Genomic DNA, 287,204 nt, shown 5'->3' on the forward strand with positions numbered 1-287,204 from the left:
ACAGGCAATAGTGGAGTGATTTGTCCTTGGGAAGCTTATCCATACCTGATAAAGAGAAGTCAAATAAAACACCCACAGCTGTGCTATAGCCAGTGCTTAGATCCAGCCAAACTGAAGAGGGAATACCCTTTTGCTGTCCCTGCAGCCCATCTCCAGCCTTCCCAACTGGCTGGCTGTGACAGCCCAAACTGTATAGCACCAACATCATTCCCATGTAAAGCATCAGAAGGTCTTGCACACCAGTTACCTTATTAAAGAAACCAAACACTGGATCTATCTCAGGATGCAAAAGATGAATGGTTGACAAGAGCCTGTCTTTGTAGCCCCACAGTAATTCATGGACAGTATGAACTGTGAACAGGGATTCTTGGTACAGAAGCAGCAGCACCTCTGTGGCAAACTGAAGAGGGGTTGACCTGGTCCACTCCATTGCAGTCTGCCAGGGTATCAGAATAAGGGAGAAATGGTCAGATTTCTTGTAGATTAAGTAATACCATCCACATACAAACACAGACACGTTTCAACTGTCTTTTTGGCTTCATTATTTTGCTCATGGCAAGTAAGTGCTGGCTAACAGGTTCTCCAGCTTTTCTTCTACAGGGATGAGCTCTTGCAGGTTCCTGTTCAGCCTGGCACTGTGACACCAGCTCAGTTCTATGTCATTAACTGCCATAGCCTTAAGAAAAGATTTGAAGTGAAATGTGCAAAACTGCTTTCTAAACAGCCTGGATTTCACAAGTATTTTACAGCTGAAGACATGCTTTGAATTTCACCCATAGGAAGTCACAGTTTACACTTTTAAAAGACAGCAATTTCTCCAAAATGCAAACAATACCCATATTTATTCCCTTTGTAGTTGCCAAGTGATTCACAACATGTCTTTAACAAAGCAAAACCAAAAGAAGGGAATATGCCTTGGGCAAACCAACCTGCAGTTCTCTTCACATTACCTGCTACAGTTGATCACAGTAAAAAATCTGAACAGGAGATAATCCTTACCACCACTCAAATCCTGGGAGGAATTGTAAATACACTGACTGTCTTATTTGTAATTTTTAGTAAGCTGAGTCCTATCTACTCCTTTATATAATGCATTTATGTATTCATTCATAAAGTCAGAGAAGGCATTTTTGGAAATGCTGAGAGGAGAGTAGAAATGAATGCATTCTGTAATTTAAGTCAATTAAACTAGTACAGGGAGTAAAGGCTTAGTTGCACAACCAACAAATATTTTAGTACAGTCTAATTTCCTTTGGAAGGTAGGACAGCTTTGGATCTGCTTGTTGTCATACTGTTCCTGTATGAGACCCAAAATGATGGTCTGCTTCTGATCACCCAAATAAGACTTTCTTTACAGAGTACTTTCACCTTATTCTCCAGTTCTGCTAACATCTGGAAACCCAACAAGCCTGATCTCTGCTCAGCCCTGCAGTGTGTGTCAGCTTTCAGCACAAGGGTGAGGCGCTAATACTAGAGAGATGTATGGTGAAGGAGCAATATAATAAAAAACCACCACAACAGTCCAGCCCAAAACTGAGTGCAGTGTCTGCCCCAGATAAAAGCTGACTCTCTGATTCTTCAATCACATTTATCTACCACAAAGACAGAGATAGCATGAAGCAACAAGCTGCAAGTTATGAAGTGTGTTAGGATGATTTCCAAGCAGAAATGAAAGAGAACTCACCACTGCAGGAACATTAACTGTTCTAATCAGGTCCACTTCAGGGTCTCCAACTGACTTCTGAGGTTCAAATACATACGTCTTGGGATTCAGAGCAGACACTTTGGTACCATTGTCCAAAAACTGAACGTGCACTCTTGGCCTGTATTCTCTGAAAAACAAAGTGTTTGTTCTCTAATTAAGTTAAACAAGCATGCATAACATTAATTGCTGTTAACTTACAGCTATTCTACTGCTTTAAGCACATAAAGGGTGGGAACAGTTCAGTAGGAGTGGATTAATTTTTGCTTCTGCTGCTATCAGCAACAGAACTCCCCTTTTTATCAGTGTAAGCTGAATCAGGCCTCATAGGGCTATTTCAGAAATGTCACCCCACATGTTCATTTCAGTTTGTATTTTGCCTCATCTTAAAAAACCTCCAAGGAAAGAGAACAATCTTAACAGTACAGAAGGATTTAGAGGCACTAGATATGGGACTGCCCTTGAAGTACGATTTGAAAACTAAACTTTGCTTCAGGCAAAATCCACTCTCAGTCAGAGCAAGATGTAGGCTTCACGTAAGTCTCATTAACATGACCTAAGAACCTACCAGCATCTTACTGCTTGCTTTAAAGTACTTTGCACTAGGACTTCTGGGCTTACATGTACCGTGGGCATATTACAAGCTTCATTTCAGCTTTTCTCCTTTAATTTTCAGGCTGGAATCCTGGCCAGAAATTCAACTGCATTTTTGCCCTGAACTACTCATGACCTGGGAGGTTATTTCTGTTACTGTCTACGCACTCAGACAAGCATCATAAAACTCAGGATTGCTGACAAACAACTGCAGTTGGCAAGAAACATCAAATGCTACCTGCTGGCATGATGAGGAAGTCACATCTTAATTACCCTGAAACACAGGTCATAACCATAATTCAATCCATGGCCACTACCATCTTACAAAGAAGAAGCACACAATTCTGCACAACTGACTAGCTTGGGCTCAAAATGAGCTATATGTGTCCCTTCAGTAAAGGGGAATGAAGTAAAGGTTGTCTGTCCATGGCATGAAACCTTTGGTGTACACATGAAGTGAAATGCTCTGCATTTCCCAAGTCTCCATTCACTCAGGAGTTTGTTGACTTTTTCATTGCTTTGCTTCTGGTGTAGATTTTAAGCCCCAACATGTGAAAGTGAATTATTCTGTGAGACCCTGTGCTATGATGTTTTTTATTCATTTCAGATATTACATCCTATCCTGGCTGCACTAGATCCATCAACGCAGCTGTATTAATCTGGTTCAGGCTTTCAACTGGAAAGGCCTGGGAAACTGTTTCAACCATTTCCCATCTTTCTTACACAAACAGCAAATCTACCACTCTTCAGCATCTCTACCACCAAGGAAAATTTTGGTCTGGCCACACTTCCAGCCTGAGTTGGCACGAGCCTCTTGTACAGCAACCTACTTCATATCCAGGGCTTGAACTGAGGGGATGGCAATGGACAATTGTAAGTGCCTTCCCTAAAATAGGCCAGAGTTAACCTGAGAAGCCTCTCCAAGTGTAAAAGGGTAGGAGAGGAAAATAATACTCTCTGATTAGAGATACAAGTAGGAGGATCTCAGATGTTAAAGACAAAAAGCTGTGTATGTGTGCAAGAGCAGACAATATTGAAGTGTTCTTTAGGCTTGGGCAGATAAGCAGCTTGTACTTTACAATTATTTTATATGCTGCAAATTTAACTTCCAGGATTTTAAAATACAAGTGCTACATTGGTATTTTTGTGGTTTTTTTGTGGTTTGTGTTTTTTTTTTTTTGTGTTACAGAATCTAACTCTGTTGTTCCAAACTATGAACTGCAGGAAGAATATGCAGGAAGAGATTTATTTAGCCTTCCCGCCTCCTCTCTGTCACTCAGATTTTTTAACTCTGCTTGTCTGAGGCAGTTTACTTCCAGCCTTTCTCCCCAGTACCCTGTTTCATAAGAGCACTGAACCACATACTTCAAGTTTAGGGCATTTTAGGTGTTATACCACATGCTAAACCTAAATGAGTTTTTAAGGCTTTGCTACACAGGGCATGTGAGATAAAGTTGGTGTTTATTCTCTGGCTCCAGCATGCGACACCCCTCCTTTCTCCCTCTCCTCCCACATGCCTCCTCTCTTCCTTCACCCACCGCTGCAGTCTGATACCGGCAGTGACAGCCAGGCAAGGATTAACAAATCTGCTGGAAAAGAGCACTCCGTTTCCTAACTTTCCTCTTCGTTCTATCAAACTGAGCACAGAACAATCAAATCCTGTTTGGACATGTCAAGATCAGACTAACCAAACAAGCCAGAAGCAACTGAAACACGCACCCTCCCTCCCTCACACTCCAACAAACAATTTAGGGAGAGTCACCCAGCTGGGAGAGTCTGCATCACCCAGCTGGCTCATAGCCAGCCTGTGGTGTTGCTGGGGAAGGCTCTCCCAGCTAGCCACAAACCAGAAGCTCTGGCTGGGCCTCTCCTTGGGAACAGACCAACCCAGCCAGCTACACCACCGGCCCCGTCCATCTCATCACACTCTCTCATGGATAAGGTGCAGCTTCACAACTGGGGCTATGCGTAACAGCCAGGAGACAGCCAGAACTAAGAAAAGAAGAAAAAATTAAGGTAGCTAAGGGGATTGAGTACCAGGCTGCAGAAAAGCATGGGCCTATGTGGTTTTATGTAGCTCTACTACACCTAGAGCTGACCCTATTTATCTTCCTGACAGAGAAAATGTAGGGCTAGCTAATTATCAGCATTATACTAGAGACCTGAAGATTAGGAACTTGAAAGATTATGTCTTTTCTCCAGCCCTACCAATTTATCTAAGACAAGGTATTTTGCCATGGCTAAACAGACAGTACTAAAATAGAGAGGAAATGGGGAAAAAGATTGATGGCAGAGGGTGAAGCAAAGCTGAGGTGTGGGAGGAAAGAAGCAGAAAGGCAAGATATACTGCAGAGGCCAAAGCTACCACAAAGGCTCTCCCTTTTATTCTACAGTATTTTTTTTAAACACTAACAACCAGATTCTGATCTTTTTGCAGCACAGATAAAGACATCTCCTTCTGGCACTGAGCTGGTGCCCAGACTGAATGAGTGTGTGTGACTAGAAGCAAGTCTGACAATGAGAAATCAACCTTTTGCCATGGTTTTCATACCTCTGTAACTTCAAAGACCAAACTACTTCCTGCCACAGCACTACTCCTGGTTTACATTGCTGCATGCAGAGAAGAATGAATCTCTAAAGGAAAACTCATTTGTAAGGTGACTTTAAAATTCCTCTACATGCAGCAGATAGTTTTGTGTGCAGCCATATCACACAGAAGGAAAGTTCAAGAGGCCAGATAAAGTTCCAACACTGCACGTAGCTTTAGTAATTCTATGTCTGTACAAATGGTAGATATGTCTGAATCCAAGTTGGTTTTACAGTGGGGGTTGACTGAGGAAGATCCTTATAGTACCACTCTCTAACTGGTTTTCTGGCCACATTTTACCAATGCAAATTGTGCAACTTCAGCTGGGAGGTAATTTTTGAGTGAACACATGAATCATCCTCTCCCCAGACTCTCAAACCTCACACAACTGTTCTTTCCTCAAATAAGACACTCTACTAGGATGCAAACAACTTCCTCTGTGTCCAGCAGCTGAGGAACAGCAGCACACAAGCAAGATCTTACCCAACATCTGACAGAACTCTCTGTCTTAATCCAAAACTGATCTCAGGTGCTCCAAATGTCAGTCTAGTTGTGCGGTCTGGGTGGTGTATGATGATGCTCCCTTCAATGTAAGTAATCACACATTAATAGCTAGGTTTTCCTCCTAGAACTGGATCCCAAGCACTCTGGGTCCCACTTTCTGGCTTCCTCACAGACAACAGGTTTAGCGCGATGTGAAAACACTGAAATGATGATCCTACCGGTAGGTGTATGGCCCTATTTCCTCTACAAGAGGAGTATCGCCTTGAAGCACTTCCAAAGGATTTGTCACATTAAAGAAGTAGAACTGCATGTAGACTGGTGGAGGAGGATCCTCCCAGGCTTCAAAGGTTTCCGTGCCATTTTTCAATACTGTTCCCTAAAACAGGAGGAAGACAGATTAGCTGTTAATGACAGATGCTGTAAGATATTTATAGGAAAGAAGGAACTCTATGCCCTTAGAATAAGCACAGGCAATAGAATTTGAGACTCCAATTCTACAATGCTTATAAATACATTTTTGAAGCATCTCACTAAATATCGACAAGATCAGACACACGCTACAGGCTCACAGGCTAAGGGCATACCTTTATTGGCTTTGTTGTTCTACTTCTTTCCACAAACACTTCTGCCTGACATTTTTCAGAATGAAGACTTACCAGTTATTACAGAGTAATCCTGTGCCAGCAAAACCCTAACCTGGTATAAGATACTGTCATGGTTTAAACCATAGCCAGACAGCTTGTTCACTCATTCTCAGTGAGTGGTGCCGGGCTGAGAGCAATCCATCTCTGGTATGGCCAGAATGACCACACACCTCATTTGTTTTACTAATTCTTCTGGATTTTGCAGTTGTTCGGTGGTGAAATTCCAAAGTACCGGAGGGGCCTGCTGACCTAGATACTTGCCCATACTATCCCACACACCCTGCCACTCATGACTGTCCAGCCTCAGGGAAAATCTCTTGGTCCTCCTACATCATTGTTTGACCCCAGACAAGACCCAAACCTGACTCTGCTTAACTCTTGAAATCAGTCATGGGCAAAACACACTCTGTATGCGTGCCAGCATGGTGATCCCCATCACAATCAGCAAACAAGTCTCAACAGCATTAAAAGGCCATTCAAAAACTTCAAAACTCTCAAATGTAAATGGTCTGGGGGGAGGACTGGGAGGGTAAAAGAATGTCTCCTTCACAGGTTGAGCACCTGAGAAGGAGAAAAGACATGTGTAATTGCTAAGCACCTCCATCATATACCTCCCAAAGTATAAAGGTGGTGACCACACTGGGAACATAAGCCAGATCAGTTTCATGATCAATGATTCTATTGTATTACAAGTCATTACCATAAAGTACAATGAGACAAAAACCTTAGCCCAAGCCCCACACTTGAAAAACACTAATACAGCAAATACCGGATGGAAGTAAGATACGATATACTGAAACTGTGAGATCAAGAGGAACAACCTTGAGAGCCAATAAATCAGCATTGTGACGAGTGACTATCAATCCAGTCAGATCTGTCGTTATCTCAACCCCTCATGCCCCACGTTGGGCGCCAAAAGAGCTGTCGTGGTTTAAACCCTATCCAGACAGCTTGTTCACTCACTCCCAGTGAGTGGTGCCAGGCTGAGAGCAATCGAGGCCCCCCACCGCCCCGGGGCTCTCCCCTTCCCCGCTCCTGGAGAAACAGGGAGGAGGATCAAAAGAGTGCAACTCCCATGGGTTGAGACAAGAACAGCCCAGCAACCAATGTACAACACAAATCACCACCGCTACCACCAATGACAACAATGATAAGAGAAAATAACAAGGGAAGAGAATACAATACCACCGGCCAAGAAAGGAGTCCCACCCGGAAGCCTGTGTCCTTCCGGGTAACTCCCAGTTATCCCCCACCCCGGGCATGACGTGCTGTGGTACGGAATACCTCCCTGGCTAGCCTGGGTCAGGCGCCCTGTCTCTGCTTCCTCCCGGCTTCCCCTCCTCCCTGGCAGAGCATGAGCCTCACAAGTCCTTGGTCAGGGTAAACATCACTTAGCAATAACCGAAAACATCGGTTTCATCCACACTGTTCCCAGGCTGGAAGTCAAAACACAGCACTGCACCAGCTACCATGAAGGAGAACAATGACTGCTACTGCTGAACCCAGGACAGATACCATAAACAGTTATTTTCCTGCAGCAATGAGAGCACATGCAACTCCAGACCCATGGACTCTCGGTCTATTTTGTAACCAACAGGGACCTACAAAAGACAAGCTATAAACGGTTATTTTATGAGAGAAACACTTAAGTAATGAATCAGTAATTTCTTTACCTACCAGCATAAACATGTTATAAGGAAAGTCACAACCACAACCTCTAGGTAGCTGCAATAGAAATATATAATATAGGTCTCAACCCCTTGTTTTATTACCATTATATTTGAGTTAAAACTCACCCCCAACTACAAAAGTATCACCACCAAAATCAAGGCTTTTCCTATAGTTACAACACTGGTTCTAACACTGTGGTAGCATTACAGAAATTTGGCTTGCAGAGTGGAATTTTCAGAAATAAGTGCAAAGAAAACTACATCTTTGAAAACCTTATCACCTGTAGGCAGAAGGGAAGGAGGGAATAATTTGCAATTAAATGGGTCTCATCAACACGTGCTCTTTTTATTCTTTTGAGAAAACAAGTCAAATACTGTAAATGCAAGCTGAAAAGCAGGCCAGACTGGACAACTGCCATTCCTTGGTTACGGTTTATGGGGGCCTTCACTCACTTCATCAGCCACAGTTGCCTCAGGACTCTCCTTAAGTTGGTTTGTAGGATCAGGAATAGGAAACCTCCCCAGATCAGATGTAGTGTTTCCAGAGTTTCACCCTAAACAGCTGGGAGCAAGACAGCAATGTATTTAAGATAACCTCCAGATGACCATGATAGCTTTTCTTCACATGCAAATAACCGCATTCCAAAGTCAACTTATTTCCAAAATGGTGAAGTAGTGAACTACAGATGTCTGCTCCCTTCCTAAGTTGTACAAAGCTCACATGTGACAGCAGGTGCATGAAACACCACAAGTATAAGCTTGACACAGATAAACAGAGTAACTATTGCCTGTCCTGACCTTAACCATCTATATCTAGGGATTTGAACTGTTCCCTTACAACTAATGTGCAATGTTTAAAAAAATAAGTGCACCCTGGCCATATTCATTCCAGTTTTAGGCTCCAGTCAATCCCTTATGATGGTGAGATCACCTTTATAGCGTTCAGGGAGGCCATGGCCCCCTTCCCCCCACTCCTGAGCTAGACTGAACACAAGAAGCTCCTCAACTCAATGTATCAATGCTAAATGTAAGGTGGGTTTCTATTATGCTCTCTTTATATACTTGTATGCATCAGATTACATGCAGTAAGCATTAAGAAGAAGGAAATGCAAGAGCCTTTATCTGGCAGGTCAGTTTAAACACAGGCTTTTGAGATTCTGAAATCACAAGTGATCCCTTGGGAGATTGGCTACGGAGCAAATGGGTAGTGAAACAAAGTCATCTGGTGACTTGTTTCCTGCATCTGTCTGGCACCATTTGGATCTCCCGCAGAAATGACATGTCTATTTATAGCTCTGTACAGTGACAGCTCCAATTATAAACCCAGATTCACAAACCTCTGAGCTGGAGTCAGGCAGACTCTGTGAAACTCTCAAATACTGAAATATGGTAAGCTTTTTAGTTTTTCACCAAATGTTACCCAATGGGTCTGTCACATGGTATTACACAGCCTAGAGCTGAGAGAAAAACATAAGCACATATTTTTGAGCAAAACATATGTCCATGTCCCTCAGCTGGTGACATCCAGGGTTAGTTCTGCTGCCTTTCCTCTGCACCAGAGCAGGGTCTGGTGTTACACCAGTGGGTTTTTTCATCAGAGCTTGTGTTCACTACTAGGGTGGGCAGGCTGCAAGATACTAGAACACAGCACTGCTTTTTAATCCAAAATATGTAAAAGACACGGCTCTGCTCTTGTTACTGCTGCTGTATTGTAAGGCCAGAGAATCAGATTTTTCCTCTTGCACCTTTATACACAAGCGTCCTGGGTTCAGCAGTAGCAGTCATTTTTCTCCTTCTTAGTAGCTGGTGCAGTGCTGTGTTTTGACTTTCAGCCTGGGAACAGCACTGATAATACCGATGTTTTTAGCTGTTGCCAAGTAATGTTTACTCCGACCAAGGACTTTCTGAGCCTCATGCTCTGCCAGGGAGGAGGGGAAGCCAGGAGGAAGCAGAGACAGGACACCTGACCCAAACTAGCCAAAGAGGTATTCCATACCACAGCATGTCATGACCAGGATGTAGAACTGGGGGCAGTTACCCAGAAGGCCTAGATCAGGTTGGGCTGGGTATCGGTTGGTGGGTGGTGAGTGGTTGTATTCTCTTCCCTTGTTTTTTCCCTTATGATTATTATTATTGGTGGCAGCAGTAGTAGTTTTGTGTTATACCTTAGTTACTGGACTGTTCTTATCTCAACCTGTGGGAGTTACATTCTTTCAATTTCCTCCCCATCCCTCCAGGAGCAGGGGGAGGAAGGCGGGAGGGAGCGAGCAAGCAGCTGTGTGGTTCTGGGTTGGCTGGGCTTCAACCACAACAGCAAGAAAAAGAGACACAAAGTATTCAGAAGCTAAAACCAGTGGACAATTATCATCTACTGTCTACATTCAGAAGCAGAGCAGAGGTTCTCCTTTCCAAGCGGAGTCCATACTCACTTCAAGTGTGCCAAAGCATCCTTCCTACTCACTTTGTCATGCCAGTCCTGAATTTGCAGCTTATTTGCTGGTGTTTTCCTTGTCTTGACCATACTTCACACAAAGGAAATAAAAAGCAAGCTTCCCTTACACAAAGTTACTGTTACTGTTAGTGATGGGGGTGGGAAATGGTGCTGAACATTATTGGAACTTACACAGAAAGGAGCATCTCAGCTGATCCTTCATAAAAGCTCCACTTAACCGTGCTAGGAGCTCTAGTATTTCAAAACAAACAGGAACGGCAAAAAATTATCAATACACAAACTAAATCAAGGGATGAGGTATCTTCCCTGTCCTTTTGGGTCCTAAACACTCCAGAAAATCCAGCTCCAGAGATGGCTGGCAGCCGATGCCCAGTGACATTTCAAGGGTTTAGAAGACTTAAGTGTTTTCTAAAATAATCAGTGTGAGGTATATGGCATAAAGAATCGTACGATCACAGCCTGGTTTGGGTTGGAAGGGATCTTAAAGTTCATCCAGTTCCAGCCCCCTGCCATGGGCAGGGACACCTTCCGCTAGACCAGGTTGCTCCAAGTACCGTCCAACCTGCCCTTGAACACTGCCAGGGATGGGGCAGCCACAGCTTCTCTGGGCAACCTGTGACAGTGCCTCACCTGAGGTAGAGGACTGATTGCCCAGGTTTGGAATTAGGTGTACAAATCAAAGGTCTTTATATTCATAAGCTGCAAGCTTATGGCAATAAAATACATAATCATGTAACCAACAGAGAGCACACGGCAAGCACTGTTAGGAGCTAGGAAGGACTTTCTCCTGTGGGCAGCTAATCTATTCCTGTTCATTACAGGGTTTTTCCAATTATTTGCTGGTTTTTTAGGTGTCAGCCCCTGACAATGAACAGATACTGATAAGCTGGACATCTGCGTGGCATGGCACCCTAATTCACAAAAAGCTGGCAAGACTGGCAAATAAGACAGAGGATAAGTTGACAATATTTGAATGCCTTCTGGGAAAGGTGCTTCCACTGTCCTTGTCACGACACATCTCCCTGATGATTTTCAAGGAAGTGTGACACCAGGCTGGATTCCCCACTCTTCCCACACCCTCTCTGTAACCAGGCACCCCGCCTTTGGCTGTAAAGAATGCACTACAGAAACCCCCTGCTGAAAGCTAACCAATCCTCAGTGGTTCACAGGTCCTGAGTTTGGACACAGGTGTGCTTCAGCTGCTCCAAAACTCGACTGCAAGTCAGCTCTGTTTCAGGACTGCTGAGAAGCTCTCAAAGGAGCATGGTGCTGGAGTGTGTCCAAAGAAGAGCAATGAAGCTGGAGAGGGTTTAGAAACAAAGTCCTATGAGGAGCAGCTGAGGAAACCGGGGTAGTTCAGTCTGGAGAAAAGGAGGCTCAGGGGAGACCCTAATGCTCTACAACTGCCTGAAAGGAGGATGGAGCAAGGTGTGAGTCAGTCTTCTCCCAGGTTACAAGTGATAGGACAAGAGGAAATGGCCTCAAGCTGCACCAGTAAAGGTTTAGGATGGATATTAGGAAAAATTTCTTCACCAAAAGGGTTGTCTAGCACTGGAACAGGTTACCTGGGGAAGTGGTGGAGTCCCTATCCCTGGGGGTATTTACAAGATGCATGGATGTGGCATTTAGGGACATGATATGGCAATGATGGGTTTATGGATGGACTTGATGACCTTAAAGGTCTTTTCCAACCTAGATGATTCTATGAACTACCTGTCATAAGGACAACCTCTTGCCCTTGCTGCACCTCCTCCAGTGACAGAGCGGATGAGGCTAGGAAGGGCCAGAGCACAGAGATAATGCTTCACGTCCCATGCTCTGCCCTGCAAAGAGCTGGAAAAGCTCAAGTCTTGACACATTTCAAAGGCAAATAGAGAGTTGTCTATTTGCACAAAGCTGCACATATGGTTACACAAGAGACAGCAGCTTTCTAGACTACACATGAATGAGAAAAAGTTCATGTGAGATAAAGCCCATGTTGAAAGCAGCTGAATCAGCAGAGTAACTGGGAGCACGCTGCTTTGGGGCTGAGATCTGCATGCTGGAGTTTGGGTGTGTGGCTGCCACACAAGTCCAGGAGGGAAGCAGTGGCTGGCACAGGGTACAGGACACTGGTTTCTGTTCAATCCAGACGTACACCAGCATGAGCTGAAGAGTGGTAAGCAGGGAAAGACTGAGCTCTGGAAACTTATCCTGCATTACTGAAAGCTCTGCTGAGTGAATACCAACTTACTCTTACATAATGAACCATTAAGGGTAAGGAGCATGTGGCTAAGAGGTAATACGCATAAGGAGGATCACGCCTAATTCCTGACAGCTCTACACTCTCTCATCAAACCATGTTTTTATACCCCACTGCTCTTTTGATAAGAGCATGAAGCAGCCTCAAAACCAGGAGTTCTACTGTGATGCAGAGGATGGCGGGGTCCTTTCCAAAGACCTCTGATCTGGGATATGAGGCTGCACATGTCTTTGCAAAGGTGCACTGCTTTGCCTTGATTTGCATGCAACTTTGCATACATGAACACGCACATCACCCCATACCTGGCTTTCAGACTGCCCTAGAAAAGGTACGGGCTGATGATCAGATGACTTCAGGATAAGTCAGGATAACTCGCCACCCTCTACTATGAGGGTAATGAGACCCTTGCACAGGTTGCCCAGAGAAGCTGTGGCTGCCCCATCCCTGGCAGTGTTCAAGGCCAGGTTGGACGGGGCTCAGAGCAACCTGGTCTAGTGGAAGGTATCCCTGTCTGTGGCAGGGAATTGGTACTGGGTGAGCTTTAAGGTCCCTTCCAACCCAATCCAATCTGTGATTCTATGATAAACCATCCACTGCCCCTGCTACATTCCAGCAAAGCAGAAACATGTACTTGAGAACAAACACTATCGGAATAGCTCCTGAAGAGCAGCTGACACACTGCCAGGCTGCACAACAGCTTAACCTATGGTAGCCTCTTTTTTTTGGCTATCCCCCAAAGTTTACAAGCACGCTTCAGAGTGCCACAACTTGCTCTACAATGACTGGCAACTTGCAAATGCACTTACTAAACCCAGCTGATTTAAGGTAAGGCAAAACAGCTTCTGTGTTAGGAAGTGCTCCCTATCAGTACTCCAAAAGGCGTTAACTAACATGGCTGACTCTTCTCACTTGACCACAGGATGAATGCAAAGAGCCAGTATGGGCAGACCACAAACACTGAAGGGCTCTGCATTCATAACCATGCTCAGCTGGGTGTCCCCAAAATGTGCTGCAAGCACCCTGTAACAACAGGGTGAAATGCTTCACTGTCATCACCTAGCCTGGGCTACTACCACATATTTCAGCCCATAGCACCCCTGGCTGTGCTCCGGAGGCAGTAGCAAATGAAGCAGCAGAACAAGCTACTGTATGAAAGCTGCAAGAAATCTGTGGCAGGGATGCCAAAACTGGGGGGTGGGGGTTGGTGTCCCTTGCTCACCCCATGTGCTACTGCTCTGGAGAAGCCTTCTCACTACAGCTGCTTCCTCACAGCCAATAAAATCGCTTCAGTAGAACTGATTTTTCTCCTATTCACTCAGTTTTCATGCAGCCCAGGCCCAGTGCAGCCTCAGATCAACCCCGAGCCTCAGCCCAGCTGGCTGATGCAGGGCAGGAGAGGGCTCACTGCCCAGGGATGCTCCTGCCCTCCCCCAGCCACAGCTGGTGCAAGGAGGGACCTGTACCACGCCACCCGCCAGCCCCTACTTCCCTCCCTCCATCCTCTTCCAGGATTATTTTGAGAGGGAATAAACCAGTCGGAAGGGACTGGGGTGGGAATAGGGCCGTGCTCTCACCTGCTTCACCTGCAGGTCCACCACAGTCTGGAAGACGTGTGCTACCAGCAAGGAGATGCTGGCGATGAGCAGCGTCATGGCCAGGACCCCCACGGTGACGAGGCACAGCGACTTCATGGCTGCAGCCGAGGAGGGATCCAGGTACCACCGCCACTGCCGCCGCCAGGCCCCGGGCCGGGCGCAGGGGCGGGAGCCCGCCTCGCTCCGCCCCGACCGCCGACGGGCCGGGAGGAGCCGCCGGTGCCACCCGCCCCGCAAGGGCGGGAGGAGGGGGATAGCAGCTCTCGCAGGGGGAGGTTTGTGACCCGGGTCTGGCGGGGCTGCGCTGGGGGACCAGGCTGCTCGCCGTGCCCTGCTTACCAGGAGAGGGGGAAATGGCTCCCAAATCATGTGTGTTTGCTCCTGCTTGGAAGACGAGCTCCCGCTGGCACAGCTGAAATTTCTCTGTCCGCTGTGGATGGATCTGCTAGGGTGCATCTCCCGATGCATCTTTAAAAGATTTTCTGGAAAACAAGAACAGCTATTCTTCAGCAAGATCGTAGAATCATGGAATGGTTTGGGTTGGAAAGGACCTTAAAGCGCCTCCAGTTTCAACCCCCTGCCATGGACAGGGACGCCTTCCACTAGACCAGGTTGCTCCAAGATCCATCCAGCCTGGCCTTGAACACAGCCAGGGATGAGGCATTTGGTTTAGGGAAAAACCTAAAATGGGGTGTTAGGTTTAGGAATTAGATTAGGGGAAAACTCGTAGGGAGCAAGAATTGTCTCTAGAATGACTTAAGCTTCACAGGGATCAGACTCTTCCATAATTCAATAACAGTTCAGCTTCTACCAACACAGTTGAGTTCACCTCAGCCTTCATACTGCACAGGAGGAAGGGGAGCCTCTGAGATAGAGGGCTCCTGTCCCATAACTATCACCAAGCTGCCAGCATTTCCTAAGTCCTGAGTCAGTTCCCTCTCCTGTTGCATTTCCAAACCGTGAGGCTGGCAGCTTGCCATCAGCCTGATGCTAATAATGCCTTTCTTACAAGAGAGCAAGCAGACCATCAAGTGGATATCCTGCTAAGATGTACTGAAGCATTTTGCTTCATAAATACTACTTCCTGTAATTGCAATTGCAGTAACAGTGTTACGTTACTCTGCTCCTTTTGCTCGTGAAAGGTGATGAGGTCACATTTCATAGTTCGGAAAATTGGAAATTTTTGTGGTTCCACCCATGCAGTAAAAAGAAAAAAAAAAAAAAGAAAAAGGATAATACTGTTCTGGCAGTTTGTTTTCCTTCAGATTCCTACTCTGAGGTGGTGTTCTCAGCTCTGTTTCATCACCAGCTCTCCAAAAGTAAACAACCCAGTAAATAATTACAGTCTGGTTTTGAAGGCTAATTTAATGACAGCAATAGAATTCTCTCCCTGGAAAAAATCTCCCATGAGATCTCTCTCTCTGAAACTATAAACCTTCCCTGACGCTGTAAAATACTGGCCTTTGGTGGCGATCAGCTGTAAGGACAATTCTTACAAGCAGATGCCTCCTCCTGTGGCACATTAAACCTGTTTTCCATGGCTACTGAAGCAGTGGAAGGGAGACCTTCTCCTCATCTCACCTGAAGCAGTCTAACTGCTCTGTGACTTCTGGTGTTTAGTGAGGACATCTTGCTGCACTCCAGTGTAAGAAAGAAGCTGACCAGGTGTTGTGTCTCTAAATCAGAGATAAACACAGAAGAACAAACATAGAAGAAATTCTCTATTTCTGCAAAGCCATTTTTGTCTTCACTACTTTTCACAGCCAGGAAGCATTTTTATTAATGATGTTAAGGAACATGCTGGTTTATGTGAGCACTGAAACCCTGGGAAATCGAAAAAAAAGGCAGGAATATTTAAGAAATTCCAGCATTTTGAGATATCTTAAATGGGAGATACAGGGTTTTCTTTCAAAGGCTAAATTTGGTTTTCTACTGCAAAAGGATTCTTGCAGCCCACAGAACCACTGAAATTCTTTTACCTGAACTCTGGCGTGAATATTTATGAACATTTACAGATCAAGTGGTGATTTCTTGAATTTTTGGGTTTGCTGTATTCAGTGGGGTTTTTGTTTGGGTTTTTCATGTTTTTTTTCCATAGAAAACTACCCCTGTGATGCAGAGAATCCCATCACTTCTCCATACAGATTTTCCAGATCGTCAGTTGTGAATTATTTTCTTTTTTGGCAAATTATTTTACCTTTGGAAATGGAGAAAGTGCTTACTAGCAGTGACACACTTAAAAGATACCCATGAAGGGTGACTCCACCTCTGAAGTGCAGCATGGGAATGCAGTGGGTGCACTGCTGGCTCAGGGCACTATACTGTGCTGTAATTATAAATGCCTGAAGCAAGCAGAGGCACATCTTCCCATACCAGATGATAATACAAGAGGAAGAGGGAGATAAGGCCCACGTTCAGGAAAATACGTGCTTAGCCAAAGAAGACTTTGTGTCCTCATCCTTTTTCCTTTCTTACCCCCTTCCATTAGCCTTCCCTCTCCCCACTCCTTTCACTTTTTCACCATTTAATTTGCCCTTCCCAAGAATGGCCACCACTTAAAATGACAGTATTTATTCCTGTTCTAATGGAAGGTGTCTGGTATAGTAGAAGGTGCTCCCACCCGTGGCAGGGGGTTGGAACTGGAGGAGCTTTAAGGTCGCTTCCAACCCAAACTGTTCTGTGATTCCGTGACGTTCATGATAGTTACTCTGCTCATGATCTACACTGCTGTCATATCTCCATTGTAAACTCTGGGCAGAACTTGTTTTTCTGTTACTGCACAGAACCATCACAACTGGGATCCCAGGCATGGTGGGTGTCTTGCACCAACACCGTAAATATGGTGAAAACAGTAGAAGAACACACCAAGCAGGCAGTTGTGGAGGCTGCCCCAGAAAGCTGCTGCCTCTTGTTCTGCACCCATCACCCACATACACTGCTGGGCTGCCCCAGATTTTGTCTTGTGATGAAACGGGCAGGCTTCATGCTCCCAGGGCTTTAGCCCAGGGTCTCTCCTGGTGATTTCCACCTATTAAAATTACTTGAAAACCCATTTTAAAAACTAAACCATGGAGGAAGCAGTCCTGCCCTATGCACTGGGAAAATGCTTAATAAATATAAAAGGCCATTACTTACTGAGGTTGTCAACGTGGCTTCTCCAGTTTAACACGAGTTTCTTGGCTCCCTGGGGTCTGTGTAAGGAAGTAAAAGGTTTGTCAAGGAAGGAATTTGGAAATCAGCTAGCATGGTGTCAGCCAAATCAGAATAGGTTCCAGAAATCCTTCATCCTACTCCTGTAATTTAGTAACTGTTAGTAACCTTTCTTTAAGGAATGTTTTATGTTGGGATGCGAACAGCAGACAGGAGAAGTAAGATGTTTTTTGTTGTTTCTTTATTCATATCCATGTCACCTCATGTATTTCTGGTCCTTGCCACCCAAGACAGGAATTGCACTTGTCCTAACTTCTGATTTTGGTGCTACAATTGTCTCTCACTGCTGACAGACCTGTTTACACCAGGACCAACTGGATGCCAGTCTTACATTGCTTCCTTCAGGAGCTGTGACCTGAGGGCATATAGAGACATGAAACAGCCTTTCCAGAGCCAGGTGCTGTTTCATCTCTACAGTGAGAATGCAATTGTAACGAACCAGTTTCGCTAACATTTTGGTAGACTTGTCCACTCATCTCCTTCTGCTGTATGGTGTTTGCAGTCTGCTTTTATCTATGTATCTGTGGTGCTCTTTACTTCCATCTCCACCATTGCATTTCTGAATCCTAGCTATATTTTCCTCTGGAATACACAACAGAAGAAATTCAGAGATAAATATTACAGGGACTGACATCTTCTAGTTATCAAGAATGGTGCTTTTATGAAGCTGGAGCATCTCTCTCTTTGTCATAGTGTGAGGAATTTAACTCCTGGTTGCCATTTAGCTCAGCCCAGCTCACCAACAGAGCATAAAACATGTGACAGGTGACCTGCAGGTCCTTAACATCTCAAGTTTCCCAACAGCTCACCATAAAGAGCCTCTGCTGGCTGGATGTTTCCCAGTCTTAAAAGAGCAGCTCTTGGGAAACACCTAAGGAAGATGTTTTCAGAGACTTTGCTCTTCCCCCTTTCATGTGCAGCTAATACACATGCTTGTCATCAATGAAATTGCACATATTATGTATGTTTCTAGTGCTGTATCCATAATTATTAAAATAATAATCTAATTATACTGATTTCATCTGAGAGTTGAGAAACTTTTGAAAGGTTTGTAAGTGGGTAGCAACCAAATTTCAGTGCACTCAAGCTTTCTGCCCACGCAATACAAATTAACTGCTGGGAGGGAAGTAGTTCACTATAGGGCAGAGCGCCCCTGCAATTACCAGGTTCAACAGCGACCTCAGAAATGTTTGTGAACAAAGCTGCTGCTTGTGCAACAGCAGCCTTTGCTCCTGGCTTAGCTGCACAGGGGTGCACACAAAGTGCATGCACTGGACAGGGATTTGTGTTTAGAACACTGATTTCTGCAACTGGGACAATGACATTTTAGGAGATGAGAGATTTGTCTACAGCTTTGCTTCTGAGGAAATTAATACTTTTAACAAAAATGTTCTTCCTTCTGAAATCTGGCCCTGCTTGACTCTTTGACACTCTCCAGCTGAATAACCACAGTCCTCACAAACTGTAAGCCACACATACCTCTTCGTTCATGTCATAACTGTGATATAGGTCATGTAGTACATTTTAACATTACACATACACAGGTATATTCCTCATAATCTGAGCTCTACCGAGGTTAGCTAGTGCAGCAGCTCACACCCATCAGCTGCTTCTGGGTTGATCTGCTGCTTCCCTGACTCATCGGCTGCTTCTGCACATAGAGCCTTGTGACTTGGGGGTGGCCAACTGTGCCACTTCTGTGGGAGGGCAGAGTGTTGCTTCAGGCCACCTTTTCCTTACTGTTCTTTTCACCCACATTTCTCTCCTTACTCAACTCTGCTCTGTTTCATCCTCTTCTCCCCACCGCATTGCCTGCTGACCCACACTATGTCCGCTTTACTCAGCTGAACATCTTGTTTTCACCACTGCTGCAGAGCAATGCCAGAGCCCTCACTGCTCATCTTGGGCACTCTCAAGATGAACGTGGCCAAGAAACCATGCAAGCGGATGGGGGTTGGAGGAAATAATTTGTGTGCTTGCAGCCCAGAAAGCAGCCATATCCTGGGCTGCATCAAAAGAAGCATGGCCAGCAGGTCGAGGGAGGCAATGCTCTCCCTCTACTCTGCTCTGGTGAGTCCTACATCCAGCTCTGGGGTCCCCAGCACAAGAGGGACATGGAGCTGTTGGAGCAAGTCCAGAGGAGGCCACAGAGATTCTCCAAGGGCTGGAGCACCTCTGCTCTGGAGACAGGCTGAGAGAGCCGGGCTTGTTCAGTCTGGAGAATAGAATGCTCCAGGAAGACCTTAGGGCAGCTTCCAGTGCCTAAAGGGGCCGAAGAGAAAGCTGGAGAGGGGATTTTTACAAAGGTCTGTAGGGACAGAACAAGGAGGAGCCTTTGGCTTTAACCTGACAGAGGGGAGATTTAGACATGAGGAAGTTCTTCCCTGTGAGGGTGGTGAGGCACTGGCACAGGGTACCCAGAGAAGCTGTGGCTGCCCCAACCCTGGCAGTGTTCAAGGCCAAGGTGTTCCTTCCCATGGCAGGCAGTAGGAACTGTATGAGCTTTAAGCTCCCTTCCAACCCAAATCAAACTGTGATTCTATGAAATATGCTGTGGGGTGGGAGAACGTCACTAGTGGCTTATGACCTGCGCTAAGCTGTGAAACAGAGATTTTTCTATGAAAGGAGAAGAATCTGCACTTGGATGTATGGGAGACTCTGGCAAGTGGCACTGTCTGGGTAACATAAACAGTGTACCAAGTTTGGCGAGGACCTGGCTTGCGGTGCCAACCCCATCTAGTCAGTAAATCTCCTACTGTCAGGGTTTTACTACCTTGAATCAAGTTATAGCTGCTAAACTGCATAGTGCTTCATTGCAGGTTGCAACAGCCAAGAACACTATCTTTTCAAGTGCTTGATCATATACACTTGCTCATTAAGTCTTGCTATCCACCCAGTTTCTTCCCTGAGGGCAGCTCAGGGCATGGGAGGAGCCATTATGGGTTAAACTGCTAGAGCCCAAGGAGACTGACAGAGCAATACAGTCCTGAAGCAGCTCCAGGACCAACGAGGTTTGCTTGATCTGTTGCTGATGAGCACTGCAAACAGCCCTGGACTGCTGGGAACACCCTCTGCACACCAAGAGAAGAGCAGAAGTGCAGGAGCACCCAGGGAGGAGCTGAGAGCACAGCTGAGATGTGCCCATGCTGTTCACAGCAATAGAGCAAAGATAATCTGGCTGTGCTGACACAGAAAGAGGATATCCATAATTCATCTCGGCTTTCTTATCTGCAACAGCAGGGAAGGCAATGTGTCACTTGGAAGGGCTGCTGGCAGACTTGGTGAGCATGGGGACAGGCAAGAGGAGAGTGTGGAGCACATGTCCCAAGAACATGGCAAACAAAGCAGATAGTACCTGGGAGCTTCTCTTGGTCCCGCAGGCAGTTCTGGATGCTGTCTCCTAGTGACATGGGGTTCACAAGCATCTGCCTCTCCTTGCATGTTCACACTTTCCTCCCGAAGCTCCACCTGGAGCAGACCCAAACCCATCAGGGTTAGCAGGATTTGGACCAAGTTTTTCCCTCTAAGTATGTTATTGGGGAAACAGGCAAACCAAATCTGTTTTATCAGCCCTTGGCTTGTAATCTAGTCCTTCATCTGGCTTCTGAATGTCAGCATCCAGCACAGCTCCCTTCTCACACCCTGAGACCTTGGAGCCTGAGTGGTCCCTCATGTTTGGTCCTCAGCTTTGACACCGGCCAGTGAAAACCCCTACTTTGTTCCCACCTGGTTCAAATAAAGGCACATAAAACATCTGCTAAACCAAACTGCAACCTCAGGTCAAAACAGGGAGCTGGGAAAGATTTCATAAGGGAGGTGGACCACCACCTTAGCCACCACCCTCAGTTATTTCATTCTCATTTGAAAGACAGCATCTTTACAGAGGTGAAGGCAATGTAGGTGTTGCTATTCTTCCTTGAAATAAGCATCCATCCGGTACCTGAAATGCAAAACCAGTCCAGGATTATGTTCCCTTTTGCCTTATAAATCCCCTCCCCCTCATTATTACTTACAAATCGGAAGACAACAAAGCCTGGATCACCATAAAAATGTATCTTTGACCTTACCATAGGTAAAGCTATGAGGAGCTAGCAGGTTTCTGAGACACTTTGCTAACATGGTCAGATTAGTCACACAGCTCAGTTACTGAACCAGTCCCACATTCCCATCAGTATAGGGCACTGGAGAGCAGAAGCTTTACCCTCCAGCTGTGAAAACATCTCGTGATAACCCTGAACTTGCCAGAAATAGTAAAGAATCTCTTATTTCAATGGAATAAATGGTGATCATATACTTCATCTTTTTTTTTTGTTTGTTTTTTTTCCTATATTATGCTCCTAAAAAAAGTGAGGATTGCAGTCTATAGCTGTCAGTAGGACTTTGTTCAGGGCCCAAATCCACATAAATTCAGTGGTAGATGGAAACTATGGTTCCTGACCCAAGGCCTTTGATTTGACAGGAGCTTTGTACACAGAGAGTGCTGAAATGCAAAGCAAATCACAAGTCAGTTTATTCTGTTCAGATTCTGCTGCCAAGTGCATCCATTTACTCTGGCACTTGCTGGTGAGGGGTCAGAGAGAACTGTTATGTTTATTTCCTCACTTCGGATTCAGCCTGACTAAGCACAATTGCAACTATCCATATACCTAGTTTGAAGTGAATGATACTGCAGAGAGTACATTTAAAATTGGCAAACCAATGGCACACATTTCCCTGTGAGTCATATTCCACATGAATGCCAGTCTGACAAGGTGAAGGATGCTCTACTGGAATATGGTAAGACAGAAGCATATCTGAAATGTGTTGTTGCTACACCCATTTGCAGCACTCCCCATACTACTCCTTTTGAAGCCAAAGACAAACCTTCTGTGTAGTTGTGAGGGACCAGTTGACCCAGTACCTTTATAAATCCGACTGCAGTGCTCTAGGATTCTTTTTTTCCCCCCTTTTATTAGCTTATAGCTCAACTTCTTATTGATCTGAAAGAATTCAAGAGCAGATTCTGGAGCTTAAAAATGCATGCTGCTGCAATGAAGCCTAGATGCACACGACCTCTACATACTATTTTACTAAAGAAAAGTGGAGGTCTGGAACAGTAAGCAAGGGATTTTTACAGTCTCTGCTAACTACAGTTGGCTGTGCCTGTGCATTTGAGCAGACCTCTAATCAATGTCTGCTTTGTCTTAAGTGAAGGCTGATACCTTCCCTTGTTCCTGAAATAAACACAGGTATCAAAGGCTTAAATTAGATGATTTTCTAGCCTGCATTACATTCTCATTTACTCAGGCGATCAACTAACTGTAACTGAAATTCTGAAATGCAAGTATATTTTAGCAGGCAGTATCAGCATGGAGCAATACCAGCACAGCTGAGCTCTCTGGAGTCTTACCATGCACAAATCCTGCAGACTGTCCCTCCTGAGAGAGTTGGGCTTGTACAGCTTGGAGAAGAGAAGGCTCTGGGAAGACCTTAGAGGAGCTTTCAGTGCCTAAAGGGGCTGAGGAGAAATCTGGAGAGGGACTGTTGACAAGGGCCTGTAGGGACAGGACAAGGGGGAATGGCTTTAAACTGACAGAGGGGAGATTCAGATTAGACATTAGAAAGCTTTTCCCTGTGAGGGTGGTGAGGCCCTGGCACAGGTTGCCCAGAGAAGCTGTGGCTGTCCCATCCCTGGCAGTGTTCAAGGCCAGGTTGGGCAGGGCTTGGAGCAACCTGATCTAGTGGAAGGTGTCCCTGCCCATGGCAGGCTGTAGGAACTGCATCAGCTTTAAGCTCCCTTCCAACCCAAACCATTCTATGAGTCTATGACTCTATTATTAAGTGCAACTTATTGGCACAGATGAGGAAACAGACCAGAAGGGCTCACACTGGGGGGCTCTTCCTGATCTCCAATGTCTGTTGCACATAAATGCATGTTTGGTAGGCCCAGAACTAAGGCCAGAATGAGTCATTCTTACTCCCTAGCCCTACTCCCAGCTAGTCAGTGGCAGCCATCAATAAGTAAATGTTTTGTGTATCAGCCTTGATACAAATATCTTGTGTCTACGAGCTTGTACAATGAGGCTCTGTGTGTGACAGCTCACAGCTCCTGTCCTGGAGCAGGGCAACACTAGCTAAAGGCATGATAGGCACTAGCTTCCCTGGAAATGTGCCACACAGCTGAGGTCTTAAAGTGACCACTGCAGGAGAAGGATGAAGGAAACTATGTTCAAGTAGCCCAGACTGGGGAGTTAAAGAAATGAGGGGGCTTCTAGGGGCCTAATCCTTGTATGAAGCCTATGACATCTCCTTCCTTAAGACCTTTGAGCAGCCTGGTCTAGTGGAAGGTGTTCCTGCCCATGCAAGTGAGTTGGAGCTAGGTGTGCCTGCCAGCATGAATTTTGAGTATTTACTGTCTTGTGGCCAAAAGCAGTGCTGGTCCCTAGGGTGGGAATCATTAAACTAGAGCTTCAGCACAGTTTGCAGTATCTTGTATACGTTAGCTGTATTCCCTGGCACCACAGTCAGGCAAAGCAGAAGACACTTCGGAGAAGCAGAAAGAAAATCACACTCCTGGTTGGTTGTAGCATGTGACCTGGGTCTCAGGATGGAGTCACTACATCAAGTGTTAGCTTGTTAAGCCAAATTACTGGCTAATGTCTTGCCTTTTTCTCTAACATGCCTGGGTGGGAAAGGTCTTCATGCTTTCTCCTGTCATCAGACCAATGCGGCACATGACTAAGTGACCAATGGCATCATCCTTCAAAAATTTGACTAGGGAAGAGGAACTTGCAGGAACAGTTTCAGAATAGGGCATGCAGATTTGATGTCAGCAAAACTGTATTTCAAGGCACATGAAAGACTGCTGTTACTGCCTTATTTATAAATAAGGATATATCTGTGGCTGCTTATTTCGGGAGGGAGAAATATGTAACATCCTGATAAAGGATTTGATTCTAACCTGGGAGGAGGGAAAAAACATCAGGCACCAATCATGAAATACAACTGTACCAGCTAAGACAAAAGAGAATGGAGAACAACAAAATAGAAAGCATGACTTGCAAAGAGGGTGATAAATAAACTGAAAAAGCAGCCAAATAATGGCTCATTGGAAAGAAATCTATGAGAAAAGGGGATTTATGGAAAGCTGTCATTCCTTGATACTACTAGCACAGCACATAAGTTCAGAGAAGATAAAGGAAATACAACAAGAGTCTGGCCTGGGCAAGCCATAAGATCTTCCTCAAACCCAACAAGTCAGGTTACTATGGGTAAGTAGTAAAGAATGGTGTTAGACCCATTTGATGCTTTAAGCTAAGCAAGGGTGAAATGCATTATAATATGGAAAAATTGTAGAAAATCAGAATCAGAAGCTGTTTCTTTGAAAATTCATGGAAACTTGGTGTACTTCCAAAGAATCTACTAAATGTGCAGATGGCACCCAGTTAGAAAACACTACAAAGAGCTTAAAGGGCTTCAAATGGATTCAAAGTGATCTTGACATGTTGGACAAAACCCGAAAAATAAGGGAGTGCAAAACCAGGGCCAAATGACTTCTCTGAAGCAGAACTTCTCAGCTGTGCAAACACTGAATGAGGAACAACTGATGAGGTAGGAGTTCAGCAAGGGAAGGATATGGGGATTCTGGTAGATTGTAAATGTCAGCCCCATCCTCATTGTGCAAAAAAAAAGGAACCATCCTATTGTGAGAACCAAGACAAACATGAGATAACTCTGTGCTTCTCATCTTGGGTGGGACCACCTCTGGGGGCGATGTCTGTGTCCTTCTTTGGTTACTGTTCTTCAGGAAAGATGGAAACAAATTCTAAAGAAAATGGGGAGAGCTACAGGACTGGTTACATACCTGTGACCAGCATGCCAAGATAGAGTAAGCAGAGTCTCTAATACAGTTAAGAGATAACTGAGGGCATGCATCAGAAGATCCAATTAAGTACAAGGGGGATAAAAAGACACTGGAATTACTTTGTTTCCCATATTTCTTTGGGACAGGTTTAGGTTATAAACTAGCAATGATTTTCTAACAGAAAGGACAGTTAAATATTTAATACATCATCTTGAGGGCTCTGGTTTATTGCTCTTTCAAGATCAGCTACATAATCATCAGTAGGTTGATGCTGTCTTGTGGGAGAAGGGTAAAAAAAGACCAGCACTTCTTGACTGTTAGAAGTTGTGTTTTGTAGAGAACACATGGACCCTCTTACAAGTATTTTGGTGGCTATGAAGAACAAAGCCCTTAAGATATAGCTAACCTTTACTGTCTTACAATACTTGGATTTCACAATAAGAATGATAAACATTCAACTTTGTAACTGGCAGTGGTTGGGAACCTGTGCCTGCTGACAGGTAGAAACGTATTTGCCATCCACGTGCATGTTGAAGGGGAGGAGTTTAAAAATAAATACATTTACGGATGGCCTCCAGGTGACCAGCAAACTGGACCCCAGAGATCTCTTTCAGCCTATTGCTTTGATTCTTTGGACACAAGGAAAGGCCCTCATGGTGCCTGGCTTTCCTTCACCGTAAGGCATACAGACACTTGTGCTGATTCATTATGAGAAACAGCTCATCCCTGGCTGCCTTCCAGATTTTAATGTAAAATAGGTCTGGATTTGGGGGTATCCTCATTACTAGCTACCCTGAAAGCCAGTTCTGAGGGCACCATTTCCACCAGTTCTAACCTGCCTGCTTCTCTGCTCTCCCGTTCTTCAGTCCCCTACTGCAGAAAGCAGCTCGTTGGTCAGCGATCTAGGACAGAAGGTCCTCATGTGCCACCTGCTGGCTTCTGGGAAATGTTGCACCGGGAAGAGCGCTCAGTGCTCCTAAACCGGGGCGCTCGCAGTCAGCATGGGAAAAGGATGGCACAGGGTCGTGATTTCTTCCCGAGTCTGATGCAGGTCCAAAGTAGGTGAATAGTTTGCCCATACCATTTTTCTGTTTGGTTGGGTGGGGACCCAACACAGAAAGTGTGAAGCAGCTGCCAGGAAAACCTCCATGGCAGCAGTGTCTTGAATTTTAGATTTTAACCTGGCTTCTAGGGACAGCTACTTTAGGCTTTGTGAGCTACGGTTAAGATATCTATGAAATGATGTTGTTCCTTTTCCCACATCCATTTAGCTCTGCCTTTCGGCACATCTTCTCACTGGGGACAGGAAGAAGAGATGAACAAAATACCCTATTTCTGTACTTGCATCCACAGCTCCATCTGTGCTTCTCCCTTCTCCCTATATCCTCTACGTGCCTTCCTCTACTCTGCTATGCCTTCTCTTTTACTACAGAGGTATAGTCCCAAACCTGACTGTTTCCTATTAAACTGTTTACTCCTTTGGCTGAAAAAAAAAAACCCAACTCACTAGCAGATGTCTGGTATGTGACCTATTCTCCTTTCCCTCCTCAGTACAGCTTCGTAAAAGCACCACTGGGATTTTTACATGTGCTGTTCATATCCTCAGGAAGAGCTCCCTGCAAACCTCCATAAAGCCTTCCTTGCCAAACTCATTCTTGAATTGTCTCTGGATCTTGCAGATGCCCTGATAGTACAACCACAGGGCTCCCTTATTTGTATTTATTTTGTAGGTGTTCATATTTCTATTTTGTTCTATTATAAAAGTAAAACTGGAAGAAGCACAGCACACACACAAGGCTTGTTTAAGAGCAGTACATCTTAAATACAGCAATTGTGGATACCATGGGATCAGACACTGGCCATGCTCAAAAGCCCTCCCGAAATAGCATCCCTGACTGCCAGAACGGGAATTCTGATTCAGCAGGGCTCTTAAGCTACAGCTGAAATTCCCTGTCACCACACTAGATGGCACATTTTACAGACTAACATTCAGAAACATCTGAGACAGTAGATGTGAGCTAGACCTTCCCAGTAACACCTATGGCTGTAGAGATGTTTATAGAATTGTGATAGCAAATATCTGCCCTCTGACTTGGTTTTGAAATGTGAAGTGGCGGGTTTGAGGCTCCTGATCTCAGGCCAGTAATTAATCCTAGGCTGGTAACTCTGCAAAGTCACATGTAGCTTTTCAAAATATAGTCCAGCAAGTGCTATCCCATTTTACTGAATGAGCAACGGTGGGACAAAGCCTCAGTGTTCAGAGAACACTAACTTCCAAACTAACACCACATCAGAAATGGCTGCATGAACAAACTAAAACCTTGAATTAATTAGAAACAGAATTGTGCCCCTGAGGCTTGGAGAAACTATTTCCTTGTGCCTTTATTGTACTGTCCCTTCATGCTGTTCCAATGAAAGCTTCAAGAAAAACACAAGACACATTTTGAAGTATTTCTGTTAATCTGCTTTGGAAATTCCCAGAGGAGGCAGAGGTCTCCATGTTCTATGGGATGTGGGACGTGAGCATTTCAAGAATCCCTAGGGAGGAAAGGCTACCAAAACCTAGGGGTATGTTACCTAAGGTAAACCTGTGTGTTTGCTTCAGAAGAGGAACCTCAGCAAACTGTGAGCTCTTAGGCCATGACTGTTCTGTACAGTATCTCTGCTTCTAACATTCAATGAGTGATCAGTGACTCAGGAATTTCAGCCTTAGTGTTCTCCAAGAACCTTGTTCTAAAAAAAAAAAAGGAACAGAAAATAAATTACAGACATCCTAAGAGGAGTTCCAAAGCACAAATGCACTGCTATCTGGAAAGGATATCACTGTTTCAACCATGACAGAGCAATCTAAAACTAGTTATACCATATACATATAGTATATATACACTAGTTATGCAGTCAAATGCATTTCTAGTAACAACAGTTACTCTCTGAGCACTCAAAGTAATCTGTGTGCTTTGCTTTAGTTTCTTCTGGAGATAATGGGTGAAAAACAGTCTGGCAACAGAAAAGAGTTGTATGAACATGGAAGATGAATAGAACGGAGGAGACCTTTGCTCTTTCCTTGCCCCTTAAAGCAGCACCCTGCCTTTCATCACGTGCATTTTTGTGTCTTCCAAAATAAACTGTTCCTTAAGGATTTCTGTAATAGTCACTTCTAAGCTGTGTCAATTTGGTATCTCTTCCTTCCTAAGCTGTTTTCTCAAATATATCTAAGAAAAGAAACGTGGTTAGCAGCTCCAAACACTACCTCTTCATCTGTGCTGAGGGGTGGCAGGAAGATGCTCTTTTAGTCTCATAACACAATAGTTAAGGATTTTTGTCTGCTGTGCTTCAGGGAAATGACTAGGAGGTTTAACTTGCAGTACACACATACTACCTCACAAACAGTAGGTGCCCTAACTAATAATCCCAGCTGAGCAAGGTGGTGTACAATGGGACTGTCTCTGCTTTGAAGGCTAGAAAAAATAAATGTAAGGAAACTGGGAAAATATCATCTACTATGCAAAGAGCTTCAGTAGTTAGCACAACTCATTACAGTCAAGTGTCTGTTTTAAGTATCAAGGCTAAACTGGCCTTGAAGCATCAGCAGTGGTAAAAGAGTGCACCCAAACCCACATTCCCTGAGAAAGTGCCCAGGCAGGTCCTGGCTTCTCAGTTTTTTTTTCTTTCACTGTATTATTGAGCAGAAGATCTGAGCAGTGCATGCTTAGCACATGCCTGAACACATCCAGACATTAAAGTACCAAAGTAAATATTTTACTTTACACAAGCTCAGCACTTTGCTGGAGGAATGCTTCAGAGAAGATGTCTTAGCTGCTGTGCTAAGCAAAGAAAGGGAAAATATGTAGATCATGAACTCTGTGCATTGGCACAGGCCACCATATTCCATACCAGCCAGTGAACTTCGCTGTGAAGGCTGCACACTTGTGCTTCTATAAATTCAAATGACATTTACTGTCCTGTTAAGCTGAAGTAGCACTGCTCCAAATGACACGGAAAGATTAAGAAGTTCACACACTGGAAATAGACTTTTCTAATGAGATAGCTGATAAAATCTCATGAGTGGGCTTTAGAAATCAAGTAATGACAACTCCTTTGTTCAGAGAAAGAGAATGGGTTTCAGAAAGGCAGCAGACAGATTGCACGGAACTGCCTCCTTTAACTTCTCCTCTGGGGTTAATCTTTGGTGTTAATAATGTATACCCATAAACATTTTTACACTTTGTCACTCTAGAACTACCAAAACATGAAGTCATAAATTGCATTTGCTAAATTTCTTGCGTTCCTAGTGAGACTTATCTGTATAACCTCTTAGTTTTGAAATACAATTTGACATCATTGCTTAAAGAGGAAACGTGAGTAGTACAACAAAGGCAAATTAAAAGAAACATCAATTATCCTCTGCACTAATGGACTCTGAAGTCTTGGTAGCCCAAAAAAGCTTCCTGAGCAGAAGGAGACAGAACAGCAGGACAGTGTTAAGAAATCCAATTGTAGTCTTTAGATGCAGAACTGCCAAAATTAGTAGTGAATTCAATCTCACTTGCTTAGGAATACCAGAAAAAAAAATGGATTTTCATCAGGTCAGGCATTAAAAGTACAAAGCAAATCAGTTACCCCAGCTACAGCGTGTAAATCTAAGGTCACCAGTACTGCTAGAATTAAGCTCCATAAACTTCTGCAGCACCTATAGCAGAAATAGGGAAGAACCTCACTCATCCAGTCCTTAACTTCTGTGTGTCCTCTGCCCTCATTTTTGCATTATATTTGGCTACCTTGTGTGGACTGCCTAACTACAGACAGGAGGAAAAAAAGGGGAGATTATAAAAAAGGGAGCAGGGAAGAAGAAACCTTTCAACTTTTCTCACCTAACTTTTGCCTTTTTTATCCTGACCTGCCTTTTCCCTCCCTCCAGCCCACCCACCCCCCCCCCCCCCCCCCCCCCCCAACCCGTCCGACAAGAGCCGCCTCCCGCCTCAGGGCCGGCTCCTCCCCGGGGCCGGTACCCGGCTTAAAGCGGCGCCGGGTGGGCAGTGGCGGCCCCACTGCAAGCACCCGGCCATGGCCCGTGACCGCGGCCCGCCCGTCCTGCGGCAGCCCGCCGCTCCTCCGCGCTTCCCCGCGGCCGCGTTACCCGCCGAGGCCCGTGGCTGGGGCTGGCTGTGGCCAGGGCTGTGGCCGGCGCTGGTGGTGGGGCTGCTGGCCGCCCTCGTCGCCTGGTTCTGGTACGGCGGAGGTGATGGGCGAGGCGAGGAGGTGGCCGGCGAGACAGCGGCGGCGGCCACAGGTACCACGCGGGGGGACGGCTGGGGGCCGGGGTGTGCCGGTCTGCCCAAGAGCAAGTGAGGACTTGGTTTGCTGCTGTAAAGCTTAACTGCACTGCTAAAACCATTCCTGTTCTGTTTCTAGAGGATCTTACAGAGGCCAAGGCTGCTGCCCTGACCAGCCCTCGGAAGCCAGGAGAGGGTCTGGTGACTGGGCCAAGAGAAGAGCTTAACCATGTTGAAGGTGGTGGAGTTTCCAGTGAACCTCTGGAGACGGAGCAACTGCTGCTGAAGCAGGGTGCCACTTGCTCCAGGGAGCATCCAGCTGATACCCATGGAAGTCAGGCCGGTGAACCAAGACCCCAGATGGGACACGCAAGTGATGGATGGAGTGTGATGAACTCGGCAGGAGCCCCTGATGGTGTTTGTAAGGACAGAAGTGAGGAACAGCAAGGTCAGGAGAGTAGGGACTTGGACCATGAAGACTGGGAAGTTGTTTCCCCTCATCTAGCCTGGGGGGAGGCTGGCAAGAATGGCAGAATGGAAAACGCAGACAGCAAGGAATGGGAACAAGGAGACTGCCCCGATGGGGATTTGAGAGCCAAGCGAGTTGCAGCTGTGCCCCCCATGTTTCAAAACATCCACGTGACTTTCCGTGTGCACTACATCACCCACTCGGCTGCTCAGCTCATTGGTGTTACTGGTGACCACGAGTGTCTTGGCCAGTGGCACAGCTATGTTCCCCTCAAGCATGACAAGGATGACTTCTGGTCTGAATCTGTTAGTCTGCCAGTAGACACCAGAGTTGAGTGGAAATTTGTCTTGGTGGAGAATGGGAAGGTGAGACGCTGGGAAGAATGTGGTAACAGAACCCTGGTGACTGAACATGAGGATAGAGTTGTTCATCAGTGGTGGGGACACCATTAATGGGATTTTGGAAGCTGCTTATCTAATGGCAAACCTGCTTAGAGTAATCATAGAACCCCTAAACTTTCACCTTGTCTGCAGTAGGAGACCTTCTCAAGTGCAGAGCTCTGTAAATCCTGTCTCAAACCTGGTTCAACTGCATGAGCAGCAGATCTCTGCCACCCCCTTTAGGAAATGGTTTGGCAACCTGAAAAATGAACCTCAAGTGTGTTCTGAAGATGTGCAAGGTAGGCTACAAAGGCATGAGCAGTGTTCCAAGCAGCTGCCTGGCTAGGTAAATCTGGCCCCTGGACTGGAGCTGGTGTTGCTTTGCGTAGGGCTATGGGATGAATGCATCTCTGCACCAACTGCTTACGGCTTTTGAGGCATACTAGGAAGTGTGGTTGCCTACACTGTAATAGGAACTTGGGTGTTTTAACTTATGTAATGTATTAAGTAAACAATAAATGCTTTAAGACTGATGGTCTATTACAACTTGACCAGTGAACTGACTCAATTTATTAACTGTGATAGAAGTGAGTTACTTGACCTGAAACCTTAGTGCTAAAGAATTCCTGAAGAGTGGCTGGAGTAACAAAGGTTTAAGCCTAGAGTACCTTAGTCTCTACCCCCTACTTTCCAGGAAGCACTTCTGCTCAGATGCTTGGCATGTGAGTCCCTTTTAGTCAGATTATCCTGCTGGAAGAAGAGCAAAGGTCAGGAAGGACTGTCCTCGGCTTAATGTATTACTTTGTCAGGGTGGGAGCAGGCTTTGAAAAAAAATGGACTGTGCTGATGGGTAGGGAATAGGATTGTTTCTGAAACAAGAGATGGCATATTCTGCATACCTAGAACAATACCACAGTATTGTTAGCAACTACTTAGCTTAAACTCATAAGGTTTGTTTTTTTTCCAAGGTAAGGCTTTTCAACACAAATTTATTTTAAGTTGTGGCCTTTTAGTATGACAGATAATGTAAAATATTTCCAGCTTCTATCAGATGATATTTTTATAGGGCAGAAAGCTGCTTGTTCTTTGTATTTTTTGTTACAAACGTATGCTGCCATTTAAGCAAGCTTTTCTTTCCATAATGAGGAACCTAGGTCTAGCTTGCACTCCACTTCGTTGGAGTGAACTTGGCCTGAAGAACATAGTTCTGTAGGATTTCTGGAAATGCATAAATTAGTATGCTGGTTTGGAACATTTAATTCAAAAGCACGTTGCTGATCCAATTGTCTCCGCTAAGTCTTTCCTGCCTTGCATGGTGGAGCAGTCAGAACACCTGAAATGGAAAGGGTTTTGGTGGTGGACTGGAAGATGAGCTTCAGCAGCTTACCTCCTGCATCTAATGGTTAATGGGCACCCAGTTGGTGGGATAATACCAGAGAAGAACAGTTGTCTGGAATGCTGTTACTGGGACTTCAGCACCAAACATATCCACTGTGAGCAGGCTAGGCTGCCTGCACACACAGGTATAGTCACAAAATCATATAATAGTTAGGGTTGGAAAGGACCTTAAGATGATCTAGTGCCACCTCAAGCTGAAGAAAATCTGGATCAGGCATTGAAGGGAGGGTGAGAGGGAAAGAGACCAAGGCAAGTGAACAACTGCACTGACAAGTTGGGAGTTTTCGTGCTGTCATGTAAAACAAAACTCCTCCCAGCTGTTGCTACATGACAGAGCAAGTTGTTCTGTAGCTCAGTTAGTCTGCTGAAGTAACTTCTGCTCTTTGGTTGCCTTGAGCAACATGAAGATTTGGGAGAATGAATCTTTCCTTCAAGGGGTCTTTTATAGAAGAGAACAGGTTAGGAATTGTGGGTGGGAGCTGACCTCAAGACTGACTGTAAGCTTTCTGTTAACTGTTTCTCCAGGATGAGAAGTACTGCAGGTCTGAGAGGAAGGTGGTATCATTTCTGTCCACTAACTCAAAAGGGAGAGGACAGAGCTGACAATTCAGTAGGTGGTTGATGTTGTTTCAGTGGTCTTAAACATACCAGCATGTGCATGTACTGGCCCTCAACTCTCTCAACTGGAAACTAATAGGGCACTTAAGTTACTTTATACACTTGAAAGGAAAATAGGACATAGTTAGCACACCCTGGATTAAAAAATAAATATTAAGATGAGGCTTATTTTTAGGGACTACTGTTTCACTGTAAGAAATATTTGTACTGTTTAATTATGACTCTGCTTACTGTGTGTAAACAGAAAGCTCTTAAATCCTATCCATATGCACCACCAGAGAGCACAGAGAATGTCTATGTGGGTTTCAGTCAGTAACTTACAGCTGTAACTGAACACATAAAATTGTGCTTGACCTAATGCCTATAATGGCAATTGCCTTTTTTTATAACAATAAATTTAAATGAATAATATATTTAAGATTAATAGAATCACAGACTGGTTTGGGTTGGAAAGGACCTTAATCTAATTTGAACCCCCCTGGCCATAGGTAGGGATGCCTCACAGTAGACCATATCAGCTAAGGCTCTGTTCAGCCTGACCTTGAACACTGCCAGGAATGGAGCATTCACAATTTCCTTGGGCAACCCATTCCAGTGCCTCACCACCCTTACAGTAAAGAACTTTTACATCTAACCTGAACTTCCCCTGTTTAAGTTAGATTGCATTGCCCCTTGTCCTATCACTACAGTCCCTAATGAAGAGTCCCTCTACAGCATCCTTGTAGCCCCCCTTCAGATACAGGAAAGCTGCTATAAGGTCTCCACACAGCTTCTTTTCTCCAGGCTGAACAGCCCCAACTTTCTCAGAGGTACAGCTGAAATAGTTGTAATAGAAGATGACTTTTCAAGTCAAAGCAAAAGGTTCTTTCAAGCTGTTCACATTTCCTTTTCCCATTAGCACAAGCTGTTCAAATAGTGATATACTGTTAACTTAATAGGCATTTGTCCAGCAGCCACAGCCATTTGAGTGTGTTTATACATACATTGGAGGCTTGTTGGAGGAGATTAACTGTGGTATTAGATTTTCACAGCTGAACCCAGGACAACTAGAAAGCCACTTAACCTGCACTAGAATAGATTCTCTAATGCAATGATGAACATGCTTCAAACAGACTAACCCTGAGAGGTCTTCCAAGCTGAGAACGTTTTTTTTTTTTTTCTCAATTAAACACCCTGCACTTTGATCCCACAGACAAGGCATGATTGCATCACCTTGCTGAATGGTTGAGCAAGGTTTCTGCAAAGACCTGCACTGTGCTTTTGCTCTAACCTCTGAATTATGCCATTCACATCACTGCTGGCCCAGCAGGGTCAATGCTATAAAAAGTAAACTTTTTTTGTATTATTGGAGGAGTTAATTAGTATTTTCTCTAAGTGTACAGAGCTGATTCCTCATTGTTGGAGAATCTGTTCACTTAAGTATGAAGTTAGATTTAAATCAAGTTGCCTTGCTGAATAAAAATGATTCTGCTAGATGGGGCTGCTATCTGGCTAATCCTATTTCCTGGCTGTGAGACTAGTGAAGCTACAAGTGAGAAACAAGTTCTTGTTGACATTCCTATGTGGATGTAACAGCCTAGCAGCCAGTGGCTCAGGATATCAAAGATCAAATAATAAACTGTCTCTCTCACAGTTTGGCAAAGCCAGAAACTCTGTAAGCAAGGAGTTACCTTTTAAGTTCACCTGCTCCTATTGCTGATAATAAACTTCTGACAAATTGGACATTTGATTACTGCTAGGTAAAATGCAATCTGCTCCTACTTATGAAGTAGTTTGGTGTACAAATGCTAAATGCTGTATGTGGATGACAAGCTTGAGCTGATGACCTGAGTCTGCAGCTACTGGGCATAAACCAATTTCAAGTCACACACAGAAATCTTGTAATGCAGTTTGTTTGCTTCCTATTCGTTTTGCAGGTGCCTCTGCAAAAACCATTTCCACCCCACATTCTCTCTGAGAGTTAGACTTACTGTTCGGAGCCTCTCACATGATCTGTTCAAAAATATTAGCCTGATACTAGGTTTTCTCCCTAGGGGGGTGGTTGCCATCTGCGGTGTCCTGCTGTGGTCAAGATTTGCCTAATGGTCTTCCTGTGTCATCCGCCTGTATGGCATGAAATAACAAAGTGCTATTTGTGCTGCTATTCAAGCGTGGGATGGCTAGAGCTGCTCTACGGCCCCTGAGTTTCTGACCCTCTTGCCTCCCCAGGCCTGGTGCTGGTGGCAGGGAGGAAGCCCAGACATGTTCTCAACTTCACTGGATTACACCACAAGGATGTTAAGCTGCTTTTTTCGCTTGACAGATCTCCCTTCTCTCTGGCTATTTGTACTGATCCACCTTCTCCTTTCTGTTCTCACAGAGCTGCAGTCTTTTGGAACTCTTTTTAGCCTAGCTCCTTAAACACAAACGAGAGTGCACTTTTCATTGACCTTTTCCAACCTGCAGGACTACAGGGTGAATGTATGTTCCCATCCTCTATACCTCACTTATGAAAACTCTGGTAGACCTGTCAAATATGTGTAGTAAGTCCAAATTGTAATACACAAGCCAACTATAAAATGATCCTTTCATTTTCAAAGCAATCAGTTCCTAGGAAAGGAGAGGTAACTTAATTAACATTTTCACTAAGTTTGCAATAGTGTTGCAAAAAATGACAGAATCAATGAATAGAAAATAAAGCAAATTATCTGAATTAAAACAAAATACTGCTGACAATGACTGATAGCTTAGGACCAACTCACTGATCTCTTCTTCTGGCACAAGAAGACAAGAAAAAAACATCAGAGATTTGATCCACTCTGAATACAGTTCTGTAGCTTTAAAGTCAACAAACCCAAGCTTGTATCTGCATGGCTTGTGCTCATGAAGCTACATTTGCTGATCCATAGCTACAGAACATTTGGTTTGGACAAAATCACTGGGTAAGCCCCTTGAATTCAAGCATGGCATTCCATGCTGCCTCAAACTCAAGGCAATAACTGCTTTTCAGAAAGCAGATAATGAGGAAAAACATTAATGCTAGTGAAGCTGTGCCACTGGCACCTCCTGCTGACCCTGTGGATGTTTTGCTGGGGTACAGATTTATCACAGGACATCTTGCACCTTGTTTTGTTAGTACTGTATGTAGAAAGGACTCTCCTGCTACCTGGTCAGCAGCTTCTGTGACCAACTTCTCAGAAAGCCTTGCTGGGGTCTGAAGTGGCAGTACTATTAATCTGCTCTTCACAACCAGTCCCCAGACAAAAATTCAATGGCAAATCCTGGAAAAGCAATCAGTTTGGGTTCTTGTTCAAAGTTCTTCCTCCCCTGCCTATTTTTAAACAACTATTTTGTTCCCTGAGATACCGTCAAACACTAATGAGGCTTTAAACATCAATCCGATACTTAGCGATCCTGTTCATCTTCTTACTTTGGAATTGTTTTTAGCATTGGTTAGTCTTTTAAGTGCAGTAAGTCATTTGCCCACTGCTGCAAAATCCTCAAATGTCAAACACATAGCAGGCTTTAAATCAATTCACATATGCCATGTGCTCTCAACATGCCCTCCTGTTTATTACTAATCTCACACTAGGAATGGCCTTTGAATACATTATTCTTAGGCACTCATATTAAGGGAAGGTTGTCTGTGTCGGTGAGTGAAGAGCATTTTGCAGACCAACGGAAAGTAATATGCCCACTATTTTAGCAAACTTCTTAATACGGGTGGTGGAGCATGGTATATAAGTCATACTAGGCTGTTATTAAAATAAATAAGTCAGTATAGGTTCAAAATGCATTTTTTTATGCCTGAACTTCTCCTGTTTTAGTTTTTATAGAGGGACACAAAATGAGGAAGGACAAAAAGTCCCAAACTAGGAACATACATTCTCTCAGCTCTAAGTAAAAATGAAGTGCTTACAAAGCTAAGCCCAAGGTAGACTGTGGACCCTCTATTTGTATTACACTTGAGGAATCCATTCTGCTTAAAGAAGTCATGGTATAGGATGAAATCTGCACAGTCTTGCAGTTGCAGGTATGTGATTCAACACTTTACCTCAATGTTAACAGATGCCACAGGGAGATTTCCTGCTTTTATTGGAAATACTTGACAGTTCTGGGGTATTCAGATGAATTGGAGTTTTTTTGAAGTAATAACAAGAAGTATGGAGGGAAGGGAAGCCAGTTCATTTTAGAATGAAAAGCAGCTGCCTAACAAACCATTTTAAAACTAACTTTGTAAACAACAGGACCTGAAATGGTGTGCAGGATCCAGAATCCATGTAAGAACTACTTCAGCTTAAAGCAATCAGCTTGTGACCAGTGTCCCTCACAGCATGCAGCTATTGAAAATGTGTGCCAGTGAACGAGTCCGTATATACATATGTTTCTACTCTGTATGTCCCACTCATTAAAAAGTTAAAAACCGTAAAGAGTGTCATGGTGCCAGGCAAGAATGACAAAACTGTAAGACCTTTTATTATTAATCTTTAAAAATATAACTTAAACACAATGTACATACATGAAAGTAATCCTTAATGTACAAAGCGTCTTCCCTTCAATAGCTTTTTCTCCTTTTCCTTTGCTTTCTCTGTCTTCACTTCATGAGTTCTGATCACTGGTGATGTGTCTGAAAATAGCAGCGAGAACGGGATTATCTGACCACCACCTTATGTTGAAATGATTGAGGCCTCAGCTGCAGACACCTCAAGCTTTCCAGTATACATGTTACACTGTACTTATCAAAACCTCACAAATGTAGCTTTAGTTTGTAATTATTTATATGCAGAGCCTTAATAAAAAAGATAAAGCTGGTTCTAAACAGGCAGCACCTCATCTGCTTTGTGAAGCCAAAGCAACAAATGCTGGAGTAGAGGTGAAGTACTATAGATTTCAGAATCTCTCTTATTGGATGGTGTGAAATTAATACTTAAATTATTAAATCAAATTATTAATTATCAGTAACAATTATAGAATTAAATAATTTAATTAAATTAACAGTTCATGGAAACAAGTTTACTTTTATATGGTAACAATACATTACAGATAGGAACATATACTATTATGTGGATATAAATCCAGGCAAACTGAAGATGTTAATGGACGGCAAAAAATAAAAATGAGAATGTTTACCTTATACTTTAAATAAACAACTTGATTAGTTTTCCCTAAATCAGGTCACTTGTATGTCCCTGACACATGTGCCCTGTATGATGTGAGAAATAATAATTTCCCAAGTCTATGCAGTGCGACTTAAAGGGCCAAAGAAGGGGAAGCAACTGGCATGTGCAATAAGAAGAAGTGCAGAAAAAAGAAATTCCATCTCACTTGGCCTCCTACCATCAAAGGACCTCATGAGCACTTTACCAGTGACTTCAGAGGGAACAAGAAGAAAACCTGGAAAGTTCTCCATTGTCACTGTGGTCATCTCAGATTTTAAAAACTGGGAAAGAAAGGGTATGCTTCTGAGGCCACTGCTAGGAAACGATACTTTTGGAGTCTACTGCTGTCAGAGTATCCTTCAGTTTCCATGAAAGAGTCATCAGCTTGTCAAGAATTTCACTTAATTGGACATGCCAGCACTCCTCACTAGCTGCCATGTTTGAAATGTTAAGGATCTCAAAGCTTATTAGAGTTAAGGGGCTGAACAACAGTGCATCATAGAGTTAATCCGATTTTTCTCCTAGGAGCAGGGTAATGTAGAAGTGGGTACTGCTAGTAAACCAGGCACATCTAAAATTACCTCATTTTAGATAAAGCAAAAACACAGGTAGTACTTTGGCAGGTAACAAGAACAGTCTCTGCAGAGCATGTATTTTAAATAAAATAGGAATACTTTTGGTAAATCCTTGTGCCTTGGTTTTTTATCTTTAACAGTCCCATCAGGTTCTGCAGGCTTTCCATCTTGTTCTGTGGTCTCCTATGTGTATCCTTACTATTTTTCATGGGCTGAGAAGCTAGTGAGAAATTATTCATCAATATGTTATCACAGATTAAAAAAAAGTCATTATAAATTATTTTAACATTCCATCTGAAGTTCTTAGAAAATAAAATTGCAAACAATAAAACTTCCAGTAGCAAAGAAAAATGAGTAAGAAGTGAAGGCTATTAACAGAGATTTATACTTAGTGGGATTTCTGTTTAAGTGACAATGCAAACATGTTTCTATTTTGCCTATAAATGTCCCCATTTGGGGAATGGAGAGCAAGGGTTACTAAATGAGTATTATGCCCACAACTTCTAAGTCCCTCTTTGCCAGTAAAACTGCAAGAGTTATGCAAAGGAGAGCAGTATTGTCAGTTGCATTTTACAGATGGAAAACTAAGGTATAGAAAGATGTAACATACTGAAGCCAAAAATAAAACCAGAAAAGCTAACCCTTTGAGGATTCAGACCAGTGCAAAATTCAAAAGGCACTGTGCCTGTCTGACTGAGCACTAACACCCACAGACTGACAAGGTGACGCCCATACGATACAAATTACTACAACCTCCCATCCTTGCAGACTTTTCTGGACAGAACTTGGTTTCGTTTTTGCTACTGTCACCAAATTCTCAAATAAAAAGAGGGGAAAAAAACAAACCAAACCCAAAATGAGCCAGAGATGGAGGTAACTGGCTGACCAGATTAACAAACAAGACAAAAGAACCTCACTCATGTTGCCAATTCAGCGGTTTGATGGGGAAATGCCACACACATTTGTGTTCTGTTTACCAACAGGCATTTCTTAGTTGTGAAACAAACATTAAAAAATATAGATTAGCTAACAAACATGCACTTCATCTTCACACAGCCAAGCAGCTGGGAGAAGCAAAGGTCAATGAGCAGCAATATTAATGTTCTAGTCAGGGTGACTGCTCAGCCCAGCTGTTTTAGAGACAAGCTTCTGATGTTCCAAGAATGCAAAAGATAAAGTGACTGAGAAGTCTGCATTAATAAGATAACAATACAATATAGACACGCTGAAGTTAAGTTGGAACTACAAAAAAAATGCCACCTGAGAAGCATAAAATACTCCTTGGAGCTATGGTTAGATTTCTGCCTGTAATAGCACTAGCTTAGAGCTGAGTTCACAGCATCCCTATTACCCTCCTACCTGCAGTGCTTATGTGTCTGTATTTTCAGACCTTGAAAAACAGAGAAATGTAGTGTTTCAACATGATATTCAGTAAGTATTGTATGAAAATCTAGTTTTTCCTACTGCATCTATTCATTTTGGGGTATTCCTGCCACTTCAATGTAATAAAGCAGTCCTGATAGCCTGGCTCCCTGGCAAGTCATTAATAGACATTAATAGACCCTGAAAATGTTCTTCACCCTCACACCTATTCTGTGATGCAGGAAAGCTTATTTTTATCACTTAAGAGCTACACAAACACAGCCTTACATCAATATTTTCAGTAAACCCCAAGACTTTTCTAAATGTGTTACAGGAACCACAACAACTATGACAAATATTTAGTATTAGGCAACTGTTATGCCTGTTACTGCAAATATTGATGTTAAGCATCCCTACATTATTTATCCAAATAAAGCAATTTACCAGTACTGCATGGAATTTCTCTTCTCTTCTCTTTGTATAGTACATTCATTAGCTGCTACATTTTACTCACAATTAATTTATCACAGAAGAAACTTTCTGCTTGAACAGAACTGTGACAGGCAGCCTGATGGATGCAAGAACAGGTAAGTGGGCCACAGCTGCTAAAGCAGTGCTTTAAAATGAGCCCTCAGTATGTTATGTTTCAATAAATTTGCATACTGTAATTGCAGTTGTTGGAACCATAAATGGAAGACTTGATCTCAAGTGTACACTTGAGAATTATTCGTCTTCAAGTTCAGCAACATGGATGGATTCTGTAAGTGATGTATTACAAAAGTACATGAAAAAATAAATGCAGTGTGGAGTACAGATACTACAATCATAAAGTGTAAGAGATCAGTGATTGATAGTGGGATTCCCCTGGTTTCTACAGAATGGCTGAATTTAACATACAGTTTGTAACTCACACACTGTACTGGCTGGGAAGAAACCTAGCCAAGCTCTCTGGATCAGGGAATGGGACTGTACTTACTTATATGGGGGACTGTGGCTGCACCCTCTGGAGAGTAGACCTTCTGTGCGGATGGTCTGTGCTGTGGTGAGGCACTGGAGCCAGCTGCAAGGTCATGCGGTGGAGCAGTTAACAACAAGTGCACTGGAGACTTTTCTCTGTGTCTCTGCTCCTGAGACACCTTCTTGGGGGCAGATGTATAGTCAGAAGCTGGTGAGAAGATGGATGCACCTCCTAGGAGATATCCAGGCACAAAGCAGTGAGCTCATACCTCAAAAGAAACCCCCATTCATTCTTTGATGTTATATCTGTAACAGTTACAGGGTTGAGGTCCCTTCGTCACTGCATTATTTCATCCTTTCCATTCCTGTTAGTAGCCAAGGTTGCAGGAGAGTATAGCCTCTTTGCAAAATGCTTGTTTCTCTTAAAGTGATTCTCATGTGAAGAACAGCCAGTAAAACTGCCCAGGAGAAAGCAGTGCCTGCTTTTTCTGCTGTGTCTGTAGGGAGTATCCTAGGTGCTAAGCCCCAGTGGTCCCCGTACCTTACTGCTGATTTCGGTCTCATAACTTAGGTATAGGAAGCAGAAAAAATAATGTTGCTTACACATGTTGCCATTTCCCTTCTTTCCAACAAGTGACTGATATGCTTTGAATTGCTGGCAGAAAGGGAGTCATAAGGAAAAGAGACAAGACGTGCACAGAAATACGCAATTGACATTATGTAGCATTTTCATATGCTGGGACACTGTGTGTGTGTAAAAATAAAGAAGAGGTTGCATGCAACTAATAAGGGGAATATTTACTACAGGTTTTCCGTTTTTCTTCCCATAGTCTGTTTCCTTACTCTTAACACCCCCCTTCTGGAACATCTTGAAAATAATTTGGGGGGTTTCTAACAAACTCCTCTTGCTGAACTATATCTCAAATCTTCTATGTAAAAAAAACTGCCTGCAGCTGCTTTGGGAGCTAGAAAAAATCCCTGGATGTTGAGTAGGTTTGCTAGAAGGCTGACAGTAGCTACCCAGGAGATTTTCTTTAATACTCAAAAATATAAAAAGAGGACCTACAGTAGTTACTCCTCAGGACAAACAGAGGAGTTCTAGCCTATTCCTGGAGCACAGTGGCTTAAATAATAATAGAGAATAATTAAATATATGAGCATCTGCAGGCAAATCTCAGAGAAAATTCACAGAATGGATAATCCATGGGGAAAAAAAGACGGTGGCAAAGTCTGATATCTTCAAACCCTAATGCTCAAAGCTGTATCTTTCTATCTCTGGTTAGGTTACTAAACTCATGTCATCGCATTTTAAGAGGTACTGACCACCCAGTACTTGGAAAGAAATCAACGGCATTTGCAATGAACTGATTCCTCTCAAAAGCACATCCATATTTAGATATCTGAATATAGAATTCAAGAGCCTAAATTTAGGCACCAAAAATTTGGCAATATTATCCATAGTACACAACACTATTGCTACTCATGAATAACTACCATGGAAGATAACCGTTTTAGGTACAGTGGTATCAACCTGTATGGACCTGGTTTACACCAAAATACAGATTTACAGAAAGTTCAGTAAAGACTTTGTAACAGAACCTGATAGGTATTTGGTTAATGACCTAAGAAAATATACTGTATTTGGACTATATTTTTTGTAATATTATTTAATGTTTCAGTTTGATATTGATATGGCACATTCATCCTCAACTGCAGCTGGTGAAAACTTACCAAGGGATGTATAGGGCAGGGTAACGTCTTGGGACTGAAGGTCTGCTGTATGGAAGGGTAAAGGATCCCTGCAAGCAAAATGATGGCAAAACTGGCATTCTGAAAATATTATGCTAAGTTTTGGTAATACTAGCTAGCCGTGAAGCTCTCCTATGTAATATCCAGATTTTATACATGTAAATTAAAAGCTAACAATGTAAAGAAAACCCAGAGCTCTTTCTTAGAAGGATGAAAGTAACATCACACCTTTGTTTTGTAATTCCCAGGAAACTTTACCATTATGAATAAACCAACATAAACAAGCTCAGGGCTGTATTAAAGAAGCCTTAGGAACTTGTTCTTAAATGAGTATTTTAAGTAGGTTACTCAGCTGAGTGAAAGCACTTCTTACCATCCACAAGTATCCTTTTCCATGCTGTTTTCAGTAGCAGAGTCTTTAGATGCAGTCTCCCTGTACAGAAACACACATCACTGTCAAAAACCCAGCAAAGGCTATGCCAGTAGGATCACTACATTCACATTTTTAGAAGATAAGCTTGTTTCTTAAGCAGAGTACAATGGCAGCCACATTGTAATAGTGAAGAAAAGGCATCATAAAATTGTTATATGAGTCCACTAAAAGAAGTCTATTAGTGTTAGAGGGAATTTAGACTATTTCTCTGGGAACGAAATGACTAGATTCACAGTCATAAGGATGGAAAAAAACCCAGTAACTGCTTTAGACAACTAGTGCCACTGCAGTCTTCCTTCTGGTTACTCACACAACAATGCTTCTAATTAGCTTCTTCAGACCAGCCTCTTTTTAGCCCATATTTCACTATAACATAAACTGTTGCCTCTTCTAGGTTTGGACCTATGTCTTTCCTCAGGCACTGTAAATTTTTAGAGTACAGTGGTATTTGGTAAGAGAATGGAAATGGATAATTAATTAAATTAAAAAAAAAAACAAACAGCTAGACTAATTTTGAGCATTGAGAGACACTTGGTAGTATTCCAAAGAAGTAAAATCTTGCTGAATTTAATGCTGACCTTTTGTAGAACTGTTCCATTCCCACCAGCAGCTCTGCTATTCCATCTCTATCTACACCACCATGTCTGCTAAGCATGCTTGAAGCACACAAAGTGCTATCTCTGTTTATCATACTAAGACTTCTTGCTCTATGTCAGGCTTTTTGTGACAACCTCAGCTTTGGAATAGACAAAAAAAGAATAAATCAAGTAAGATTTTACAGCAAATGGCAGCTGGTATTTGCCATCTTATATTCTGATATTGTAATTTTGGATACAGCACAACTTTTAACTAAGGCACTGGGAACAGGAGAAGAAAAGTAGAAAATGAGCTTCATCTCAGTCTTCATAGGAGACAATCTACAAAATCTTGTCTCTGCTAAAGCTACCTAGAAGCACATTGTTCCAGCTTTCCACATACCACTTGTGTATCCTTTTGTAAAGGTCCTCTATTTAATTAATAAAGTATCCATTTAAAAGGAAGCTTCTTAACTTCTACAGACTTCAGCAATGTCTTGTGGGTGTCACCACAATATTTTTGTTTCCAGAAAATGCTAAGGTGATGAATGCCTTTTGGTAATCCTTCCCACTTGTTTTAACACCCATTCTGTAGTACATAAAACCACAAGCTTTGGAGATTATGGACACAAGCCTGACCAATGAATCTTAACACATCATTACTTCACTAAGCTCTCTCAGAGTTTTGATCTACAAGGAACTTCTGGTCTTCAGTAGAACACAGGACCAAACACAGCATCGAACCTGGAATACATAGGATATTGACCAATATGATTTTGTTCCAACAGTGTGTATGATGGGAGAAGTGTCACTGGTTTAAGTAAATATGATTCTAATAGAAGTCCATTAATTATATTTTCCTGTATGTAGTATCTTTATATTCTGACTTAGAAATATCAGAATTTGTGCTGTATTGATTTCTCAACTTCAAGCCATTGCCAGTAGTAATTAGCTGCTACAGTAATGAGAGGAAGGATATTTGCACAAGGCAAAGGACGAAGAGAGTTCTACATGAAAACAAAAGCAGAAACATCAAAAAGCAAACAATAAAGGCAAATGGTGTAGTAACCGTCTATTACACTACCACCTAAAGCATCTAAGGAACCTTGAAAACAACAGAATCTTTGGAAGTTTTCAGGCTAACTCAAGCTAACTTGTAAACCCTATTTTCTTGCAAAAAGGTTTGCTCCTGAGGCACACAAATAGCCAGATCCCAGTTTAAAAAGGGAAGACAAGTACACTGCACGCAACAGAAGTAATACTCTTACATGGTTGCTAAAGGTGATTTTCTCCCACCATTGCTGCCATCCTCGCCAAGATCCACAGAGGGAATATCGTTGCCTGAGCTTGTTAACTCTTGAAGAATCCTCTTTAGATCCTGCAATGGTTCATCCTTCAAAATGTCTGGCTTGGAAGACATTTGAGATAAATTTCAGTTACAAAGTATTTATAAAGGTACTCTCTTTTTCAGTTCCTTCCTATACTCATCCAAAGTCACATATTTTCCCCCCTCTACTCTTGTCTTCACAGTTAGAAACAAGGCAGATTTTTTGTCATTTTAGTTCAGAAGTGTTGGAGGCTAGACTTGATTATGGGAAAACTGTCAAAATATTCTCCAAATATGACTGCACTCTTATCTGGAAGTTATCTGACAGCAATGTGTAAAGCAACTAAATACCACTGAGGAAGGATATGGCTAACATCTGCATTTTCAATGAATATTGTAAAAAGGTTATGACTACTGTTTCAAGGGTAAAAACATTAAAATAAGCCTTTCATTATGAAAGTTTCCCCCCCACACCTCTACAACCATTACCTTTTTCAGGACACAGCATCAGTAATCATTGCTTATGTGACAACTCTGTTTGCTCCTTTCTGACCTGTGACCCCAGGTATTACTGTCCAGTACACAAACACAGCTCTGAAGATTGAAATTGTTGTATCATGGTGTTGTCTAGGCACTCATTTCTATCACAGCTGAGCTGTCTGCAAATATAAACCACTTCATTGTCACAGCTATGCTCTGAGATGAAGTGCAATATTATTCTCATTTTACTAACTGGGACTCGAGGCAAAGGCCTGGTTCAAAGAATCTTCTCTTGACAGAAAGAACTGGATTTTTCAGACTACTCAAGCACTTCTCGTGTTCAAAGCACTGCTCCTACTGAGTTATGCTTCATCTGTGGATGGAACTGGCTAGAAACATTTTGCTAGCATGTTTTCATTGAAAAAGAAAAAGTTACTTCCAATGGGAACACACTAGTTTCAGCAGAGTTTCTATGGAGAACAAGTCCTCAGCTTCATAATGGGTAGATGTGATACTTAGACCAAATCCATCTTTCCCAAACTCTGGCTAAGGAACCAGGCTATCGACCAGGTAAGGTCTCTGTCTCACATGACAGAGCTGCTTCATTTCGTACAAAAACTAATTATGCAGGAACCAAGAAGATTCAAGTAGACTTTGAATCAAGTTCTCTTATGACCTGTTAGGTTGTTGCCATAGTACTACGTTAAAAATCCTACTTTATCATCAGAAGTATACATGGATTAAAGTAAAGAGAAGGGGAGTACCTGATAGTACAGGGACTTAACTCTCCTTTGTTCCTTGATGTAAATGTTTGTCACCACATCAGAAAATAAAACAGAAAATATTATTGAAAAATATCTGCAGTAGCTTGTAATCTACAGATTTTGAGGTAAAAATTAATGAAAAAAACCTCTACCAATTTCTATGGGAGATACATAAGGTACCTTTTGGAGAATGAGATAAAATCTACACAGAAAATACCAAAAGACTACATTTTTTCATGAGAGATTTGAGTTGATCTATTCTGTAATGAAAGACCAGAACACTAGCACCTAAAGATGTACAAAAACAAAAGGAAGGAGAGTGATGTGTCTTTTAGGATAAAATTGGTCATAGTGAAAACCAGCTTGGAGAAAGATTTAAGTATTAAAAGCTACTACAGGTGAATCAGATGAAATTTATCAGAAATTATGTACCAGTCTATTTTCACTGCCAAATGTAAGGGATTTAGAGCAAGTAGAGTACTAGCAAAGAAAAAGAATGCGAAGACCAAACTGCTTACAGATCAGTACCTTCAATTTTAACAGGTTATAAATGTCATTGGTGATAGAGGTAAGATAAACTCCTATTACAATCCATAGAGTTTTTTATTGTCTGGTTGTTTTTTACATATAAAAAGAAAGAAAATCTGAAAGGCCCTAGCATACAAGAAGCTAAAGAAAATTTTTTCATCTTTGGTGTTAAGAATTCACTCTTGGACAGTCCTGCTAGATGCTCTCCCATTTATCAATCCCACATTATTTTTACTTTTTGGAACATCCCTGTTTCCTGTGCAGTCTCCCATTTTGAGACAGGTACTCACTTCAGTGACACAGCTGGCCAAATTCAGGGAGGGTGGCATGACAGCTGAGTGCAGGTGGGAAAGGGGTGCTATGTGCCACAGCCTGCCTGAAGGAAAAGGTGTCAAGTAGCCTCGGCTCTGCAGCTCCTGTGGAAAAACATGAGCCAGGCAGAATAAGCAAGTACAGCTAAGCAGAATAAATGGGTATAGCCATCATGCCCTCTGTAACAGGGCATCTCTTAGCCAAATACCTTATAATATGCACCACTCATTTCTCAAACACTTCTTAGCGTTTATTAGGTGTGCTCAGATATAAACCTTCTAGTGACTGTATCAGGTGCAGGACTGGCAGTTTCATTTCTTGTCAGAATTTTAACATACGCTCTGAAACCATTCAAATGGAGGAAATTTCAGGGCCATCACAAAATTAAACTGTCTCACAGTTCCTGTACCTCTTTTTTCCCACTTGCATGAGGATTTCTTTCATATGAGTCAGAGATTTCCGGCCTTTGCCATTGTTCATATCAAGTACTTACTGGATCACTGATGTAGATATCACTCTGATATAGAGTGGTATTTTGAAAATAACATTTTGTTTCTCACTCAAAACTAGCAATTGGAGTGGGTCACTAAAATTAACAGTAATTCCATTCCAAGTGTACCATTCATTTATAGCAGTAGTTTCATTGCAGCCTTAATAGTCTATGGTTACAAGTAAGGCAAACGTAAATAATATTCTCTATTAAACTCATTAGTAAAGGTAGAGATTGGACTGAATCTATTGGGCAATAAAAGTTCTAGGCTCTATGAGACAGATACTGGCTTTTCATTACTGCATGATTTTACCTATACCCCATCTTTCACTACTGCTCTATAGCTTGACAGATGTCAATTACAAGTTTTCCTTTTTCTGTCCCAGATGTCTCATGACTGTATTTCCTTTCTCCCTGCTAACATCTCTCCTGGCTTCTTAAACATGATTTTCTTTGGTGCTGCCTAACTTAATTAGCATAATCAGATTCTCAGAGTCCTTATTTCCAGCCTTTATGTAGCTTTAAGGTTGCTGGTTTTACTTCAGGCCTGAAGAAGGATGTGGGTGCCCCAAAGATTGTTAGTGCTTTCTAGCTGTAACAGTTCACACTAGTAAAAGCCATCCCCCTTCAGACCTCTCCAATTCATTTTCTATCATAATGCCATTAACATTTCTTGCTTTGCCTAAGGCTGTAAGAAAATGATGAAGTGTCACTGAAACCAAAGCCCAGCAGCTGAAGCATACAATCCAGTATTCCTGTAACTATTGATTTTTTTTATTGCCTTACTGTACACAGCACTTCAAAGTAACTGAAATTATGGACATTACTTGTGCAACAATCATAGAATCACAGAATGTCCTGGGTTTGAAAGGACCTTAAGATCATTCAGTTCCACCCCCCCTGCCATGGGCAGGGATGCCTCACTCTAGACCACATCGCCCAAGGCTCTGTCCAACCTGGCCTTGAACACTGATGGGGTGGAACATTTACCACTTTGGGCAACTTCTTCCAGTGCCTCACCACCCTCACAGTAAAGAACTTCTTCCTTATATCTAACCTGAACTTCCCCTGTGTATGTTTAAACCCATTACCACTTGTCTTATTGCTACAGTCCCTGATGGAGAACATGTAAAAAGAGGTTTCAGAACACAAGCTTTTTAGAGTACTTGGCAATAAATAGGGTTAAGCATGAAGTCAGGACACAAAGCAAATACATCTAAGTTTATACTCATACTTCTCGATAACGTACTTACTTTTACATCTAAAGTATGCTGCAGTCTGAAGCGCATTGCTTCTTGTTCCTGACACTGGATTATGCACTGACATTCTGCAAATTGCAGCGATGCCTGTAAGAGAGGAAAAAAGAAACATTAATTTTGCTAACTTTCTGTGGATTGCAGTCTTGTCTATTTTCTTTCTGATAAAGAAACAAGGTACAAAGAGAGATGCTATATTTATCTACTGCTATAAGTATAGAAATACTGCGATATGACCAGATGCCTTTCTTGAGACTTACAAAAGCAACTCACCTGTTACATGATCCTAGTAGTCATAATATGCACACCATGATATCACAGAAGGGAGCTAATCCTTTCAGGGACAGTCCTAGACCTATTGAACACCTCTGGGATTAGAAAATTCAACTGTGCTAGTGTGTCAGAACTCAAGGTTTTAAAATGGGTGGCTGATAACTTTGTTGACCTGTCTCATTGTTATATACTCTTTCTTCTTTATAAGTTTTTTTCACTGAGGGCTTATCAGGATAGAAAGAAGAGTGGAAGGGCTCATCAAGATAGAAAGAAGAGTGGAAGCTCTAGGCCAAAGCACAGAAAGAGAGAGAGAAGGAGCATGAAGAAGTGTGCTGTGTCTGGGTGTGCCAGTGCTTGATTTCAGTGGAGCCCCTGTTATCCTGAATAATTGTTCCTCTCTCCACAGAGGAGTTTCTTTGTGCCAAAGAGCCAGAGGCAGGTCTAGAAGGTCAGCCTAATGTGCTTTAAATTCCCTGCAGCTTTTATTTCCCTAAAATAGTAAGGAGTAAATCGAGAATTCTCTTAATGAAAACAGAAGACTGTTACCATTAAAAAAACCCAAAAGACAGTCTTAACTACAGATCTTTCTTCAGGTAAGAGTCTTACAGTACCTGTGAATAGGACATACTTAAATACAACCTAGGTAAGAGGTCAGACATTCTCTTCCTAAATGACTGTAAAGGAAGGTCTCACTGAAAGCACCTTAAATTACCTTATCAAGGGCTGTCTCCATCTTGGATATTTTTTCTTTTAGAAGTTTGTCTTGTGATTGCAGGATCTTCAGTTCCCCAGCAATCCTGGTGTTTTCTGATGTAATATAGCTCAATTCTTGACCTAGCTTACTATTTTTTTCTCTGAGGTAATGCTTCTCCTGAATTTAAGATGAGGATAAAAAGTATGAGTCAAAAATTTGTAACTATCTACATTATATGTATTTGTTTTCTGCATTTTTTTTTTTGCTCTTTGACAGATCTGAATCAACCATTTCAGAAGCTTAGCTATTGCATTTTACAGAAAGATGAGGTTTCTGCAGCAAGAAGATAGCTCTTATAAAGAAAAGTACAATTGGACTGGTCACAATGAGATAACATCTCAGATTTTAGATCCATTCAGAAGGATACAGAATGCATTAGTTTACATTTTTAAAAAGAATGGATATGTAAGAGCCTGCTTCTTACTGAAACTAGTACTGTTCTTTCACAGAGAATAACTATAAATTAAAACCTGTCTTTATGCAGAAGGCTTATTTATGTAGTGGAGGTATTCTCTCATATATATTAGGGGGAGGACAGGGAAGGTGACCATTACACCAAGTAAAATTCTCTTTGGTCCTTCTTGGGACAATTGTGCTTTGGGCCATGCATTTCTCTAAATACAAATTTCTCTAAATACAGTTAAACACTTTTACAGGGAGCTCTTCTGACCTTAGCTGCATTTGTCATTGCTTCTTCCAAGAATTTAATCTTGCTCTGTAACGCATCCATCTGTCCTCTCTTGGCTGTGATCTGCTTCTGCATTCCCACTGCAACTTTTATAGCTACAAAAGACAAAGTTCATTCTCAATGAACAACATTGATCAAGTATTCTGTCAAAAGACTCTGGAAGTTGGTTATCAGCAATAGGTTAGTATAAGTAAGTCAAACCAGGATTCCATAGTCACTTATGTGTGCAAACCATCCATTAGCATTAACTGGAGTTTGTCCATGGTAGTGGCACCAGACCCATCACACTCACAAGATGAAAAGAGAGCATTCCCTGGAAACAGGCATAAAGATCACCTGAGGAAACTCAACTTCTCATTTAAGTTTTACAGTATGTAGTAAAAGGTGAAATAAAAGTATGCTGTTATCCGCAGTACTGATTACTTATTTCACAAAACATCTGGAATATTATTATAGTATCTATTGAGGGATCAATACTTAGAAAAATCCCCTCGTTAAAAATATAAATGTATGTGATTCTGGGGAAGTTCAATCCGTAATTACCATTGCCATCATATCCTTCCATAGCCTTTAGAGCAGTCCTGCTCTGTTCCAATTCAGCTTGGGCAGATTTCAACTGCATTTTCAGTCTGTTTGCTGTATTTTCCATCTCCTTGATTTTATCCTGGTAGTCCCTCTTCAAATCTTCAAATCCCTCTGATGAAAGTAAGATTGAAATTATAGTGACAAAAAAAATATCATTCTTCTAGCCAAGATTACTGATCTCTCACCTACACTCTTAAAAGGAGCAATTCATTGTCTTGCATGCCACCAAAAGCTTCTGTTTCACCAGTAACAAACGTGTTCTTTGGTTGCTCACCAAAGCAACAGCTCAAGTAAGTGATATAAACCCATGTTTCTGAATTCTGCTGCTAGACCCAACTGCATACTGTGAAAGTTAAGGGTATTGGTGAGAGTCATCATTTTACCCTGGACATTCTTTTCTCCAGCCACGCTTATAACCAAGTAACGGATCTAATCTGTCAAACATTCCCCTGTAACTCTGCTTCTCAGCTCTGCTCCTCTTATTTCTCTGCAACTCATTTATGCCATTCACACCACTACAAGCCAGTCAGCTGTGAGCTCAGACTCTATCAACAGCTTGGCCTTAATTTCTCTGTGGTCATTCACTCCAATAATCCTTTCTTAAACTCATTCACCCTGATAGTACTGTACAAAGTTAAGGCAGACATGCAGGTTCTGTTTAATTCTTACAAAACTTAGTAAGTTTAGAAGTGAGGACATCCATGTTCCCAATGGGAATTTTATGAGAGTAGAGGGGTGTGTAGAGAACAAAACATGCGAACAGTATCATCTGGGTGGCTGCAGTGCAGATTTAGCAGAGAATCCCCCTGAATTTTGGTGGTTGGCTTAGTTCCAGACCCTACTTTTGATTTTCTTTTTTTTTTTTTAAATATTATCTTGATTTGCTTTCCCTCACATTACTTCTGAAAACAGTGGAGTTACAACATAAAAATTTCTAAATAACATTGTAGCAAAGCTACAACAAAACAGAAACAAAGTTCCACTGTAATTTGATCACAGACTGTTAATAGGATCCCCTAGTGCTCTTTAATAACACCCAGGAAAAAGCAGTGAAGTATCTGTTCTCTGATTTACTACGTCTGTTTCTTTGGTCTCCAGAGCCAGGCAGTTTAAGCACTTTTTTTCAGGGTAGTGAGAGACTGCATAAAGATTGTATTCCCACCATTGTGTGCCAGAATCCCAAATCACAACATAGCTCTCTGAAGTGACCTGACCACCCCTTGCTGGCAGGGAACCTTCTGCTGTACCAGCAGCCATATTTGGATTCAGCAAGCAAGCTGCTCTTTTATTTTTAACACCAGCCCAATTTAGCTATCAGAGACGAGCCAAGTTGAGGCTCCCTACCTGCAAGGCCAGCTAGCTCACACTGACTGGCTTCAAGTTCATTCATTAGCTGTTCTTTTTCCAGTTTCATATCATTAAGTGCATGGAGCCTCTCAGTGCAGGTGTTAACCAGTTTAACCTTCTCCAGTTCCAGTTCACTCAGTCTGGCTTCCACTTCATGTATTCTGGTTTCCTTCTCATCCTTTGCAATCTACTTACATAAAAGACAATGTTAACTATGTGCAATACACATAATTATATAAAATAAGCACAAAGATGTGCAGACATTGTCATTACTTTAAATCTTGGTTGTCAGTGAAGAGTTTGGGGCAAGAAAGAAAATCAGAGTAAAGTGGATAGATTAGTTCTGTGAAAATTGATAATCCAGGCAAAAACAGAATCTGATCTGATGGTTTACAGCATGTTTAACCTTAGCAGGTATATTATATGAAAATTATTTCCATCCTTTACTAGTAGAACCTCTATATTCACCCCTAATTCTCACAGAAGAGAATGAGATTCCCTATCTGGAGTGAATTTGTTCTGAAGATACTGACCTGCATAAGACTGCCCTATCCTGTAATTCTTGTCAGAGTAATAAACAGCTCTAAACAGTGTCTTCAGTTTGGAATTCTGAGTGCTTACTGTGTATTATTTTTAAGTAACACTTTTATTTCTGGTTCTGTTACTGGTGTGGACAACTGTACCACTGAGGACAGCATCTTATATTCCAGCTTTCAGAAGCCTTTTGGCAACTGCTTTTTACCAGTGAATTATTCATTTTTGGTGGAAATATTCTCTCTGCTTACTAACTCTTTTATTGCTGCTAGGATTCAAGGTGCATTGTCTGATCTGCGTTAGAACCACAGTATTAGCACACTAAGACAGATATTTAAAAACAGAAAATATTTACTGTATTACAAAAACATAAATAAAACATTGTTTGCACACCTTAAGTTCTTCTGCTTTGAGTTTCCAGTCATCTATTTCTTTTATAAGCTGGGATTTCTCAACTTCTATTGCTCCAGCAGCTCGACTGTGCTGGCCCACAGTCTGGGTCATGTTATCAATTTGCTTTTGGAAGATCTCAATAATCCTTTCCTTCTCTGATACCTGCAGTTTCAGTGTTTCACACTCTGACTGGACATAATGTAAACGGTCGTCATTCTTGAGACGCTGGAACTCCTCCATCCTACTGCTAAGTTGTGAATGCAGCTTCTCAATTTCCTCACTGGTAGCATCAAGGGCTCTCTCTTTCTCCTGCAGACAGGCTGTCATATTTGACACTGTTTTCTCAGCAATCTCCAAAGCGATCTGTTTGGCTGTAAGATCTTCTTTAACTTTACGGAGCGTTTCCTCGGTTGACTCCAGCTGGACAGTCAAAGAGGAGATTCTACCAATGCTTTCATTTTTTTCCTTAATTGCAGCCATCTGAATAACAGAAATATAAAGATCAAACAAGAGAAACATTTATTTATACCTTTAAAACTTTCTGTCACATTTCTGTTTTTCTAGAGTTCACCTTAAAACATCTGGGTTTTACAGGAAAATTAGGTCAGCATGATCTAGTCTACAATGACTGTGATTCTTCTTTTCTTTCCTTTTCCCCATCTTAATAAGTATTGCTTAGAATATTGGGGGTTTATTATAGAAAATGGAAAAGGTTAAACTGATGGGGAAAAAATAGAACCAACAAAACGACAAACCTGCAATGTTAGTATGAAATTTAGAGCAGCTGAGGCAAAAGGACTTTAACTGTTAGAACTCGACTGACAGCACTGTAAGTTGGGGGGAAAAAAAGTATGTACATGAATAATTTATACTGATTTTATTCCTGCAGGCAGCAATGTGCACCATTTAAAGCATCAAGCACTGTGACTCGGGATATGCTAATAGTACAAAATAGGAACAGGAGAAAAGAATGAACTTCCTGGTGGGAGGATTTTAAAGGAAAAATAATGGATTGAGAAAACGTAGAAGGCTATGTGAGGTAGCACAAGCCTGTGGTTTGGTTGAAGTACAAAGTAATTAGCTTGATCTTTACGCAAAATGCAAAGAGGGTTACCTAATTACAGCGCATTTCTGAGGGGGTGAAGTCTTGAAGAAAGAGGAATGTACTACAAGTCAGTGTCTAGGAATCTACTTTGTCAGAATTAATTCTTTCTGACATAGCACTGCATTCAGCTTACGTTTATAAACATAAACTTCATTATGTTTTCATTAAGCACTACATAAATGAAAGCATTATGAAGGCCTTTCATTTACCAATTATTCTTACAGAAAATACTACCTTCAATAGTTTGTTTGTTACATCTGCCAGCATCAAACTTTCTGGAAATTTACACAAGGTTGTTTCAGAGGTTTATAGTCAAAATCAAGCATACGATCAGCAGAACATTCATTTTCTCCTAAGCTTTGTATGTCAAAAATCAAAATTTAAATAATGGTTCTACATCTTCATAAGTAATGAGAAGTGAGGGCTGGACAGGTCAGAAAAGGGAAAAAAAATGGAGAAAAAATAGGGAAAAAAAATGCAGATTTTGAGTGTCATGTATCTGCATCTTTGGAAGCAAAATTTTGCCATGTTAGCCCCAGAGGCGCCCCACCCCATGGTAACCAGTTACAATGCTTCTACCTGAAGTAAAGCCCCTGTTTGGTGCTCTTTCTCTCCTGAACACTATCACATCATAGCTGCTCACCAACCTGGTACTTCAGTTCTCTCTGACATTCAGTCCTCATTTCCTTTGCTGGGTTTTCCATACGCTGAAGTTGCTTGGTTTTGTTGTCTAGTTGTCTCTTTAGATGGTCAATGGTGATGCTGCTGTCTGTGTTCTGATCCCAGATTCGCTTGTTCTGCTCTTTTTCTAGCAGTTCAGGTTCTAGTTCTATCTCTTTTTTACAAAGTTCAAGCTACAAAAAATTAAAGTCACCTCCCTCTTTAAATCACATTTAGAATTTTTTTTTCTTTCTCTTAACATCAGCACATTCAATTATACAATTTGATAACTGAATAGGGACAACTGTATGGATTTACACTTGGCAGAAGACAGGTATATTGGCTAAACTAGTCTGACACCTCTTACATGTTTTCTTCCAACAAAGCAGTAAGTTTCAACTTCATATACTGCTGCTATAGTTATTTTGAAGCATGTAGCACCTCAGCACTGAAGTCTTTCATGTCATTTATATCTATTCCAAAATCAGTGTAAGCTACAAAATTTAAAAAGTTTGTATTGTGTCAGTATCAAATGAAAAACAATAAAGCACACTGCATTCCAAGGAAGGCTGCTCTTGATAAATATCCATCTTTACCACTAATAAGAATTGCTCATCTCATCTCATGAAGCAATTTGCCACATGTTCCCCCTAGCTTAAATCGTTTCTACCTCAGATGTAACAGTACATAATTGAAATTATAAATAATTTAAAATGTAAATATTATTTAAAAAATCCTGACATTTCAGAGCTATTCATTTTGAAAATATAAATTTAAAATGTGCGCAAACTGAATTATCAATAGGCATTACTGCTAATCATAACTTTTGCTGTTGTAACTATCTGCATATTGTAAAAGTGGAAGTAGAAAACCAACTAGGAAGCTCAGAGAATGGCAGAATAAAAACATGAGCTGAAGACAGAAACAAAAGGAATCCTAAAATGAGTTTCTTAACCCTCAATTATACAACGATTTTTCTGACTCCAGTCTTCTCAATAGCTATGTATATTCTGTAGGAACAGATTTACACTAACCCTTGAGTAGGAGAATGCAGTATGGAATGAAATCATTTCAACATCTCTTTCAGAGCACTGTGACAATAACTAGGCAAACAAACCTAATGAAACCACACAGACTAATATCCCAAAATTCAGTCATCAAGGAATAATCTTGTGTAAGAAGAAAAGCAAGGCTAATTATAGTACATGAAGCCAGTTGTGGTGAAATCAACCCTATGTGTGGCAAAGCTTTTCTATACTGCATGTTCAATTTGTGAATATTCTCAATCAGTTATAAAGGAATGTTTAGTGCTATTAGGAAAATCCCAGATGTGTCTTGCAAAATGTGTTAAGGGATCAAGGTTCTTGAACAGAGGGACCTAAACTGTGAGGTTAAAGTGAAGGTGGCTCAGCATCTTTAATATGATTTGCACAGGATTCAAGGGTTTTGTGTTTTTGACAAAATTAATCATAATATAGGGTGTCCTGCATTGCTAATGGCAAAGGCCCTTGGGAAATTTTCTTGATGGCTAATTCAATTTTCTAAATAATCCTCATAAAAAAATAAAAAATAATCCTCATACTTAATTATAAGGGGGCTGCTGCACTTCATAAACAAGCAATGAGCAAATCTCAACACCATCAGTAGAGAGAGGCTTTTAGAAAGCAAGATTCTTTTCAACACGATCACTTGGTTTTACCAGTAACTGATAAGTCTGGGTTTTCGGATATCCAGATTCTTGGCTGCTTTGATCCTGCTCTGTCTGAGCTTCTGCCACCTCAGAAAGAACTAGGTGCAACTGCTTCTCAAGATCTTTGACCTAGAATAAAGAAAAATATTCATTAATAATTACCTTAACATATTCTATTTTAAATACTACATTGGATTTTCTCTACTGCTCTTCTAGGTTCTACTCAAAAGAAGACCAAACGTCATCTTTTAGCTCAGCAGTTATTCCCTAGGTGTATTCAGAACTGTGTTGTTTTTCAGAGATTAAGATCAATTTCATTGCAGAGTTAAATGAGGTTCCTGAGAATGAACTGGCTTCCACCCTGATCCACAGCTCTTTAAGAATTCCTTACCTGCACTGTAAACATTAAATGGAACAGGAAAACAGCCACTTGAGAAAAAAAAGTTCAAGCTCCTTGCTTGATTTGCAATACTACTAGTTAGAAAAGCCAACATAATGCAAATATGACTAAAACACAATCTATATGGAATCATTCAATAAGAATATATGAAACCTCCTACAGCGCTCTTCTAACAAGCACTTCAGCATCTGCAATCTCTCTTTTGGCTGCCACCAAAATCTGGGCATTTCCTTTCTACTTAGTTAAAAATGTTTCTTCAGCCTGTGACAAAACCATTCATCTCTTTCTTTCCTCTTCTGCCCCCCTCTTTCATGCATCTGATTATAATGAAGACATAATTCTTTTTAATTATTAATGGACCATTTATGCAGGGTTAGTGCCAAAACCTCAGGTCTTTCATCAAATGGAGGTTGGGCACATCATGATGAAAAGATGTTGTCAAGGGAAAGTTCTGAAGATCTTCTTATGAAGTTTTTCTTCTCCAAAACTGAACTGGTTCTCCTCCTAGAGCTCCAATGGCTAAATAGTGGAAGGACATTTTGAGGGCCTCTTCTTCCTGTGATAGGCTTAGGTCCTTTCTGAAAGGGGTTCCTCTCATCTTGTGGAGCCCTCCAATAGGAGAAATCTCAGTAAATCCCAGGTCACTTCTCCCTGAATCCCTCCTTACACAGCTACTCCATATGTCCACAGAAAATTTAAGCCTGAAGTACACCCTCTACAGAGCTCAACTACTGCGTACAACATTATCAACAGGGCTTTCTCTGACAGTGACAGAAAGAGCTGTTCTCACATAAGGCCCTTCCTATACAATTAAGTTAATTTAGGGAGAAGTTCATCCCAAGCATATAGTCAGCCATATTCACTCTGTGTTTAATGATACAGTGAAATTCGCCAGACACACTGAGGTCTAACAGCAGGTTTTATGTAGTATATGCAGACAGATCACTTACATGTTTAGATTTATAGCCACTAAAGTACCACATTTTTCTGACTGCTGAAACTGTCTCGTATCAACAACTTATACCATAGAATCATAGAATCGTAGTTAGGGCTGGAAAGGACCTTGAGATCATCTAGTTCCAACCTCCCCCCTGCCATGGGCAGGGACACCTCACGTCACCCATGGCTCTGCCCAACCTGGTCTTGAACAGTGCCAGGGATGGAGCATTACTCTTAGCCCTGCCCAATTCTGCAAGTTGTTGCAACTTCAACATACTTTGGCAGGACCTTCCTCATGTCTACTGCCTGTTGCATGAACCAACACACTTTTCTGATTTTTTAAACCTTGCTTTTAACGATCCCATTTTATGCTGGAAGAGACCATGAGGTGTCACCCTTTTCATCCTTTCATCCTCAGTCATCCTTTTCACACTGGTTCTGATCTTGCAAACCTCATTTATGTAACATCATTTTTCCAGGCTGAAGAATCCTAATCAGCTCAGTAATTCCTCATACCGAAACTGACGCTTAACTTCATCTTTGGCTTTAGTTTTCACCTATGCTCTTGAAAATTTTAGTTGCTAAGGTTTTTATCCCACCAGAGAAGCCCCGGAGGAAGCCATGTTGTAAAAGCAAGACATTCATTTATAAAACCTTTATTTGGATTCTCTCTCACATCTTCCAAGGAATGACTCCACATAACAGCCTAAGATCAAATTATCTCCAGCTATCAACTCATCTCTCACTAAAGTCTCCCTTAGCAATTCAGTTTATTACACTTCCTTTTGAAAAGCAGTTTTTATTGGATAAAGCAGCATATTCTTTCCTAGACATACAACCCAAACATTTTCTGGAGTTGGTAGACTGTGAAAAATAGACTTAAACTGATTCCCAGTTTCCAATTTTACATCTGTTACAAGGTAAGCATTCTGTAAGGGAACATGCCCATGGAGTATACACTATAGTTAGAGCTATAAATCTGATATGACCTTATGCTGTGCACTGCATGATTTGAATCAAAAGAATTCAGGTAAAGCCAACATGAAAACATACCATATATTGTACCCTCCTTGAGGATGAAATACAATAATGGATATTTATTTACAAATTCCCTACAGGTCAGTTATGATGCTGTGAAAAGTTACTTTTGGAACTGACTAATGAGTTTTAATGCATGTCAATCTATGGGATTGACAGAAGAGGAAACCTATGGAAATAATAAACCACCATGTCCTTCCTGCTGTTTTATACTGCAAGTACACACGCACCATTGCTTTACTGGCTTGACCTGCACATCCCTGCCATTCCATTCTCAGACTTTTTTGGATCACAGACCATGAGCTCTGCCAAACTTCATGGAACTCCTGTGACCTGAACTTTCCCTTTTCAACAGCATGTTGGAGAAGGATGCCTAAATCCTCATGACTTGTAATCTAAGATGGATTTGGATGCACCAAGCATTTCTGCATGGATGAGCTCCACTGATTTTTAAAGAGAGTGGACAGTAATAGTTTTCAGATAATTTTCTAAAGAAAACATAAATTATCTTTCACAACAAATAAGGAGGAATTTAAAGCTATTCAAATTGTTTATAAAACTGGAAACAAAAGCAGTGAAATAACCGAAAGATACAGTGGGTGTGATATAGAAATGGGATACAAAATGCTGCAATTCAAGACATGGCAGAGATTTTGTGTGTAACTGTAAGAAGTTCTCTCTATCTGTTGGCAGTAACTCTATGCACTCTATGCTGTACTACCTGGAAATGAGTTGGGCTTCAGGGAGCAGCAGGGTTAAAAAAAAATTCGTCAAGATTAATGCTTTCTAATGGGATTAAGAAATAATTTGAATACACAGGTGCTGCCCAGACCCTTTGTTTTGCCTGTATTGTATCCTGCTGGTAAAAAGCCTTTGGATTTCAATAGAAGCCTTTGGATTTCAATAAATGTTAAAGATTCTTAACTAACGAATGGGGCATCTCCGGGCACCTGAATGCTCAAGCACTGCTGTAATCTCAATGTCCTCCCATCCTTCCACTTACCAAGACAAAAAGTTATCAAAAGATTTTTCTGGGCAGTACAACATAAATAAGAAGCTATTTTTACTGCCTGTTTTTGCTGACATATTTTCTTGCAGTACAGTACAACAACGTTCTTGTCCTCCATGTACAAGTGATGTTTGCAGTGCAAAATCATTTTATTTCCAGAAGGCATCATTATGGTATGCTTTCAATATACTCAGCAAAACTATTTTGTTCAGTGAGTTTTGCAGAGAGATTTTGTGCTAAAAAGAAAGATAATGTGTTCTTAAAACTAATGCAAACAAATCAACTCAAGGATGATGTAATTTATCTTATTGTCCACACAGTTTTTCTGAAGCAAGCCCTTATAAAAATACTTTTCTTATATACCTAGAACATTCCAGGCACATACACAGTTTCATTGGCACTAATGCTAACACAGAAATCCATACACACCTTGTCTTCATATATCCTCTTAGCTTCTTGTAATTCAGAACGCAGCTCAGAAACTGTAGATTCCAAGTGACTAACTTGATGTGCATGCACTGAATTCTGATTTCTTGTTTGTTCTCTAATAAAATTTTTAGGTAGAGAAATTAGAAACTGTAAGAACCATGGAAGTATGAAACATCTTGTGGTTTTCACTGCAATCATTATGACCACTGAAACTCACGGCTTTACAGTAGGATTATCACTCACAGTGGAATCACATGAAAATTACACCCCCTTACTGGTCAGATTTGCTCTCTGATATCCATCTCACATAAAATTACATAATTGAAATCCTGCTGCTTTTTATTCCTGATAACTCATTTATTCCCAAGCAAGTTCTAAGAAAGGCAAGTCTGCTTTCAAATGCACCCAAACTATTCTACAAGCAGAAATGAGAAGCTTTTGCATGGTCTCAACCATGCAAATCAGATATTAATGCATACTCACATTTTAATCTCATTTTAGGCTTGCAACACTGCATGGCATATCCTCATTTCTTAACTGGTATACTGAGGACTGAATTCTGAGTTGTCAAGTGGCTGATGAGAATTAGCGTCTTTTTATTCTCACTCAATTGTTACCAAAGTCAACAGAACCAAAACATCTATTTATCCCAAATGAAACTACCCTTTCTTTAAAATTATTATTCACCACTATTTGTACATGTATGCAAACAACCCAACTGTTTACCCATCGCTGTTTGTGAGTCAACTGAAAATGCTGCTGGAAATTAATTTTATATCTGAATCCATAGAACATTTAAAAGACAAAGGTCACAGTGCAATGAAATAAGAAACCAAAAGTGCAGGGCAGAGAGCAGAGCATCTAAGCAGCATAAGCTTTCTCTAAAGTTAAGGTTACTCTTAACATTTTCTATACTATAATCACAAAACACACTGAATGATCTCCACCTGGCTTTCCATACTATTTGCACAGCTATGTGCATTGTGCTTTATCAGTCAGTGCTGCCACCTCCTGTTCATGCTCACTTACTAGTTGCTCAATCCAGTTTCGAAAAGAAAATACTGGTTACAATTTTAGTCTTGGCAAGTAGTAACTTCTGTACTGAAAACATAATGATATTTTCCAGTATTCAGAAATGTAACCATTTTGATGTCCTATTGTGAATGAAATGTTATGTATTGAGTTACTGACCCTTTTATTTTGAACAGGTTACCGTATAATTCAGGTGGATAGCTGGGGAAATTAGGACTTCTTGAAGAGGGAAGGATAAAGTTCTTAGTGAAATTAATGAGAAAAAGTTGAGGCAGCTACCAAAGTGGTTGATTTCAATCTTTTCTTTCAATGGTGGAACTAGTCTCCCAACAAATTCTAGATGTCCACCTAGAAAATTCGGGTGTAGAGATTCTTTCGAAATAGTAGGTTTTGATGCAGTGAATAAAACAGGAAATTGTCAGCATGGAAGGAAAAAGCAACAGAAAGTCAAGAGCAAAGAAACATCTGGAGTTTAACAATTATTAAGTCCTCAAAAACTCATTGCTGCCCACCCAGCCCATCATCACCCCCCACCCTCAATCATCATCATCAGAAAAGAGCTATCTGTGGAACATGTGAGAAAACATCTATTTATGTTATATTAATAAATAAATGTAGAACAGGTACCTATTTTGGTGTTGCTGAAGCAGTTGTTTTGGGGTTTGTGAATCTTTTTTCAGTGACTCAAGTTCTTCTTCTACCTATTGCAAATAGACAACAATGCTAATGCCTACAGAAGAGACATTCGAAACTGTAGATTTCAAAGTGTGATTTCCTTCCTTTTGCTGCCACCTTAAACTGTGAAACCAGTTACAAGTGGTTAAATTCTGGCAATAAATCCCTCAAGTTCGGGATAGTGTAAAAGGCTGGCAAACCAGCACCTGCCATCTTAACTGCAAAGTAGCATTTGTATGCCTTTATGCCATAATAATTTCCTTCAGCTGCTTTAGATGGGAGGTCACAGAGTTATCAAAAATACGTTCTAAAAATACCGAACATAAAAGTCTTGGAAGGAAAAGTATAACTTTCTTCACATACCAGGGCAACCTTTTCTTTGAGGTATAACACCTCTGAGTCTAAATATTGCAGTACGTCAGCAAGTCCTGTGCTCAGGCTGTGCATCTGTTGGCTAGTAATATTCTCATGGTCACAGAGTTTCCTGCCTGTGCTGTCTTCGTAGTCCATGAGGATGCCACGGATTTCCAGAAGTACTTCCTTGGGGCTGTGGACCATCTTTTCCAGATGTTCAGTTTGGCTGTCAGCCTCCCTTAGCATCTCCTCCTGCAGGCGGCTGGCAGCTTCCAGTTTTTTAATAGTAGTTTTCAGCTGTATTTTGATATTCTCTTGGCTCTGGGATTCCTTTTGTCTGTATTGGGAAAATGAAGAAATAATTTAGAAAACAGAATTCACAACATGGATTTTTATCCTGAATAACAGGTATAATACTTACGCTGATCAACTGCCATTTTTTTTACAGTTACATAGTAAGCCATTTTCTAAACCAAGGTACCACAGTCTCATCGTCGTCATTCCTGAGGGCAAGTTTCTCATTTAAGAGATGTGGTGTGCCTCTCAAAGCCCATATACACACTCCTCACAACACATCTGTCCTGGCCTTCATACCTAGCATCCTGAAGCGCATCTCTTTCCAATTGCACTTCCATCAGTTTGGTCTGCAAATCAGCAATGATCAACCTTAAATTGCTTTTCTGTTGCTCATGTAGCTCAGTAGTCTAAAGGAGGAAAAAAAAAAACAAAAAACACTAAACCAACTAAAATATTAAATAACCTCCACTGTCACCCCCCAAAAAAAAAAGAAAGAAAAAAAAAAAGAGGCTGAGAGCAGCAAGGGTATGGGAATCAAATTTTTTTAATATTTCTTAGTTAACTTGCTAGTCACACTGTGCTGTCATGGACTGACTATGCATGGAAGACTGTTACAAGGATCATGCCAACATTACTACCCATTGTCTATTTCTGTCAAACAGCACATGGGAATCATGATGGCCAAGTACAATTTACAGCAGCCAAGTGGATGCTCAAAACAGTGCTGGTGAAACTGTCCAAAGACTCAGCAATGACAAAAGCAACAAAAGCTTGCCTGTATTTTAAGAAGCTGCCCCAAATTTGCAACTCACTTCATTAAGCCTCTTCTGAGCATCTCTGCCTTTCTGCGAGCATTCTTCTAGAATGTTTTCCATGTGTTCTTTGCCAGCACCACTCACATTTTCTTTCTCAGAATCGGTATGTATTTCATATTTGGAACAGAAGACATTATTGGGTGGACTGCTAGTGGTACTAGAACAGGCTGAGCTTTTCATCACTGTGCTGAGAATGGAAGAAGCTGAAACATTCTGGTTGCTGAGAAATGGACTAGCAGCACCTGAAAGGCAGATAAATTTAACTGCTGAAGCAAAAGTCATACATGAGAATAATCCATTATTTGTACAACTGGGCATTTGTGCCTCTTAGTGCCTACCAATGGTACAACCTAGGAATCATCTTTTCTAAGTAGAACAAATCCAGCCAATTCCAGGATCCCCCACTGGCTGTGTGAACCTGGGTGTTCAGAGAACACTTCAGAGCTGCTCTGCCTTTACCTTGGGCTTGTGCCGACAAGAGCTGTTCAAGACACAGGGCCTAAAGAGGATTCAACTTGAAATATGTAACATGAACTTCTAAATCACATAACGGTCTGCAATGTTTATAGTAATTTATTCCCAAATCTTCTGAAATCTATTTAATACTTGCCCACACTAGGCATATTGCCACTTGGTAAAGATTCCTCATGACTCAAAGAATGTATCATTGATTCCACCATGCATTTGGTGGTTTCTTTGTGGAGTTTCAGAGACTCTTTTGGCTGTTTTTCCAGTCTCTCCCTGCAGAAAAGCACATAAAAACATTTGCTGAAAAGGCAGGACTGAATACAGAAGAGTACCTGACTGCACGCCATCACAAATTAAACCTGACAGGACTAACTGAAAAAAAAAAGTGAAACGAGAGAATTTATTTGGCAACACTGTTGTACTTTCCTGGTTTGCGTGTGTATTTGGCAACACAGTGACACATCTTCAACTGCTGCAGCTCCACTGTAGTCAACTGAACTATTATCTTTTGCCACTGGCAGGCATAATCTATTAAAGTCCAAAGAAGTAAAGCAGCATTTCATCAAACAAAGAGAATTAAGTTGGTTTACCTTCTGAAAAGGGATTTCCCTTTATTTACACATTTTTTCTCCTAGCTGGTCAGTAAAATAACTACCTTACTGAGACAAAGCTGGAACTGTATGGTCCATCAAACCCACAGAAATCTATCAAATACTTCATTTGCAGGCATGATAAGACACATCTAAGAGAACTTAGAATCAAGAGACCTGTTCGGCTGTATAAAACCTTGCGCACAGAAGAAAGGAAGCCGGTGCACCATCTGATTTTATTAGACTTGATCGGGCATCAGATAATTTGCTACATTCCTGAGGCGGAGTCAGGGAGCGGGGCGAGGGGGTGTGTGTGTGTGCAAAGAAAGCAGGCAGATAAGTTAAAAAAAGGCAAAATGAGTTTTTCTGACCAAAACAGAAAGAAATCCATCTAAGTGAGAATAATAGACAAGTTTTGGCAGTTCAGCTCTAAGCAGTAAAGAGAAGAAAACTAAGAGGAAACATGAAGAAAAAATAGTCGAGGGACAAACTGGAATCTGACATTGTGGAAAAACAGTTTAATTGGCAAGTCTACAGTTGAGGGAAGACAATGAGATCATCAAGGAGAGCAGCTCCCTGTCATTGAGCATCAGTACTCTTGTGTGTACATACCAGGACTGTGACATTCACAAATGACCAAATTACAACATGCACAGTTGATTTCTGCCCACACAGCACTTCTTTTTCACAATAAAACAAGTCCCTACGTCTGTGCACTGCACTTGTTATGCTGCCTCTATGCAGCTGTATCAAGGCATCCTGATAAACCTTAATTTTCTTTCTGTGACATTACTGATGAAACAAGATCAGAAGACACTGAAGCAAACAGAACTGCAGAGCATAGGGAAAATCATCCTGAGTTTGTAACTCTGGAACTGGGAAGAAGAGGCAAGGGTGGAGGTTCTATCAACACTTCCCTGTTATTGTGGGGTATAACCTAAATGTGCAAACAGGTTAAAAGAATGACTATCCAAACACCAAAGACTAATAAACTTGACAGTTGGGACAGATATTTAGATTTAGTAAGTCTTTACATTCTAATTCCCTGGACATTGCGATGTACTATGCAAAAATGCCGCTTTTTCCTCACCATTTTTCTTGTGACATCTGCCACTAGTCACTGTTGCAATGAGTGCACTGGTGAGATTACACTTCAGCCTGATCCATCAGAGTCTCAGTGAATCAGTAAATCAAAGCTTTGGGGAGAAAAATACAATCCCAATTCTTCTCTGCTGGCAAGTAGTTTTCAAATCATTAATTATCCTTCTTTGGGAGACACTTTCAAATATTATATAGAATCATAGAATATTATATACATAACTGTACACAAAAATCACTAAATCCAAGCACTACCTTCTGGGGAAAAAAAAAACCCAAACACTTAAACCAGTAAAAATCACTGAATTTCACAAGTATCACTTCTCCAATGCTGAATAATTCTGAATCTAAGAGTAGGGAGAATCATAGACTCCTGCAAATTCATTCCAAAGGACAGTGCTATATATACTGCTCTTTGTGCAGAAATCCCATTGCCAGTGAAGAACTCATTCCTCCATGGATACAAATTCAGCTCACACACAAATTACATCATGCAGTGTAGTTCATCCTTCACTTGTAGTTCATCCTGCCTTGGGCAACCGTATCCTTAAATTTTGTGTTCACACCTTCCCTATCACATTATTATAACAGACTACACCTTAGGAATCTTCTGGCTTCCATTTTCATAAGTGTGCTGTTTAGTACAATGAGAACAGCAGGTACAGGAATTTATCTAATAACAATTAAAATCTGTGTACTACCTTAATTCCTGGATATTCTCATTCATTGTAACAGCACCTGTGGAGAAAGAGATGTCTCTTTATTTTCTAACATATTAAAAATCAACTTTATGTAACAAAAACTAATTTTCCCACCTAATTTTAACACTGCAGGAGGAATTAAATGATATTCAGGGAGACAGTTTCTCTCCTTTTTAAAGTCTTATGCTTTGTTTTGCAGAATGAACACAGATGCAGGCTTTTCTAAGTACTTGCCTGCTAAGTTTTGCAATAATTAGTGTCAAATCACATCCATAACCACTTTCTTATGATGTTTCCAGATACAGATTTTTTTCTACAAGAAACCAAAGATGAGATTTCGATAAACATCTGCATTGACCTTGGCTACAAATGTTGTCTATGCCAAACTGCTCGAGTAAAGCCAAACAGACCTTTTCCTCACCAACGTGCTTTTGGAGGTATGTCCAAAAGAAAAGAAAATCTTGAAGTCTAGGGCAAGTCTAGACTTGTACATCTCTAGTTTTGGGAATGCGATTGCTATTAACAGTCCCAAATTACACAGCTAATATATGTGTTGGGGGACAACTCTGTAAACCTCAGGGGCAGAAAAGGAAAAATGAAGAAAAAAATTATTACTCAGGAGTAGCTTTGAGCCAGATGGTATTGATGAGGTTTTATTTGCCTTATCTGATTTTTCATGGGTGACTGGTCCCCTAGAAGACATAGGACTATATTGTAAATGAAGAGGTAGCTGTGGTAGCAGTTTCCACACCATGGCCTATTTAACACCTTCAATAAACCCACTAGACTGAAAAAGACCTCCGTAGGTGCTTCCTAAGGACACATAATGGAGAAAGCAGAATTCTGAGAATTCCAGACCCCAATTCTGAGTACCAGAAATACTTCCTTAATGGGAAAACACTGCCTCCAACCCTTGCATAACCACCCCTGGAAAGTTCAGCTCTACCACGATGACAGGCACTCTTCATAAACTATGGCTGCCTTGCCACTTCCTCTCCCTGGCTGTGTTTTCCATGAGTAAAATGAAGACAAGGCTGGTTATGGATCTCCTCAGCGGCAGTAATGGTACAGACCCGACCAAGTGCTGACAAAATGCCCACCGCATGCAGCCACCTGCCTTTCCGTGGTGGGAAACGAAGGACTTCCAAGTGTTCCTGACCGGCCTCCCCAGGTCTGTTCCAAACTCCTTTAAACCTTCATCAACCCTCCACATTGCCGCTCCAACGGGCTTTGTACCTCATAAGGGCATTCACCCGCTATCCCATCCCCAGAGAGGCCGCTCCCTCACACTGAGGAAAAGTGCCTCGCCCCTCCTCCGGTCTCCTCCCCCGGAAGCAGCCCTCCCGCGGCCGAGAGCCGATCCGAAAGGAGCCGCTCGCTTCATCCTGGCGTAGATCCAGGTAAGTTGCGGTGGGGATACCGGGACCGAGCGGCAGCGGGGTGTGCCCCTTCACCCTTCCCGTTGACCCCAACATGGCTGCTCACATGTGCCCCCCTCAGGCGATGGGCGCCAGAGTTAAAGCGCCCTCGCGGCGCTGGATGGTGATGGCAGGTGGTTTAATGATGCTGTGCTTGAGAATGGAGATAAAAATCCCCTCGTAAGAGGGTAGGAGAGGGCATGCATCATCTTTTCCATGGTATTTAGCCATCAAAGTATCACATACTGGGGGGTGACCATGACCCAAGTTGGGGTGAGGAGACTTCCTCCTGCCAAAGGCCAGAGGGCCAAAAGCCCTCTTCAGAAAGCAATATTAAAAAAAAAATGTGATTTTCACACCAATATCTTCAGAGATGAAACGGTTTTGAATTCCCAAAAGTAGTTGCCTGATAGGCATTCTCAATTCTTGGTCAGAGACTGAATGCAGAATCAAGAAACTATCACTTTATTTCAGGAAAGAAAATGATTTGGGTGTCTCCCCTATTTTGGATCTTGATTCGTGGAGTGAACATGCAGGTGTCAATTGTCTTGTCTGTCTTTTCAAGTTATTCAGAATAGAAGCCAACAGCTTATACCAGACACAACATGTTACAAGTTTCCAGGAACAGGTGTATAAACTGGGCCCAAAACAAAATTATCAGAGAGGTGGAGAACTGAAGTCTGCGCAAACTCAGGAGACAAACATGTATGCTTATATATTTAAATAACTAAGAAGAAAACCAGATAACATTTCCATAGCAACAACACACCATTTTAATTTACAAGGGAAGAAAACTATTCACCTAGTGCTAGAGGACAAACCTAAAGATGAAAAGTGCTTTTACATGGGCTACTTTAAACTGAGCAAAGAAAAGCAAGAATTAACTGGATGAAAACAGACCTTTTGTCTCCACTCTCCTTACTGAACTGCACCCCAGTTTTCAGTGCATCAGTGGCAAAAAACATACACAGAGGATGGCAAACAGCTCGCGGAAAAAAAGTCTTTTTATTGCAACCCCCACAAAAAGAGGCAGCATTGAAAATATATATCTTATTTCTACCCACAGAGAAAAGAGGCAAAGGAGTTTATAGGTAAATATGCTATACAATATCCTGAAGCCAGATTTCAGCACTCCAACAGCCCTGGGTGTTAACAAAGCATGCAAACTGATCTGGGAGGCAGCCTGCACCTACCTCTGACAGACACAGCTGAGGTTTGTTTCTCCTGTTTTTTGAATGATTCATTGAGACTTGCTTCTTGCCGTGGGGCTGGGAGGGAGGGGGGCACTGATCATCTCCCATTCACTCCTGCTTTTGCCGTGCTGCAGACTGCACATCCGGCTCCCAAACCCAGAAGCTCCAAGGGAGCCACCTGCCCCTACCCCCTTCGCTCGACTCGGTAGCCGTGGGAACAAACTCCTCCCTCTGGAGCTGGTCATGTGCGTGAAGGGAAGCCAGTAAACGCTGCCCCCAGTGTCTTGATTTCTTTGCAAAGTGACATTCAAAGGCCTGCTTCAGTGGGAAACTCGATAGCTTTTCCCCATCAAGGCCCTGGTGCTGTGATTTCTGGGGAACGTTGCCTCTCCTAGCAGCAAGTGCCTTTTTTGTCTAGTGTTTCATGGGAGTCCAGGTCTCTTGAGCATTCCAGCCTCTGCAGCTTTCTGCCTCTCCTGAAACAGCAGTTACAACCTGGGGACAGAGTAGTTCTTTCAGGATGTAATTCCCAAATAACTTTTTTTCTGTTTTAGGAATATCTGTGAGAACAAACATCTAAGTATCACCATAAGTTTACCAGCAAGATACAAATACAACTGTCTTGTGTTTAAAATAATCCATTTCTTCCACAGAGAGGACTATGAAGTGTGCAGGGGGAATATAGCTTGAGAGGAAGGTAATTGAGTAATATATGACAGTAGAGGCTATACATCAAAAATGCTTTGGTCATGCCCACCAGCTATGTCAGATTTGGTTAAAGGCATTAATAATGGTTTTACCTGTTAAATAATAATTTTATTTTGGGGATTCCCCCCCCCAAAAAATTAATCTGTTGAACCTTCCATGTTTCTTCATATGCCACATATTAAACATAACAATATATAGAGTTTAGCCTTCTCTTACAGGATGAGTTCAGACACAGGGCTGCATCATCAGAGCTCGATGCAGTGTTCGTCCTTAAATAAGAGCATCTGGCCATGGTGCCTCAGGTGACTTTAGCCGTAGTCCATTTTGCAAGTAAAAATTGCAAGAAATAGCTTGGCACAGAAACCTCTGATCTAAGCAGATAGGTGTATCTAAAACTGACCAATTGTGTACCCAACCTGCTAGGGTAAAGACAAATACTACACAGCTGCTCAGTTAAATGAGGTGATGGCTGCCCTGAGCATTTTGTGCTGGTTTCTTTTTCTAAAGTGTGTAAATGAGTCTCAACAAAGGAAAGCCCTTAGAATAATAATACTGGATAATTCCATGTGATCATGGAGTCTTTTATTAATTTAATGTTAGAATGAGGACTTTGATGTCCCTGCTTTTGTGCATCTTATTTAGTCTATTCAGAGTGCAAAATGGCCTGTTTCTCCGGAAAGGCTTACAGTAATATATTGAAAATCAGGGATTGTTATTGCTGAAGTGTCCTCAATGTTGTTACAGGTATAATGCTTGTGTAACAACAACAACCTGTATGTTGCAAGGTTTCAGTGTTGTACTGTGCTGTCTCTTTTTTGATTCCTGGTTTCTGATTCAAACTCTTGGTTCAGTAGGGTGATTACCTTTGCATTACATCAGATAGATGAAAACACATACTCGGAGAGAAAATCTGCAATTCTGCAATTCAGATACCCTGAATTCACCTCTTTGAGTTGTGGCAGCACTTGTACTCTCCTTGGAGGAATGGAGCTATTCCTCACATTGACCTGTTGCTTTTCAGTTTGCTTTGAGTAACTGAGGAACACAGAGCTATTTTGTGCCAGAGGCAATACTATATGGAGACACTTTTTTGTGTTCCCCAAAGAAAATTCTTTATTTTCAGACTTTAAAGACAAGGGCCTTTTCCAGCACAAAAGGGATGCAGATTCATGGATTTTGCAGCTTACTTCTATTTCTCAGCTTTGTTCTTTTCTTTCACTCTCAGATCTCTTGTCTTTTCCTTTCTGTCTTATTTTTCATATGTCACCTCAGGCCTGTCCAGAAAAGCAGGCTTATTCTGTGGCCTGAAATGAAGACAAACTCAAATCCAACCTGGAATCTGAACAGAGCTTCACTTTTTAGCCCTAGGAATGTTTTTCTCTGGCAACAAATGTTGAACAGTGGTAACTGATAGCAATCCGTTTGGGCCTGTACGATGTCTTAAAGTGTGTTCCTTACTATAATTTCTTCTTTAAGATGCAAGACTGGCATCTTGTTTGAGATGTAAGACTGACATTCCCTGCCCATGGCAGGGGTGTTTGATCTAGATTATCTTTAATGTCCCTTCCAAACTAAAACATTTTATAATTCTAAGATTTTACAGAGTTGACTGGATGGATATGTTACAGTCAGCTCAAGTTGGAGGTAAGATAGGAAAGCCATATTTTCTATTTATCTGCTTCTAATTTTTTTTACATAATAAATCTTCAGGAGAATTGTTATCCCAAGAAGAAATTATTCTCTTCTTAAGGGATCCTGGGCTGATTCAGGTGGGTTAGGTCTTTTGGCCTTTGTGTTTTGTTCCATCCTACTGCAGATTTAGGTGAATGGCTTCAGGTTTCAGGGGAGATAAAGAATCTGTGGCAACTGGTCCTTGAAGGCTGACTTATTTAAAATTCCTGAAGCTCTTCAGCTTATACAGAGCCCTTTCTGGAAGAAAAAATAAGTTGTTCTGTGATAAAACCAGTGAGCTAGGAAGAAGCACTGCTTTCATTTTTCAGCCTTTTCATGCTTCTTGTATGACCAGAAGTAAGTCACCCATTCCCTCTGTATCTTGAAAGGTTCAAAGACCCACATTTCTATCCCCTTTTGTCCACCTTGAGAACACTAAATATAAATTCTCTCAGACAGGGGTGTTGCAAGCCTTTTCCTTGCTCAACAGGAGTTTGTGCACAACTAGGAATAGAGAAGACTCCACAAGCAGGAGCGAATGCAAGATGATCAGTGTCCATCCCTTCATCTTGGACTTTTTGTCAGCCTGCTTGTAATGACAGTTTTCTGCCAAACATGATATATTGGGTTATCAGTTACATTTATGCTCTTCTGATGTCCAACTCTGAGCTATTTTAGCATGTTAATCCTCCTCAGAAGTCCCTTCAGGACAGATAAGGGCTGCTTTATTTTGTAGAACTTCTCTTTAGAGATAAGTTGAGATAAATTTGCTTCCTCTGAATGTACGGGATATAATTAATCAGCAGGTACATTTGAACTAAGCATAATTTTTAATTGCCCCAGCCATAAAGGCAGTAACAAATGCATACAAATTCTAGGAGCTGAATTTCCTTTGTTTGATTTCTAGGTTTACCTTTAATCTGACCTAATGATGTGCCAGCTCGGGGACCCAGGTAAGATCAATAACACCACTCTGAATAAGATTCTGCCTCCTTTCTGAAAGGGAAAAACATAGCAAATGGCTGCTAACTAAACTGTTAAATATTTGCCTTTAAATCAACGAAGTAAACTAAAAATTGTGACAATTTATAGTGCCAGCGGATAGGGGGCAGCATTGCTCTTATGAACTTAATTTGCGAAAGACGCTTGGAATACTTGCAGGAATTGAGGAAAAGCCAGAGCAGGCACCAGGAAGGAGGCAGTGCCTTTGTTAATGATAAATGTAGGGTTTGATCATGAACACTGAAAAGTTAAATCGTGGGAATTTCTTCTGGTTTAGCAGCGCAGTACTTGACAGTTGAGGAGAAGGGTTATGACATGAGTCTATTTCAAATGTATTTTCTCTTACACTGGAACCATATAAAATTTTAATTCAATTATGTTGTTCTGCATGGACAGCACTTTTCTGAACTTTTTGGTCTTTTCCATTTCACCGCAACAGTATCTCAGCTCTGTCCTGAGGGTACTCCTCGTAGAATAATTTCTTTCTTGTAGCAAACAGTTGTAAGCTGTTTGTGCTATTTGAGGTTCTTGCCAGAGGCAAGATGAGGAAAAAACTTTGTACTTCATACTTTAAAATGTCTACATGTAGGTGAATGGTGAGTATTGATTTACTTGTATTCAGCACTGAAATCTATTTCTCAGAAAAAAAAGAGTTTTCAGCTAAAGCACAACAATGCTCATCTCCATGTCATTAAAAATCTCACTTCCTTCATCATTACTGTTATCTCTAGTGTTCAAAAAATCCATGTGTTTCTTGGGGCATCACCAAGATGGATGGCCCAGTTTCTTTATGAGAAATGAGTAACACAGATAGGAACTAGATTCTATGAGCACCTGATGGGTTTTTAGCTCCTATGTGGAATAAGAGCCTGCTGAGAAAGCAGCAGAGTATCTGACAGTCCTTTTGGGGTACTGATATTTCCTTAGCTGATCATGGGTTTCTGATATGTGTAAGCACCTGTATGTGACCTTTTTAGAGCTGAATTAAGTATAAACAACTAGTAAATCTGGACGTAGTAGGGGGATAAAATTACGTGCAGGAAAATGTAAAAAATTTGATAGAATGATTGGAAAAAATGGTGTTGGATTCAGCACCTTAAATGAATTGCAGCTCTCGAGGAGAAGAAAAACTGTACCTCGGAAATTATGTTGGTAACTGTTCAACGTCAGCCACTGTAGGCACTGGGAAAAATACAGCTTGTGCTGAAATTCTGGGGTCTGCAGACAGGTGCAAGTGACCAACGTTTTGTACTGGAAATTGATAGAATCCAAAGAAATACCTTAGCATGTTAACAGGCTGGCATGTTCTTATACAGTCTCCAGTAGTCCTGATAGCTATGGATAAGAGGATGTATGGCTCCAAGAGACAGCTCCCAGAGCCTTAGCCTGGCTCTGTAATGTCTGTGGAGGGACAGAAATGAATTGCTGTTTGTGGTGACTTGGAATGAGCATTTGTGGTGACTTGGAAGGAGCATTTTTGCAGTGAAACACTAGGAGAGTAAAACTACAGAAATCTAATTTGACTCAGGCAAAACTGTGAGTTCTGGATAAAAGGAATGGGTGAGCCCAACCAGGATGTGAAGCTAATGAACACTCAGCCTGTGGGAGGGAAGCAGGTGGTACAAAGCTCAACATAAGCAAGGACTGAGGATCATCTACCATAAAAAATAAAGGGAGGGGCTCTCTCTTCTGAATTCCTTTCCATGGCTATTGGGAAAGAGAGCTGGGATGCATGGAGCAGGTAGAAGACTCTAGAGAAACTGTAACATCTTAAAGGGGATGAGAATGGGGCAGCACACAGGGCATGAAAAAATGCAAAGATTTCTGGTTTGGAATCACAGCTCCACAGTTTTTCCCCCTCTTCACAACTTCCAAAGCCCAAAGGAGAAATGATGCACATCCTAGGCACTAAGATCAAAAGTTAGGGTCACCTTGAAGGCACATGCACTACTATTTGTCTACGCAGCTCTGCCAGCAGAAAAGGGAGCAGCCTGTGGGCTGCCATCTCTGTCATGCTCTTCAAGGGCTGATAGAAAACAGAAAATATTTTTAACACCTTCGCTGATGTCAACACCGTTTGAGTCAGACCCTAAGTGTAAATGTATATGTGCAAGAGCAGATGCACCCACATTGATAAATTCGACAGTAGTCATTGGTAACTGCCAAATTAATAAAAGTATCTGAAATTCTTAGTGTTATTTCTTATTCCATACGCTGAGAAAGCACCGACCTTTTATGACAATTTAAAGGAGGGAAAGAAGCTGATAGGCTTTGTGCAGAGGAAAAGCACTTTAATGAGAGCAAAATTATCAGCAGTGCTCCACTGTGCTGATTTGGAACAGGTCCATTGTAGTCATCAACTGTCAGTTTGGATTGTTAGAATTCCTTGGCAAGTACAATAGAAAGATGATGGTTTCCGGGGCATAATAAAAGGGTGAGCCTCAGCTTTTGCACACTGCATTTTATAATTGCATGCTTGATGTGCACAATTGGGCAGCACTGCTTCGCTTGCCTTAATCCATCTCTCTCCCCCTCTCTCTCACTTCCTCAGCCTCCCTCAGAGCAGCAGTAGCTGCTGCAGCTTTGGCAGATCATAGGGGGAGCGTGGAACATAAAAAGAGTTCAGTCGTCGTCTTAACTATTTTCCCAAAGGATTAATTTCACCTGCTTCTCCAGTTTTCCTGACAAAAAAAAAGTCTTTTTTGCACTTTTTAATCCAATAAATACGGAGTTATTTCACATTTTAACCCCCTCTTAAAAGTTTTAGGAATGGACTTTTTCTCGCCTCCTCCTCCCGCATTTTTTTTGTTTTTTTTCTACAAGTCAGAAAATTGTGGATTGAGCAGACAGAGTAACTGAGAGAAGAGGTAGAAGACACTTCCATTCTTTCAGTGCACTGGGCTGAGGCAAAAAGGCCATTGTAATGGTAAATCGCATGCAGAAAGGAAGAAAGGACTGATAATCAATCACAACTGAAGCATTTGTTTGGATTTTGGCAATTTGCTGGCCAGGGGCTTTTAAATCTTTAAACTTTTTCTAAATTATTTTTTTTTGCCTGCATCTTTAAAAGCACAGGTTTGATATACTGAGAACAGAAAATCTTTATAGTGCCCAGGATACCTGGAAATGGGGAAAGCACAGTGCTGAAACACCAGTAAAACATCACAATTCTGAAGGAGAAACAGCATTCTGAAATGTTGATGGGAAATGTTTTTAACCCATCACCTTGGACTCCAGCTCTGAAGAAAAATTTTCTGTCTCAGACTCTTTTTGTTTCACCTCTTCAGGGATGAAGAGAGCTTGTGGGCTTCCGAGGACAACTTTGTTGTTTTGTGATTGCCTGAATGGGTTTTGTATTTGACTAAGTATGCGGTAGGACAGATGAGGATGTTAGACAATATTAATACCAGCATATCATCTTCAGAGTGCAACGTTACCCATAAAGGAAGATATATCTACCTGGAGGCACTGCTTCTAGGAGGTGCTCCATGGGGATTCACACTGAAAGGCGGACTGGAGCATGGGGAGCCCTTAATCATCTCAAAGGTATATTTTTCTTATTTTAAATGAAAATGCAAGCAAGTTAGAAGTGGTGCCCGTTTAAAGGGCAAGACCTATAAACTAACACTGAAATATTATATTTTACACTGTGTTTGTCTTGGTTTTGAAAACTGTTGAGCACCTATTCAAGTTAGTAGGTTTGTTCAGGAGCTACGTGTTTGAGAAACACGAGAGCTCTTATCATTGTTTAACTATCAAAGTGCAGGTTTTGTCCCGCAGGAAGTATCTTGGCTTCTAGAAATCGGATCTATTTATTTCACTACTGTAAATGAGAGTGAGTAGGGGACTCTTATGAGGTGATGGTGTGTCAGGAAGTCATAGCATATCTGAGCATATTCAGTAATCCATCACTGCCTCGTCTGAAGAGAGAACCTAAGTGCTTTAAGTCACAGGATGTGATGTTAGCTAATTAGAAGTGTGTGTGTGTGTGTGTGTGTGTATGCAAACAGAATAATAAATACTTGTATGTGTTTGGTATGTGTATGTATTGCACTACGCTAGTGGTTTTCTCACCCTATGTACTCTCTGCTTATTAAATAACTATGCCTCCAATATTTTCATTATGCCAGTTATTCATGATTGGGTATTGTCAACAGGCAACAAATAGCATAGCTTGAAAGGATATTTTATGGGAAAAAAGGTGGGAGGAGTTCTTCATTCTCATCAGAACAGGGCTATTAAAAGTACCCAGTTACCTTGAGATGCAGATACTGAAAACAACATATTTTCAAAAGTATCAAATTGAATTGATGAATGTCTAATATATGTTTGACCTATGGCCAGTAAACTGTTTTGAAAATGCCATTTAGGTATTTCTGAATTTTAACTTGTAGTGGCTTTTAACCATTTTTCTTTTCTGTGCATTCTGCTTGTGCAACATGCATTTATATAGCAAGCTGCTAGGTGCATATATGTGATTATGTCTCATCTTCCTCTGTCCTGTACACTAGGATGTATGTGGGGAATTAAAGAGTCAGAGCCAGTGACAGCTAACAGAACGCGGTGATAATCAGTCAATGAGAATCAATGTCATTCAAAGCCTGCAACTCACTGTGCAAACACATTCGCATGAAGGCTGTCAGTCGCTTGAATAGTTCACCTGAAATAATTTATTTGTAATTAGTGCATCTACATGTGGAAAGGAAGAATGGGGGAAACTTCCATAAAAGTTTTGTCATTAGAAAGGGATTTCAGAAATTTCACATTATCTTCATTCTTGCATGACCTCCTTGGAAGTATTTGGCATAGCCACATAAACGAAAAGTAGCCTCACTGAAATAGTGTTGTGGGTTTGAACTTCATAAACTTGAGGGACTGACACTTCAGCCAAGTTGTTCACTCCTTTTGGTAGTGTTCTGGGTCTGTAAGGTTTCTTTTTGCGATGACATTCTTCCATGATGTAAAAAGTGACACCCTTTTTTTAAAAAACTTTAGCTGGGGGCAGGGAGACAGAAAGGGAGAGAGATGGTTCTAGCTGCTGAGCAGTAATTCATCTATGGGATTTGGTTGCCACAACAACCAGGCCCCTTAATGTCAAACATGCCTGGAGTGTGCATAGTGCCACTGGGAGCTGTGTGACTTGTGCCTGCTTTCTGTGAAACAACACTGCAAAAATGTGGTGGCGTTTTTTTGGTTGGGTTGGTGGTTTTTTCACTTGTAGCTTCTGCTTGGTTTGTGCTATCGCTGTTAGCATTTTGTTGTTTTCCTCATGCATCGCTGATACAGAGCTGGAGCATGTGAAAGCTGTGCTTTCAGGAATTCATGCAGTACCTATGGCTGTTTCCTGGTTTCCAGTTTCAGCTGAGAAATTCCTCTTGTGTGTGAATTCGCTATGTACTCTTCAGAATTATTTGTGTATTAGTCATTTAGCTAATTCAGTATTCTTCTAGTTATACTACGATGTATTGAGAAACTGTGAAGAAATGATAAATTGAATCATGTTACCGGTTGAATTCTGTACTCACACACATTCATAGAAAGGTTTAGGTTGGAAGGGACCACTAAAGTTCACACTACTCACGCGGGTTGTCGTGGCTTAAGCACATATGGCAACCCAGAATCTTGCAGCTGCTTGCTCACTCCCCCCCTGCCTTCCCCCAGTCCCAGAGGGATGGGGAGGAGAATTGAAAGACTGTAACTCAAATGGGTTGAGGTAAGAACAGTCCAGTAACTAAGGTATAAACACAGTAACAAGGGTATAACGCAAACCACTGCTGCTACCACCAATAATAATAACGGTAAGGGAAATAACAAGGGAAGAGAATAAATCAGCTCACCACCCGCCAACTGATACCCAGCCCGACCCGAACAGTGATCTAGCCCTTTGGGGTAACTGCCCCCAGTTTATATCCTGGGCATAACGTGCTGTGGTATGGAATACCTCTTTGGCTAGTTTGGGTCAGGTGTCCTGTCTCTGCTTCCTCCTGGCTTCCCCTCCTCCCTGGCAGAGCATGAGCCTCACAAAGTCCTTGGTCAGAGTAAACATTACTTAGCAACAACTAAAAACATTGGTGTTACCAGTGCTGTTCCCAGGCTGAAAGTCAAAACACAGCCCTGCACCAGCTGCTAAGAAGGAGAAAAATGACTGCTACTGCTGAACCCAGGATAAGGTACACACTAGGAATGAACCAACAAGAGTACTAAAGCATATTACCTATAAATATCAGAAAATGTGGATATCAGGTTTTAATTTCTGATTATTCATAATTAAGGTAGTATTGCTGTTTCTGTTTCAGCTCCCTGTTCTGTTTTGGCAAATACAGTATGTCCACTTAACTGTCTGTATCGACAGAGTGGTGTTAAATGGCCCTAGGGTAAATAAAAATGTAGATTTCAGCAAATATTGAAGCTGGTACCCATAAAAGCTTGCAACATGACTTAAAACAGTCAAAGTAACATTGATGTATTGGTATAGAATACTAGACAAATAGCAAATCTGTGTGAATGTAGTAGTTCTGTCTAGCCATCAGGAACTGATACTCATTTGAGATCCACAAGTGTTGGCCTGTCTGAGCTTCAGACCAAAGGCTGTGATAAAGTTAAAATCCACAATGAGTAAATTTACAAAGGGCTTGGGTGTATGAAAACTTGTTCTTGCAGCTCTGACAGATTTTTCCACCATTAATATGCCAAGAAATTGCCCTGAAGCAATGGGAGCAACAGTTGGAAGTACAAGTTGCAAAAAAAGAGACCTATATTCTCAGCTGATAGAAGATGCTGGTTTAGGGTTATTAATAGCATAGTATTAGTATCACCTCTGAAGTAAGAACATTTGCTACATGGATGTATTACCTTGCTTCTGTGCAACACGACAGGTGGTTCTTGGTGTGTGTGTGTGAAGCTGAGTGCACAGATAGGCAAATTTACAGCTAAACTAGTAAATGCTGAATCAGCCTCAATGATCAGCAGCACATCATGCAACTAGATTTAAAGCAACTTGTCAGAAATGCTGGCTTTGAAGCTGACATGAATTTAGGTAGTAAAGTGGATGACCTTTTTGTGCTAATGCTGTTCTTTTTTAACCTCTGGAAAGACCAACCAGATTCATAACAGCTAATTCAAAGTCCTCAGAACAGGTCTCTTCATAATGTATTTTGCTGGAGGTGGGGGCAGGCCATAATCAGATTTATTACATCCTACTCACCTTTCCCCCTCTCCATATAGGAAGCTGCTTTGACAATTTCCTCCAGTCAATTTGTTTCTGTTTCATTTCTGGACTGACTATATGTAACTCATCATATGAAGACTGTAGAATCGCTACTTTGTGTTATGATTCTGTCAGTATAGGACATTTAAAAAAAACATAGTGATTTTCAAAGAAAAGAAATTTGGAAATGCTAATAGTGTGTCAGCAAAATGGAAACTCAGGGTGTTGACCATCCTAGAGCAGCACTCAGCCACCTTGGGGACGTAAGGACATTCCCTTTGTCTTCTGGAGCTGCCTGCTGGGACACAGCACTTCAGGACTGTGCATGGTACTCCTGGACTGCCACCTCAGCTTGTGAGGGAGCTTCAGAAATAAGCGTTGTGGAGTCTACCCAACATTAATTTTTGTTCTACCAGAAGAAAAGGGGTGAAAAGATGGGCTTCACACCAAGGGAACATCCAAAAACCTAAGTTAGCACCAGAACGTCACTGGTTAGCAATGGGACAGTGTCCAAAAAGATAAGTCATGGGCTGAAAATTAACAAAATGTTTTTTTTTCCCTTTTGTATGGATCCTCTGGTATAAGACATGTTGTCAATGAAGAGTGTAGGTAGGAGTCTGGAAGGGAACTATAGGCCTAACATTCTTTCTGGGGAAGAATTTCTCATTTATAAGAGCTTAGAGAATAGCTGTCAGTCAAATTCTTTGCTTGGAACTATTCACAGTTTCTCCCTATGTTTTCAAATACATAAATGTCTTCCAGATTTGAAGAAGGAAAAGAAGCTGGTGGCAATAGTAAAGCACTTCTCTAAGAACAAGCATGTTATGCTAATTTTTTCCTGCTGAGAGAATTTTGCAAGTTCATAGACCGCAATGAATGCAGCCTATATCTGCAGAAAATGTGCCACTCATAGTTTTCAAACACTCCTTGGGCCAGAAGGTTCTCAAATTTTCAATTTATTTCCCTTTTTTTAAACATTTCTTCTCTGTTCATTAGTGCTTGAAAGGTAACTTTGTATCATAAATATGTCACCGATACTTCAGAAACAGTAGAGGTCACGTCTCCTGTAGTGACCTCCACTTCTCTGTTTTCCGATCTTGATTCATGTAGTTCAACTTCTGCTTTTCATTTTACCTGTTTAGTCTTCAGAACCAAGATTTGGGGAGATTGCCTCACAGTGGAAATGTTTCTTTACCTGGAACTGGAAATCACATGAGAAATGCAAAAGGGATTGAAGGTGATAATCCCAGAAGGAAACCCAGATTTCCATTTCCATGTTAATTTTTTTGGCTCCTCCTGAGCTGTAAGATCAAATTTGCAAAATGAAAGCCCTGAATGTTCTAGGCAGGAAGGGCAAACTGGTAACAGAAGTGTTCATTCCCTCTCAATTTCCTTCAGGAATTTTTAATTTGGGATAATTAATGTTAATCAGTCTCAACCTTTTTGTAGCCAGGCAGTCTATTTCTGGAGTTTCTTTCTCATTGCTACACACAAACCTTTGCAATAGTTTTAGCTGTTGTAGGCCTCTGAAATGCCCTTTTTTTTTTTTTTGAGCTCCATGATGATGATACAAACAAAAGAGTTATTTCTCTTGCCTTGGAATTAAAGCATCGAAAGCATTCTTTCTCAGGTAGTGGCTATGTGGGAACACTTTTCCCATGCTGTAGTTCATCAGTTGCCTTGACTCAAAAGGGTAGGTCATTTACAGGCACCCCATGCCAGAAGCATGGCACAGACTCTGAGGTTTACCTCTCAGCAGGGATGTAGGAAGCAATAGAAGTTTAATAATAATGGGAATAGCCTGGGACAGAGCCTCAGAAATAATCCTGAGTTCTTATAAGGTGTTTAAACCTTGTTGGGAGCCTGATACAGCTTCTGATGAAATGAATAGCCCTCAGCAATTGGTGCTTACTGAAGCTGGATCAGGCTGTCTTCCACAAGGCTCCTGTGCCTCTGCTACTTCTCTAATATTTTTGGTTATGATGTCTTGCTCACCCCACTTGAGTGAGCTCATAGAGCAGTTAGGGACATTTAATGAGAACTGTTCCACCACTGTTGACAAAACAAGCCCCAAAAGGCCATTCTGAGGCACTTATCTCTGTCTGTGCCTCTCATCGAAGCACCTGGAGTCAGCGTTTTCCCATTAGGTTAGTACCAGGAGCCCACTGCTTTCCCCACTCAAATGCCCAGAGTCCCCATAAATGCAATTACATTATCTTTCGCACTGACAGGCAAAATTGCTTTGCATCCATTCCCCATATCCCTCTGTGTGACAAATGGTAATTTAGAAACTGTTAACCTTTTTGTAGGTCTGCAAGCACAAAGACAACCAGTGCTCACATTAGGGGCTTGTCTAAAGTTGGCAGAGTCACTACAGACCTATTGGCCTGGGCCTGAGGACATGGAACTGAGCCAGAGACAGGGTGACTTGTTCTGTGATTATTTTTTTTTTTTAACTTATTTTTTCTTTGCAAGTTTCCACACTTTTTCTTGTCCAGTTAGATATGGACTTTATTTCTCTCCTCACTGCTGAAGAATAGCTTGGGGCCTCTTGTTGTTAGTGTTTACAAAACTATCCTTTTTCACTATTTATCTTTCAGTACTCTCTGAATATGCTGATGAAGGTTTCCATTTCAAAGCCATTTTACACTCATGCGTTCTTTCAGAGCACTGGCTGTTTGTTTAGGGACATAGATATGGATGTTGTGTATAATATGGCATAATATGTGTATAATACGTTGTGTATGTGTTTTTTCTTGTGTAAGAACAGAACAAGAATGGTACATAAGAATCACCTGAGTGCTGATCTCTTACTAATTAACTGCATCAGCTTACAGGGCATGAAGGGTTGGTATATTTGTTGTTCCTTCACTTGTATTCATTGGGGAAAGCAGTAAGTGAACAGTAACAGGACAGTAATTCACCTAGGACTATACCATAATGTAATTTTTTGTTTTTGGTCTCAGTCCATAGGCAGGTGAAAAGGTGTAGCTGTGAGTAAAAAGAAGTACAAACGTTCACTGACAGGCATCCTATCTGGGTGGGATAGAGATTGAGATCGAGATCGAGAACCAAAGATCGAGAACTAAACCAATCTGGTCAGCAGAAAGTGTTTCTTCCTGATTCCCCTCTTCCTGCCCACCAGTACTTCTTTTAGGTTTGGCACTGGAGAAAGGTGTGCTCTGTCTGCTGATGAGCTAAGGGATGCATCTGCCTGCACAACTGACTCTAGTTGCTGAACTATGGCAGCACAGAAGGCAGATGCCTGATCCCAGAAAGCAAGAAAATCTGCTGACCTTTGCTTTCAGAGATGCAGAAAGGAACTGCTGTAATTGTTTTGGAAAGCAGAGGGGCAATTTCTCACCACTCTTCCTTGTTTCTCAGGGCTCAGATTAGGGCCTCACTAAAGACTGCTGATGCCAGCACAAGGGACAGGCTCGTCTACCTTTTCTTAAAGCTAGGGAATTGCTTGATGAAAAGGCTTCTATTGTCAGCCCCTCCATTAGGCTGCTGACAGTTCTCTAGCACAAAAAGACTTCTGTTCAGTTCCATAGCACTGAATTAGCAATTGCAGACAAACTGACTGACGTGAGCAGTGGCTTGCTGGGCATTGCTGCTGCACCAGCAAAGTCAGTAGTAGCTTTTCAGACTGCAGATGGGCTGTCCAATGGGGTAGTGCCGCTTTGTCTGCTATGCATCATGTTGAGCCTGTCTACTGGGAGTACCTTGCTTGTCCTTATTAACAAAGATCAGCAGAGATGGATCCCAAGGTGCACACACAACTCGGTGATGTGAGTTTAATGAACGTGCATGTGGAAGGAAATGACCCTTGAAAAAAGTTATACCTCTGTGCTGACAAGCTGCGAGAATGATGGCTGACAGGTGTCTGTCTCCAGCTGACCAGTCATGCTTCAGAGTTATCTCCTTACCAGAGAGATCAATCTAGGCTGCAAAATTTAGGTCCAAACCCACCGATATAGCTGGTCTAAAAGATCAGGTCTCTACCACTGCATTGCAACTGCATGAGTTACGGAGGACCATATGCAGTGTAATGTGCTTCAAAGTCACAAAAAGATGTACCAGGAGTATTTTCTTCAGAGGTTCTTGGACCAAGAAGAATCCTGTGTCATTAAACACAACATGTAATCCTTAGAGTCAGTAAATGGAGCCTTGGTAAATCCTGCTCTAGCTTTAGCTTACATGAGGGAGATTAGAGAGAAAAAAGCCATATATCCTTGTTTGCTTGGCTGTAGCAGGTATAACCAGTTGAGATTTACACTGAACCTAGAACGAGAACCAGAAAATGCACTTTTTAAATCAGTGTTTGTGCAGAATACATGATTGTTTGTGAAAGACTGTACTACGTTCAGTCTTTCCCACACTTCTTGGAAGCCCAAGGCATAGGAGGAAAAACGGTCATCAATAATAGAGCTGGAGCTGAGCTAATCTCATCTCAAATTTCATCAGTATTTGCCTTCAGGATCTTTTGATGAATCTCAAAACTGTAAAGCATGAATCAAGCATGTGTATGTGAACCACTCAGACTTTGTGAGGGATCTTTGAAGGTGAAAATGAGATGAACTGTAATTTGCATGCCAACAAACATGGGTACTCAAAGAAAACATATCTAGAGGCCTTTGAAAATCGCCTGAAACCACAAAATCGCGTGCACCTACTTGTGCATTTCAAAGCCGTCTGGTGGCAGCAGAGAGTACCCGAAACCAGTGTCGGAAAACCCTGAATCTGTCAGTATCCCTCAGCCCTGGAGGCAAATCTCTCCCAAAGGCAGTAGACTTTGCCTTTGAGCTTGACCAACAGAAACTGATGGGCCTTTTGCCTTCATTCTGGCGTCTTCAGGCTGTGTTTCTGCTCCTGCTTAGGAGAGGCTTTCTTTTCCTGTCACAAACCTGCTGTTATGCTTGGAACAGGGAACATCCAGTTAGCAATAGAAAAATACAATTCAGCATCAGGACTAGCTGCAGGAGATTTGGCATCCTCTAGGTACCTAGCACCCAGCCACATCAATCTCACATCTGGGTTTCTTTCTGTGAAGTTAAGAGCATGGTCTGCATGATGAACGCCTGCCAGAGTGTGTGCTGAACAGGACCAAGCCTGCTTCATACACGTGAGATGTGGAAATCAGACCCTTGAGTAGCCCTGACTGTGCCACACCAGTGATGGAGCAAGGGTTTCTAGATGTTTGGAGGTTCCATAAAAACTTCCCTTGGCTGGATCAGGTCATTGCTGTATGTCAGATATAATTGAGGAAGTGTGGATTTCAAGTGCGGTAAATATGTTCCTCCTTTTCCTTATAATCTCATCTCATATCGGCTTCCATACCTGTGTTTGTGTCTCTCCCAAAAGGTTCTTGCTTTTTTTGTAGGTCCATTTACAACCCTCAACTTTGTATCACCTACTAGATGCTTGTTTCTGAGGGAGATCTGGGCTGTATACTGCAGATGAACTTGCCAGAACCCAGCTCTTTAAAGAGGCTTAGGCCAGGAGCTGTTAAATGCCAGGAAGCATCTTTTCCTTGTGGAAATACAGTTCGTGTATCACACTTAGAACTCTGAGTGAAAAATATATCTTCCTAAATATTGCTTGTTTTAAGTAAGGGAGGGCTTGTACAATGCTTGAGCTGGAAATAAAGTTCTGGTCTCCCCATTTTCATGCAGACACTGCCTAAATCTATTTCCTGTTACTTTGCCATGAACTTAAAAAACCCCAAACAAATAAGTGGATCCAGGTTTCTTGGTCAATTGAAATTAGGAAAAGGACAAGACCAGCTTATTCAGGACACAGCTTGTTAACATCCTAACTGGTATACAAACATAATATTAGTTTTTCACACTTGCATTAAAAATCACACACACACAAAAATCAAACCCCAGTGAAGAACGATTCCTGCTGATAAGAAAATCACTGTGCTTAAATTCATTAATAGAATAGGCTGTGAGATACATTTCAAAGCACAGGCTGAGAACTAAGCTCCCAAATCCCATTAAGAAATAACAGGATTTATGTGCATTCCTCCCATATATTAGCTTTCCCCTCTGGAAGTGCCTTGTGCTGACTTGGTGCCATTTTTCAGGCAGGTACAATGTTCTGCAGTTCCCACAGACCTCTCCAGATAATCTGCCAGCCTGGAAGCCATGCCCTATTCTCACTCAAGAATGGGGATTTTTCCAATGCACGGATGAATGATGAGTTTGGCTGAAAAATGTCATAGCTCTATGTTCTACTGGGATATGGACACACATTCTGCAGTGATGTTGTAAGCAGTTTTGTCTTGTCCTTATCAACAGTTGAAATGTTTTAAGCACCAGCCAACAGAACTAGAAGAGAGACTGGTTCTTAATAACCATTGTCAATAGTGGACCATTATCTGAGTTTGACTTCAGCAAAGCATTTGACACAGTCTCCCACAGCATCCTCACGGCTAAATTGAGGAAGTGTGGACTGGATGATCAGGTAGTGAGGTGGACTGCGAACTGGCTGAAGGAGAGAAGCCAGAGAGTTGTAGTCTATGGGGCTGAGTCTAGTTGGAGGCCTGTAACTAGTGGAGTGCCTCAAGGGTCAGTACTGGGACCGGTATTATTTAATATATTCATCAACAATTTAGATGAGGGAATTGAGTGTACTATCAGCAAGTTTGCTGATGACACTAAGCTGGGAGGAGTGGCTGACACGCCAGAAGGCTGTGCTGCCATCCAGCGAGACCTGGACAGGCTGGAGAGTTGGGCAGGGAATAACTTGGTGAAATATAACAAGGGAAAGTGTAGAGTCCTGCATCTGGGCAGGAACAACCCCAGGTTCCAGTATAGGTTGGGAAATGACCTGTTGGAGAGCAGTGTAGGGGAGAGGGACCTGGGGGTCCTAGTGGAGGACAGGATGACCATGAGCCAACACTGTGCCCTTGTGGCTAAGAAGGCCAATGGCATCCTGGGGTGTATTAGAAGGGGGGTGGTTAGTAGGTCGAGAGAGGTCCTCCTTCCCCTCTACTCTGCCCTGGTGAGACCCCATCTGGAATATTGTGTCCAGTTCTGGGCCCCTCAGTTCAAGAAGGACAGGGAGCTGCTGGAGAGAGTCCAGCGCAGGGAAGATGATTAAGGGAGTGGAGCATCTCCCTTATGAGGAAAGACTGAGGGAGCTGGGTCTCTGTAGTTTGGAGAAGAGGAGACTGAGGGGTGACCTTATAAGTGTCTATAAATATATAAAGGGGGAGTGTCACGAGGATGGAGCCAGGCTCTACTCAGTGGCAAACAATGATAGGACAAGGGGTAATGGGCACAAACTGGAACACAAGAGGTTCCACTTAAACTTGAGAAGAAACTTCTTCTCAGTGAGGGTGACGGAACACTGGAACAGGCTGCCCAGGGAGGTTGTGGAGTCTCCTTCCCTGGAGACATTCAAAACCCGCCTGGACACATTCCTGTGTAGCATTATCTAGGTGTTCCTGCTCCGGCAGGGGGATTGGACTAGATGATCTTTAGAGGTCCCTTCCAATCTCTAGCATACTGTGATACTGTGATACAGTCAAGTCAATTTGTGATGCTGAAGTCTTTGGGGAATTGGTTTGTATTGTCAGTGGTCTTTTTTTTTTTTTTAATTAGCAGTCAGTTTTTTCACCCTTTTATTGAAGGCAAGTTCTATGCCAAATCTTCACATTTGTCATTACTTACAAGAGTTACCATTACTTTTTTCCTTTTAAAGACATGGATAAATGTCAGATGTCAAATCTCAGAGAAAAGCAGAGATAAAGTGTTACAGAAATATTTGCCAAGGCAATGGACAGATCTATTTCAAAAAGTGGAAACTATTTCATGGGCAGAAGGAGGCCAGAAGGGTCTCAGGATCCCTGAAGAAGACACATGCTGTAGAAAAAGTTGTTTATTTCAGAACTGAAAGAGCACACGGTCCACTACGTGCTGCAGAAAATTTCTTAACACCTATAGAGAACTACTGATTTCCTGACAAGTATTTACTAGTCACATGTACAAGTCATATGGGAATATTTTTCTTGGTTTTCTGTTCAGCTTGTAATCACCATTTATCTTTTCTAACATGGAAATGTCAGCAGGTCTCAGTTGAAAACTACAACCCCTTTATGCTGCTTATGAGTGTTATAAATAAATCAGTTTCTGCCTGTTCTAAATTTATAGTTGTGATACAGTCACAAGATGTAAATACAGAGAAACAAATACAGCAGTGGGTGAAGACTGAAGCAAGGTGAGTGCAAATGCACCAGTGAATTTATTATCTCTTTTACTAAGGATGTTGCTTGGAGTTTATGTGTTATTTAATGTTGGATTTTAAATTGTTTATAATGGCACATAATCACCTGAATGTTCTTGAAAACTTGCAGTAGTGCTGGATGTATTATTGCTTTTTTTTTTTTTCTGTAAAAATATGCATTATTTAAATGAACACTTCTTTTAGAAAAATGGATTAGTCCCTAGTGTCAGACTTCATGTTTTTACACATTGATAGATGACCAGTCTTGCCAGTGGACTGAGAGAGATCCACATTTCTCAAATGTATTCTCATAGAAAATGGGAAATCAGCTGGTGGAATTCAAACCAAAGATCTGGCTGTTGTCCAGAGCAAACATGTAGCAAGACACATTTCCAGTTTCAAGAGAGAGGCTTGAACTGGAGAAAGAATCACAAAACATTTGGATAGAGATGGGTGGGGTCTTGGGGGGAATCTTCATTTCATCTATGATTCTATTCCTCTCCCTCCTGCTCTGTTCAGTTTCAAGTTTGCTTAAAAGCACTTGCCAGTGTTTGTTGAATAGTGTCAGCAGAGAAGGGATGTAGCCACTGACCTAACTATGAGGCAACAGCAAAAGGTTAGTAGAATTAGTCTTGTACTGCAGGCTTGTATTAATAGTTGTATTGTGGTGTTGTTGGCACAAACTCCACAGTTAAATAAGTTGTTGGCACTCTTCCCTAGGTTAAATTACTACTACTGTTCCTCCTGCTTGCAAGTCAATGCATACAATACTTTTGGGAAGGCAAGTTCAAACATTTTGGTTCTTTTGGGATTCTGCACATTTCTGATTTCAAGCTAAGAAGTTTCTGCTGGCTTTCCAAGCAGACCTCTGTTGTTCTCTCTCTGCAAACAGCCCATGCAAACTAATGCTGGAATAACCAAGCAGGGGAGGAAGTAGGTGAGGGGGAAAGACACAACAAAAGACTGATGTAGAAAAAAATGCCTTTAGAAGGGTCCTTGCTTTGTTTCATGCCTGCACCCATGGATGTTTCTTAGCACTGAGCTGTTGTAGAGGATTAGGTTTCCATCACAGCTTCATCAAAGGCAACTTATCCTTTTCATCAGTTCAGAAAGACAGCCACAGACATGAGGAGGGGAGTAGTGGTGTATCCCCACCTATCCTTGCCCAAAAGTGCAAAGCAGCCACTTTCTCCAGACCAAGACCCACTTCCCACTCCTGCTATAGTCAATGGCAGTTGAGTTTGGCCTAGAGCCCCACCCACCTCACAGCAATATACCTCCCCAGTCCTGCTTGCCAGAGAACTTCCTATTTTCAATTTATTAACAGATCCTTCTACTTTACTCTTTTATGCTCTTTCCTAGCACATCATGATTTTGTTTTCCTAGAGTATTTTCAGTAAAGCTAGGGAGTCAGCCAGAGTCTGACCTCTGTTCATGACCTACATGGAGGCTAAGACTTAAGGTGCAGTCCAGTTCTTTGGGGTAGCAAACCGTAAACATCAGACACAAGAAGTGGAAGTGCTTCAGACTCTCTTTCAATGTGGCCAGTGTTGAAATGCAGCAAGAGTGTGGGGAGACTGTACTACTTCATGAGTTGAGAAACATGTCCATCTAATGTTTTTCTAAGAAACTGGTGGTATACAGGAAAGATGTCTCAGGACAACCTGTGCTTTCCTTAAGACTAGCTGCTATTTAATCGATCGTCAGATGTTGATAACAAACTGCATTTAGACGCTTCCCTGTCTAACAATGTAATGCTCTTACCGTGGCTCATATCAGTGTTTAATGGAGATTGATAGAGAGTGAGCCTCTTTCACATCAATGGAAGCTGGAAATTAGGAGAAAGGAGTAAGCAGAAACAAAAGTAAGTGCGCTTGAGTGACTCTCTGTCTCTGTCACTTCTTGTGTATCTCATCAGCTGCTAAAACAAAAGGTTCCTCTGCTGGTTGGAGCTGAAGAGAGCCAGGGTGAGCATCTATTGTTCTATATATTTTATTATTCCTGGGCTCTGATCTTGTCAGTTCTCATTAGCTTAACAGGTTGTGCTGTGTCACTCTGTGGATGGGAGACTTTGAAACATGATGAGAAATGACATGAAGAGAAATGACACCAAGTGGTTCAGTCTGTAGCCCTGCCTCCACTGAGTCAGTGCTGAACCACTGACCCATCAGAGTTTGGGGGGCAGAAGGTCTGATAGCGCCTGCTTTGTGAAATATTCTGGCTTTGGTGATGAGATACCTAAAAATCTGCAAGGCAAGCATGTTGTGCAGAGTAAAGGCTTAAAGTATTTCCTAACAAAGTAGTTCAAGGTATGAATGAATACACGTTCTACAAGTTGGTAATGTAGGAGATAAGTAAGGAAGCCACAGTCAGAAAGACACCTCTCTGCACCTGAGAGACTGTTCCTTTCCAAATTCCACATATGTTCCTGCAAACTCTCTATCCAAAACCACCCCAAATCCCCCAAAACAGGGAAGAAAGAAAAAAAAGATGGACAAAAGACAAGCATGGTTATCTCATAGCTGCTCACCAGGCAACATTAAGATCCTTCTGGCAAGATCAACTGAAGCTGAATTTGTCATTGTATGGCTTGTGTCACCCAACTGGTCAGGTCAGAGAGCTTCTCTGACCTGAGTCCACAAGTGATGGACAGGTCTGTAGAGGGCATTGTCACAGCATCACATGGAATGAAAGGAAAACCGTGCGTGTCTTTCTTAACTTGCCCTCCCCTGCTCTCCGAATCTTTAGGATAATACATCTTTTCTTATTTTACTCTGAATCTGTTAATGCTCCTGTTATGTGATAAGGTTTTCACAGCAAAATATGGCCTGGAAAGTAGTAAATGGAGCTCTTCCAAGGATCCACAAAAAGATCTGCAAAGATATTGTTGCATTAATCATAGAAATATTTCCTGCTGGGTTTTAGTGTGCTCTCTGGTTTCCTCTGTCCCTCAGGCACTAGTGGAAATTCCAGCTGACAAGAAGGTGGGGTTTTGGGGTGCTTTTTTTGCCTGTTTCAGTTAGTTAAATCAGTTTTGGAATAGAACAGAGGGTCTGTAAGTTCTTAGTGGTATTACTGCTCTTGCCAAAATCAACAACAGCCAGGAAGAAATATGCTAGAAACCGAAAGACCCGGGTCAGAAGGATACCACAGGAAGTATTCTGTTGGCCTGGGGACTTTGAAATTCCTTTTATCTTTTTGTACGTCTGTATATCTGTGTGTTGCTGGGTTTGGGGGAGTGTGGGAGGAGACATGCATTTGGAGCAGGCAGCGTCAGTTTGGTTGTTCACTGGATTTACAGGTTTTATTTAGTCACAGGATACTAATCATGGCATGAAAGCTAATTTTTAATACATGTAAAGCTTAAAGAGCATAGAACTATGAAATGTTCTTGGTCTGTCCTGTACCAGGAGACTAGCTCCTGGGGACCCTGAACCAAAATTGTGGCAAAATAAAAGGAATAGAAGAAAATAGGGGTTTGTGTTGAACAGAGAAGTGTTGTTTGACCCTGTAGCATAACTTTGAAGTAAAAATAATAACCAAAACCAACCCCAAAATATTCTGCTTTAAAACTGTCAAAAGTTTCAACCCTTTTAAGTTATTCTTTCTTCCCTGCCTCTTTGGGATCAACACTATTTACTGCATTTAACCCACATGTGGGAGCAATCTTGTTCCTGCCACTCAGAGTCATGCTATAGCTAAATAATGATGCCCTGCTTCTGTCAAAATACTTCTTTCAAAATAAAGCTCTGCTTGAATGTGGAGCAATTTAGATTTCATACAAATCTTGAGTGACATTCCTCATTATCTTTGTGTCTGATTTTGACCTTTTGTCTTCTGGTGAAATAGAGCTGAAACTCACCAGAATTCTCCTTTAAGACCTTTTCTTAAGAATGCAAGTGATATACTAAGCTCTTAGGAAAATTTAGGTAGTGAAGTAAACTTTTCATGAAGGAATGGATGTGCTAATATCCCTGGATATTAATCCTGTTCATTTCATATTTCTAATGCAATTGTGATGCCTCAAAACACATATTTTATAGAGGAGTGCAATGATATTCACCAATGTGCCTACTACATATAGGAGCAATAAGGATGGATTGGAATCACCATGTGCTGTATAGTCTGAGCAAGAAAGAGACACTGTGTGCTCACCATTAGTGCTCAACCTTTCCCCCAGCCCCAGCTGCCAAAACCTTGTTATTTCAACTGCTCCAAATAACTTCTGAGATTTGTCTCTAAATCCAGGGGTAGCATGAATCCAGGGAAAGAGGTTTTGGTAGTGTAAGGCCTCATCAGTAGAGCAGTTTGAGGATGAAGCAGCTTTTCTTACAGCTGATGTATATGCACCAGTCCAGTAGTTCTGTAACAGTGTAAGCTCTTGACTTTGCTCTAGGTTCACCCACGTAGGCTCTATTTACATTGGCACTGTAGCCATGTGTTAGAGTGACAGACATCCGTAGCCCAGAGAGGCTTACAGCTCTCCCACTGCTGAGACCAAAGGTGAGAAAACTGACGGTCATGTGTTTCACCATTCTTTGCTCAGTTTTGCATATCCCACACCTCAGTCACTTAGAGTCTCTGGCTGTGCTGTGCACTTCATGTTGGGCACCTAATATATTTATCAGCTGGTGGAGAGCACTACAGGAGCGGGAGCTACCTGGGTGCTGATGCTCAACATAACCCTCTAGCAGTCCGCAGCAGCATCAGCTGGAAGTCCACGAGACTTGGTGTTTCTGTTCTCAGTTGAATATTGAGATGTCTGTAATTCCTGGCACGTGAGTTATCGCCCTCAAGGGCTGCACAACTCCCAAGGGCTTGCCCTGGCTGAGGAGTCATGATATTTAACCAACTCAGCCGGCTGTAAGGTTAAGTCAGGACAGCTATTGTAAGCAGGTTGCTGGCTCACTCTGTGCCAGCCTCATGCATCTCCTCCCCATGTGAAACATGGGAACAGTCAGAACGGTGTTTGAGGGGAGGGTGGGATGGGATCCCAGCCTTTCTGGGATCTGTGCATGTGTGTGCTAATGAGGACCGGAGGTGACGCCGGGCAGCTATCTCGGTGCTTGCACCAAGAATGCACCATCTATTCAAGGATAATAAGTTTTTATAAGCACATGTTTCTGACCATGTCAAATTTTGTACCCATTCAGCAGCTAAAATCCATGGAATCTGACACTGGGGAAACAACTGCATTTGAGAGGAGCTCATACAAAGGGGAGTTCACATTACGTCCCAGCTAGAGCCCAAGAGTGGCTTTTCTAACACAATATCACACATTTATTCCTTAAGCAAGATTAAAACTTCAGAAGAAGAAAGATTAGTCAACAAGATTAGAATAGAGAAGGTTCTTTTAGTCAGCAAGATTAGAATAGAGAGCATTCTTAGAGAGTTATATTAATCATAAAGAACCATCTGCTTTCCACAACTGCAGAAGTAAAAGGTGATTTTATTTCCACAGTTTTGGGTGGTAAAGTTCTGTAAACACACAAGTCATAGAATCCCAGAAAGGTTTGGGTTGGAAGGGACCTTAAAGCTCATCCCGTTCCAACCCTTCTGCCACAGGCAGGGACACCTTCCACTAGAGCAGGTTGCTTCAAGCCTGATCCAACCTGGCCTTGAACACTGCCAGGGATGGGGAATGGGGTCTAGTCCATTCTTAGCTCAGAAATCCCATTATTTTCTCTGATATTACTGATGTGGTTAAAGTAAAACTTGCTTAAGAGTGTGAATAAGATAAGCAGACAGAAAAGAATCATGTTTCTAGAGACCTTGGTGTCCAAATACCCAGAAAACACCAGAAGATGCTGAAGTGCCCAAGGGGTGCTCACACTGAAATCAGAGGAATATGGTAGTATCTCCATTAGGAAAACATACTGGCATCTAAATCATTCCTGCTGTAGAAAATCACTGGTGAGAGTGACTCAGTAAGCACCAAGGAAGGACAATGGAAAGAAATGGGGCCTGGGAATGAAGAGAGAATAGGGGTCAGGATGATGCTAAAAAAGAAGAGAAAGCAAAACTGCTCAGACGAGCATCCCACACATGTTGGGTGAACAGGCTGAGTCCATTTGGAGCTGGTAAAAATCATCATCGTTTCACTGACATCAGGAGGCTCACCCTCAAAGACATCAACTCTTTCTACTTCTTAAGGGCATCTTAGAACTCACATTGCCTCTCAGTACTGTCCATTCCTTAGTTTAAACAAAAATGCTGCTGGGGTTAATTCAATCCCCAGTTCTGGTGACATGATCATTACACTAGCAGCAAGGCATCTTCCTTCTTACACATAATAAAGGTCTTAGATTGGCTCTTTCCTGTCCTTCCTTGTCTTCTTGTCTTTCTGTTGCCTTCCTGAGTGGAGTACTGAAGTACAATGAACGCACTGAACTCTCACTTCCCACACTGCTAGGCTGATACCAGTTTACCACAATAACCGCTCTCTGGAAAAATAAACATTAGCTCAGAATAAGGCAAACGACAGAATACAAAGAGATGAAATATTAAGGAAATTGTAAGCAGTCACTTGAGCTCATACAGTAGCACTTAACTTTCTTACCCCAGGGGCTCAAGTGAGGTGAGCAGAGTTACTAAGACTCATTAACCATGACTCCATTGTTCTTTTTAAGCTTTTTCTATGGGGTGATCGATACTTCAAAACTTGCATGGGAACTGAAGGGAGATTAGGAACAAATAACAAAAGTGAAACCAGGTTACAGGCCTGATCCTTTCTTCACTGGGGTTTTGTGCAGTTTAATTCCTGAGCAGTGAGGAAAGAGGAGTGGTTCAAGAGAAGGGGCCCTTCAGAGGACCAAGGAGCTTCTGCTTACAACCTGATCCCACCTCTGGCCCCCACTCACGCCATCTTTTATCTCACTTTGGGTTTGGGGCCAGAAGAGGCTGTTGAGGGTGAAATACAATTTTTAACTTGGTCACGAAAAGCTTTCTTTCTGTAACAACAGCTTTGTACTGTGCCTGCAGCAGTAAGGTGGAGTTTTCAATAACCTGTGTTTTATATAGAATGATTTTTTGTGATGCAAACCACTGCTGTACCCTCCTCAAATATTACATTACCTGCTGCTGTGGGACAGCACACAGTTTTCAGGCTGAGGATTTGGGTCAGCAGTATGTATATTACCAATTCAAGACAAAAATGCAGCAGGAAAACACCCATGCTTGAGCTCTACCCACTGACCCATGGGAGACAAGAGCAGATACGTCCAGTGGCAGAAGGTGACAAAGTAATAGTTGTAGGTGATGGGCCATGAGACTAAAATGGACACAGAAGGCTTTTTGAAGTGTTGCACTTCAAAAAAGGCTTTAAAAGTAAGATTGCTGAGTGCACCTGTCAGGGGCACAGTGAACTCCCAGGCTGGAAATCTGCTCTTGAACTTATCCTGTGGGAAACCTGGAAAGAGCCAGTGGAACATCAGTAGTACTCCTTCTGCTGTGCACTGACATAACTGAGGCAGAATTTGATTCTAGCTATTGAAGTGTGATGGATGAGCATTATTATCTGTCTGGAGAAATTGGGAGATGGTGGCAAAGTCATGCAAGGACAGCCCTTGGGAGCTGGCCAACATCCCAAAGCTGCTTTATGGTCTCGAAAGACAGCATTTTTTCATCTGAGCTGCTTCTCTCCAAGCAGGAGGCGAAAATACCTCTTTCCTGTGTGAGACACCTTTGCTTCATGCTTCTTCTGTCTTTTCCAGGCCACAGCTGGACTTTGAGTTAGCTGGTGATGGAAGAAAAGTGAGCTATGACCTTTTCATAAGATAGAGAGGCCAGACCTTGGGAAAAGGTCTGTCTCACTCTAGGGTAGAATTTAAATGACCCTTCTCCCTCTTCAAGATAAAAGGAGCTGATCTGAGCTAATTTCAGTGTGTTGAGACTCCTCTTTCCCCAGGTGAAGATAGTGACTGAGCCCTGAATGGGCAGATAGGAACTTGAGCAAAGAAAATCAGGCTGGAAACAGGGAAAATTATGGAGTACCTCTGTTGGCTGGGCTGGTTTGGTTCGCAGCCAGTGGAAGGACATACACACAGGATCATGCTGTCTGGGGAAAAACAAAAAAAAAGAGCGATTAATTGTGTAAATAAAGTAGAATCCATTACTGCTGCAGAAACAATATATGAAGACCTTTTCCTTTGAGTTCTGAAGATATGATGCTGAATAGTGATGCGTCCTTTTCCTTAGATCCTGGTTCAGTTTTGCCTCCTCCATCACTCCCATGAAAGCTACCTGATTCATCACATTATCAGATATCATGCACATAGGATTAATTTCCAGAGGCCAGTGCTTTAGCTGATGTAAATCAATGCATTGATACTACAGGAACAACATGAAGATCTCAGCTGGAAGGAGTAAAGTGTCCCTGATGTGCAAAACTAGTTATTGTATGCCTGTTGCTCTCTCACAAGGAAACACTCAGGAATTCAGGTAGGCAGCAGTGGGCATAAGGCACAGGCACAATGTTCAGCAACATTTTGAGAGAAAATAATTTTCCAGCTGCCTTTCAGACTACTAATTTTGGAAAATTCACTTGAAATAATTGCAGTGGGATTTTCCTGCCTTGCCCTGCTTTTTTGAGGAAGGATGCCAGCGAGACCAGAGTAGGGTGCCCTGTTTTATTTGTTCTTAGAAAGCTGGCTTTTGGGATAGAAATTCAGCAGGAGGAAAGCAAGAGTAGCATCGACACCATCTTGTAACAGAATTTCATGTACTGCTTCAGCAGTACATTCAATCTCTGAACTGTCATTTCAAAGAGGAGGAGACAGGAAAAACATGCTGGGAAACTTAATAAATGCATCAGGTCATTCAGCTGAGGGATTTCTTTTCCTACCCAAATAAAGAGCCAGAAGGTTTTTGTTCAGAGAGTATTCCCTTCAAAAATGTCAGTTTGGCAAGGAGTGCTTCTCATCATTGTCCCAAGTGAGAAAGAAGAAATATCTGTTGGCTGACATTTGACTTAAAGATCAGCCACTTCCACTTTTACTTGTAAGATTCAAAGGGATCACAAAAGAACTTGATTAAGCAACATCATGGATACTTACAGTGTTGGGAAAATGGTTCCAAAATGGAAAGTTTCTTAGACTGCACTGTGGATGGGATGTCTTTGCAGTACAAAAAGCTTCTGTAATGAATGGCATTAAATGAGAGCATTTTGTAAGATCCAGGGTTGAGATTCTGGTATGTATAATGAAACCTGATGATTAAGCTAAAGTTGGTGTTTGTGCTTTTCAACTCTTGCTGTTTCATGATCTTTTTATTCTTAAAGTTGAGGATAGAAAACAATAGGTTATATGTTTCAACTCCATGCTCTTTTCTGCTGTATCTGTTCTGAATGCCTACATAATTTATAGGGACTCTCGGCCTCTTGCTTCTGCTTGCATCTGATTTATTCCTAACAAAGGACAACCTGACAACATAAATCTCATATTTGTGTATGCTCGTATGTCGTAAGTCATTCCTCTCAGGGTTTATGTATATGTAAACTTGCAGGATACTTAATAGAGTATTTCAAACCAGATTGTAATAACTGCTTGTGGTCTGCTCCATTAGCAGACAATGGTCCTCTGTGATTTTTTCTCATTGTGAGAAGGTGAACAAGCATTGTCAAGTATCAATGTTACCACTGATTTTATCTACCATACCTCTTTGCCTGACACTTCAGACAAACAAATGGAATTGCCAAATGTGTAAGCCTTCTCCTGAGGTCTTTAAGTGCTGAAAGGGCAGCTGGTGGAGATGTGTAGAGAGCAGATAGTCAGGGATGAGGGTGAGCATGGGGGTGAAATGGCAGTTGCAGGATATTCCTTAGCACTTCATCTTTGTCCTTGAGCACTTGAGAAAGCTACTGAGTAAATATCATCTGGCAGAAGTACAATACAGTCTCCACAAAAGGTGTTTGTAGGTGCTCAGAGAATACACTGGGATAATTAAGCCAGCAGGAACTTGTGCTTTCTGGTGGGAGAAGGAGGTGGTTTGCTGGGTGATTAAAATCACTGGAACTGGCAAGTTTTCTTTTGGTTCTTTCTCTTAGCTTTGTACCAACTTGGCTGACATTGAGTTTCTTATTGATTGCAAGCTACTAAGGCTGTAAAATGCTGCTGTGATGTTCTGGCATAGTCTTTGATCTAGTTTTAGTGTCTTTTCCTATCATATTAGGTGATCTGGATGCATTTATTTCTTCCTTGTCAACCAGATAGTCAAATTCTGATTTTATAAATGTGTTATATTTTCATAGTACTTTAAAATCTGCAAGGAATTATAAATGCAGGTAGTATTTTGGTACCTAATCCAAACTGATACTGCCCACTTGCATTTCGGGACCTGGGTGTTTATACTGCTCTGCACTGATTTGTTCTCTGTTCCTCCTGAATGAAAGAAGCATTTCTGAGACTGTAAGAATACTAGACTATCTCAAAAGGCAGCAGACACCTAATCATATTGGGAGCATCTGGGCAAAAGATGTTTAAAACAACAGTGTCTAAACTAAAGCAGTAGGTTTGCAGCTTTGCCAGTTTCTTAGTTTTTTATTAGGCCAGCTAAAAACCACATTTGAAGTTGTAATAAACCTGCAGGTTATCTGGCTGCATTTCAGGCTGCGTTATCAGTCCAACTGGCATTTGCCTTCCGGTTCCAGAAATGCTATTACGATGATGATGTGTGAAGGGGAAACAAAACAATTAGTGTTTCAGACCTGCCAAGCAGGCACTTGATCCAACATACCCTAACTCAAAGGGAGCAAATCTGACATGAGGACCATTCAGTGTAAATAGCAGCAACGAAGGAGCAGTATGCCTTTGTTTTCTGATCACTGGTAGTTAACAACTGCTTGTTAGTCCCAAGGTGTTCTCTTCATCCCCGAATCCATTACATTGGAAAAGGAATGTGTTTTGCCCTTATTGCTGACATATAATTTATAAAACTATCAGCGCAGTGTAAAGCTGGGTGTATTTAGTACTATGACTGCATTAGTGCTAAGAAAGCATTTGCTCTCAGAAGAGCAGAAAGGAGCATGATTTGCTTTCAGGAGCACCTTGCTCTAGGGATAACCAAAGCACACAGCAAGAGACAGCCCTGATCACAAAGAATGTATCACTTAACCCAAGGGATGAAAGAGAAAAGCAGACACAGGAAGAAATGCTGTTTGGTTTGTAATAGAGTTCATTTGATACCAGTTCCATAGGGTTAACATCTAGATGATGCAGTTTTTTACAAAAGGTATGTATCTTCAGGGGTCTAGGCTAGACAAAGTTGCTGAAGGTTTTCACAGCTGGACTGTACTCTTGGTTTGCCAGTATCAGACTTACTACTAGTTTGAGGGCCAATAGAAACAGCTGTGTTTCCTTTTAACATGATTTTAACTCTCAGAGCCTATCTGAGTTCTAGAAGTAATCTTCAAGACTTGAATCTCCTATAGCCTGTGAACATGGAGGTGGCAATAGATATCTTCAATAGACTGATGGACCAGACAACTGCTGCTGTGAAGCATGTAAACTTCAACAGCCCAGTAGGAGGAGTGTAGGTTCTCATGTGGAGAGAGAAGTGCACTTGCAATCACATTCCAGTAAGCAGCTGAGAAACACTGATAGGTCACATACAGCTATCCTTGTACCAAAGTTACCCTTACTGCTATTTGGAGTGGAAGGAAAAGGAGACGATTTAAATAATTTTTGTTCATTAAAGTATGATAAAAGGCCTTATTTTGCCCAAGCATAGAGCTCACAAAGCTGTTTAGGAGCTGAAAGGATCAATTGTGATCCAAAGGTAGCAGAACAAAAGCTCTTGGCCACTGTAATTAGCTAACTATTGCATGCTGTTCCTTCAGCCCCACCTAGTTAATCAATCTAGTGAAAAATAGCTGAGTGAAAAATAGGTCTTCCTCCATTAGGCAAGACTCACCTTCCTGAGTGAATATGTAAGGCCAAGGAAAGATAAGCAAAACGGCAACCTGAAAGCTAAACAAGGGGCTAGGCCTTAGGAATGTCTTGGTTCAGTTGGGTGTCAGTTGCAGGCTGTTTTGTGCAGCTGGCAAATCCCTCGATCTGCCCCCACTTTCTCCTGTGAAATGGGTAGCTTAGCACTCCATCCCTGTCTATGCTTTGCCTGTTGCATACTGTTTTAACTGTCATTTTGGTCAGAATCTCTAGGATCCACTATTTTGCCAACAGTAATGGTCAAGAGGCCACCACTATCACTGTAGGCAGAAACTCCTTATTTTAGCTAACCATGGAATTAAGGCATTAAGCCTTGCCTCAGTAAGGGTGAAAATGCAGGAGAGATTTGAACTGCTGGCTTCAAACTGCTAAATTTGAACTGCTCTGTTCAAATCTGGGGTTCTGTCCTGGCAGCAAAAAGGAGATTCAACAAAAAGAGGGTCAGCTGGCTCTGATCCTAACTCAGCCTGAGGAGCAGATGCTGGGATTTTTACTGTAACTGTTGCTCTGTGCAGCTTTCCAAAGGGCCAGCACTGTACATTTTTAATTATTATGCTGGCAAGGGTGAGAGTAAACAGCAGCAGTTCAATATCAGTGTTCAAAAAAGTCTCTGCTGGGACAGCTGAGAAGTCAGACTGGCAGCCCTAAGTTTTGTTGTCCCATTTCCCTGTGGGTTTGCTCTTCTCCTGCCAGGCTGTTTGAATGTGATGTGGAGTCTTTAAAGCTCATCCAGGCTTTTCACGTGTTGAACAGAGTCTGGTTCAATACAGACTAGGCAGTGCCTGGTTTTAACTTCCTAGATTAAAGACACTCCCTCTCAGAGAGATGTCTTTAAAAATTACCCTTCTATGAGATATCTGTGGTGGTGCTTGGTGTGAAGAAAGCTGGGAAAGATCTTGTCCAAGATTTAGATCATCATTTAGGTTCTGCATCATTAGGGTCAATGCACAGCTGACAGAGTTAGTCTGGTGAATCACTGCTCGCTGCGTCTTGTGTTAAACCAGGCCTAGCATGGACAGGGGTTGCTTTCCGACATAGTGGATCAGGCTGTTATAGAGGGGAGACTGCAAACTTCAGGGTTCAAAGTGTGTGTTGGCTTTGGATTTGGTAGCTATTGACCATCTTTAGTCATGGCAGAATGAAATACCCATCCCAAACCCTCTGACAGTGGGAGGACTCTTTCTCTGAAAAATACTTCTCTATAGGCTTCATTCAAACCCCGCTACAAGGGAAAGATGTATATTGAATTTAGCAATCCTTGGTCAAGTCCCCAGAAGAATGTTAGTTTAACTAATTCCAAACAGCCTGAGCAGTGTCTGCTGCAATATTTGTGCCTTGAGGTTTTGAGCGTACTTTTTGTTCTTTCCTCTTGGAATTTTTATGTAATCGTAAAGTTTTCTGCAGCTTGTTTGACTCCAAGCTGTTGTTGCAAATTTGTTTGCCAGAAGGGACATTTTTGTCCTTCACAGGACCTATTTTTAAGGCTCCTGAAGTGAGAATGATATCCCAGAGAACTGTACAGGATGCTGTGGCGTCTGATCTCAGCTGATCTCAGCGACGCTGTGGAGTGACTTGGAGCCGAAACAATTGTCCATATTCATTGAAGTGGCAGGGAAGCCATAGGGAAAGAGAATATAGTTACCTTCATTGGAATTTGGCCAGCATCCCAGCTACCACTAATGCCTCGGTTCTTGCAGGAATGTCCTTGGATTTTCATTAATCTATGATTCAGCTTATAAAAACATGTGCCTGCTGCCTTAGCCCCTGGAGCTGTGGCAATTAAAGAAATGCTCTTTAGCCAATGTTTAATGACTGGCTTTAGCAGGCATGTTCCCTTCCTTTCTAGTTATTTCTGCTCCCTTCCCCTTCTTTTTCCTCCCATTCCCAGTATGCAAGCATAAAGCTTCCAGTGCAGTGTGTAAACAGCACATGCAGTGAGCCCCTGTGCCCCATTCATGTAGCATCTGAGTGTAGCCTTCATGTAGCTGCATGGACACAGAAACGTGCTCTGTAAAATCAGTCAGGTGGGTATTGGAGGGAAATGACCTCTGAGAAGGTCTGATCCCGGCTGTCAGACTGACTTACCTTCCACCAGGGAATGATGGATGCTCTTGACTGCACCAGAGTCAGAGCAGTCCCAAGCACAACTACAGGCTGGGTGGAGAATGGCTTGAGAGCAGCCCTGAGGACAAGGACTTGGGGGTGTTGACTGATGAGTAGTTCACCATGACCCAGCAGTGTGCACTTGCAGTCCAGAAACCACCTGGACTGCATCACCAGCAGTGGGTCAAGGGAGGAGATTCCCCCTCTATACTCTGCTCTGGTGAGACCCCCCTGCAGTCCTCTGTCCAGCTCTGGGGCCCCCAGCACAAGGGGATATGGAGCTGTTGGAGTGGGTCCAGAGGAGATCACGAAGATGCTGCGAGGGCTGGAGCACCTCTGCTAGGGAGACAGGCTGAAAGAGCTGGGCTTGTTCAGCCTGGAGAAGAGAAGGCTCCAGGGAGACCTTAGGACAGCTTCCAGTGCCTGAAGGGGTTGACAAGAAAGCTGGAGAGGGGCTTTTGACCAAGGGTGTGTAGGGACAAGACAAAGGGGAATGATTTGAAACTGACATGGGCGATTTAGATTAGACATTAGGAAGAAGTTCTTCCCTGTCAGGGTGGTGAGGTCCTGGCACAGATTGTCCAGAGAAGCTGTGGCTGCCCCATCCCTGGCAGTGTCCAAGGCCAGGTTGGACAGGGTTTGGAGCAACCTGGTCTAGTGGAAGGTGTCCCTGCCTATGGCAGGAGGTTGGAACTGGATGAACTTTAAGGTTCCTTCCAGCCCAAACCAGTCTGTGATTCTGTGACTGCTCCCATCATGCAGAAAGCATGAATATAATTTTTCAGTCACCTCTGGGACCCAGCACTACATGCGAGACCAGCAAGTCAAATGATGTAGGAGTTAGGTCACTTTTTGTGTGCTGCCCCAGTTCAGGTATAGAACTGGAGTAAGCCTGGCAACACTCGTGGAAAACATGCCTTTATAATCTAATTCTTTCCTGAGATCAAGGGCCTTTTGCTGCCCATAGCGAAACAGGTCATTTCACATTGCCCTTACTAGTGGGAATCTCATAGTTGTTTGTCCTGTCAGTTTATTTTCAATGACATTTTTGGAAACAGAAGAGCAGAAAAAAAAACCTGAGAGAACTGTGAGAAACTAGGAAATGGTACCAAGTGGAGGAGAAGGCAGGAAGAGAATGCACATTTTCAGTTTGTATTTGAAATGCTTTTGGTGGGCTGTTCCCTGGCACGTGTGGCAGAATAAGATTTTGAAACTTTAATCTAGAAAAGCATTTACATGTCATATAATGGGAGTAAGTCCTGCTTTTTGATGCAGAGTAAGGTGTAAATATAAGCTTCCACAAAGTTAGCAGCCTTTCTGACTGAATATTGAGGTTTGTCTTCACACAGAAAACAGTTTCAATAGATGAGCTTAAGAGCAGGAGGTATCTGGCATGCAGGAAGGAGGAAGATAGTGGGCAATGTGCCTGATGCTTGTACAGGTATGCTTACCTCATCCATCTCCATGGCACTGGCAGCAGCACTGTCACTGAAAACTTGGACCTACCTCAACCTGAACTGCAGCTAAATTCATTTATGTGTCCAATGCATCTAAAAATAGTTTTGCTGAAAGTGTTTGGCAAACATGGATAAGCTTGGAAATGCAGCTGTAAATTCCCTTCCCTAAGAGGGTTGATAAGACAGTTACAAGGAACATATGGGTGGCTACTTCAGAGAATCCAAGCAAGGAGAGGAATGGGTGCTGCACACATACCTTAATGAACTTCACTGCTGCCTAGTGCAGCTGGGACTGGCCAAAATGGAGAAGAGCCTTACTGACTGAGCTGTTCACTTGATTTTCTGGGGCATATTCTGGAACCTGAGCTCTGTGCTCAGCTCTGCTGCTGGCGATCTCGATTCAGCTAAGATCAAAGTCACCCCTGCACACCTGTATGAGCTACAGTGGTTTGGGAAGCTTGTGTCTGCTGAGAGAACTGTTGAGTGGGGGGGAAAAATGCTGCCCTCTTGAAAAGATAAAGGTTAGGCCTTAGGAAAACAGACATTATACTGTATAAGGACTAGGAGCTCTTCCCATGCATCATCTGTCAGGATACCTGTAAAAGAAGCACAGAGCAGGCACTAGCATCTTTGCTCTTATTATTGTAACAGTGGCTTTAGTGACCTTCCCCTGTCACCCATATTTGAAGGGGTATTTTTAAGGTGGAAGAGAATAAATGTGCTTTCTTACATACCCTAGCAGTTTTTGCATTATTAGTGACCACATTTACAGCATAAAATTCACAAGAAAGTTCCTGGATTGATATGAAATGCCTTGCTAATCACTAGCTAAGCCTGCTCTTACTATCTTCCTTTCAAAATTGTGCCAGCATTTTCTAGAGCTGGCAAAAACCCCTCCATGTGCAGGTTGAAGACACTTAGGCTGACACAGGCCTCTTGGGCACTAGTTAAAGAATTGACATAAAGCACAAACAAAATGAATTCAGTGCTTATTAATATGAATGTTAAAAAGGTGTTTTCAGGACAAACCAATGAGGAACATCCTCTGAACCACAAGATTAAAGATACTGTCTGGAAAGATGTTAGAGAGTTGCAGAGCAAAGAGACCATAGAGATGGCCGGTGGAGTGAGAAGGACTGAAAGTTAGCAGCCAGCCAGGCTAAAGAGGTCAGGACCCTTTTTCTCTCATTTGGTAACTATCCAGAGTACCTGCAGCATTCCCTGGTGAGTCTGGCTGGGTTTTCAATATCTGTATTGAGAAATAAGGTTAATGCCTCTGTTTAACAGTTTATTCTTGCTTTTCCACACCATAAAATTTATTCATGCATCTGCCTTTGAACCTTTGAGACATTCACTCTGGCTCCAGTGCAGAAATTGCAACTGCTCTATTTTTGCAACAACAGTGAACAGCGTGAACAGATTAATTTGCCACTCGTGCGTAACTCATACTACTGAAAACAGAACTACCTGTAGGTTTGAAGGGTGAAATTCTGATTTAGGATTGAGCTGCCAGGATTTCATTCCTCTTCTCATTAACACTCCACAAGCTGCTGTTTTAAGCCATCATTAGAAAAGCATCCCTCAATGTTGAGTGCCACAGCTACAAAGAAGATAGTACAGAGAAAAGCAGCTGTCCTTTGAATTTCGAACTGCCGCGGTGTGGCAGCAGGGGACAAGAAGTGTGACTGCAGGGCAAGGGATTGGAACAAACAGACCAAACCTGCAATTCTCCCTCACAGAATTTATTGCTCCATCTTCCTGCTGCTCCCAGTAAGATCACGAACTCCTGCAAGACATCCATAAGACCTGAGAAGAACAGGCTTTTCTGTTCCATGTGGATAGCCTGGTAGGACCCTGTTCAGGAAAACACTTGTGCATATCTAAGACCACACACTTGCATGAGGGTTTGTGGTGAGTAGATTCTCAAATGCTCAGCCAGCCTGTCCTGACACAAAGCCAGGGGATCATGTGCAAGTAGTTGTGCACAGCAGTACGTAGATGGTGGTTAGAGCTACATGGACGCTTGGATCTTTAAGATGTTAATTCTTTATGTATGAAATTGAAACTGATTGTTCCACTCCTTCCTGTGCTTTCGATCATTTTTGAGTATTTGATTATGGCTCTTTACTATTTGCGGGTTATTTTGGTGTCACAAAAAATGTTGACAGGGAATTCCTTTCATGTGTTGATTTGGAATGAGAAGACTCTTACAGATGGTGCCATGAAGTGGTCTTCACATGGACACTGGTCTTGCAGGTAGCCATACCTTTGTATGGTGTGCTCCCACACTCCAGTGCATGTGGGATCAGAAGTAATACATTCATGATGTACAAATGCCCATTTAAAAAAAATAGCCGCTGCACTTGGACCTGTGGAACAGAGAAGTAGTCTTCCTTTTGTCTCCAAAAGGCTACTCCTTCAAGAAAGTGCTAAAACACACTGGAGATGCAGTGGCGACAAGGGGCCAGGGAAAATGAATCTCCAGGGCTGTGAGCCTAGCATCTTTCACGGGCACTAAATTTACTTGAGAAGACTTTTTAATAATTATAGGAGGCTTGAAGAATAAAGAAAGGGTTTGCCAAGTGTGATGTGGTGACAATGGCTTGGACCGTAAAATTCCTCTTTTGTCCCAGCACTGTTGGCCTGAGCCTCGTGCTGCTGCCATTCCCTAGTTCGAGGGGAGTTCTTGCTGTGTTATTGTGGCGTGTGTGTGAGCATTGTGCTGCTGCACCTTAATGAACTGGCCCTGCTGCTTCTGGAGAGCCTGTTACCATTTCCTTTTCCTTACCTAGCAGACCAAGTCCCTTGCCCTGAAGGACATGTCTCTTGATGTTGGGCTGTGTTTTGTTGCCAGCTGCTCTAAGCTTTCATCTTCAAAGACTCCCTAAAAATATTGATGTCTGATTCTCATTAAAATGAGTGAGAAGTGAATACCTAAAACCTTTAGGCAGCTGTTGAATGCCTGGCAAGAGCTCCAGTCAGTTCATCAAGCATGGCTCTGCTGTATCGTCTGTTTTGTTTTCAGATATAGACTATTTAGTGGTTATTAGTTTGCATTAGTAGGAAGGAGGAGCATGATGAAGAAGTGAATATAGGGCAAAAGAAAGGATGGGAAATGAAAGCACGAGGGAGAGGAAAACCACAGCAAGTAGGAATGAAAACTATGGAGGTAAGTGGAGAACCAGAATTACAGATGGAAGATTGTCCAAGAGCAGTTCCTCTTGGTTGTAAGGAAAGGGAAAATTGCCCTGAGAGAAAATGGCTCAATGCTGGGGCCATGGTACAAACATTAAAAGGAGTCATTTGGCGTCAGTACAGAGTGACCTGTCGGTCAGAGCAGAGAGGGCAACTCCAGAACTAATGTGTGATTCTTTCTGTGACCCTAGACAAGTTACATCAACTTTGCTTCTGGTTTTGCTTCTCTCTAATTTAAGAACAGTACTTCCTGCTGTCTTCCCATGGTGTTGCAAGGGCAAATTATCTAAGGGAAGAAAAGTTCTTGAGGATCACTATTACTATTATTATTGCTGTTTATTAGAGGTATAATGGAATTATTAATATTAGGGAAGGGAAATAAGGGAAGGAGAAGTGACAAACATCAAAAGCAGTAACTGTCCATGCTGGGGCCAAGACTCTGTTTCCAGGAGAGATAAGTACTACCTGTCCTGATAGCCAGAAAATCCCGAAGGTTTGCCTTATTTACAGAATTACCTGATTGCAGGGCAGATTTTCTTGGCATTTCTGTTTGGAATTCATATCAGAAATATGCCAAGGTGGGAAGCTCACTGTCTAATCCTTTGAAAAACATTCTCACCACTTTTAGAGCCTGCTGGTTGACTTCTTTCTTCTTTGAACCAATCACTGGGGTGTACATCTCAGCTGTTTTCTCAGAAATATTTTCCAGTTACCTCAAAAAGACACAATCCACAGAAAGTCTCATGGCAGCTGGTCACCCCATCAAGCTACAGCCTCCAGGGATTATGGCAATATAGGTGGTAACAGCAAGTATAGAAAAAGGATACAAAAGTCTGGGAAGACATGTGAGGCATCTTGTAAAAAAGGGCAAAAGGCAGTGCTACATAACAAGGATTGAAAGGCAAGTTTCCAATGTTGTCATTTGATCCTTGTTTTTAGAACAGACAGGAGGGAGATTAAAGAAATAAGTACATTTCCTACTATGGCAGCTCCTGTGATGATAGGTTTGGCTTTCCCAAGGCTTGAAAAATTGTCCTTGGAGTAGGTAATAAATATAACTTTGCTGATGCATCTCCAACTGGTTTGTTTCCCTAGATGGCAAGGACAGGAGGAGGGAGGGTACATAAGGTCATGCTGTGAGAAGAGACTATGCAAAGCAAAAAAAAACTGCCAACAGCAGAAGCATAATAATATGTTTCTATGCCTATTGGTTTGCACCCAGTGCAGAAGGTGACATTCATTCAGGTGGGGCAGTCCTTGAACATTTTACATTCTGGTTTGTGAGCAACTGTTAGTCCATGACATCGCCCAGTTTGGGGGATGCACTGCAACCCTCAAGAAAGGCTCGCTGGAGATGGTGGGGGGGGGGTCTGTACAGGTCCCTGTGAAAAGGATTAGGGAGCAGTTCATGTCATTAACTAAAAATCCTGGGGTTTTTAGGGTGCAGGTGGTCCCTTAACAGTATCTTACCTGAGGTTTAATAGTTGCAACCATTACCGCAGACCCATCTCCAGCTTCTTTTGGAGCATGACACTGGATGAGAAACACGAAGCCCTAGATTCAGTTCATCTCTGCAGGTAAAGCTGCAGTGGCTTCTGCTACAAGGTCAGGATAGAGATAATGACGAGGATGATCGACTGGCACCCTGCACACCAGGAACATGATAGGAATAGTGGCATGTGAGGAGATCTGGGTCTGCCAGCGCTCCTCAGCTGCCATGCACTTCCAGATTTCACTGCTGTGATAGACTCGGTAGCCCTGCAGTAGCTTTGAGGCAGAGCTCTCTCGTGTTGGGTAGCCACATATTTGGTAGCCCCCAGCCTAGGCTGTAATGGCTTGCTGTCTAAATGTCATAGGAACTGGGTTTTTAATTATTGAAAACTTCTGAGAAATGTGAGAAAGGACTGTGAAGCTGGGGACAGGGTAGCAAAAGCAGGGTGAAAAAAAGAAGCCCCGAGTGTGTAAACCTTGGGTGTGTTTGGGGCAGAGCAGAAGACCTTTCCAGCAGACTCTTTGACAAACAGCTATTTTTAACTCTCACATTGCAAAGCAAATATTAATTCTTAGACATGGGCAGTCACTGGCTTTATGTGCTCTGGAGAGGGGCAAGCTGTATCAAATACAAGAGTAACAGAACATGAGTTCTTGTAGCCCCTTGAGCTGAAACCACCACGATAATCACTGCAGACCAAACAGGATCAGGTTAATGCGCTCCAGGCCCCAGTATTTCTGTCACCTGGTAATACACCCTTTGTGGCATGCATGGAATGGATTGTTTGCAAAAACCAGTGAACAAAGAAGTAAAGCTCTCTGATTCCCACTTGCATGGGGAGGGTATGTTCTTCAGGCAAGACTCCACTGGAATGAAAGCTGGCCTTGTGCAGAAAACAGAGCAAGAGCAGGAGGAAGCCATCCCTCAGGTTTTACTCTGCAGTCACTCCACAGCTGCACAGGCATTGCTTTTCCGCAGTTGCTCTGGCTGTGACTCAAATGCACATCAGTGCTTTTTTTTCCTTGTCTTACCTTGTTGCTGTGTGCTGTCAGCAACAGGAGGGAAAGGCAGGAAGAAGCATTAATGATGTTTGAAATATTGGCTCCCCTGGCACAGAGCAGCAGGGAGCTGAGTGGTGGGACAGCCAGGGAAGAAGCCATCTCCTGTCCTCCTGCCACCTTTTTCCTGTCTCCCTGGGGTAGCAGGACTGCTGCCACTGTAAAGTCATTTTGCCATTGGTCCCTGGGCATGTCACAGCTGGCTGAAAACAATCTGATTTCCCCCCTGTCCTGCAGGTGCTTTTGCTTCTCCTTGGTTCTAGGTTCAGTCCGTATGTTGCAAATGTCACTGTAGCAGGCTTTGCTGCTGTCTTTCTGCTTGCTGTTCTCACAGCTTTTCCACATCTATTTCCTGTCTTTCTGTCTGTCTAACCAGTTATCCTGGGTTCAGTTGTAGCAGTTATTTTTCTCCTTCTTAGTATTTGGTGCAGTGCTGTGTTTTGGACTTTAGCCTGAGAACAGTTTTGATAACACGTTGATGTTTCTAGTTGTTGCCAAGTAGTGTTTACCCCAATCAAGGACTTCTCAGTCTCATGCTCTGCCAGTGAGGAGGAGCACAAGAAGCCGTGAAGAAGCAGACACGGGACACCTGACCCAAACAAGCCAAAGAGGTATTCCATACCACTGCACGTCATGCCCAGTATATAAACTGGGGGCAGTTAACCAGAAGGCCCAGATCACTGCTTGGGTTGGGCTGGGTATCAGTTGGCTGGTGGTGAGCAGTTGTATTCTCTTCCCTTGTTATTTCCCTTATCATTATTATTATTGGTGGTAGCAATAGTGGTTTGTGTTATACCTTAGTTACTGGACTGTTCTTATCTCAACCTGTGGGAGTTACATTCTTTCGATTCTCCTCCCCATCCCTCTGGGAGCAGCAGGGGGGAAAGGGAAGGAGTGAGCGAGTGGCTGCATGGTTCTGAGTTACCGGCTGGGCTTAAACCACGACACTAGTCCATTTACACTGTAAGGTTTGTGGCAGGAAGTGTCTGTGATGATGTGTTTGCACTATGCCTCTAAAAGAGGAACCTGATATGGCTCTAGCTGTTACCATAAAACAAACACAGATTACTTTGTTCCATAAAGCAAACACAGATTAGTTCCATGTCTTGTACAGATGGAGAATAGTGGAGAAAATTTATTGTTAGTTTTGCCTCTTGTTACAGAAAAGATCCTGGAGACTTCTTGAAGGTCTGAATCAAGGCCGTAGCATAGGTCCATCTTTCTTTGTGCATTAATTGAAAGAAAGCTTGATTTTCCCTGGCCCTTATACTTCTAGATGTAAAAATCTCTGTGGGAGCCTTACAGTTCTGTGCTTAAGAAGGTGGAAAATTATCTTAAAAGCTAAGCCTTATTTCCTCCTCTGGCTTAGGAATTTAGAGTCACCAAGAGGAGTCAAATGCAAATTCATCCATGCATGTCTTCTTATCTCTTGTAGCTGAAGCCAGCAATCTGTTTTCCATTCACTTCTTCCCACTTTTTGCTGAGGGGCTGACTGCTGAGATTAACCTTGCTCCCGGACAGGAAACAATCATGCAGGAAATGGAAAGGTGTGGAAGTGTTGGAGCCTTCATGGGAGTCCTAGGAATGACCTTGAATCCTTCCAACTTGTCAGTAACTTGCATCCATCCTGCATAGATCATAGTGGCATTTCTGCAGCTGGATTGCTGCTTTGATGCCCACAGCCACTTTGCTTTGGTGCTTGTCCTTGGTAAATTATACTGGAAAAGATCATGGTCCTTTCCAGATCATCCAGGTTTGGAGACTAGAGGAAATCAATCTGTTTACTCCTCTGCTCCTGGCTGGGTTTTTCTCAGAGGAGGAGACAGCCAGGTGTGCAGCCAGGCATAGGGTCAGGGATACTCCTGCTGTCCTGGGGTAGTGCAGATGCAGGCAGGGAAAGAAGGGACTGTAGAGAAGGGGTGGTGCTCAGTCATCAAGGGGTAGCAGATTTCCATCTGGATCTGTAGCACTTGGAGGGGAGCAGGCAACACCTTGCTGCTGCTGCATATGCTTCATTATGGCTTTTGGGAATACCTATTAAAGGTGAGGTCCTGGTCCCCTTTGTATCAGAGGCTCTATAACATTTTCCCTCAGCATTCTGGACAGATTCCAGTTTGGGTAAATACAACTTGGTTGCCTAAAATCCCTCCTCTGAAAATAAAACATGAGCAATTCTGAAAATTGAGGCGCCATATTATATATTTCCCTAGAGCATGAGATGATTAATTCAGTGGAGGGGCAGGAGAGCTGATGTTGTCCTGATAGGTAGGAAATAAATCAATCCGTCTGTCTGCACACACACTTCAAAAAAAGCCGTGAGCTATCTGTTACAGCCTGGAACAGCCTGAGTTCATGCCTCTTCTCTGTACAGGCTCAAATACTGCTGAGTTTCTCAGGCACAGCATTAAAATCAGAGCTGGTCACTGTCAATGTGGTGACTAGATTTACAGTGGCGCTCCTCTGATGTAGTATCTGGAAAATAAGCCAAGGGATGCCAGAAGTTGTGAATGGCAGGGGCTGGAGTTCTTCCTAGGTTTCTTGCTCCAAGCTAAGTAAGTATGTTCATTAACTGCTTCAGGCTGAGTGTGGGAGAAATATGTTATTTGGCCTGTGTTAAATAACAGATTACTTTTTTTTTGGAAGTTCCAGAAGGATTTCCTAGCCCTGCTAACCCTTCAAACCGTGCAGTTTAACTTGTTCTTCTACTGAGTAAAGTTCAGCCTCTCAAGGTGAATTTGTTCCATGTGAACCCTGTGTGACTGCCTGGAATAAATTAGTTTCTGCACCACTCTGCTTTGTAACTGGGAGCAGAAATGCTACTGTAGAACAATCCAGAGCACCATGAGAAAAAATCCCTTCCTTCCTTCCCCCCAGAATGAAACAATAATTTGGAAACACTTTCTTCTGCTTGGAGTAAAAGTCAATAGCTGAATTCTTTGGAGATGCATATCTGCATCAGGGATGGGGAGATCCAGCAGAGACACGGCTCCAGGGGGAGACCTTTGACTTAACTATGTTTTGATTGAATTATCTTAACTGGTCTGTCTCTCTGACACAGGGGTTGGGGACAATGGGGAGGAATTTCTGTCTGTTGCATGGGAAACACTCTCTGCCCCAGGTTGTGACACAGTTTTAACTCTGCATGAGGGGAGCAGCATATTCTCAAGTCATACAGCAGCTCATCAACTTGGGTTTTAGGATTGAGAACCCTTGCTGAACTCCTCAGGGGCTTAAAAATCTGCGTTTCCAATATGAAGCCTGACTCAAACAGCTACTCAATGAGTTTACTGAGCAGGTGCATGCACTGCTCTTACTGGATGCTGCTGTGGGTGTATTACACCTAATAGCAGACAGGTAAATTAAAGACCCCAGTCTTAACCTGTTTGGTGCTCCAGCCTGGGCACTGAGAAGTGGTTAAAACCTTGACTGATGAATCTGTCACAGTTTTCCTGTTTTTTCTCTCCAATGCACAGCTGGTTTTACCTTTTCCCCTAAGTTGTACCAGTGGTAATGGCCTCATGAGGAAGAGATGAACCACAGATTCCCTGAAAATGCATTGTTCCACTGGAAAGAATTAAAGTGATTCCAGTCAAATATGTGAAAACAAGAGGTCTAAAACAGAATATCTTCCTGTAATGCTGCTTCTGGGCAAGTCATGGAAACTGCCTCAATTCTTTCATGAAGTAAAATTTCATCCTCTCTCACCCTGTCACTTCCTATAAAATCTTTTTTGGCAGCTCAGGAATTCTGGACAGCCATCTCCAGCAGTTCATTTGTGATGCTTCCCTGCCCATCATTATAATATCTGACACAAAAAGGGCAGTTGTTTGCCATTGCGATTGCTGCTGAGAGCACCCAGCTATGCGTGTTTTTTCCTGGTGTCCCTCAGGAGTTGCTGTGTGGTAGAGCTTTCCCTTGTACAACTACATACAGTGTGCACACATATTTGCTTGCTTGCTTTTTTTTATTAAGAAACATCAGCAGGTTTACAGTTTAGGAATCACACTCACCATTCATAACATGAAGGACACAAAGATGGAATAATCCATCTTAAAAGCTACAGAGAATTTGTTGTTACAAAAGCTCCTCAAAGAAAGGGAAAAAAGGAATTAATAAAGAAAACTTCTTTAAAATACCCAAGAAAGGGTCTCAGTTAGACAGCATTCTCTGAACCTACAGTAACCATAGTGAACCAAACAAAAGACAGTAGTAGTAAGTCTTATGTATCCTTGGTGATCTGCTTAAGCAACTTCTTGCTTTTACAGTAAGCCAAAAAAAGGAGAACAGATGGGTTCAAAGTCTGCTGAAGGATCTATTGAATGACAAGAAGCCCCCTCTAATGCAAGAAAATGGACTGGAGTGTTAATGCAAAGTAGGACCAGGGGTAGCCTTTGGGATTTTCAGGCAAGGGCAGTGGGCATGGAAGGCTTTACTGCAGCAAAGACAACTGAAGGGACTTGAGTTCGTGTCAGCCTGAGAAGACTATTGAGGCATTCTGAAGTGGGTGTATTTCAGGAGAGGCCAGCTTGGCAGGGAAGATCTTGGTCTCTGCTTCTGAAAGAACCAGCTAGGTATGTTTGTGGAAAACAGAAGGAAAGCAGTGTGTATGGGGGAGATGCTGAAGTCTCAGAAATTTGATGGAATTTCACAGGAAGTAGATGGTTTCATATTATGTAGATGGTTGGTGGGACGCCATCTGGAAGGGGATGCTTCCCTGTTGCATGATTCTATCTGTCATGGATTCTTCCCAAGGTCAGGGCCTGTGAGACAGGAATTCGCAGAGACAGCCCCTGGAATGAGAGCCAAGACATGGATCATCATCACCCACAGGGAGCTCACATGTTAAATTGATAGGACAGACAAAGGCTGTAAGGGTAGTGTCCATTTTACAGGTGGGAAACTGAGGCACGGAAACCAAGTATCTTTATGCTATGGGCAAATGTTCTGCTGTACAGATACTCCTGCTGGTTTCAAGGAGAGGGGTTCTCCAAACGTGGCAGTGGGCAGCTGCACTTAAGACCAGCCATTGAATCCAGCCCCCTAAGGTTTAGCCCAGCACATGAAGTCCAAAACCAACCCAGTTTTTAGGTATTCCTCCACCATAACTCCGTAATTACTCAACTTGGCAGAGGAGTTGGCTCAGTCCAGCCCAAAAGAAAAAAACTTAAGTCATTGGCAGGCTCTAACTGACTCCTACACCCACAAAGTTTGCTGGCTGCATGTCACCTTGTTTTAAATGAACCATAAGAGGTCTTACTGGCTATTGATTGCATTTTTTATGCAAGTGACTGTTGAGGGTGGTTTTGACAATGCTGTAACTTCTTGAACTACTCCAGCACAACCTGCACACTTAAAATACAGGCTGTATTGCTGGCTCTGTCCTTGCTGCCTGACAGCACTTAAAACCACTTGAGCTTCAGGGAAGATCTGAAGAGTTGCTTTCTCATTCCCTCTCACTCGGGACCTGGTCCGCGGCATGAGATGGCTGCTCAGAGATGGTAACCACATGTAGAAGTGGCCTGCCCTCATGTTATCTGTCTGCTTTGCAGGATCTTCCATCTTTAACTGCTCCGTGCATCACAGAGCCAGCACAGTCCCATCCTTGACTTTGTTCAGCCTTGCCCAGTGAAGCAGGTGTTCATGTAAATAGGTTCCATATACACTGAGGTTTGTTTGCTTTGTTGGTAATTGTTGCACTGGGTAGAGATAGAGCTTTGTGTTTATAGTGCAGCTGGTTTTGTTTGAACCATTCAGTCCTTTTCTTGCAATGTCACCACTCCTTAAACACAAATATTTTTAGAGGCATTCAGAGAGAAGAAATGAATGTGGAGCGTGTGAGATAGTGTCTTGTTTCTGGACTTTTGTTGGAAACCTGGGAGTCTTTGGACTCTGAATGGCAGTGCCAGGTCACAGGCCTCTTGTAAATGTTTTCTTCCCGGAGCTTTAAGGAATTTGAATCCAGGGAACTCCAGACAAATAGATGACACAACTGTACCAAAGCAATAGGCACATGAGAGGCTAACAGATTATTAACAGATGAGGTAACTGTGTAAAGAATGAAAGATCAGTCTCTCTAGGTATGTAGGTAATATGGTTTCAATGCTGCCATTGAAAGCTTCTAAGCACAAAGGTGTGGGTCTTGGTTTAGGTCTCTCTGGATAGTTTTAGCACACAGGAGCAAAGCAGATCATTCTTAGCCTCTGGAATTACTCACAGGTGACTCTGTACTCATGCTAGTAAACTGTCCTTAAAGGCATTCTTTACTAGGGCTCTGTGGCTGCTATGTGGCCTTGCAAACTGCAGTTTAAGAGCCTTTGACAGGATTTGAAGAAAGATTTCTTTCAGGGCTGCTTAGAATAATAACCTCATCAGAACTATTGTGGGGTTGAGTCTTGTCTAAAAGTCTTCAATTTTGCATTACTTATAAAGGTGATTATGGAGGAACCCAAATTTTCAGTAAAAATGAGGAGAAAAATGTCTAGCTTGTGATTGCAAAGAGAACCTTAAAGCAGTGATCCTGAGGAGTGAAAAAAAGCCAGATTATAAATATAATAGAAACTAGAATATAAATACTGTTTGGATTACTAGAGAATAAAGCAGGATTTTGTTGATTTTTTTAGGGTTCATCAAGACAAAAGTTAATGCTTCTTTCTGTTGGGTGTCTCAGTCTTTGAAGTAGTTGCTATTTGTTACAGAAGATATTTTTGCAGGAATGCCTTTTCTCCATTGTACGTGATCTAACATAACAAAACAAAACCAAAAAAAACCCTGCTGTTGAGTGTATCACAAATTAATCTAACCCAAAGTATCCTGCTCTATTGTATTCCATGGAAACAATACCAACCTCTTTTCCTCTACAGGAGCAACCACCTGGAGCAATACTGCATCTTTAGTTTGATATCTATTTATGATGCATCAAGATCTAATGTTTCATCTCACCCTTCCTGGTAATTGTGATACAAGGCTCTTTATATGAAGCCTCATTCCTGTGGTTTTATTCATTCTTAAGAAGAAAAAAAAATCATTCATCAGTGGAATGATTTCCTGGTAGCATGACTGACAATGATTTTTACCTGCCTTTGTGGGGGACTCAGAGAATTTGTTAGCTAATGTTTGTGAAAGTTAGATTTTAGGTTTTAGAAGGTGTGTGAGATGGAATATTACTGTTCAGGAGAACAGACTGGCTTTGCCTGTGAGCACCATTCAACACTGAAACTAATGTTCAGGTAAACATCTACATCTGCTGAGTTACATGTCTGGGTTATGGCTGAATTACACGTTGCCTGGCATGGCTTGAAATAAAAGTAACTTCCAGCAGTGTGCGTGCAATTTCACTGCTCAGGAAATGGTATCCCTGCAAGGAACAGCCCTTCCCCTGGCTGGCTCAAAGTCTTAATCGGATTCAGATACATTTCTGTGTCTTAGTAAGATATCTGGGAAGGTGAAGGCCTGAAGGAAGAGATTATCTTTCTGAAGGAGCACACAAAACAGAGGAAAGTGCCCTAGGATGCTCCTTCTACCTTTGCCACTACATAGCTTTGAGCAGCCTGCTTACTTTGTCCTAAAAATAAAATAATTTTCTATTTCCTTTAAATCCTTACAGAGGTGCTGCATGCCATAGACTACGTATACCTATGTGCACCTGCTTTGTAGCTGGGAGTAAGTAAGAAGCTGATGTTTGTTTATCAGCCAGCTAGAGCATGAAAAGGAGCTTGAACAAAACCATCACATCCAAGCTCTTCTAATCCCAGTTTTGCCCTTGGGCTTGTGCCTGAGTGCTCTCATCAGTTGCTCCATGGTTGTTGTGCTGGCATTTGCTGCTTCCAAATACCAAAGACTTTTTAGGCTTATTCAAATCAGTGCTTCTTGGCATGATTAATTTGGCTGCTGATCTCCTGATTCCATCCATACGAAATGTATGAGAGGCAAGCATGGACCTTTGAAGAAGCTGGCTGGCAAAGGGAGACAACATTTCTTAGAAAGCTGAGTCTGGGGCTGATAGACCCACTTCATTCAATAGAAATACAGACTCAGCTCTGCATGTGGTAGTCAAACTGTGGCAAGCATGTCTCACTGTTTCTTTCTCCTCTCTTTGCTCTGCAGATCGAAGAGGGAGGTAAAGCAGACTCCCTGCCGTCCAAGCTGCAGGCTGGTGATGAAGTGGTGAACATCAATGAGGTGGAACTGAGCAGCTCCAGGAGAGAGGCCATCTCCCTGGTGAAAGGGTCCTACAGGAAACTGAAGCTAGTCGTTCGCAGGTAGGCAAGACCCAACACTCCTACCCACACCTTGCAGGGTATCACAGTCATTCCCCTCATATCTCCATCTGAAAGCCCCTGACTTGGCCTGGTCTTGGCAAAAGCCTTGTTTTAAGCACACAGGCATGAGCCCAAGCAAATGTTTGTCTCGGGCAACATATCTATGACTCCTTTGTCACTGATACCTCCAAGCATGTGAAATACTTACCCAGCTTTCTTCCACTGGTCCCCTGCCACATGACAGTCCAGGAATGCCTGTTCAGTGATGTACAAGCAGTCCCATCTTCCCTCAAAGTGCTTGGGGCTCTCTGTGAAAAGGTGGCAGTTCTGTACCTAGCTCTTGCCTCATTTGCTGCATGTTATCACTGTTGCTGTGTGACAGCAGAAGATTTCCACTGGCCTCAGCAAGATTTGGAGCTGTTTCATGCAGGTGAGTGACAGAGTGGCTGCACTGACTGAGAGCAGTCTGACCAATATTGTTCTCAGGATATGATCTAGGGGAAGATCAGCTATTTCAGCTCTATCTTTTGAGCCACAGCCTTTGTGATATCACTGCATGAGTTGTATCTTATACCTCATGTGTTCTGCATCAACATGAAAAATAACTGGGTTTTTTGGGGTCAGGACACAGAACCTGAATCTTGATATGCATTTTGAATCAGAGATGTTTGACTCTGGAACTGGGGGCATTGAAGACCTTTATAGAGATGCTTCTTCTATGTTTTTTACTGTGTGCATGTCCCAACAGTCTTTGCTGTGTCAGTTATGTGCTAGCTTGTATCACTTTATGGCGTGCTCTGTCCTGAATTTGCGCACTTAGTCAGAAGGGAATTTGGGTCAAGATCAGCATTGCTGAGGAGCTGTCATTAGCCAAACAGAAGGTGTCAGCTTGGGTTGCTAAGTTGGAACAAGTAACATCTGGGCAGTGCTGTCCAAATAGGGCAGCTACCAACAGCTCAGATACCCTGCTGCTCTCTGGAGTGTATATCGTGCTTTTGCTGTGTTCTGTTATTTACCTAAAGTACTTTTAGGAACTGACAATGAACTTAGGACAAATTCTGAATATTCATATACAAAACTGTTATATGCTTTTTGCAGCCATTGGTAAGTGTTTTTTATGTAAGCCTCTGTAGATTGTAGTCCAACTCCATTGGCTGAACTAAATGCTTAATTCAAACTAACTAAAATTGTGAAAATAGAATCCTTTTGCCACAGTTTAGTTTCATTTTTGCTGAGATTAACTAGTAAAATAACTGCTTCTGTTTAGTGTGAATTGAGAATTGTTTCTGGCATTTGATCTGTCCACCTGAAAGGTAAAAAGAAAAGGAAAGAGAAAAGGATAGACAAACAAATCCTGGAGTCCCATTGCAGGCGTTTCATCTCAGACCTCCTCTCTGCTTCACTTAGATATTTTTGTTAGTGGCATTCCTCTGGTGGAGACTGAACCCTTCCCGTGCTGCCTTTAGCAGCCTACAAACTGAGAAAAGTACATTGGGAAGGCTGGTTCCTTGTGTCTTAAACAAGACACCAGGATTCAATAAACGCTCTCTCTGCCTGGATATGTATGCACACACACATAAACATACGTGAACAGATGCACATATATGTGTATATGTGTATATGCATAGATGTCTTTATACACAGGGGAATGATATACTCAAGGTCAGCAGTGTCACAGCCAGGCCAAAATTTAGCACTTCCTAATATTTCCTTGGGAGGTCCCTGAATAACAGAACCTTAGAAATCTTTGAGGCCTCTTTCTTCAAGCTGAAAGAGAACACAAGCAACACTTTACTTTCCTTGACTAGTTTTTGACATGCAGAAGGAACCATGAGAGGCAGAGCAACCCCAGTGGGCATCCATCACATTGTTCTGGTTATGGCTGATGAGTTAATGAAAGAGGAGGTGATCCGCCTCTGCAGAAAATCAACAGACAGCAGTCTTTTATGTTCCAAAATTACACTTCACAGTGTAATGTAACAGTTTCTGTCTCCACTATTTTGAAGTTCCCAAGACCTTTTCACCTTTTCTTCTCCTTTTTAGTAAGTATTTGATGTTTTCCTCATTTGGAATACTATAGTGAGTTTGAGGAAAGTTTGGTTCAGAGCCTTTCATGATTTCATTTCATCACTACTAGAAAGATCAAGCACCTTAAGAAGTGTTATATTTACATACTTGCTAAGGTACTTTAAGCCCTTTGTGCATGTTTAAAACTCAGTGACAATCCATAAATTTGAACTGGAAAATTGCAATTAGGAGCTAAAAGCCCAGCCTTCAGTTCAGGTAATTGGACACAGTCCCAGCTGACCCTGCAGTTCTGACATGAAAGCAGCAAAGGAACAGAGAGGTGAGGTCCTGACTGCTTTGCGGGCAGTGGGTCACAAGCTGCTCTGAATTCTCTCCATGCCACCAAAGGTGGCTTCCAAACAAGGTAGAAGACAAAGATTTTTATCTCCGGTGCTAGAGGAAAAGTGGATGAGAGGGGATAAAAGAAGGATCCCAGAGAAGAAGGGTGAGAAAGAGGAAAGTAGCAAGGGGAAAGTGAGCTTCTGCATTAAATAAAAGCTTCCAACAATATGAAATCAAATGAAGCAAGATGCAAAAGAAACAACGTAAGAGGAGCAGCTCAGTGAGAACCGGATCCACGTGGCACCTTCATCTCAGGGGGGTGCTGCTGGGCAGGCAGCGTACCTCTGTGATGAAATGTGAACAAACACAGGTTTGCAAGCCAGGCTTGAGGTAAAGCTACAGATTATCTTTCCCCCAGACATAATGAGTTTAACCATTAAGACTGGTAAAGGAAGCACTAGCGTGCCTCACACTTGGGATTGCTTTTTGTTGTGCAGGCAAGAAGATGATGTTTTGCAGTACTATATCATCTGAAAAGAAATAATTTTTGGAGTGCTTGAGATGCTAGTTTTTTGTAAATTGTCTGTAACGTTTCAGTTGAAGTGGATTAGGGTTGCTTGCTGCAAATACCAGCAACTGAAAACTCCCTGACCAGTCATTTGTGACCTGAATTTTTAGTCTGTGACTTCAGTATCATGACAGCTCTTGCTTACAGAGTGGCACAAACTCAGACTGACAGGGACTTTACCCCTTAAAAGTCATATGCAAACAACAGCAAAGTCTGCTTGGTGGTTCTTTCCAAAGCATATTCAAGGTCACCATGTTTTTTGAAGATTTGGTTGTTTGTTTTTCAAAATTAAAACCAGGAGCTCTATGTAGCAATGTTATGTTTTACCAGACATGGTGATGGACAGAAAACACAGATCAGTTTTATTCAGATGTATTGTAGCGAGACCATCAGAGGAGCAACAGAATACATTCAACCCGCTCCATACACATGTGTAGCCCACGTAGCATACTCAGGTTACTACTTAATCTTGTTTTTTATTTCAGGACAAAGGTAAGCTTTTAGTACCAGTGGCAGCAGAGAGAGCCTCTACTTGTGTTACTAAGCAAAAATTGATGTTACAACACCTTGTTAGGTCTGTAGACAGGCTGATGCAATGATGTGTCAATTCCCTTGGAATGCCATTTGCAGAGCTGAATAATTGATGTGTTATTCATCAGCCTGTTGATCAGTTTAACAGAACAAAAGAGTGGGAATAGTTTCAATGAAGGGAAGGGAAAATCAGAGGAAATTCAGTATAAGAGGAAACACTAAAATAAGTAGATGAGAAAAATTACCTATTTGACAAGGATAATTAATATTAATGGATATGAATGGTTGCAAATAAATAACCAGTAGCAGAGAAGTTATTATAAGGACCACAGTCTGCCTTTCACTCCTGGGCAAACATCCTGCTGACATCACGAAGGAACTTGCAGTAGGTAAGACATATGAAGTTGTGAATTTTCTGCTTCCTTGCTCATGGATTTACAGTAGGGCAGAGGCAGAGGATCACTGAATAAATGGTAGTGATAAGTAAATGCTGTGCTGTTGCCTCAGATGGTCCTTATTTGGGAGACAACTGTTAAAGGATTTTTCATTGATGCTCTCTACCTGCATTTTGTTTGTCTCCTCCTCAGTTTGGGGGCCCCCAAATGAATGGCAGTATTCAAACGTTAACCTTAGTCTGGTTCTTTAACAGGACTGCTCATATTCCACTTGTGTAAAAGCAAGTTTCTTTCTTTCTGGCCATTCCTTGCTAATCGCTGGGCCTGTTTTGCCCATTCATTTCCAGGACAACAGACCCAGACGTGTGTTCATTCCTGTAGACCTCAGGTCTGCAACTGGTGTGCTATGAAGAAACTTGTCGATACTTCACACTTCATTGTGCTGAAGCCAGGACAAGGCAGAGTAAAAGCTACTCTGCATCTCAGGGAACTGAAAATCTTATTAAGCGTACCTTACATCTTCCAGTCCCTGGTAAGCTGAGTTACATTTTCCTGCATTGCAGACCTTGCTGGCAAGGTGAATTTAGCTTGGTGGTCTGTTCTAATCCTTTTTATGACAACTAGTTATTAAAACATTTAGAATTGTACAAGAAAATGACCTGTTTTCTCCTTCCTCACCTTTATATAGAGAGCTTTTCAGAACACTTTCCTCTGCTGGCTCAGAAAAAAAAGCACATTTGTTTCTTTCTGATAAATTTCATAGCTGAGCAATCAGGCAAAAAGCATACTGCTGCTTGAGTGTCCCACTAGGCAGATCAAATTGCCAATTAGACAGAATGAGTGAGGGGAACAGCCTTTCAAACGATCACAAGAGAGACAAGATAGCACTGTGCAACAGGGAAGGACAAGCAAGTATCACTCACTGGTGTTCAAGGCCAGGTTGGACAGGGCTTGGAGCAACCTGGTCTAGTGGAAAGTGTTCCTGCCTACGGCAGGACATTGGAACTGGATGAGGTTTAAGATCCCTTCCACCCCAAACCAGTCTATGATTCTATGATTTAATTTTGTAGTGGGAAATTTGCCTACTGTCCTCAGCAAACTACCTTAGATAGTTGATCTTTAACCAGCTGGAGTGTTTGAAAGCTACAAGCCACAGAAATAGGCTTAGTTGTTAAATTGTGAAAGGCAGGTTATTTTTTCCAGTTTGTTTTTTTTTCTGTCACTTCCTCTCCAACTTCAGTACCTAAGCAGAGTTGGATGCAGTTAAAAAAAGACCAAGGCCTTTTCAGTGGTATCACTTCAATCTAATTGTGCTGTGTGTGCATGCTTGTATCAGCTGAGGATAAGGCTCAAAATGTGGGCATTGCCTGGTCTGCTTTACAGTGACCACAGTGGCCTACAGCAGTTGCCAAAAATAGTCTTCTCCACAGGTCAGTAAGCAGGAATGGCTGTCATACTGTCACACTGTTTACATAGTTTTACATTCAACATGTTGGTAACAGCAGCAATTAGATCACTGAGGCATGGTGGCAAATGTAGCTGTTCTGAGAATATCATGCTTGAAGGGAACTACAGTCATGGGTACAACAACTCTCAGACCCCCTTTCTAACGCAAGCACTGCTTGAACTAAGGCCTCCTACAAGCCATTAGAGTTGCTGTGGCATTCACCATTGCCTAGTGCAGGGAAGGGAGAGGTGAAAACATGAAGTCATTTGTGAGACAACAGGGTATTGTGAAGTGATCCTGACATGCGCGCTTTGGTCCCTGTTCTCGGTGCTATAAATGGACTTGAATAGAGTTCGGATGAGTTACCTCAGGCCAGAATCTGGTCCTTTGATTCTTTAAACTCTTGGATCCAGCATCAGTCTTGGTTAATGAGTGCAAAGCACTATTAAAATTTGCTAGTGGAACAGCAAGTAAAACTTTTCTGCAGAGAATTACCAATGTTTTAGGCCCTTACTCTGCACACACTGAAATGCAGGAGTCCTGCAGAGCTCTTCTGGGGTGTTATTCTTAGGGTTCAGGCCAGCACATAATTTCTGACCTGGGATGTGAGGGACTCTGATGGTGACACTTGCATTTACAGAGCCAGTGAGATGTCATGAAGTATGTATCTGAAAGGAGCTGTGCTTTACAGCAAATCTGTACACCTCCAAGACACACAACATGTGTGAATCCTCTGCTCATGCCCATCAGCAGCAGTTTGAATGGAGATCTGATGCTTTGGGCTTGGTGCCAGCCATCACCATCATTGCAGGGGGGTTGGACTAGATGACCTTTGATGGTCCCAAACCATTCTGTGATTCTTTGATAAGATAGATGCTGCAATTAAACTATGTGGCTGACACTGCTCCTGATACTTACAAACTAAAGCTTTATTAATGCCTCTACATGTCCCAAGGGTGTCTGCCCAGTTCTCATAGTATGTTTTATGTAAAGTGAAGGGCATTTGACTGTATAATCTCTCTCTTTCAGGGACAGCTCTGTAGTGAGGTGTAAGTAGAGATACATACATAACAAAGATTAGTATTCAAGGCAGTTGATTTTCTGTTTTCAGTGTTAGTGGTTGGTAGGTTATGTCTACCTCAAGCTCAGCAGTTCCTTCAGTTCTTTTCATCTCAAAGAGACTTTAGCTAAAAATACAAGTCAAATAAAGGAGGAGTTGGGATAGAAAACATTATCATTTTTCCTGTTGTGCTAAAAACTGTACAAAAAGAAAGGATTAAGCTTATCCTTGGCTATAACCATAATCTGTGTGTTTGTTTTCATGCTTCCCTACAGACTCCCTGTGTCACTTGGGTTATTCATATATTGTTCTCTTGGCACGTCCCTGTCCCTGGGCCCCCTTGCCTCAGCGACAAGACCTGGGGGAGATGCCAGGGGAAGTACGCTGCAATCCTGAGACCAGGAGTGTCAGAGGGGAGCTGGCTAATTCAGGAGCTCAGCAGACTTTGGATTCACACAGGGATATCTATAACTGAGATTTTAGACCCTATCGAAGTGTTGAAGTTTGGGAGGAAGATGTCAGTACAACTGACAGCTGAGGCTCAGGGCCAAGTCAAGCCCATGGAAATTGGTGGAAAGATTCCCACAGACTCAGAAAAGCCTTGGCTTAGACCCTCACTGAGCCGTGATTTCCCTCATTGACCAGGAGAAAATGGGCTATTCCTAGAGAGAGGGGAGGCTGCTGGCATTTTTACAAAAAAGCCAAGTGCCAACACAATTCTTCAAAGAACTCTGTGGACTAATGCTTTCCTCTTATGACACTAATGTAATTTTGTGGTGAATTTGACAGCATGCCAAAAAATTGCATCAAATAAATCCAGTTTTTTAAATGAAATTAATTAGAATAGGCATTGGCTCCCACCCCACTCTGTAGCAGTACAGGAGCATGATTCCAAAAAGCTGTGCTGCAATGTGGTTATTATTTGTTCAGGGGTGATGACTTGGGGAATGGGAGAAAGGACATACACATGGAAGTTTTCAGATTGACAGCTCAAGAGGGCAAAGCTGGCCTTACCCTAGCAGAGGGCTGGCAGGGTGGTCTTGTGACTAGTGCTGTTGTATGTTCGGTTGTGAACTCCTCCACAGCTTTCCAGTGTGCCTTTGGTCATGTCACCGTATTTCTCAGATCCCCAGCTGCCAGGTATCACAGATCATAGAACCACAAACTGGTTTGGGTTGGAAGGAACCTTAAAGCTCATCCAGTTCCAGCCCTCTGCCATGGGCAGGGACACCTTCCACTAGAGCAGGTTGTTCCAAGACCCATCCAACCGAGCCTTGAACACTGCCAGGGACAGGGCAGCCACTGCTTCTCTGGACAACCTGTGCCAGGGCCTCACCACCCTCAGACATCTCCTCAGCTGATGCAAAAGTGTATGACCAGCCAAAGCCCATCAGGTCCTAGCCCATTGTTTGTACAGTATTCCTGAGGTCTGAACAGCCTGTTCCCAGGTAGGTAAAGGATTTAAAATGTCCTTGTTGGGTGAAGCTCATAAGTCTAAACTTCTTGAGTATTTTCATTAGAGGAGTTTTCTGTGCAGTTCCTATTTCATTAGGAAGTGTCAATGCTAAACAAGGGGCAGACAGCTAAGAGGTGAACAGAATTTCATTTTGACATCACTGGCAACAGCCTTACTGTCTGTGATTTAATTAGCTACAGCTTAGGACTGCCGGGATTTTAGGGAATTTCCCACAGTGGATAGTAAACATGAAGAAGATCTAGATAGAGTTTTTGACAAAAAGATTTAGGCCACTGATGGGGAAAGCACGAAAATGCCATGGAAAAACAAAAATAACAGCCTCTATACTGTGTTATCCTATATGGGACATTAGAGACTGACCCCTCACCTGAAGCTGTGTTAGAAACAGTGATTTCTGGCCACTGCCACTCTGCATTAGCTGCTGCTTTCACCAAGTGAATTTGGATTAGTTTGCCTTCTTCAGGCAATAATCAAGCTGGGGTTTGATTTGTTAGAAAGTGACACTGGGAAAGCTGGGAAATCTCTGCCAGTGCTGTACGAACTGCTTCTTAGGGTATGAACCTCCTGCTTTTGGAATTTCCTGAAGATTTAATTTGGAGTTGGAACAGATCACGATAGTATGAAGATTTGAAAAAACAAGCATGTGTTCTCTGACTGATCTGTGCCTCACTTCTCTATCTGTGATTGTCTCTAGGCTGACATTTTGTCAATAGGGCAAATACCTGGACTTTACAGGTATTTTAAATGCAGGCTTTAAATTCAAGAGCTGATTATAAATAATAATTTATGAGACATTTCTTGTGTGGTAGCTGGGTTATATGTTTATTTTGCTCAGCTACACTAGTTATCCAGGAATAATAATAAGCATATTTCTCAAAAGCCTTTCCATGCTTTTCTTGCTTGATCCAAAGTTTCCTCTGGGAGGGAGGTGGTGTCAGGAAAGGCTAATGAACTTTAATGTAATCCTACTGATATTACCTGGTGTAGCGGAAGGTGTCCCTGCCTGCAGCAGGGGGTTGGAACTAGTGAACTTTAAGGTTCCTTCTAATCCAAACCATTCTGTGATTCTGTGATATGAATTGAGTTTGCAAGGATTTCCTTCAGTAAAACAAATGCTAGGGTGTAGTGGTCACTGTAACTACTTTCCATTTTTTCATGAATGGACTTGTGTGGGTCATACAGATCCCTTGGAACTGCTTCTCCCTTGTGGCTGGATAAATGGAATATGTCAGTCAAAAGAATAATGAAGAGTGGAAACTACACAAAAGGCTTCAAATGGCCTTTTATATGCATAAATGTTCATGGTTTAGCAAAGGGCAGCCTAACTCCCTCACATAACTGCAGAGTATTCACCTGTATGCACCTGATCAATGAACCCTGGCTATGCCAATAGCTCTGTAAAATGGAATTATTTTCTTTTCCAGTTCACATTTCTTCAGCATTCTGCCTGCTTTGACTTTGATGTTGGAAGGGAGACAGGGTTGGTTTTCAGTATCTGCATATAAAACATTTTAATGTGGGTTATACCTGCAAAAGTACACCATAACTTCTTTTTTTCCTATTAAAAAGTGACTCTGCTAATTAAAATCTGAAGTATTGGTTTAAAAATACATCTTTCAGATGATGAAAAGAGCCAGTTAACTCAGCTCAGAGCTACCTCTTAGTCTTCTGTGCTTGGCTTGGGGCACTGGCGTTGGCTCCTTCTGTTGATAGATGTTTTTATGTGGCATTACTCCTGGCCTGAAATGAAACAATTTGCTCCCCATACAGAAAACATATTAATCTATGTAACATATATTTAATATATGTTTTCAGCATTCTCTTGGATGCCAAGACAGCTTGGCTGGGTAGAGAGTAACTGAACTTCCCTGATTGCACCAGGCTGACACCCTCTGTATCAGGATGGGGCCAGTGTGTTGAGGGCCACCTACTTTTCTGTGCTGTTTCCATGGACTTCAGAGGGCCATGTGTCCTCAGCCTCCTCATACTGCTGGAGCTCAGGCTGGGTTCTTTGGCGCAGGAGAAGAGACAGTGTTACCCACAGAGCTGACAGTTGGCAGAAGGTTTTTATCCCCCACCCTTACTTCCAATTACAATTTCCAAATGAAATTGGAGTGGTGAATTTTGAGACAAACACTGTGTAATTCCTGGCTGGTGGAAAACAATTCCTTATTGAATATAGTTTCTTTTCCTCTCTCTCCCTCCAAAGCCCAGTGTTAATTGTAAGAGGAGGTCAACCCCCAGTCTACAGGGAGTCAGGGCAGAGCTGACTGGCACTTTCACTCAGCAAATTTCCCCTTTCCTCACGGTCTCTGCTCCTGTCTGTCAGGGCTGCTGACGACTGCTTGGTAGGAGGGCAGTAATCTGAGCTGCCCTCTGATGAGCAAACCTCCTGCTTTTTACTGTGGGATTAGTTCTGAGGTGCCTCTGTGCGCAGCACCTGTATCTGCAACTTGTTACCTCATTTGCTATGCTCTTGATTCTCCACTTCCCAGGGCAGTAGTGCCATTCCCTCCTCCAAGGACTGCGCTCACCAAATGGCAGGCTGCCTCCGGCCCAAGGATGGGAATACCTGAGCCTTGGCCTGGTGCCTCTGAAGGTAAGCAGCCTCTCAGCAGCTACAGCAAAGCAAGCCGGGCAGGGCTTTGTGCCTGTGGAGGCAGCAGGATCTCGTGGCAGGGAAAGATCTCTCCCTAGGAGAAGGAAGACAGGAGTCTGAAGGACCCTGTTGGTCCTGAACATCATGAGCATCATAAACTTCAGAGCCAGTGAGTGTTCAGGCAGTGCTGTGGCTGGGGTTCAGCTGCTATTGGAAGAAAACACAGCACGCAGGGAGCCAGCGCTTGGGCTCTGGCACTGTGCAGCTGTTGAGCGGTGTAAGGAAATCTCTTGGGCTTTAGGCTAGAAAAGTGCCGGAAGCTTACCGGAGTGGTGGACTTTGGAGAGCTTCTGAGCTGTACAGCATGTTTAAGGCCATTCCCTCCCTCAGAGGGTGCTAATAATGGACTTGGGACACTGAGTCTCATAAGCAGAGGGACTGACTCAAAATACACACTGATGTGACAGGTGATCTTTAGTTTTACAGTCTGGAAGAGTCTCTGCTCAAGGCACTCTTTTTGGCCTTCACTCTTTATATGTTGAGAATTGTTTAAAGTGGGTGTCAAACTAGTCCAGCGCTTTGCGTCAATGTTTAATAGAGAAGGGCTAGCCATACAGTCTGGGGTATATTCTTGTTTGATTAATACAGGAACATTGCAGGTAGCAGAAAGAGAATGTGAAAGAGGTTGATTCTAGGAGATGGCAATCAGTATTGCTCCAGTATGGGCCTGTACAAATTTGCATTCACCAAAGACCTGTTGTATATTCTGCACACCTATACACCCTTTTAGACTGGTTATGACTCATAAAGTTAAGTTCGTTGAACTTTGATTTTGTTTATTTCCTGAGACATTAACTCCTTCAGTAAACCCATTAGATGATCTTTAAACTCATTACCTGTTTCATTGCTATTAGGAGATCTTTAACTTCAGGTTTGTTGGTTGGTTTGTTTGTTTGGGTTTTTTTTTTGTGGATATCAGCCAAACCTTTAGCTGCATGCTTGGGCTGAAATTGTGTTTTTTCTACAGTGTGGTTATCCAGTTGTTCAGTGAAAGTTGGCAGTATGGGTGAAAGCATGTTGAAGTGGTGCTAGTGGAATATGGGGGTCTGTGTCCCTCTGTCAAATGGAGTAGTTTTTGGCTGTAGATTATCTGCTGAAGAAAAGCAACTTGGAACAGCCTGTTCTGAAGTAGAGATGCAGCCACAACTTGTGGGTGCAGCACGTTGTCTTCCACAATATGTACTCATTCCAGTATTTGAAGACCAGGGAGATTCTGAAGGCTCTGGAGGAGACCTTAAAGTAGCTTCCAGTGCCTAAAGGGGCCAACAAAAAAGCTGGAGAGGAGCTTTTGACCAAGGGCCTGTAGTGACAGGACAAGGGGGAATAGCTTTAAACTGACAGAGAGGAGACTGAGATGAGATTTTAGGAAGTTCTTCCCTGTGAGGGTAATGAGGCCCTGGCACAGGTTGTTCGGAGAAGCTGTGGCTGCCCCATCCCTGGAAGTGTTCAAGAACAGGTTGGATGGGGCTTGGAGCAGCCCGTTCTAGTGGAAGGTGTTCCTGCCCATGGCTGGGGGTAGGAACTAGGTGAGCTTTAAGGCCCTTCCAACCCAAACCAGTCTGGGATTCTATGATTCTATTATTTTGACAATACAACTAGAACTGTTTTCAGCAGCAAATTCCCAGTCACTTTAAATGGCCCCTAAATTTACTCCTTTTGCCTTGCCTGACCCAGCTCTATAAAACAAAATTCAAAGAAGCATTTGGTCAGGGAAAGACTGTTCATATGCTCTTAGATTCAGTTCTTGGAGCACCCCACTGGCTGCTCACAAGCCAGCTATCCCATCTGACCAGGACCTGTGCATGGTGAGGGTGTGCATTTTCCTGCCCTCTCTCAGGAGCCCACTTTTCCTAAAGTACCTGCCATCAAGAGAAAAACTAGTCAGCCTATGAGCAGCCCTGGATATTCCTGAGGCAGTGGAGCTGACAGGTCCACAGGACATGGGAAGACACTGTTTTACAGAACAGATCCCATCACCCTGAGGCATGGCCTGATGCCTGCATGGGTGGGCATGTTCCCAGGATGCAGAGATGTATGGAAACTCTTGCCCTTCACTGGAGGACTCTTGTACATGCATTGTGAGGCTGCAGGGAGCTCTGCGGAGGATGTGACTCTCTCCTGACAGGGGGACTGCAGGCAGGCAGTATTGCAGCAAAGCATTCAGCTATAAATGTGGACAGTCAGTATAGTGTGGACAGCCATGTACAGACAAAGGATTAACTTGGGTCCTAGTCCACTACCTGCTTGAGTGATTTGAAATCTCCTGTGGTCTTCATATCAGGTTGTATATAAGCCAGACATATATGTCTTCCCTGTTCCTGGAAACAGTTTGAGCAGAGTGGTTCAGTGCTCTGTAGTATTCAATGTGTGTATACAGTATCTGAAATTTGAAGAGATGCCTGAATTAAAGAGATTTCATGATTGCCTCCTTTGAGTGAACTGAAAAATCATCTAAGTGATGTTACTGTTTTCTCTGATCTGTTTTATAATCTCTTGAAGACAAGTCTTTCTGAAGCCTTCAAAGGGTTAAAGGCAATACCTCATAGAAACCCAAGTGGCTGAAGAAATACCAGATATTAACATTTATGTCAGTTGCCAAATCCTGGACATCTCTTTCTTCTTTTTAGAAATGACAGCGTGCGGTGACCATTTAACAATAAATGGTAGCAACTTGGCTGTTATAGGGCAGCCCATGTGCACAGGCACTCCACGGCTATGCCAGCATCTCCTTTGTTCAATAAAAGTAACAGCAGGAATTTGATTAAAGACTGATAGAAAAGGGGGGGGGGGGAAGGGTGTTAGGGGTGTAAAAGAGAAACATACATAAGAAAGATTAAAGAAAGAAAGAGCCACCTGGAAACTTCATTCCTCCTTTATTTCTATCTTAAGCTCATAAATACCAAATCTAAACCATTGTATGTGTGAGAGGGAGGAAAATTTCCTGCATGCCTGCACAGAAAAGACTGCACATGCAGTGGCACAAACTGACTTTTAGCAGAAGTCACACTGTTTTTCTCAAACTTAATGCTTGCTCCTTGTCTGCATCAGAAGGAAAACGAACCAGAAAATAACTAGCTTTGGATGGACAAAGTTAGGAGGGTCAGGCAAGTCAGATCTGTAAAGGAGAGTGGTGAAAGATTTTGGTTGAACCTGCTGCGGAGCAGCAAGGCGATTTCCCAGGCTGTCTCGGAGTGGCCCTGCAGCTTGACTCCTTTTCTTAACAATGACTCAAGAAACATTCACGTGCTCTGGGGAGATCATTATTCAGATTTAATAAAGGGGTTTCTGGGAACCACTGTTGCTTTGAATCAGATGTCCATTGCTGCAAGTCAATTAGATGCTTCTCAAACAACTCCTCCTGCCAACCTTAGCGACTAGTATGATCCTCAGGAAGATTGGAAATCCTTATTTGCAAAGATTCAGGAATGCAAGTGGCCAGCTACACACATCCAGCACTGCTCCTCATCATCGTTAGCCTGCAGCATCTGCTGCTTTGTCTCCATCCTTGTTGTAAGTCGTCTCCCCCCACAAAAAAAGACGAACGAACCAGTGACTCCAGCAACCAAATGCAAATGAGCTCCAAAGAGCCCTCTTATGTGGGATCAGCAAGCAACAGGCAAATCACATTCAAATTCCTTCAGAATCTGAAGTAACACGTCTGTTGTTTGGGTTTAGGAGACCAGAACAGTAGGACTGAAGTGTCAAAAGTGCGTGCAGGAGTGATGGTGGGTTGACTTTTCTTTAGCCTGGCTGTGCTCAGGGATCTGGGAAGTACTATGCCTCTCAGGCAGGAATTTTCAGCGCACAGAGAGGAAGGCTGAGAACATGAACTCCACAGCAATGGGCACTTCTCAGCAGGGGTTTGTATATCTGGGGGGCTCTTCCAGGTAATCGTGTTCTGTGATAGAATAGGTGGAGCACCAAGGCAGAATGCTGTACCTGGAGCCTGTTGCTGGTGCTTCTGGTGTCTTTTCTATACACCTGGATATTTAAGCACCTCAGCTGCTTAAATCATGCTTTTCCCCACCTGGTATTTCTCTTATTCCATCTTTATGTTGTTTTCCCTCTGCACACTTTCTCTCACACTTTTTAGCTGTTAATAATACTCGTTAGACAGTGAAACCTTTCTGGCAGTGACCTTGGCTCTGAACTGTCCTCCCCTCAAGTGGTTTGGATGTGACAATGTCCTCTGCAGCAAAGAGGACGGATCTGCCTCAGGCTAGCCTTCCTCACCTCAAGCCGTGATCCTGAAGGCTGCTACCTGCTCCATTCAGGGAGAAAGACAACGCTCAGCTCTGGTCTGGATCAGTCCGTAGGGGGCTGTTACAGGATGAGGTCTGTGGGGTGTTGACGGGAACAGCCAGCCTGTGCCAAAGTGAGGGGCCGGAGGTATGTGGGGAATGCGAATGGTATGCTTGAGTGGACAGCTTCAGAGCCAGGCGCAGGGCTGGCTCTCCTGCCATCTGTTGTGAACCCCGCAGGCCCATAGCAACAACGCCTCAGGAATGGGGCTGCTGCTTTTTTTTTTCCTCCGTAAAGAAATTCTTCCTTGTCCTCTTCCCTGCTTCTGCATACGCATACTCATGAATAAGTAGGAAAGGGGCTCAGATTCCTGCTACAGAGTGATGCATGCTAAAGGATAAAAGGGCCTTTTAGAGCTCAGCTTGTATTTGGTTTTCCTTTTGGAGCTGTGGCATTCTAGGAACATAAGCTGAGGTGTGTAATGTATTGTGAATTGCTAAAATCTCGTTCTATTCAAATTAGTAGCGGATATGTATCTGCCATGAGGTACACTCAGTAAAGTCTACAGTGGATGTGGAGCCACCCCATTGTCCTTCTTGGTAAAAGAGAGACCATTTCTGCCTTGTTATTACAGAAGCCAAGGTTAACTGCTGTAGATAACCCAAATGCATTGATTTGTTGTGCCTGTCACATTCCTCAGGCCCCACAGCACTTCTCTTCTAGCTAAGGGGCTTTGATACATAGAGAAGTGGTGGGACCAAATTCTCAGCAGCTATAGACAGCCCAGCATTACTGGTGCGATGAAAACTTTAGTGCCAGGGAAGATCTTGCCGCAGAAGAACTCTGTCTCCTAAAGACATCAGTGTATAGCTGGTGTGCTGCTGGGAAGAGTTAGTGCTGAAAGAGCCTTTATTCAGGCAGCAGGGGTAGGACCTTGCTGGCTGTGTCTGTCTGTCTGCGTGAATGGTTTTACTCCTTCCCTTCCCCTGGAAATTCACTCCTGAAATGCAGATTTCTGTTCTCCCCACACCTTACCCTTTTTTCCTGCTGTCAAGTGACTGTGGCCTCATTCCTGCAAATTGCTCAACCTCTAGCTGTGACTCAGCAAAGTGGATTTTTTCAAGCAAGTGTTTTAATTCCTTTAATACAAGGAATTAGATGTTGTAATTTCATGTGAGAGTTTCAAGAGAATTGGAAGTTAGGTCTCTTTTTTTCCAAACAGTATATTGATTTGTTCAGTATTTCTGTGCCTAACAGATAAATACCAAAATCTTCAGAGAAGCCCCCATAGAGAAGAAGGAGTTGGGGAGCTGCTGAACTGAAACAAATCCCTCAGATGTTTCATGCCCTTTGCAAAGAGATGTCTTGCAAGAGGAGAGGGAATGAAAAACAGCAGAGACATCCCCTCACCAGCACGAAAGGCTGTTTCAAGCTATGCACACAGCTCTAGTGGCTTGATCACAGGAAGGAGGGTAGAATTTCATTGAAAGCTGATAGGTACATGGGGGGATGAAACTTTTCCTATTTCAGGTATTTATTATCCCTTGACAGCTGTCAGTTTGCAGTAGGTGATTTGCCTTTCTGTCAGCTCTCCGAGAACTAGGTGTATTTGCCTAAGCTTGTGGAAAAGGGTAAAAATTCTGCTTTCAAGTGCAGGTATCATTTAACCCTGATAAGAAGGCAGGTAAAGCATTTCTTCTACAGGATGGCTATGGAGAACAGGGGAGTAAAGTCTTTCTTGTCTTACCGAGATGGGAAAAAACAAGTCATTAAAATCTGATACCTACCTGCTTTTAATGAGAGAAACATTGTTCAAAGAAATAATCGCAGGCCTATCACCACCGAACCATTTTCAGGAGCCATTAGCCTTTCACCTCCTCATATGTTTTTCTTTTACTTTTGATATCATTCAGGGAAAATGGTAATGCTTTTGCAACAAGAGATTTGGCCTTTAACTTTAATCAGAAGCCTACTCGGTCATAACCATGCTCTTACGTCCTTCCCTTCCAGTAAATGACCTGCAGAAGAACTAAGGGAGTAAGGTGTAGAAAACAACACTTAAAATCAAGCACTTGGTGTCTTCAGTCATGCTTATTTCTTCAGTGAGTGGGTATTTTTATGGGTTCCACAACACTGCCTCCATCCTTAGTTTCTTCTTCCTCCCCAGGAACTCTTTTTTAGCAGCTGGGGACCATGGACTCTTAGTTGCCAGCTTGAGCTACAGGCATGAGGTTGTCAATACATCTGGCCTAGGTGGAAAAAACGAAGAACAAGAGCAAGCTATGAAGGATGTTACGAGCTGCACTGAGTAGACAGAACATCTTACTTAATTTAACTGTACCTTAGCATCAAGTTCTACCTTTCTTTGGTATCTTTGGTTTGCTGTATTCTCTACTTGAAAGTGGTCATAATGTAGAATAAAGATCCCTCATCCATGCATAGATGCTCCCACACTCCCCCAGATGTAATGAAAAGAAATGAGGTTGGGTTGGTTTATTTTTGGGCAGTGGGATCAGTAAAGGAAAGTTGTTGTTGACTGGGCACTATTAAGGTTCAATCTCATTTTCTCTTCAGTGTTTATTACAGGGTTTTGTGCTTGGCACCATTCTGAAGAACATTTTAAAATAAAACCAGAAATGCAGACTAGGTTCTTTACTGAGGCAGGGTGCGCTTGCCATTTATGTGATGTACAGTTCTTCCTTCAAAGCCGCAGCTTCTGACCCAGGAGATTTGTGAAGCTGTCTGCTTTTCAAGTTTCTACCTCTCATGGTTCAAAGCCTATAAGACAAAATTCTGCATGTACTAATTGTGACAAGTCAATGGCTTTTAGCCTGCTCATGTGATTTTGGGAGCCTATTTATGCTTTTACGCAGTTGGAGCATGATGCCTCAGCATAATGCAAGGGCAGAGGTTTTTCCTTCCTGTAAAGATCCCTTGCTCCTGTGCCACGTTACCTGTAAAGATCTCTTGGTGCCATGTTACCCCTGAAAATCCAGCCCACAGGATCAAGAGAACACTCCTCCATCTCAGTTTTGGGAGAGGCTGCTCCATCAGAAATCCATCTTTTCATAATAGTACAGCAACATGTATCATTGTGTTATAATACTTTCTTTGGAATGGGATGCGTGTGTGTGTGTATGTGAGAGAGAATAAAAATGCATCATTTCCTTTGGCATTGTGTCATTGCAGTCTTCTGCCCTGAAAAGTACTGAAGTTTTGAGAGTGGAGAGGAGAAATGTCTGCAGAAGAGTAACTGTCTACTGAAGGCCCTGCTGAAGGGGGAGTTCTAACTCATTGTCAGCTTATCTTTCTTCACACCACAAGGAATTGACCACAAAAGTTATTAAACCTTGAGAAAATTGAAAGTTTCTGATCTGCTTAGTTCTAGGAACAGCTGCTGAGTGGTTCAAGGAAGAGGCTGTGGAAGTTGCCTGTTCCTTGCATCTGACCTCTTGAGAAATGTTTCCCAATTCCTGGCTTCATAAGGTATCATGTAATACTGAACTATCCTACTGATTCACCCAGTTGGAGTTTTTGCTTCAGCCAGTGACTGGAAGAGGAGGCTCAGAAAACAGCACCTTTAACACACCTAGCTGGACAAAACCCTTGTGACAGGAAAGGTCATGGTGATTCCACATGAAGGCTGGTCAGAACTTCCAAGTCTTTCCTAGCTGATCCAGCTGGAGATGCTGGGGGCAATGATGATCACCAGGTCTGCGTTAGTCTTTTTCTAGCAGCCTGGTTCCATCCAAGAGTTCACCCACCATCTGTAGTTAAACACAGACACTGTACCTCAAGCTTAGGATGAGAAGATGATCTGTCTGTATCCTCTGCCTGTATTTCTGCCCAGGAGTCCATTTCCCTCTATAAAATTCATCTACTGTTGTTGCTGTACCTATAGCACAGCAGGTCTCTAGAATTCTTAATGATCCTGAATATTTTCTGCCAAAGCCTCAACATGTAGCATGAGATGGTCTTTGATGCTGATTTGTTTTCCCCTGCATGTGTTTAATTCTGACTGTGATCAGTTTTAATTCCAACCCAGTTTTATTTCAAAGGTTATCCATCAGCAGTACATGAGGAAAGTTTCTTTGCTACAGACAAGCAAGTGAAAAAGAATGTGAATCATAAATGAGACAAAATACATAGGCATTTATTTCAGTGCTGCTTGTCCATATTTGGTTTCTTTTTCTTCCTTTTATCTCTCAATATCAAAAAGCAAAAAAATGCTGAGAATGTCACATCCTGTTGAAGTTATACTGACAGAATATTCAGAGCAATCCACGGCAACAGCTGTATTGCCCATAGATCTTCAAGCAGAAAATTGTACATCATCTTAGACAATGATGGCATTACAGACCGACACAAAGTTCATGGTGGGAATCATCACTCAAGTCCCCTCGTTTGTGTGCACAAGAACCATGCTTATAATATTGCTGTGACATAGCACTTTGCATCTAATTTAAGCAATACTGGGGCTTTTGTTTGTCTTACAAGGTCTAACCTAAAGACAAAGAACGTAGTCCAGCCTGAAGTTTATGAGACGTTACCAGACATTTATGTTCACACATACACACTCTGTCGGAGGAATTTATGGCCATTACGATGTTCTCTAATGAGTACAAAATGAGAGCATTACATATTCACTGAATTAGTTTGACAGATTTTCATTTAAATATAAAAAGACTTCTAGTCTTTAGAGAACAAAAGAAGGGCTTTGTTTCCAGTGCAGTTTTTGAATCTGCTTTGCTGGAGCAGGACGTTGGGGGTGACAACGGGAGGGAGATGTTTTAGTGTGAATAATTCTCATCTTTTGATTTCATGTTGCCATTTCTTTGCTGCTTTTCCAGTTCCTCTGGAGCACCTTGGGGAGAGCTGCATGACGTCACGCTTTCAGTTGCAGCCAGGGAAGTCCAAATGAGAACTTGTCTTTTCCAAAGTGTGAAGGATGATTTGAGATTTGAGGGGATTGTGGGAATTCCGAGAATATTAGATTGCTGCTGTGAGCCAGAGTGAGCTTTAGTCTCCAAACCTATTAGTTCACTCTGTCTCACTGTTGGTCTAGTTCTTTGGCCTAACATTTTTAATAAATGTTGGGAACTGGAATGATAAGCTTGCTTACAGATATATGATGCCATTTTAACAGCTCCATGCATTAGAAAGACTTCCAGCGTAGAATATGAGCCTTGAAACACAGCAGACAAGTAATGCGGGGGCTTGATCTTGATGCTGGGACTCCACTTGATGTGTGAGCTTATTCATTTGTGCTCTTTAGTTGAAAATGTTTTCTCAAATACCTGCTTTTGAAGATTGCCTGTGATTCCATGTCTCATAGGATGAAGTGTGAGAGAGCACCATACTCTAGCATCCTGCAGTGAGCAGTGTGTTGGTGAGGGTCCTGGAGCTCATAAAATCTTTTCTCATCTTTGCAGCTGTCCCCTGAGAGCATCAAAACCCAGGTGAAGTTGCTGTGGGCTCAAACCCATCACTATAACATATGATAGCCTGGATTCTTCTTGAGAGTTTCTGAAAGAACTAATACAAATACAGCTATGTCAGTAGCTGTACAGCTCACCTGCTGTAAGCTTAGTGGTGTGGAGTGGTCTTTATCCACGGATGAAGTGTGGATATTCATGAATATTATGTGCAGTGTCTTTATCTGTGCATATAGGCATCTCCTAGGCAGGATCAGACAACATGTTGGTGAATAAATGCCACTGTCTGAACGTGGGTTAGTGACCCACGCTTGGAGTCACCCACATGCCGTAGGAGAAGGAAACATTAGAGAGAATGTGCTGCAAAAGCAGCTGCTATCCATGTGGAGAAAGATTGACATTTCAGCAGGAATTGCATTTTGAACCTGTTTTGGAAGGGTGTATTTTGTTCATCAGCACTCTGAACACTCAGCAGCCATGGGTCCCTACCTTTTTTTTTTTTTTTTTCCTCTGGACTTAGCAAAGAAATTATCTCATCCTTATGTTGTGGACTTACAGATTTCCCTTTTGTATCTCACTTACACGCAGGCATGATACCATGAAAAGATGCAAACAGCTACTCACCCCCCATCCGCAGCTTTCTAACTTTTATGGTATTTCCTTAATAGGACAGTTTTGGAAGTCCAAATTTTTCAAAGAGGGGGAAAGCCCCTTCCATCATTTGGCCCTGCAGACTTCTGCAGGCTGAGTGAGCAGTTCTGGCTGGCAAAACCTGCTCAAGGAAATGTCTGTTCACATTTCAGGGGCACAGGAGTTGCACAGTAGCATCTTTAAGCCTCCTCCTTAGTGTGATTGCATTCTTTATGATATTTTCCTGTAAGCATCCATAGGACCCTGTGGGAAAGAAGCACTACGGGTTCTACCCTAGCAGTTGTCTCCTGCAAAGGAGATGCATTTGGGCTAGAGGGAAAATAACATGGTGCATATATGCAAATATGAGTGAGAGCAACTTGGGACAGAGAGCAAGCCACAAGGTACGTAGTTCACAAAACTGTGTCTCTGGAAACCTCATCTCATTTGAGGTTGATGTAGGCTTAGAGTAAATCTTCTCTTTTTATGGTGCCACTTTTCTGTGTGTGGGCAGATTTGTTCATGGAATTATTTCACTAAAGAGGTGAGCCTAGCCTCAGGAAATGGCACAGTTCCTTGCCTGTTATTAGCAAATACATAAAGTGTGATCCTAGGTACCATCTCTTCGTTGTCTGGAGGGGAGCTGAAGGAATATGTCCTTGCTCCTCAAGCTGTCAGTCTATGTCAGATACTGCAGTGGCTGTTGGTGGCAATACAGTGTCATTGGTTAGAGATCTTTTTCACCTTAATAACTTTAACCACACGGAACAAGACAAATTTTGCTATACGATCAGCTCTCCAGAGCACCAGCCACGCTAACACTTGTCACAGGCCCCCTGTGTGCTCACCCCAGGTAGTGGCACCTTAAGGCATGTTCTCCATTTGCACTTATCTCCGTAGAAGAGCCCAGGTGGTGAATAGCAGGTTTTGCAATAGCTTGGATGTTATCATGGGACACCTTCAGATAACAGTACCTCCTTTCCCAAGTCTCTTATTGGTTTTATTTCTTCCCAACACAGCAACTAGTTAATCTTAAACAATCTCAGGCTGGGCCTGGCCCTGAAAAATGTCTTAACTGAATTTGCATAACAGAGACCATCTAAAATACAAAACATTTTGAAGGTTAATAGTATTTTAGCAACATATGAATGAACCTTTCTAAAAAAAAGGTGTTCCTTTTAACCTAGTGCTTTGTCTCTGGTGTTATTAACAAAGGGCGCTCCAGAGTACACAGAACTGGCTCCTTTCAGTTATGTACCTGGCCAATCGTACACCCTGGAGACTGATTCTTGTTTCAGTCTTGCATTTTTTAGGATTTTTTTGTAATATCATCTTGCATCAGCAAGTTCTGTTTCTCAGAAACTTGGCCATCAGAGAAAAAGAGGTGTTTTTTTTTCATTTTAGTTGTAGGATTTTTCTGTGGAAAGGTTAACAATATCCATACCAGCCTGCTCTGTACCTTTTCTTGTGCCTTTTCCACATCTCTTCTATCTGCAGTCTTTCGTCCTTCAGTTATTCACCTTTTTGTACTGTATATGCTCTATTGGCATCACTTCAGCTGTGATTCTTATTCCTGAATTGGTTGGGAGATGCAGCTTTTCCAGTGATTCCTAAAGGAATACTTGCTTAATTTTGTTTCTGTTTTTCAGAGGCTACATGTTGGCCTGGTCATCTCTTTATGATAAGCACTAAGCATAACAATTTCCAGGGACATTTCTGTACTTCTTAAAAGTCAAATTCAGGTGTCCCCCAAAGACCCACATGTGCATCCAGCATATCCAAACCAAAACTCCTTGGATTATGTTAGATTTGGATTGCTTTAGGCTTCGATTACACATCTCAGGTCTGCCATCTAGTACAACAGGTTAGTGCCCTCAAAATGTCTAAAGCATCTAGTTGATTCATAACAAGGCATTTGTCCCCCTTGCCTTGTCCTTCCTGGAGATTGCCAGGTTGGCTGCTAAAGTCAGGTAAGAACTGACCTTTCCCTTGACTTTGCTGTGCTGCAAGCACAGTACTTTAGCGATCCAAGTGCTTTCATTCCGTGTTGTTTAACTCTTATCTTCTTTTCCTGGCACAGGCCTTTTTACAATGATCTAACAAAAAGGTGTTTGGGCTTAATGATGAATTAGTGCTATTGGAATTTGAATTTCAAATTATTCCTGTCAGAGAGGCTGTACTTCTGGAAGAGGATCAGAGGCTGCTTCTTCTAGTAAAGCAGACAAAGCAGGAAATGATCAGCCAGCCCTTAATAAAATCATAACTAAACATTTATTTTGAGCCACAGTGGAAGAGACCCAGACTCATAAATCAACCTATTAAGCCTTCAGACATGAGTTTTTGGAACCTCCTAGGCATTTATTTTTTCTGATGCTGATAAGAAGTCTTTTAAGGTGCGAGCTCTGTGATATCATTAAGGACAAGAGTGAGTAATGTTGCTCCAGGCCTTGAATGGAGGCAGTGATTGACCATACCCCTCCATACCAGCAACTTCAGCTCTGAATATTTATTACACATAAGCACAAACTGAAGTGAGGTACCAGTTCATCAGGAAGCAGATAGAGCCATGTGCAGAATAAGTACCATTCCCCGAACTGTTTTAAGGAGGTACATTGAAAAAAACAAACCCTGCCAGAGCCAAATGAATTATTTCAGAGCAAACAAATGCACTCAGTGAATGTATCCCTTGCCCCCATTCTTTAACAACATCGAAGCAGATGCTGATACTTCCTAAAATTATATATTTTTAAAGAGATCTTGATGGATACTCTGGACTAACCTTTTCCAGACCATAACTAGTTTCCAGGGACAGTTGGCAGAGCAGATACAGCCAGAAGTGTTGTCTGTGGTGCGTGTCCCAGGAGCTCAGCTTTGGCTGTGAAGTAGGACACACCCTCTTAGATCTTTGTGTGCCACTTCTTCAGCTTCTTGGAGAGACATGGGGACCATGACTTTGTCCTATTTTGCTTCCTGGATTACTAGTTAGGTGTGTAAGAAGATGTCAGGAAGTGGCCTTGCAGAGAGCAATCCCTTTAGAAAAGGTTTTCAAGGGTTGGATCACTGTCTAGCACTACTCCTGTGGATAGGACCAAAGTCCGGATAGACTTTGAAGGTTAAGCATAGCCCAAGTGAGTGGGGAAAGCATCTATTGTCTTTTTGCAGTTCAGTTCTGCACCGTGGAGGATAGGAGGCTTTTTGGTGTGTCCGAAATTGAGCCCTTCCGTAAGACCTGTGTGCAGTCTTAGTACAGGGGCTTATTTTGTGCTCTGCAGAGACAGCAAGCCTTCAGGTGAAGGTTTACAGGCAAAGAAAAATACAAATTGTCTGCACTTAACATCATTTAAATATAGGAGTCAGGCAGCTAGTGTTATTTTTCACTGTTTACCAGCTCTAATTCCCTTGGAAGCTTAAGGAAAGAATAATTAACCATCTTTTTGGTTATATACCAAAAAGATATATACCTCTTTCCTCATATAGAACATTAAAATAAGGGCCTGTAGTTACATTGTATAAAGTCTGATTAGTAGGTGTACAATTTCGGACTCCTGTTGAGTTGCTATAATGATGGGTAACTGGTTCCTCTTGCACAATTTTGTGCAACTTGGTGTTTTGTTTTGTGCAGGTGCTGGCTAGAAGCAAAGAAACAATGCACAGGCAGCTTAGCAATGCAAAGGTATGCCACTGGGCCCATTTGGGCCCATTTGGGATGAGCACTACAAACTTCGCTTGCACTTCCGCCATCTCTGAAATTATGAGTAATAGAGCACCCCAGGTACCTGTAGCTCTCCATAAGTGTTACAAGCTATAGGATTTACCAAGTGAAGCTTACACTGTCTGCAGTCTGCTCCTTGCCATCCCAGCAGACTTTCAGCCTACTGGGATGGCAGGGATAGTGGCTGAAAGTTACTCAGCCATTACTCAGGATCTCTGCTGAAAATCACTTTTAAACTTATAATTCTGGCATTTCCCGACCCCTGAGGATTCTGCATCTATGAATCTATGATTCTGTCATTCTGCAGTGCTTCAGCTCTCTCTGGGATTCACCAGAAATTAAGAACACACTACAAGGCATAGGAGGTAAAGCAGCTTTGCCACAGGGGTGAAGCTAGGGAAATGCAGCTTTGTACCTTCCCTTACATCTACCTTTGTTTGTTTGAAGTTGAAGATAAATCATAAGCCACAGGGCTGGAAGCCATTTTACAGCTCATGGCGTAGGAATGGGTGGGTGTGGGTGCAGGCATTGCTTCAGAGTAAACCAGAAGTAAGCAGGTTTATTTTGCACGCTTGTTTAAGGGAACTGTGCTGGGAAAGGAGATGTGAGGAACAGCACAGAGTTTGGTTTTGCTCTGCAAATTGTCCATGTGTCTTTTGGGGTATTTTGTTTGTAACATGGTTTACACAGATAAAGCAGAGCTAGTCACTAAAAGCAAGTTGCAGGTAAGATTTGTATGTTGATGGAAGTAGTGAAGCAAGGGCCTCTTCGCCCACATGTACTGTTTAAGGAGGCAGGAAGTTTAAGGAGTAAGTGCTGGAGTGACCCTGTGAGTTGCTGTGAACAGGACAGGACAGCCTGAGCAGCTAATGGATGTGTAACACTGAGTTGGAACAGCTCTTGTAAACAGGTTTTCCCCTAATACACTTATTTCTCCCAGCCTCTCCTAATGGTGTTTCTTTGTCTTTTCATCCCCTGTGATTCAACGCCAAACAAGGGCATTCCTACACAGCACATCCAGCCTGCAATGTGTGGGGGCCACCAGGAAACCACCAGCAGTTCTTCCCAAGGGCTTTTGCCTCACTGAGAAGGACAAACAACTAGAGGAAAAGAAAGCTAAACCAAAGGGATGGACTGGCAAATGTGGAAAAGTCACAATGGACAAAGAGGCTGTGAAAATACCAGCATGTCTGTCTCAGCAGTTGCCAGTGCTAAGGCCTCTTCTCCTCCTTCTGCAGGTGTACATGGGCTGCTCTTATGACTGCAGTGGGAATAATCAGACAGTAAGGATTACTCATGCAAGTAGAAGCTTGCAGGCCTGAAGTGCCAAGTGTTGCTCACACTCACCCTTGTTTTTTCCAGCACTGACTATGCTCTGGGAGATGTGCACAGGAGTATTTTCCAGGGACCTGAGCTTTTTAGCAGCAGTTGCAAGGTTAATTTGATCTCTCTTACGACCTTCTGACCCACAACATGCTATGGGGTGAAAGGTGCTTTGTTCTCCTTCCAGTTTTGTCTGAGCCTCTGAGGAATGGACAGCCTGGGGAGGTAATGTGCTGTCCAGGCAAGGCAGAAAAGTCCTGCAATGTCAGCTTTGCTTGACGTTCATGACTGATCCTGAATTTCTGTCTTAGCAGATGGTCAGGTGAAGCAGCTCCTTTGCGATATCCTATATCTTTGTTTTATGAATGGCTTAGTCAACTTCGTGACTGGTTCCTACCTAGTGGATACTTTGGATCAGGTCTAGCCCTGCAATGCTTTGTTGAAAAGAAGTGGCTGAAATGAGGGGATTAAGACAAAGCACTTTTCAGATAACCAGACATGCATGTGAGCTGTGGGCAGTGAGATGTGCTGGATACAGCACTGGCCTCTGACTCAGGATACTGGCTTCTAATCATTGCTAGTTGTTACCTACATGGTTGTACCTGATAAGAGCTCTGCTTCTGGGTTAGGAACCAACAGCGCTTGCTGCCATAAAAGCAGAGCAAAAGGCAGAGTCAGGCCTTCAGGCAGCAGAAATCCCCTCATACACCTTGTGGTATCAGGTGCTCCCTGTGGTATCAGGTTCTCCTCATACCATTGCAGCTCTGCAGCCTTCAGGGCTGACCCAGCAGGCCACATTCATATGGGACAGAAATGTATTGCCTGTGAAGTTATAGCCTGGAGTTAGTTGGCTCAACTATATTTATTTTATTAGGTGCATTTGGTGTGAACTGTTTGTGTTTGAGAAGCACCAAGTGGCTGCGCTGAGAGCTGCTTTGGAAGAGGCCACTACAGTATGGAGCTGCTCAAGAGACTTGTGAAACAGATGAGCTTAGCGAGTGCTTTCCACCCACCTGTAAGACTCTTCTTGTTTCTGTTTCATGATAAGAAGCAAATGTGATGTTTGACTATTTTTGTGATGATTGCACTTTCCATGTCATTTCCAAAGAACTAATTCACAAACATATGCAGAGATTATCTCAGCCTTGCAAGTCATCTCCAGGGTGGCACTGGGTTTGTGCTTTACCTTTTCTAAAAGAAAAGACTTAAGCATTTTTTGATAGTTAAGGTGTACATAAAGAAGATCTTAATTTAATTTCAAAGCCATTAAAATATTTTCTGTCATGAGCAGACATCTTTCATCTGACTTACCCCTCTGTGTGTGGAGAATTAGGAGAGTTTGTAACAAATGGCTTCTTTAAAGAATGAATAAGGGTTCATAGTTACAATAAGCTGCCTAAGAACTCCGAATGATCTTATCTGTTTAATGAAAATGACTGTAGTGTCAGTATTATGCCAGCTCTGAGTTCATGCTGTCACATTTCAGATTCTTTACTCACATTTGCTGTTAGAGCTAGTGTTCAAAGATGGATTCAACAAGGATAAAATTTACCTTGTGAGAAGATTTTTATTTTTCAGTTCGTGGCCATTTCAGCTTCCCTCCTGGGAAATGATGAGTGCAGTATAATAGCTGCTGGGATTGCTTGCTGGCTGAACAAAGCACTCTTCATTCATGCTGGAGGGAAATGCTTCATGGCTGTGCTTCTGTAAGACAGGAATGAGTAAAGTTTGTAAGAGTAATCCAGGAGAAGCATTCACTGATTGCCTTCAGGAGAATTTCACTGTGATGGTGTGCAGCCGTGGAGCCCTTCCCTGTTCCCGAGTTCTGCCACTGGTTCTAGTGATTCCTCCTTCTCCTTAAGCAGATAACAACACCTGCTAGTCCCTTCTTCTGGAGCAATAGAGAGGGATGGGGTAGAGGCTGGAAAGAGGATCCTTGGGAATTGTCCACACATCTTACGCCCATGCCTCAAAAAAAAAACCCTAAAAGGCAATTACTTGACTGCTAGCCTGTGTGTTTCAAGGTTAAGCCAAGCAGGATTCCTGATGTCTCAGGGCCTAATCTCTAAGAGACATCCTATGGATTACTTGCCTTTATCACCAGACACATTGGTAGGTCCAGGGGTTGTTAGTGATGTTTGTTCCCTAAGAGTGAGGGCAGGATTTGTTCCTGAGGTTGCGGGACCAGCTTGCCTCTTTGCTAGATTGGAAGCACAACCTTTCCAACCAGTTTGTCAGCTCAATTATTTAGAAACCTGCTTGGTTTATGCTATAAAACCCAGCTCCTGCACTGAATGTGGATTGCCAGAGGGCACAGGAACAACGGAATGAGTTGCTTTAAATCTTTTGCATAAACTACAGCAAGCCTTAGAGATGTAAAAAGGAGGTTTCTCTCTAGCTGATAGGTTTATTCTCAGCTGCATTCCTGCGACCCCAGTGGAGGAAACAGGCTGAGCAAATGGGGCAGAATACAGCCCATGAAATGTGGTTAGAATAGTGAGAGCTCAGAGCAAAGGGCAAAACACATTCTGCATGGCTGGGGGATTAAAGTCAAACTGGCAAACAACAGGGGCTTTAACTGCCTGCAGGTCTTTCACCTGACTGTTTTTAAACCTGTTTGGACTCTAACAGAAATGAAGGTGAATTAGAGGGAGATTTTCTTTGAAACCTGGGCTCAAGAGACTTGAAGATGTTAATACTCACCTTGGGCTCAGACCCCCTAATTTTAGTGAGCTGCTCAAGGCCTGGAGACCATGAGGTTTTCCTTACTCACTTTACTCACAAGTATGCAGTTAAAGGCAAGCCCAAAATGCATGATTTACACTTCAGTCTGACTCTGATCTGTCCCAGAGTTTGGAGATTGCTCCACTCATCATTTCATTGCCTTTGTCACTTACAGGGGATGTTCACTGGGTTGCTCACGCAAAAGGGCAGGCTGCCTTCAATTGGGAGTCTAAACTGCAATGCAGAGTGCAGGCAAACCACTCCAGCAATGCGTTTCACAGGCAGTGCTGCCATGAAGGTGATCAGCAGATAGGAAGGCTTACCAAAATAAGCAGTTCCCAAGTGACTCAATCCTGTGCGCTGCCAAATATTCTGGTTTGATCCATCAAAGCTTTTGAGATCATGATCAGCTTTGAGAATGTGAGTAGGTGCACTGCAGTGACGTGGATTACCCCTGTGCTCGTGCGGGGACAGCACTCACAGCCTCGCAGGATCAAGCCTTGGATTGAGGGACCATGTGCTGAAGGAAGAGAGAGGTGGCACTCCTGTCACAGAGTAGCACCCTGGAATTTAGGGTAAAAGCACACTGGGCTTTTTAGTTTAATGCCAGTATGCCTCATGTCCTCAAACTCTGCAAGCCGACATCAACAAAGGAAGCTAAAACCTCTAACACCAGCTTCTCTCATTTGCTGACAGCAATGTCAGGCACAAACTTAAATTCTTTCTGGGTGTCAGGTGAGTCAAAGACTGTAGAGTGCCCCAGAAGGGGATTCTTGGGGATTTATGTTCCATCAACAAGACGAGTGATAATTAGAGCCTGAACATTTCTGCTAAGCTGGGAAACAAAAAAGGACCGTCTTAATTCCTTAAATTCCTCATGCCAGGCTGTAAAATATATCCCATTCATGCCTGTGTCTTGCTGCTTGTTCTCTCTGTGTCTCTTTCTTCAGCATTCAGCCACCTGTTTGTAACCAGTGTCCTGCAGGTTCTCAGGGCAGCTTTCTTCTCGGCTCTCTCTGCCCTTGGCGTTGTTGCTTTGACACTGAAGCCTTGTTGTCTGCCAGAGACAGTACATTAGAGCTCCCTGCCTTGCCCAGCTCCCATAACTTCATTCCTGGAAAGTTTCTGAGTTTCCTGGGTGATAAAACATGAGCAACATTTGCTCTGGCCTAGATCATTTCTGAAGGCATTCAGCCCTGTTTTGTTATGAAGGTTACTCAGGGTGGGTGGTGGGGCATGAGAATTCCCAGGGATAGCAATTCCTGAGAAGTGTCAGGAAGTCTCTGCCTGCACCTTTTACTCTACAGGATTGTTTTGATCAGGTTTTGAGTGGATGCTGAAAAACACATCTGAAAAGCTGGAGGAAAAGAGACACCCACAGAACAAATCAGCATGTTCCAGGATTGCCTGTGACTGCCTACCCTCAGCCCTCATCAAAGAGGGGGGGAAAAGGAGGAAAATTAAAAAATTCCAAGCCCCAGCTCTGTAGGTGTAGCAGCTATCAAACTATCACAGATCCCTACTATTATAGCTTGGGTTAGAATAACGTAATAGTGGAGTGTTTGTTAGGCTTGTAAAATCCTCCAGTTATCCTCTGGAGACCAAGCTAATGAATCAAGCAGGACTGTGTTTAAAACTGTTAAAAAACCCTATAAAATGACCCCAAAATACCCACCCAGTAAGTAACTGTGGAAAGTTGTGGGTTGACTGCATGAAATGTTTTGTTTTTTTTCTTTACTCCGCATTATTTATCTCTTTAAAATTAATACTGTATGCATGATGGGTAGCTCGTCAGAGGTGGCTTTACAGAGACTTATAGGGCAAGTTCACTAACAGTTCTCAAACAATTACTTTGGAGTCTGATTCTGTTCTCATTGATTCTGGAATAAATGGGAAATAATTGTGTGCACTGCATGTCTGTCTGCCTACGGAACAATACGACCTTGAATGTCTCATCTTTGTGTCACAGGTCACTCCAGGTACTCTCAGTCATTTTATCTGTTTTTAACTACATTTATTGTGCAGAAGGATCTTCTGCTGGCATTGATGTACTGGCTTCCATGGTGACATGCTGCATGTCTGCTCCCAGCCTGCTCATGGGAGCAGCATCACTTCCAGTAGAAATAAAAAAGCTTCAGTTTTGAACTTTGGAAATGTTCAGTCTCAGGTCCCATCTTTAAAGAAAATAAGAAGACCTCCTTAGCGGCTTAAATAAAATACTGGAACTGAACCAAAGCCCTAGTTTTGACAATCTTCAGACTTGGAGGAGGCTCTGAAACTTGCATTTTCACTTTTTTAGTCTTGTAAATATTATCTGTCTGTAACCAACAGTCTATCAGTGGTAACATGGGTGGGTCTGGCAGTCCCGAACCCACCAAACAAACCACACACAGCGGAGGGATCTCTTGTGACAGAGATCTGACCCCTCAACCCTTTTGGAAGTGGGGGAAATTTGGAGACTAAAATCCAAAATACTTCCATCCTGGGTGGCTTGCTAAAAGACCCGGAAGCCTGGGGTTTATGATGAGATGTTATGTCACACATTTCGTCACAGTTTATCTGCCCAGAGAGAAGAGGTAGGCCACCATGAGAGATGTTTCCAGACCGAACCTGGTAACTAATTAGCAGTCTCCACAGAACAGTGTGGTGTCATTTCCCAGGCCCACCTAGTCGGATGGCACTGGCTTTCTTCATGAGAATAATCACCATATGTGCTCAAAACAAAGCATTTACTTTTTGTTTGTAACTTCATTTCCTCTCAGAAACACATGAAAACTTTATAACAGGATCATTTAGAGCCAGATCTCATCATGTATGTTGACTTTGCCTTCCATGAACCTTTCCAGCACATTGGCAGCTCCTGCCATCGGGGCTGAAGGTCATTCTGCAGCATCTCTGCCATCAGGAAACAGGAAGGTTCAAGCTAATATTATGCCAAATTAACAGACAGGGTTTTAATGCAACATCATTTATGTATGAGTACTCACAAAAGGAATCCTTGTCCTGCTTCAAGGAAAGCTCTTGGGCTTGCACTTAGAGGCTAATACATATCACTGACAAGTGCTTTCCTGTGTTGTGTCTTGGAAGTGATGAATGCCAAGTTGCCTTCATTTTTCCCCAAACCTGCTTTAAACATAAAAAAAAAAAAACCAAAAAAAAAGAAGGGGCTGTAACAGGTAACTTCTCCTGTGTAAGTTTTGTCATAGTGGCAGTAAGGCAGACTGAAGACAGCCATCAAAGAAATCTTGGTAGCGGTTTTACACTGTGATATCCAATGAACTGGTGAAGAACTTACATGATGTGACACTGTGAAGCTTCACATTTCATTATTAAAGCTCTCCAAGAGGTGAAGGAGTTTGCAAAGCTCTCTCAGTATCACTGTTTTAAACAAAATGCATCACCCAAGTAGATAGCTCTGCAGGAGAAGGATTTATGTGAGGTTTGGTGCCAAAAGGCAACTCTGGTTCTGATCTTTGGAAGTAACAAGTTCTTTGCCACTGAGATGCCCTCCTTGAGAAATCATTTTGCCTCCAAAAAAAACAGGATTTTACTGTGCTACTGATGGAAGGAGGTAGAATGTTAGATGGGAATCTTTGTGCCCTCTCAGCAAACACTTGGTTTTCTTTTAGAAGCAAAAATGCCATTTTCCATTTGGTTACGGTTTGTGAGTCTTCAAACCCGGTTTGCTGAGCAGATCCCTGTACAAAGCAAGGTGGGTCACTGTCCTTTTCAGACAAACAACTTAGCCATCTGCGTTGAGGAGAGCATGTAAGCCTCTGTGTAAGTCATCTTACAGTGGACTTCACATCATGCTGCAGATGAAGCATGTGCACAGGATGTAGGGATGTGGTCCATGGCCAGTGCCAGCTTCAAGCACCTTCTCCAGTTAGGGTTCAAAAGCAGAAGCTGATAGTTCTTTCCATGTTCAGGATGACTGTGAGGTTCATAAGAAAAGATCATACTCCTATTCTATGCTGTCTCAAAATTAGAAATGGGACTTCTCTACACAAGGATCCTGAGTGCTGGTCAAGATGGGTAACTGAATGAAGAGTTGTGTTAAGTAACAGAAAGGTTTCAGCTGCATGTAAAATACTGACAAAGGTGCTCACTGACATATTTGCCTAAGTAGAATGCACTTCTGAAAAAGAGATGACACAGCATTTATAAGAGATCATGGCCTCTTTCTCTTACCATGAGAAGTGTCTGAATCAGAACCTGACCGTGTGTTCTGCAGGCAGAATAATTTGGATTAAGAAGCTAAATGCAGCTTTTATTTTGCAGTAAAAGGATATTTACACTGCCTTGAGATGTTCTGCCTCTTTTCTATGGTTGGAGGGCTTTTGCTTCCATCATTGGTAACTAGCTTTAGTTAATTCCTTGGAGTCATACAATGCCTTTCCTGGTCATGTCTTGTGTATCAAGATCCACACTTTATTTTCAGCATCATGGTTACCTTAGCCACTGCTTCTTAGATGTGCCATTCCTGGAGACATTCAAGGACAGGCTGGATGTGGTGCTGAACAACGTGATCTAGTTGAAGATGTCCCTGCTTATTGTAGGGGGATTGGACTAAATGACCTTTGAAGGTCCCTTCCAACCCAAACTATTCCATGATTCTTACTTGACATCATAAGGGCTTCTCAACTATTTCAGAAATGATGCTCAATGAACTTTAAAGAACAGCATGTGCTCAGAGATGCCCAATATTAGCATTACCCTGCCCACCTACCTGAATTGAAGCCAGTGGCAGAGAGAGATCCTGCTTTTCCTCCCACATTTTAAGAAAGCTTGCAAATTCTGACCATAGAGCACGAATTACAGGACATTTCATTTCCCTTTCAGGAGTGCTGTTCACAAGGGTTTACATTTGAGATATGAGATGTGAATCAATACCCTTCCATTTCTGCCTTGTCATGTCTTGTTTAATTGCAGCATTACACAAAGCCCCTGTGTGTGTGTGGACAGATGATGTTAATACAATCAAGACATATTCTAAGGCAAAGTCTAATGCCTACAGTGTTTGAGGAGAGCTCACCCAGCAAACCGTCTTTCTGTGAAGTAGTGGCAAGGCCATAGTTGGCATCCATGGTCATTGTTAATCCCGGGTGTAGCTGCTTTTAGCATTAACAGGTTCAGAGGAGGGAGGACCCACACTTGGTAATTTGGCAGAGCAATTGTCTGCCTGGCAGTCTAGTGAACAAATGTAATTAAAAACATTCCTGTCTCCAGCACAAGGCTTGTGAATCTGTCTTGGCTGTCTGTAATTAGTGATGCTGAGTGGACATATTGATTTTGGAATAAGATTATTGGTACTTCCCTTGCTTATGGTCTTACTGTTTTCATAGAATCACAGACTGGTTTTGGTTCAAAGGGACCTTAAAGTTCATCCAGTTCCAGCTCCCTGCCATGGGCAGGGACACCTTCCATGAGACCCCGTTGCTCCAAGCCCCGTCCAGCCTAACCTTGAACACTGCCAAGGATGGGGCAGCCACAGCTTCTCTGGGCAACCTGTGCCAGAGCCTCACCACCCTCATAGGGAAGAGCTTCTGCCTAAGAGCTCATCTCAGTCTCCCCTCCGTCAGGTTAAAATCATTCCCCCTTGTCCTGTCCCTACAGACCTTTGTAAAAAGCCCCTCTCCAGCTTTCTTGTTGGCCCCTTTAGGCACTGGAAGCTGCCCTAACGTTCCCTTAAGCCTTCTCTTCTCCAGGGTGAACAAGCCTAGCTCTTTCAGCCTGTCTCCCTAGCAGAGGTGCTCCAGCCCTCGGAGCATCTTCATGGCTTTATGGCAGAATGTTCCCTGGGACATCCGGAGGAGTTCAATATCAAAAGTGATTACGGAAGGAGCAGAGCAGGAAGCAATATAAGCAGGTTTAAGATCAAAGGAGAGCAGTGTCCTGCTGCTTATATACTCTTTAAAGAAAACACTCTGAATTTCGGCACCTCTTTAATGAAGCTCAAGGTAGACTGATCTCCTGTTACTGATATAATGAGAAGACATAGACCCCTTGCATGAGGAGGGGAAAAGAACCATAAATTTAGCAAATACATCCCAGGACATCAAGAGGGCAGGGCAAAGCTCACTGCCCAGAGAGCTGTTAACCATCCTAACCCTCACCTACAGGCCAAGCTTTCAATCAAAAGGGATCGTTTTCTTTTTCCTTCTTTTCCACAACCATGTGAATGGCTGAGCAGGACTCTTTGAAGTAAGTGGTGTCTGCAGACTGCTCTGTGCTTTTGAAACTCAGGCTGTGAATTTAGCACCTCTTTGTAAAGATCTTTATCTATAAATTAGCAGTGCTTCAGCTTCCCTCTCTATATGACAGGTCAAATGATTCCTTCTTTCTTCAGGGTCTCAAACAGGGGGAGTGGAGCAGAAATGCCCTTATCTTGTAGGAAAACATTGTTTAATTTCATGTGGATGGGTACCTGATGGACCTAACTGGGCCACTCTTTTCAGAATATAATAAGGAATGTAATCCTTTTCATAACTGTTTTATAATGTCCTCTATGAGAAAATTAATGATTTGATAAAATGGCATAAAGTATGCATAAAAAGGTTATCGTGTGTGATTCAGCAAGGTGCCCTTTTCTCATAACAATTCCCATGTCTGCCTTTCTCTGGGTTTCTTCTTCTCTCTGGTTTCTCTGTCATTTCTGTTGGGGCTCCTTTATTCATTTCATCAAATTCTCCCTGACCTTTTCATCTCTCTCTTCCTCTCCGGGGCAGGTGACAAGCAGCAGCAGGGGAGGAGCAGAGGGACCTGTGTGACAGCAGCTTTTTCCCAGTCATCAGCCCTGCAGTATCACTCCATCCAGGGAAGCAAAGGACTTTCCCAGGACTGGTTCTCATGACTAGAGGAGTAAAGGCAGTATCTGAAGAGGCAGTATCTGAGCCAGGGAAGACCAGGCTATTACCCAACCATGGCCTTTAGTTCCCAATGTAAGGGCTGGGTGGAGAGCACCTGTAGGTGTGGTTATGAAACTGGCAGTAAAATGTGTTTCCAATCTCTCTTCATGAGTAGTAGAGATCACACACAGGGTAACCGATCAAAACCAGAGAAGATGTGAGAACTGCTGGTATTTCCTCTGTTTCTTTGTATTACCATTTCCAAAGGAGCTGTGGCACCACAGAGAAACTGAAATAGGAGCTTTCATAGTTATTTGAGAGAACATTTTAAGGCTTTGAAGGAAGTGTCAGTATGAGGCTGGAATATGTCATCACTCCTTTGTGCAAGTCTGTGAGGCAGCACTGATCTGTTTGAGCTCTGACAGCTCAGGATCACTGAAACACAGGGCCTGCCATTAGCTTCACAGCAGATGACTGTGCTTTTCTAAGATGTAACAAACAAGCCAGCTTTTCCATCTTGCATTCCTTCTGCTTTTCCTTCACTGTTTTAGTCACATTGCTTTTCTTTACTCTCATCTCATTAGTTCAGTGACTGCAGCCCTGAGTTACTGCAATGTGAACGTCTAACAAGCTCTGGCTGTCTGACCGCTGGCAAGTGGAGCTCTGTCATTATTACTGCCTGCCTGTTAAAAGGATGAGCAAGGCTGGCTTATTCTCTTTCCCTGCCCCTGACTTGCCATCACATCCTTCAGCGCTGATGGTGAAGGTACTTCACACTCCTCGCAGAGAACGGCCTCCTGGCAGAGCACACAATGCAGACAAATCTGCATGCCCTTAAGAAGATCCTGGCCTTCTGGACTGCATCACAACAGTGCGTACCCCAGCTCCATGTCTTTGCTGCTCCTGTGCAATTTTTACAGTCAGTTTGGCATTTTACTTCCCACTTGGGCACACCAGGTCTTTTGTGAATCATTCCCTGGCAGACTTTTTGCTGTGGCTTCCTCATCTGTCATGAAAACTTTTGTTCCCTTTAGTGACAGTTGGAGGCAGTTCACTGCATCTTGTTTTGTCTGTCTTGTTTTGCGAGGGATTGGACATTCTCAGACCTGGTCAGCTGGGATGCTGCATTTTGCTGTTACCTCTCATTTCTGTTTCTTCTTCTTTTAAGCATGAACCTGTATAGGCCAACACAGTTGAATCTGTTGTGCTGATACAACCAGCTGTGCACAGCAGTTCCAGCCTACTACAAGCCCTCTAGCAGCAGCCTGTGAATGGTGCTGTCAATGGGATGCTTTGTTTTCTTCCTTTGCCTCATGCTCAGTCCCTGCAAAGACTCTGTACAGTCTCCATATTGTTACAAGGCATGTTTCTGTCATTGAATGTCTTGTTATAGATGATAAGTTGATCAGTTGATCAGAATAGCATCATATCACACTAGGGGCTTAATTACAGGTGGGCATTGTGTCATTCGGACAAGTCATGTGCTCACTTGGGTTGCATGTTTGATCAGCAATAATATGAAGTACATGATATTTGCTCCTTTTCTGGTCTGTTTATTCAGGGGCTGTGTATGCAACTGAACCATAAAATCACAGGATAGTTTGGGTTGGAAGGGACCTTAAAGCTCATCCAGGTCCACCTCCCCACCATGGTCAGGGACACTTTCCACTAGACAAGGTTGCTCAAAGCCCCGTCTAACCTGGTCTAGTAGTTGAAGTACTAGAAACTTCAGAGAGATCTATTTTCCGAACTCCACACTGAATTTTCAATCTTCCAGGTGGAAGACACAGTCTCTTTGCAGAGACACAGAAATGACCATGGTGGAGTGATATATTTTCACCCAACAGGAGTTAGGAACTAATGATACCACATATGGAGCAGCCTTGCTTTATAAGAACAGCATAGCTTATAATTTAATCTTGACTTTATAGAATTACATGTCACCTTCCTTTTCTGCCAGGGCATTCTGTCTGCTGGTGTCACCATGCTTGGTATACATTGCTCTGAGGTATTTCAGAGGGTGGCCTCTCTGTTCTTGAGAGTGGATTGAGGGCATGCTCTTGTTTTCAGTGGTGCTGAACAAGTATTAAATGGTCATTCTTTCAGAGCTCTGTTGTCATGTAGTCTTGAATTACTCTGTGATTCCTGAAGACCTCACTGTTCAAGTGATTACTTTTCTTGCGGCCCAAGTGATCCAAAACTGCTTGGATTTTCCAAGGTATTTAATATCTATGACAATCCCAAGGAAATCATTGTGAGCTGTAGCTTAGATATACTTGAGCATAGGTATTTTTATTTAGATGTCTAAGATTTTAGGTGTTTTACTAATAAGTCATTCCCTACCAGTTAGAGACTCAGGTGTTTCTCTTTCTTATTTACTTAAACTGTTAAGTGTGACTTCCTCTACTTGGCCTCTTCCAATGTAAATAAACCACAATTTCTTTCTGTGATGGAAGCTAACAAGAGTTTAATTGCATGACAGTACAGGGTGACTGCCATCATACTATCATGGCACCAAAGTTGCAATGCTGATGCAGTTCCTTAGAGACTGATGCTAAAGGAAACAGTTTCTTTCCACTGTACTGAGCTTTGGCCTTGTTTTGCAGGGAGTCAGCCACATTCTTATTGTTTTCCTTTCCCATTCTTGAGCTCACATCTCCCACCTGCAGATGAGCAGCCCAGGAGCGGTAATTGTTTATTGGCAAGCATGTAATGCTGAACACCTCTGTGGTGCCCAGAGCATGGGGCCAACTCTTCCATGTGATGCCTGGGAAGAAGAGGAGGATTTATTCCCAGCCACGCCTTGTTGTACTGCCTGGGATGGTATTGGCGGGAAGAAAGCCTTCAAGCCAGGCTTCACCAAGTAATGCTGGGAGCAGAAGAAACCCTTTCTGGGAACAGAAAGAAACCCTTGACATTTGGCACTTGCCAAATTCTCCATCCCTCAGTTTGGAGAAATAGCTGAGCAAATTCTGTTCTCCCTAATTTCATCAATAACATTCAACCACACGATTTGTACCTGGCATTGTTTTCATAAGCACAGTGGAAGGTTTATTTAGACCTGATGACTGGCAGATGGTGACTTGATCTATATAGGGGAAGCAGAGCTTCATCCGACTGTAAAACGAAATGGAGGCACTTCTAAATTTTAGTCTGGAGGTTTTGAAAGTTTAAAAAGTAAATGTTAATTTAAGTGTCCCTGTTCACATATTGTAAGTGTAGTTCTCATTTCAGGAAGTAACTGGTAAGATGTCTCATAAAGGACTAATAACAGGTCAGAGAAGATAGAGTCATCATTCTCTGAAGAAGCTCCGTGTCTCAGAGCGGGTATGAACAGTAACTCCCAGCAGTGCATGACACAGACTTTACCACAGGCTTATTCCTGTTTATTCTAAATGGTAACCCACAGGATTCTAGTTCTTGAGAGAGACTTATATGAGCTCAGGCTGTGCTGAGACAGAGTGATGAAACAGACTGCCCTAAGGGATCACACAGGACAGCAAATCAATTCATTCCACCAGCATCTTGAAAATGTCTCAGACCAAGTTCATTGCTGGAGAGCAGACTGAAGTAATGTGATTCAGTGGTTACATGCTGCTGGTCAGTGGCAAGTCAAATCTCCTATAACAATATACTTGACCTACAAACCTGGTAATGATAATTTGTGGGTCTGAATCCACCTTTACTAGTTGAGTTTTTCACTTCTGTGGCTTGTAGCTGAACTGCGCTCCCATTGCTAAATCGTTCACAGTCAAGGTTCCCTTTTTGTTTTTATTGGTTTGCATAGTGGTTACTTGTGAAACAGCATGTGAAAGAAATTGGATTATTCTTCTTACCAAGACTTTGAGGGATCCCAAGTGTATTTTGGCATTCAGACCTTTTAAATTCAGCAAGCCTCAGGCACTTGTCTTTCCCTATTTATTAAGTAATATTATTTCTTTCAGGAAACAAATTAGAGTTGACTTGCGCTCTTGTGACAGAGTTAGGGTCCATGTATACATGGGGCAAGTGAGATCAGCTCTTGCCTTTTGCCAGAATTAGATCTGAATCAGAAGCCTCACACTCCTGATACCTTTCCAAGCATTTTTCTTTGTTTTATCTTACACCATTCAAACCTTTTCTCTCTGTTTCTGGGTGACATCATGGTGACCCTGGTGGTCAGGGTGCTGGGATCCTGCCAAAAGCTACTTATGGTGTGGTGACCTCATTGCCATGAGCTTACATCAGGCTTGTGCAAGCTGTATTTAATTACTAGCTGATAAGAGCCAGCGCTCCTAACACACTCTTACCTTAGATTACAGACCTCTTAGGGAGTTCAGTGGAGAGGGTGGAAGAGGTGGCAGCAGCAAAAACATACTTCTAAAGTAGAATAGCAGTTAGGCAGAGCAAACCAAAAGGGAATGTTACATGTGGTAACATTATACGGTGTGTATAATAAACATGAAAGTGAGCCCACAGAGGTTATGATGCAGTTGAGAAGGTGTCTATATTAGATAAACTAAAGTTTCAGAAGCTTTTACCAGCAGGACACAGGTTGTGGACGCTCAGAGGGTTTATAGGAGGCAGCTTTGCCTGGGAGCAGCTTCCTCTGTGGCTGTCCCAAACAAGTGGCTGTGTCTTAGAACTGTTGGAGGCTGAGTACTGTGATGGGGCTGTTTGCAGACCTGTATCTTTCCTTCTGCCCTATGACTCAAGGGGTAAGGATGGGACATATTTTCTGTGCTTGGGTGGTTTTGTCTTTCTCTACTGATTTCCCTGAGCTTTGCCAGTAATTCAGTGTAAATCATCCCTCATTGAAACAGGGAGAAACAACTGAAAGCCACCTCTCATTAAATGTTAGGCTACTGACTTGCACATAACAATGCAAGCAAAAACTCCATTTGTTTCTTAAACGTTCACAAAGCCACTAAAGCAAGAGTGACCAGTGACCTAGAAATACAGCAGCTGCATCTCTGGCAATCACTAAAATAGCTTCTCAGTGACCTAATTTCTCCGACCAGTGGGCATCACGCTGCACAAGCATGAATCCTTCCTAGTAAACTAATCAACTTCTTCCCACTGAGGATTTGGGGAGGTTGCAAATGAATTGGTACACTGGGAGGAGCTGTGAGGTTTATAACTTCTGATTCATCTGACTAAGTCCCAGTTTTCAGACTCAGGCCAAATTAGCCAGGACACATTAAAACCACAGACACACGAGCTGCTGGATGTTTTGGGAAATGCGACCTAGTATCTGTTGTTTAATCCCAAAGCTTCTGTGCAGTTTGCTTTTCCAATCCCACAAATATCCCAAGGGAGTGTGCACTGTAGGCTTTCAAGGTGCAAAATCCACATAAAAGCCTACCCTGATTTTCAGACTTTGGGGCAGTTTCTCAGTGTTTCCTCCCACTTAGCCTGCAGTTTGCAGCAATGATGGAGTGTGGAGCAGAACAGAAGTTGCTATGCTAGCCCTGTCATCTGTACACTGATGTCTCCGATTTCCATTCTGCATCTCTGTTAGCCTTGGTAATAGCCTTCCTTTTTTACACATAGCTCTTAGCCTGACCTTGTCTCTGTACTTACCAGTATGATATGTTAGACACGCACTTAGGAAGCCCCTGAAGAAGCTGTTCATCCCAACTGGCACACCAGAGGTTAGACACTATTACATGTAAACCCTTTGCAACTCTCTCCCAGAAGTTCATTTTGTTTTAATTATCTTTCTTGCTTTCCCATTTTGATTTATGTAGAGCAACACTGACATCCATTGGCTTATTGAGCTAATCATAAGTGCTGTACACATAACAGGTATTTACTCAAGGTGGGGGGCTTTACAGGAGACCTCCAGCTTCTCATTTAGGAGATGCTTGCTCTCCAAAACACCAGCCTCATTCCTCCTGTAGCAACCTTTTTGAACCCTCGCTTCAGATACTTACCCTTGTGAAAAAAAAAACAGCAGTGAATGAAAGACTTAAAGCCTCAAACAGGGTGACTAAACCCAACCCAAACCAAACCAAATTATTTTTCTGAGTGGGAGATGTGGAAGATTCTGATTTCATTCCAAAGAACCTAAAAACAATTCGGTTTACTTTTAACCTTGTCAGTGAATCAGTAGATGTTTCCCGCAGATGTTCCATTGAACAGAACCAGTGTCTATAGTAAATTTTTGACCTGTTGAAATCCCATTTCAAGGTCAAAGAAAATGGCTTTGAGGAGGATTGAACTCACAAGCCTGTGGGCCCGTTTTCATTGCCTCAAGGCACAGTGCACCTGTTGCTGTTTGTATCTGCAATGAGGTGCAGCTTCTCCCTCATGACTGAGACAACCTGAACTTTAACCAGCAAGGTCAGCACAGGGTTTTTCCCTTCCAGCATCACCAGAGATAGAGGGGAAAAGAAGTTATGCTGATTCATGTTGTCTGATTTAGAGTCTAGTTCATAGCTCTTAATTAGAAGGGAAAGTGTAAGTGCTATGCATCCTTCTTTGGAGCAATAATAAGTGAGGAGGGGAGCTAGAAGTACTCAGCATAAGGTCTTCAGTTCAACAATCTTGAATCAGGCATCATGTCCACAGCACCTGAGAAGAGAGATCTTTCCTTTGTTTAGATCATCTCCAGCAGGAGAGCCCAAGTGGTGCTCAGTGTATCAGAGAATTGCAGACTGCACTTTGTGGATGAGTGGACAGTGAGCAAGAGGGAAACTCATGGAGAATCTTTGCCTCCTGTCATAGAATTATAGAATCCCTCCAAAATGCCACATGCTGGAAAATGCTTTTGTCTATCTGATGTGATTTTAGCCCTCAAAGTATCTCTCCTTTGCTTGCCTGTCTCTTGCATTGCCACTTTGTATGGTCTCACAGCTTGCAAATCTTTCTGCTGGGTATTTTAGATATGCATCTTAAACAGCTCAATCCAGAGAGTCTGTTACCTTTCTGATACTCTGTCTTCTACCTGCTGGACTTTGAGGACTTCTTTGCGGAGATGTCTGGATGGTTTCCTTTCTTTCCCACCTCCCTCTGAAGTGCTTTTATGCCTCTCCATGGATGCGTGTCTGTAGCAAATGCCACTGCATTGTTGCTATGCTTTCCGGGACTGAAAGAAGAGCACATAATTTCTTTTTTTCAGGTCTCTCTCTTTTCTGGCTGATTTCCCTCTCTGTCACACAGAGTTGCTTTGCAAGTCAGCCACGTACAGCATTTGGGTTTGCAGGGCCTGACCTTCCTGAGCCATAACTGAACACTGGAATTTCCCTGTGTGTTGACTTTCTGATGCCTGTTGAGTTCCTTTTCTCATTCCTGCAGTGTGTGGTTTCGCAAGGAGTGGCTGGCTCTTGGCTCAAGTTTCTCTGACTATACTTCGCATACATTTTTCATGATCAGGGAAGACCAAACAGTGGACAAAATCCTGCTGTTTGCAGACAACAAGAAATAACGTTGTGCTAATGGACATTTGCATAAGAGATAAGAAAACAGCCCCATTCATACCCTTCTGTGACAGTGCTGGGTCTTAAACTGCTTTGAAATTTGAGGTGGGTTGTTGCTCAATTACATAAAGCAACCAGCATTGCCAAAGCTTTTTGCAGGCTGCAGGTGCGCTGTCCCCGATCAGCCTGCAGCAGGGGGAGGATGAGGACAGCATTCCTGCCACTGCTGCAAAGCTCCCGAAGTCCTGTGGGAAACTACAGCTGTCTGTGGTACAGGTTTCAGAGGATGGAAATGAGCACCTCTGCTCTGGAGACAGGCTGAGAGAGCTGGGCTTGGTCAGTCTGGAGAAGAGAAGGCTCCAGGGGGACCTTAGAGCAGCTTCCAGTGCCTAAAGGGGCTACAGGAAACCTGGAGAGTGGCTTTGGACAAGGGCCTGGAGGGCTAGGACAAGGGGGAATGGAATGGCTTTAACCTGACAGAGGGGAGATTGAGATCAGATCTGAGGAAGAAGTTCTTCCCTGTGAGGGTGGTGAGGCCCTGGCACAGGGTTCTGTTCACAGAAGCTGTGGCTGCCCCATCCCTGAGAGTGTTCAAGGCCAGGCTGGACAGGGCTTGGAGCAACCTGCTCTAGTGGAAGGTGTCCCTGCCTGTGGCAGGGGGTTGGTACTGGGTGATCTTTAAGGTCCCTTCCAATTCTAACCATTCTAGGACTCTGTAATTCTATGAAAATACTGTATTTGTGCTCCTGAGTAGGCTTAGCCCCATTCTTACCCATAAAATAAGGATGACTTAGCAACAAGTAAAAATCAAAATGCTTTTTGGTAATGAATAAGCCAAAAGGTGGTCTTCTTTCTAGGGAAAATATTGTCATTTCACTGAAAAACAGTACCATTGGATATACAGTCCTGTACACGGCAAAGACTGCACCAACCAGTTTTTACGTGGGAGACCTGCATTTATTCAGTCTTTCTGGTGAAGACAGAGTTATCCTTCTTGAGTGTGCTTGCGGCCTGCAATGAAAGGAAGGCTTTCATTCCCAGTACTAAGAGGACCCAGAGTTGATGCTCTCCTACCACATAGGGACCTTGTTCTGCCTGTTTGTCCCTAGTTAATAACATCCTGTGCTGATTGCCTGTGACACACAGCAGCTTCCCACTCAGGTACTTTATTTTCCTTGTGCTGCTACACCAGACTGGGGAAAAGCAGTAGATTTAAGGCAGTAAGGAAGCTGCCTCTTAGAAAACGATCTCTTCCATGTGATTCTGCTAAGAGCTACTTTAGGACTTGTGTGGTGTCTAAGGTGGAGTGATATGGCCCATTTCTCTGCCACGCCTGGGATACCGCCATGGTTATGGAGTCCCTGCCGTGGGCTTTCATGGCTCTGCTGTAGTGAAGGGCAACCGGATGATTTCTTTTGCTGAGCTCCCACCGCTTCCCTCCTCTCACACACAGGAGCTGTTTGCATATTTTCAGTAAATAATGCTTTATTGCTATCTTGGTGAAAGGAGGAAGGCAAAATGAAAAAGAAAAGGCAGGGAGAGAACATCTTGTCAACCTGCAGTTCTCAGATCTCTCCGATAAGGACAGTCCCGAGTGCGTGAGAAGTTTTCTGCTCTGAGATTTATTTACTTCGGAAAGAAAAGCCACCTTCATCTCATTATTTTATGTTCAATACAGGTTTTAATTTGGTGAGAAAATATCTTCCCCATAAAGAACCTATTCTGCCTCATTAACTTCTATAAAAAGCACCACCCCTAAGCTTGAAACATTAAAAGAAGCATAAATTAAGGCTAAGTTTGTTGTTTCCCGCTTTAATCAACAAACAACCTTATAAGGGACCCACAAAGGGTTCTGTAAACTAAATTTATTAGTGAGCAGGAAGACAAGGCTTCAACTACAGCCTCCTCCTCTTCCCAGCCCCCCGCATTTGGGCATGGGGATTGCAGTGACTGTTTTTGTGTGCAGTGTCTTAGGCAGGTTGTTGTGGCCCCATGGATCTCTGTCAGACTTTTGTGATGCAGCTGAACTGAAGTGACTTGGGACAGAGTCTGTAAATTAGGTCTTCAAAGCCTTCTCCTTTTTCTTCTTCTCTATACAAATGTCCTTTTTACCTCTTCCCTAAATCTGCTTGTCAGTAGCTCAGAAGGAAAAAGGAGGTTTTCACAGCAAGAAGGAACTGCCATTCTGTTTGCCTTCCTTTCACCCCTCCAGGATGCTAGAGGAAAAATAGATCCACATCTGTTTTCCGCCTCTTTCCTCCCCTTAGTGTGTTTAAGAATCTTTCCTCTATTTCCTCTCCATGCTGTCACCATGATCATCACTTATATCTTAGGGATATGTCCGCTCACAGAGTGGTGCTCACAGTGACTGCTGTTCCAAGAGCAGGGGGAAAACCTTAACGACATAATCTAGAAAGTTTCAGTGCAGAGGATGGGATATTTGGATAAAAACATTAAGAATTCCCTTTCCTGAGGTGGCACATGTGAATATATAATTTCTTTCCAAATTGTCCTTGACATAGAGTGAAATTCCTTACAAACGTCTTACATTCAAATTCATTTCAGTCTTGAACTGATTTTTCACTGATTTTACTTGGGAGAAGCATCCATGAGAAAATTCAATAATGGATTATGCTCATTACTGCAGGGTTCCTTGCTTACTTCTTTTCACAGCTATCTTAAGTCTGAGATATGCAGTGTAAGAGACATCCAAGAAAAATCACTTTTATTCACTGGAAAAATGGCATGGATCCATTAGGGAGCAGCATGTGATATTTCTCTGCACACCTTCTCACCTTCCAGGAGTCAGTTTGGATTGGAGATGACCCAAGATGTGGAGTTTCTCTAAACTTCCCCCAGGTTCATGGGCTTGAATTCAAACCATCCTGGCTCTGAACAACTCGTGTCTCACATTTGCAAGATTGAAACGGAACTGGACACATTTTGCAAAACCTGAACCTCCCCTGGTGGAGTTTTGCTCTGCTCTGATTGATGGCCCTGGCTCCAGCCCCTCCTCGATCTCCTTCTTCATGGTCTGTGGGTAGGTCAGCACTGCAAACAACTCCTCAAAGGAAATCATCCTCCTTCAATGCGTCCCATGCCTTATTTCAGAAACTAATTTCCTCTGCCCATCCCATGCCTCCCCTTCCTCCACCAGCAAACGTGACACAGGTCTCATGTTTCACACCAGCTGCCTGAGAAAATGCACAAACATGTCCAAATTTACTGTAGCCTGGCATCTGCATTAGCCAGCAAGCCAGTGGCATAAATCACAGGCATAAGACAGGTTCTTTTTGGAGCATTTGACATTGTGCTTTCATCTTCCAAATAAGATCTTTTTGCATTGCTGTGAGCCAGCTGTAGCTTGGCTCTGTGTCCAGCAGCTTGTCTTGTGAGAAACAAGAGACATGGAGCTGTTGGAGCAAGTCCAGAGGAGGGCCATGAGGATGATCAGGAGGCTGGGGCACCTCCCGTATGAAGACAGGCTGAGAAAGTTGGGGCTGTTCAGACTGGAGAAGAGAAGGTTGCGTGGAGACCTCATCTGAAGGGGGCCTACAAGGATGCTGGAGAGGGACTCTTCATCTGGGACTGTAGCAATAGGTCAAGGGATAATGGGTTGAAACTAAAACAGGGGAAGTTTAGGTTAGATATAAGGAGGAAGGTCTTTACTGTGAGGGAAGTGAGGCACTGGAACAGGTTGTCCAAGGCAGTTGTGAATGACCCATCCCTGGCAGTGTTCAAGGCCAGGTTGGACAGAGCCTTGGGTGACATGGTTTAGCGTGAGGTATCCCTGCCCATGGCAGGGAGTTGGAACTGGATGATCTTCAGGTCCTTTCCAACCCAAACCATTCTGTGATTCTATGGTAAGAGGGCAGGAGGCGTGGGATGAGGGGGAGCACAGAGACCTGGGGCTGTGTGCATTTACAGTGCCATCACTGGGGCACGTGGGCGTACAGCGCTCCCCTGCTTCTCAGGAGACATCCCAGCTTTATTTGAGCAGGAAGAAGGAAGTTTTCTGTTATCCAGTGCCTCAGGAGCATGCTGTTCTTTGAGCAGGGCAGTACCTGGCATCCAGGGAGCCTGGGGACAGGGAGGTGGAGAACAGGAGCACTGGCTGCTGTTGGCTTGGACAGCATTGAACAACACAGGGCCTGGTTGCATGGGGGTGAATACAGCCTCTGAAAAATGCATTTGGCATTCACGTTCTCTGTAATACCTGAGCTTTCTAATTCTGCCAGTTAGCCTATAGATTTCCTTAGATTGCAGTTGGTCCACTGGGTAACATTTATTTCCCTTGGAATTTTTTTGCTGTTCATTTAGGGGTTTCAGGGTTTGTTTTGTGTAAACTAGAAAAAAGCAAAAGAGAAGAATCTCCCGGTTGAATGTCAAAGTCCTCTGTTTCTCCACAGCACAGTTATCCCTGTCATTTCTTGTGGAATACATGGGGAAGGGAGGTATGTAGAGGGAGCTATTCATCAAATTGAAAAATGTGCTTGAGTGCTTTGCAGGTCTGGGGTACTTATACCCACTTACCATCTGTACATGTCAGTCCTGCTGATATGCAATGGCCTCAGCTCAAGGAAATTTGCTGGGTTTATTCTCATCTCCATTACCAAGTCCATCAGTGACACGAACTGAAGGAGGTAATAGCCTGAAAGCCTCTGTGTCTCTTAGTAATGCCCCTAGACTGAATTTGGCAGGATATGCAGCTCTTGTTGTGTGGTACATTTACCAGAATTACAGATTTTATTTCCAAGTGGCCACTGACAGTGAACAAATAGATGGCACACAAAGTGGGCTGCTGTAACCTGACCCTCAAATCATCACAACCATGCATTGACTCTCCCCCTTACCATCCAAAGCTATTGTGATGGCTCCTGCAACCAATTCCCGACAATTACTTGCAAGAATGGTGCAAACATAGCCCTAGGGCTTCGTAATCTACTCCCAAGGGCAAACAGCCAATGCACATCAAGGTGGTGTGTACACAAGTTCTTCTTAGGCTCTCCCCCTGCTCCAGCTCAGCTGTTGGCTGTGACTTGGGAACAGAAATGAAATTGCCTTCCTGCTTTCAGTCTGACTTCCAGCATTGCTAGGTTGGAAGGGGCAGTGAGATAGGAAAGGCCTGCACCGCACCCATTGAACATGTACTCATATCCATCTCTGCCATGTTTCACTTGGCTTCTAACGCAACTTGCCACAGTTGGGAGAAACATGTCAGAAACTCATGGGAGAGTCCAGCTCCAGATTCTTCAGTTTTTTCTTATAAGTCAAAGGACATAGTATACCCGTGTCTGTAGTTTGTTGAGGGAGACTGTAGGAACTCTACTGTTACGTTTAAATAGGATTAAACTGCCATTGGAAACAAACAGCAAGCAAGAAAACAAAATCCTGCCAAAAAATGTTCAAAACTGCCCTCTGAGTTCTCACCCTCATGCTCACTCCTTGCAGGATGTATCATTTGTTACTGGTGTCACCAGAGTCACCTGCTGGAGAAATTATGCTTTGTTATATATATTCTTTCATTTCTTTGTATGGAAGGACTTTTCTTCCCAGAATAAGCACTAAAGGGCTTGGCATTTGGCCTGGTCCATGCTAGGAAAAAGCCTATGGAGGTAGTTCAGTGGGAGCTGATCTGTGCTGGAGCAGCGGCCCTCCTCTGCATGTGTGACACAGCAGCCGCTTAAACCCATAGAGGACAGTGTAACTGCTCCAACCAACCAGTGAAAAAACCCTTTTCTGTTGAAGCAGGATCAGGAGAGAATTGCACCACAGCCAAAGAGCAATATTCCAAGCTGGTGTTTGGTGAAAGGACTGGAGGTCGCCTGGCAAGAGGTGAACATGGCTTTGGATGTGAGCAGAATGTATTCAGCTGTGTAAGGGTGGTGAAGACACTGCCACCATCACTCAGCAGGACACTGGCCTGATGATGGTACTGAGGATCAGCTCATTACCCTGCAGCCTGGTTGTATCCTGCAGAATTAGATATTGCAATCTAATCCAAAGTAGATATAGTGTCACTGATGCAGGAGAGACACAAGGTCAGCTGTGGACACTGAGCTCCTCCTAGATGTGGCTGTCCATCAGCAGCACCTCAGCTCCCCAGCATGGATGTTGGCCTGACCCACTGTTACATGTTCACTTTAGAAGACAAGCCGTGGTCACATTGCAAGGTGGCATGGCTGGAAGTTATGTTGCAGTTTTCCTTTTGTCAGCAGAATATGCTAGATACGATCACTCACAGTTCAATCCCACTTGGGCTAGCTGCCTGCCATCTGTCTTAAGGTGCTACCTGTGCTATCACAAGTACATAATACCTAAATAAATACTCCAAGGTTATGGGAAGTCTCAGGTTTATGCCACAGGTGGTAATTTTCCTCTTATTGTTTTTATCACAGAAGGACAAATGTTTGTGAGCTTTTATGATTACATCCTGAAAAAGGACTTTGTTTCATTGCCTGGTAACTGCTGGGAAACTGTTTACGACTTGGTGTCTATGAGTTGCTGGCCAAGATGCAAAGTACACTTCAAGTGTTTAAAATCTAAATAAACCCATCTGGAATCCTTTCATGAAGCATTGGAGGCTGATGGTTAGGAGTTAGCAGGTAAGGGAAGAGCGGTCAGCATGGAAAGTAGAGCTGCTTGGGCATAATCTACCCTGGCATAGATGGACCACGCAGTAGGCTGAGAATAGGATCCTTTCCCACTTGAATTAAGGGCACATCCCTTTTCCTCCATCAGTTAATTTTTCCCTCTATAAAAAAGGGATGCTTTTGGATCGACATTTCCGGATAAAAAATTCCTTATGGTCCAGCTATTCATGTTGTGAAGAGCAGCTTTTCCAGCACCTCCTTCAGTCACCTCTTTGGGGTCAAAAGGTATTTTCTTTTCTTCAGTGAATATGCATCATGCTCCCCCATGGACTTGCAGGTCTCCCTTGTGCTTGGTTCTCTGGTCCTCCCAGCAGCCTCAGTGCAAGGCATTACAAGTACAGATCCTTGCCTTAAACTTCAACTCCTTACCAGTGTGTTACGCAAATCGTTCCATGGCTTGAAAGGGTTTTTTTTAGTTATTCACAGCAAATACGAGAAATTACAGGGATTTATCTTGTCTCTGCCTGTCATCTCCCAGTATGAGATACAGCAGTACAGCTTCACCTAGCTTTTCAATTAATTTAATATTGCTCATTTGACGATTAAATGTCCAGTTCTTCCCTGTGAGGGTGCTGAGGCCCTGGCACAGGCTGCCCAGAGAAGCTGTGGCTGCCCCATCCCTGGCAGTGTTCAAGGCCAGGTTGGACGGGACTTGAAGCAACCTGGTCTAGTAGAAGGCGTCCCTGCCCGTGGCAGGGGGTTGGAACTGGATGAGCTTTAAGGTCCCTGCCAGGCCAACTCATTCCACGGTTCAGTGACTCCTGCCGGGACACACCAGGCGAAGTCCGGGGGTGCCCGCTCCTCCTTTGGCTGGGAGACCCGCGCCGCGAGCTCACGGGGGCTTCAAGGCGCACCCCTCCCTGAGGCCGCTGCTGCCGGCGGGGCGGTGCTGGGGGCGGTGCCCGCGGCGGCACCTGCCGGGACCCGCCACCGCCGGGCTCCGGCGCCCTCCCTCGGCGCGACTCTGAGCGCGGGAGCTGCCGGCGCCGCGGGGCACGGTGAGAGCCGGGGGGCACCGGGGATGTGCGGAGGCCGCGGGGCGTGGGAAGAGGGCTGCGGGGGGAAGCGGGGTGCCGCCGGCGGCGTGGGGAACGGAGGCTGGCGTGCGGGGGACCGGTCTCCCGGGGACGGACTAACAAAGGCGGCGGCCACAGAGCCCGGCCGCACCGGCGGAGCGCCCTGGGGCAGAGCGACTGGTGGCCGCCACCCCTTCCCGTTCCAGGTGCTATCGCCTTTCTCGTTGTTTTGGAGCTTCTGGCTGCGAGGAGGGAGCCGTCAGTGAGGTAGGGGGTTTAGGGTCAGCTTCCCTCTGCCCACATGTGAGTACTCAGGCTGATCTCCAGCTACGATTTAAAACCCATCTTTGCTCCGGTTGCACGCACGTCGTCTAACCATCCTGTTTGTCTGCCTGTCTGTCCGAGGGCTGCTGTGTTTGAAGGGTTTGTTGGCAGCCCTTTCTCTAGAGGAAATTGCCAGGCATCTGTGTTTTGCCAGGTCCTGTGAAATTGCCAGGTCCTGTGTTTGCACCCAGTATGGCAATTGCATGTTTTTCAGTGAGCTGTGTAGTGTTTGTGGAGGGAGATCTGCTGGCAGGCGCCTTGCAATGAGATACTGGGGCTGAAGCTGAGAAATGTTATCGCCTGGTTGGAATGACACACAGGCTCCTTAAAAGTGGCTCGGAACAGAATTATATTCAAATGTAGCGTTGTCAGCCAGAAACCTTCTTTGTAGATTTAGGAGGAATGTGACCCACAGACCTCATTTGCCCATTTGACTTCACGCCAGTTTTCTCCTCACTGTCTTCCGCCTGGAAGATCCAGAGGCCCTTTTTCTCATGTCCCCTGCTATAATGCCTTTTAAAGACTGATCTCTGCATGTTCTTCTGCCTATATCCAGCCTTAAATCTCTGATCCATTCAGTGCTCCCTGCCCATTAGGTGACACCAGCTGCACCCATTGAAACATGAATTTTTCACCCTAAACCAAGCTATGTTTTGTCCAGTGAGCAGTGGAGTGACCATCAGCATCCCAGTGTATTTTCTCAGCAGCGGAGTAGAGATTTTCTTTGACTCCAGCAGGAACAATGTTAGGGAAAACTCAAAGCCCTAAACCTCCTTTTACTAAAAGAGGTGAAGTCCAGGCCATCTTGGAAGAGAGAGGGGTGCTTCTGCAGGTCCACGTTATAGGGATTTAGAGGACTGAGAGCTTGTCAGCCCAAACTGAATGGTGCTAGGCACCAGTGGTTCTTGAATCAAAGTTTCAGTTTGCTTTGACTGAAATAAGAATTATTGTAGTTTCCATAAGAAAGTTCAGGCTGTCATTTAATAATCACAGAGGCTTTTCTTCCAGAGGTCAGCAGGCCAGAAGTTTAGGTACAAAACATTGCCGAGAAGCCAATGACTACATATACAATCAGCTCCAGCCTCCCTGACATTGTCCTGCAAAGAGGTGTGAGTCCTGCCTCTGGGAGACAGGCAAGCTGGGTTTCTGCGGGAGCCAGGAGCCTTGGCCAATGCACCCATGTTCAGCAGATGGCAAACAAGAAGACCCTGGATTTTTTTATGAGAAGTTGTGGGATGTAGAATCCTTCTCTCCCTGTTGCATTGGTCTAGGTCTTGGCAGCAGTAGGAGGAAAGCTGAGCTCCTTGTGGGAGGATGCTGTTGGAGTCAGTGAGCAAATGGGCTTGAGAAGGGTGCTGGTGGGGAAAACATCCTTCCTGCATTTGTTTAGTTTGGGTGGACCCTTCTTTAATGTTAGGCACTCTCACTGACCAATTGTCTTTCACTATACTGTTTGCAGAGCACCTGGCACTGTGGGGCCTGATCTGTTCCTGGGCTTCCTCACCTCAGTGGAGGTATATAAATAAACAAGCAGGATAAGACATCAAGTAGGGTATTTTATATGGCTTTAAGCTGACAGATGGTAAATTTACATTAGACATTAGAAAGCTCTTCCCTGTGAGGGTGGTGAGGCCCTGGCATAGGTGGCCCAGAGAAGCTGTGGCTGCCCCACCCCTGGCAGTTTTCAAGGCCAGGTTCAGTGGGGCTTGGAGCAACCTAGTTTAGTGGAAGGTGTCCTTGACCATGGCAGGGGGTTGGAACTGCATGAGCTTTAAGGTCCCTTCCAACCCAGACTGCTCTATGATTTTATAATGCCGCTCTTCCCTAGCCCTGCATGATCCTCACCGTAATTTCTAGCTTGGCTAATGTTTGTTTAGGCAAAGAGTTCTCATGGCCAGCCCTGGGTATTTGGTAACCATGGCTAACTGTCTGGCCTTTGGACATCCAGGTGAACACAGCAGTATCTCTGCTTCTAGAATGGTGTTACAGGTGTAGTAGAAGGGGTGAAGGCTGAACCCCTCTTCTGAGGGTTCCAATTCAAGAACACTCAATTTTAAACCTGGGGTAGGCTGATTTGACCCTTGGCATGGGTTTCAGCAGAACTACTATGATAAATTCTTGGTGCTCACAGTGGCAAACTGACTTTAATGGATGTGGAGGTAGAGATCAGCTTATGGGCAGCAGCACCAGGCTCACTGTAGCCACACTACCCAGTGTATCATACACTCAAGTCACTGGTAAGGAAAAACCTGTTGTCAATGTGGAAATGGAATGAAGCTGGTTTTTGCTAGCTGCAGACCTAGCCTCAAATCAGTGACAGGTCAGACAGTTGAAATTATGTGCTAATTGCCCTTTACAAACACTTATTCATGAATATCCCCAAGTAGAAGCTTATTTATGCTCTGGATTCCTGCAAGAGCAGAGTTGGAGTCTTAGTCTCACCACACAAAGACTACCTTTATATCACTGGACGTAGGGGCAAGTTGCAGAGTGGGGATAAAGCCTGTTGCCCTGAATGAACAATACTTAGAGCCTGGTTTAACTGCTGTAAACCAGGGCAGAGACAATGACAGTGTTTCCCTAATTCTTGTACCAGTTTTAGACACTCCAAAAGCAGGATTTCACAGGCTCCCACTGCCCAACAGCTGCTGGGATGACACCATGCCTCATCTTGACAGTGGCAGTCAAACAGAGTGGGTCATCCTTCTCCTGTCACTCGGCTGTCTCTCTCTTGTGATGCACAGGGATGCTGCCAAGTGTCATCCATGCTATGGAGGAGACCAAGAAGGGTGCAAACTGTCCATTTGCACACTCATCTTCCCAAGCATTTCCCTTTTCTTGGCAAGTGCAGTGTTGAAAATAGATGATTCACTCCTTTGTGATACCCAAGCGGAAAGAAGAGTCGCATAAGAAAAGGCCCTGCATGTGTTTGAAAGTGATGATTTAAGGGGGTTGTTACTAAGTTTAACTTGGCTATTTGTGATGTGATCCATGCTTGCCTGTATTCAGATGAGAGTCACTTCCCTAATCCTTTACATTCTAGTTGTACCAGTGCTTGAATTAGTGGCACTGTCCTTTGGGTTTGGAGAAAGAGGGAGAATTTCAATCCCGAGTTGTTCTTGATGGAAGAGGGTTGGGTATTTTTGATGTAGCAGTGACTGCTGTATTGGCTTAGCTCTGGTGGTAAGGAGAAGGATCAGAAGCATAAATCTGTGCCTTTGAAAGAGGAATCTGACAAAAATGAAACCAGCCCACTTCACCCTGGTTAGATTTCATTATGTTGGGACTTCAGAATGCCTTCAGCTTCCTGGCAACAAGGGCAAAGATTTGAGAATTGTACAAATGTTAAAAGGACATAGTTCCTATGGATTATCAATGTATCTGTCTTGTAAAAAAAAAAACAAAAAACAAAAAAAAACCCTCATCTTTACTATTCTTTCAGCAACTTAAAACAGCCTTGAAGAAAAGTTTTCAGGCAGACAGTAAAAATAGCCAAGCCAAGTGCTCTCCAGCAGTGACCTGATCCTGTCTCGTGTGTTGCAGAGGGCACAGATTCCTTTGCAGTTACAAAGAGGCTCCAGGCTGGAGACAGTCTCTATTTCAGACTAATTTAAGTAAAGTACGTGATGATAACTGATGGCCAGTGCACAGTACAGCTACAGTGGGGACTCGGCCCCCCATGCAAGATGGCTGCATCCTTCTCATGCCATGGCAGCTGGAGTTTCCCTGGATAGATGGGAGCAAATACGTGCTGCAAGGCATAGCTCTAAAAACTAAGCTACAGCTTTGTTGGAAAGATCAAGCCTGAAGTATATTTGTCTTAGTATTGGTTTTCCCATCCAGGCAGGGAGAAGGAAACCATCTTGTTGCACAGCTCACAAGTACTTTTTAAGTGGATTTCCCAACAATATGTTTTTTAAGGTTATGTATTAGTCCTGACTGTTCCAGGCAGATTGTTAGTTCCCAGGTGCAGAGGATAGGGAATAGGGTAGCAACCATTAAAAAGAAACAAGAAAATGCAGGGCTAAAACAAGGTCTAGCACCAGCATATCAACAAATCCCAAATTTTGCCTGTATCTCAAGCGAGGAGCAAATATAAATGCAAACATCCTCACTGAGCTTCATCAGTTGGAAGACCTGGCACCATCACTGTTTCACCCAATGTGAACTTTTTGTGAAAAGATGCAGGGAAATGCTGGGTCTGTCTCCAGGCTTTGGCACAGGCGCCTTCAGCAGTGTCATCTGGCGCAAGTTAAACTGGGCTGGTTCCCATCCTTGGTTTGAGTGCACTCTAGGAGACAGCGTATACCTCTACCTAAGGGTGAGAATGATCCATAAGGAAAACGATAAACTGTGATATTTGAAGTGGGTGTTGTAGCCAAGGAGTTTGCTTTGTGAGACTATCATTTTATTTACATTTGACATCTTTACATTTTTACACGTATTTACATTTGACATCTTCTGCCTGAGAGCTCTCTTCCTCCATGCTAATTTCAAGTGCTTACTGCGCTGCAGTCCAGATCCCAGGACAGTGCTGCTCTGCACTGGGGAAGAGAGCCCTTAAGCCAGCGAAGCCCCTCCAGACCAGGGAGGTGTGTGTTGAGAGGCAGATTGAAAGAAGAAGATTTTGTGGGGCCCTGTAGCTTTGTTTGAAGGATGCCAGACCTTTAGGCTGGAAACTGTTGGCTATCACTGTGTGAAGCAAAAAAGGAACTTAGTTTCTAAGTGGCTAATGACTTTACTACCTTATTTCTGTCAAGAGTTTCTCAGGGGTGATGCTGATTAATGTCATGTCCTTTCCCCAAGGCTATCCCCTTCCTCTTCCATCTTGTCAGGCTCAGCCTGACACCATTGATTAGGCTACTTGTCCCTGATCTGTGAAGAATAAATATTGACACTGATGGCTGTTTAATAGGATTTGGGTTTGCTGTTCACACTGTGAAAGAGTTTGGCACTTCTAACTCAAATGACAATTTGTGTTTGGGACTGGCTCCACAAAGACTCCTTAAGACATCTTAAGTGACCTGTGAGGAAAGTCCCATTAAAAGCTGATAGGCATTTAGGCTAAGTGGGGTTTTCTGGGTTTCCCAAGCTCTATGAAAGGTTCTTTATCTTCACAGTAGCAACTTCATGTTCTGGGAACCCAACAGGAATTGGGCATTTCCCTGGAAATCAAAGCCAAATGCTGATCTCTGGTGTAATTTCTCTTAACTGTTCCTGGAGTCACTTTGCCCCATTGGTACTCAAGGGCAGCATCACTGGCCTTGACCTGACCTCCTCCAGGTGAGTATGTGAGCTTCCCCCAGGCTCCACAGGTGCTAACCGAGCCCTGCAGCATATTTGAACATCCCAAGTCCCAACTTCGGATCTAGCTTTGAACCCAAGGAGTGATTTGGGTGTAGACTCAGGGTTGTCAGACCAAAGCACAGTAGACAAGGTGATGGGAAAGAGTTATCCTGTTGGCAGGGCACATAAAAGAGCTCCCACACAGGGCTGTGTACAGGAAAGATGCTTGTAGTATCTCCTGAGCAGGAGAAAGGCAGAGGCCTGAAATTTTTGCATTCCCTAGTCATGACTTCTTTACTCTTAGCAGTTGTTCATGATTTGGTGATGATGTTATCAATCCCATTTCTAAGGCTGCATGAGACTTCATCATGTAGGGAGAAATGAGTTAAATCTTTACTTAGCTGTGCTGTGCAAAGACAATGTCTGAGAGACAGCAGAGACCCAGCTGCTGGCCACTGGGAAGGGTTTTGTGGCTCCAGTGTAAGTTTCTCATCCATCTCCTTTCAGTGCTAACCATGAGACTGGAGCTTACTTGTCTTTTCCACCCTCACACTGAAGCATAGTACTGGGTGAGAGAGACCTATCTCTCATCTGATAGGTCTTGGCACGGCTGTGGTCTTCATCCTGTTCCAAATTGTTGGATAGTTCTCATCTCTGCCAGACTGGCAGATGATAAAATGTATATGAGTAACCAACAGATATTGATTTATTAGCTTAGCAGACAGCATTTCTGTACCTTGCCTTGGGCACAAAGAGTCACAAAGTGCTCAGAGGGCAGAGCCGTTGCTTGGGACACTTGTAACTCAGATGGCTTCGGGTCCATGGCCTTCACTGCCCAAACTGATTTGTAGCTGCATTTATGGCTGGAGTTATAAAAATATATGATATCACTGCTGCAGGGGGACAATAACCGCAGCAATTGTACTCCTTAAAAATACATATGTAAGGAAGTGATCAGCCAGATTGCAAAGCTATAGTAACTTCATTTTCCTCCTTGCTTTTCTATGCTACAGTCCCTGAGAGCTACAGGTCTCTGAACTCTGTACAAAATTATGCTGCAGATGCTGCAGATTGTGTTTTCTAAAGCAGCTGACCAACTCCTTATCTCCTTACTCTGTCTATACTCATTTCTCACTTGAGCAACTCTGATGAAGTCCTGAGGAAGTAAATGGATGCTGTGTTGAGTAAGGGATTCAGGAATTTGTCCAGGAAGAGGTGGGTGAGTGGGATGGAGAAGCAGCTCCTAAGAAGCAGCTCATCTTCTGGGGATTAGGCATTGCTACACCCATGAAGGAGATACAGGTCTGAACACTCCACCCCTCATGTTACTGCAGTTCAAGTCTGACATACCAGGAAATACTGTGAAATAATCAGGTGAGAGAGCAGAGACAGCTCAGCTGCAGACTTGATGGTGAATGTTCCCCATGCCTTTGGCAAATGTGAACATGAGGCTTTCTTCTGCCCTTTCTGAGTGGAAGCTTGGATTTTCACTCAGTACCCACCACTTAGGTGAGTATTTCAGCTAACAGCTGAGCTACTGTTCCAGCACATCAGTAACAGCCATATTTTCAAAGGAGAGCTACTAGGGTAACATTTCAGGACTTAATTCCTTAAAGTACATGGGCAAGCTGGGAAGAGAGACCCAACTCTGCTGGTGGAAATGATTAATGCCCTTGCTTGCTCATCAGTGCAAGAGATCTCATCCATCTGCCACTGGGACGGTTCATGTAAGCACTCCCTTAATTTTTAGCTTTAAAGCATTTAAATTGTGGGTCTGAACTGACTTAGTTTGGTTTATCTTTAACATATTAGGAAGTGCTCAGGCAAAGCAGTGCACCAGCAAATCAAGTCTGGCCCCAGCTCCTGCTTGCTGCTGGGAAAGGTTCCTGGTGAGGGCTTGTCTTGCCTTTCAGTCTGCATCCCCTGGTCAGGTCCCAGGTGGGACATGCCTTGCCTGACAGTCAGACCCCTCCCTAGGATGGTGCTTTTCTATCTGGATAATGTCACTGTTGGGAAGTGTAGAAAGAATAATTCTGGAAAAAAATACCTTCTGCTTATTGGATATCTCTCTTTAAAAACATCACTATTTTTTCATCATGGAGGGCTTGTAGTCTTTTCCCATGGAATCATTTGAATTCTGTAATCCTAAAATGGAAACTAGTCTTTATTTTATATGAATATGGCTTTTGCTTCCTTCTTACAGCTGCCTTTCTTTGTAAGAGCGGCAGTTATTCTGGATTTTATTTACGGTTGTCTTTAGAGCCGGCTTGTGCTTTGTTTTGTACATAAATGCTGTAATTTATACAGAATGACTTTTGATCAGCACTGGTATACCTTGGAACCTGTAAAAATAATGTGATTGTTTTACCTGGGTGTGGTAGTCATGCTTAAAGGGACAGATGTGTTAATGATTCTTCTGCTTGCAAGAGTGCTGCAGTACATTGTCTTCATTTTGGGTACCTCTGACTAACAGATCTGAGCACTTCTGCACCTCAGAGAGGGTCTATCCCCATCTTTTATAGTCAGGTCTGAAAGACTGTTCCCTGTGGCCTCGCAGTCCATGAAGAGGGGTGATGCTCTCAGTCCCCAAGCAAATCCCACAGCATCTGGTGTGACTTGATCTCTCTGAAAAAAAATAGAGATTTTCAGTAACAGTCCAGAGCAAGTCTGTAGATAGTTCTGTTAATCATGGGGTGGAATAGAATGAAAATTACATTTCTCTGTGGTTTTACTTTTGTTTTGAATTAAAATGATTCCATGGGAAATTACTACAAGCCCTCCATGCTGAAGAAATAGTGTGTTTTAGAGAGAGATAGCCAATAAGCAGAAGGTATTTTTCCCAGAATTATTCTGTTTTCTAAGGGGGGTAAACTCCCTGACTACAAGGTGCAGGAAAGCATTTCACTTACAAGTAGAGTTGGGGTGTAGAGATTGCACTCCACTATCAAGCAGTGGTACAAACCAAGACAATTGGAGCCTCTTGCTTCCCACCTCCTGAGAAGGTGAGATCTCCCCTGAGCAGGCAGAGGGCTCAAGAATTACCTTTTGTTATTTATCAGTGTGTACAGCCAAGGAAGGGTGGGCTCCAGTGCCTGAACAGGCTCTCTTGGTGGTACTGTGGCACAAACAGTAAGCTGTAATTGAGTATAACTGTAAACTTCTATTACAAAAAGCCAGGAATTAAGTAGGGATAAAAGCTAATTTCTCAGCCCTACAGGTTCTTCTTTCCAGCTAGGGTTCAGGTCTTTTTGGCAGGGAACCATACACTCTGACCACCGGCTTGGCAGTGCAAGAAAAGACTCTGGGCTTCAGGGCTGCGTGCCCAGCTGCTGGCCTGCACACTGAATTCACACACTGAACTACTCATGCAAAGCAGGGGAAGGCCCACAATTTAGGGTGTCTTAAAAGGGTGGCAGTCTCTGGGGTTGAGGTCTGGGTGCAGTGGAATGCCCATTGTCATACCTAAAGACCAGAGTGAACACTCCGTATTGTGGACCCAAGTGCAGCTGGCACAAACCAAAAATGTGCATGTGAGTGCCTTTCTAAGTGCCCAGTAATCTTTCAGGGCAAAACGAGGATTAGGTCTCTCTCACAGACAAAGAGGGAGTTCATTTTCTCAAAGGTCCCTTGGCCAATACCAAATGAAGTGAGGAACCCAAATGAATGCGAATAGTCCTTTCAGACCTCTGCTTGCCAACAGGTACAGTGCTGAAGCAGCTTGCGTGTGTGTCTGTGCAAACATGGTGCAGCCAGATTGAGGGATTGGGGTCAGGTCAAATAAAACTCCGTCCAATCTCAGAGAAAATGGAGAGCCAGAAAAACTGCTATCAGATAGGACTAGGCAGTATTGCGCTGTCAAAATGCAGTCTTCTTTCTCCAGACATTTTCTGGGTGGTCCTGGAGGTCAGTGCTCATTGTTTAAGTCAGAGTCGCATCAAGTGAAGAGCCTTTCTCAGAGCAAAGCTGTGTCTGAATTATTTCCAAGTGACTTCTCAGCCTTTCTGTTTCTTTGCCCTGGAAATACCATGTGCTCGGGATGACCACATGGGAGCCATGAGACTGAAAGAGATGGGTGCTTGAAGGTGAGATGTATCCATCTAAAATTGGCCATCCCAAGAGAGCTCTGTGATTTCTTAGCCTTTAATCTGTCTTCAAGCAATTGAGGAAGCAGCAGTTTTGGGTTGTGAGCATTACTGACCCATATGAATCCAATATGTGGATATTATTGTTTCTACTTGAGACTTGGATCTCACTGCAGAATTCTGGGAAGAATACCTAATTCCATCCCAAGATTAATGTGCTCAACGAGCCTTATTGAGATTTCAAAATCTATCTTGCTCTGTGTTAGGATGAAATAGTCCTTCCAGGGGTTTTCACAGATGGAGCTTGTTGTGCTTTGAGTTGTTACGGGAGCAGCCTTGAATTCCTTGTCTACCTTATTAGACTGTGGACTTGAACCTGGCTCTTGCCCAGGTGAGTGTCTCAAGTGGCAGGCTACAGATTTTACCCAGGAACTGAGAGACTTTTCCCAGCAAAATCTTTAATCAAAACTCTGCAGGGAGAAGTTTCAGTTCAATTTAGAGGAATTCTTCTGATAAAAAATTCCTTTGTCCACATATTTCCAGTTGGTCCTGGCTCTCTGTGTGGCTTGAGTGGCCCCATGAGCACAGACTGACAAACCTGTCAGCTAAGACCCACATGTGCTCTGTCCAGGAGAGGACCCGGCCCTCTGCTCTGACGCACAGGGCACTTCCACTTCAGCTAAAGGAGCTTCTGAGAGTCTGACAGCTATGTGGATTATGGGCTATTTCTGGACCAGCCACAAGAGGTAACAAAATAAGCAATACGTAAGCAATCCAGTCTTTTCACTTGAGGTGGAGCAGGAGGACCTGCAAAGCAGCGTGCCCACTGGTGAGAGCAAGGTGGGTGCCTGGGGTGAGTGTAGTCAATCTCCTCTTCTGCAACCCTTCCCAGGGGAGCCCTCTCCTTGGAGGAGGCAGGAAGAGAAGGCTTGCTGTTTGCCAAGAGATGAGTGACTGTAGTGAAGGCAGAGTTTTCATTCACAAGGAGAATCCATTCCTGCTTATCAGCTGCTGAGAGCTTGCCTGGAGCCTGCAGGATGAGGATAGCCAGAGGTGAAGCTACCCAGCTCCCTTATGTCACTTGGGTGACATTGTGTAACATGGGTGCCCTGAGGATAAACTGGCAGCCCTAACTCCTTCAGCTCTCTCCTCGCAGGGCTGTTGGAGTAGAGTTCTGCTTTGTTGCTGCTTCTCCTTTTTTTTTGTCTTTGCTGTGCTGTTGGATGTTTCTATAGTTGAGGAGGGTTGCCTCTTGTTTTCTGGTTTAAGACAAAGGAAAAAAATATCAGGAATTGCCTACTGTAAAACTTGGAAGAGTTGCTCCTTGCTTTAATCTCAATTTCAGAGGTGTCAGTGTGTGAGCAGTTATTTTTGGAGGAAAGCTTTTAATTCTGATAGCATTTATAAACACTTCTGTCACTCCTGAATGACTTAAAAATCAGAAGTTAAGCTCCATGCTCTCTTCTAGGAATAACACTGAACTTAGAAGTAATGAGACATTAAAAATTACTAAAACTATTAACATTTGGAGGTTGATCCTCTGGGTCTTAGGTCTTTTGTTACTGTGGCAGCAAACCTGGTGTTAGCTTAAAATAAGTAATCACGAATCCAGGAGTTGGAACCATAGAAAACACCAAAACACCCATTTTGAAAAATTTAAAGACAAAAACTTTAATTATTTTTAAATATAGTTCCAGGTGCTGTGTAGGGATGAGTGCAACTGTATCCTAGTCTCATACCTGGCACTACAGACTTAAGCAGAAAGGCCGAGTACAGGGTGGTAGTGCAGATGGAAGCGTAAGGCTGATATGCTGGAACACAAATGCTCTGAGTAGTCAAAACTTCAGAAGTTTAATTTTGTACAGCTTCCCTGTGTAAAAGATGTTTGCTCTTTGAGTATTACAGCCAGGCAGCTCAACAAACACTGCAGCCATTCCTCAAAGCAAGCAATTATTTGTTACCGCCATTGCTCAGGGAACATGGAATTTAATAATTATAATTTAAGAATATTCCTTGAGAATAATATCTCTGTAGACCCTGGCTGAAATTGGACAGCCAGTTCAGGCATAATTGTTGGGGGATCTGCTAGGCAGAGGCATGCACCCCCACTTAGTGTCTGGGCTGGATTTAGGAAACCAATCTGTACTGGAATGTGTATAAATAAGGATAAGGCAAGTGAGAAAGAAGAGCCAAAAGGTGGAGATAAATGGCATGAAATGTTTCAAGTATGCAGGTAAGCAGAGGTCAGCACAGGAGGGAGATAAGGCAGCCAGAGGAGGTCAGTCATATGTGGTCAGAAGCAAAGGATGTCCCTAAAACGGTGACTGAGTTCTGCTGGGATTGTGGCAGTCAAGAAGGGCGTGAGGCATGGGATGGCACCAACAGGCAAACCAGTCCTATCAGGCCATACTTTTAGATACAGGAAAAACTGAGCAGAGTGTCTTTGCACAGCTACTCATTAACATGTGTGGTATTTAATACCAAAGGCACCATGGAAGCATCAAGTATAAATAACAATTCATAATTAAACATGAACTTTGCAGAAAAGGAAAGATTTCAGAGGCTGCTGCCAGCCTCAGGTGGGAGGTAAAGGGGTTTTAAATAGACTGTGCTAGGTTTCCTGTCTCCCACTTGAGAGCCCTAGAAACAACATGATAACACAAAGGAAACTGCAGGCCACTCCTTGCTGGAACTACATTTTAGCTATGCAATTGTGAGGCACTTTGCAATATCCAGAAATAAAACACAGCTCCGAATTTAAGGAGCATCCCGGCAGGCTGGGTGCTGGTGCAGTGAGCCATCACGCTGTGCCATCCAAGGAACAGCCCAAACTTGACAAGAACAGTCACCCTGAGGAGAAGGTGTGAGTGGTGGTAGTCAGGATGCAAGGTAGGACCTCAAGGATGGTCTTTGCACAAGGGTAGCTGGTTCCGTGCTATGAGTGAAGAATTGGAACAGGCTGCCCAGAGAAGTGGTGGAATCGCCACCCCTGAAAGTGTTCAAAAACCATGTAGGTGAGGCCCCTAGTTTAGTGGTGGACTTGACAGTCCTGGGCGTAACAGTTGGACTTGATGATCTTAAAGGTCTTTTCCAACCTGGTTGATTCCATGATTCTATAAGAAGTGTCTTTATAGACATAGGCTGCTGCTGAAGAGCTGCTGGGCTCCATCCCTGAGGCATGTATGCTTCACTGGTGGAAGGAACCTCATCTCTGTGTTCCCCACTGGGCTCGATTAATGGTGTTATTTATAGACTGGCTGATTAGTTTTCAAAGTCTTACTGAGCCTGCTGCTCCACACAGAGCTCAGTCATTATAGATTTTTAAGAGGTTCAGGAAAAACTCCATCGCATTTCCTTCTTATCCCTGAGCAACAGCCCTCGAGCCCATGCAGACACTAATTAAGGCTTCTTTGTCTCTGAGAGGTAAACCCCAAAGTTATGCATGCCAGCAAGCATGGGTTTCTCCCTGGGCGAGGGGAACACCCAAGCTGCTTAACCTCCCACTGCTGATTGTGAGGGTCGGATCTGTGTTCATCCATATGGGAACACTTGGAAGTGACTTACGCAGAAAGCTCTCCTTGCAGCATAGTGTAGGTCTGTGTTGTCTCTTGCTTTCTTTAGGTGGTTTGGGAGCTGTTTTGGTTTGGTTTGTGATTTTTTTAAACAAATAGACTCCTGTGGAGACAGGCTGAGAGAGCTGGGCTTGTTCAGCCTGGAGAAGAGAAGGCTCCAGGGAGACCCTAGAGCAGCTTCCAGTGCCTAAAAGGGCCAATAAGAAAGCTGGAGAGGGACTTTTTACAAAGGTCTGTAGGGACAGAACAGGGGGAATGGCTTTAACCTGACTGAGGGGAGATTTAAATTAGACATTAGGAAGAAGTTCTTCCCTGTGAGGGTGTTGAGGCCCTGGCACAGGGTGTTCACAGAAGCTGTGGCTGCCCCATCCCTACCAGTGTTCCAGGCCACGCTGGACAGGGCTTGGAGCAACCTGGTCTAGTGGAAGGTGTTCCTGCCATGGCAGGGGGCTGGAACTGGATGAGCTTTAAGGCCCCTTCCAACCCAAACCGTTCTATGATTCTGTGACCGTAAGTGCTGAAAGATCATTTGGCTGTGGTGACTGGGAAGCTTTAGGCTCTTACTCCTCTACATCAGTTTCTCAGGCTGCTGATGACTCTTTAATGTACTTGCTGCAAGGGCTATTTCCCATTTCTAAGTATTGTAACTGGCTACTTCAGGGGTAGCTGACTGGAGAGAAGGCATGAGCAGCTTTACACATTGGAGGAGTACAGCTGTTGTGTAGCCAGGGAGAGCCAAAGTCTTATTTTTAGGAACCAAATAGGGAAGTTAAGACTGAGCACTGCTGGAGGTGCATTAGGAAAGTTCACTGCTGATACAAGGCGTCTGCTATGGATATAGCAAAGATCTACACTTACCTGTGTCAGTATCTGCTTTCAAACAGGTTGAAACAGCAGTCTGAAAATTACCTGGAAGAAATCGCCTTGACTCTGGAAGTGTTTTGGTGGTGTGATGATCTCTCCTGAGAGATCTGCTGTTGGATCTCTGTGCTGAGAATATTTCCCCTTGAATGGGAAACAACGCACCACTGTCAGCTAGACATTGGGCTTCAGCAGGATATGCAGCAGCCTCACCACAAATTTGAGCTGTGCTTACGTTCTCTCAGGGCTCTCGAGAGAAATTTGTCATGGGAATCTCTCCAGGGCAGCATTGTAGGGGTGGAAGTGCAGTTCTTTGTGGCTGGGACCATGTCTCCAGTGTTGCCATACAAAGCCTAGAACAGAGGACTTTGTCCTTTAAACACTACAGCTGTAAATATATTTTGCTTGCAAAATTTTATACCTGTTTGTTGATATAAATTATGTACATTTTTTTAACTTCTCATTTGTAGCAGGCCTTCTGTCATTTCTCTATCTTGCAGTGAAATCTCCTCTAAAAACTGTTAATTTCTCATGGTAAACTCGGTAAGCAAAGAGGACTGAAGCAGATAATGATATTGGCACTTTGCAGGGCTGCAGAGAAGGAAATCATGCTCCTGGTGTACAGCAAGGCTGGTACAGGACCAGGGAGGGGAATCTCTCCAGTTTGATGAGAGGCTTGACATCATCTCAGAGTAGAGACAAAACAGAACAGGATTTGGCACACAGAAAGGAAAAGCAGCAAAGGCAGGATTTGAGGGGAAAATGTAGATTAAGCTAAGCAGGGCGAGCAAAAAGGCTGTTCCAATCTAGGTGAAAGTGCTGCTGCGCTTCCCTGGTATATCTCATCCGCATTGTGAGGCTTAACATTCCTGCCTGGCACGTGGGGGACTGGGGAGGGAGCGGGGAAGGGAGGACCGAGCTGAACACAAAGACGGCTGGTCTCTCACCGGAATGGCATTCAAGCCATCTCAGCTATCCAAAGCCCCAGCTGCTGGCATGTGCGCTCAGCCTGCAGCTCAAGCACACAACAAGAAACAATTACAGCTCACCTCGGGCCCAGGCGTGTTGTGGGTGAGGGATCCTTTTAGGCCTGCTTTTACCTAGTGTGCGGGTTCCTTCAGCAAGCAGAAAGTTCCAGTCTCTCCCGCATTTTGGCGCTAAAAATGGGAGCAAGTGGGAATACTGGTTTGTTTCAGGCTGTCCTGTGCCTGGGAAAAGAAGGAGATGAAGTGATGGTACACCATGTTTGTGTGACTTTTGCATGCGTGGGATGAAGCAGGGTAAACATCTGTTAGCTCAAATACTAGTGGAGGGGAGGTAGGCTTCTCTTCCTTGCTCTCACTGTGTGGACCTTTCTCTTAGCTTTTCTCTTGTGTGTTCAGATCATTCTCTGAGCTCTCATAAGGTGTTTACATGTGGAAAGGGCATATTTCACAGAGGAACCTCTGAATTCCACACCTGAGGATTTAGAATCCCAAAATGAGGTTTGCACAGTGGATGCTGCAGCTGATTGAACTTTTGTGTGCTGGGAAGCAGCATTGTGGTATCATGAAGCTCCTCCAAAATGACTGTGAGGGGCACTCACAGGGGATGGTCACTTCCTAGGTACAAAGGAGAGCAAAATCTCACTCTTGCAGCCTGCCTGGGCAATAACATGGAGAAGAAAAGGGATACATGTGGCTTTGACATTTTTTTGCTCATGTTAAAAACTATACCCCCTGGGTCTGTGTATTGCCTTCTTCCCTAAAATCCTCATCAAATATAGGATACAAGGGCTGAGGTTTTTGTGTGTTGATGTTTACATGGCCTTGGTTTCTTCTGACAGGGACACACATGCAGCAAAGGGATGCACTGACCTGTCTCCCAGCCCACTCAGTCCAGATTGTGTCACCACTGAGTTTCCGCCCAGCAAAACCACATGGTCAGGAGGAGTTAAGTTACGGCTGAAGACCAGGTGAGAATGTGTCTATCTGTGTCCCTATCTGCTGTGTTTTGTGGCTGCTGCTCTTGGAGAACAGGTGGCAAACTCCACTTCCCTCTCATGGGAGTGAAGGCAGCAGTACTGCTGGAATGGAGCACTGTGAAACCCCAGCGTCTCCAGCATTAGGCAGTGGTAGAAGTCCAGGACAGTTTCTTAACGTCATGCCCACATTTTTCCATGGCTTCCTTGCCCTCAGCATGGTGCCAGGGAAATAAATTCACCTTCTGGGCCTTGAGTCAAACATCAGCTGAATGTCTGTATCGGCTAGTGTTGTGACAGAGCCCAACTTACTTCCTTTGCCCATACAGCTTAGGACCAAATCCTCCAGCATTTACTCAGCTTTTGCTGGCATCAGAGCCTCTTGCGTCACTCAGATGGTAATCTGGATGACCTCATAGATTTTTTTTGTCTTAGCCTTCTGAGATTTGCACCATGAAGTCAAAGCAGTGCCTTTTATTGGCAACACTGAATTCAGGCCAGAGTTACTCGAAGTCACCAAGAAACTGCACGGATCTCCTATAGCTGGAGGAAATGTGACCTGGCACCTGTTAGTGAGCAGCTGAGAAAGGAATGCCACATGGGAAGTCACATTCTGATTTTATCACCATAAAGAAAGGATGCACTTTTGGAGTAAATTCACTGACCCCAGTGGTGTTGCTCTAGGTTTTAGCCACTGCAGACAGTTATAGATGCTAACCCTGCATGGCCTAGGTGGCTGTAAAAAGAGGAGAAAAGGCTCACCTCTTCCCCCTGTGTTCATGTGTGTAACCTCACTACATATGTATTGCTTACCTCCATCTCTTGGATGGAGCAGGTTTTGCAGGCAGAAATCTCCCCTCAAGGTAGTTTTATCAGGAGGGATTCATCTCTGAGTGGAGAGTGGGACTCTGCAGTTCCTGAGGTATGTGACCCACAGCAACTTTGGGAAAAGAGCTTCCATACATCTACCACCTTTCTATAGCAATGAGTTATTCAGCATATGCTGTCTGTAAATCCTACTTGCCTGTCCGTCTAATAGCAGATCTTCACAGAAGCTCCAAAGTTTAGTGTTGGATTAATTTGGCTGCAGAGCCCTTGTTTTACTTTACTTTTCCAGCAGAGTCAGAGGCTGTGCCTGCATATCTCAGCTTATCTCAGGCTGAAGCTTTGGTTACTAACGGAAGTTGCTTTAATGTATAAGAATTTGAGTGTGGGAGGGTATTTCAGACTCAGCAGCCTTTGCTTTGGCCACAGGACTGGGTGCAATTCCTCTGTCTGTTTACTTTCTGCAGACTCACCCCAGGCAATGAAAGCTCCAGGCTGTCAGCAGTCTGCTCAATTTCTGGAATTTGGGGTGATGAATAAATGTCCTCCATTGGAGGGGAAATCCAGAGCTCAGGTTCCTCAGGTGTTATTGAGCACCTGTGGAAAGGAGCAGCATGGCAGCAGTCTGCAGCTCACCCTCCTGAGTGTACATTCAGCGATTGCTCACTGAAGCTTTGCCTCGTTTCCTCCACTATGCAAAATAAACAAGGCCAGGGTGTATTGCCAGCCAGTGCAACCACGTTACTACAGCTCTACCCATTGGTAAAGGGCAATCTGAGGTAAGAGGGAGGGAAGAATTAGGTCTAATCTAGATTCAGGGGTGTTTTTCAACAAAATATGTTTATTACCAAAGTGATTGAAAGTTTCCCTGAAGCAGAGGATGGATTTGTTAGCTGTTCAGTGGCTTGAGTTGTGTTAGATCACTGCAGGTTTGCTATTCAGCTCACCCCACTGGTGTAAGCCCCAGTGATATACTCAAGGACGGCCACCTGCTCCCTGCAGGAACAGTGGGAAGGTGGGAATTCCCAGCTAGGAGTAAATCACAATTTACTCTGGCTAGTTCACCCGACTAGCTAAAAGTTTTAACTCCCCTTGGTACCTTTTGCTCTTTTTTCACTTGCAGTACCTCAGCAAGCAGTCTGTGAACATATCCCCTCCCCATATGTGTGTATATAAGTACATACATTCAGCACATGCACCTAAAGGACTTTCCTCTTCTCTCCCATTTGTCATTTCTACATGAGCACTTTGGTGTGGAGTTTATTACTGTAGTCTGTGATTTGTAGCCCTGTAACTCAGAGAAGAAGCCAGCTACGGCTTGAAAGCTGCCCTGAAAATCCCCTTGGTTACCTGCCATGACTCATAGTCCACGTTCTGTTGGGATAATCAGGCTCACAGGGCAGCGTTCCTGCTGCCAGCCACCAAGTTCCTCCTAAGCACTGAACGAAACAAGGAAAACACATTCTTTCCATTGTTTCGAAGTCTCTCCTGTTGCAAGTTGCTGTGTGTTTGATATCAGGGTGAGAAAGAATCCAAGCTATGCTTGTTTTTCTGTCTTTTTAACAAATTTACTGGCTGGAGAAGAATGAGGAAAAATTATTTGAATTAAGCCTGTTGGGCCAATTCATCAATCCAGGTAAATCAATGCAGCTCTGTGGCTTCTGCAAAGTCGTGGGCAGGGGAAGCCACTGTAGGATTTGGCTGCCTGTGCCGTGAGAGATGATGTGAATGCCTGGAGCAGACAAGAAATAATAGGGTCCTTTTCAAAGACTCTAAGTCAGTCAGCTGTCTCTTCCACGTCTGTTCTTTCTTCCTCTCTTTCCAGCAAAGGAAACAGAGTAAAATTGTAGCAGGAAGTGCAAAGCTGCAGAGAGTCTGTAATCCAGTGCTCACCAGCTCCTCATTCTAGCCTACACGTGCTCTAAGTACCAGGCAGGAGATTGTCTTGGCTCCCACGTGTCCAAGCCACAGCGTGGTGTGAACAGCACAGGTGGACTATCCTGGCACCAAGTACTTTCTCAAAATAGACCTCTGAAATACTCTTTCTTTTGCAATTTAAATCATACTTAGAGTGTTTGCTTGGTAATGCTTTCTTTCAAAAAGAAAGCTGTCAGAAGATCCTGGTAGGACAACGTCTGAATCCGGTAATCAACAAGAGTGAAGCTTGTATACATCACCTCTCACACTAACAACCAAGGCCCTACTGTTCCTATTCAAGCCTGTTGTCTGGTTAGTGTCAGGGAATGTCAGTTGGACCCTTTCTTTGTGCAGGGCAAAGTTCTCAATCTAAATATTGCCTGTCAAACATATGCTTACGTGAGGGAAAATGAAGCTGCAGCACCCGGCCTGGCTCCTATACTGCACTCTGCGGTAGGCCTGTGATTTGGGGTGATTTTATGTAAGACACTTCACCTGTCGAGGCCTTTGTTTCCTTTCCTGTAAAAAGGATAAATGCCTCTTTCTTGGATAAGACAACCAAAGAAATGTGATAACCCAAGAGTGTGACATACAAGACCAATAACCATTAATTACACTGTTTGACTGTTCCTAAGTTCAACTAAGGAGCAATCATTCTCATAGCTGCCATTGCCTCTGAGTGATCCCAGCATTTCCTTCTGCAGCCTGGGCTGGAGAGCATTTCTTTCAAAAAAAGGCAATTTTTTTTTTTTCTGCAAACTCTGGCAAATTTTGCTGCAGCACTTGTGCTTTCATGCGCCCTCAGTCATCCACACCTTGTCGCATACCAGAAGCAGCATGATGAATGCTGCTGTGGCCTTAGTCACTCCCATCCATGGAGTCATTCCCATGCACAAAATAATCTTTCTGCACCATTTCTGTCTGCCTGCTTTTGGTGAAAGCAGGGAGAGAAGAGGAGGATGAGAAACAGGCTGTTTCCTGCATGTGGAGTTGAGAAAAATGATGGGAAAAAATATGTACATCCAGACATGTGGCTGTCATCCCTGCTTTTTCACAGTGCTTTTCTTTCCAGGGGTATGGTGGGGAGTTTCTCTCAAAGACTTGGTGATGGTGGTAGGAAATCTGAGCAGAAACCTCTAATCCTCTGCTTCCTCACCACAGGGGGACTTTAGGGAGCCCACTACCTGTCTCCCAGCTCTGATGTGGCACCCAGGGCCTGATGCAACACAGACATTCAAGTGATGCTTGTCAAAGGGAAAACCAAATAGCGTCTGACAGATCAGCTGGAACCAACATGCAGGCACATCTGCCTCTGCCACTGGGAAAGGGGCTGGAGAGAGAAATGAGGCCAGACAGGCTTTGGGTAGAGCCCTGAGCTCGGCTGGGGTATTTTTATCAAGTTTCTATCAGTTTTTTTCTTAGTTTAAGACTGAGACTGCTAAATCTGTGAGATACTCTGAAGGGATTTCCTGGGTGGGCAGTCGTCCTTTAGAAGTTGCAGAGATTAACATACTGTGGAAAAGAAGGTTGTTTCTTGGTATGAGGACATTCACACATTTCAGCTGAATCTTATGAAGTGAGGGGGTTTTAGTCTGAGCATAAAGAGGGTTTTGGGGGAGGAGACTCTCCCTGTCCTATAGGGGTGAGAAGACACTCTTGCCCAAGATGCAGGACATGAAATATCATTTCATACAGTTCAGGACTTTTTTCTAAAGAGTCCTTTTTTTAAGTCAAAATTATGAAGGGACAGAGCTCACTCCTGGTGTCTCCTGCCCCAGAATTTACCAGAAGGGCTTAGCCAAGCCTAAAAAGAGAGATCCAGTGATAGACACACCAAGCTGAAGCCATTAGAGTCCAACTTCTTTCAAACTGGCCTCATCTGTTATGCTTATTTTTAGAACCATGACTGAACGTTAATTAAGAGCGACATTGCTTTGAGTGGATTGTAGCCTTGCTCTGTAGAAACCCTAATAGGCTTCTGAGTGCTTTAGTTTTCCCTTCATCTCCTGCTTAATAGCCAGGCACAGGGACTGCAGCAACACATTAGGATGCCTGTAGAACATATCCCTGTTATGTTAGTGCTTCTTTAGATGTGTCCATCTTGGAGACAGGTAAAAATTCAGATTGTTGTTTCTGCTTTCTGTTGATGCAGGTACACCATCATCCTGGGAGCTTACACATGAAGGATCTCTCTGTATCAAAAGAGCCTACTGCACCATGCAGCAGGGTACAGCTCAGGCCATACTACCTCTACCACATTGTTATTAGTGTAACTTCTTAGTTACTTCTTAGTAACATTTTAGTTTAAAAATATCACCAGCTTGAAATCTTTACCACCATGAGGATGATGCGGTAGGGATGGGCAGCTGCCTTTTTGGCTTGCTTTCTTGTTACTGGATGCCTGGGATCAGATCCAAAAGGCACAAGCTTTGCACTTGCATCCAAGTATTTCTCCTCTTCTACAGGAGGAGGGTGTCTGCTACAGGACACCCCTCCTTCCTACCTCCCAGATGAATGGGCCAGGCCATCCCTTCTAGCCGCACCAATCTCCCGCACAGTCTCCTAGGCCACACAGCTGCTGGGAGGGGGAAGCATATCCACAGGGATATGCTGCACATTTGTCTGTGATGGCACAGTGACCCTCTTGGACTTAGTTCTCTAAGTTTTCCCATCTTTCTTTGTCATGTTAACAGCAGCAGCTAGTCAAACTCATCCCTGCAGGTCATGGAGAATGTGTCCCAGTGACCATTGCTCCTGCCTGGATCCACAGGTAGATTCTTCTCCTTGGGGAAAGATGCTTTTTTTGAAAGGCTTTATCTTCAGTGTTCCCTATCTTTGCTAAGGAGGTTTTTGAAGCTCCTGGGACAGAGGAAAAAATGAACACTCAGGCAGTGGTAGAAGAATAATTGTTCACAAAAGGTCTCTTCAGCCATTTCAAATGACGCGTTTGACAGACATAAGACTGATGAAAACTCAACTCTCCACAAGCTCTGTGGGTGTGTTGCAGTAGAAATAGGTCTCTTTACTGGGGCATTGATGACTCTGTGTTGCTAATTGATCAGCCACAACATCCCCTCCCTGACTTGCGCTCATTAGCTTTCTAAAAGGCTGAGTTACATCCTGTTATTATCTGTGAGGATAAAATTCAGTCTGTTTCCTAAGGGAAGGTGCTTTCCTTGTGAAACCCTTCTATCTTCAGCATCTTCCTTTGACACTCTTATGCTACGTCTACTCTACAGAGCAAGTATGGCTTTGGATGGTTTTAGTTTGTAACCTTGGGAAAAACATAAATCAGTCTTTCAATTACACTGTGAAGAAAGCTTTGGATGGCTGTTCTGTAGATGCCGATTCATTTGTAGAGTTGCTAACAAAGTATCTTTATAAAGTTCCATCACTGTTTTGCATACGAAGCATTAAAATAATCTAGGGATTACACGGAAGAACACGCTCAGCTCTTCACAATAAGCACTAGCTACAGAGCTATTAATGGTAAAGGGCCTCAGGAATGTCAGTATGGTCCTTGCAGCCCAGACAGCATCAAGCCTCTGCCAGACTGCATTAGAGGAGACTGCTAATGTGCTGGTCACGTTTCTTGTCTAAAAATGATGTGGCTCATATAACAACAAGGAGCATTCAGATAACAGCAGCTGGACAAGATTAAAGACTATTCTTTTCCCTTTTTTCCAGTTTACGTGGTGAATTTGGCAATATCTGATTGAGTAATCAGTGTTACAGCTGCCATGGAGCCTATTTAGATGCCAGCACTGCACCAAGGTCCTCTGCCTTGTCTGGGTATCTTTGCTCCGAGGCATTTGTCGTGATGCCCAGGTTATCTGATCACTGGAGGTGTCCATGAAGAAACAGGGGTCTCTTTTCCAGGTTTGGCATTTACAACAGAGGGATCACTTTCTCCTTTATCTGAAGTGGAGAATTTTTTAGTACTAAGATTGTCCAGACGTTTTTACAAGTGTGGTGCAGCCCTTGAGGAACTAGTGTGAAGGATAGGGGGATGAAGTAGTTTTGTTATTTTTGTTGTTATTATTATTATCACTATTGTTATTATTACTACAGTTCTGCATTTTGAAATCTTACAAATGCCTGGAACAAAGAGTGAACTGTTGCATCTGGCTTTGTTGAAGGCAGCTGAGCCATGCCAAATTTATACCACTGAAAGATCCAGTGATTTATTTGTCTTCACTCAAGTCAGGAATTTGCAAGCTTAATCACTTGGCCAGTTTGTCTGGGATGAATCAGGATCTCATGTTGTGGGCTTTACAAAAATGGTTCTGCCCCACTTGATTAAACTCTTTTGAGTTTAATCTTGCTCTGGTTTTTATTGCTTCCGAAGTTGTGGTCTGCAGTAAACCAAGTGTAATCAAAAGCCATTGCAGAACTGGCAGATTAACCATGTTCAATTCCCCTTCAATCTGTAATAAGAGATGGCTGTGCTCCTTTAGAGAACACTGTGGAGTGAGCACCATGATGCTCACTGTCACATTGCACACCAGTTCCAGTACTTTCCCCTAATTAGGCAATAATAATTATAAAGAAAGAGGGGAGATTTAGATTAGACATGAGGAAGAAGTTCTTCCCTGTGAGGGTGGTGAGGCGCTGGCACAGGTTGCCCAGAGAAGTTGTAGCTGCCCCATCCCTGGCAGTGCTCAAGGCAAGGTTGAATGGGGCTTGAAGCAACCTGGTCTAGTGGAAGGTGTCCCTGCCCATGGAACTGGATAAACTTTAAGGTCCTAACCCAACCCAACCCAAACCAGTCTGATTCTACGATTCTATGCTAAGCTTAAGGAGGTAGGGTGAAGCAAGGTGCTATTTTCAGGTGCTACAGAAGGCTGAAACTATGAATGTCTTGGCATTCCATGAACAACCCCCCACACAGGCACTGGCAGCATCAGCTGTGCCTTGCTTTTACACCTTCAGAGCTGCAGGGAGAGTCTTTCAGTTGATTCCTTGGAGACAGGATCAGACCCAGTGTTCTCTGCCTTTCAGTGCACATATTTGCACAAACAACCCCATACTTCCATCCTGGAGATGCCCGGCATGAGTCTGCAATGTAAGCTGGAGATCATGTGTACTGCAGTGCTTCTTCTCTTGGCTTAAGCTTGGCTAAGATTCAGTTACCCTTAATCCGTGTTTCCAGGATCAGGTAGGTGTGGAAACAAGGCAAGGTTATCCTGCACAGAGCTGGCATGGCAAGTCTTCTGACTGAAATTCACAGCTTTGCTGTCCATGTGTTGTATTATTACAAGGATATTGACCAAAAGGGTTTAAAATACCTCTGGCTCAGAAGACTGGCTACAGAGCTCCCTGCAGCTTTTTGCTGATCAAATCAAAGGATAAGATGCTTTGCTGTGATCATTCAGTTTGCTTTCACAAGTAAAATTAATGCTGTGGGCTCGTTCTACTCTAAAGTACAGAGTCCTTAAATCTCTGCAACGGAAAAGGCAAGAATGTGGCTTATTCTTAACAGTTTGTCCCATCTGGCAGTGTTCGGCTTCCTCATTTCTCTGGGCAAGAAACTTAACAAAAGATCTCTGTTTTAAATAACACCTACACAAGTAATGGTAAAGCAGCGCTCAGTTCAGCTTGCCCTATGTATGCATCCATTGCAGCTTTCCTTAAGACAGCCCTGTCACAACAAATGTTAAAAGGAAAAGAATGTCACTTTTTCTTTCCTCGTTTAGCTGCTGATAAGAGAGTGACCTGTGCTTCTGAAATCTGTATGCAAAAACTACTGGTGAAGTGGTTCTACCTCTCACTTTTTGCCAGTGATTTTCCATTTCCATTTCCATTTTCCAGTGCTGGCATTTATTTGTAAAAGACATAACCCTAACAATCATTTTTCACTTTGTGCATTTTCCTGTACCATTTCTTTTCGCAGTCCTAGGCAGTACTGAATAGCCCTCTTTTGGCATCTGGTATCCATCTGCAGAGGGTATTTTAATCTGTTTACAGACTTATTCAGGACATGCTTTACTGTGACATTTTTAGTGAGACAGAAACTTTAAAGATGTGTCATATCCTCTTTTTGCATTTATGCTTTCTAAGTAGTCAAGGTTGTCCTGCAGGCTGTCACATTTGGGACTTCAGTGGTACATAGGCATAGTGCTGCTCCTTGTTCTCACAGGGAGAATGAGGAGCTGTGGAGATGAGCGCTAGAGCAGGGGGAGAGATCACCCCTGGAAAGCAGTGAGAAGATTAAGGACACGCCCAAAGGCTGGGGGGAAGCAGAGTCTGCAGCATGTTCAGGGTACTTGATTGCTAATCCCCTGCTTTGACTTTCCATTGCACCGTTCGTTATGTGCTTTAAATAAGGTTGCTGATACTTTTTTTCCTGTTAAGAGCTGATGGAGGCTGGCCTGAGCCTTGATGATTTGGTGACAGCACACTGCGGGGGGACAGCTGGAGGACACATATTGTGGCACTTGGTAGTCATGTCCCTTCCTGCATTTTTATCAGCACTGAGGAGAGATCAAAACAGCATTGTGCATGCTCCCACCCCCTCATGGTATTGGATACTTTAGATGACTTTGCCAGCTGCTACTTGAAAATTAAGAGAACCTTTTGAGAAAAGCGCTCCTTCAGCATCCATCACAATCACGTGTGGGAGTCCGCATGTAGCCCAGCCTGTAAACTCATCCCTGTGGATGCGCCCCTAGGCTCGTCCCAAGTGAGGAGGCTTCTGGCTGGGAGGTAGAGGGGAAGACCCTCTGCATCTGCATTTGGCAATAACTCCTTCGTCTGCTTCTTGTCTTGCAAATATTGGGGGAGTGCCCATGCCTCTTGTCTTGCAAATACTGGGGGAGTGTTGTATGAATGTCAGGAACTGTGTGTGATCACTGCTTGATTCGCTGGAAGAGGTGAGAATATAGCAATGAAACAGAAGTGAGCATGAGCAATTTTAAACATGGCTGTTGGTTTTACTTTACATTTCATTCACATCTTCCATGGAAGAGCTGGGCTGCTGCTGATGTGCAAAATCCTTCTGCTTTCACCTAGGCGGAGTGAAACTCCAGGCCGGCCTCATTCCTGGCATTCAAGCAAACTTGCGGAGAACCAGCCCAATCCCAGCATGATGCAAATATCTCAGGGTATGCTTGGCACCCCTTGGCATCAGTCCTACCACTCCAGGTAAGCACTACATGGCTGTGATCCTGTGCTTCTTGGGCAGAGAGGTAAAGCCGAATCACATCATAGAATCATAGGAGGATTTGGGTTGGAAGGGACCTTAAAGCTCATCCAGTTCCAACCCCTTGCCATGGGTAAGGACATCTTCCACTAGACCAGGTTGCTCAAAACGCCATCCAACCTGAGCTGATAGGTTTACAAACAGCCAGGTCGTTAGGATTAGAGTTAGGAAGGCTTTGGTTCCTGTTTCGTTACCCAGATAAAGTAAGTGGCTGTGTTTTCCTCCTTTAAGTGCTCTATGAGGTGATTAACAGCTAGGAAATCAATTACTTTTAAAATCTCCCTTCCCACCGAGATGGGAACCCACTGTCAGGATGTTAATGCAGCTTTCTATGGAACCAGTTGCAGGAGCTAGAGTCTTGCTCTGCATCCCATGGGCTGTCCCTGTGTAGAAACACAGCATGGTTTTTTCCCCAGCAAAGGAAAAGAAATCCAAAGTAAAAGTTAGCCTATAAAAAAGAAAAAAAAAAAGAGGAAGGAAAGGGTGTAGGTACAGGGCATCTGTGCCTGTAAGCATAACCAAGCCACTCTCAGGAGCAGCCAAGTAGTGCAGCACCAACAATACTCCCCGGGTGAGAAGTTCAGCAAGGGATTTCCTGGTTTTGGCTATCACTTTCTGCAGGGGTCAGCTCTATCATAGCTGTATGTGCATGGCTGCTTCTGTAAGAAGTTAGCACAGGGGTTTATCAGTCCCCAAAAGACTAAACTAGTAACCTTAGTGCTGTTAAAAGAAGGTGGTACAAGGCCACTCTGGTTTTGGCCATGGGAGACTGGAAGCAGTGATGGGGCTGTTTCTGTGAGGCCATGTAGTGTGATGAGTATGGGGAGGAGACAGACCCCTCAGCTACCATCAGCAGTCCCAAAATGTATTGGGGGTAAATCCTGGGACAGCTTGAGGGGGTTCAAGTTTAAATTCTGCCCTTTGAGGGTTTTCCCTGGAAAGGCAGAATGATTTCAGGTGTGGGAAACTCTCCTTATAGCCACTGTATTAATACATTTCTTTTACAGGCCAGACTGAGCCTTGGCAGAGGGGAGGAAAAAGAAAATAGCATTAAAAAAAAAAAAGTGAGGAGATGGTTGCAGAAGAGTGTATGTTCTTCTCTGGCCTTCAGCACAGATCATGCTGTAGCAGATTCATTTCCCACCGAGGGGCTTTGCTTCCCTGCCGCAGCTCCTGGCAGAGCCCTTGGCAGTACAGCTCAGTCTCTGAAGAGGAGCACGGGGAACATCTAGCGGCCAGCACTGCCGGGGAGATACTTACGTGAAACTAAAATAAGAGTGGTGCATTTAAACGAGTAGGCCAGCTTTTCCCTGAGAGTTGCCGTATCTCTTTCTGCCTGTGCCTGTGTTCCTTTGCATCCCTCTGCAGAGCTGCTGCTTTTTTTCCCTTGAAGGCAGGATTCCTCCTGCCTTTTCTCTCTCTTAGCAGCCTTCCCCTCCCTGTCTGTCCTTTGGGCTTGTGGGTATTAGTCCAGCTGCAGGTGGAGGTGGCTGGTTGGGATACAACTGGAGGAAGCTTTAAGCTTTTCAGCAGATGCTTGCTGGGGAGGGTTTTACCTGCTGTCTCCTTGATTTCCAGGCTGCTGTGCATCCCCAGCTCCACCGCTACATAGAGCAGGGTTAAGTTTGTTGCTCCAGTGGAGCAAAGCACATAGAAATGGAGCTTGCCTTTCCAGCTTGCATTCTGGCAAACCCAGGTTCCTCTCTGTTCCTGCTTCCAGTTTCAAGCCTTGCTCTGCCACCCTTTGCATGGGACAGCAGTCTTTCCTTTCATGGTGCTTTCCTGTGGCTCTGCCAGCACAGCGCACGTAGTTGCACAGGGAACTAGAGAAAAACAATATCTAAGTGAGTGGAGCTGGGAACAGAGGGAAGAAGAGTGAAATCCTCAGGCTACAATCCCAAATCCTCAATGCATTTGCTTGAATGTGGGAGAAGAGATTATCCAGGGGAAACTGGCTCCCCTGTAAGGAGGGACTGTGGCTGGCACAAGATGCTCCCTTCTCACTGATGGAAAGATGTCCAAATATCCTTCTTTTTGAAGGCAGTGACCCCTCTTCTGACACACATGTACCTCAGAGCAGATGCTAAGATGTCCTGCACGTCCTCCTATGTGAGGAGGTGGCTGTGAAGACTTCCTGGGGCATTCTCAAACCCCTTCTACTGTTACACCTCCCACTTGCCTCCACACACAACCACATGCATCTTTTCTCTGTCTTGTCAGTTTAGTTTTCTCACAGCAAACAAACTATCCTTGGGACAGCTGAATTTCCAGGAACCCTGCCAGGACATAGCCTTCCTCTCCATAAAAAGAAATGAAATGGGGAAAAAAAGGAAGAGATTAGATTCTCCCCAGAGTGCCTCTCGTGCTCCTCGCCTTCTCCTCTGTGGCATTGGGGCTCATTCAGCTTTCCAAGTGCCTTGGATAGGTTTGATGGGTGGGGTTGATCCTCCCTGGCTCCAGTGATGTACCATCTTTCTGTCTGTATTTCCCTCCCACCCTTCTGCGGTAAATAAGAGCCATGTGTTGCAATGTCAAACAGTTCCTCTTCGTGAACTGGGATGACTACAAACAGGGGATGGAGTAAGACCCAAATATGGGTTTTCATCTCAAAACTAAACATCTTGCTTCTGAGCTCACTTATAAGTTGTTGTGCCTCTCCTCTCCTGGCAGTGCGTTTTTACTCTCCTCTTGCTCTTCTGCAGCTCCTCCACCAGCGATCTCTCTGGCTATGAGCATGGCTATCTGAGGAGAAGTCCTGACCAGTACAGCTCCCGGGGCAGCATGGAGAGCTTGGACCACTCCTCCCCTGGCTACCACCCTTGTCACCTGTCCCCAGCCAAGTCCACCAACAGCACTGACCAGCTCTCCCACCTCCACAACAAGAGAGACTCTGCCTACAGCTCCTTCTCCACCAATTCCAGTATCCCTGAGTACCCTGCTCCTCCATTCAGCAAGGAGTACTCCTGCTCCACAGACAGCATGCAGCCCCAAGGCAGCCCACACGAGAGGATGAGGCAAGCTGACATCAGGTATGTCAAGACAGTCTACGATGCCCAGCAGGGGATCTCCAAGGAATATGAGGTGAAGTCCTCTGCCTTGCTTCCAAGCTGTGAGGTCCAGGCTTCACTGGATGGCTGCAGCCACATCAGGCTCTTCAGCCAGCACAACACAGCTCCCTCCTGGGCTCAGCCAGGCCAGGGCTCCTTGGACAGCAAAAACCAACCCCCCAAGGGACCTCCCTTGCCTCCCACCCGTAGCGACAGCTATGCAGCAATCAGACATCACGAGAAGCCCAGCTCATGCACTGGCCTTGATCTGAACAAGCCTGGTCGAACCCAGCTGAAAGGGACCTGGCCTCCACTTGTCAGCACCCTGTCCCAGGGGCCAGTGCAGAAAACCCCCTTTGGAGAAGGACATCTGCACACTGTGGTGGAGAAGAGCCCAGAGAGCAGCCCCACCATGAAGCCCAAGCAGAGTTACTCCCAGCCAGCGCAGCCAGGGCAGCCCCTGCTGCCTACTGGTGTCTACCCAGTACCCTCCCCAGAGCCACACTATGCCCAGGTGCCCCAGCCTCCTGTAAGCAGTAATGGGATGCTTTATCCAGCTCTGGCCAAAGAAAGTGGGTACTCTCCACCAATTCCAGCCTCTTATGACAAGGCCATAGCCAGCAGCACCCAGGGCCTTGATGAGAATGAAAGCCAAAGCACTACAAACAGATCGACCATCTTCTACCAGCCCCTAGCAGCTGAGATAAAGCATGATGCTGGAGCAAAACTTCTTCAGCAAAAAGCTCCTAGCATGGCAGGCCCAGAAGTCTGCCTGACCACCTCAAGAAGAGAGGAATTGTTACCTCCTTACAAAGGAGTACACAGCAATCGAGAGTCCTGCACAAGTACTGCACAGGCCTCCAAACACAGTTTTCAAGCTCCGCAACCCCAGCTGAGGGATACTTGTGAGAGAAGAGCCCATTACCAGCCCAAAGAGGACTGGACAGCTGAATCCCAGGAGGACAAAAATGGCAGTGCACAGATAAACGAGAGAGATGATGCTGCTCACCACCAGTGGTGTCACAGCAAGGCCCAGCAGTATGGCTTCTCCTCCTTGCAGGACGTCCCAGACAGCTCCAGGAGGCAAAGCAACTATGAGGTCAGAGATGTGCAACTGGGTGAGAGTTATTCCAACACGACACTGTCCTTCTTGAGCAGCAGCAAAGAGAAGGATCACAGGGGACAGGGGCACAAACAGTGGAGTAACATGGACCCACAGGCCTTTGCAAGGCAGGAGGAGGGAGGCAGGAATATCAGCCCATTCCATGCTGCCGAGCCAAAGTGTGAGGAGCCCCCTTCTCCACAGCACCCAAAGACCTCTGCTTTTGGGAGGAGCCAGCTCAGCTCTAGCAGCACCCAAAGCTTTCCTTATGGCAAACCAGATGCTGGCAAGTCCCGCTGCTCAGTGCTGGAAAAGGCCAGCAAGTTTGAGCAGCAAGAGAAAAGCACTAACCAGTCCCAGAGTGCTGGTATTCCCAGCTTTGGCCAGCACTACAGGCCGAGCAGGACCAGCCAGCCCTCCAGTGTGAGCTGTTCTCTGTACAGCCTGGAGGACATGCGGAGCAAGTTCCATGAGCCCAGCCAGCTGCCCTGTGAGCCAGGCAGGGTCTCCAGCCCCTCCATCAGGAATGGGAAGCTGGAGGAGGCTGACTGGCGCCCTGTAGAGCTGCAAATGGTGGCTTCGGTGAAGCAGGCAAGACCCAGCGAATACTACAGCCTGTGTCCTGAAAATGAAGCACAAATAAGGCTGGCTCAGCTCCCAAGGAGTAAAAGCACATTCCAGCTGGGAGCTGAGCCTGAGAAGGAAGTCCTCTGGAAGGATAACATCCACGATGCCCACGGATCGCAGCTGGACACACCATTTAACAGAGCTTACAGGAACAGCATTAAAGATGCTCAGTCCAGGGTCCTGAAGGCAACTTCTTTCCGTCGCATCAGCCCCCCATTCGGGAGCACACCCAAGAGGATGACACAGAGGCCTGCTTCAGCCCATATGGGCATGAGGAGCATGGTGCCGTCTCCACACACCCCTAAGGAGAGGCACAGTATCACCCCAACAGAAGGCAGCCTGTCCGCCCTGGACTACGCCAAGACACAGCACATCTTGCGCATTGGGGGCCGAAAGCGGCTGACAGCAGAGCAAAAGAAGAGGTCTTACTCGGAGCCAGAGAAGATGAACGAGGTGGGCATCTCTGATGGGGAGCCATCGCCTTTCTCCTTGCAGAAGAAAAGCATCCACTTTGTGTTCCCAGAGAATACGGTGGCTGATCGGCGTAAGATCTTTGAAGGGGATGGCAAAGCTTCTTCCACAGCCAGCCTTTCCAAGCCGGAGCTCAAGCAGCTCCAGCAGAATGCCCTTGCTGACTACATTGAGCGCAAAACAGGAAGACGTCCATCCTCACAAGATGTGGGGCTGCTGAGGGAGCGCTCCCACAGCTCCTACCTACAGCCATGTGGCCCAGACAGCCAGAGCCTTTCCTCTGCCTCCAGCATGAACTCTCTCCAGGACCAGAACCTTTACCGCCGGAGAGAGTCCATAGAGCGGATATCCAGGACAAGGCAGATATCTTCTACTCTTCCTCCTGGTCTGATGGGCTGCTTTGACATGAGTGGAAATGAGAAGAAGGCAGGGTGCCAGGACAGCTTGGTCACAAGCCGACCAAAAACAGAGAGGTGCCGGGATTACAGATCCAAAACAGAGCTCATCAAAAGCATGCAGACAGACCCTTTGGGCATGCAGGACCAGCCTCACTACAGAAAGCAGGAGCAGGTCTTTGAAATACCCTCCGTTGCCAGGAAATCTGGGAAATCAGTGTCTGTGGAAGACTTGCTTGATAGGTACGACAATCAGACATTCCCTGTGCATATACGTTCCAGGTCATCTCCCACAGCAGATAAGAAACACCAGGTATGTGGAAACGGGATCACGCGTGCAGACAAGAAGGGCTGTGAACCAGGGAATGTCGGGATGTGGGATTAACAGGCTGATGTTCAGTCATGGCTGTTACTCCATTCATTAGAGAGAGGTTAAATACATGTTGAGATAGAGACACTTTATTGTGTTTAAATTAACAGGGTGTTGTTTTAACTGCTCACTGGTGAGGTGCTGCTTCTATTCAGTTTTCTTAATGCTGGGGCTATTTCAGGGATTTCAGAGATGTTGAGATGCAGTTGTTGCTGCTCTGGATGTCCCATCCCGTCCTGTTTTTACCTGTCGGTAAAACATCACAGAACCATCACGGTAAAAAGCATCACAGAAGAAGCACTCAGCACTTTCTGGTGGGCTGTACCATTAAGGTGGTGATTGGCTGCTGCTGCTCTTCTGCCTTATCCAAGTTCACTGGTGCAAAGTAGAGAGGACTAAAGGCTGCTTGAAATCTCCCTTGCTCACACTGTGCCCAACAGTGCTGGGAAGTGTGCAGCAAAGGCTCTGCCAATAACCATTAAGTTTTGCCTCCAGCCCTGGAGGGAAACATTGCAGAGAAAACTTAGTGGAGACCCTGGCCGCTCGTCCCATGTACCCTGCTTGGCAGTTGGAAAACATTGCACTGATGTCACAAACAGGGAATTTGACTGACTCTGATGATGGTAAATACTAGAAACAGGCTAACTTCTTAAAGAACAACTGCCCAGGCCAGCTCTTCAACTGACTGAAATCTCTTTAGACCTATTTAGGTAGTTGCATCTGGTCAAGCCATATGGATTTACAGCAGTGTAGGTCTGCTGCCCCATCCCTCTTTCCACACCAGGCTCATTCATTTCAGGGTGGAGGGAGGAAACAACCGAAGGAGCCGTCCTCCCAAACTCACTGTGTGCTTCATTCTAAATGTCCTCCTTCAATAGACCTCAGATCCCACGCTACATTTTTAAATAGAAAGAATTCAAAAAGCAGCTTGTGAATATCAAGTGACCGGAATGCATTTCCACAGCCACTCCTGTCTTATCCCATCGTCAGTGTTTTTCTACACCTGACAGGCATCAGTCTCATCTGTGCCATTTTGTCATACTTGCCAATCATGAAGTCTTGTTCAATAAGAGGACAGTCCTTAAGAAAGGGTTTGGGTGAAGGCCAAGCTGTGGCTTTCTCTGCCTCCTCAAGCAGCCTGAGCAGCTCAAAACCAGCCATCCAGAAAGAGAAATACCACTAAAACATACTTTTCAGTGACAGGCTGAATGACAGGCAGCCCTGGTTTGTCTTTACCCAGCCCACTCTCTTGGGCAGGGGACATACAGGGTAGTTCTGGAGATCTTTATTTCCCCCTTGTTGGCTCATTTTTAATCTTGCAGGCAAACCAGAGATTCTGCCTGTTGGAAGGTGACTTGAAGAAGATGACAAACAGCTCTGCAGACCCCCTTACAGGAGGAGAGTGGAGGAGGGGAGAGCCCTTATTGCTGTTTGACAGTGATGTAGCTGTGTCCTCTTCTGGAATGAGAATTTAGTCCCATAGGCAGCAAGGCACTTGGGAAAATCCTGTTCTTAAATCCTAATTCATGAAAGCATGTTTGACTTCCAATATACACACTAATCCATAAGTGTCTGTTTGAATGGGAAGTATATGTTTAAGTGCTCATTTCATTAGGTTTGCTTCTGATCTGTCTCCAATACAAAACCACAGCTATGAAAGTGGGGGACAAAGCCAAAGAAACAGGGTGATTTTTTGTTATTATTATTTTTTTGGAGTCTTTTCAGATTTTTTGGTGGGAAATGCTTATTTCCAGTGTAGCAGCAGATTTCTCTGCTTCACTGTATATTTTTCAGCATACAGTGTGTAATGTTCCTTTCAGGCTGCATATAAATCACATTACAATGTCACTGTAGGAATTTGTTTAAAGATATAAAGAAATTGATAGTCATGTGGAATTATTAGCTCTCAGTCTTCAGAACACATTCTCAGCCTTCCTTCCTCTGCTTTTTTAGTTTGTCTCAGCCTGTATATCTCCCAGCTCCCGGACTCCTAAATCAAGATCTGCACTTACCCTCCCTCTGCAGCAACACTAACCAAAAAAAGCAATTACTGAGGGTGCAAGGAAGGGGACACTGAAATGCTCTCTGCTGGAAAGATTGTATGGGAGAAAATACCAACCCTTTCCAAGGCAGGCTGAGCATTTGTTTTCATGTCCTATGGTGGGAGCTCTATGGCAGAGAGAGTCAGATTCACAAAGGTATTTCAGCTGCAACATTTATCTGATTTTAGATGGTACAAATGCCTAAAGAGGAGGTAGTTCCTGTGCTTCGGTTTTCCAAAGGACCACGTGCTGAACATTGTGAAGTTTTTCAGCGCCTCTGCACGTTGCTGGAGTTTCCAGCCTTTGTGTCATTCAGTATCTCTACAAAGTTTCTGACCTGTTTTGGCACTGGGCTTGGGCGCAGATTGTTCACTGTTTACCTTCCCAGTTAAGGCTGCTTCAGTGATGTCTCAGCTTGTTGGTTGCACGTAGAACAAAGTTCAGGTACATGCAAAGTTCAGGTCCCACTGATACCCTTGAGCATGTTTTTAGAAGAGGCAAGGACTTGCTGAGGGGTTTTAAAAAGACATGTCTCTGAATAAGTCTGCCTGTTGGTCCACAGTCCATCCAGAAAAAGGCACGCAGGTCCTCTAAGCAGGAATAGAGTTACTATGAAATGTCAGTATTTTCATACTTCGTTTCTCTTTCTGCTTACTGCTAATATTGTCTTTGCACTCCAGGACCTGCTGAGAAGGGAAAGCAGTGAACTTGGCCCCATGGTGAGAGATCCATTCTACATGGTCGGCGCAGGAGCCAGGTAGGTACATGCTAATGTCCCCTTTGTCACTCAGTGCAGAATAAGCTCCTGCCATCCTGCTGCCAGCAGCAGTTGTCACATGTTGTCTGTGTAAACGGATGCATCATCACAAACTAGAGAAAACATCTGCAAAGGCACAGTTCTGGGTCTGTGTATCCAGCAGAGTTAGGAGAAGTAAGTTGCTGAGAGCCTTTGTTTTTCCACTACAGACATTAATTCACAATCAAGGCCTCCTCATGTCATTTTGGAGCATGTTTGTACAACGCATTTCCAGTTGTGTAACTTCGAAAATGTGTTTGATCTGCTGTTAGAACTCGCATCCAGATTCTGTCCTAACTGTCGGATTCTAAAGGAAAAAATATCCCAATATCCCAGTCTGTCTCATTTTCTCCAGTCCAGGATGCTGCGTCCCCAGAAGCAGTGAACATTTGCGTGGACTAAAATCAGCAGATTTCATTTATCTTACTGAATTGGGAGCTTGTGTTTAGGCTGCTTCTCTTTATGCAGGCATGATATTTCGCTCAGCTAGAGGGGAAAGAGAAATGTTTTTAAAAATAGAAAAGTGTAATCATAAAACTCATAATATTAGGACTTTACATAACTATCCACTTAGCAGTGGATTGTTTTGAAGTTAACTAGAACTGAAGTTATCGTGCTGTATTTACATTTAAATAATAAATAGATGTTTGCCTTAAGCTCTGAGTGCTCAAATAGCTAACTCATATTGCAGTAAAAACCATCAAAAGGGACTCAAAGAATTATTCACAAAGGAGCTCTGTTGCTCATAAGCTCTCAGTAAATGTCAGCCCACTGGGCTGTCACAGGGGGAGTTAACACTGCTGTCTCCAAAGGTTTCACCACACGAGAAGCAGAGGAAGGCTCCCAGTCTAGCTGCATCTTACTGCTGACTGGCTGGCCATTTTTACCCATAAGAAGACATAAATGTTGTTCTAGAGGGACTCAATCTGCCTTCAGGCTCATCCTTTCATGATTATTTAAAACACACCCGTTTACTTTCATTTGGAATGACTTTTTCCATTTTTTTTTTCCTAAGAGAACAATACAGCTGCTTTAGTTCATCCTGCCTCCCTGTTTCTTCTAGAGATGGCATTTCATCATGCTTCTCAATAACTACTTGTGGCTTCTTTCCATCCCCCAGCCTATTTTCCAAGTAACAGGATTGAACACCCAGACTGAAAATAAGTTTGCTGGGGCACAAAACGTAGGCTTCTCATTTTCATGCTTCACTGTGCAGAGATTATTTGTATTAACAGTTTTATGATGTTTCTGCTGCATAGGCATCCTGCTTGCTCTGCAAACCCATTTCTTCTGGGAGATGGGAGGTTGCTTTCCCTTCCTAATCAGTACTGGATTTCCCAAAAGATAGGTTGAGAGATAGGAGAAGACAGGAAAAAGCCCTGGCTCCGAGGACCCAGGGTCCTACTACACAGGCCACAAATCACTCCTTGCGAGCCTTGGCTGCTGAGTGATTTTTCTTATGTTACTGCTACTGAAATGACCTGAAAGAGTCATGGGCTGGAGTTTTGGAAGCCAGAGGGCTCTGATCGTGCACTGCTGACGCTGGTGGAAGTTTTACACTTAAACCTCCATGAGAACAAGACCTGAATCCTCTGCAGACTGAAAGGGGCAGGTAGACAAAGACCTTACCCATGTGTCGCAGAAGGAGGTCAGCTATTAGGATGCTGTCGAATGTTCCCCTGCCACAGTGTGAGTATTTGACAGTCTGGTTCCTAGGGGATTATTGTAGCATCTTCAATCCATCCCTTACAAGATGCAGTCTTTGTCTGTCCTGTGGTTGTCAGCCTCAAACCACTGTTTTCTAGCTGGTCTTCTCACATCTAACCATCACCATCCTGTTGCTGTCTGCAGCTACTCCATGCACAGACTCTTCAGGGAAGGCAATAGCAGGCAGTAGAAATTATGCTGTTAGGGTTCCTTGGGACAGAGCTGCTTAATGTGCTGGAGAAGAGATGGGACCATCCCTACCACTTCTCTTGCTCAAGGAGGAAAACTGTCATGTGGTAAAGTTAGGGAAACCCTGGTCAGCCATCAGTTGCTCTGGTCACATGTGCTCTGTGACTTACACTCTGTGCTCCTCTCCATGTGTCATACAGTAACTGTCTCGTAAGCATTGTTGGGAACAGTTGTTGCTTCACCAGTTTTAGAATACACAATTGCTTCCACAGTAGGAGAGATCTTTCAATTAGAGAATTACCATCTGGCTTTTCTGACAAACACTGAGCATCCGAAAAGAATACACATTGCTACTGTCCAGGAACCACAGACAATACCAAGAGCAGTCTGTCTGGGAAGCTTCCCCACCCTCAGGCAAAAGCAGCCAAATTCTATTCTCAGTTACACAGGAATAAAGCTGGAACAACCCATGTCTTTGGCAGTTATTCTTAATTTGTACCAGTACATCTGAGAGCACATTTGGGGCCCAAGCCTCAAACATCACAGATTGGTAGTGTTGAATTATGTGAACAATGCATCTCAAGAACAGAAAATAGACTGGCAGTAGAGCTTTATTGTATTTCATTGGTTTATGGTATGGCCTCATGTTTTTAGCCCATCTAGGCTTGCATCTGCTAGCGCTGTTATTATTGCTTCTTTTGTTTCTAAATAGCCACACAGGCAAGTAGGTCTGGCTATGGATTCTGAGCAGGATCCTCACTTCAAAGGCCAGACACTGTTTCTCAGACTCGCATGAAAACATTTTAAAAGACCTGGAAGGAATAATTTACACTGCTGGCTTTGCAGCCTCAACATCCATTCGGAGTTGAAGTGCATTGGCTTTGGGTTCTGTACACCTGCCTGAGTAGAGCTCTTTTTCCTAACAGGATTACAAGGTTTTGAGAGTTGGGAGGTTTTTTATTTTTCTCTGCAGTCAAAATAGTGCTTTTTCCGGCCTCACTTTTTTCTTGGAGACAGTCAAATTGTTTTGATGGCACCTTTCCAAAAGAAGCAGATATTGTTACGGAAATCCTCACAGAATCACAAACTGGTTTGGATTGGAAGGGACCTTAAAGCTCATCCAGTTCCAGCCCCCCGCCATGGGCATGGACACCTTCCACTAGACCAGGTTGCTCCAAGCGGCATCCAACCTGGCCTTGAACGCTGCCAGGGCCCATAGAGCTGAAATTCTTTGAGTTACCAGCAATTGAGACCAGAGCTTGATGGTAGATCATGTCAAGCAGTCTGTCTTACAGCAGTTACTACTAGCCCCATCTGTAACAAACAAAATTCAAAGCAAGGCTGCAAAGGAAGCCAGGCATTTAGGTTTCCCTACTTTTCTTTCTATTAAGTTATTGCTGTGATGCTTGCTACATGTATGCACACATGTGTGATCTGGCATACACTGAAAATAAAGATGGAGAGTGGGACTGGGTCTGTGTCCCTAGCATTGGTAGACTAGATTATACTAGCAGTTTCAAAGCCTAACTGCACCTCACCTAGATCAGCAGGCATTGACCCAGGCCTCTGATATGGTTGCATAATTTACTTATTAAGGAGATGCACAATAGCTTTTCTTGCTCATTGGTTAATTATTATTCTTATCATGGTGTGTCTCTTGGCATTTAGGTCTTTCAGCAAGAAAGAAAGAAGCCACTCAGAAAAAATGGCATTCACCACTTATTATTCCCATCCTCACCACAGCAGCGAGGTGGTCACCGGGTCCACCATACTGAATGAGAACCACAAGCTCTCAGAACTTTCCAGGCCAGATAGCAGGACTTCTGCATTTGTCTCATCCCCAACAGAGGCAAGGAGTCACTATCCTGAGCAAAAGCAAGGCTTTAAATCCTTGTTCCTTAACCTTACTCATGGATCTGGCCAGTCCTCCCCCAGTACACCCACCCCGGCTCCCTCAGACTTCCAGAGTGCAAGTGATGGCCAGGCTCTGAGACAGCACCATGCCAAACGAGATGCTGTTCCCCCTGAAGGCAATCGTAATATTCAGGCACAGTCTTTGGATGCTGTCCAGGATAGATCCTCCAAGACTCCCACAGAAGAAATGATGTGGAGAAGGAAGGCTGGGCTGCTCCACAGATCTGTTCCACCCAAAGTGGTGTGGGCTCATTCAGTCAAAGACAACAGCTACCTGAGGGCTATGGTGTCTCCTCCAGCGGCTGGGCCACAGCTCCCCCAGAGGTGGCAGTCCCTGCCGACAAAGAGCAGCACTTCTGACCCAGAGACTCCTTCTCCCCAGGCGACAACCCGTCTCCGGATCTCAGAGTCAGGGCTGCAGCTCACACCCCCACCGCTGCTGCAGGATGATGAGGATGACGAGGTGTTTGTCATGCCTTCCCAGCCCAGGGCCGTTGCGCCACCCTTCTCACCCACCTCACTGCCATCCCATCCTCTTCCTGAGCTGAGCTCTTACACTTCTGCCAAAAGCATGGAGGAATTCCCACCTCCTCCCCCTCCTGTGGCCCTTGAGGGGAATGGGACATCTGGAGACAAATCCACCAGTCTCACGGAGGACGCCAAAGTGAGGTAGGGGCGGGGGGCTGGAATGCACCATCTTGGGCATTGTAGAGCCATATACAGCATGATATGCAGGGCTCCAGACAAATGGGACTGAGGTCTGTGTACCACGATGAACCACCAACAGCTGCTAGCTGAGCAGGCACTTTAATGCTTCTTACTCCAGCATGAAGAGTTAAAATGGCTGCTGACTCCTTCTAGTTACTGGGTTTTGAGAGAGAACTGTGAAAATCCTTGATGGTTTTTCCAAGCAGTTAGGGTTTCCCAGAATACATTTGAGACCTGGCACAAAGTAATGATGTTATGAAACAGTGACCATCTGCCAAGAAGCGACAACACAAATACGTCACAGTCACACTGAATAGTGATTTTTCCCTGAAGGATAGGACTTGGGGCTTAGTGCCCAGCTGGTTTAACTCAGCACAGCTTCCTTCACTCCCAAGGAGCTGTTCTGATTTCCATCTGGGAAGAATCTGACTAAGGCTGTGGTAGTGATTGGCTTTTCCAACATGAAAAGGATAAATGAGTATAGACGGCTCAGGATGGTACCTCCAGCTGGGGAAATGCAATGTCCCCAGTCTGTGAGCAGAAAACAAAGTACCTTGTCATAGAACCACATATTGGTTTGGGCTGGAAGGGACCTTAAAGCTCCTCCAGTTCCAACCCCCTGCCATGGGGATGGACACCTTCCACTAAACCAGGTTGCTCCAAGCCTCATCCAGCCTGCCCTTGAACACTGCCAGGGATGGGGCAGCCACAGCTTCTCTGGGCAACCTGTGCCAGCACCTCAGCACCCTCACAGGGAAGAACTCCTTCCCAAGATCTCATCTCAATCTCCCCTCTGTCAGTTTAAAACCATTACCCCTTGTCCTGTCACTACATGCCCTTGTCAAAAGCCCTTCTCATTCACTAGTTCTATGTTGTAATGACAAAACAGCAATGTCCAGGTTGAAGGGACAATATGTTTATGGTGCCAGTAGCTTCATACTGTGGGCTTTTTGTGTTGAAATGAGGAGTAAGACACAAAAATTAATGAGAGAGAAAGAAAACTTACTTGTCTTAGGCCTTCACCATGTGTTCACAATGGTCCTGTGTGGTAAGTTTATGTTCATCTCACAGAATTTTTCTGTCCATAGCAGCTTCAAAAGCTTTCCCAAAGCCCTGGCTGAGTGGGAGATAACAGGATGGGGCACCAGTGTCCATGAAAATAATTGTCCCCTCTCCCCGTCTGCATCAAAGAGGACTAGCTCTCCATCTGCTGTGGATAAACAGCACCAGTTACCTGCTGCTTCTGAAGCACCTCAAAGTACTGATAGGCAGTCCATAACTCAACCTGAAGGAAACCACAGTAAGCCAGCAGTTATCACCAGAGAACTGGAAAAAGGCAGCCTGAATTCTGGGATACACAGTGCAGCATCTCCAGTGAAGACAAAAACCCCAGAGGATATTAAGTCAGAAGCTCTAGCAAAAGAAATTGTCCATAAAGACAAGTCTCTGGCTGATATCCTGGATCCAGATTCCAAAATGAAAACAACCATGGACCTAATGGAAGGGCTTTTCCCCAGTGGAAGCAGCTTGCTGAAGGAGAGCAACATGAAGAGGAAGATGACGCAGAAGAAAGCTAACAGGACAGTGGCTGAAGATGACACGTAAGCACTGCTTCTTTGGGTGGTGGGCTAACACTGCTGCAGAACTCACTAACTGCTTTTAAGGACAAGCCAGTGCTGAATTTTTCAGGTGGATGCTGGTGGAGAGAGAGCTTCTCTGTTCCCAGGTGTGAAGACTGAAAGCCCTTTCTCAGGAGCTTGGCTCTATGTGTGTGGCCTTTGAGCTCACCTCTCTAAGCTCTTTGGAAAACCATGCTGAGCTTGGTAACAGGGCTTGTTACATGTGTTACTTGATTTTGTGTTACTTGAGTTTGCTCTCTTAACCATTGTAATCTGAAGCAATTCAGTCCAAAGCACAATAACAGGGATATGAGAGTAAAATCAATACTAAAACAGTGGTAGGCAGAAAGATAGTGAGTGGCCAAATTTTGAAAGGAGGGATGGAGGCACCTGCTTATTACAGGGAGATGCAAAGTTCAGCCCAAGTTCTCCAGTGTGGATTTTATCAGATAAAGACTCCCAGGTGACACCTGGAGAACCATATAGAAATAAGTTGTAATGCATCATGCTAGGTGAGATGGTCAGTGCAGCCATCACCAGCTGAGGTGTTCTGATCTACCTTCAGCAAGGATCTGGTCCTGTATAGAGGTGTTAACCAAGTCTACGTTTCCGGAGAGGGTAGGCATGAAAGCAGCTGACATGCACCCTCTGTTGGCAGGAATCGGCCATTTCCTTTGTGGATAATAACACTGGGAAGGTACCAAAGAGGAAATGCTGGAAAAGCATTGATCTAGGCATGGGAAAAAGTCAGGCTCTGACTGAACTACTCCTTTTCCCTCACTGTGGTGTAGGAGAGAAGAAAAGGAAACTCCTGTAACCCTGGTCACCTGCCCTGCGTATTACAGTGTTTCAGCACCCAAAGCAGAACTGCTGAATAAAATCAAGGACTTGCCAGAAGTAGGTGAGGAAGAGGAGCTGCTGGACATAAATGAGAAGAAGGTAAATTCAGCACACCACCACCATTTGCTAGTAACTTCCTGAAACAATAACAAGCCCTGAAGTAAAATGCATTTCTGTTTGAGCTCGGGTTTTGGCAGTCCCAAGTTACATGAGGGCTAGGTGTGTTTAGGCCCCTGTGAAGCTTTGTTACAGTGACCAAGATTGAACAAAGAGAGATAATCTGAGTACTCATAGTAATCTTGAGTACAAATCTTGCACAACCCCAAGGCAGGTCTGTACTGTACCAAATGCTGAGTGCATAGATTGTAAGAGGTAGTCCCTGTCCCATAGCAAGGAAGAAAAAGGGAGAGGTGAAGTGACTTTAGTACGTACAGCTCAGGTTAGAAACAGGAACAGATACCAGCTAGTGACTGTGCTGAGTGCATGACATTTGCCCTAGGATTTTCCTCTTCAGTGAAGCCAATTTATCCATTTTAGCTGCTATCTGCATTCACTGCTTCCAAAGAAACATTGGCTATTCCTTTTCCTCCACACTTTATTGTTTCACTGACCTGCCAAAAGTGATGTGCACCTCAGCAGCTCACTCAGCATAACCTCAATGTGATGGGTGGGAGGAGAACACAGCAGGGGAGGAGGAAATCTTTTCCTCTGATTGCAGCTCCATTTCACTGAGGAATGGCCCCTACAGTTCTTGCTGCAGGCTTGGGTGCTCTATCTTTCAGGGCTTTTGCAGGGCCTTCTAATTTGGCCCTGTGGTTGTCTCACATTGGTTTCCTGGTAATTACAGATGTGTTGTGAAGCCCATAAGTCCCAAAGAGCCACAGGCAGGTACTTGCCTGTCTGTGCCTCCCTTCACATGCCTACATGTCAAAAGCAGCTGTGCCTGTAAATTTAAAATATCCTACATTGCACCAGACAGAGTAGCGCAGCCCATATTCCAGCCCATATTTGTACAGCAGCAGAGTTTAAACATACTAAAGGATACAAATGTTTGTGCAAGTCCCATATGATGTGATTGTTCCTGCCCTGAGATCAGGCATGGTTTTAAAGAAAGTCTCTCAAACCCAGCCTCTCCATCATAGTGCAAAGAATTCACATCTCCAGCACAGCTCCACATTTTCTCTCCAGGTCCTCATCCCCATGCCACATGTAAAAAAGCAGAGAGAAGATGTGATGCCCTGTAGCCCTGACTTGGGGAGCTTAGTCTCTTTTCCATATTGCCTTACTGTTTCTATTCTCAGCTTTTACCTGCTAAGCACAATCTGCCCCCTACCAGGCTTTAATACAGTGACAGCTAGAATGGGACCTCCATCGAAGTTCTAACATGAATAAGGAGTGCTAAGAGAGGAGACCTTTTTATTTTGTGAAGCATTTGAGGTGCAGCCAAGTCTCCAGGAGCTGTCATACCATGTCACTGGAATGGATTAGGGGCACTCTTCGTGCCTGCCATCTCTTACTTCTGTAGTCCTGCATAGATTCTGCGTAGCAAGTCTACACAGATAGATTATGCACGTGTTGCTAATTAATGCTGGTTTAATTATCTGGCCCTAGCCATTGGTTGTGGAGCACCCGTCTTCAAAGGTAATCAGCCCGATCGTCTCTTAGGGTGCTTCAAAACCAGCTGCCTCCGTAAACAAGCGTGAAAGGTAGGGAGCGGTGAAACAAGAGGTGTTGCTCCATGGAGTCAGTGGACATGCTGCAAGCATCTGACAGGCTTGCAAGTAGATGTGAACTTGCCGTGGAGGATGAGTCCCAGGGCTCAAAGGTTACATTTGCATGGAGAAACAGAAATAGATGAAATAGATGGGAGTGATTAGGCCAGACAGCAAGATCTGCCTGGTATGTTTGTTCATGGTCTGCATGGAAGAACATTTGCATTGGCATTTTCTGAGAAGGCAGCTACTCTCAGAGGTCATTTGGATAAACCAAGCTAATTTCCATTGTTAAGTATGCAAAGGAGCTATATTGGTTGGCATTTGGGATCGAAGGAGAATCACTGATTAATGAACACAAAGCAAGTGTGTCACAGCCCTGTACAGCTCCCATGCCTTTAGAACAAAGGTATTTCACTCCCAGCAGTCCTAGAGCCTCCTGCTATGGCTGGAGGGCAGATTTGAACCTTGAGCAAAGCTCCTGGAGCAGGGAGGAACGACTTATCACCTGAGCAGCTCCATCTTCCTGAAAACCTGTAGAGGTTAATGATGGACTCTGTTCAGCCCATACAGTCCTGCTATAGAGTTTTCCCTCCTGGTATAGTAATCATTGAAAATAGATCACTTCTTTTGCTCCCCAGGATATGGTCCAGCAATCAACTGGTGAGGATCTTGGATCTCTCTTTTGAAGGTGGTATTATGATCAAAGGCACAGGGAAGGACAAGTGTTGGTCACAACCTGTCCCACTGAGGGGAGAATGAAAGGAAAGGTTTTGTTTTCCCTTATCCTGGCAGGTGGGATTTAGTACCACCTTTGTTCTTCTCTTCCCTGAACTACCTTAGAACTAATACTGTGACTTAGCAGTCATTCCAGCATAAATCCAGTTTAAGAGAATAGTATGGTTTATTCAGCCTTACATCTATGTGGAAGCTGGCAGTAGACTGCAGTGCAGCCACAAAACCATGCACTCAGAGGATGCACACCAAGTGTTCCATCTAGTGGTGTCTGGCTAAGCACTGCTGCTGATGTCCTGCTGCAAAACCAGCCTGTTAAAACCTGCTCTTACAGGCCATCCTGGGGATCAGGGCCAATCCAGACTAACCCCAGCCTGACCTGGGTTTGAAGGTCCTTTCTGCTTTGGAGTAGACTTCCTTCTTACATGGAATGGCTGTCAGTTTTGATGGAAAGAAGACTTCGAGAGTATTTTCAGGCAACCCTGTGATTTCTTTTTCATCCTGCAGTGTTTGTATGCAGAGCAAATTAAGATAGATCTAATGGTGTCTCAGCAGTGCATAAACTGAAGAGACTGAAAATACCCAAGCCTCGTACAAAGAGCTTTACCTGCTCTCTGTGCTCTCAGTTCTGAGTTAAATGGAAGCAAGAATTGCAAGCCCCAGGCCATACACTTCTGCTTTTGCATATGTCTTTCCCCTAAATCCTGACAGAAATTAGGATCTCCATCATATGTGCAGCACGGCTGTTTCTGAAGTAACTGAACTCTGGGGGCCTCCTTTTCTTTGGCAGTGAAACAGTTGCCAGCATTTTCACAAAATGGGTGTCTGCCCTCCATGTCTTTGCTCAGTCACTAAGTAAATTCAGAGCATCTTTAGTGTAAATTCTTGCTTGATTCCTCTTTCTGTGAGGCAGTGCTTGCACAGGCAGGAAGCTTTGGTCATAGTTGAATTTGAGGCTTACACCTCAACACTAAGGCACCTGAGTAATGAACAGTCAGTAGTTTCAGGAGGAGGAAATATGTAGCAGTTCCTTTTTTCTTACTAAGCCATATGTAAGTGTCAACTCAGCCTCCTGTCATGCCATTAATACAGCTTAAATTCATTTTTTTTGCCAGTTGTTTTGCACAGTTCTGGGTCATATAAAATACAACATCCAAATAAGACATTTCAGGCTGGGGCAGGGAGTGGGGAATATGCAAGAGATGTGGCTGTAACTCTTTTCACTCAGAGACTTTAAAGAACCAACATCTTTCAGATATAGGAAATTGGGTATCAGAATATGGTGCATCAAAGCAGATGTCTCCCTCAGTGGCAGAAGAAGTATATCTTCGTGCAATCTGATCGGGTCAACTAGATGTGAAATTTCAGAGTTTTCTCTGTTTCCTCCTTAATGTCTTCTTTGTCAGCTGCTGCTGACTTGACCCTGCTCCTCAGGAACTGTAGCCATATCCTTTTTTGTCAGCATCCATAGATCCAGGGAGATCATGGTAATTATGAATGTGGCAATGTGTTTCCCTTCTGACAGGCTGAGCTCATCGGGAGCTTAACCCACAAGCTGAAAATCCTGAAGGAAGCCAAGGAGGGCCTGCTTGCAGACATCAAGATGAATAATGCTCTTGGAGAGGAGGTGGAGCTGTTCATCAGCAAGCTATGCAAACCTAACGAGTTTGACAAGTACAAGATGTTCATTGGCGACTTGGATAAGGTGGTGAACCTCTTGCTCTCCCTCTCTGGACGCCTGGCCCGTGTAGAGAACGTTCTGAGCAGTCTGGGGGAAGATACCAACAGTGAAGAGCGGGTATGTATCTGCACAGCCATCTAGGCCTTGTATGTAACTTGGCCTTTTTCAAGGCGCAGAACAGCAGCAGTCACAAGAACATGCTTGTATAAGCAAGGACCTCCAAAGACTCACAGGTGTCTTACTGCTTATGTATATACAGTAGCAAATGCAGGCCTGCCCCTGGGAATCTTGGTCCCAGTTTGTATCAGTGTCTCAGATCCTGTGGTTTTTGTCTCAAAACAGAATGGCCATGGCTAGGACAGCATGTCTGTGAGGACAGGGTGTATGGTATTGTGCGCTGTGGAACAACCCACTGCCTTTTGCCTCAGTTCAAGCTATGTTTTAACATTCTTTGGGTGGTTGAGAGACAAAGCCAGGTTTTCCTGGTAGTTGTTGCTTTCAAGCAAGTTTTACTGACTTTCTTGGAGTACTTTCTGTCCTACTTTGACTAGAACACTGTCCTGATTCAGTGGGATTCAGGTTTAATCTATAATGAGGAGTTCATCCTCCTCCCTTTTGACTGAGTGTCTGGGAGCTTAGCAGTCATCTCACCCCCCCCACCCCCAGAGGTGGCAAATATGGTGTTGGGAGGAAGGAGATGGGAGATCAGTGATTTTGGTGCTGCTGATACTGAAGTGCTCTCTTTGGCGTGTGCAGAGCTCACTGAATGAGAAGAGGAAGCTGCTGGCTGGCCAGCATGAAGATGCCCGGGAACTGAAGGAAAACCTTGACCGTCGAGAACGGGTGGTCTTGGAGATCCTGGGCAACTACCTCTCTGAGGAACAGCTCCAGGATTACCAGCACTTTGTAAAGATGAAGTCGGCACTCCTCATAGAGCAGCGAGAGCTAGACGATAAAATCAAACTGGGTCAGGAACAGCTCAAGTGCCTGATGGAGAGCCTCCCCACAGACTTCACACCCAGGGATGCAAAGGCAGCAGCTGCCCTAGCTGCAGCACTTGCTACCTCTGCAGGGGTCGGTGGTAAAACACCTCCAGCGGTCTCCTCCTCATTCTAACCTTTCCCAAGTGGACCTGGGATACACTCCTCCTGCTCAAGTCTATTTAATCCAGGGACTTGGCAGATGGTTCTCTACAAAGACAATGAGCAGGGACAGGTTTAGAACAAGATTTTAACAAAGGAAAAAAAATAAATAAAGGTTTTATTTTCCTTTTCTTCCACCTCTGCTTCCTGAAAACATAAAACAGTGTGGAGGGAAATCTCCTCCTGCCAGAGATGGGGAAGAATCTCATGAGAATTGAAGACACACATTAATAAAAATCATGACCTCCTCTCTTCTCTTCCTTTCCTGCTACCTGGCACCTCATTAAATAATGAAGGATCTAAAAGAATGAAGCCTTAAAAATAAAACCCAACCCATTCTACTGAACATTACTGATATTTATATTTTTAAAAGAACAAGACAGAATGTGTAAGTTTTTGTACATACTCCAATCAGTTACTTGATTCTACTTTGCTCTGTATGTAGAAAAGACATTTAATTTTGTATTTTGTGAAAATCTTAACAAAAAGAGGGAACCCCAAAGATAGTCATGCATTAGCTTGGAACACCTCTTTGTGGTTTTGTTGCTGTTGTTGTATTTTAATGTAATAAAGAGCTACCAGAAGAAGCTTCAACCTGTTTCAACACATGCTAAATTAAGTGGCCTTGTGAAGGAGCTTTTGACCAGGATAACACAATCTTTTTATTAACATGAAATCTGATGTTCTCTTCCTACCCACAGAAGCCATGCACATGTAATAATAATGTTGTGCCCCTGGTTAGATAGTCAAGAGCCTGCTGTAAGGATAATTGGATTATTTCCTAGTTAGGGCAGTCTGGAGTAACCAAATTTACCTGACTGAACTTCACCACAGCTAGAGGACTGCTGCCTGTTTGCAGTCAGCAGGCCCTCTTTTTGTGCTTTCCTCTCTTAACAAGCTACATCACCATTTAAACAAAATGCCTAGAAGCTGCATGGACAGATTATCGCCATGGCTCATGAGCCAGGTATGTATCACCTCTCTCCAAACCTTGCAGAGACTTTGAAGCGGTTCAGGCTTCTTCTTTCTTGAGGGTGTTACATTGTTCATCCTATTCTATCTTGCCACCAGGACTACTGCAGAGATTTTAGTTATATGGTTTTTAAGCCCATTCACTGTGAATGTCAACTTTAGGATTTTACTGAAAATTATAACATTCATTGCTTTCTGTGCTGGTTTTAAAGCCCCTTTATATTTTTTAATAGCTCATATCATAGTTCTTCCACAGACAGCTTGGCAAACTGAAGAAAATGCCAAATGTCATACCAAGCATCAGCTCTCCGATACCCAAAAGAAATTTTACCTGGGTTTGTAATGCTTTTAGAAGCAGCAGTTACCTGTGATGACATATCCTTTTCATTACTTCTGAGACTGAATGCTGTTCGGGCTCATACAGGATTTTATAAGACCCCTAAGCAGGGGAAGTGATTCTTAGGCCTTAACAGCTGAATCAAAAACAAAATTAGAGGGAAAATCAAAAATAATGATTTGTTTGAGTGGAGATTCATGAAAACAGGGGGGAGAGCTGTTTCAAGCCAATCAAAACATTTAATTTGTCCTAAAAAAAGAAATCCTACGTAGTACTTTAGTTTATTAGATGTAAAGGTTGCTTTAATTTAGACTTTTGTTTTGCAGCCACCTTTTCATCCTACACTTACCAAAACAACAGGCCTCATTTTTATAATTGAAATGTGTTTGGGATATTGGAATGTCATACCCTACCTCCCACCCTGCCACAGGGACAGCAGCAGTGGCTGTTTGTTGGCCTGCCTGTGTAGCCTACTTCCTTCTGTAGGTGAGAGTGGATGAGACTCTTCCCCAGGTCAGTTCAAAGAACCTGAATCAAATACCTTCTCCTGAGCAGCCTCCAGAGAAGTCCATTGGCTGTCGAAGGATCCTGTGACAGCTGCCTGGCCTGTTCAGCCAGCTACAGTCCAGTGCTAGCACAGGGTGAAGTGTGCAGTCTCACTTCACTGGCTTGAGGGAAACTCCTAGTAGGGACAAAGTAGTTACACTTCTGACATCCATTGCCAATTCAAAGTAAAAGCTAGTTGTACAAAAGCAATGGGATTCCTCATTGCCTGTTACAATACATTGTGTTTGCATGTGTTATTAGGAGCACAGCATTTTTCCTGAGTCAGCATTCTTTAGATAATTACCTTCAATTTCCAGCCAGTGTCTGAGGGAACTCTCAGGAAAAAGGCAGCTATAACTCATCCTTCCAAAGCCTCCTGCTAAAGCACCAGAGGGCTGGGGTGCACTTTTCCTGGGCTTTGAAAGTAATCAAACTATATTGCTGTGATAGCACCCAGACCTAGCACAGGGGAACAGAAACAGATGAAAGCATGCACTTGCACCATGATGGTATTGCACAAGATCTTGAAGCAGGCCTTTTAAATCTAGCTCTCAGTAAGTCCTCACATGCTTTTAGCGGCATGCTGTGCCTACAGTCTGCTCTGCCATGCCATGTGATACAAGCACTGAGAAAATCTAGTGATTCAACTTACTATTTGGGGTTTTATATTGGAGCCCTTGGGCAGTTGATGGTAACAAGGAATTCATGTCAGATTCTTTCCTCAAGACTAAACCTAGTAAAGAGTGTTTACATGCTAAGGCCTGCTGCTTGTAGGCTTATACACAACATCTATTGTGAAGGTTAACTATAAAATTAAACACAGAGCACCGGAACAGTTTATGCGTCAGGCTTGATCCATCATCTGTACAACTCAGCTGCTGTCATAATTGTTTAGGCTGGTAATTAAGAGAAGCAAGCAAACCAAGCTGGATAGCGTTTCATAGTCACTGCACACAAATCCTGAATGTTAACATTAGCAGTGATTTGTCATTTGCAGAATGGGAAACAAAACAAGCTCTCCTTAGGAGAGCCTATGCTTTAAATCCATGTGAGCAAACCAGGGGCATATCTAGAGACCCAGTCTCTACGGTTTCTCTATTTATTATTCAACCATCCACCAAGCCAATGTTTACATCTGGGTTTGATTCACGTTAAGAGCTGTTTCTTCCTTTATATCCCTTCCAGAGGGGATGTATGCTAACTGTGGCATGGCACTATGGTTTGGCTGTGTTCCTGCAGGGCTTTTGCTCATGCCCCCATAAACTGTTGTACACCTCTTGTGTACTATCGGGGTTTTCTAGCCATGTGTTACTGAACAAACATTGTTTGTGTCGTGCAACTGGATGTATTTATGTGGCCAGAGTGGTCTCACTCTAGGAGATGGTCCTCTCCTGCATGGTTTAGCCAGACTCTGGTGACCCTCTTCAATATAAACTCTGGAAATAAGCTGAATTCAGGCTGTTAATTACTCCAGAGAGTGCTTGCCAGACACTTACACGCACATTGCTTATACTGTTGCTTGTGTGTGTACAGTAACACAACCTTTCCAGCTGTAGCTCTGGCTTTTGTGCAGCTTGCTGTGTGCTGGTGCTAAAAGTCTTTGCAAAAAAATTGTTTTCTCCTTGCCTGTTGGAAGATGGAAGGGAGCTGGTCTTGGAGGGGGGTGGCAGCACAGCTCTGCCCAGGTTGGGATTTCAGATTAGGAAAAAGGATTTGTTTTCTGATACGCCCTGAAGAAAATATGGTACATGTGAGCCAGGGAGGTTTTTTCCTCTCTGATTTGCAGTTTGAGATCATGCCTTTCTGCTAGGGTTGCTCTGTGAGAGGATAGCCTTTAAATGAAACCAGAAAAGCCAGCAGCATTTTAATTAATATTCATTTTAGCACCAAATGAAGTTTTAGGACTGAAATGCAAAACAAACACCAAGCAACCAACCCGTTGCCACGTAATTCAGATGGAGAGACTAAGGGCTGGTGAAAGCCTGACCAAATACTGAGGAAAGGACTTAGGAACCTGCTTTTGCACAGTTTGTCATGCCGCAGGTGTTTTACTGAGCTGAAATAAAATTGCAATTAAAAAATGGATCCATTTCCATAGCTAGCATGTGAGCGTAATCAGGGCTAATGAGGGACAGCAGGGTTCGGAGCAGCTGGCCACAAGCCCCCACACAAGACACTGCAGGAGGATGCACGTCTCAGTCTGAAGCCTGCTAAAAAGAGGTGAGTACGTATATTTTTTACATATATTTACACATTTTTTTCCTCCTGTGGAAGGCTTTGCAGCCTGTGTGTGCCTGCTTGCACCCACCACGGAGCATGGGCTGGGGTTGAGGGGAGACAACATCCCAGTTTGTTGGAAAGTAGGTGCGTTGGAGGGTTGGTTTCCACAGGGGTGTCCTCAGCATGCGGGGAGGTGATGGTGCACACATCCAGGGGATCTCAGCATAGCCTGTGGGATCCCTTGGCTCCTGTCCACATAGCATTGTCTGAGCCCGTCTCACCCCAAGGGCCTGGTATCCCTCACCAGCAGCTTGTGCTCAGACCTCTGTCACACTATGGGAAAGGGGAATTGCATGGTTAATGTTTCCTGTGTCCTACACCAGAACAGGGGCCAGGTATGAGGTAGTGCAGCTTAAAGTTTGAGGGTGACTTCCTGAAATTAAGTGACAGAAGTTCTCTTTGGTTTGTAATGGTTTAAACTAGGACCAAGGGAGCAGGAAGAGAGTCAAAGAAAGAATATGACTGTGAACACACTGAATGCTCTTGCAAAGCTGGCTGGTGGTCACCTTTTCAGTTTGTACAAGAGATGTCAGTTCATTTCTCATGTTTATTGCTTGGAAGAAATTGTCTAGCTTGTAAATTCTAGTGGGAAGTGACCCAGTCGACTTCCCCTATCTCACTACAACCTGGAGTGCCCATAAGCTTCCCTAGCACATGCTTATACCATGCACAGTTTCTGGGTGCACAGTGTCCTGCGACTGTTTTTTGAGGCCACAGTGAAGTGTCACATACATGCTTGTGTAGACAGAGTCACTTGAATGGCCTGTTTCTGTCAAATAAAGTAAAGTGAAGTACTCAGGGAGAGGTTATTTTTAAGAAGACAAAGCTACTGGTCTATCTTAGCCATCACTGGTCTTTTAAGTCCTGCATGAGGTTCTATTCCTGCCACATCTGTTTCCAATCTAACCTCTTCTGCCACGAGGTATTCGTTATCCTCTCCCTAGACATGAGGTGGTATCATACGTTACTTGTGTTCCTAGAATCATTTAGGTTGGAGAAGATCTTTAAGATAGAGTCCAACCATTAACCTAACACTGCCAAGTCCACCACTAAACTATGTCCCACCTACACATCTTCCCAATATTTTCAGGGATGGTGACTCCACCATTTTCCTGGGCAGCCTGTTCCAGTGTCTGACAGCCCTGGAGACCCAATCCCTAAGACCCAATCTAAACCTTAAAGTTATAACCCTCACAGTGATTTCACAGGGTTTTCAAGGTCCAGTTTTCCCTTGCCATTATGGTCTAAGGAAATAAAGCATGTCAGCTTTGATTCCCAGTGAATAGCCAGGGATGGAGGCCAAGTACAAGCTTGCAAGATTCAAAGGCAACTCTCTTAACAGGGATCGGTGTTTCCCTTGCATCCCAGTCTCTGTTCAGGCAACCAAGGGACAGATTGTTCCTGTAGGCTCTTGTTGGGATGGATTGCTGGACAGCAAGTCTGCTACACACTGCAGGATTTAAGTAAAAATACAAAAAAAAAGAACCCCCCGACCCTTAGGCCATGCTGTGACGCTTCTGCTTCTCCCAAAAGCAAGCAAGGCTCAGGTTTTCCCAGAGATCTTAACAAGCCCAGCTCACCCTGCACTTCAAGGAAAGTGCGCTTGGCTGGGATAAGCACCAGGTTTACATTTACTGTCACTCCGTGCCTGCAGCAATGCACAATATTCTTGCTTTCCTGGGGCTGTAGCAGTGAAGTCTTGTCCTTACCCTAGGAGCCAGTCAGGGCACTGCACACACTGCCTATTTAGCAGTGCCACTTATAGGAACAGGATTATTTACAGCACTGGAACATGGGAGAACAAACCTCAAGAGGCAGGAAGTGCTGGCAAAGGCATGCTTCCTTCCTACCCTTTCTCCTGGTTTGCGGTCTCCTTAGTGGCCGCTGCCAGTGATAGAAAGCAGGATAAGCCTTATTAACCCGTGTGTGAAGTACAAGATGGGGCTGAGCATAGCAGTCAGGAACACTTGTAGCTAACCTACCTAGCAACCAGGGCCACCAGCTTAACAGGCAAAAAACAAGATCAGCTTTACTCTTGTCAGTGCCAAAAAGACACAAGCCTCATCTAATCAGGGCAGCTAGGAACAGAGACCCAGCTGTAAGCTCTCCTGTGCCTCTGCAACATAAGGGCCTTCACTTTTTAAATGCTTGTACAATTATTTAGCTTACCTTCACTTACCCAGAGAGCCTCCTGCTTATTTGCACGAAGTCCCTTGCTCTCCATAGCTGCATCAGCTCTGGCAAGCAAAGAGGAAAAGCCCTGTCTATGCACAGTCACCATGTCTGTGCCCACAGGGTGACTGGCAAGACACAGCTACAACTCAGGCCCTTCTGGCAGAGCTGCAAGAAAGCCTCCATAACAAGGGTTATCAGGTGGAAGAGACAAGGCTTCAGTACATCAGGAGGCCATCCACCCTCCAAAGCCATTTCCCCCCACCCCAATACTCTGAGGCAGCTGCTGTAGCACAGATCTGGGCAGAGCTGCTGCCAGGCAGCAGTTGTGCTGACAATCAGGCAACAGGCCTGTCAGGCTCTCCATGAAAAGCCTTCACATGGCTGAAATACTCTACAGATTGGTAGTGTCCCCAGCCAGGCAGCCAGCCCAGCCACGCAGCTGTTCAAAGGAGCAGCAAATGCAGCCCTGCAGACGGATTAGCCATCAGGAGTCAAATTCCACCTCTTCAGCAATGGAAGATCTCACCCACCAGCAGTCAGTGACCAGCCAGGCTGCACTGGGGCAGCACCCACAAAGCTGCAGTGGTCAGTGAACCAGCTCCAGAGCTGGGCAGCCTGCCCAGGCTCCCAGCACTCCACAGTTTACCTTTCATCAGGTCCTCAAACACTGACACAGTCCCAACTCCAGCCCTGGGTACATGGCTAGCAGGCAGCTGGGCAATAGCAGCAGCAGACACACTCCAAGGCATTGCATGAACACAGCAAAGAGGTCTTGAACACAAAGCACTGTTTACTAAGTTTTTTAATTTGTCTGCCTAACTGCAAGTAGTTGTGCTTGGTGCACTCGGGATTCAGTGTCTCTAGTAAACTGCACCTAGAACTTAGTAGCCAAGTGCTACAGACACTGCCCCACAGGCTCCTGACATGGTCTAAGCTGATGACTTCATGGGAAAACACAATACTGGGTCTCTGACAGTATCAAGACCTCACTTCATGAAGCAGCACAGACAGCCTGGATCCTCTAAAGACCTCAATCCTAAATTGTCTGTGAGGCCTCACCTTCCACTCCATATCTTCCTACTGGCAAGTGCAGTTAGCCTGACTTGCCTGCTCTTCTCTACTCATTAAGTACACTAGTGCCATCCTGCTAGGCATGCTCTTGGAAAGCAAAGCTATGAGCAAGAGCACAAGCCCTGCTCCCTGTGACTCTCCCAACCCCAGCAAGTGGATATAAGCAGCACTCCTTGGTCACACATGGCACAATGCATGTCCAACATGCACTTGTTCAAGCTTTCCTGGCTGAGGCTAGTCAGAGTTTAGAAACCAAACAGCCAGGGACCACTCATTGCATCAAACAGGGTCAAGGAAGCAACTACTATTAAGGTAGCTTTAGTCACACTAAATCATGCTTTGACTGGCATGTGGTCTACCTCAGCACCAGCTGCAAGGCCACAGCATAAGTAGGCACATAGTTGGATACATACCCCTTCCCATTGCCCACCCCTGTAGCACACACAGGAGCAAGCAGATTAGAGCAGAAACAGCAGAGGAAGAAGCCATTGCAAGTTTGGATTTATTTCACTGCACAGGGGGGGGGAGAAAAAGAAACAACAACAAACCAACCAAGCTATAGCTGATCACTGAACTTAATGGCTTTGACTTTGAAGTCTCCCTCTACAGCCAGGTATTCGATTTTCTCCATGCCCAGCCGATTAGGGAACTGGAACTCGGCATCAGGCAGCTTTACTGTTGCCTCCGTTTCATTGAAGGAGATGCAAATCTGTAGAGAACCACAAGAATGAAGGTTAATAAAACACCACTCACAAGCCTCACTCCCCACTGCCTGCAGTTCACGTGCAGGACAAGAGATGTGGCTGCTGGTGTCAAGGCCATGCTCACTAGCTCAGCTTCTGCCCTGCCCATCATAGGCTTATTTGCTCTGCCCCGCCCATCATAGGCTTATTTGCTCTGCCCCAAGGTCAGCTCAAAGCTTCTGCAACAAAAAGGATGAGGCAGACCCACTCTGAATCTCAGGTCTGTGTTTTAATATCTCTTACTTGTGTGTCTTGCAAAGGAAGGCCAGACTGGAGCACTTCATACCCCCAAGCTGTTGGGTATTGACTTGACAAGAGTAGGTCTAGACAGTTGGTTTTACTGAGAGACTCTTCCCCTGTTGCTTATTGCCTTTTCCATGCCTGCTCCTTCTCCACCAGAGGTACAAATCAGCACTGGAAAACTGTGCCCTTAGCCCTTTAATGCTGTGGGCCAGGGCCTTGCACACACCCCTGGGGCCTCACCTCAGTCTTGTCCCCATGCTGGAAGGGAAAGTCAGCCTTCCTGTCCTCCTCACCCCACGTGCCATCCTGCTTCGAATTGCACACGATGGTGTTGACATCCCCGTGACAGTCAAAGCGAGGGTTGAAATGCAGCAGGAGGGTGCTGCTGTCCTTCCCCACATTGACAGCAAACCTGGGGAAACAGAGAGGTAGTGCACAGCTACACAGTGCTGATGAGCTGAACACTGCAGGAGCTCGGGCTTCCCTCAGTGCCATATCAATCCATTCACCATCTCACTCACCCTCTGGCATCAGACAGGATCTTCCCTTTGACTTTGATGCACTCTCCAGGCTGGACGTCCAGCTGAGTAACCACCAGTCCCTGCAGGGCCAAAGCACAGGCATTACTGTGTCACAAGGCAGGCCCACCAGCCCTGCTCCGGCCATGGCACCAACCAGCTCTGGCAGACCCAGACGTACTTGTGGTTTCATGCAAGCCGAGGGGCTGATTCAGGTTAGCTGCCCATCTCAGCCCTCTGCCAAGGAGGGCCAGTTCACAGCCACCCCCCCCACCCCCCCGGGATTTCCTACCCCGTTAGGCAACCCAAGCTGACAAGGAGGTGATTCAAGTCAGTGTAACAGGAGTAAGGTACAGGCACCAATTTACCAGCTGCTACAGAAGATATCCTTGCAAGCAAATGTGCACTTTCAAGACAGCAGAGGCCAGAGCCTTTAGATTACAGTTAGTTACAAAGCTTTTTTAGCCCTAGATCTCTCCCTTCCCTAGGAACAGGAGCCACCAGAAAAGTTTCTTGCCTTGACCTACAGCAGCCTACACACAGAAAGAGAGGTCAGTGGAGCCCCACTTCTGGCCGCAGCCCAGTAAATTAAAACAGCCTTCCAGGACTCTCTGAATTGCAGAGAGACTTGCCTCAGCGCCAGGTTACTCACTCCCCCAGCCACATATCCCCTCTCCTCCCTCAAAAAACTACTTAACATTGCCAGCCTCCCACAGCTAATAGGGGGATGCTGTCTGGTGAGGTCAGGCACAACTCAAATCATGCTTTGCTGCCTGTGATCTTGGCCCAAGTGCCACAATGTTGAGCTCCACTTAACTGCGCATCAGATGAGGCAGGGAAACTAATTTCAAATGAATTATGTTGTTGTTCTTGCCTGGCTTTCACAGGCCCATGCCCTGTGTCCTCATGCCTCCTCCCTGCTCTGCACATACACAGACTGCTAGGGTCAGAATCCCTCCAGTCACTAAACCTCTTACCATTGCAGCACCAACATTGCCTTCTGGCTCTATTTCTAGGGCAGCACTGAAGCGCAGCCTGAAACAGTCTCAGCGTCCCAGGGCACAGCAAAAAGCAGGTTAGGGAGGCAGGGGTAGGTTAGAATACAGTGTTTTCCTCTGCTGTTGCATTGAGGTAACCTCATCCTTTACCCAAAAGTCATTTTTCCAGAAGCAAAGTTAAAAAAAAAAAAAAGAAAAAAAAAGGTATTCAAACTGTAGACTTGCAAGTGTCCCCAGACGTTTAGAGTGCTCAAGGATATAAACATGCATTAGAACAGCTTCCCCACATAGATAACACACTAGAGAACAGGAGAGGAGAATAAAACACAGCTGATCAGCCCTACCTGTGCCTCCCACAGACATATATCAGTCTAGCGTTTCCTGTCAGCTAACCCTTTTCTCCTCCTACCTCTGGCACCAAGCCTGAACCCCCAGGCAGCCAAACCCTAGTCCTGCTCAGTGCACGGGTCCGGCTTGAAGAAGGCACTCACTTGCTCCATGCTGCAGACACCAGCCCCACAAATCAGGACGCCCCCAAACCCCCGCTCCACAGAGTGACTCAGCGCTGAGCGCCCGCAGCTTAAATCACTGGGGCAGGACCATCACATGATGGAGGGGGGCGACGAAGGAGATCAACCGCAGCTGTGGGGGGCTGGAGCTTTCCCAGCCGGCTCCCAGCGCCGGGACATCTCTTGATATTGTTCTCTGCGAGCAGTATGTGTGTCATTTTAAGAGCTAGGGATTGTTTGCTTCTGCGTGATCCTAGAAATCCTCACTGTAAACTCTTCTAGCGGCTGCGCCGCGTATGCTGGCTGGTATCCCGGCAGCGCGAGTGTGGCTCCGTGCCTGCAGCCAGGTGGCTGCTCTTTGTTAAACGATCACTGCCTAAAATCAGGGTTGGGGTCCTCGTGTTACTGCTGCAAAGTGACTGCCTCTGACAATTCATGTGTACACATCCTTCCAACCCAGCCTCGTGCCTGTGACGGGCTCGGATCAACGGGAGCCCCTGGGTGCAAGTCATCACTGCTGCCAGTTAAATGAAACCTAAGGGTTTGCTATCTTCTATGCCAGCGTTTAAAGAGTGTCTGTAAGTTAAGGGTGCTCGCGTGGGGCACTGCTAGGCGTGAGAATTCTAGGCGTCAGCTTTTGAAAAGCAGCGTGATTGCTCGTTCCATTCCAGTTGCAAAACACTCCCGAGGGAAAAGAGAAATGCTTTGTTAGCTGAGGAAGCGCCGGGGAGGGCTGAGCGCAGCCGGCTAGAAAGGAGGCTGCTTTCCGCTTTACTATGCTCCTTAAAAGCACACAGCATGACTGCCGTGAGGGTCTTTGCAGGGAAGAGACCTGCAAAGAGGATGGGAGCAGCTGCTTTGTGGATTTGTGTGACTGGATCAGCTGCATACCCCTTGTAGCTTTGGATCGGCTTTAGCAGTGTCCTCAGGCCTCCGGGTCTCAGTTTCCCTCGTATGTGAAGTGACGTTAATAACGTGCAACTTCAAAATCCCACTTGTAAAACTTCAGCCAGAGCTGCTATATAGATGCTACTTGTGGTTAAGCCAGTCCTAGCCTGGGAGGTACCTATCTGCAGCCAACTTCTGGAAGGGCTGCACAGGGCAGCTTACAAAACAGTGCAGGAATTTATGGCTAGGTAGCAGGAGGAGACACGCTGCCCCGCAGGAGGCTGCTGGAACTTCGTTAGAGCGTGGTTGCTCTCACACCAACAGCATCCTGACTCCTGACACCACCCCTTGCTCCAGATATCCCCCACACCCATTGCTGAACATTGACGGGGCATTTCAGCATCCTGTATGACGCTGGGTAAGCCAAAGCCAGTCTGCGTTTGAACTAGAAAGTCACAACCCTGAACTGGATCCCTGTGACGAGGCTGTATAAAAGAGGGCAAAATGCTGACTGAAAGTACAGTAGAGAAAATCGCACCTATCTCTTGCTGCCAACTGAGTCCTTCGCCATCCAGTGCGTACACAAAGTCCATGCTGAAGCTGGGATTTAACTGCAGAGTTGGTGCAGGTAGCAAATGCCACTGAGAGCAGGCCCCCTCTGCGGATAGTTTGGAGAAAGCCCACATAATTCCGCCTTAAGCTTGCCCCAGTCTCTAGCACGATGTTAGCTGGGATCACGTGTTAGGCAGGCTTTGGGCGCTTGCTTTCTGTGCAGTTGTTCCCTGTTCACAGCCACATGTGAGGGGTTGAGCAAATTCTGTTTGGTCGATTGGGCTTTGTGTTTGTTTTCCGTTGAGCTCTGTAAAACCCCTGCAGACTCCTCTCGGCCTTTCGGTGCTGCGGTGTTTCTGGTGGAAGAACTGCTGGTGAGGGCAGTTGTGGTGCTGGGACGTGCAGTGACACACTGCTGGCCACTCTGACTCCCCTTCTGAAACGCACGTTTCTTGTGAGCTGCTTTCTGGCCTGAAGTCTCCTCCTCTGACCCTTTCCTTCAGACAGGGAAATGCCTTTCTAGTAATATGTGGAGGCTGCGCTGTTTGTTTTCCTTGAATGCTCTGCACTGGCAGCCTGGTTGGTTTAGCAACAAAGCCTTTGGCCTTGCCTCTGATTTAAAGCACTCCTGGTGTTAAGCCCTGTGAAATCAGTAAAGTGTTTGTTCTCAAACTGCAATGCTGAGATGCCCAACTCCCTCCATTTTCCTTAGGGATTATACCAATTTTGGAAAAGCAGAATAAAGATCTTCCCTTTTTCAGCCTCCAGTGGGATAAAATAAGGTCTCTCCCTCCCAGGGAGACCTTACAACAATTTTCCAATACCTAAAGGGGGCCGACAAGGAATCTGGAGAGGGGCTTTTGACAAGGGCCTGTAGGGACAGGACAAGGGAGAATGGATCTAACTGACAGAGGGGAGACTGAGATTAGACATTAAGAAGTTCTTCCCTGTGAAGGTGGTGTGACACTAGCACAGGCTGCCCAGAGAAGCTGTGGCTGCCCCATCCCTGGCAGTGTTCAAGGCCAGGTTGGACTGGGCTTGGAGCAACCTGGTCTAGTGGAAGGTGTCCCTGTCTTGGCACGAGGCTGGAACCGGATGAGCTTTAGGGTTCCTTCCAACCCAAAGCAGTCTGTGATTCTATGATCCTAAAATTCCCCAGAGGGTTTTCTTCTCTTTCAGAGGATATGTAAAGGGAGATGGGCCACAAAGTGAGGCAATGCTGCCCATCCCCACCCCATCAAGGGTGGCCCCAGTCCCTCTGTATGACACAAGGGAGAGGACATCCTGCACTGCCCACAGGGAAGGGCCTCTGCCCTGCCCCACCGTGCTTCCTGACATGGGAGTTTTGTGCCTAAGGAATAATATAAAGCTCACAGCAGGCAGGCAGAGGATTAGAGTGTGTTTCAAAGGTGGGTCAGAGAGAGAGGTGCTGCCCTATGCAAGCTGCTCTTGCACCCCAGGACCAGCAGGTGATGTTCTGAGAAGAAACCTGGGGCAGAAAACAATGCAGAGAAGAGCCCAGGTCTTACCTGGACTATAGTGAGGGCTGCAGTATGTACAGGTCCTGAGAGAGACTAGATGGGTGCATGCAGTGTATGTATTCTCATTTCCAGGCTCACACACACTTTTGGGGAGAAGCATTGCACCCACCAGGCAGCTCTGGCAGAGCCAGGAAGAGAACTCCTGCTCATCCGGAGGGTGATGCCCAGAGGAATTCACCCCTGTGGGGAAAACTAAGAGTGCCAAGCCAGCACCTTGCAGGCTTGCTTGAGGGCATGGGGACCTGATGCTGGGCAGACCCCAGCAGCCCAAGCTCTTATTTCATGTCTTGATTTGCACAGAGAACCAGCCAGTCTGATTTTCTTATAGCTCTCTCAAAATACCCAGATTTGCTTTAGAAAAATGTGAATACCAAAAGGATGCAGCATACTGATTGTTATTCTTTTTAATCTGTGAATAAAAATACACCCTAGCCCTTGGCAAGTCATATCCCTGACTAGTCACTTCTGTCATTATCGATGCCTTAGCCCTGGTTTTGGAAGGTCTAAGAACACACCTCTGCTAACTCAAGGACTATGGTGTATTCTCTAGCCTGTGTGACACAGGGTGCAGAGGCCAGTGCTGCTGGCTTGTCAATATCTGTGCCTGGTTTGTCTTGCGCTGAACCCACACAGACTGCTAGTTGTTGGTGCTGCATATCCTACATTAGTCATTGCTGTCGCTGAGAAAGAGGCCTTACTTCTGGCTGAAAGAGTGAGAGAGCAGCTTTCTCCTCCTTCAGCACAGTGGTGCTGCACATGTGCCTCCCTGGGAGGGCACCACTGCGCCTCAGTCTTTTTGACGAGGGAAGGAGAAAAACTGCTCCAATTCATTTACAGTAGTGCAAGGGCCAGACTGGTAAAATAATGACAAGGAAAACTCACCCTTTTCTTCTGGGGGATAAAGCTTGCACTTTGGTGTAAGTTCAGGGATTTTTTCACTTTCTTTAGGAAAGATTTGAGCTTGTCTCTCTAAGTCCAAGTCCATTCTCGGTTCATCAAGCCAAGACAGCATCTTTCTCTTGCACTGTCTTTAGGAAATACTTGTGTCAGCACTGTCTGGATGGGATCCTGGTCTCAGCACCAGGTTACTCCTGCAACCTAAGCATTGTGCTGTTACAGTATAAGAGATACACACATTATATATACACACACAAGGCTGTTTTCTACCTCTTAGATTATCCGGGGACTTTAACTTAAGCAATCTTCTGCTACCACTGTTGAAGTGTCTGATTCTTCCTGTTTCCTCTGCAGCATGTTAGTTTGTCTCATCTGAGAAGCTTCTGCCTTTTTGCTTGAGTAGTAGTAGCCCCTTGAAGGTTTCTGTTGGACAGTTTCTCTGGACCTTTCTGCAAAGGCTCCTTCTAAAACAATGCTCTTACCACCATGGCATCCGCCAGCCCTAACTACAGGGCAAACTTTAGGATTGGTCTGGTCCATATGGGAATAGAGCCAGACTCCCTGCCCTTGAAAGACAAAGGCTGGCTGGGGAGCCACAGTCCAATGCGACAGGAGGCTGAGGCCCTCCTACAGCCTACAGGCACCATGCATCCCAGAGCACTGCTTTGGAGGGAGGTTTGTGCCAGGAAGGGGGGCTGACAGTCCAGTCCACCCTGGATGCCAGCTGGGGTTGCGTGGCCACATGTCACCACACCATTTTTATCCCAGAGGGTTTCCCAATTTCAACTCTCCCTTACATTAAAAGGGAAGCACCTTTATTCCAGGTTAATTATCAATTAAGTTAATTATAAAGAACTTCTTGCACTATCTCAGAGTGATGAAAGGAGTTTGCTGATGCCCTCAGTGGAATTTAAAGTATGTCTCATCATTTTATTTCCCTTGTTAACACTGACCCAAGCTGCCAATCCCTGTGTTTCTCTCATCTCTCAGTGGATTACATTTAACTAGAGCAAATTGTTAGCCACTCAGGAGAACTGGGGCTTTGTTATTTTGGACTCATTTCACTTTGGCACACACAGCCCCATAGCTTTTAATTTTACAGGTGGCAAACACCTCTCCTTCGAGTTTATTGCTTCATCTCAAAGGAGTTGTTCACATTTGTTCCTCACTGGAGGTCCCCACTTCTCTAAACTTAGGTACATGTTTTCCTCCTTTCCTCCTCTGTGAAGCTCATCAGACAGCAGGAAGATTTATCTCTCATCCAAAGTCACCATGCTTGCAAGAGTGCAGTAAAAAGCAGTGTGAGGCCCCGCTGCTGTAGACTGCCAGGCCACTCCTTTCCCTGTTTCTTACCATAGTATGAGACCCGTGTCACCTGGGACAGACCTACCCCTGCTCCCCTGTGAGATCATGCCCCAGACAGCAAGGTCTGGAGCTGGAACCTATAGCAACTACTACAGTATGAGTTCATAGCGGAGACCACAGGTTACTGACCCTTCAAGTGCATGTTTTCCACAGGTCTATCAGCTCTGGCACTTCTAAGTATTTATTTTTCTTAACAGCACTGTCTACTTCACATCTATGACCACATTGCAAACTTGTAGGACAGCAGCACTTTCCAAGCCTTATATATTTCTGTGGTGTACCTCCAGACAAGCTGGGTTTGTAACTTACGATCAGCTGGATGGGGACTTGTGGGGGTTGAAGTGCTTTGCATGGTAAGACATGAGGAAAGCTCAGAGGGAATGCATCTGCATTCCCCTTCCACTCGGGCAGTGGAGCTGGTTAGCTGGGTCTGGACTCTACGGTGAGTGGAGCAAGAAGAGAGAGATGGCAAGTAACAGAGCCTGTTCTGGTTCAAGATAAAGGAGTGGTGTCTGCAGAGAAGGAGCATCACTGAAGCATGCCTTTAGGTAGAATTTGTCTTGAACTACGGTGACAGCACACAGGTCAGGGGTCTAGCCTTTGTTTCATGTCATAGTCACAAATCAGCTTTCATCATTTAGTGCCATCCATAAAGGTAAATTTGCTAGGTTTTACCAACAAAGCCAGACTGCTCTTCTGAAAGATGTGCCCCTTTCCTGGCCAAAGGCCTGGATCCATACTGTCACAGTAGACACATCAGGAAGCATGACTTCCTCCACTGTTGTCTGACACAGGAGTGGCTTTAAGCAGGGCTGGAAGGCAGAGGCAGCTCTGCACTGCTCAGGGTGACATGCCTTACTTAGTCCTGCTAAAGTCAGGAGAAGGCACTGGCTGTGGGCTCCTACTCCCCCCAGCAGCTGACAAAAATAAGACCTGTTGCTCCTTTTATGCTTTCTCCTTATGACTTTTTAAGGCCTGATTTTACTTACGTCACTACACAAAACCTGTAAGGTAGCAGTCTCCCTTAGGCTGAAGGACTGTAGTTTCCTGGTTTGGATCTTTACTCAAATCAGTGGGAGAAAACACCTCACAGTCACTTTGAATAGGGTGGGACCAAGCCTTCTGCATCAGCCCAGAGTCCACAAAAACATTCCAGCAACCTTAAGCTGGACTGGTTTAGCAGAGCTCACTTCTAGCCCGACATACAGCACATACAGCATGCCGTGATGGTTTAGAAACTCAAGCCATCTGGAGATCTTTCCCACAGGAACATGTGTATGCCGGAATTTGTCTCCTTTAGGCCACCCACAGTGAAAAAGGATTGTATTAAAGTTGGCCCAGATTTCCCAAATTCAATTTTAGGCAAAAGAAAATTGTCAGCAAGTATTTGAGAAATGCCTTGGAAAGAGCCAGCCAATTGAAATATGTAACAACTAGCTCTGAATAAACATTGACACTGTATATTCTGAGGCCCAAGATACTGAAGGGCCTTCAAAGTGATGCTTCTAGGGGTGAAGTGCCTTCCCCTTCCTGCCACCTTCTCTCTCTGTCTTACAAGACAGATTTAGGCTTTACCTGAAATAGTTTAGGAGGGCTCCCTTGCTTCAGGAACAATCTCTGATCCTATCTGGCTGCTAAGGTGCAACAAAATAAAATGCACTCAGGTTTAACACTAACATTACTGGATCCCTTCAATACAGCAGCTCTAAAATAGTATCAAATCCAGGTGCATCATTTGATTGTCTCCCATTCAATCAACAGGCAGTTTCTCACATGGTTGGAAGATGACATCTCAGCTGATAGCTAAAATAAGAAGAGCCAGTTAGAAGTACACACATATATACTGAGAAATACACTTGCAAGTGGCAGGTACTAAATCCTGCTTGGAAGCAAGAGCATCATTATGGAGCACTGTGGGCAGAGCAGAAACCCTACTCCTAAATCCCCCAGAGGCTGTGGTGCTCTTACTTGCAGCTCTGGGGTGGGTCCATGAAAAGATTGGGGCACAGCATGATGAAATGAGGCAGCAGTGGGGAGCCCTGGGCACTGCAGGATGAAGGGAGAAGGAAGCCGATAGGATTTCTCATACTGACAAGCAGCCGGAAACTGGGAGAGCTGTGACTTATGCTAAGGGCTTCAGCCATGACTCATGACATGGGCTCCAGCATGCCCTGAAGTCCCACGGGAAAGCGCCAATGCAATTGGCTACCTTAACGCAGCTGCCACCACATCAGACAGCAAAAGGTGGCAGACTCCACTGAGGCATCCTCTGAGGCATTGCCTTCCCATGGCAAATGAGAGTCTGCAGTGAGGTGTGCTCAGCACCAAAGAGGAAAGAGACAGCTGCCTGTCAGAGCTTGACTGCACATAACCCCCAACACCTTTGGGCATCTCAGCCCAAGGACTGTCAAGCAGCACACCTGCCAGAGTCCGCAAGGATCAATATCCAAGGGAAGCACCACTTAAATGCCCTCCCCTTCAACCACACTCAGGAAGAACAGGATTTTGCAGATGCTCTGTCTGTATGCATGGACATGCAGATCCATGACTGACTGCTGTCATCTCTAGCACACACCATCCAGCAGCTAAAAAGCCACCCAACACAAAATCAGTAGGCAAGCACTATGAGAAATAGCAGCCTTGGGCTTGTTGTGAGGCAGCAATGGGAAACCATGGATGTTTGTTTACCTCATTTATTCAGTATTTATCAAGCAAAGAGACAAAAAATCCAAATCAGATGCAAATAACTCCTGAACTCAAAGATCTGCATCTCCCTTGAGCACACCAGTCAGCGGATGACTAAACCAGTTTTATTGTTTCTGCAAAGGAAAATGTGCAGCTTCCCTTGAGAATGCCCATCTGTGTGTCTTTATCCGGAGGCAAGACTGCCAGGCTTACTGACCTCCTGGAGGTGGTATTTATTAAAGCCCCTTCTCTGGTTGCTGCCCTGCCGTGGCAAGAGATTTTCACTGCTTTCTTTCCCAACTCTAAAGCACTTAAACCATATCTAGTCAGTGAGATGTTCAGCTTTGTACAGTGCCCATCTTTTTGCTCATCTTTTTATGGGAACAGGTGTGTTTTGATATATACATCCTATGTGTAATGAAACAACATTGCATGTCCCCCATCTCCAGAAAAAGAGGTTTTACGTATAGGGATTTTTGATGGGGTTTGTCAGCTTCTTGTGCTTACAGTGAACTACGGTCTCCTAATTCTGTGGTACTTCCCTTGCCTTTGCCTTGGGCTGTGGTGACCAGTAGTCATGCGGGGAGAACAAATTCTGGGTAACAGGCTTGTGGCTTATAAACCTCCAGCACAAAATATGCTAAAGCAAGATCCAAGGTTTACTTTCTTTGTCACTGATGCCATGACTCACAAGCAGAGCTGGAAACTCAGCTGATGAAGTGTTTTCATACAAGCAGCTATCTAGGAAGGAAAAGAGCAAGATTATTTGTCAATGGATTTGGACAGTTTTATACATGTTTTCTCATATATACAGTTAATCCCCTCCCAGTATTTGTGTTTTAAAGTCTTAAGTAATTTTCAGCATGTTCATAGCAAAGGTCTTCCAGCATTTGGGGTGACTTGATGCCACTTGGCACAAACGCAGGCACTGGGTAAGGGACACAGCCTCTGTCAGACAGAGGATGTAGCGCAATTTGGGTTGTCAAGTCAGGGTCAGAGCACAGGGTCCCACCTTGGTTGCCCAGCCTATGTACATGGACGTATGGGCTAAACTAGAGGTGCCAGCATAGCCAGACGGGGACATGAAGCAATCCACAGCAACAGGCAGGCTTTCCCTCGGGTAAAGTCACAGGCAGACTGAAGTTGCACAAGTCAGGAACTAGTGATGGTTCAGAGAGGGACTATTGCTGCCCCCAAGTTCTGCAGAGCCTATACCAAAGCCCTGTGGGCTGGAAGTGAGCAGGAGCATTTGCTTTTCCCTTGGGTTTTGCTCTGGAGCCCTGCTGCCTTCCCTAGGCACTTGCAAACTGCCTGGCTCTAAGGACAATCACTGCCCTCTTCCTTAGGAACTCCCCATTTTGTTCTAGGGCCCAGAGAAGAAACAAAGCACAGTGCTATATGCTGGCTCCTGGCAGCCAAGGCCAGGGTGCCAAAACCTTTAGACAATGGCTGAAGCCCCATGCACTCATTTACCTTTGACAATAGAGCAGGCCAAACCCTCATACTTAAGATACCATCACCATGCAGTTCAAGTAACACTAGGGAGATAAGGAGGGGGAAGCGCTTGTTATTGGAGAGACCACAGCTCTGCATCCCTGTAGCAATAACACTCCCCATCAAGGCCTTTGCAGTATTTCTTGTTATATGTTAGTGAGGCTCAAAACCTTCCCATTTCTCTAAGCAATCTCTTCTGTTTACCAGTGGCATGCGATTCCCACTTGGACTTTGAACAAGCTGTGATAACACCAGCTCTGTGCTTGGCTGTGCATAATTGTTTGTTCCCTCCCGAGTTACTAAAGGACAGCAAGCCCGAGACACACACTCACACAAATTCTTCCAATTCTCACTTTGACTGAAATATTCTCAGCTACATTGAAGACCTCTTCTGGTATCAGATTCATCAGAACATTCCTCATGTCTACAGCTGTGTCACAGGAAAACTGAAAGAAAATGTTTAAACCAGTAACTACTCTGACAGAGGCCCAGCAGCCAGGAGTAAGCTGCTGTGACACGTCTGGAAGGACTTTGGTCATTGCTTCCCATGGCAGCATTAGAAATGCAAACTGAGACCAGTCCCCATAGCCTGACGTGCTCTCATGGAGAAACTTGTGAATAGTTTTGATGGGTGTTTCCTTCCCCACAGAAACTGGCTTCTTAAAAAATTCATTTTAAGTAGCTTGTGGCTTTTAAACAGATAGAACAGCTCTGCCTGGGAAACACTATCACATAGAGACAAAGACATCAGAAATCTTAGTCTGACCAATCTGTCATAAGCAGTTTTGTGCTTTCCTTCAGTGCCATCAGAGCTAAGAAAACTAATAGCAGGGTGAAAGTATATTCCAGATTTTGATTTGTTTATGTTTTGTTAACAGGCTGTACAGTAGGGAAGTCCTGATAGACCTTAGGGGTGTGTTTTGACTTTGCTAAAGTACAGTGCAGATTTGAAGCACTGTGAGCCCCAGACTCACTTAAACCATGCAGAGAGAAGTTTGCTCTATTAGGTCAAATTAACTGCTCCAGTGAAAGAAACATAACACATGCAAGGTCACACCTCTGTGCCTTCACAGACAGGCTCTTGCACTGGAAGGTGCTGTGCTTGGTTAGGTATTCCACACAGCTGTGCCTCAGCACCAGGCCTCTTACCCATGGTACTTAGTGCACCAAGTGACTAACCTGCATAAGGCTGTGACATTTCTCCCAGCACCAGCCAAAATCACCCCCTAGGTTACATATGGAACTATACCACTTTCTCTCCACGTCATAAGAAAAACTTAAGGTTTATCCATCTGGGTTTTTTTTTTATCCTTTATAATACCTTCCTTGGCTTGTTCTCCTTCTGGCTTTTGAATTCTTCCTCTTTTTTCCACTGTTCTATTGCATAAAGTCAACAATTAAATGCTTTGCCCTAAAAGTTCTCTACCCCCACATTTAAGCTTTAAGCTTTCCTTATGAGTAGGATAAAAATGTCAGCTTTTTCTTTTCTTCAAAATTAGCGCAGCTGAAACACAGTGCATCTGCTCAGCCACGAAACAAAACCCGAAAATCACCTCCATTTTTGTACTTTTTATTTTGCCATCCTGCTGCTTTCAAAGGAAACACCAACAAGACTCTACCATCAGAAGAGACCCACTACATGTGGTAACAATGAAGCCACTTCCAGGCTCCTTTTAAGCAGGTTTTGCCCAGTGCTGAGACTGTATAACGGGGTGGGAAAGGTTATTTTTTTCACGTTTGGGGGTTATAACTGATTGGAAATGTGTAGATAAAGAAAAATATTCTTAGGTACTCTTAGAAGTCTTTGAGATGCAACTATTACAGTTTATTTCAATAAATTATTTTGATTGGTTTCTTTTTCAAAGCAGATTAATTTAATTTATTTTTTTTACATGTTGGGGAAAAATGGTTTAGTAGCTTGTTTAGATATATTATCATTAAATGAATTTCCTAGAATAGCTTTAAGTTCATGTCTCTTTTTCACTGTTTTATTAGTAGTAAAACAAGTTTCATCTGTTTAATGGCCTCATGTTGGGGATTAGGGATGTTCATTTATGTAAACTGAGAATTCAACTTTTAGTGCTTTCCAGTGTGACACAGTTCCCAAAGACTATGTTTTTCCCCTGAAGGACTAGCAATTCTCATTTTAATGGGGAAACCTGGGCTGGAGAAAATTGTACAGTAAATTGGAGTTTGTTCTTCTTCTAAAACGCACCCTGCTAACCTGCCATCTAGTACTACTGGGTGTAGATGTAGTCATGAGAAATTCCAACTTTAACAGGTATTAGTAGTAATTGAGATTGTCTCATTACTTGTTAAGTGTGCAAGACATTCTTCTCACTATGAAGTTGTATATAAACTATTTAAATTAAATGGCATCTGTCACTGTAGAAAAAGTTAATTTTGTGCGATGGACTTCAATGTGTTCTTTTAATTCTACAAGTTCTTGCTCTTGCTGCTTCAGAAAGTGCTGTGATCTAAAGGGTGTCCTGGCCATTAGCTTATGTTAGTAATACTCTGCTGCATTGCCTAACTGCTTTGCCCAAGAGCACTGTTTTAATTGCATGAAAGCCCCTTGGGTTGTTTGAGCTTGAATCCCACTGTTGCTCTAGCACCTGGTCCTTGTCCAGAGGCTTGTAAAACCCCAGACTGAGGCATGGCCATTTACCACCTTGCTGCTGTCAGACTGGGACATTCCATGTACATCTGGTGTGTCTGTATACGGGAAGCTCCTCTCAGATGGAAAGCTTTGATTTTCTGAGTGGGAGGAGCTTCATGTCCTCAAATTATAGCTCTGTCAGAAAATAGGACTACCTCTTCTCTGCTGGGTTTACCTTATTCAGCACAAATGATTGCTGCTTTAAGCACTAGGTCTTGCAAACTCTTTTGGTTTAAGAAGCCATCTGATTGGGCTTAAGTGAAAAGGACCCTATAGTCAAAGGACAGTTGGTGACTAGTAAGAGACTTGGTTAACAGCTAAGCAATCACAACAGGCTGCCAGACCAACTTCTGTTAGTAAAAGCTGTTGCATGAGTCTAATGAGAGACACAGTTTGGGAATGTGATCAAGACCTTAACGAAGCTGCATGAATCCGAATCAACATCCAGCTCTGCTGTGCTGTCTGCTTTTAGCAATCTAATGAGTAGGTAGGAAAGGATGTGTTCCAGGAGCAGGGAGGTGGTGAGAAGGGTGGGACTGTTCTTGCAGGGTCACCTTTACCACAGCTTGGTGAGGCTCCCAGGTCACAAGCTTGATGTTATGAGATGGGCAAAGGCTACTGCATAGGTAAACACCCACCCCCTTTGGAGAATGTGTCTCAGAGCACAAAGCAGTTGGTTAGAGATAAGCACTGGAGAGCAGGGGATGGACTTTTGTCATCAGCAGCCATCAGGTGGGAGGTGTGTTTTCACAAGCAATGAGAGGAGAGGCCACAGTCCTGCCGTGCATTAATCCATGGCACGTCCTGTGTTTCAGGGTGGTGCTAAATCAGATGCCTGGACTGGGTGTGAGGCAAGGAGCCACATCCACCTGCAATCAGGAAACAGCAGCTTACACGGGTGTGGATGGGGCCAGGCAGGCTGATGAGTAAGTAGTAAGGAAGTAGAGAGTGCTTTGAACAGAGATGCTCAGGCTGCATGTGTGTGTATACAGGGGTGGATTATTCCTGGAGGACTGGACCTACAATGTCTGCATTGCTCTGCCTGCCTGATGCTCCAGGGCAGCAGGGTGATTCCTCTAGGCATGGCTGATGAAGAATCTGGCCCTGCCTTGCACCATGGCCTGGAGATGGGTTTCACCGTCTGTTGCTTATTTCAGCAGAAAACTTGGAGGATAAGGGTTTCTGTGGCTTAAAAGGGTGGTTATTCCCACAAGCAGTGACTGGCTGCTTTTAAAAAGAGTAGTGTAGGAGCTGCGTAGTATTACCAAGCAGTCCAAGAACTCCTAAGTCATCCTAGGGTGATAAACCAGAGTGGATGCATGCTGGATCCAGTAGGGAAAGGTCTTTTTGTAATTCCAAACTTCCTAAGAGCTGCTTTATAATTTAAAAATTGGAGAAAGCAGCTTCTCTGTGTCATCCCAACAAGCGAGCACAGGGTGGTCACAAAATCTTTTCACACCTTGTTGTTAGACTGCTGAATTGAATACCACAAGGGAGAGAAAACTGCTCTGAAAAGATGACAGACAAGGTCTGCAACAGCATGCAGGGGGGAGGAAAAAAGCACTACTTGCGTCACGGAGAAAGGTCATGGAAAGGCTGTAAAATGAGAATCCCAAGATAGCACCGTCCTTCCCAGTCTTTGTCTTAACAACACTGGAGATAGTAAGGGAAAAACCTGACACAGCTCTGGAGCAAAGGCATGTTCCCCATCAGACAGCTTTAGTCAGCTCACAAACTTCTTTCATTTGGGGTTTCTTCCCTGAAGCTTGCTGTACACAAAGGCTCTGGTGGCATTCCTAATACCCATAACCTGATTGCTTTTAAGAGCTCCGAGTCAAGGCTGGAGGAAGGCTGTAGTGAGCTCTTTCCCAAGGAAGCCTGGTGCATGATGTGAATTGTGGCAACGGCTCTGAATGTGGTGGGAAAGACTTTGGCATTTTACCAGGCAACAGCTGCTTTGCATGTTGGTACTGATCTAGGCTATAACCTGCCACTGGGTCTAAGAGGGAGGAAGATACATAGAATTGATTCCTCCTGCTGTGAGGGAGTCCTGGAGGGCTCCCCAGGTGCCCATACCACTGTCTCAGAGGTTACATAGGAGTTGAATTTCTCATGAGTTCAAGCTTGTGCTGTCCTCTGAGAGAGGAACGATCATTCACAGGACACTGCCCTGGATTACCGAGCTCTTTCCTCTGTGAAAGAAGAGAACCAGGCTGGGAAAAGGTTGTGGCCACAGAGTCAGGCAGAGTAGTGTCCCCTCTGCAGGAAAGACTTCCTCCCTCAGACAAACCCCAGCCAAAGCAGAGACCTCAGTTAGTGCCTGATCAAAGACTCAAGGCATTCCCCAGCAGTATGTTATGCAAGGGTCAGGTTCTGCTGCCCTGATTCCCGTTCCTCCCCGAAACTGCAGGCATTCAGACACATGCCTCGAATATGTGAGCAGTCCCACCTACCACACTGGTGTGCCCCAGAGCATCCCGCTGGAGCAGAGCCAGCAGCCCCAGTTTAACAGGCACTGACACCCACTGGTCCTATGGCTGGGGTCATGCAGCAGCAGGAGCATCACCCAGGCAGTGATGCATCCCTGCCTCATGTACTTAGCTCTCTTCCTGCCTCTATAAAGGGTCTATTGGAGAGCAAGATTAGGTGCAAGATTAACCTGTGGTATTTGTTTTACTGTTTAAAAGCTCATTTATGCTAATTCAGAGAGCAGAGTACATTACAGAATCCGTGCAATCCAGTGAGATGCCTAAAGCCAGCTTGTTATTTGTAAACTCTTATGAATGACTGCACTGAACATCTCTTCTCTGCACCTGGATTCCAATCCCACACACTCCCATCACATAAACACCCAACAGGCAATTAAGGGCTGGGGTCTCTGGGAAAACGCAGCTCTGGTTATGAAACTGCCTTCCCCCTACAAGCTTGGGAACTGTACCACAGCACAGCTCCTTTTCTGCCCAACACAGACTCCTCCAGCAACACTTTCCATCCCCAGGCATGGGAATAAGCTCTAGCCACTATGCAGTCCTGCAGTGTGAGGAAAAGGACTGGATATGCAAGTATCGGTGCTGCTGGGCAGTCATGGGGAGCAGCAGGGCTGTGGTGGTGCCCTGCATTCCTTTCTGCAACGGCTGGTGGGCACAGTGGGCTGAGAAGTGGGGTGGGAGTGCTGCACCCTCCTCTGCTCAGGGCTCCCCAGCTGCCACCCTCTGCCATGGCCAGGTGCTCTCTGAGGATTCTTGCTGGAAGGCTGGACCTCAATCAGCGCTAGTTTTAAAAGCGGGCTCATCCTTAACCTGCTGGGATTAAAAAGGGATGTGGCCATGGCCAGTGCCCAGAGTTTAGGCAGTGTAAACAAGCGTTTTGCAAACCCAGGACCAAAACCAATCTGCTGCTGTAAGCAAAAGCGAGAACTCCACCCTGGCTGGGACCAGGCTGTGAGCTTCACACCAGAGTCTGATACTCCAAACCCATGGTCCCTCTAGCACTGGGGATTGTGGCTGCCCGCAGCAGCTGGTGCCTGCCCTGTGAGGCACATAGGACTTGCCTACCAGGGTCCTGTGTGCTTCCAAAAGAGTTGTTTGCATCCTCCCACTGGTAGAAAAGCAAGAAACGGGGGTAAGGGCAGAGAGGCTCAGACAGCGGTTCATCAGATTAATTTAAAGTACATTCTCCAATAGGTTCAGTCTGTTTCACAGCATTTCCTGTCTGCATGGCTTCCCCTTGCACGGTGGCCAGCAAGGCCCCATCTCCACTGGGGGGGATCCTAGGGAGCCGTCTCTCAGTCACTCTCGCTGCCAGTGCGGTGGGATGCTGCCCCGCGGCCGTGCTGCGGCCTGAGGCAGGCAGGCAGCGCTGCCCTGCCAGCCGGCAGCGAGGTCTTGCTGACAGAGGACACGCTGCTGGCCAGGGGCCGAGTGGGGAACATAATTGTGCCCCGGGGAGCCTCCAGGAGCTGCCAGATCTCCCCCGAGGTGGCGCTGCCCAGGTATTCCCAGGGCCTGCGCCCGCTGCTGTCCCGCAGCTGCACTTGGCAGCCCAGCTGCAGCACCAGCACCTTGATGACGAGCTGATGCCCGTGTATGGCAGCCAGGTGTAGCGGCGTGTACCCGCAGCCCGACCGCGCGTCCACGTCCAGGGCCAGCCCAGCCTGCTGTGCCGCCGCTGCCAGCTCCTGCAGGCCCTGCCCGTCGCCGTGCTTGGCCAGCCAGTGAAGGATGGTGAAGCCCGACATGAAGTCCCGCTGCAGCGCCAGCTCCGGCTCCTCCAGGAAGAGCCCCCTCACCCGCGCCCAGCGCCCCGCTGACACCGCCACTAGCCAGGTGTGCTCCCGCTGCCCCAGCGGCACCAGCAGCCCCCGGCCTGAGACGTGCCGAGGGGAGCTCTTGGGCAAGGCGCGGGGCTGCCGCCCGCAGTCATCTGGCAGCGACAGGGGGCTGTCCTGCGCCTCCAACAAAGCAAGCTGGCACCTGATGCTCCTGAAGATAGGTGGCGGGGCTGGGGGGTTGCTCTCTGGGGCTTGGGGCCCTGCGGGGCCCTCTGCTTTCATTAAGGACTGGGACAGGGGTGGCCTGGCAGGGGGTGTTTGGGTGGAGCACTGTGGTGGGGACTGGGATGGGGGTGGCCTAGTGGGGGGCAGCGCCCTAGGATGTGATGGCAGTGGCAGGGATTGACGTGGGTGCAGCAGCAGGGTTTGAGGTTGGGTTGGTCCACTGGGGGCCAGCACCCTGGATGACCTCAGTGGGGCTGGACTGGTGAGGAGATGCTGCATGGACCGGGACTGTGCCGAGGGCAGCCTGGTGGAGGGTAGCACGTTTGGGCCTGATGGATGCTGTGGGGATGAGGAGGTGCTGGCAGGGAGCGCCTGCAGGGACCGGGACAGGGGCAGCACCCCTGGGGCGGACAGCAACGGCAGAGACCGGGATGGGGGTACCTCGGGGAGGGGAGGCTGTGGGGAGGTGGGAAGGGCCAGCTCGGTGGCGGACAGTGCTCTAGGGCCCGATGGCAGCAGGGGGGACTGGGACGGTCCGCTGCGGGGCCGCCGCCCCGGGCTTGATGAGGGTGGCGGAGCCTTCAGTAGGGGCATCCCGGTGGGGAGCTGCGGGGGAGGCGGGGGCTGAGGCAGCCTATCAGGGGGCAGTGGCCTGTCAGGGTCCAGCACCCCGTGGCCCGGCGGCAGTGGCAGGGCTCGGCTTGGGGCAGACCCTCCAGGGTGTTGTGGTGGCAGGGACCCTGATGGGGCTGACCCAGAGGGAGGCAGGCCCCGCGACAACGGTGGGGACCGGCACCGGGACGGTCTGGCAGAGGGCGGCTGTGGGGTCTGGTATGGGGGCAGCCCGGCGGGGGTCAGAGCCCCAGGACCCGTCGGCAGCGCCGGGGGCCGGCAGCGCGGGGGCCCGTCGGGGTGAAGCGTCCAGGGGCCCGAGGACAGCGGCCGGGTCCGATAGGGGGGCGGCTGTGTGGGGGGAGGAGGAGAACGGGAGCGGGGCGGCCCGGCGCGGGGTGGCTGCCCGGGGCGCGTTGGGGCAGCGGCGGCGGCAGCGCGGCGCGCTCGGCGGCACTCGCAGCAGGGTCCGCCGCGGCCCCGGGCAGAACAGCCCCCCGTGACGGCGGCCCTCTGGAGCTGCCCCTCGCCCAGGTGGCTCTTCTCCACCGCCTCCCCCTGGGGGCAGCGCCTCCCGTCGGGGTCGCGTCGGGGCGGTGGCGGCTCCTTCTTCTCCTGCTGCTGTTCCTCTGGCGGCGGCAGCTCCTCATCGAGGAGGTCGCGGTACCTGCGGCGGAGGACGATGTCCTTGGAGGCGCCGGGGGTGGCGCCGGGGTGGACGGTGGCCAGGGAATTGACGAGGCTCTTGAAGTATTCGCGACGCTCCCGCTGCTCCGGCTCTGTCAGGGCTGGGTCGCGGAGGAAACGCTGGAAGTGGCGAAGCAGCGCCGTGTTGGGGGCTCGGCCCCCGGCCTCCCAGAGGAAGTCCAGCACGGCCTCCTGGCTCAGCTCCCGCGCCATCCTTCGGGCCTTCCACCTCTCGGTACTCCTCCTCGGTGCTGCACGTCGGTGCTCGGCGCTGAGCCCAGGTGCGCAGCGCTGCCGCGGCGGGGAACCCGCCTCCTGCCGAGCCGGGGCTCTGCGCCTCCTCCTCCTCCGCCTTCGCAGCCGGGCCGCCACCCTCGGGTGCCTTTGCCCGGGGTGGTGGCCCGTGGGGCAGCGAGGCTGAGGTGACAGCGGTGCGAAGCAGCAGCGGGAAGGGAGGGAAGTAGGGCTGGAGGAGGCCTGCTCATGCTCTGAGAAGTGCGAGGCTAACTGCTGGCGTGCGGTGAGAAGAACCAGCACTCCATCAGTCATTGTGCCAGTGAACAGACAGGAGGCAATGGGCACAAACTGAAATGCAAAAACTGCCGTTTGTGAGTGAGGAAAAACTCTTTTACAGTGAGCAAGTCAGGTACTGGAGCAGGTTGCCTGGAGAGGTTGTGGTCCCCATCCTCAGAGCTCCACTGCATGCAGACCTCTGTGTGTGACCCTCTGAGCAGGGGCTGGACCAGAGCATTTCCAGAGGTGCCTTCCACCCTGACCCACTTTGAGAGTCCATAACGTAACACAGCTGGTAATAGATATGTGAATGTGATGTGATTCAGGGTAGCTGATATTGCAAGTGTGGGGGATTGTACCTGTGTACGACAATCACACACAAATACCAAGGGTGCCTGAAGTCAAATTATATTATCTGTTTTCACTGTGTGACTGGGACAGGTTGGACACATATTGTGCTGGAGTGAGTATCTAATGTTGTTCTGTATTGGTAATGCTATTACCATTGAGCGTGTGTGTTACAGCTAAGGATGGAAAGATCAATGCCCCAAAGTGCCTGCAACCTTCACAAACCCAAGGCAGATAGGTGGTGGATATAGGATACAGGATTTCTGTCCTGGTGACACAAAGCCCTAGGATAAGTTTAGAGGTTCAGACCCTGCAAACACATGCAGGATGGATGTGTGCAGCAATGTTGCTCTCAAGTAAGCCAGCTACATGGGCCTGTGCTTTCAGGTTGCTGACTCTGAACCCTCAGTTCAAAGGAGGATGAATTGCACTGTGGCGCTGCAGGACAGCTAAGCTGTAACCTCTGGAAGCAGCCCTGAAAGAAACTTTAAAGTTTCTATGTTAGAAGTTACAGTTTAGGTGATATAACAGAGAAGTCTTCCCATGTGCCAAGATTTGGGTTGCTTGGGTGGCACAGCAGGAGAAGCTGCACCGCATGCTCTGCCACCTATCCCTCTTGGTTTTCCTTGGGGTGTATATTGTAGGAGAGTATGGCTGCTTCCCATTCATCTGAACAAAGTGCTGGGAAGAGGGTAAGGGTGGTGTTAATATTTCATCACTTCACACATGCTTTTGGTACAGTTTGTCAAGGTATAAATACCTTTATCCTTTGTCTGGTGATGAGCCCCAAACTACAGTCACTACTGTGTTTGGCAGCAGCACTCTCTCAGCAGAAGCGGTTGAGATGAGATGAGTGGAGCATAATGATATAATTGCAATCACAAATAAGGGAGGAGGGTAGATTGTGAAGATAAAAACCCAAGTAACAGTGGCAAATGACAACACTACTATCAAAGCAGTGTTTGGCTAAGGTGTCAGTAGGAGTCTTTCCATGGTATTGTATTTTCATTTAAACATCCTTGGAGGTATTATCATGCTTACTCTAAGCTTAGCTTTGACTAAAAAAAAAAATAGAGATTTTTCTACTGAGAAATGTCAGCTCTCACTCTGCAAACTTTTTCTTGCAGTTAAACATGCTCAGGTAACATTAAGTGACTATTGAAGTACCTGCAGGACTGAAACTGATGCCTTTGCCTTGCTGAGGTTGGAAAGGCCTCGTTGAGCTTGTTGAGGTGAAATGGGTTCACCTAACATGTCTCACTTGAGAGATACTACTGGCTGGATAGCTCAGATGCTGGGCAGTAGTACAGCAGTCAGTTGTAACCTGTTTGGTTATGACTGTCATAAAATCATAGAATGGTTTGGGTTGGAAAGGCCCTTAAAATCATCTAGTTCCAACCCCTCTGCCATCCTTTGCCTTCTGAGGGCAGGGATGCCTCACACTAGACCATGTAGCCCAAGGCTCTGTCCAACTGCCAGGGATGGAGCATTCACCACTTCTCTGGGCAACCCATTCCACTGCCTCACCACCCTCATAGTAAAGAACTTCTTCCTTGTATGTAACCTAAAATCTCTCCTGTTTAAGCTTGAGTCCATTACCCCTTGTCCTATCACTATAGTCCCTAATGAAGAGTCCCTCCCCAGCATGCCTGTAGGCCACTTTCAGATACTGGAAGGCTGCTATGAGGTCTCCACGCAGCCTTCTCTTCTCCAGGCTGAACAGCCCCAACTTTCTCAGCCTATCTTCATACCAGAGGTGCTCCAGCCCCTGATCATCATGGCCTCTTCTGGACTTGCTCCAACAGCTCCATGTCTCTTTACCCTTCTGTAGGCAAGTTGCAGTGCTGAGCAGTGCTGACCACAAAATAGAGGCAGGATCAGCATTACTGCAACATTAAACACACAAAAAAAGCAGTACACCACTTAGTCCCGTTGTTATACAGCAAGATGTTGCCTTTAGAGAGCTACATAGCTGTGTTTGTTTCTAAATAGTTAACAGTTACTTGGAGTTTCTCTCAGCTTTTAGCCTTTTGGCTTTTTTGTTCTGTAAGTTAACCAAAGTTCGGTGTTTACTTGTGGATTTTCTCATCCTGTGTAATGTTACAAATGGTCCTGCAGCTGACACAAAAGGTTATTGAAGCATCAATGTACCCTGTCTGCAAACAGCTTTGGAAAAATGGAGACAGCTCCCACAGGGGCTCTAGAACAAGATACTGGGAATTCCCTTTGCTCAGGTACCAATTTCTTGGCAGCAGCTATGAACCTTTCAGGAGCAAGGGGTCTGCTTCTTCCTGATGAACATGAGGAATGCAAGGAACTACACTAGCTGTGATCTGGAAGGGCAGCAGACATTTCCTTGTCTTGATATTTGGTTTTTCCCTCTCTTTCAGCATGAATAGCCATACCCAGGAAGGTCTGTATGAATGAATATCATGGAGAAAACTCAGCCACAGCTCTCCCAGCTTCAGGCTAAGGAAGGGTGAGTCACATTAGGATTTTGCATATGCAGAAGATCTTTGTGTTAGTTAAGTTACACTGATTCAGGAGTATCCTGCATGCCTCTAATTCACCAAGGGGAAGCTGTCTGCCTCACCCAGGAGATGCAATAAGGGCAACTTTTTAAATAGGATCATTAGGTTTCCACTAGAGGCTGCACTGGTCTGAGCACACTTCCCAGTACAGGCACACTCAGTACCTCCTCACCTGGAGCCATGCATGCAGGAGGAATTTGCTACAGAAGCAATAACATGAGTTTAATATAGCAGCCTCCCTGGGATATGAGCAGTAGCGCCTAACACATAAAAGCACTGCATCAACCACCCTTGCAAAATCTCACTGGCAGAAACCCCACTGGTGTTTTTTGTGGTGAAGCAGCTTTGGTGATGATGGCTGCAACTACACCGAGCTATGGGCTGCTGCCCGAGGTGCAGACCCTGAGCCCCAGGTGAGGAGCAGTGCCAGGTAGTGCTCATGGGCTTCCTTAGGTTTCTGTTCAGATGGGGCCTGCAGGAGCAGGCATGGGTCACCACGCTCAAATGCCAGTTCCCGAGTCCTTCAAAGCATGGTGAGAAGAGCTGCAAGAAGGAAATGCCTGGACTTTGTAGTTCTCCACCAACCATGTGTTTATTCATAGTGCTACAAAAATGGCTTTTGGAGTGAAAAGGTAAGAGCTTCGGGTTGAATGGTGTACAAATAGTTAAGTGTTTTGCTGAGGTCTACTTATTTACTGTCCTGGGTTGTTTTCTTGTAGGAGGTGCTCTCAGCTTTTAGCCTTCTGGCTTTCCTATTTTGGTTCTGTGGATGTTCACATATGGGGGTAGCTCTGATACATCTGTAATTCAGCATGTCTTTCATGAGCGTGGCAAATTGGGTCTCCGTCTTTTATAGCCTTTTGAGGCTTTATGCTTTGCAGGACCATTCACCCCTGCCTTGGTTGATGACTTGAGCAGATGTGTTGAATTTAGCCCTAAGACTTCCACCTTTGCAGGTAAAGAGGTATGTTACCATGCTTACCATCAAGATACTAAGCATTTATATATATTTATGAAGAACGCCAGTTGGAGCAGCATGGAGTTGGCTATGTTTCACCCCTGGAAAGGAGCTTCACCCCTGGAAATCACTTACTGGAAGGGGAGAGAACCTGGCTGCTGTGACTATAGTTTGATGTACCCAGTTTGCTTAAAAACAAAGCATGGGTTTAAAAACAAAGCATGGGTAGCAGGAGAGAGCTCAGAGAAATGAGAAGAATGAGGTGCCTGGTTTTGCCTTCTGTGTTGTTATTAAGAGGGCTTTAGGAGTTCCTGTTGGCAAACAGCCCCAGCTGGGGTATCTCCTGTCTGAGCCCCTGTTATAAATAACTCTTCACGGAATCCCCATCTTCCTTTTAAACTAAACTGGTAGGAGCAGGACCTCCTGGCCATCCCTTTGGTAGGGTTCCTGGAGCAGATGCTCTCTATTTTCAGCTGTACCCCCAATTGCTGTGGTGCTGACGGTGTTGGACAGTGTGACACTTTCAGGTGGAGGGGACGGTACAAGCGGCGGGGCTGGGGCACAGCAGGCGGAGGGGTGCCGGGTTTCCCCCCGCAGGCCAGCCGGGCTGGGGGCGAGCAGCGCGGCCAAGAGAGGGATTCAGTGCCATTGCTGCTGTGGATCGAGTGCCCCCTTGGCGCTGCCCTCTGGGGCTCCAGGAGGCTTTCGGGGCTCGCCAGGTTACCGCGGGCGGCCGGGGCGGTGCCGCCGTCCCCAGGGGAGGGCCGGGGGGATCCCGCCTCGCCGCCCGGCCCCTTTGCATTGCGCATGGGCCCTCCCCGCCGGGTGGCCATGTTGCAGACCTAACAGTCAGCGCAGAGCGGCGGCGGACCGGGGAGCGCAGCGTACTGCACCGCACCGCGATGGCCGTGGCTGTGGGGAGACCGGCGGTGGGTGCTGCAGCGGGGCGGGAGGATGGATCGGCGGCGTGGTGCGAGGCTGGCGGGGCATCGCCCCAGCGCGGCGGCGTGCAGCGCCGGGGATGGCAGGGTGCGGTGCCCGGGGTGCAGTGCGGAGGGTCGCGGGGTGCGAGGCCGGAGGTGCTGCCGCCTGTGCCCCTTTTCCAGGGCCCGGCGGGGTCACACAAAACTTTTTCGCCCCGGTTTGGGGGCGCGGGTCTTTGTTGCAGCGGGGCCGGGCCGGCGGAGGGCAGCTCCTCCCGAAGCCCTCCGCTGGAAGCGGCCGGGAGGCACCGCGGTGGTCCCCGGGCTGCTCCCGTCGGGGCTGGGGCCGCTTTCGGTGTCTGGCCGCGGGTGTTTCTGCTCTGCCGACTCCCATGAAGAGAAAGCTGGGGAGTGGGGAGGGCTGTGCCTCGTAAGCGGTGGGCAGCAGCCCCCGGGAAGAGGTTTCAGAGGCTCGGCTGCGGCGGGAGCAGTGGTGCAAGTCCCGGCGTGGGAGTCTTCGGAGGCACACGCGTGCTCTGCATCTTCCAGCATGACCGCGTTTCTGGGGATGTGGTGGCCGGGAGATTTTTACATCCATGTTGGGGAAGACGTCAGATTTCCCTTATAAAGGAAAGGTGGGGGGGGAACCCAACCCAAAACCCGCCAAATCCACAAAAACTAACAGATGCTATTCCCGGGAAGGGAAAAAAAATAAAAAATCTGCCTTGCATCGAGCTTGCAGAAACGTGAATGAAACTCCGCCGTGACCAGACTGAATGCACTTTTGTGCATCGTCGGCCGGGGGAGGGAGAGAGACTTGACCGATTTCCCAGTAACTTTTTCAGTGCTTGTGAGTGAAACAGATGTTGCCCGTGAGCAGAGGACTTGAATGTGGCTCCTTCTTGTAATAAGCACATGGTCTGTGTTCAAGATGTGATCAGGGTGAGACAGTTTCTCTCAGCTTTTATTATACACTCATGGATCTGCGGGGCTGTGTGGGTCTTCTGATATAGCGAAGCAAATGTATGAAGAATGGGGCTCATGGTGTTACTGGAGGTGGGAAGTAATGCTATTAAGCATAGAAAGAGCTGATGTTTGTTAACAGCATACCTATGAAGTATTGCAGCTGTTTGTGAAGCTTCTTTTGAAATGACTCCTTGATCTTAAAGTCCGAAGCATGCTTGGAAATAGAAATTTGTCTTTCGGTGTAAGAAGATGCACTGAAATTGTTAATTGAGTTGGTTTTAAAGGCAAGCTGAAGGGTATTGCCAAGCAGAGCCATTTTGCTTTGTGTGGAGCAGCAGCCTTGCAAGACGAATAGGCTTAGGAACATGCCTCACTGCAAGACATGGTTGATGTTTGTCTTTTGCTTTGTTTTTCTGTCATTATATTAAACTCAGCTTCTTGCAGTTTTGGTGAATTTAAGTTCACAAGCAATCTCCAAACAGCATCTGCAGAGGGTTTCACACCAGTTAAACTTAATTCATATTTGAGTGCCACTGAGCCCAGTCCAGTGGGACTGACTGCAGAATAAAGCATCCTCTGGTGTGAGAACCACATGTGTGTGGGAGAGGGAAAGATGAGGGCACTCAGCTTCCTCCCAGGCAACTGGTGGGCAGGCGTTCATCGTCTAGAATCAAATTGCTGCTTTTGGAGAAGAGAGTTGTCTTGTCTTGGGGTGATAAGAGAAGAAAGGACAGTGGGCTGGTGTTTGGTAGATGTTGGGGGTGTTTGTCTCGGACAGCTCTTATCTAATCCTCTCTGCTACTGCTTTGAATGCTGCTGTTGTTGCTGGGGGGTGGTAGGGAGTTTGAAGAAATAGTTAATTATATGTTAAAGCAAGACTGATGAATGTTGGCCTTTCAACATAATAATCATATTTTTATAAGGGCCCTTAGTGGTATGTGTCTTGTTGGAGGGTAGAATTAAAGGAAGGGGGAAAGAAAAGAGACTAAAATCGATGATTGCATTGAGTCACAACCTCTTATGTCCTGGCAGGATATGGCATTATGTTAATTGTAAAAGCATGCATAAAAAATAACTTGAGTGAACTGCTCTGAAGTGCCTGTGTTTAATTGCAGGTGAGCAGGGTGTGTTTTGGTGGGATGGGCGGCTTACATTTGAGGGCCCTGTCCCACAGATGTGAAAGCACATGTGTACTGCGCTGCCTGTAATTTCATTTGACTTAATGGAAATGGATCTCGGTATGCAAACGTAAAGGTATGCATAAGCAGAGTTTTGGCACAGTTGGTGCTGGGAGCTGCCATGGGACCTCTCAGCTGATAAAAGCCATGCATGTGCTTAAACATACGTCAGGGTGGAAGGATGCATATGGGCTCAGTGTGAGATAAGCCACTTGCACTCTGCAAAATGGTGAGGTGTGCTGGGCAGTAGACTCTCTTCCTTCTCCTGGGTTAATTCCCAGCATCTTCACCAGTGCTGGATGGTTTCTCAGTAGTTTGAACCATGGAAGAGGGCTCTGTCCTCACTGACATTCTCTTCATTTGTTTATCCTAAGTGCTTACAGAATCATAGTTTGGCCTAGCTGAAGGAGCAAAACTAATGCTTACTCATATGTATATACAAATTTGTTCTCCCCTCCAAGTCAAACAAAAATTGATGGAGAATAAAGCTGGAATACAAATTTTACATAGGGAACATAGAAAATGGTATCTGAGAAATTGAAACAGCACAGTGTATTCTTCCATCTGTTTTAAACACACTTGATAATGAGAAGCTGTCAGGAGTGGAGGGGATGAAAGAGGGAGGCAAGAAGGTAGAGCGGGGCTCATGGAGCTGAAGGCTTCACGTGCATTATCTTTCTCTGAGTGGCAGAGACCCTAGGGTCAGCAGGAGCTGTGGGGCAGAGCCTTTGCAGCACAGCCACCATGGCCACTGGCCTTAGACAATGAGATGAGCACCAAGAAAGGGGTAACTCCTTGTCTCTGTCTGCTGACAGGTCAGCAGTGCCTTGGCTACTCTTAAGCTTGTCCCTTTCCAAGTTAACTGCAAGGCTGAGCTGTCCCTGCTGCCTGGTATCCTCCAGGGAGCATTGTGGGGCTGCGGACTCTCCTCCCAACGGATGTGGTGATTCTGTGGGCTTCTGTGGCTCGACTGGGGCTGCTGAGATGGCCACGAGCATGGGGTTTGGCTTCCTTGCCTGCTTTCACCTGCCAGGTCTGGCTTTTAGGACCTGGCCTGGCTCAGCTGCCTGCACCAGGGAAGCAGACCTGGGTGGTGCACACAAGACTTTTAGTTTGTGAACTCTTAATTTCCTTTGTTCACCTCAGCGCCTTGTTTGCAGTAGGAAATTCTTTCAGGCAATTCCTGTTGCTCCTGTTGATGTTAACAATGCTGGGAACCTGCCTTCTCCTTGCCTGGTTTTCAGCACACCCTCGGCTGTGGGGCAGGTTATGTGTCCAGCCCACCACAGTCTTGGAGCCTCTAGCTTTCCAGCATGAAGTGAGCTGAGCTGGAGTCAGGATCTGATGGTGATACTTGGAAAATCCTTATTTTGTGTGGATGGAATCATGGGGGATTGATTTCAGTGTCTGCGTAGGGCCTCTGAAACAATGGTGGGGATTGGCTAAGCAAGCAGCATGAATCTGAGAAGTAAAATATTTATTCAGAGCTGAGGCATGTTTAATATGTCCCCCTCCCACCCCTGCAGCCCCTGAGAGAGATGGCTTTGCTGGCTGGCTGCCTGCTCCAGAGCCATTTGAGGGTTGTCACTTCTGTTGTGCCCTTGGTGAACCTCTCCCTCTCGAGGTGTCGGTGAGAGCATGGGCATGATGCTGCTCCGTAGCTTATGCCTTGCTCTGCAGGAGAGGTGCCAAGGGGACAGGGTCTTCTGTGGACTAGGCAAGTGCTTCTGCCTTGTCCATCCTCTTTATTGGCTTGGTTTAGCTGCAGGCTTCAATCCTGTAAGGTACAGTGGCTCTTACTGGAAAAGCTACTGGAGCTGTTTTAGCTTAGAACAGTTAGGTGCAGCCAGGTGATGCAAAAAGAAACAGAAAAGCCCCACAGTAGTGCTTCAAGCTTTTTTTAGGTACGCTGTCTAGCTGCCTTCACTTCCAGCTCTGTGAGCAGCTCTCCAGCCTACTGTAATAAGTGATGCGTAATAATGGCTCAGACAAACACCACAGGGCTGTTGGCATTGGGCATTAGCACTGGTGGAGAATGCTTGAGGTTGGAGACAGAAAACCAAGTTCAGCATCTTGCTGTCTTAGCTAAGAGCAGCAGTAACAAAAATTTACCCAAAATGTTCTTCTTTTTCCCTATAAGTGCTGGTTTGTGTGCCACCATGTGATGCTTTCAGTAAGATGGGAATAAGAGATGATCTTTCTTGGCTGCTTCATTACATGTGAATGTCTTTCCCCCTCCTCTGGGGGGAAACCATGGTGCTGCTTGCTTGGGCAGATATGGTTGCTGTGGGTGTAGGCAAGGCCTGCTTGGCCTTGATGAGGCAGACAAGGAAGAGCCATAGGAAGGAGGAAGAGTTCCCTGTGGTTTTGTATTAGCAATGCTCAGCCCTTCTGCAAGCTTTCTCCCTGATTGCGCGCTCTGCTTGTCCAGCATAAGTGATACCCACTGTTGGCTGAAATGCGGTCCAAAGGATATTATTGGCATTTCACTAATAGTACAGTTATCTTACTGAGCTCTGCAATTCATGTATCTTGAGTTATCTTTAGGACTCCTTATTTTAAAATCCAGACTGTGCCAGTGTTTAGGAAAAATGGCCTTAGGATCTGAATTTGTAATTAGAGCCTTTGAAGTTGCTGAAAATATGGAGGAGCTGAATCTTTTTCTTGGAGGCTTAGGCTTTTCGTTTTCTTTAGTAGCATCCCACATAAGGTGATGGCAAACGGCAGACTACTGCTGGTTTTGGGGGTGGTTCTTACTTGTGTTGGGGTTTTTGTTGTTGTTTTTCATCTCAGCTTACAGCTTCTTTAGATCTTTCTATTACCTAATTGCATTTTCTGTTACTGTTTCTGCATCCCAGATTTATTTTCAGATGGGATCTAGCTGCTGGAAATACGTTATTGAAGAACAAATGTAGTTGTGGTTTATTTCTCTACCAGATCTGGTCATGAATACTTGGCAGAAGCTAATAGAGGAAGACTTGTTTTGGAAACATTTTGGGTTTGCCACATATGTTGCCTGCTTTGCCAGTGGCTCCTGAGAACTGATTGCTGTGCACAGCAGTAGTTCTAATATGAATTGTTTCTGCAAATCTGCATGCATCTCGTGTCTAATTCAGAAATTATACTAACCTCTCTCTCATGATGGGAGTGGAAGGGGAGAAACAGTGTTCTGAATCCTAAACAGGATATTTGTACATGATTTGCAGGACTTCTGGGGCTGTTTGTGGATCTGAAGGTGTTGAGCAAAGTCTGTTATGCCGGGGGAATAACTGGGCGCTAAGTACAGTGTACTGTATGAGACCCGACAGAATCTGTTGGTGGGATGTGTTGTAAGCACCAAGTGTGCAAAGTGCTTTGCTTAAGCACATTAACATGGCTTAAGTTTCTGACAATCTGGTGGTGGCAGCCGCTGTTTTTGTCTGTAAAGAAAATGAAGGTGGGAAGAGGAGCAAGTTTAGTAGACGGCTTGCTTGGAGACAGCATGAGCTTGTCTTTCCCTCTTCCACAAGGCAGCACAGTGACTGACTCGCAGGGAAGCACAAGAGCACAAACTGCAGTAGAGATAGAAGCCTGCACTTACTCTTTCAGAGAGAGGTTCCCACTTGTAACCACAGCCAAATCTTTGCCTTTTAAAGCACACAAATCTCCTTTCAGTCCCTTTGAAAACCCACCTCCTCCAGCCTGAGTCAGCCTAGGAGCTCTTGACAGCTTCCAGATGAATGAAGGATAGCAGGCTGATGGTTCTGGCTCTGTTTTTCAGGACAAAATTTGGCAGGCAACAGCCAAGCTTGGAAAAAAGAAATTTGCAACCTGGAAAGGTGAAGGTGTCTGGTTATCATTGACACTCGTTCTTGGCATCTCTCTGCAATAACATGGATTACCCTACATCCTCCAGATGTGCATAGGAAATGTACAGGGTTGCCAGTAAAGAGGCTGTGCATAAGTATAGTTGGATTTTCCTTTTTTGCTTCTTTCATATGATGAAAGATTTTGCTTTTTTTCTTTTATCTCCTTCTGTTTTAATTGGTAAAATTAAGTTTCTTAGATATCTGCAGAATGAACTTAGAAACAGCATGGCTAATAATATTTCAATAGTCTCTGGTTTTGTTCTGTTCCTAGTTTGAGATGTCAAGACTGATATTTTGAGAAGCTTCAGAATTAACTGGAAACAGTTCTCATTTATTCTTAGTTTTCACAGCTAAAAGATTAGGTTGTCATACTGTGAGCAGGTATATTTCTAGCTGCAAATGCTTGCAGTGATTATAAGGTTTAACACAGCTATCTGGGGCTGAACATATGCACTCACCAAATCTTTGTGTCAGGACCCCAGCAGGAGCAAGGATTTTACTAAATAGTCTGGTGACTTGCTGTGGTGGTAAATCACACCACTTCACCATCGCATCCTTGGCTGCTGCTTTTCGTCCCCTGAATCTGTTTAATGGCCAGGTTGAGCTATGGAAGGTCTCATTGTGTCTCTTGTTTCTTGGTCGGTCACAGTTCTGTGCTCTGAAATTTTCTGGCCGCATGTAAGTGCGAGGGTGCAGGCACTGTGGGGGGGGAAAAGGTCATTTTTCAAATCCTGTGTCAGCAGTTTTATCTGAGCAGCTTTCCCTAGTTGTGGCTGGGTAACTCACCTTGCTGCTGTTTTTAACAGAAGAAACAATGAGTCAATGATTATGCTTTTGTTAGTGTATGGAATCAGAAGATCAACATTTTTAATTATATTGAAAATGGTTTTGTTCATTTTCTGTGTATTGCATGTAAGTTCCAAGCCGGGAAAATCTTTAATGCTTCTAAATGAATGCTGTCCTGTCACAGTGTATCTTTTATCACAGACAGCACCAACCTAGTCTCATTCTGTTTCATCCGTCTCATTAATATTGAATACGTGGCACTTCAGTATGGCAGTTAAGCAAAGCAGGGAATTTCAGCTAGTATCTGACATCAGCAAGCAGAGATTAAATGACATCCAAGTGCAATCTGCTATATAGAAATTAACTGGCATTTTCCAGGAGCATTTGGCCTAATTTAAGTTGTTTTATTTTCCTTGGGGGTTCAGTGGTTGCAGCACAAGTCCCTGGTGTCCCGTGGAGGTAGAAGGTGGCACCAGATCTGGGAGCTGATTCCCACTGGGGAGAAGCTGTTTGTAACTGTTTGCTTCCAGCCTGGGGCAGCTCTTCAGCGAGGCAGGGGTTTCCCCTCCGTGGTGCTCTGAACTACAAAGAAGCTGGGCTAAAAGCTGAAACTAAACAAGCTACTTTGAAGTGCCTTACCTTCTGGGATGCACCGTTGATGGTCACTGAGCAATTGGAACCATTTAGTTTGGCATCTGATGTATAACTGCCAAAAAGTAGTAGTGTCAGGGGACCTTGGCTTTTGTTTCCAGGTAGCTGCATATTCATCTTGCTGGAAAACACACTTGCTATTCAGCACTTGGAGTTATGCAATTATTAATTATTAGACGATTAATTACAAGAGCCACTTGGGATTAGGACTTGTGTGGCTGGCATGCTACAAGTGTTTCTGCTCCTGATTTGCTGGGTGATCTTGGGTGAATGCTTTTGTTCCCTCCACATCCACATGTAAAGCAGGTGATAATTCCTTTCCTTCTGTAAGGTACAGATCTGTGATCAGTGAATTAGTAGCACGGCAACAGTCACCTTTGCAAACCTACCACTATTGCACCAAATCCAGTGGGATCTTGTGGCACAGAAACATTACTAGACTAACGCTTTTAATTAAAAACACTGTCATGAAAATAACTATTCATATAGGGTAATATGAGAGTTATTTTTTTCAGGAAGGATTAAAAAGTAATTTCAATAAGGAAGAAGGGTTTAAAAGTGAGCAGTGGGAATAACTCCACTGACCTTGTTTCCCTGGGTTTACGTAAATGCAATTCAGGGTAATTTTTCACACAGAGCATTCTTCAGAGATGGCGAGTTTCCTTGTTGTAGGCCAGAATCATTTAAACATGAAAGCCAGAGGTGTGTTGGTTTTGCTGTTTAAACAAAAACATGATTTGAAGCTGTGGTCTGACGCGTGTCTGGTGTCTCTTACCAGCACAGCTACCTCCCCCCAAGGTTTGGCCTCACCAGGAATGGGACTCAGAAAAGCATTTTTCCATGGGACATGCATTACTTGGTTTTGATGTAACCTAAGGAAAGCAGTATTTTTTAATAGCCTAACCAAGCAACCTAATGATTTCTTCCAGTGGGATGAGCCAGGAAGCCGGAGGGATAAATCCAGGCAGGCTAGCTGTGATACAGCTTATATGCAGGGAAGAGAAGGATAAAGTTCACACAGGCTAAAAATTGATATTTCCGATGTGAAATAGGTGATTGGTCCCTGTGTAAAATATACAGTAGGGAGTCCTGGGAGAAAAGCATACAGATGCTGTCCTCATCCACACCAGCTGTGGTAAATGGGTATTTTTCTGAACTGTGTGTGCTGAAATGTCTTGGCAATGGACAGCTGTTCAGGGCAGGGGACATGGTATTTCTGGCTAATGCAGTGCCTTGCAGAGGAGGGTCATGGCCCAGTGTCTCTGGGTTCAGTGGTGCTGAATGGTAGGAAGGAGGATGGAGGTGCTCTGACTGCTCTGCCTGTCCTGAGGTCAACACACACTGGCCTACACAGGACCAGGCTTTTGTGCTGTGTTGTTACTGTGGTGTGTGGAGTACTGCCCGTACAAACCCAGCTCTTTCACCTGGACAGTCGTGATAGGAAGGGAGCAAGAGCTGGGCATTATCCTTCCTCTTTGAAGGCTTAAGTTCCCAGACGAGTTATTTACCTATCAGACCACAGCTGCTCTGGGGTATAAGCAACCTATGCAGTGCTGCTTGTGGCTTCGTGTGTTACTTACCTCCTTGAGCAATATGGAGGTGGAGACTGCTGCATCTCCAGCCTTTGCCGTGCTAATGAGGAATACACAGCAGCACATCACTTGCTTTGGTATTTCTCATTAAATAACTCGCGCCAAGGGCAAAAATGTGCACTGCACATGGGAATTGTGCCCCAGTTTGGGGTTAGGCAGGTCTGCAGCAGTTGGAGTTAGAGAGCATGTTGGAGCAGGGAGCTGCTTCATGTGAACTTATTTTGCCTAGTCCTCTGCAGGAAATGCTTGCTTGGAGCAGGCTGACTTTGGGTTTGTCTTCCCAAATCCTTCAGTTTGGCTCCATAAAGTTGTGACAGTATTTACCTGCTCTGTCAGGTCTTTGCAACCTTGCTGCTGCAGAGAGATGAAGCACAGTGCAGTGGAGCCCACTCTTTCAGCAGGAACCCTGCTCATCTGTCAGTCGTTCTTGCTCTGTGTTCGACTTGTGCTCAGCTGTTATGTAGTATGTGCTGGCATAGTTGGCCAAGCTAAACAGTTCAGTGCTTTGCTTACAGAGGGATGCCTGATGTGCCCTGCTGCTGATCCTGGTCTTCCAGGAAAAAAAGAGCCATTGAGATTGAACCTAGAGAATAGGATCTGGTGTGGACAGCCTGTGCACTGTGTAAGACCCTAGCTAATGGACCCGTGCATTGCCTGGTGGTCTGGTGCGAGGAAGAGCAGCCTGTTGTGAGCTGCCTCTGCACTCTCTTGACTAGGTGGTAGGATGAGAGCTGCGCTTGAGCACCAGATCACACTTCTTTGGAGTGACAGCTCTTAGGGGAGAAAGAGAATAAGAAATCTGAGTAATGAGTCTACAAAGCTACAGCAGGAAGTAAGTGCAGCAGACACAAACTAATGGCAAATCCCCTTGCTCATTACTGTTACTCAGAGAAACAGCCTTGCAAAATGTTCCATTGTTTGCTTCCAAAAGTTATCCGTGAGCTATGCATTTCAACATAGTGCAGTATGTCTTGTCTGTAGTCATGAGGTTGCAAGACGTTGAATTCTACCAGGTACGTGTTTAGCTGGACTGTCTGGGAGAAGTCTGAGCAGCTGGACTGTTCAGGTGGGTAGTAAGTACACCAGTAAACTTGTTCTGTTCCCTTTTGGGATGCATCACAGAATAACATCGGAAGTGTGGGTTTAATTTACCTTCAGTCTGTTACAAGGAGTGGCATGGGTTGCTACAGCACAAGTCTTGACAGGAGGGCAGAAGTTAAGAGTACGTCTGGATCTGACAGCTTTTGCTTTCCTTTAAAGTGTGAACATGACTGGAGTGGACAGTGAGAGCAGAACGTGGTGACCAACATGATCTCCTCTGGGGATGTGGATGCTGGCTCCAGTTTAACCTCTTAGCAGGGCTGCATCAAAGGCTGATGACGTAGCAGCCTGTGTATGGAATAACTTAAGATTTTAGAGGAACGCCATTCCAGTGAGCACGAGTGAATGCCAGTGATTTGCAAATCTCTGCCAATGGTCTTGTGAGCAGTGGCCTGCTTCAGGAAGAATAACACTGGATTAGCTCAGGGTGATGTTTGGAAGTGTTACACTTAGTTCCTAAAGACTAAGCCTTCTGCAGAGCAGCACTGGGCAGCATATTCTGAAGTAAGCAGAAATGTATTAAATATGAGTTGTCTTCATGTATAAAACAAGAAGTGGAAGCAATGCAGGGAGATGTTTTCAGCTACCAGCTTTTCCCAAGGAGCCTTTGCAATATCTCTGTCATTTGGGAAGACAAGTCCCTTGTTTCAAGCACTTGGACTCTGGGCAAATGCCAGGTCACTTGATCTCAGAGCTCCAAGGCAGTTTGGTACCATTTCAGACCTATTATCTGGCTTGGGAGCTTGGTGCTGGGTGCCTTTTCTGCCCCTGAAGAAATTGAAACCTTGCCTTGGCACCAAAGTGGAGAGCCAGATGTGAACCCTGCAGCACTCCCCTGCCTGCTTCCAGATTTTCAGTCTCCTGTTTTTAATTAAACTGCCATGAAGATTGCAGAAGCCAAAGGTCCAGCTCACAAGGGAGCCTTGGTATGTGGACAGGAAGTATTTGACAGCATGTAGTGTTGGTGCTTGCCTTCCACTCGTGGTTTATTTGCTTTCTGCTCACCCAACTGCTCTGTGGCAGGGCTGAAAACACCACTTAAGTCTGGCATTTTCCCTTCGTGTTGGTTTTAATAAGGAAGTGGTTCCTTGCGCCTGAGGAGCACTTCAGATGATAGCTACCCCTCTGCAAGCCCTTGGAGTCTGTCTCTCTGCAAAAGTTCATGTGCATTATTTAGCTGTGAGAATTTTTGTCTCTTTCAGAATGATTACAGAAGGAGACTTGATGTAGTTAATCTGTGTTACCTGATGAGTTTTTGCACTTTATGCCTCCAGATGCGCTCACATCACAGAGCAGTGCTTGCATCTGGGCTGCTGGAGTGGTTGCCTTCTGCAGGGCTATTTTCCTGGTGTTAGAGCCCAGGAACATTTTGTAGTTCATGGCCTGAGCTACTGGATGGAGGAGGTATGGCTGTCAGACAGGAGGATGAAACTCCTGTGTCAGGTTTGTTTGAGGAGGCTGGATATGGGAACCTGCCGAGCAGAAACTCCTCAAAGACTCACAGGGGCTGGCAGGGTGTTATTCCCTGAGAGGGGACACGTGGAAACTTGGTAGCTCAGCCTGTGGTTGTCAGCTGTAGGGGAATGGCTGGTGCAGAGTGCTGCCTGTCATTTCCTAGGGCTGCTGGAGCTCTTCAGAGACTGTGCTGTGGGTGAGAGCTCACTGATGAACAGTGAGAACATCAGGAACCTCTGCCTTGCCCCTGCAGAGCTTAGTCATCAGCTAGATGCAAGTTCACTGATCTCTGTTTGAAGACCTCATGTTCTGATAAACCATATACTCATTTTTAAATGAATGTTGGCTGTAATGCTCAGGGCTTTCTCTTGTTTTTTCTTCCATTTCCAGGCTGAGTGTTGCTCCTACTATGTGTGTAAATGACTGCTTCCTGCCTCTCGGTACAAATGCCAGTCTTCATAGCGGACAAGTTGAAATACAACACAATCGTCAAATGTTCTGGAGCTTTGATGTGGACCATGAGATCACTGAACATGTGGCTCTGCCAAGGACAGTGTTGGGATGGACAGCTTAGGAAAAAAAAACTCTAGGAAAGATATTTCTGGAAATGTGAGGGGGGGGGGACCGAAAACCCCGCTTACTGATGGGAGTAGGTGTGTGTGGAAAAATCCAGTGACAAGAAACTAAGTTTCCTTCTCTTTGAGATGCAAGTCTCCATACTTTGATCAAGTCAAAATACAAAGTTTAATGTTATATTTTGTAATAGGGGAGTTCTGTCTGATGTCCAGAGCTCAGGGATTTACCAAATGAGAACTATGCCTGCTGTCATAGCTCCTGAGTGTTGGCCAAAGGCCATTGGACCCCCTTTCTCTTAATCACCTGGAAAATGATAAATCACTGATACAGCCCATAGGATTACAAGCCTTGATGATGAACCTGCTTGCCAAGTTATGGACATGCAGTGATATATCAGAGGGGTCTTAGATCAGTCATAGGAAACCATGCAGAGTGTAGCTGTGTCTATTAGTCATCGCTAAGTGAATTAATTTAAGTATATATGATGGTGTTAATATATGTCTGCTTTCCCCCTGGGTTTATAAATCAGTTTGGTCTTTTGTCCTGTTAAATATGTGACTGCAAAATCTGTCATCAGCTTATTGCATGGGTGATCCTGTTAAAGTTCTTGGTGTATGCAGCAGGGCTGATTCCCCTTGCCAACATGAGGGCAAAGTCAAGAGTAAGTCCACAGAAGACACAGCCATTTTCTTTCCTGCCAGTGTACCCTGGAACTCTTACTGCTGGAAAACCGTTGTGGTTAATGTCCCATTAATGTGCAATAAGCTTCCTGAGGTTTGGGGGCAGGGTTTGCCCCTTCCCACCCACCCCTCTTACACCCCTCCCCCTCCCCCCCCCCTTTTTTTTTTTTTTTTTTGGAGTGTGTGTGTTTTCCTGATGGAATAAACTTCCTATGGCTGGAGCATTGGGCCCCCTAAAGCTGACAGTAGGTTTTGGATCCATGTCTCACAATTATTTTTAAGAACAGGATTTTATGTTACAGGATGCATTTAATGAGTGTCTGGAATGTAGCCACTGGTGTAAGATTGTTTATAGAAATAGCATTTTCCTTTAGGAGTTTGTTTTCTAGTAGTTATTGAAAATAATGCTTAGTGTTAATAAAACTTAGCAACAGCCAAAAGAGAGCTATTTTGCTCTTGTTTACTTCCTTCTGGTATGCATTTATATGCTCTTCCCATTGAACTGCTTTGTTTTGGGGTATGTATGTTGCTTTTTCTAGAGTAAAAATTAGAATTGTTCACCAAGAAAAGCCAGGCTTATAAAAACAGAGCAGTTGGCTGAAGATTCAGGGCCTGGCAGCATCTAAACCTCCTCTCATGAAGGGAAGTGGGGGACTTTGAGGGTTTATTTATTGTTTTTTCTTTTCATATTGGACGGTCTGGAAGAGATTTCCCCCTTCCCAGCCCCAGGAATTTAATGTGGCGCTTTTTCTCTTGGTGGCTGTTGATGGAAAACTGGTGCTTGTGGGAAGCTGAATGTGGGATTAGTTTCATCTCTTAAAGAGTGAGTTTCCTCCCCTGCAATCTAGATACGCTTCTTGAAAACTTGCTGGGGGGATTCAGTAATGCTGCTGAGCTGGGAATACATACAAGCAGGTTGCAGGCTGTAAAATATGAAACTGGTAGCTCTGAGCTGACTTTGCTTACAGAGGATGGGGAAGGAGGAAAAAGGGAATTGTGAAGAGGGGGTCATGGGCAGGTTTTTCCACATATAGCAGCTTAAGCCAGTTTTGCATCTGGCTTTATTTGCATTATTAGGGTTAAACTAATAAATCTGTTTTAAATCCTTGATGATGGGAAGTTGCTGTTTGCCAGTGCTGTGTTCCAAGGAAAGGGTTTCTCCAGTCTGGCTGCCTGGTCTGCATGACAGATTATAAAGCCTTACTGCACACTCATGTTGTTATCAGTTATCACCTGTGACTTAGTTTTTTATATTAAGCCTTACATTGGCCTTTATTACTGGCTTTAGATATTCCCATAGTCTCATGCCCAGTATAAAATGGGTAGTTGTTGGGGAGGTTGCATCAGTTTCAGTAAAAAGTTGGTTCTGTTGGCTTGCATTTGTGTACAGACCATTTTATTTCCAGTGTTGAGCTTAACCTCACAGCAAAGGCAGTGTCTTGTTCTCTGGATTTCCAGAGAGACTGGGGAAGTGCTAGCCTTGAAGCTGCTCTTGAACTGTGTATGACTGTATGATCGCTTAGCTGTTGCCCATGCTTAGGGGCCTGGCTGGCTGTGCTCTTGTGTTTTGCTAAGAAGTTCAGGCCTGGGTTACCCCCCGCTTGTTGTTTCAGTTGCCTTGGAAAGCTGAGGAGACTGCAGGAATTGCAGTTCCTGATGTGATGATCTGGGCTGGGTCTGGTGGGAAAGCTTGCCCAGCCATTAGGAGGCTCAGAGCTACAAGCTAAAATCAAGCCAGGAGGTAAGCAAGTTCTGTGTGTGTTGGGGTGGGGGAGGGGAGAAGGGGGATGTACCTGTGCTCCAACAGCTCTGGATCTTTCTGCATCCACTGATCTGTAGGGTGGCCTCATTGTCTTTATAGAACATTCCCAATTAAACTGTATTTTATTCCCCAGGAATTCCTGTCTCGGCAGTAGAGGTGTTTGGAAAATAGGTCTCTGCAAAAGGAACTTGTCAGACAAGCCTAATGTTAGGTGTCATTGATCCTTGCTGTGCCAAGTTCCCAGGCTTGACTCCTGTGGGAAAACCCTGCTCTTGTTTTAGGGTGATGGTGTCTGCCTGGGTCACCGTTGGAGGGAAGGGTGCTCAGAGGGCCTGGGGGAGGGAGGGAGCAGTGTTGCTGTTGGGTCTGCTTTGTGAATTATCTGAAGATGTTCCTATGAAGAAGCCTCTGCTTGCCTAGTGCCTTCAGAGGGGTTCAGCCTCACTAGCAATGTGCTCTTTTTCATCCCTGTCTGTGACCTGCAGCCAATGAAGCATGAAGTGAGAAGAATCGGTGATGCAGGAATCTCTTGCTGATGCTGGCTGACAAAACCATCAAGATCCCCTTGAGTTGTTGTGCTGTGTCCTGGCACAGGTCAGGGAGAGGCAGCACAAGGTTCTTCTGCCTTGTCTATAGTGTCCACAAAGCCTCATTCTGGCTGGCTTGTTCCACATGGTAGATAGCCGCTTTAATTTGGGCTGCATTCACTTGCTTGCTGACACAGGCTCCTCCTGAGGTAATTAGCAGATGAAGTTGATGGCATCCATGCTTTGCTGTGTGCAGTCATGGAGGTCTGATGTCCTGGGGAGGACAGGGAGGAGAAGTCATGTTTTTCTCTGTTGCTAGCTGGGACTGCCCAGGCTGACTCCAATGTGAGATGAGATTTCAAGTCTCTCACTTCCCTCTTGGAGATACAAGCTTGGTGGGCCATCTCTGTGACTTCATAGCTAGGTCCTCTGGGCCAGGTGAAAAAGGAGTCATGCAATTTGGATTTCCTTGCTGGTCTGTTTGCAGTGGAAGCTGAAGGCATTTTTCGGAGGGGACATCTTCAGCTGCAGAATGGAGTTTGGCTGTGCTGTGTAAGAGGCCTCAGTGGCCTGTGTTGTAGTGGGGACTAGCAGTTCTGTAACATCTTTCACATTGTGTTACTTGCAATGAGTCATAAGCAGCTGGAGTGCAAGGAAAGCCTTTTCCCTTTTCAGTCTGTGGGGAGGAATGGATCAAGGGCAGAAAATAGTATGGGGCAGAGTGGGGCTCTTAATGTTTATAGAGCTGGTTTAGGTCTCACTTATCTCTGCCGCAACCCAAAAACTGGAGCTGTAAAGCTCATCCTTGGATTCCTTGAGATTACAGGGTTAATCCTTTCTTTTGGTGCTGTAAATGTTTATTTAACCCTACCTCTTGTGCGTTGATAGAGTTCAAACATTTTTGAATGTATGCTGTGCAATTGCCGGTGTCCTGTCCAGGGATTCTTTATGGCTTGGAGCATCACCAGGATTGCAGTGGTCATCAAAGTCTTTGTGATCCTGGCCCTTCAAGTGATGTATGTGGAGGGGACTGTGGGAACATTCCTGTGTGCTGGCTGCATGCAAGAAAAATGTTTTGTCTTGCACTGCCTGTCGGGTCCAGAAATGTGAAGTCTCTGTAGCAGTGTGTCAGTGCAGCAAAACACGAGCCTGGTGGAGAGTGGCCTTCCTAGTCCTATCTCTTCCTAACGATACCAGTGTTATGACTGTGCTATGGACCTAGATCTGATGTGCTTTCCTCTGGAAGAACTCTGTCCAATGAACGTTTTTGGAAAGACAGCAGTCCTTCAAGCCAGCCACAGGAATTTGAAATTAATGATGTGGAGGGAAGGAGGTGCTCCAGCTAAAATGGGGAATTGCTCCTTGAAGCATCGTCCTGTTTATGAAATCTTTTATCTAGGCTTTCCCTGTTAAAAGCAGTAATACAGAGACCTGCTGAAGGCAAGTGGGGAGCACTTGCTGTTGAGTCAGTTGAGAGCTTGAAGTCTAAGGACTAATCTTTCAGAGCTAAATAATTCAATAAACCTTCACCTTTTCCTCTGCACACAGATTCAGTTCAACTTAATTCCTTTTTTTCTCTTGCTGAAGACAGAAAGCTGCATGCTAAGGCAAGCAATGTTATTTGTAATCCTCAATATTCTTTGATTGCTGACCTGTCCTTATGAATGATGAATGACTCCTGTGGTATTCTAGAAGACTTTTGTGTACCATTAGGGGCTCTGCACGGTCTGTTTTCCTTTTCTAAGCAGAAGCAAAGGCTTTGACTTAATGCTCAAAATTAAGTTGACCATGCCTTGAACATAATAAAAGCTTGGTTTTCCTGCACGGTTGTTGTTGTTATTGTCTGTATTACTTTGTTAGAACTGCGCTCAGATGAGGGTAGGAATGCTGGACTTTTCTGAATCTGAAATGTTTTCTCTGGCCCTTTATTTAATATCCTTAGTGTCATACATGTATGTCACATGGATTTAAGAAGGGCTGGTCTGAGCCAGCTCTTTCAGTCCAATTGAGGCTAGATCGACACTTCCTTGCTAGTGCTCGACCAGTGAAGTTTCCCTGAGGAATTCTAGTGCATACCTAGCACTGGTTGAGACCCTAAAAGTCCTGGTATGGTTGTACATTTAGCTGCATTATTCAGGTCCAACAGTAACTCCAAGCCCAAGGCAAGTTTGCGGTGCACTGACCATGTGAAATCACATAGCTGGATGATCATTTTATTTTTTAGGCAAGACCTGTTCATAGTCACTTCTGTAGTACTAGGGCATTGAAGAAACTCTCTGTGTGTGTGCATGTGTATTGCATGCAGTATTGTCTTAGGATTTTGATATGAAGGCAGTTACTGTGATAAATCTGCACTCTTTGGTCCAGACTCAAGAGAATGGGTAGATAACTTATCTGAAGCTTTATGCTTCTATATACACACCTCTGTGTGCCCTGCTTGGAAATGGGTCTGTGCAAAGCTGTGCCCATCTGTGTGGAGGGCAGCACTGTGCCATGGTGTCCCCACCTGCCTCTGAGCCAGCCAACAAGGCCACAGCATTAATGCAGATCCTGGTAATAAGTCTCAGGGCTAATTAATTATCCAGAGCACAATATGGAGGACTTTTTAGTCCTGGAGCTTGCTGCATAGGAGCTGACAAAATGTGCCCTTGATGTACGGCTCTGTTTTTTTTAGGAAGGAAAACATGGGGTTAAAGAACTGCAAAGCCAGCCCTGCTCTTCTCTGCCTGCACTGCCTCACAAGGGAAGCTGCTGCTTTTAGTGTTTGGAGTGGCCCTTAATTTGATTCAGGTATTGGAACAGTGCTGCCTTGTTAGAGTTTTATAAACAAGCCTTATAGGCTGTTTTCCTTTCTAAAAATCTTAGTTTGCTCTGGTTGTGTTCACACCCCTAACGGGACTGGAGTTGGTGGAAGCTTGGGGAAGGTTTGAGGAAAACTTGGCAGGGGGTCAGACACTCTGTTCCCGAGTCTGTGTTAATTCTTTCTTCCTTGTGCCCAGGATCAGTGTCCGAGAGAGCTCTTTGCAAACGGCCTCTATGTTAATGTAACTGGGAGTCTCGTGCTTCCTCTGTGCCCAGTCCCATATTGTGCTGTGCCTCCAGCGAAAGGCTTGTAGTAGAGTATAAATCCACTTATTTAACAGCCTTTGATGCGGCTGTTTCAGGGCTATTTTAAGTGCATGACAGTGGAATACAGAAGGAAATGGCTGTTGTTGCCTTTTTCCTCTGCTGTGTTGCTGGATGAGATTGGTGTCTGTGATGGTGTGGGACTGTGTAGCCAGAAGGGCTGGAAAAGGGGGGGGGTTGGAAAAAAGTCCCCACTGAAACATTTTGTTCAGGGCTGGTGTGAAGGGTCTTCCAACTTTCTCAGCTGCATCTTGCTGAGAGCAAAAGGCTGGAGCTGCTAAAAGCAATATATGTGCTGCTTTTGGCCACATGTGGCACTTTGGAAGACAAAGACATGGAAATTGCAATAAAACATGCACCATTTTTTTGAAACGGGAGGAGTGGAGTATTTCAACCTGGGGAGCCTGGCACTGAATAATAACTCCCACTTTATTCCATCAGCCTCATACAGGCGGTCAAAAAGGCAGCGGGTTGCATGTCATCCTCCTGTCAGGAGAGAAATTGGCCAGAGAAGCAGTGAGCATCTGGTTCTCATTTGGCTCTGCCTTTGGATGGTCTTCATTCTTGTTTGTCACATTATGTCTTTCTTCCCCCCTCCCTTCCTCCTTCCTCTCTCCTTTTTTTCCCTTCAGTGAGTTTACAAGCCTTGCTGGAATGCACATATGGTCCTTATCATCCCCAAAGTCCAGTTCCTTTTTTTTTTTTTTTTTTTTTGCTGGTTAGCAGTTTGTGACATCAGGGGCTGCTAGAAGCATTAGTCACTTTTATTCCAAATAGGAAGGTCCCTGTTTTTTGGAAAGCTATGCAGAAATATGTCTTTCCTGTCAGATTTTGGCATAAATGGAACCGTTAGTGCTCTGAGCTTGTGCTGACCTTTAGCCAAACATTTTGCCTGGAAGAGAAATGTTCATTCCCACTCGGTACAGCCAGTTTTGAATTGTCAGATTTTGCTGACTTCCCTCTGCCCAGAAGAATGTGACTGTATCCTCTTTCTCCATCCTCCCGCGGAGCTGCTGCAGCTTGCCAATGTAAGCAGCTCCCTTCACCTCCCTGCCAGCCTGCCTTGAAGGTGCAGGAACAGTGGCGGCTCTTGGCTGTGGGAGTGTGGCCTTGCCATGTGGTGATAGCTGCCACTTGCAATTCCAAGCTGCTGGAAACCAGGATATTCGGTGCTGGATGTCAGGGAGGTGGGCTTTGTGTACTTTTGCCTCACGCCGTGTCCATCCTGAGGGAATTGGGATTGGAGCAGGCGTTTTGCCGAGGTGGATTTTCCTCCAGTAGGTATGGGCTGTGGGGACTGCAGCTGGGTTGGGGCTGGCTGTGACGCCTGCTCACTGTCCCCAGTGTCATCCTGCAGTTACCTTAGGGGGCCAGCCTTGGAGAGAGGCTGCCTAAATTGCCTGCACCACTGTAGGCATATCCAGCACCACCCAGACTCTGATGGTGTCTCCTCAGGGGAGCCACTTGCCCTGTCTCACTGGCAGCCTTGTCTGGCTGGTGATTCCCCAGTTCAGCCAAATCGATCTGTAGAGCAATATTCTCTGCAAGGAAGGGCAGCACAGGACCCACACCTCCCTTCCCTATCTGCAGCTGCCTGGTGCTTTGTTGGCCAAATTGCTTCCAGCCTTCCTCCCATAAAATAACCTTTTTTGTTGTCCTAGTTCACCATGATTAAAAGGAAAACCCAGCACATTTAAGGAGAGCCTTTGTGTTCCCTGTAACCTCCAGGGTTACTGAACGAGGGAGCCAGCTGTGGCAGAACACTTGAGGGTGTTTGTTGGTACTGGGAGACCTGGCTCCCGGCTGGTGTTGCAGACACTGCTGGAGGCACTGCTGGGGCAAGGGACTTAGTGAGTGAAGCACACTATCCAGAAGCTGCATGTCTCAAAGCAGGTACAGCTGATGCCGGCTTTTATCCAGGAAGAAGACAGTTCACCGAGGTGCAGCCCTCGGGGACAATAGCTGCAGCTGTGAGTTGCTGGGTAGGCTGGTGGTAGGGTGGGAGGCCTTGGCTGTCTAGCTTGCTTGCCTCTCATGAATCCTCATGGCTTGATTGACACATTAATCTACAGGATGAGAACCTGCCTTCCAAAGGGGTCTTTCTGCTTGCCCTGTTGAGGGAGGAGGGAGAAAAGAAAAAAGACCTCCCAGACTTCAGGAGCTTTTGGAGACATCTGCCTGAGTCTGTAGACAGCATGGAGACAGGAACTCCCCCTCCTCTGCTGCTGCCACTGGTGGCTATCCTAGCCTAAAACAACAACCCAGTCTTTCCTTTCTTGATTAAATGATTGCTCTGGGCTATTTCCTTGTGGCATGACTGCAGTAGCCATGGCAAGGAGGTGAAAGGAATTGTTCTTTCTTTTCATGTCCCCCACCATACTATTACTTTTTAAGTTCCCTGTCCCAGGAATTAAGGGTTTGACCATCACTGAAGTCTGCATAAGGAAGAGATGGGAATTGTGGGTGCTAGGTGCTGTGGGTTTGGCTCTGGCGTAGGCACTGGGAATACTTTGTGCTCCAGTTCTCACATTTACACAGGGAGAGGGTATGATAGATCCATCTCTTGCCAGCTGCTCTTTGCTTCTGTGCTCACTGCTTTTCTCTGAGCTGCCTTTTTGTCTGAGCAGACTAGAATATCTGAGGTCCCTGGCTTTGGATGCAGCATCTGAGATTACTGCAGAAACAGGGGAACATGACCCTAGTAATAGGGCAGAAATGTAGCTGGTGTGAGCTGCTGATAATAAAAGCTTTCAGAATTTATTTAAGGTGCCTCCAAAGTCATGTGGCCTCAAATAACTTGCTCCATATTTGTGGTTGAGCTCAATATTTTGCATACCAGCATTTTTCCCCTCTTGAATTTGAGGCTCACTTTTTGTTTTCTTTAACTCTTGGGAGGCTGTGTGAAAGTGACCTCCAGCTGCCAGCAGCAGTGGGCCAGGAAGGGCTGAAGGGGAGTTGTTTGCTGGCAGCCTTAAAGCAGATGGGGCTCAGCTGGGATCTTGCTGGGGTTAAGGGAGCAGCCATCATCATGGTTAAGTTCTAAGCCAGGAGAGCAGACCGGGGCAATAACTGCAGGTGTCCTTGTGGACCTTCTCTCCTTTGCCCTTTGGGAGGGATGCTCATCAAGCCAGGAGAAGAGTAAATTTGCTTCATCTCTGAGGAGCTACCAGAGGCCTCCTGAAGTGTAAGGATATGGCTCATGGAGAAGTGACACATTTCTAATCACGGGACCTACCTTTATTTCCACCTCCCCATCTGCACACAGGCAGACAGTGTTGTAGCCAACTCCGGTGAGGAGAGTAAGTTTCCCCTTATTCCTGCAAGCTCTGCCAAGCCACTGTGGCTTAGGAGGAATAAGCTGATCCTCTCCTTGCACGTGCCTCGTCAGCTAAACTGTTTTATAAAGCTTCATTGAATTCCATCCAGGCAAACCCACTGTTTGCCACAGAGCATCCGTTAAAGCATGGCTTGACCTAAAAAACCTTTGCCGCCAGGAGCTGTGCGTGAAGAAAACCAGACCTGAAGCAAACCTGACACACCTCTGAGACTGCAAACCCTTTTTTGTCTTGTGCAAAGCTTTCCCCTTCCCCACCTTTAATATTAAGAGCCTTAGGATATAGGGTTCTGGCAATTAATATCTCTATAGTGATGGTACATAGTAGACTCTCTGCCTCTGGAGGCCTGTCTCTGCTTTACTTACCCTTCCCTTACCCTGCTAGAGTTAAAACCCGCAGCTGTGATAACAGCATCTGAAAGATTGTTGTTGACCCAAGAAATATCAACTGTGGGATGCCTCATAGGTCACTCTGTGAAGAAAAGTAAAGGGATCAGCATCTTTCCCAATAAACAAGCGTTCCTTTGTTCGTGTTGCTGTGTAGGTTTTGCAGGGGTTAGCACACAGCTCTGGAGGTTCAGAATCTCTTCCCGCTCACAGGGATGGTATGTGAAGAGGGAAGGAAGATTTGCCCTGTAGTGTGGGTTTCAGTAAAGGAAGCATGGCTGTGTCATAAGGAAGAGTTTAAAAACTCCTTTTGATGTCTTCAGCTTTCTGACATGTGAGAACATCTAGACACCCAAGTCTAGCAGTGCGTGTGTTGCAAACTGGCTGATCTCTCCAGAACTCTGGAGAGCTGCGGTTTTACCCACGCTGATCTTGTCCGTCACTCCTGAAGCTGCAAGCAAGGGGAGGTGCTTGGCCAAGTTGTTCTTGTAAGAAGTCAGTGCTTCCAGATAGAGTGACTTGTCTGTGCATTAATAAGGCATCTCTTAGGGTTGTGTTACTGTGAGTGACAGCTGAGGAGTTGTTTCAGTCCAGGACTGTATTTAGGTGCAGGATTGGGGAAAGATAGGAGTTGTGCTGAACTCAAAGGCATGCTGAGCTCTGCTCATCTTCTGGGGGAAAATGAGGAATACCCTTGGGAAGAGTTAGAATGATGATATCCCTTTTCACCTGGGATGAAGTGCCTGGGCAGCACTGCTGCCTTTTGCGGCTGAAGGAATAAATCAGTGCTTGTAGCATCGCTCCCCTGGCTTGTTGGATGCACACAGGGGCTCTGGGCTCGTCTCTGTGGAGCAGGAGCCCTGGGTCAGCCTTTGACTATGCTTCAGCTGGAGGTGCCCAGTTTGCAGTGGGGTGACTCACCTGAGACCAAACCCCAGCCCACTGACTTCTCTCAGGAGCTATTTTCAGCCAGAGCAATGTGGCCATCTGACTTAGCATCCCATTGTTTTTGAAACACTTCTTTCTATTTTTCCAGACTGAAAGTGTGAATCATTTGCCTATTCTGCTAATTATACACTGAGCAATCATGCTTGTTGCTCTCCAGCAGAAGCTTCTGTTCCGTGAGTATAAAACCTGAGGTCACGAGCTACTCTTGAGTTTGTAGTGGTTTCAGTCCTTGCTCCCTCCCCAGGCAGGCCAAGGGCTGAAGATGGAGCAATGTTGAGCTGATAAAGCCAGAACTGTCAATCAGGCGAATTGATAATTTCACAGCTTGTGAAAAACACTTGACATTGAAAAGTATAGAGATAGCTTTTGTTTTTTCCACTGTTGTTTACGACTTGGAGGAAAATAAAAAGGGGGGGAGGGAAATGAGAAGGTATGCAGCAAAAATAACTGACACAGATGCAGGAGATGAGGCTGACTCCTGTTCCTGCTGAGTAACTGATGATGAGGCAGTACTTGCTTTCCCAAAATACATCAGAGAGAGAGAGAGAGAGATATGGGTGCTCTGCTGAGAGATGTTCAACACCCACCGCTTTCTGTGAAGCCTGTGAGTCATGGGCACCTACTGCTTTCTGGGATCTGCTCCGAGCTCCCTTCAGTTCATCATAAACCCAACCCACTGGTGTTTTAAAAATACCAATGTTGCAAACATTTAAATTAACCCATTCACATCATGCATAAATCCCAGGGTGGTCTTCCATTGCACAGGGTTTTCCCAGGAAAATCACTGTTGCCGGTAAATGAGGTCATGGTCTCTTTTTATGTTGTTTTTTTTTTTTTTTTACCCAGTCTGAGTGAAGGAGGTGACATCTCTCAGTCACCTTCAGCTTCAGTGGTAGGGTGCTGGTGAACAGCTGTCCAGTATATGGAGGGATGGACATGGACAGTCTGGTGTATTGGCATTAAGCCTTCAGACAAGCCTGGTTCAGTTGTTAAAGCTTAGGGATCTAATACAGGTGTCAAGCTGTGTGTGCCAGTATGGCAAAAAGGAGCCCTTTGTGCCATATGGTGACATTTTTACTTTGCAGTGTTGCCTTTCTCAGAGGACTTCATTTTTTTTTCTTCAAGTCTGAGTGGTATTTTCATCAACACTCAGCCCAGAGGTAACCTATTTCTTCTTGCAGTCGATGGCTGTTTGTGGAGGGAAGTGTTGATGCTCAGCAATTGTGCAGAGCATGAGAAGCCCTCTTCTGCTTTGGATTCTTATTTTAACAACCAAAGAGTGTCTTTTTTTCCATGTATGGTTCAGAGCCCACTGATTTTGTGGAAAAGAAGCTGGTGTTTCCAGCATCTTTAAACCAGGCTGAAGCTGCCCACGACTATAATTTAGGTCAACAGCATGGCCTTGGAGGAGTGACTCTGCTGGAAATGTTTAAGTTTGGAGAAAAGTAGTATCTTAAGTTAAGAATAACAGATTTTTTGAGAAAAATGTGTAAAATATCAGTGGAGCTGCTCTAGGTCTACCAAGTTGTTGGTGTTTTTTGATTGATTTTTGTTTTGTCCGTGCTCAGGTATTGACATAACTGCAAATTGCCAGGGAAGAGATAACTGGGCTGCCTTCTTTCTACAAGCCTCTCTGTGAATTACTGTACAGTTGCTATGGAAAAGTCCTAAATATAATCTTGGAGTTGTTTCAGGTCTCCATTCTGCCAGGTCTGTGCTGCCCCATTACCCTCCACAAAATGGCCTTGGGGTGTCGTGATGTGGCCATGCTGAAGGGTTGCAGCAAAAGTTCTGGGAGGATAGAGTGAGCCCGAGAGAGCTGCTCAACCCCCTTGTCAAACTAAGCCAAGGAGAACCCATATTTCACTGTGGGCTGTCTATTCCAGATGTCTGCCTAAATAACATTCCTGAAACCCTAGGGGTATGTGACACTGAGGCCTTGGAAACAATGTTTGAGTATTGTAAATTGGGATAGAATCACGGTATGTAGAAAAAGTCTAGTGGTGTTTGCATGCCTTGGGATTGGGGATGTTTTAGGTATTGAGCCCCACAGGGGAGAGCTGGATAGAAGTAAAAGGAGAGCATGTTTGGGAGGTGAACCTAAGACAGAAAGATCCTGTGTCAAACTCCTGCAATGTTACGTGGTTCTGGCAGTACTAGGCACAGCCTTCTTCCCTGACAGGGGCATTGCAACCCTGCTAAATGCCTTCCTTCTCGGTCCTATAGAACGATGACCTTAGGAACCTGTCCCTCTCTGGCCACGTGGGCTTCGACAGCCTCCCTGATCAGCTGGTCAACAAGTCAACATCGCAGGGCTTCTGCTTCAACATCCTCTGTGTGGGTAAGTCATCCTGTGTCACTGGGCCATCAGCTTACACAAAGGGGTGCACAGGTATCCACAGATAAACACATTCTTCCTCCTGTGAGGGGCAAGGTCTGAGCCAGTGGGGATCATAGTGGCAGAGAAGTGACAGTTTCTTCCCAGATTTGCTCCAGGGTGAAATCTAGTATCCCTCTCTTCCTTTTCTCTATCCTGTCCCCCAAGTCAAAACATGGAAATTTCTGGCTGTTAAAATCTTCCTTTGGAATCATCCTGTGGTCCTGCTTTCCTCAAGGGCAGCCCATAAGGAAATTGAGCTTACTTGGGAACTCAGTGTATTTTTAAAAGAATGTGAACTTAAATCTGTTTTTCTCTGGGTTGGGTGTTTCTCAATAAATTGCTTTCCTTCCCTTCCAGGCTTTACCTGCCCATCTTGTTATATTCTTAGTTTCTCCAGTTGGAAACAATGCCATATTTAGTCTCCAAATGATGTACTTGAGAACAAAACCTGTCACCTTTTCTCTGCTGTATTTAATATGGATGCTGCAAATTGGTTTTATAGCTTGAGTTACTGCATTACTTTTCAGAAGGTGAAATAGGGGGATGCAGCTTCTTCTCTTGGCTCTAGAGATACCTGCTGTCTTGGTATGCTCTTTGGATACTACACAATTGTAAATCCATTGCTCAGCCCTAGGGAGCTGTGTGCCAAACCAGCTTGGAACCTTGCTGGACATCTACAAGACACCCCCAGAACATGGTTCAGTAAACTGACAAAAACAGTGGGGTTTACTCTTAGTTTGGCAGAGCAGCCTACAGACATCATTTTCCCATTCACTATTCATGTAAAGCTTTCAAGGGAGTATTGTCGCTTCTAATTATTTACACTAATTAGCTGAAAAAAGAGCCCAACTCTCTGTTATTTTTCTACATTGAATTGAGAATTTTTGACTACAGCACAGGATGAGCCATCTGAAAAGAAACCTGGCAACAAACTAGACTCCTATCTCTAGCTTTGCATGTCTAAGAATGAGATAAGAGAATAGTTGTACTTCTGCACACTCAAGCCACCAACCCCTATGTGATTCTCCTAGCAGCATGAAACCATTTCAAATTCAGCAGGGAACAGCCTGATTAGCAGGCAGCTCTTTGATCAAAATGGCATCAATTAATTGCCTTTTTCTCTTGCAGTAAATATTCCTCTCTTAACATGGCTTGATATGTCTCCGTTAATTTGGTCCAGCTCAATTTTTTTTCTTGTAGAATGTGCTGATCAACCATTTTTCACCCCAAATTAAAATTTCACACAAATTGCTGCAGTTGTCCAAGGAATAGAAATATCCTCCTTTAATAAAACTCCAAACTTTTGAAATTGTGCTTTGAGAAAGGACCCAACTAGCTTTGGCATTGTAATTGAGACTTTTAATTGTGGTGTGCATGGATAAAATGCTGCGAAGCCCATCTAGCGCAGCACTGTGTTCCCATCAAGAGCTCACTAAAACAGGGAGATTCAGAGATGAGCAGCCTGTGCCATCAGTTTACGACTGATCCTTCATTGGGGTTGTGCTCTAGATGGACTTAAATTCTGAGCTATAGTGTCAAATGAACTGTTGAATATCACAGAATAACAGGCAGTTGCTGAGTAGTGTTTGTTTCTGTGCACACAAATATTACATTGTTTTATGACGCTCTTTAAGTGGGGGTTTAACATATTTTAAGAGAGAGATTCATGCTAGGAGAGCTGAACACAGCCCAGAGATGCTTATGGACAATCCCAGATGCAGGCTCTCCTCTCCCTCCTGATACTTTGCATTGCTTTTCTTTTCTTCACTCCTAGTAAGACTGGGGGGTGGGGTGGGGTGGGGGGGGTGGTGTTAAAAGGTAGGGATGCCCGACCTCCAAATGCCAAGAGCTGCCCACTGTAGTCCAGGAGGTTTGTTCCATGTCCCGGCATCTCTTTGGTTGGAGCAAGTCCCTGCTCACAGCATGGGTAGCAGTAGCAGTTTGAGAGTGTAATTGCTAAGCAAACACTTATGACTTAAAAATGGGATTTAGACTAATGCTTTCATTATTGTTACTAATTGTACTGGGGATTAGTGAACCTGTAATAGTTTTAAAAGCTGGTATTTAAGCAGTGCTATTTTAGATTTTAAAAAACCTTTTAATATATATTTCTGTCTTATATTTTCATTGACCAAGTTATGCTGTGGGTTTTTTGGATGCTCTTGAAAAAAGGAATGGAAACAGAGGGAGAAAAAAAAGGCATAAAACCAAGCAGAAAATCAGATACCTCCTTGGGAATCAAACTTGGAGTTGAGACAATCTACAAGTTGCTTCTGTAAAGAAAGTTATATCAGAACTAGGACTTTGCCTGTTCTGTTAAGGAGAGAATTCAGCATTTCTCCAGTAAGAATGGCTTCTTGCTGTCCTGAATGCAGTTGTCACTTGCAAGCTGGGAAGCTTGGGGCTCTTTCTCCATTAAGCAGGACAGAGCCTGCATCAACTGTTGTTGTTCTGTGGTTTTACTTAATTTTTTCTTCTTTTTAATTTAGTATCTTTTCTTCAGGGAGTCCCATAAGCTTTAGCTCATCCTCTCCAATTTCTCCATATCCCATGGGAAATGTTAACAGTAATAACAGAAATGACTCTCTGCCTCTCTGTGTGTGCAGTAAGCCTACAGATTTCTCTTGCCATTCCCAGCCCAGCAGCCTAGGTGTTCACCTATGGGAGATGGCTTCTAGCTCTGAAGGCATTTGATTTATCTTGGTGTCTGTCAGGGTAAAATGCTTTTGCATTAACAGGCAGATTAACACTTCAGATTCATGTCTCCAGCGTGTGGTGCTTTGCTCATGTACGTCTGCTAGGTGCACTGCAGAGACCTGGATGCTGTGACTTGAGGAGGAAACTAGTCAGAGCCCAGAAGCAGAAGTCAAGCACCTCCCAATGCCCACAAAGTCTCTGATTACATCCTTGGGCATTGGTAAAGATGGGGACTGTCTCAAAAGACCTCTGTTCCTGAAAGGATAATTTTGCTTAACCATGTGCATGTAGCCCAGTTCCATTGCAGCCCATGTGGAGTAACTCCTCAGACTGGTGCATGTGCCTGGGAATGAGATGAGGAAAAGCAATCAGATCATACTAACGCTGCCTTTGTTTGCTCAGGCGAAACTGGCATTGGCAAGTCAACGTTGATGGACACTCTGTTCAATACCAAGTTTGAAAGTGAACCTGCGACACACAACGAGCCTGGTGTGAGGTTGAAAGCCAGGAGTTACGAGCTCCAGGAGAGTAATGTCCGTTTGAAGCTGACTATTGTCGACACAGTTGGATTTGGTGATCAGATCAACAAAGATGACAGGTAAGTTTATTTGTGTCAGGAGAAGTAATCCTTGCACTGATGTGGCCTGAGATCAGAAGGGCCTAATCCTATGTGGGGAGTGGGTTTCTCACTGTTCCTGGGGGTGTATCCTCATCCAGGTGTGGCAACTGGCATCATTTACCACATGAGACAGGTAGAAGTAAGGAGAAACTGAAGTGAAGAACAAACAGATCAACTATACTGAACTGAAACTGTCTGCCTTCCTGGACTCTGTGCAACCTAGTTGCAGTCTCTGTTTGCATTGAAACATGTAAATATTTGAAAGCATGAGTTCAAATTGCAATTTCATCTTTTAGGGAGACAGAACTCAGATCATAGTTCCTGTTCACACCATCCTGGGATGCTCAAGTCTAAGTGGGTTTTACTTATAGCTAAGAGCCGATTGTCACGTTGCATGCATAAATTAAATACTCTGGGCAGCCTACGCAATCCCTTGTGTCCATCCATACGGACTTTTGCTGTAGTGTTAAAAGTCATCATTCTGTGATTATGGCTAATTCACTAATTAATGCATTTTCTGTATCTTGGAGCCATACATACCCTCGTTGGACTAATCCCAGCTCCATCTGGAGGGCTGTTTGTGATCCTCTTCTCTGCACCTTGCCAAGTGAGGGGCACACTGTCTGGCAGCACGTGTGCTAACCAAGAGCTATTGGGGCACTGTAGATAAGACAACATCAGCTCTTTGAAAATACCAGCTTAACATCACAGTTTCCCCTGGGATCCCCATTAGCATGGAGATCAGCAGGTTCTGCTTCCTGTTCCATAAGGAAAATTTAAAATATTTTTTTCTGTAACGCTTGCTTGCTGCTTGACCTGATGCCAGAATGCAACTCTTGTCCCTGCTTTGCTGCTCCTGCTCCTATCTAATGCTGCAGAGCCGAACAGTGAGGGGCGAGTGCTGCATGCCAGACACTGCCATATGCTCCTGGGTGAGAACAAAAGCTGTTCAGAGGAGGAGCAGGTGCTCCGAGCAGGGATGCTCTGCGGCGTCTTAACCGCCAGGTCATTTTGCATTTGCCTTATTCAGCACACAAGCAGAGCCAGCAGTATTGGTGGCAAAGCCCCTCCAACTTCCCCTCTTGGCAGCTGGAGAGAGGGGCAGCCACAGCAGTCTGTAGGCAGAGCTTTTGTCCTACTGATGTGCCCTGACAGTGGGTGGGATTTACTCTGTGCTTCTGATTTGAGTCCTCCCAGTCCTCCTTTGCACTGCTTTTCTACAGTGGTTTTATCTGATACGATCTCCCAGTGTAAGGCCTTACTGCTTTCTTTGCAACATGCCTGTGTCTGAGGCTTTTGGGGTCTCATTGTCAGAGACAGAATTTCCACAAGCAAGGAAACCAGAGCAGCAGTGATACTACAAACCCATCTAGTGATGTTCATGGTACCCTCTGTGTCCGTAAATTAACAAGCACTGCTCAGTACTGTCTTACAGGTCTCTGATGTTGGTAGCACGCACACAGCACTGGCTGTCTTCTGCTATAGCTTTCACTTACTTGCTTCCGCAAGGGTCTTGAGCAACTGCTCCACAGCTGCACTGGCATCTGGGGCAGAGGGGACAGACCAGAGCCTTACTGGCTGCCAGTTAGAGGGTGTTTATGAAGAACCTGAAAACTGCTGATGGTCTAGTTCCTTTTCACAGCTGCTTTTGAGGGGTGGTATTAACACTGCTGTAAATCCAGTGCTCAAGACAGTGGTGCTGGTGCTTCAGTGCCCTCCTTTGAGAGTTTCCTCGGGCTGGAGGTCATGGGGCCTCCTAGGGAGAAACAGACTGCAATGCTTCCTTTCCAAAGCACAGCCATATAGAGCAGGGCACGTTGCACCAGCCTGGGGGGGGTCCCTCCAAAAAACGATCCCTTCAAAGTACATAAACACTGCAGTTGTTTGCTGAGCTTTGCACCTCCACCGAGTGCAGCCCTGCCCATTGTGCACCGTTCCCTCACCAGACCGGTGCAGGCACTCTCTACACTCCGAGCATCTGCTCCGCAGCCTCCCCTCTCACCGGCTCTGTCTGGATGCCTGCGCTGCCACCGCCGGGGCAGCCAGAGCGGAGCTCCCGGACCGGGCCCTGGCCCTGAGGCGAGCGCGCTCACTCCCTTCAACTGCCGCGCCCCGCGCAATTCCCGCGCTCCCTGAGGCGGGTTTTACCCGCTCAGGCCGGGGTCGTCCCTCCTGGCACCGCCCCCTGTGAGTCCCTGCGCGCCTCAGCGGCGCTGCCGGCTCCTGGGCAAGGCCTGGCGGGGGCTCGGGGCGCCGTCGGCGGCTCGCTCCGCTCAGAACGGGGGCTCCTGGACGCGGGGGTTCCCTTCGCAGCGGGGTTGAAGGCTCCTCTCTGGAGCTGCCCGTCTCGGGAAGTCTGCCCTTTTTTAAGATCACAAGCAAGCTTTTGGACAAGGTCGGTTAGGTGGCAGTTTCGTGTTTGAATTTTCTTGTGTTAGCTGATTCTCAGTGACATGGGCAGAGCAGCAGCTCAGACCTTAACTGAAGAGACTGCAAAACACATTGTTTTCCGGGATAACGGCCTTGTGCGTCCATGCACATGAAGTCCAGGGTCTCTGCCACTTTACCTTGCTAATATGTCCATAAAATGCTCCCTGTGCGCTGAGTGGGAACACAGGCTTGCTAAGGAGGGATTGTAGGTTGAGTGGGGAGGGTCGTAAGAGCAGCACTTGCCCTATAATGTACCGGGCACCCATGAAGCTTCCATCATGAAGTGTCCGTCAGTGACCTGTGTCACCCTACCAGTGAATGCCCTGGTTTTCTCTGTGCCGTGTTCTCTCTCTTCAGCTACAAGCCTATAGTAGAATATATTGATGCGCAGTTTGAAGCCTACTTGCAAGAAGAGCTGAAGATCAAGCGATCTCTGTTCAATTACCATGACACCAGAATTCACGCCTGCCTGTATTTCATTGCACCAACTGGTCACTCACTGAAGTCCCTAGACTTGGTCACCATGAAGAAGCTCGACAGTAAGGTACTTATTGCCTATGTTATGACCATTGCGTGGCCCTGCTAGTGCTTCTATGGTCTTGCCACAGGCTTAGTTAAACCTGTTTAGAAAACTGCTGTCTGTTTTTAGCAGCGGGGAATTGCAGAGGTGCTGTATGAAAACTTTATCTTGGGCTAGCTGCTAAAATGAGTCATTACTCGCTGATCTGTATGCTGCAGAGATTTATTAAGTCTCTTCCACTCCCATCTTGGGTTGGGAAACATGGCTGCTTGCTCCCCAGCTCACAACTGGAAGCTCAGTTGGCTGTTGAAAAAGAGAGAAAAGTGTGTTTTCCTCCCTATATGTGTAACTAAAAATGAGAGGTTCAAGTTGAACTCTGCTAGTTCTAGCACTCAAAGATGTGGTTTCCATCTCTGTTTCACTTTGTCCAACAAATCAGTTAGGCTCTTGTACAAAACCTGATTTGGTAAGTGCATATGAGATAAGTACATCTAAACCACTTCAGATCATCTTACTGATCAGTGAAAACCAAATCAAAATGCTATGTCTGGGTGCTCTGACTGCATCCAGCTAGACATGAACAGGGATTTGATATTTCATGGCAAATGTTGTGTTGTTCTAACCATAATGTGATAAACAGGAAGAATCTGAATAAATATGTTACTTGGCACATGATTTTTCAGTTACCCTTATGACTAGCAAGAATGAGAACTGAGCTTGATTTCAAACATGGGGTTGTATTTAAATAAATTTAATCTCTTTTCATATAGGGAAAATAACTGAGGTAGACATGGAAAACCTGAGTATTTAAACTGAGATTTCCCTGTGCTTCTTGACATCATGATTAAGCAATTTAAATTAGTCCATCGTGCACCTTTGGCTCATTTGATCCTGATTCGGCAGAAGACGAATGGTGACAATGGTTCTTTATTTCCTAGAGTGGCCTGTCAACTGGGTTTAGTGCAGTGATGGAGAAAGATCCCTGCCCTATTCAACTTAAAACACGGTTGTGGAGATTTACTTAAAGCAAGCTAATTGGCATTCATGTTTTATCTTTTGGCAAAGGGGGCTTTAATAACTCCAGGCCGCCCTCCAAACAGAACTAAGTGATGAAGCATATGAGGACTTTCAGGTACTGTAGTTAAAATCCCTTCGTAAAGGTCAATATCAGCATCTTCCTCACTACCATTTCAGTCTGTTGCACGGAAAAGCAAGCCCTGCAAGATCTAGAGCAGAAACAGGCCATTTTGAGGGAGCAGGAAGGGAAAGCAAGCAGGATTTCTTGTCCTAATGCATTCTTGTCTTCTCCATGCAAAGCAGATGCTTGTGTGGTGCTCACTGTGCATAGAGCCATTCAGCTACACTGAGGGTACCATGCTATCTCCTCTTGGCTCCTAGAGGCATCCTGCTGCCAGTGTTGCCAACAGCCTGCCTAGGGAAGAGTCAAGACCTTACCTTCCATTTCTGTATTAATCCCATCGTGGCATTCCTTTGGATGATTGTCTTAGAGCTGTGCAGGGAGAAATGAACCCTCCTCCCACAGTACAGCTGTGTCTGGGAGCATGTGAGGGTGTGCGGGTGGAGGAAGAGTGCCTGTATTCCTGCCATCACTCTGTGTGTTGTGTGGTTGGATGTGGGCCATCTGCTTCCATCTCCAGAAGAGGAACAGCAGCACTGCTGCCCATCTGGGTGTCCCTGATACACAAACACCCACGAGAGGCTGTTGTCTGAGCGTGTCTCTTGCAGTAATACAGCCTGCTGCGGTGTGGAAGAGAAGTGCCAAGATGGCAATCTCCTTCTTTGTTTTTTGGTTTGTTTTTTTTTTTTTGGAACAGCTTGTAATAATCTGTGGCAGCATTTCCTGTCCAGCCAATTTGGAGGAGGAGGGAAATACAACAGGACAGGAAATAGCATATTGCCAGATTACATTTGACTTCTTTTTAAGGCCATCATCACAACTGCCTGAAAAATCTTGTCTAAGGCAGTGGTGCTGTCAGTTGCAGCCCCAGGGAAGATCTTCTGCTGGGGAGACAGTGACTGGTGGCCCTCAGAGGACTGTTGATGCAGGATACCTGCATTCCCGGTGATGCAATGTGTGCAGGCCTGTATGTGAAGGTGCTGTCATTGTCTTTCAGGTGAACATCATCCCCATCATTGCCAAGGCAGACACCATTGCAAAAAACGAGTTGCACAAGTTCAAGAGTAAAATCATGAGCGAGCTGGTCAGTAACGGTGTCCAGATCTACCAGTTCCCGACAGATGAAGAGACAGTGGCTGAGATAAATGCAACGATGAGTGTATGTTTCTTGGGGGGAGAGGGGGGCCGTAGAATCACAGAATGGTTTGGGTTGGAAAGGACTTTGTCCTGGGTTCAGCAGTAGCACTTGTCTAGTTCTAACCCCTTGCTGTGGGCAGGGAAGCCTCACGCTTTTGCTTGCCTTGGTTTGTGTGGGCCCATCCTTGATGGTAGGGCACATTGAACGTGTTTCTTTTGGCGTTAAAACTGCAGTCTAAGCACAAAGACCAGGCTGGTCAGAAGGCTTTTAGAGCTGGAGATACCTGTCACATGTGGGCTGCCTGGCCTGCTATGCTTCATTGTCTGACAAATGATTCTCCTCTGAGCATTTTTTCACATCCTTCCCCTGTTGTAGTATTCCCATCTTGGGAAAGGAAGAGGATGGGAGGCAGGGCCCCAGCACAGTCAGGGCAGAGGGCTGGGGTCTGGGTTTCCTGTCCCAAACCACCACTTGTTGCGTAATGGGGGGTGATTCACTTCTGCCTTTGTTTTGCTTTCCGGTGAGAGTGGGGGCACCATCACTGATGTTCCAGCTCCAGCAGGGTCACTGGCCATCAGCATAAGTGCTCTGGTGTTCACCTCCTTTCCTGTCCTCTAGCAGTAGGTGTGAGATTTGAGGGCAAACAGGACTAGGGTAAGATCGTTTTAGTGGAGTTTACAGAGGGGAAACAACTGTTTCCCATGGGCCTAACTTGGAGTGCAAGGAGAAGAACCTGAGCTCAGGGTTTCTGTCAGCGATGTCTATCCCAGCAGTGCTTATAGGGCACTTGGGTGGCTTTAGTAGGGCACATAACACCCAAGATGAGTGCCAATTCTAAAGCAAGTGCAAGCACAGGGTTGAACTAACCGTGTTTTTACAGGGAATGGAGGCATTAAGATCAAGACATTTCCTTGTGACTTTGAAGCTTTTGTGACTTTTTCTTCTTTCCTTGCACAAGTGCATGTAGATGGGCACTAGGCACATCCAGCTGGATATCAGACCCTCTCCAAACCTTTGTATTGCTTCTTTTCCCTGCCTGTGTTGTGTTCTCAGCAGGGAGTAGCTGGTGCAGAGATGTGACTGTGCCAGGGTGCACCATGTCTTTTGCCTTCCTCTGGTGCTGCCTGGCTGCGTTGAAACTCCTTTGCTAGTTAATCATGTCTCCTCTGTCACTCGGCTCCTTCCTTTCCCCACCCAAACTGTGACCATGGCTTGGCCAGCACAGCACCCACTCTCAGCCCTTTTGGATGCAGCGAGAGCACCCTGGGTGTGGACTGGTGACAGATGAGAGCTCCATCCTGGCAGCAGCCACACTGCTGGGAGCAGATCCCAGATTGTCACCACCACACCCCTGGAGAGACTGGGAGCGTGCAGAGCTCCATGTCTCAGATGTGTCAGCCCAGGGCTGGGTCGCCTCCTCTCTTCCCCTTGCTCCGCAGCTTTGCCTTCTTTAGGAGGAAGCACTAGCAGCTATTTCTAGCAGCGGAACCACCCTGAATTTTTAGCCTACCTTGCTTGGGAGGATGTGTTTCATTTTGTTCTTTTCTTTTATTGTAGAACAGTTATTTTTTCCAAATAATAACTCAGTTTCAATTCCAGCGCTCAAATTCAATTCCAGTTTGTAAGCTGCCTTCTGTGCTTAAGATAGTCGTGCTTTGTAATTACATGAAAATTGTGTACATCTCTTATTTTTGGGACTTCAGGATTTTGGACTTAAAGTCTGGTCAGGTTTCTCATCCCAGTTGTCCTGTTGCTCTTTCTAAAGCACTAGATGAATAGCAAAGGCGTTTAAGCAGCTTAAATCTGGCACAGCTGCCACAGTAAACAGCTTTCTTCAGATACAATCCCTGGCAAGGCAACAAAGGAAATCCCTAACCTCATTGTCCCTTTCCTTTTGTAGGTCCACCTTCCTTTTGCTGTAGTTGGCAGCACTGAAGAAGTGAAGATCGGCAATAAGATGGCAAAAGCCAGGCAGTACCCCTGGGGTGTTGTGCAGGGTATGTTACTGAAAGCATGAATAAGACCTTGTCATCCTGTCTCATTCTGATGAAAGGTGCATTGATCTCTGCATGGTCCTTACCAAAATCTGTCTTGAGAAAGGAAGATCACAGCCCTTAAGAATTCTCCTTAAAATCAGAGCTTTGTAACCGAGATCTAGACATGTTGGGGGTTTGGTGGCAGGGTGGTGACATCAATGTAGCGATCAGTTTTGAGAGATATTAAATGACTAGCTTGAAAAGTGAAAACTTGCCATTTTCTGTTCCTTATGCTTTTCTGGCAGCAGAGAAGTGTGAGCAAAGGAAAGGCTGGGGCAGCCGAGTTGTTTGGACCTTGCTCCCAAGCCTGAATGAAAATGTGGTTGGAGATTTTCCAGGGAGGTCAGCAGGTGCCCTGCTGACTGCACTGGCTGCTTGGTGTGTCTTGTCCTGGTATCGTTGATGTAGATGTGCAGCTAAAGTATGCAACCCCCCTTGAAGTCAACCAAAAGCTCCATTTTGTTGGAGAGCAGAGTTTGGCTTGGTCAGTGTTTGCAGTCCAGGCTGTACTGATACTGCCAAAGACAGGGCTGATGTTTGCTTTCCCAACCAGCACTGAGGAGTACAGGGTTGAGCTGGTAGTGATCAGCTTGTGGCTTCAGCTGTGTGTCCAGCTGGAGGATGGCCCAGCAAGCTGCAGGGGAGCAGCCACAGGCCAGTTCTGCAAAACTCACCAAGTTTTCTCTCAGTCATACAAGCTGACCCTGAAGCAGCCTCAGACTTTCTGTCTTCAGCTGTGTACACCAGACGATAATACTGGGAATGATCACAATTAGGAAAGAAGTTGATATGTTTGGCAGGTCTTGGACTAGACATGTATCGTGCTGGGTTCTTGCTGTTCCCAGGAAGCTAGAACCGGATAGTGCAAGAGATTTAGTTGGGTACCAGGGAGACTTTGAAGATCCAGCCCTGAGCGGCCCTTTTCCAGAGACAAATGCTGTAGTCCAAAGGGGAGCAGCTGGAGTGCTTCACTGGGTCCCTGGAAGTGTGCTGCAGACTGGTCTGTTAGCAGCAGAGATGAATGCAGCTTGCTGTTGCTCTCTAAAGAGAGAACTTCTACCCCTTGTGTTTAAGCAGACCCAATCTGTTTGCTTGCACTCTGGGTGCAGGCCTTTTGTGGGCTGACAAGCTTGCTGTCACCCAAGGGCTGACGGTGGCATGCCAGACTGTACTTGGCATAGAAGTTGCTATGTAAAGCCATGATTTACTCTGTGTGCTGCTTCTCTTCAGTGCCAGGAGTAGGGGTACAGGGCTCCTCTGTAAGGTTTGCTGGCATGGAAAAGGTACAGCATCTCTGATGGGTCTTCTCATAACCTTTCCTTTCACCACTGCTGCAAACAGACTTCATTGCCTCTCTGGGCCTCCATTGGTAACTGATCTAGAGTGGATTTATAGTGGATTTGAGTGAGAACTGAAATCCTGTGTGCAAAAGGATTGTCCCCTTGTTGGTGCAGAAATGTGCGGAGAGATGGAAGCTCTGATACGAAGGGAAGCACAGACATCTTGCAAATCCAGTGAAAAGCCTTGGACTGGTGCTCATGTGTTGGCATGGGATGGTTTCATCCCAGTTCAGTGAGGCATTTTGGTGCAAGCTGACTTGGGGTTCTCCTTTTGTACCTGAAGAACTCTCAACCTTGCTCAACTGGAGCTCCAGGTCAAGGGAAAGGTGAGGGGACATGGCCCCTGGGTTTAACTTCCTCTCTGTCTTTTTTGCAGTTGAAAATGAAAATCACTGTGACTTTGTGAAGCTGCGGGAGATGCTGATCCGAGTGAACATGGAAGACTTGAGAGAGCAGACACACACCCGACACTATGAGCTCTACAGGCGCTGCAAGCTTGAGGAGATGGGATTCAAGGACACGGATCCGGACAGCAAGCCTTTCAGGTAGGAAAGCATAACTCAGGCCTTGTACAACCAGGGGGACTGGAAGTTTTGGACTGTGGATGTTTGCAAGAAGCAGGGAGGGAATAGCCATGGTCACTTGGAGCAGCTGAGATCTAAAGTGCAGTTGGGGAGGAAAACTTTGTGCAATGCAGTCTTGCCCTCAGGGCCTAGAATTTGTACAGAAACATGGGAAAAGCTTGGGTGTCTGAGAAAGCCAATTCTTGCCTTAACGCTTTGCAGCAAGGCTGTACAGGCTTTCTAGAACCTGCAGAATGTCACTAGGATGTGGAAGGTGATGTGTTTTGAGGGTAGCATATGACCTACTTGAGATCAGCCTGGAAAGTTTAGGAGGAAGAAGCATACGTCCATG

At 44.6% G+C, this 287,204-nt stretch overlaps 7 protein-coding genes across 18 annotated transcripts in view; 3 read left to right on the forward strand and 4 right to left on the reverse strand.

Annotated features, from left to right (window-relative positions):
• The window catches only part of SCARB2 (scavenger receptor class B member 2), a 22,750-nt gene extending 8,572 nt beyond the window's left edge, over positions 1-14,178 (reverse strand). For both annotated transcript variants that reach the window (XM_062624978.1, XM_062624979.1), the window contains exons 1-4: positions 13,970-14,178; positions 5,606-5,763; positions 1,685-1,832; positions 248-436 (exon numbers count right to left, since the gene is read on the reverse strand). In XM_062624978.1, coding sequence (XP_062480962.1) covers positions 248-436; positions 1,685-1,832; positions 5,606-5,763; positions 13,970-14,086 — 612 coding nt within the window. In that variant the 5' untranslated portion in view covers positions 14,087-14,178. The remainder of the gene's footprint in view (positions 1-247; positions 437-1,684; positions 1,833-5,605; positions 5,764-13,969) is intronic.
• A 15,897-nt stretch (positions 14,179-30,075) lies between these two features.
• STBD1 (starch binding domain 1) lies at positions 30,076-31,716 on the forward strand. Its single transcript, XM_062624980.1, has 2 exons — positions 30,076-30,333; positions 30,456-31,716. The coding sequence occupies exons 1-2, from the start codon at positions 30,108-30,110 to the stop codon at positions 31,235-31,237; spliced, it is 1,008 nt and encodes a 335-aa protein (XP_062480964.1). The 5' UTR covers positions 30,076-30,107; the 3' UTR covers positions 31,238-31,716.
• Positions 31,717-37,625: 5,909 nt separating this feature from the next.
• CCDC158 (coiled-coil domain containing 158) lies at positions 37,626-70,008 on the reverse strand. The gene is given in 24 exon segments (XM_062625001.1): positions 37,626-37,787; positions 39,013-39,114; positions 41,233-41,445; positions 42,945-43,012; positions 43,336-43,395; positions 45,239-45,397; positions 47,250-47,485; positions 49,125-49,217; positions 50,113-50,271; positions 50,825-50,937; positions 51,386-51,538; positions 52,772-52,961; positions 53,702-54,181; positions 55,454-55,660; positions 57,166-57,285; positions 60,972-61,086; positions 61,905-61,955; positions 61,957-62,014; positions 62,632-62,704; positions 63,042-63,369; positions 63,627-63,736; positions 64,142-64,885; positions 67,002-67,038; positions 69,613-70,008. Coding segments are annotated over 22 exon segments (3,504 nt in total). The 5' UTR covers positions 64,463-64,885; positions 67,002-67,038; positions 69,613-70,008; the 3' UTR covers positions 37,626-37,692.
• A 2,116-nt stretch (positions 70,009-72,124) lies between these two features.
• Positions 72,125-216,128, forward strand: SHROOM3 (shroom family member 3). 7 transcript variants are annotated; one of them, XM_062624983.1, is made up of 13 exons: positions 72,125-72,348; positions 72,899-72,944; positions 76,418-76,539; positions 117,786-117,940; positions 184,360-184,488; positions 194,248-194,379; positions 197,140-200,392; positions 203,172-203,248; positions 206,852-207,766; positions 208,894-209,406; positions 210,216-210,363; positions 214,237-214,509; positions 215,149-216,128. In XM_062624983.1, the coding sequence occupies exons 2-13, from the start codon at positions 72,920-72,922 to the stop codon at positions 215,506-215,508; spliced, it is 6,102 nt and encodes a 2,033-aa protein (XP_062480967.1). In that variant the 5' UTR covers positions 72,125-72,348; positions 72,899-72,919; the 3' UTR covers positions 215,509-216,128. The 7 variants fall into 7 exon arrangements, with proteins under 7 accessions (XP_062480967.1, XP_062480966.1, XP_062480965.1 ...); XM_062624982.1 differs by lacking the exons at positions 72,125-72,348; positions 72,899-72,944 and having other exon boundaries at positions 76,170-76,539; positions 208,897-209,406; XM_062624981.1 differs by lacking the exons at positions 72,125-72,348; positions 72,899-72,944 and having other exon boundaries at positions 76,171-76,539.
• Positions 216,129-223,399: 7,271 nt separating this feature from the next.
• On the reverse strand, positions 223,400-229,892 carry LOC134166882 (16 kDa beta-galactoside-binding lectin). Its single transcript, XM_062624950.1, has 6 exons — positions 229,790-229,892; positions 227,353-227,472; positions 225,909-226,018; positions 224,423-224,502; positions 224,142-224,313; positions 223,400-223,624 (listed from the first exon to the last, which is right to left on the reverse strand). The coding sequence occupies exons 1-6, from the start codon at positions 229,890-229,892 to the stop codon at positions 223,472-223,474; spliced, it is 738 nt and encodes a 245-aa protein (XP_062480934.1). The 3' UTR covers positions 223,400-223,471.
• An 8,930-nt stretch (positions 229,893-238,822) lies between these two features.
• Positions 238,823-287,204, forward strand: part of SEPTIN11 (septin 11) — a 62,465-nt gene continuing 14,083 nt past the window's right edge. For 4 of the 5 annotated variants that reach the window (XR_009966032.1, XM_062624991.1, XM_062624990.1 and 1 more), the window contains exons 1-7: positions 248,933-249,080; positions 274,218-274,332; positions 277,471-277,666; positions 280,475-280,661; positions 282,773-282,934; positions 284,814-284,910; positions 286,666-286,834. Coding sequence is in view for 4 of the 5 variants with exons in the window: in XM_062624991.1 (XP_062480975.1) it covers positions 249,054-249,080; positions 274,218-274,332; positions 277,471-277,666; positions 280,475-280,661; positions 282,773-282,934; positions 284,814-284,910; positions 286,666-286,834 (953 nt within the window). In the remaining variant the exon portion in view is untranslated. Of the gene's footprint in view, positions 238,934-248,932; positions 249,081-274,217; positions 274,333-277,470; positions 277,667-280,474; positions 280,662-282,772; positions 282,935-284,813; positions 284,911-286,665; positions 286,835-287,204 lie in introns of those variants that run through there. The other variant, XM_062624992.1, reaches the window with a different exon arrangement.
• On the reverse strand, positions 241,634-244,114 carry SOWAHB (sosondowah ankyrin repeat domain family member B). The gene has a single exon (XM_062624997.1). The coding sequence runs from the start codon at positions 244,012-244,014 to the stop codon at positions 241,792-241,794; it is 2,223 nt and encodes a 740-aa protein (XP_062480981.1). The 5' UTR covers positions 244,015-244,114; the 3' UTR covers positions 241,634-241,791.

The sequence above is a fragment of the Pezoporus occidentalis genome, unplaced genomic scaffold (assembly GCF_034315485.1).
Source record: "Pezoporus occidentalis ecotype Australia unplaced genomic scaffold, CSIRO_AGI_Poc_V1 ctg275, whole genome shotgun sequence".
NCBI classification, from domain to species: Eukaryota; Metazoa; Chordata; class Aves; order Psittaciformes; family Psittacidae; genus Pezoporus; species Pezoporus occidentalis.

Bases quoted from the DNA above. Each gene is read 5' to 3' on its own strand.
- SHROOM3 (XM_062624981.1), top strand. From the start codon at position 76,375: ATGAGGATGTTAGACAATATTAATACCAGCATATCATCTTCAGAGTGC. The intron at 184,489-194,247 runs GTGAGAATGTGT...GCTTTCACCTAG, and splicing joins AAGTTACGGCTGAAGACCAG to GCGGAGTGAAACTCCAGGCC. The intron at 194,380-197,139 runs GTAAGCACTACA...GCTCTTCTGCAG, and splicing joins CATCAGTCCTACCACTCCAG to CTCCTCCACCAGCGATCTCT.
- SOWAHB (XM_062624997.1), bottom strand. From the start codon at position 244,014: ATGGCGCGGGAGCTGAGCCAGGAGGCCGTGCTGGACTTCCTCTGGGAG.
- LOC134166882 (XM_062624950.1), bottom strand. From the start codon at position 229,892: ATGGACTTGGACTTAGAGAGACAAGCTCAAATCTTTCCTAAAGAAAGT. The intron at 227,473-229,789 runs GTGAGTTTTCCT...AACTATCCGCAG, and splicing joins TTATCCCCCAGAAGAAAAGG to AGGGGGCCTGCTCTCAGTGG. The intron at 224,503-225,908 runs GTGAGTGCCTTC...TTGGCCCTGCAG, and splicing joins GTGTCTGCAGCATGGAGCAA to GGACTGGTGGTTACTCAGCT.
- STBD1 (XM_062624980.1), top strand. From the start codon at position 30,108: ATGGCCCGTGACCGCGGCCCGCCCGTCCTGCGGCAGCCCGCCGCTCCT. The intron at 30,334-30,455 runs GTACCACGCGGG...TTCTGTTTCTAG, and splicing joins GACAGCGGCGGCGGCCACAG to AGGATCTTACAGAGGCCAAG.